The 288,358-nt window shown below is 48.3% G+C and overlaps 4 protein-coding genes across 4 annotated transcripts; 3 read left to right on the top strand and 1 right to left on the bottom strand.

The window, feature by feature from the left end:
- The first annotated feature begins 71,506 nt into the window (after nt 1-71,506).
- LOC142296680 (actin-like protein 6A) lies at nt 71,507-174,041 on the top strand. The gene is made up of 14 exons (XM_075340598.1): nt 71,507-71,639; nt 104,897-104,973; nt 114,543-114,717; nt 117,284-117,384; nt 117,499-117,596; nt 119,540-119,634; nt 133,250-133,356; nt 134,124-134,213; nt 134,314-134,375; nt 134,653-134,767; nt 155,772-155,852; nt 156,056-156,151; nt 172,876-172,962; nt 173,531-174,041. The coding sequence occupies exons 1-14, from the start codon at nt 71,615-71,617 to the stop codon at nt 173,609-173,611; spliced, it is 1,290 nt and encodes a 429-aa protein (XP_075196713.1). The 5' UTR covers nt 71,507-71,614; the 3' UTR covers nt 173,612-174,041.
- Nucleotides 174,042-184,652: 10,611 nt separating this feature from the next.
- LOC142296679 (actin-like protein 6A) lies at nt 184,653-228,425 on the top strand. The gene is made up of 14 exons (XM_075340597.1): nt 184,653-184,724; nt 186,857-186,933; nt 187,189-187,327; nt 190,795-190,895; nt 195,528-195,625; nt 197,044-197,138; nt 198,739-198,845; nt 198,936-199,025; nt 199,108-199,169; nt 199,247-199,361; nt 205,543-205,623; nt 206,088-206,180; nt 206,287-206,376; nt 226,842-228,425. The coding sequence occupies exons 1-14, from the start codon at nt 184,715-184,717 to the stop codon at nt 226,917-226,919; spliced, it is 1,236 nt and encodes a 411-aa protein (XP_075196712.1). The 5' UTR covers nt 184,653-184,714; the 3' UTR covers nt 226,920-228,425.
- Nucleotides 228,426-234,418: 5,993 nt separating this feature from the next.
- Nucleotides 234,419-256,466, bottom strand: MRPL47 (mitochondrial ribosomal protein L47). Its single transcript, XM_075340594.1, has 7 exons — nt 256,188-256,466; nt 255,827-255,969; nt 246,250-246,310; nt 237,493-237,589; nt 237,205-237,335; nt 234,867-234,962; nt 234,419-234,663 (listed from the first exon to the last, which is right to left on the bottom strand). Exons 1-7 carry the CDS (start codon nt 256,247-256,249, stop codon nt 234,555-234,557), a joined length of 699 nt encoding a protein of 232 aa, XP_075196709.1. The 5' UTR covers nt 256,250-256,466; the 3' UTR covers nt 234,419-234,554.
- A 66-nt stretch (nt 256,467-256,532) lies between these two features.
- Nucleotides 256,533-276,508, top strand: NDUFB5 (NADH:ubiquinone oxidoreductase subunit B5). Its single transcript, XM_075340596.1, has 6 exons — nt 256,533-256,696; nt 259,143-259,228; nt 270,544-270,610; nt 272,235-272,296; nt 274,375-274,481; nt 276,294-276,508. Exons 1-6 carry the CDS (start codon nt 256,576-256,578, stop codon nt 276,412-276,414), a joined length of 564 nt encoding a protein of 187 aa, XP_075196711.1. The 5' UTR covers nt 256,533-256,575; the 3' UTR covers nt 276,415-276,508.
- Nucleotides 276,509-288,358: the final 11,850 nt, after the last annotated feature.

Here is a 288,358-nt window from a genome sequence, read left to right as displayed (position 1 = left end):
GCAGGAGATGGAGACCTGGACCGACGTGGACCGGGCCTCAGTGACTACCATTTTTGAGAAACTCCAAGCCGCTTTTGAGACCCGCACGGAAGCGGAGTTGCGGATGCAGTTTTATCAGTGCCGACAGCGGCCTGTGGATAATATAAGAGACTATGCCTTGCACCTGCAAACAGCCCTCCGTGAGCTGAAGCGAGTGGACACCATTAATGATGTGGACAGCAATAAGATGCTAGTAGAACAATTCCTGCAAGGGCTGGGGTCCACGGAAGACCGCAAGCAGCTACGGCTGTGGGCCCTGGAACACGCCGATCTGGACTTTGCAGTATTGAAAGAACGGGCCATCAAGGCCCTGCAAGCCCCAACACCAGACCTTCCTGAGGCGGCCCCATGGCCGGCTGAAACCGCTCCCATCTCGGTGGCACCTCCTCTCCCGGCTCTACCGGCCCCTGCAGCGCCCGTTGGGATGATGGAGGAACTGGCTGCCCAGGTCCGCCGCATGGATGGAGACCTAGTCAAGATCCTCGCCGCACTCCAGCTTCCAACGAGAGTCAAGCCCCCAGGGAAGATCCAGCTCGCCGACAGCCTGGAGGACGTCCCCTGAATACAGCGGAAAAGGACCAACGACTCGCGATATGGGCCTCCTATTTGTTACAGGTGCAACAAGCCTGGCCACTACTCCAGGCGATGCCCGTTAAACGAGCAACCCCTGGGGCCAAGGGCCAATCCTCAGGAGTAGACCCCAATGGCCCCCCTGATTGGCGAGACCAGTACGTTGGAGCTCGCCCCATCATTCCTCTGGCAGTGGACGGCATCCCGCTCATGGCCCTATTGGACACTGGATCACAGGTAACCACTATGCCGTATACATTGTACCAGCAGTATTGGGGTAATGGTGAACTTGCCCCCCCTGATGATAGCCTAACCGTTGTCGCGGCCAATGGACTCCCTCTGACCCAGGTGGGATATAAACAAGTGGCCCTGACCGTGGGACGTGCGGAGCTAAAACACCAAGGAATGATTGTGGTACTGAATGAACCTAGTGACCATAACCCAAAAGTAATTCTAGGAACTAATGTGATGGAGCATTGTATGGGTGAGATGCTGAGTCTGTTGCAGCAGTTGGCCGCCACTGCAGGAGGAGGCCGACAAAGGGCAGTACAGCGTAAGATCCGGGCCCTCCTGCATCGGCAGCAAGTGAATTTGACGGGTGGAGAGATTGGCAGAGTAAGGGTGATGGATGTGGCCCCCTTGGTGGTGCCACCAAGAAGCGAGATGATGATTTGGTGCAGGGCAGCAGTAGGTCCCCAGGGGCGCGACTACCCGGCGATGGTGAAGTCCATGCCTTCTGAGCACTGGCCCACGGTGATGGCGGCCAGAGGGGTGGTTGACGTCAAGAAGGGGAGAGTGCCTGTGAGAGTGCTGAATTGTGGGGAGGAAGAAGTTACACTTCTCCGTTACGCTACTTTGGCCAAGCTGCTTACCCTAGACCCTCACACCATTCACGAGACCACCCCTCCTACCTCTGTACCCCCTGCCAGTGACCATATACCCCCCGAACAGTTAGCGGAGTGGTGCCAGGAACTGCATGTAGGCACTGAAGCTACACCCACGTATCACAAAAAGGGAGTGTACAGGGTAGTACAGGAGTATGAGCAGGTTTTCAGCAAGCACCCACTAGATTTCGGGAGGATTAAAGGGGTTCAACACCATATCCCTACAGGCATACATCCACCCATCAAAGAAAGGTATAAGCCCTTCCCGCCAGCACACTATCAATGCGCTAAGGACATGTTGAGGAACATGAAGGAGGCAGGGGTCATACGGAATAGTTGTAGTCCCTGGGAAGCCCTACTGGTACTGGTGAAGAAGAAGGATGGCACCAAGCGAATGTGTGTGGATTACCGGAAGATCAACCAGATAACGCATAAAGATGCCTATCCTCTTCCCTGTATCGAGGAGTCGCTGGCTGTGCTGAAAACTGCTAACTTCTTCTCTACCCATGACCTTACCAGCGGATACTGGCAGGTGGCGGTCGCACCAGAGGACCGGGAGAAGACTGCATTTGCCACTGCCATGGGACTCTGCGAGTTCAACAGCATGCCATTTGGGCTGTGCAATGCCCCTGGAACCTTCCAAAGGCTCATGGAGTGCTGCCTGGGACATCTCAATTTTGAAACTGTCTTGCTGTATCTAGATGATGTGATCGTATACTCCCAGACGTACGAGGCTCACCTGGAGCACCTGGCTGAGGTGTTCGCGTCCCTTGCTAGGTATGGGATGAAGCTGAAGCCCTCCAAGTGCCACCTGCTGAAGCCCAGGGTACAGTACCTCAGACACGTGGTGAGCGCAGAAGGTGTCACCCCAGATCCCGAGAAGATCACTGCTATCCAGGACTGGCCGAGGCCGACCACAGTGAGAGAGGTGAGACAGTTCTTGGGCCTGGTGGGCTATTATCGCCGCTTCATCAAGGGGTACACGAAGATGGCTGCACCTATGCAAGACCTCCTCGTGGGACAGACCAAGGGTGGCAGAGCCCCTGGACCCCCGTTTGTGTGGGAAGAAAAGCATGAAGAGTCCTTTCACCAGCTGAAGACAACCTTGACAGGAGAGGAAATCCTGGCGTACCCCGACTACAGCTTCCCATTCGTCCTCTACACCGATGTCAGCAATGTGGGCCTGAGGGCAGTCTTATCCCAGGTCCAGGACGGGAAGGAAAAGGTGATCGCCTACGGCAGCCGAAAACTCCAGGCCACGGAAAGGAACCCCGAAAATTACAGCTCCTTCAAGCTTGGAGTTCCTAGCCCTGGTGTGGGCAATCGCCGAGAGGTTCCGACATTACCTTGCGGCAGCAAGATTCACTGCCTACACGGACAATAATCCGTTGACCCATCTGGACACGGCCAAGCTAGGCGCTCTGGAGCAACGGTGGGTGGCTAGGCTGTCTAACTATGACTTCACTATCAAGTACAGGGCCGGCCGCAAGAACACCAACGCAGACGCGTTATCCCGGATGCCCCACCTGCCGGATGGGGGGTCGGAAGACGATGATCTCGAAGAAATCGAGTTGCCCGCGTTCCATCGGCCACCAGTCGAGAAACCTTATGTCAGACAGCAACAGGTGAACCTGGACCCGCTACCCAGTCAGGGGTGGCAAGAAGGCCAAGACCAGGCGCCTGCCGTCCAGTTGGTCAAGACCATGATTGAGCAGGGCTCCTCCAGAATGGATCCTGCAGCTCCCTCTGAAGCCCAGCGGCTGTGGAAAGAACGAGCCTGGCTGTACCTGCACCAAGGGAAGCTGTATCGGGAGCTGATCAACCCGAAGACTCACGAGAAGGTCCGCCAGCTGGTGGTTCCTCAGGCCAGCGTGCCCACAGTCCTATAGGCGTATCATGATGGCGCCGGTCACTTCGGCTGGAAGAAGCTGGAGATGTTGCTGAGAGAGCGGTTCTATTGGAGTGGGATGCGGGAATCTGTGGAGGCCTGGTGCCGAGAGTGTAGTCCCTGTACACTGAGAAGAAAGGATGAAGTCAGCCAAAGAGCTCCTCTACAGCTGATCGTCACCCATCAACCGTTGGAGTTGGTCACCTTGGACCACGTCAAGCTTACACCCAGCTGGAATGGATATACCTATGCCTTGACCATCGTGGACCACTACTCGAGATTCATGGTGGTTGTTCCAGTCAAAGATCTTACCGGTCGCACCGCAGCTAGAGCATTCCAGGCCTACTTTTGTTGACCGCACATATACCCCGAGAGGGTGCTTACCGACCAGGGTTCGGCCTTTGAAAGAGAGGTGTTTCAAGAGTTTGGCAGTTATACGGCTGCAAAAAGATCAGGACCACGCCATATGATGCCCAGACTAATGGGATGTGTGAAAAGATGAACCACCTAGTTCTGGATCTCCTCAAGATACTGCCATTGGAAGAGCGAAACCTGTGGCCAGAGAAGCTGCCTGACCTGGTAGACATGTACAATAACATCCCCTGTGGTTCTACCAAATGCACACCGGCGTATCTGATGAGAGCCCGACCGGGCTGGCTGCCGGTGGACCTGGAAATGGACTTGGAAGTTCCCGAGGCCCTCCCTTCGACCGCTGACTGGGATGTCCGGCGGCAAGTGCAGTACCGGCGGGTCCAGGAATATGTGGAGAAGACTCTGCGCCAGAGCCGAGAGAAACAGGAGCAGTGCTTCAAAAAGCGGGCTCCAGCCGTCCCCTTTGAGCCCGGGGATGTAGTGCTGAAACGGAAGAGAAGAACTCATAAGCTTGATGACCAGTGGGAGAAGACCCCGTATGTCATACAGCCCACTGAATGGGAGAATGAAAAGGCCTATCTGATCAGTCGCGACCAGGGAAGGACTGCGGCTACAGTTTCCAGAGATCACCTGAAGAGGTGGCCAACCCCCTTAAGGTTGGCAAACGAAGTTCCGGTACCGATACCGAACGGGGAAAAGGAAAAAGAGGTGATCCACACAGTAATAGGTGACTTTCCAGCAGACTGGCCTATGCAGAACGGCGCGGTGATTGTTCCGGTGATAATGTTCCCTCAACACATGGAAGAAATGGAAACGGAAATAACCACCAGCGAACCGCTTGAACCAGTGCCCAGGGATGCACCTATGCCAAGCCCCCGTAGGTCTCCAACTGCCATACCTCCATACGGGAAGAGGAACCGATTGTCTCCCCTATCCCATCGCCCGCTACTAGCGACATTGTTCCCCGAAGGTCCACACGCCCCAACCTAGGTAGGCCCCTGCTTAGGTATAGGGAAACTACCATCTAGGGGCGCAGCATGTTGATTGTGTAAATAGCTAAATGAATGAGCACCAATGATCCGAGTGACTTACCTGATTTGTACCATCCGTAAAAGGAAAAAGTTGTCCCCGTTGGGACCGTCAGTATATTTATTCCTTGTTTGCCGCATTACCACCTTGAAACAGCCCACATGAGAAACTACTCATGAACAAAGCCGAGAACTTGCAGGCCAACCACGAACTTGTGGTCTTGTAAATAATTTGTGGGCTGTATTCCGTTGCCGCCTAGGGAGAGGCAGATTGGAGGGAGGACCCACAGCAGAGTAGGCTGGGGTCCGGTCACCACCAGGACCGGTGACCATCCTCCGGGGGTCAGGGGCCCCCCTGGACATGGGGGCCCTTGAAATGACAGCCGGGTGCGAGACACCGTACCCGTTCCCGCTCGGGTGACCTGGACCAGGACTGGGGTAAAGGGGTGCTACCAATTTCTTCGGGGCAGCATCAAGGTGTAGGTTGCTTGGGTGGGGGAGCGGAAGAACATCGACCCGTCCGTTATTAATAAAAATGTTTTACCATTTGTAACGTTTAAGAGAAAAGCCTCCCGTAAGGGAAGAATGAAAAATATGCTTATGTTATATGTTCTCTATGTTAAATTTCTATTTTTCAGAAATAAAACCGGTGATGGACGGGCAGCCCGCGGACGGTCTGCATTTCACCAAGGGGGAATGTGACGCCCTGGACTAGCCAGGTAGTCACAAACACAACATCACACACACCCCCTCTCCTGGATAGTCACCACCAGTCAAACAAAATCCTTGTTGCCTCCTCCAGGGTCTGATGTCCACACCAGGTGGGGCGGAGTCAGGCGGTTGGCCCCACCCACCAAGGAGTTCACAGGCCTGGAGGCGGGAAAAAGCGGTTGTTGAAGTTTGGAGTTGGAAGGGAGAGGTCAGAAATTGCTAGTGTCTGGGTCAGAGCCCAGGCACTGTCAGCAAGGTCGGCAGACAGTGGTGGCAGTCTGCAGGAGTGGTACAAGTCAGCGGAACCGTAGGACCGGGGATGGGCGGTGGCCCGCCGGTACCGAACCGGGGAGCAGAATTGTACCAAGCACACAAAGGCAGGGCCATCGGACCCCGACTAGGCTAGGAGCCGCCGACAACGGTCAAATTCGAGAGTGACTGGAAACCCGGGGTTCCCTAACACCCAAGACCCGACAGAAGGCAACCGTCCACACAGTGAGGATAAAGAGCCACCACCACAGGCTAGAAATCCAAGGGCCAGCGCCTGCGGGCAAAACGGGCTCCTTCGGTACATACATGCCGGGGAGCGGACTACCATTGGGAAACCATCGGAGTCAATACATACACAACGGTGCAGGGAAAGACAGCCACCATCAACCTGTCCGGGGAGAGCAAAGACACTGCAGCCGGCTGCGGGACCCGTCCATCCAGCCGTTTGGTTTACCAGAGACTCTGTGAATCTGTGCCTGAGTGAGTACAACAATGCCATCCGGCACCGCGCCGCGCTGCCCCTGTGACCCTGCACCCCAGCTATCCAGTGTCCCCGTACCGCCACCGGGCCCCGGGATCACCAACCCCTACCCACGGAGGGGGAACCAACATCCTAGCTGCTCCCTGCCATCGCTCCCGGGATCCCCGTCACCAGCAGCAGTGGTGCCCAATATCACCACGACCCGTGGGTAGCGTCACGAACTATCTCCCAAAACAAACCACCCCCTTTTCACTCGTGGGCGAGGAGCGCTGCTCGAGTCCCCAGGTCCGGCCCACCGCTCGAGCCACCGAGCAGCAGCAGAAGCCCCGGACCCGAGCATAGCGAGCGCGGCCCCTCCGCCCGCGACACTTCTATAAAGTAGTGGGCGTGAATATCTAAGCGTCGCCCTGATGGAATTGAATTCTATTGGCTTGACACTGGACCTGGCTATCAATTCTTTGGACATTTGCGCATAAGGTAGAAGGTTCCTCGCGGTGCGATTTTTCAAGCCTTGCAACGAACATGTCCATGTCTTCCCTAGAGGGGATGGTATTGATGCGAGCTCGGAAGGTCCTTTAATTCAGCCAGAACCTCTGTCACTCGGGAGGCCAGGACAGATGGGTCGCATGGAGCAGCATCATTAATAAATCTTGCTGTGGGTGATAGGCACAGTGCAGTTGGTGGACCCCTGCGGCTGATTTCCAAGGCTCTGGAGTAGAGGGAGTAGGGGCACCACAGGACCATCCATCGGAGTAATTTCCCCCGGCCTCTCAGCTCCCCAGCCCCTGTTGGTACCTTGTGTCTCCGGACACAGGATAGGTGAGGTAAACGCTGCTGTGTTTTTGTCAAGGGAGAAATGTGGGTAAGACTGCTAATGGAGTCTTTGTTCAGGGCACCAGAGGCACGGGGCCAAATTAGGTATCTGCGCAGATATAATGAGACTCAATAATCAATGAACACAGGACATGTTCTCTGATTGAGCCCAGGTTTGCGTCTGAACTTGTGTATTAAAAAAGATTTGTGATTATACCATACAATATTCGATTTCGACCTTGAGACAAGAACAGAGAGTGATCATCCCACATATTACAGCTGCGGGAAAATCATAATTATAAAATTCTCTCAGTATATTCTGGCCTGATTATCTAGTTAGCACATTTTTTCACTGATAAGACTTTCACTAAGAAGGACTTCACTGTCCATTGTTTATACATCTGTTCACTTGTCCTTAGTTAACCCTCTCTTAGGCCCCCTTTACACGCACGTGAAAAAAACGTACCGTTTTTTCACATACGTATTAAAGGTATGGTTTGCTCCCCGTGTGCCGTGTTTGTGGCACATGCGTGTTCTCCGTGTGTTATACGTAATAACTCATGGAGAACGGAAAGCCCCGCCTTACCTGTTTCTTCCGGAGCTGTCTGTGGTGCTGAATGACAGTGTTCGGCACAGGCCACGCCCCGCTGATGTTGCTTCCAGCCCCCAGTGAAGAAGATACGTTGTTCAAATTTACTGGGGGTTGGATGCAGGTGACAGCCGCGGCAGAGACTGCAAAGCTGGTGGAGGTGAGTATGTGTTTTTTTTATTTTTAAAATCACACATGTGTTTCTCCGGCGCGTGTCACATGGGCCCGCATCCACACTACATCCGTGTGGTACGTGTGTGGGCCGCGTGATACCCTTGCTGCTGGAGAAAAACGGACATGCCTCCGTATGGAGCACACAGGCTCACGTCTGCTCCACGCGGAGGCACGTGCCAATGGCTGAACACGTGCGTGCACATAAACCCATTGATTTTAATAGGTTTACGTGTGCCTGTGTCTCCGGTACATGCGGGCACGGACCTGGCACGTACCGGAGACACGTTCGTGTGAAGGGGGCCTTAAACATACAGCTTAAAATCATATTATGGCGTCTGTGCAATTGCCATATAGACACACAGATAATTATACAACTTAATCTATATTTTGATTATTTACATACACAGATAATCTTATTACATTTGAACAACCAACCTATAGCCCAGGCTACCTTCATAGTCCCCCCTTAATAAGATATCGGTGAATGTTGTCAACTTTAAATTTTAAAATTTTCCCCATTTAGTTATATTTTATTTGGAACTTATTTGTGACCCACCTGCCTTGGAACTTTAATTACATTATATATATATATATATATATATATATATATATATATATATATATATATATATATATATGGGCGTTCCATGAGATTGTTGTTTAATACAACACTACAGGCTCTAGCCTCCCCACTTAAGTACTTATTTTATTTACTAAAAATAACTTAATGATTTATAGGGGCTGTTAGGGTTGGCATTATTACTTTCATTAGGGCACATTATCCTGACCTAGAAAGGCTGAATTTAGATCTTATTTTAAAATTAGCACATAACCAAAAAACATTTGCTACAGATTATCTATGGTTCTTCTTTCTGGATATGAAACAAAAAGGAGGATACTTGGTCAGTACTAGTCCCTTTAGTCCATTTAGCGCCACCTCGTAAACCTTGGTGATTTGTTCTTGATAAAAAAAAAAACAAAAAAACAAACATGATGAGACTTCATATGAACAGTTTGTAGCACTGACTCAGAGAAGCCTTCTGGGATAATGGGTGGAATGGCAGCCGCTTTCTGCTTCAGTTGTTTCAGGATCTTTGAACATCTTCACGATGGGCTCTTGCAAGACTTTTCCTGGGATTAGAAAATCCACAGCTGACATTTTGTATTAAGGAAAATCACTAAATATATTCATGTGAGTTAGTAGGGAACAAAAACATTTATAAATTGTTAGATTACATTAACTAAACCACATTTTTGGGTCTATGAAATGGCTGAATTAAGTATTTTAGATTACTCAATTCATACCCTTAACAGTCCTCCCTTAAAACTCACTTCTGCCATTTCCAAATACTAAGGGTACTGTGTTCCCTTAGGAAAAGAGGAAGAAAGATCTGTTGGGAGAACCTGCCTGACTGAACGCTGAGGCATGGGTGGAGAGGGGAAAGGTTTTCTTCACCAGTTTGAGACCAAGGAACCCTAGGCGAGTTCTTACCCTTTGTAGTTGGACTTTCCCATGTCTCAAGGCTCTCAAAATCCTCTCTTCTAACTGCTTTGGCAATGATGGTCTGAGACTACACAGGTGTTTTTGAAAAGGATAAATATGAACAGGACGCTCAGTGCAATTCCGGTGGATCGACCCTTCTGCAATGCGAGGCATGAATCCATGTTGTCCTGCCGCTGAGCTTTATCGAAATTTCTGTGGTTGGGAGAAGCTGGATCAACTCATCTAATCTTGACTCATGGCTTTTTCTCGCTTGTCCTTTTAGGATTAATCAGTCTCCTGACTGAAAACCATATACTACTAACTCTGATTTAGGATCTGAAATTAGAAAATACACTTGTTTATTTCACTATTTAGTCAATCATATAAAAATTATACGTGCCTTGTGCTAAACCAAAAACATTTTACATAGAGACCTGTTTGTTACTAAAGAAAAACAAAACACGCATTGGTTTACAACTTGTTAGTTTGTTTGTTCTTTACATACCACTTGCATTATATGGATTTTCAGCAATGACATCACTTTCTGCACTGGAATGCTTCTGACCAAACCTGGAAAGAAATCTACACAACACGCACAGACTTGCATACAATGTGCTCACGATATACATCTATAATCAGTTTGCAGTCTCTAAAAATGGGTAGAACAGGTGCAGGGTGCTTCTGCGGACTCGTTACAGTTTTTTTTCTTATTGTTTTAAGAACGTGTTTTACAAGACTGGGTGAGTTTGCCCACCTGGGTACTGAACCCTGGTGTCACCAAAGCGCACACTGATATTTATTTTTCACAGATTTCAGTCCATATGTTACTTGGGCCATCATTAAGAAAAGATCTCATGGCAGAGAAAGCTTACCGCCCTTTATCCACAGACCTTCCTCAGTCAGCTGGCTCCCTGTGTCTCACACTCCATTCTTTCTTGATTGGCTTTTTCCTGTAGGGATTTAAGAACACAAGGAGTGACAGACGTCACTGACATGACAGGTGCCACCGAGGTATAGTCCATCTGCATTGGTAAAGGACTCCTCAACTCTAGGCCCGTTCACTGCTTCTTGGTCAGCTGCACCTGTGCGGGGATCTCCATCCGATTCCATCAGCTCAGATCTAGATTTTATCTTCAGCATACCTAGCTCATTTGACAACAGCAAAGATCTACATTCTACATACACATTTGACTAGTTTACTTACTTCTGCTCCACCCACTAGAGAGGGCATTAATACGTCACTTCCTCCTGTACCGATAGGAGGGGAGGGAGTGGTTCAAATTTATGTTGTCTAAACTATAACATATCTAGTGCAGAATCGACCAGCATCTGATTCCATCTATAAAAACAAAAACTAAAAAAATATGCATTAGATCATTCTTATAACAGACATATTTTATAGTAGTCCAGTAAACATGACATGACTGTTGCAAAAGAAATGCCAGCTTTAAAGCCTAACCAATATGTCTGCTGTGCCTTCTATGGCAGGAAAATATAATAGATATCTTCTTCCCCCCTTTATTTTTTGTTTTTCTATGTACTAATTTGGCATAATTTACAGTTTTATAACAGCAAACAATATGATTAAACGACCAATAAATATAATTTATACACTACTGGGGAATTTTTAAACCTTACAATAGACAACATGGTTCGTATATACTGTATCTATAAAAAAAAGGAAAACCAATGAATAAAATTCTGGCAATTTGTATGCAGGAATACAAAATAACAATATAACCATAAAAACAAAAAAACCTAATTTATATAGTTTAAGAAATTTAATTTCCCCTGCAAAGTTCATTTAATTATATAGGTATCAGCAGAATACTATTGATAATCTTTTGTGAAATCCTAAACTCTAAAGGCCCCGTCACACGCGACGATATATCGTGCAATCTCGTTAGCGATCACACCCGCCCCCGTCGTTTGTGCGTCACGGGCAATTCGTTGCCCGTGGTGCACAATGTTGTTAACCCCCGTCACACGTACTTACCTCCCTAACGACGTCGCTATGGGCGGCGAACATCCTCTTCCTGAAGGGGGTGGGACGTTCGGCGTCACAGCGACGTTACACAGCGACTGCCCAAAAGAAGCGGAGGGGCGGAGTTGAGCGGGACGTAACATCCTGTCTACCTCCTTCCTTCCGCATTGCCGGCGGGATGCAGGTAAGCTGTTTTCGTCGTTCCCGGGGTGTCACACGTAGCGATGTGTGCTGCCTTAGGAACGACAAACAACCTGCGCGCAGAAGGAGGAACGACATTATGAAAATGAACGACGTGTCAACAAGCAACGATAAGGTGAGTATTTTTGCTCGTTAACAGTCGTTCGGTGGTGTCACACGCTACGACATCTCTAATGATGCCAGATGTGCGTCTCAAATTCCGTGAACCCGACGACATATCGTTAGATATATCGTAGCGTGTGACGGGGCCTTTAGGGTCAAACAAGACCCACCCCACAGCCGAGAAAAGCACTTATTAGTACATGAGACACAAACAGCTTTGTAAATCTGCTGGAACTATTTTTTTTCTTTTCTTCCTACTCAGTTAATTTTTTTTTCCCCTCTCTGCAACTTCGCTGCTGGCACACATAGCCCCCCCACCTCTCCTTCAGGGTGCGTGGTGTCAGAATGGCTTGTGGGGAGGGGGACGGCATTACAGATACAGGAGGGGCCATGGGCAGAACTTTTATTACAGCCACAGAAAATAACTTTTTATATTACAGAAACTCTAACATTGATGGGGTGAAATGGAAGGCATCATTAGAACGGGTGGCTTGGGGGAAGATGTTAACAGGAAGGACTGATTATACATTTCCGGGAAGGGTCCTACAGGTAGGGAAATAATTAGTAACACACGAGTATCGTGCTAATTACTCGATATTAACACTTATAAATATACAGTCATATGCAAAAGTTTGGGCACCCCTGTGGAGACACGGGGCTCAGTGGGTGCTCTCGTCCACTAAAACCCGCCGCCTTTAGAAAGACAGCGTGGCTCAGGGCTCATCCCAACTGAACGCCGGCCTCCTTAACCATGGGCGTAACACTACTCAGACAATACAGGGTGAGGGAATCACAATAATTAGACTTTATTGGATCCCCAAACAATTAACGGCACATAGCACATAACCAGCAAAACACCCAAATGTAACAGGCAACAGAGTCTCACCCTTCCGCTGGCTCACCAGGGATTTAGAATGTCCATGCCTCAGAGGTTCCAGGACCACTTACTCCAATCCAGCAGCACCCCGCTTTCGGTGGGCACCCATCGAGAAAGGAATAGCGCCAGATTTAGGAAGCTGGCTGAGGTCTGCAAAGTCTGTACCACGTGACCGAATTGTCCCAACCTGGCTTTCCTCCTTAAGTAGTCTCTGGTTTGATGATATAATCCTGGCAGCTGGGGGTCGAAATCCCTAGGCTGTGGATATGGTCTCCAACCGGAACCGGAGTCCCTAGATTGAAGCCATAAGATATCCTGATCCTCTAGTCAGCTCCTGAGGGCTTAGAATGGATCCATCAGCATCCATCCACAACCTGGTGGCTTAAAGAAATCCCTTTTATAGCCACAGCCTTCCACTTGGATACACTGCGTCCTCATCGATTGGTTGGACAAGAGCGCCTCTCCCATTGGATGAATCTCAAGCTGCATGGACAATGTTCATCCAAATGAAGTCTACAGAAAGACTGAGGGTATACATGTAGTATGGGAGTCACCGACTAGACAATGGCTACTAAGGTAATCACATTAGCAATACACAACTACAATACAATGATTACTGGAAAAGTCTGTAGAAACAATACGTCTGGCTTTCAGTGCCCAACACAATTACATGAGTCAACAAGAGTCTTGTAGAAACAATGAGGGACTTATCCCCCGTCTATAAACAATCTATCATCCTGTCTGGCTGAATTTTAAGAAACTTTAACCCATGAGAGTCCATGTCGTCACAACCCCTATTAATGTTAACCTTTTTTCTTTATAACAATTTGGGGTTTTGCAACAGCAATTTCAGTTTCATATATCTAATAACTGATGGACTGAGTAATATTTCTGGATTAAAAGGATTTCCCTGGGGGGGGGCGTGGCTATGTAGCCAAGCAGAACGGTCGCAGGCTAGAGGAGCTCCCATGATCTGGACTTAAAATCCTGCAATATACCTGGCAATCAGTCCCCAATCGACAGCCAGCTCTTCCTCCTGCAAGGAGAACCTCACCTACAGCCCAGCAACTCCACTGGAACTTTCCCCAGGCTTCTGGCAGTGGTGGTGAAGATCTGTGAGTCTGGAGAGGGAGACACAGTGGCCATTTTGCCTGCATGTTGCCAGCTCTGCAGAGTGTGTGCAGCGTCCTGCAGATCTGACAATTGGAGACCTACTCCCCGCAGAGATAAAAAGGATCCGACTGGAGCAATCAGCTGTACTCAGGAGAGCAGTGGGTGGCCTTGAAACCGGAGACACAGTGAGTGCTGGAGGATATTTACATTACAGGCCGCAGGCTGGCAGTCAGCATGAGGCAGCTTTACACAGCCTAGCAGCGGTGAAGGGACTTTAACCCCATATGTGCTGGAGGATCTGTGGTGTGTGCCCTGAAAAAAGGGACCCACGGTTCTTCCCCAGACATACAGTACACCTCTAAGAATTCCTCTCCCCCCTCCCATCACCCACAGTATAACCCAGCTACAAACTGCTAGCCACATATAATACAGGGGCTTGGATTGGGGACCCTCATCGCTGATACCTAACTCCATAGTTGTCATTCAGCTACTGGGAGGTGGGCAGGAGGCCACAAACACCCTCTCCCTGATTACATATATACCTGGAGAGGCATCATGAGCCCCCCCAAGAACTCAGGAGCCGCTGACAAGCTCAAGGAATTTGCTAGAGGGAACCCCTCAGACACTCCCAGAGCTATGAGGGCTACTTCTCACAAGGGTTCAGAGAACCATGGGGATCAGAAACCAACAGCAGAGGATAAAGGAGGCCAAGATGATCTGACCCTAAGACATGTGTATGAACAATTGTTACAGGTGATATCCACGTGTAAAACCTCTCTTTCGGGGAAGATTGAGGAGGTACGCACGGAGATGGGCCTCTTACGTCAGGATCTGCAGACCCTGAAAACACGTAATACTGAAGTCGAGACAAGGGTATCTGAGCTAGAGGATAAAATTACACCACTGGCCACTAAACTTGACAAAGGTGGCTGGGTCCATGAATTTGTGGCGCCAGAAAGCGGATGACTTGGAAAATCGTATGCGCCGCAATAACATCAGAATAATTGGGCTGCCTGAGAAATCTGAGGGTCAACAACCGGAACACTTCCTGGAGGAGTGGCTCAAATCTACTCTTGGGGACGAGTTTTCATCCACCTTCGCGGTTGAGAGAGCACATAGGGTCCCGACCAGGCCCTTACCTCCGGGTGAGCCACCGCGGCCATTCTTAGCACGACTTCTCAATTGTAAGGACAGGGATACAACTCTCCGTTTGGCTAGACTGAAGGGCCCACTCAAATACAACAACACCACTCTTTCAATCTTCCCGGACTTCTCTGTGGACCTCCAAAAACAAAGAGCTCATTTCCTGGAGGTGAAAAAGAAGCTCAGGACAGACACATTGCATATTCCATGCTATACCCTGCACAGCTCCGCATAGTACATGAAGGATCCTCATTATTTTTCTCCACTCCCTCGGAAGCAGAGGATTGGCTCCGGCTCCACCCGGGGTCGGGGAACAAAGGGCGTTGAGATTGTGCTCAAATGGCAGAGGTTTTTTCCTTTGGGGCTCCCTCCTTACTGTGACTCCCTCTCTCTACTGTCGTTTCTCTTAAGCTATTCTGGACTTTTTTGTGTCTCGGGGCTGGAGAAATGCGTTGGGGTCTGGATGCTGGCAGAATGGGAGCCCTGAATCTTGCGCTCCCACACCACCTATACTAGGACACTGTGTTCAGTGACGGTATCCCCATTGGTAATTGGGATGCTTAATAGGACTCCGAGAAGAGGTTCCGGAGCTTGTTGCTGTTTTTTTTGGTTAACAGTCATATGGTTATTAGCCCCGCTTTTTTACAGGGATATCCATAATACTGCTGGTGTGCGAAATATATTTTATTGTAGGATAAGATGTGGCCGAGAGAAATCTGAAAAAGAGGCTGAATGCTGGGGGAGGAGTCCTTTCTGCGGTATACAAGATCTACATACTTGTATCTGTGATCCTGGTCATATAGAGGCAAGACGTATAACATGGGGCCAGAATTAGTTTTTACAACATAGAACGTCCGTGGCCTTGGGTCACCCAAAAAGCGGGTTAAGATCTTTTCCCAAATCAGGCGTTGTGGGGCTCAGCTGGTGACGTTGGTCGAAACCCATCTCATAAGGGACACGGCTAAGGTGGTAAAGAAACCATGGGTACAATGGGTGGCACATACATTTCACACCAGCTATTCTAGGGGAGTTTCCCTTTTGGTATATAGATCTGTTTGGTGGGACGCCAAGGTGGTTAGAAGAGACCCAGAAGGGAGGTTTGTATTTGTATTTGCATCTATAGATTCCAGGGACTATGTTCTATTATGTATTTATAATCCCCCACCTGCCCGTACTTCAGTTCTCAAACAAGCGCTAAGCTTCGCCCTTAATTATCCGGATGCGTATATCCTATGTATGGGGGACTTTAACTTAGTGGTCGACGAGGACTTGGATAGGTTTAGGCTAGATGGGGTAGCGCGGCCCACGACCTCGACTTTGACTGACCTAAGACAGTGCATAGAGGGAGGAGGGTGGGTGGACCTCTGGAGGCTGCGACATCCTAATACACGGGAGTTCACCTGCCATTCTTCCACGAGACGCACGTTGTCCCGTCTGGACTATATTTTTGGGTCGAGCAACGTAGCAACCTGGGTGGATAATGTGGTCCATGGGGTAAGGGGTATTTCAGACCATTGTCCGGTGACCCTGACTCCTAAATTTGACCAGACTATTAATAGACCTTCCTGGCGGCTAAATCCCTTTTGGCTCAAATTAATTGATCAAAGTGACAGAACCCCGCTTCAACTAGAGGAATTCTTGGCAGCCCACCCTAAACCCCGAAATAACTTGGTGTGGGATACCCTCAAAGCTTATCTTCGTGGGTGTCTGTCCTCGACTATTACATATATAAAACGGTTGACTAAACAAGAAGACAAAGAAATTGAGGGGCGACTTAGGACCCTAGAGGCAAGGTATATATCAATCCCGACAGAGGGGAATAGGACGGAATGGTTACATTCATATAGATCGTATGTGCAACACTCAGAGACCAAGTCTAAGTGTAAACTGTTTTTTACTCGGCAGTCATATTTTGAGTTGGGGAACCAGTCAAGTAAATTGTTGGCATATATGGTTAGACAGCAAAACGCTTCTAATACAGTACTGGGTATACGAGAAGCTGATGGTACGATTGTCACATCCCCAGCAGACATTTTACAACGTTTCTGCACCTTTTATAAAACACTTTATAGCTCCAGAAGCGTTCATGGAACCCAGGACTGCTTAGACTATCTTGCAGATTTAGAGTTCCCCACTTTGAGTCAGGCACAGTGCGAGCTCCTAGATGCAGATATTACAATAGAAGAGATAACTACGGCCATATCTGAAATGGCAAGGGGGAAGGCCCCGGGCCCGGATGGCTTTCCTATAGAATTCTATGTCAAGTATTCTGAGACCCTGGCCCCGGTTCTTCTGGAAGTTTTCTCACATTTCTCTGATGGTGGCTTGTTGCCTGCTTCCTTCTATGAGGCACATATTATTGTTTTGAAGAAAGAGGGAAAGGACCCTTTGGAGTGTGGATCCTATCGACCTATATCATTAGTTAATGTTGATTATAAGATCTTCACCAAAATATTGGCATCCCAGCTCAACTCTGTCATACTGGACATAGTACATCCGGATCAGACCGGCTTTATGCCAGGGAAAAATACCTCTATAAATATTAGACGGGTCCAGTCTATAGTGCAATACAGTACATTGGTTCCAGATAACGAATGGGCCTTGGCTTCGCTGGATGCGGCCAAGGCATTTGACTCGGTGGAATGGCCTTTTTTATCAGCTTGTCTCCAGAGGTTTGCTTTTGGCCCAAAGTTCAGTAACTGGATTCACATGTTATATAGATCCCCTACAGCTAGACTCATAGTCAATAATGTATCATCTGCACCGTTTTCTTTGGGACGAGGTGCACGTCAGGGGTGCCCTTTGTCTCCTGCCCTATTTGCCTTAGTTATCAAGGCCTTGGCAATTCGGATCCGTACTCATCCATCTATCACGGGAATTACCATAGCAGATCGCACAGACACTATTGGCCTATACGCAGATGATATGGTTGTCTTCATGGATAGGGCACATGCCACTTTGCCAGTCGTCATTGAAGCTATAAATAGATTTGGAGAATTCTCCAGCCTTTATATTAACTGGGACAAGTCAGCCCTAATGCCATTAACACATGGGTCAGAGGTCCCAATGGATGATATGTCACCCTTGCCTGTTGTATCTAGCTTCAAATATTTAGGCATACATATTCAGAAAGACCACACAATGGATCTTAAGATGAATATATTACCACTTTTAGATCATGTCAAACTTAAGTATAACTTATGGGGAAAATTGCCACTCTCAGTGGAAGGATAAATTTAATTAAAATGATTTTGCTTCCTAAGCTTAGCTATGCTCTGCAACATAGTGCGGTGCTGGTGCCCAGGTCCTTCTTCTCCACACTTAACTCACTCACCTCATCCTTTATTTGGGGGAAGGCTCGGCCTAAACTCCGGATGTCCATCCTACAGAGATCTAAGTCATTGGGAGGGATGGCCTTACCAGAATTTTTCCTATACTATTTAGCAGGACAACTCAAGATGCTGGGTACATGGATGCTGGACTGTCAGCTGCCTAACTCAGAGGATCATTTGGCACGTGCGGTAGGGGCAGACTGTCTGTTGGGCTTTCTGGAGTCGGACAGGGCGAATGTCCCGAGGCTGTTGCCTATTTTAAGGTTGGCACGATCAGTGTGGCGACAAGCCAAAAAAGTAACACGCTTTGAGGGGGCAGTGGCAGAGCTTCCGTTATGGGGCAATGGTTACTTTCCCACCCTAAAGGACCACCCGTCGGCACAGTTTTGGATAGCTCATACAGTCCTCGAGTTGGGAAATCTTTATGTATCAGGAAATTCTTTTGGGCAGATACAAACCGATTATAATGTTCCACGCTCACAATTCTTTAGGTATCTGCAGCTCCGTACAGCGATTCAATCTCACCTGCGGAGGACAGGGTCAGGGGCATTGATATCGTCGTTCCCAATGATAGGCATACTGAAGTCACAGGGGCCCCGGGGTATGATTTCAGCTATCTATACACACCTGTTATCGGTTGGAGTGGAATCGGTGCCGTTGCCGATACAGGATAAATGGACGCTCCTAATTCCCTGTCTACAGGGAGAGAAGTGGGATGAGGTACTGGAGTCTCCAACTATGGTATCGCCGTCCATCAACAATAGATTGATACAATGCTATTTTATACATCAGGCATACTTAACTCCCACTCGCTTATTTACTATGGGCCAGCGCTGATCGTCGGAATGCCCACGATGTCATGGACCAGACGCAAACTTTCTGCACATGGTGTGGAATTGCCCGATCATATACACGTATTGGCAGGAAGTGACTTCCCAGTTGTCCTCAATGGTGTTGATGCCTGTTCCATGCAACCTCTGTTGTGCCTATTTGGAGTAATGGAGGACGGGATGGGAGATCACTACATAAGAATACTTCTTAGAGAGACATTGTTCCTGGCCAGGAAATTAATTGCCTTGAGGTGGATGGGGGGTTCAAATCCAACTGTGCGAGCCTGGATTAAACTGGTTAACTCGATAATTCCATATGATACTTTAATAGAGGACATCCGGAAAAATTCAGGAAAATTTGGGATATGTGGAACTCCTCCCCCGGCACACTCAAAGAAGCCTCAGGTTGATTACTGTTACAATAATAGATTCATACTCAGTATTGGATAATGAAGCGCATTCCAGTGGCATAGCTAGGCGGTATAGAATAGGAATAGTTATTGTTACTAATTTTCATTTTCTTTAGGTTTAGAGACTACAGATTACATTGAATTTGACTACATGCTATATATATATCAGTATGTACTGGCAGGATCAGTGTTGTAGCATGCAGTTGACAAGGTCGACAGAGGTGCAGATAGTGCTATGAAAGTCTTATTACCTTATCCGCTAATGTTACAATTGTTCATGCTATTGACAGACATTCCTGGAAAGTACTTGAGTAATGCTATGTGTGATTTATTCTGTACCACATGTTTTTGGAATTAATAAAACGAAGTAAAAAAAAAAAAAGGATTTCCCTGCAACCAGAAAAAATATAAGACCTGTCCATTAATATTGACAACGGACAAGATAAAGATTCCCAGATCACATCAGGACTACAAGATCCCAGGTACCTTCAGCTGCACTACAACCAATGTGGTGTACTTAATTATATGTACCAAATGTCCAACTGGGGGTCTGTATGTAGGGGAGACAGGACAACAGCTCAGGACAAGGATGAATTCTCACCGCCACACAATTAGAGAAAAAAGGATGGATCTACCTGTGGCCAAACATTTTTGTAACTCAGACCACAGCATCATGGACATGAAATTGCTGGTATTGAAAGGAAACTTCAAGTCCCAGAGAGATAGGAGACTATGGGAGTACAAACTTATGATGACCTTTGACACATTCAGAGAAGGAATGAATGTGTCTCATGGATTCATGTCTTTTTACATCAGTTAAAAGATGTGCTCCTCTGACCATCCGAGCGTGTCACAGCCCGGGCCAGACCCTTATCAGAGGACAATAAAACTTTCACACTGAACTGCAGCAGTATTTATGGCCACAACAGTTTTCCCCCCTGCCATAGTGATAGTTCTGTCTCATATAACTTGTTTTTTTTTACTGCACTATTCTAAGTCCTGTTGTGTATAAATATGTGACTCTTCAGATTTTGTGTTATACCATGCCTGATGAAGAGACCTGAGTAGTCTCGAAAGCTTGCAATTATTACCATCTTTTCAGTTAGCCATTAAAAGGTATCAACCACTGAGGACTCTCTGTTCTTTTAAACAATTTTTTTATCTCTACTGGCTAACACGGTACAAAGATATATTTTACTTGGATTAAATGAGGTTTATTGTACTAATAGAAAACGTGCAATCCGCATTTAAACAAAATTTGACAGGTGCAAAAGTATGGGCACCCTTATCAATTTCTTGATTTGAACACTCCTACTTTTTACTGACTTACTAAAGCACTAAATTGGTTTTGTAACCTCATTGAGCTTTGAACTTCATAGGCAGGTGTATCCAATCATGAGAAAAGGTATTTAAGGTGGCCACTTGCAAGTTGTTCTCCTATTTGAATCTCCTATGAAGAGTGGCATCATGGGCCCCTCAAAACAACTCTCAAATGATCTGAAAACAAAGATTATTCAACATAGTTGTTCAGGGGAATGATACAAAAAGTTGTCTCAGAGATTTAAACTGTCAGTTTCCACTGTGAGGAACATAGTAAGGAAATGGAAGAACACAGGTACAGTTCTTGTTAAGCCCAGAAGTGGAAGGCCAAGAAAAATATCAGAAAGGCAGAGAAGAAGAATGGTGAGAACAGTCAAGGACAATCCACAGACCACCTCCAAAGACCTGCAGCATCATCTTGCTGCAGATGGTGTCAATGTGCATCGGTCAACAATACAGCGCACGTTGCACAAGGAAAAGATGTATGGGAGAGTGATGCAAAAGAAGCCGTTTCTGCAAGCACGCCACAGAGTCGCCTGAGGTATGCAAAAGCACATTTGGACAAGCCAGTTACATTTTGGAATAAGGTCCTGTGGACTGATGAAACAAATATTGAGTTGTTTGGTCATACAAAAAGGCGTTACGCATGGAGGCAAAACAACACGGCATTCCAAGAAAAGCACTTGCTACCCACCGTAAAATTTGGTGGAGGTTCCATCATGCTTTGGGGCTGTGTGGCCAATGCCGGCACCGGGAATCTTGTTAAAGTTGAGGGTCACATGGATTCAACTTAGTATCAGCAGATTCTTGTCAATAATGTGCAAGAATCAGTGACTAAGTTGAAGTTACGCAGGGGATGGATATTTCAGCAAGACAATGATCCAAAACACCGCTCCAAATCTACTAAGGCATTCATGCAGAGGAACAATTGCAATGTTCTGGAATGGCCATCCCAGTCCCCAGACCTGAATATCATTGAACATCTGTAGGATTATTTGAAGCGGCTGTCCATGCTCGGCGACCATCAAACTTAACTGAACTTGAATTGTTTTCTAAACAGGAATGGTCAAATATACCTTCATCCAGGATCCAGGAACTTATTAAAAGCTACAGGAAGCGACTAGAGGCTGTGATTTTTGCAAAAGGAGGATCTACAAAATATTAATGTCACTTTAGTGTTGAGGTGCCCATACTTTTGCACCGGTCAAATTTTGTTTAAATGCGGATTGCACATTTTCTGTTAGTACAATAAACCTCATTTCAATCCAGAAATATTACTCAGTCCATCAGTTATTAGATATATGAAACTGAAATAGCTGTTGCAAAAACCTAAATTGTTATAAAGAAAAAAGGTTAACATTAATAGAGGTGCCCAAACTTTTTCATATGACTGAACTACTTTCAGATAAACCGTAAGACAAGGTAGTTAAACATAAAGTTTCCATAAACATTCCGAAATCAGATACCAGGAAAGCATGTCAAAAACCAAAGGAAAAAAAAAACAAAGCATTGTCAGGTCACAGTCCAGGGTCAATATACCAGAAAAAAAAACAGAAAATCAAAACAAAAAAAAAATTAAAAATAAATGGATGGTCAGAGCATGAGTAGTGGGCAAACCAGCAACTCCCACTGGGGCAAAAATAGCAAAATATGGTCAGATACTTTATCAATGGAATTGGCTACAACAGTGTCAACTATAAATTTAAAAAAGGCCCCTGCAATATTTCTTATTTAATCTGACCATCACAGTATAAATTTATGGGCGGTTGGCTTTGGTTTTGGGGCTTTGGACAGGAGACTGGGATGGTAGGGCACGGCATCTTCTCCGGATTGCCCGGGCTGACCACAACGCCAAGAATTCCGTTGCTGGCTCTGCTGGTTTTGTTGATTGGGAGCTGCGTATACAAGGTTTAGGTCCTGTTGGGGCATGGGCTGTGGTGGGGGGGTGACGCCCTGGCGCCGCCATGTGGTCACAGAAGAGCACAACACCCCCCAAAACACCTTCCCACACTAGGTCCCATCAGCCACAAAATCCTAGCCACTCCCCCAGGGTAAGAAGAACACACCAGTGTGCAGGACCAGGCGGATTGGGAGCCCTTACCTAGGGGTCTTGAGGATCCGGGGCCGGGAACAGAGTAGTCTAAGTTTAGTTCACGTTGAAGATGGATGTGCAAGTGGAGAGGAGTCTGTGACAGTGACAGACTGTGGAGGTCAAGGTTGTGCCTAGTGGAGGGTAGCCAGGGTAGTGGCCCTGGTCTACTGGCTAGGTGGCAAGCAGTGGACCTTGTCCGAAAGCGACGGGAGTACGGTCGCGGGAAATCCAGAGTAGACCGGGGCAGGGTTGGAGCCCGCCGGTACCGACCACGGAGATCCGCTCCCGAAACCGTGCACAGGTGGGGTACCTGGACCCTAGTTAGAAGACAGCTGCAAGCCCCTTCTTTAATTAACGAGGCCCGGAGCAAGGTTCCAGACATTGCTTCAGAAGTGTTAGCCCAGATAGAGCGAAACGGCAGCCCACCGCGGAGGATAGGGTATCCGCAAACACCCACTGAAATCCCAAGGGTCAGTTTTTGCGGGCATGACTCTCAATCACAACAGAACCGGGAGCGGACTTCCTCGTTCCATACGGAGTTGTCCGAATTAAGAAAGTACGAGTGCTGGAGGAAGGGACATTGGTACACCAGCCGGTTGTGGGACCCGAGTACACCCGGGCGCGGCAGCTGGCCACTGACACCTTGGTTTACTAACAGACTCGTGTGCAATTATCCAACAGTGAATACACCAACATCCCCCGATCCGGCCCAGCGCACCACCTCTGGCATACATTGCTCCCCGTATCCTGGACACTGAACCCCGGGGCATCCACCCCTATCCACGGAGGGGTTAACAACCAGCTGCCATTCCATCACCCCCGGGTGCCTCCCAACATCAGCGTTGGTATTCCATATTACCACACACCGTGGGTGGCGTCACGAAGTATCTACAACAATCCCCGTACATATACATCCCCTTTTTATTTGAGTGTTTGCGCGACCCTCGGGTCCGGAAAATCCCTCAAGCCACTGCAGATCCGGATCCGAGCAGCCCAAAGGCTGCAGCGGCGTGTTTGTTCTTTTTGGATTTGGGGGCTGGATGCTTTACCAGGATTTCCTGAAAATTTTTAGCAACCAGGATAACATCTTTGGCAAAAAGATTTATAATCTCGGGTCGAGTGGACATTACCATGTCCTTAAGGTCTGTTTGCAGACCTTCAACAAAGGGGGTGGTTAAACTGTCTCCTGCTTTTACCTTGCTGAGGTTGACAAGGTCCTTCTGAGCAGCTGAATACAACTGGTGGGCCTGTAGCATTTCCCTATAAAATCGCATAGGGTTAATTTTGGGATCTGGCAGACGGTGGATTAATGCCGCTGACTGAGTGGGGTTGAAAGGGACATATTTGGGTGAGGGCTGTTCCTCGTTAGATTCGGAGTAAGGCTCACTGTGTGTCCTAGAGAAAGGAGGGGGATCTAAGAGGAAGGGATTGGTAACTGGAGAGCGTGACGTCAGACTGGCCGGTGGGGGGAGAGACGGCATTGCAGGTATGGGAGGGACCAGGGGTATGAGTGTGGATAACAGCTCCTGAGTCTGTTCGGTTGTTTTCTGATGTAGAGGATGCACATAGTAACCTCCTTCCGGAGTTAAAACAGGGAGGATTGGGACAGGCTTATGGCCATGACTCAGGTGTGGGCGTTGAGCTTCACAATTATTACAACCATCTCTCCAGTCTGTGTTTTGGTAGCTACACTGGTAACATGTGCAGCTGGCTAAATCATCTGGGGGCGGCTTCTCAATTGGTACTTCTGGATGGATCGAGGCTCATCTTCTTCTTCATCTTTGACCTCAATGTATCCTTCTGATAGCAATATCTGAGTTATTCTGCAAACAATTTCGCATCAACCAACAATCTCTTGTTACCTTCAGGCCTTTCAGCTTTCTGTCTGAACATTTTTGCTATCTTGGTGGTGTCCGGATTACACTAATTTATGCTTATGCGGTGAGCGTTATAGTCCGGCCGGTACTTAAGGCCACACCTCTATACTAGCTGGCAACCCCTCAGCTATATAGTAATAATGGTATCCCACGACAGGAGGAGAATGTACAAAAATGTCACATACAAAAATGTCCTGCTCTCCGGACTTGATCAGTTGCACCAATTTATTGTCCTGATCCCTATCTTCGATCAAGGGCATACCCGATGAAAGGAGGAGGACGTACAGAAAAATGTATGTGCACATACAAATAAGTCCCGGCCTCCGGACTTTTCCACCTGTACCAATTTAACGTCCTAATCCCTATCTTCGATCACGGGTGTCCCCCCGCGTCTTTAATTACAGACCAGGTTAGTCTAACTAGCTATATCCGGCCACCACCGTCTTTCCTGCCCTAACAACTGTCCTCTGGATCCCGTGTGACACTCTCGATCCACACCTCAGGGCTGAGATCGTGCTACTGAGCCCCAGTGGGCTTCACCCCCGAGTCAAAATCAGGTACCTTTTAATACCGATAAGGACACACAGCCAGTCACCCCTTCCTCTCCAAAACCAACCACAACGGTAGTGAATATGTTGAGGATAAAGAATTGAGTATCCAAAAATACTTAATTCAGCCATTTCATAGACTCAGTTATATAGTTCAGTAGATGTGAACTAACACACATATTTGTGAATGCTTTTGTTTCTTACTAACATGTATATATGTATATTGCATATTCAGTGTATTTTCCTTAGACACAGTATATACCAGCACATGTAATTGTAAAGATGGCTGCAATTTCCTGTTTTGCACCCAAGACAGATGGACAAAGGAAATTCCTGGCGTCTGGACTGACCAATCCAAGGAGGATGTGTAGATCTCTCTACGTCATGAAGCCCTGCCCTGCGATACTTGATTGGACAAAAACTTTTGTTTACACCCCCTTACTGCTTGGTCTAGAGTTTCTTTCAAACAATAAAAAGTGCACTTGGTCAAGAGCCAGTCATGGAGATAGATGTAACTGACTTGCTGTCCAGTTATTTAGTCTCGTGTGCACACATGACATTTTTAATTAGAAACAGCAGCCGGATATCGAGAGATCCTTTGAGTCTCATCATCATCGTCATTTTGAACCTTGACAGTTGGCGCGCCAAGTGTGGGGCCACCGAGAAGAGTGAGTCAGAGCTTCCACTTTCCGGACGTCTGGGGCTACTCCACAAGTATCCAGGTGTTGCTCGATATCGAGGATTTGATCGCCCTCCGTTTCACGGTAAGCATCATATACATTGTGTGTGCTGTTTTACCTGTGGATCGAGAGACACCTGGCGAAAGGGGGTGGTCACTAGTCCGGAGAATGGTAGTGCACCGGAGACCTAACGGTGTGACTGTCACTCGCCGGTGAGCTAGAGGACCCAGTCCCCATAGGGGCTAGGCGTAGGTTTTAAAGGATCCGGCTGTCTGTATTTCTGAGCTGTAAGTAAGGTAGAAATGGGGGGCTTTTTGAGTAGCTGTTGATTTGTATATAGTGTATGGTTAATCAGGCTTGTGATTACTCTGTTTGGTTCTCGGAGAGTTAATTGTCTGTTATTGTTCACGGAAGGAGAGGAAACGGAGGCTAGGGATGCAGCTGCTGTCTTTGTTCTGTGAAAAAGAAGGGGGGTCAGTCCCTCACTGGCTGCTTACACGGGACAGAGAGCGGGAGTTGTATTACGCGTTGTGCCTGCAGTCTCTTACACAAAGAAAGCAGGGGGGAAGTTAATCACCCACTGCCTGCAGTCTTTACATTGAGGGAAAGGAAAAAAAAAAGGGGTGGGGGCCATATGTCCACAGGCTGCTTGAGACAGAGCGGAGATCAAATTACACAGCTACGTCTCTGCTGTCTTGGAGTGAAGAGGCAGAGACCGGGGGTCAAGACAGCGCAGCTCTTTGGAGTGAGGAGAAAGGAGGGGTCAGTGGAGGTGGCTGCAGCCTTTGTATAGTAAAGCAAACAGAGGAGTTGTAATGATTTGAAAGAAAGACAAGTGTTATTTTGGTTTGGATTAGAGAGAAATTAATGCGTTTTTCAGTCTTTTTAAATTGTTTGTTTTTGAACAGAAGTATGAGAACTAGCGATTCCCCTGTGTTGCGGATGACACAGCCACTGTTTGTTAGATATTAAATATTAAATATTGAATATTGAATATTGGATAGATAATAAACGAGGCGGGAAGGGTTCTGTTAACTTAAAGTGGAATTAGCGTATTCCCCTGCGGTTCAGGCGCATGTCACTGTCTGCGTGGCAGACGAGGCGGGAAAGGATCTCACTTTAGTTAAGGTAAAAGTGTCGGAATTAGCGGATTCCCCTGCGTATTAGACGCAAGTCACTGTTTGCATTGGATATGCAAACGAGGCGGGGAAAGAATTCCGGTTGGAGCCGGCCGGTCCAATTAGAGCACTTTGTATACACTCTGTTCAAAAGATAAATATGTTGTTTTTAGTAGGAGCTGAGAACGCTGTCGGAACGGAAAAAATATAAAAGATTGCAAAAAGTTGTGTAAAATCGTTGGACTACCACTAGATGGCAGGCTGCAACCCATGTATTGAAGTTCAGATTAATCTCCAGTGAGAGTATACTGGAGGACAAAGACCCTATTCACTGTGTGTTGCTGTTTGTAGAATCACTAAATGTTTTTCTCTAGCTGTGCCTCATGGTTTTCCTTTAGAAATCATTATATCTGGTATTAATCAAGTCTCTCTTTGTATGTTGGAATGCAAATTTACAGGCACTAAAAGTATCCCTGGTTTACTACGTAGTTCCAGACACTCCCAGTACACCCAGGGAGTCACAACATGGATGCTACACCCGGAAGTCAAGTGCCTGGAACTTCCTGTGGCAGCCGTCTTGCTACACCCACTGATGGCAGTACACCTCATAAGCCACACCCCTCGCAATGGCTCTTTGTTCAAAGCTCTCCATCCATCCCCGGTGGGAGGTGTTCTGTGGTATAAATGACTAACACATTTGAATAAGTATAAATTGTATATTTGTTTACTCAGCTATCCCATACATGCAAGTCAAAGATAAGTAAGTGAAATTTTTACTGAATTGATGAATAGTCAGAGATAAGAATGGAATGTGTCTTTCCCCAATAGTGACGTAAGTTTGGTTTAACCCTTAGAGTTCAGGATTTCCCATTTTTAGTTTACTGCTTATACCTGAATAGGGAATATTAATATTCATGGGATGTGCGATTTAATTTCTGTGTTGTTTTGTATTTTAATGGCGATTTATTCGAACAATATATTTTTATTTTGTGACTCTATCACCTTTTCTGTTTTTATGATTATTTCTAAACAATTCATATATTTTTGCAGGTTAGTCGCCTAAGTCACAGCTGTCATTTAATCATGTCTCAGTTGTTTCTACTATGAAAGGTTTTTCTTTTCTTTATGGATACAGTGTTTATTGTAAGGTTTTAAAATTTCCCAGTAATGTATATTGTTGTGAGATATACGTTATTTTCAGTGTTTGTTCTTTTTAAGTTTTAGTATGTAGCTAATTTATTACCTGCTGTTTTATTTTTTTCTTTTAGGGAATACCAGTATAAAAACGCTGAATTTTGCCATATTGGTAAATAAACAATTAAACAAGGGGGGAATAAGGTATTAATTATATTCTCCAGTTTCTTCGAGGGTGCAGAAGGCATATTAGATAGGTTTTGAAGCTGACCTTTTTCCCACAGGCTATGTTTATTAGATTACTATGAGGCATATCTGTTAACTGAAATAGGAAAGTCTTGTCTTATATGTTTATTTGTTTATTTGTTTGTTTGTTTGTTTATTTATTTATAAGACCTATAAAAGAGCACTGAAACTCATATTCAAACAATAATTTTTATTATTGACAATTATAAAATATTACAAGGGATATCATTGGGGAAGAAGGAAAAATTGGGAAGAGAAGAAGGAGCAGCGTATCAAATTCTGTTATGTTCACCCAGTGATTGTATACAGAATATATATAATAATACAGTACATGGATTGGAAAATAAAATTCATGACATGGGCAACAATACTGTGTATTAAATCAGTTATCAGTATGCATTAATTGCCTACAACATATCAAGAAATGATTAGTACACAGATTTAAATAGTCCCTCATACGATTTGAAACGAGGTGCCGATGTAGCTACAATACCACTATCCTCACTACCAGGAGTACGGTAAGCAAGGTATAAATATAAAGTGCCTAGTGCTCTCTATTAGACCTCAAATGTCTGTAGGACAAAAACAGTTCATCACTGGATCATTCTATTTCCAAAGGTTGGGCTACAGTTAATGGCAACTAACTCATAGGGATAACACAAATTCCAAATACCATGTGACTGTGTAAGGGAATTCCCCTCTACATAAGTTCACCACATAAGTTTGACAAGCAAAGCACTCATGTATCCTGTATTATAGACCGCGCTGGTGCCTGTAGATGGCAGACAACACTAGTATAAAAAGTATAAATAATAATAATAATAATATATGCAATGCCCCACCAGGGGCTAAGGCATGCGGTAATATATCCTTAAAGTATGGAACATTCAGTAGTAGGCTGCTCATCCCTAACCATCAGTACGGATCATAAAGTACCATATGCAATGCTCTGGCTGTCAAAGAATGGACAGACTGTTCAATAGTCCATATCAACCCATAATGGGTAACATAGATGTGTATAACTACCTGGACACATTTCTATATAGTGAACTCAGTAGATAGAAATACTCAATAGTATAACATATAACTTGCTAAAGGAATTACTTACTTATCAATCACTGGGGACCACTGGAAGGCTTCCCATAGAGTGAGAAAACACATAAAATAAACCAAGTTAAAAACAGATTAAAATACAAAATGGGTCTAGTCAGGGAATGACACAGATTAATTCACCCTAGACCTAACATGGGCCTTACAAGGTTTATAGAAATGGGGAGAAGCTCATTGTTTCATTTAGACCCGTTGGTACAAGAGTATTTAATGTAGAAATCCATCTAACTTCTTTTTGAGCCAGGATTCTTTTCCAGTTGCCCCCTCTTTCCGTTATGATCACTCTGTCTATTCCACTTACCTTGAGTAGAGTATCATCACACTGATGAAATTGTTTAAAATGTCTAGGTATGGTTTTCATACCCCAGTCATCTTCTATTTCTTTAGCTGCCCGGATGTCCAAGACATGTTCCCTCGTTCTGCGTCGTAGTTCCCTAGTTGTCATCCCAATATAGATTTTATTGCAGGGGCACTTGGCACTATAGATTACTCCAATCGTACCACAGTTGATTTGATGTGTAATTTTATAGGTTTTAGTACCTGTGGCATCCGTGAACTCATCTGTGGTTATGATGTTAGTACAAGCTACACATCTACCACAAGATCTGCAACCCCATTTCGGTCCCCTACTGTTGAAGATGCCTTTGGGTGTTGATTGTACAAAATGGCTATTCACTAGTAGGTCTGCCAGATTTTTGGCTCGTCGATAGGTGATTGCTGGATTTTGGGGTATGTGTCTAGACAATGTTGAGTCCAATAATAGGACGTTCCAGTGTTTTTTAAGAGCCTGCCACAGTTCTTTGTTTCTAGAGTGATAAGTAGAGATAAATCTCACCACATCAGAGTCGCTAGATTTTCGATTATAGTTGTAAAGTAATTCCGTTCTATTGGCAAATTTGGCCTTTCTGTAGCCTCTCTGTATGGCTTTCTCATTATATCCTCTCGTTTGAAATCTCTCCCATAGATCTCTTGATTGTTTTTCGAAGTTTTGATCTGTTGAACATATTCTTCTTATTCGAAGAAATTGGCCTCTCGGTATGCTGTTAATGAGATTCTTTGGATGGGATGATTTAGCATGAAGCAAACTGTTAACTGCCGTTGGTTTTCTGTACACATCTGTCACTATATGGCCACTTTCATCTATATTGAGTAGTATGTCCAAGAATTCCATATCAGACCTGCCGGCCCTATATGTAAATCTGAGATTCAAGTCATTCCTATTGAGATATTGCATAAATGTTATCAAATCATAATGGGAACCCTGCCAGAGAAAAATAATATCATCGATGTAGCGCCCCCAGAACAGTACGTTGTCCAAATGGGGCGCCACATCGGTATGAAATAGGTCCCTCTCCCACAGCCCCAGGAACAGGTTGGCATAAGAGGGGGCGCATGCCGCCCCCATCGCTGTTCCCTGGAGCTGTAGGAAAAAGGACCCGTTAAATAAAAAGAAATTATGTGTTAATGCAAACTCCAGCAGGGTCAAAGTAAACTCGCAAATATCATCCGGATGACTAGACATCTCTAGAAAAAATTTAATTGCTCTGAGACCATCTGAGTGTACTATGGATGAGTATAGCGCTTCTACGTCGCATACAACCATTAGAGTATTGTTATCCAGTTGGATCCCATCTAATTTCCTCAGGACATCAGATGTGTCCTTGATATACGACGGTAGGGTCTCCACGATTGGTTTTAAGATATGATCTATGTATCGGCAGATAGGTTCACATAGATTGTCTACTCCAGAGACAATCGGTCTTCCTGGGGGATTTTTGGCATCTTTATGAATTTTTGGGACCATGTAGAATGTAGCTATTTTAGCCTCATTTTTAAACAGATAGGTTAACTCCTTCGTGGTGATAATGTTATGTTCCACTGCCTTCTCTAAGATCTGTAAAAGTTGCGTTTTGAATGCTGATAGGGGATTAAAGGTGAGTTTTTTATATGTCCTATGGTCATTCAGATGTCTTGTGACTGTATTCAAATACATATGTGTCGGCCATAGTACAATATTCCCCCCTTTGTCTGAGGGTTTAATGATTACATCCTTCATATCCCTTAATTCTTCAATTGCCTTCCTCTCCTCTCTGGTACAATTGTCATGGGGTATGGAACACTGAATTTTCTTTTAAGTCATCTGTGACTAACCGGACGAAAATATCTATATTGGAATATGTATTGGATGGGGGGAATTTAGTTGATGGTGGAATGATGTTTTTAGGCATTCTACTTACTGAAGTTGGTGTCTGCTCATCCAAGAGGTCTTGTAGAATTCTAACTGCTTCACGTTCATTGGTTGTAGAAAACACTTCCGGTCCCTCGTTTTTGTGAAAAATCTTTTTGAAGGTAAGTTTCCTCGCAAATAAATGCAGGTCTTTCAACGCTGTAAAATATTCAAATTTAGATGAGGGGGAAAAAGTTAGACCTCTATTCAGAATATTAATTTGAGCATCTGTCAACAGTTTATCTGTGAGGTTAATTACCTTATACGAATTGAAATTTTTCCTATATGTATTCTTTCGGAATGGTAGTACTTTTAGTTGTTGGTCTTGGTTTTTCCCCACTCCTCTAACTGAAGTATGGTGTGAAGTACCAGAAGCTGTGCTCAATTCTGTATCCGTAGATGCAACTGATGAAGATGATGTTACACGTTGCATGTGTTTATTTGTCTCTGTATTTTTCCACTTGTAGACCCTGTCTTTCTCATAGTCTTGGAGGTCTCTATGAAATTTTCTCATTTTGTTCTCTTTGATTTGTTTCTCCCATGATGTGAAGGATTTATCAAGATCCTCATGGAATTTCTCTTTGTCAGACTCGGAGAGTATCCTCATGAGTTCACCTTGTTTTTCATTGATCTCGCCATCAATATCTTGTATGGTTTTAACATTCTTATTGATGATAAGCTCCAGATATTTCTTGGAGCAATCATTGCTAGCTGCTTCCCACTGCGCAGTAAATTCCGTGTCATCCTTGCCATATGAGGGAAAAACTTGGACTCTCAGTCCACGCGGGGACCATGTCTTTTTCTACATAATTCTCTAGTGTCGTTTTATTCCACCAGGTTTTTGTCCTACGGTGGAATAGACTGGTGAGATTTTGTTTCAGTTCCCTGGTATTAGACCCATCAGAATTCACTGCCACTATCTTCTCTCCCTTAAAAATTGATGCAGCCTGGGTAGCCCAAGTTGCCTCTTTAGTACGTATATCCATAATGTAAATGGATTTGAACCTCTGTGGAAACACAGGAAAATGTCTCAGAAAACAAAAAACCATATTCACAGTTCCAGTATGCTTTACCATATATAAGACCTATAAAAGAGCACTGAAACTCATATTCAAACAATAATTTTTATTATTGACAATTATAAAATATTACAAGGGATATCATTGGGGAAGAAACCTTGGGGTCCTTTTTCCTACAGCTCCAGGGAACAGCGATGGGGGCGGCATGCGCCCCCTCTTATGCCAACCTGTTCCTGGGGCTGTGGGAGAGGGACCTATTTCATACCGATGTGGCGCCCCATTTGGACAACGTACTGTTCTGGGGGCGCTACATCGATGATATTATTTTTCTCTGGCAGGGTTCCCATTATGATTTGATAACATTTATGCAATATCTCAATAGGAATGACTTGAATCTCAGATTTACATATAGGGCCGGCAGGTCTGATATGGAATTCTTGGACATACTACTCAATATAGATGAAAGTGGCCATATAGTGACAGATGTGTACAGAAAACCAACGGCAGTTAACAGTTTGCTTCATGCTAAATCATCCCATCCAAAGAATCTCATTAACAGCATACCGAGAGGCCAATTTCTTCGAATAAGAAGAATATGTTCAACAGATCAAAACTTCGAAAAACAATCAAGAGATCTATGGGAGAGATTTCACACGAGAGGATATAATGAGAAAGCCATACAGAGAGGCTACAGAAAGGCCAAATTTGCCAATAGAACGGAATTACTTTACAACTATAATCGAAAATCTAGCGACTCTGATGTGGTGAGATTTATCTCTACTTATCACTCTAGAAACAAAGAACTGTGGCAGGCTCTTAAAAAACACTGGAACGTCCTATTATTGGACTCAACATTGTCTAGACACATACCCCAAAATCCAGCAATCACCTATCGACGAGCCAAAAATCTGGCAGACCTACTAGTGAATAGCCATTTTGTACAATCAACACCCAAAGGCATCTTCAACAGTAGGGGACCGAAATGGGGTTGCAGATCTTGTGGTAGATGTGTAGCTTGTACTAACATCATAACCACAGATGAGTTCACGGATGCCACAGGTACTAAAACCTATAAAATTACACATCAAATCAACTGTGGTACGATTGGAGTAATCTATAGTGCCAAGTGCCCCTGCAATAAAATCTATATTGGGATGACAACTAGGGAACTACGACGCAGAACGAGGGAACATGTCTTGGACATCCGGGCAGCTAAAGAAATAGAAGATGACTGGGGTATGAAAACCATACCTAGACATTTTAAACAATTTCATCAGTGTGATGATACTCTACTCAAGGTAAGTGGAATAGACAGAGTGATCATAACGGAAAGAGGGGGCAACTGGAAAAGAATCCTGGCTCAAAAAGAAGTTAGATGGATTTCTACATTAAATACTCTTGTACCAACGGGTCTAAATGAAACAATGAGCTTCTCCCCATTTCTATAAACCTTGTAAGGCCCATGTTAGGTCTAGGGTGAATTAATCTGTGTCATTCCCTGACTAGACCCATTTTGTATTTTAATCTGTTTTTAACTTGGTTTATTTTATGTGTTTTCTCACTCTATGGGAAGCCTTCCAGTGGTCCCCAGTGATTGATAAGTAAGTAATTCCTTTAGCAAGTTATATGTTATACTATTGAGTATTTCTATCTACTGAGTTCACTATATAGAAATGTGTCCAGGTAGTTATACACATCTATGTTACCCATTATGGGTTGATATGGACTATTGAACAGTCTGTCCATTCTTTGACAGCCAGAGCATTGCATATGGTACTTTATGATCCGTACTGATGGTTAGGGATGAGCAGCCTACTACTGAATGTTCCATACTTTAAGGATATATTACCGCATGCCTTAGCCCCTGGTGGGGCATTGCATATATTATTATTATTATTATTATTTATACTTTTTATACTAGTGTTGTCTGCCATCTACAGGCACCAGCGCGGTCTATAATACAGGATACATGAGTGCTTTGCTTGTCAAACTTATGTGGTGAACTTATGTAGAGGGGAATTCCCTTACACAGTCACATGGTATTTGGAATTTGTGTTATCCCTATGAGTTAGTTGCCATTAACTGTAGCCCAACCTTTGGAAATAGAATGATCCAGTGATGAACTGTTTTTGTCCTACAGACATTTGAGGTCTAATAGAGAGCACTAGGCACTTTATATTTATACCTTGCTTACCGTACTCCTGGTAGTGAGGATAGTGGTATTGTAGCTACATCGGCACCTCGTTTCAAATCGTATGAGGGACTATTTAAATCTGTGTACTAATCATTTCTTGATATGTTGTAGGCAATTAATGCATACTGATAACTGATTTAATACACAGTATTGTTGCCCATGTCATGAATTTTATTTTCCAATCCATGTACTGTATTATTATATATATTCTGTATACAATCACTGGGTGAACATAACAGAATTTGATACGCTGCTCCTTCTTCTCTTCCCAATTTTTCCTTCTTCCCCAATGATATCCCTTGTAATATTTTATAATTGTCAATAATAAAAATTATTGTTTGAATATGAGTTTCAGTGCTCTTTTATAGGTCTTATATATGGTAAAGCATACTGGAACTGTGAATAGGGTTTTTGTTTTCTGAGACATTTTCCTGTGTTTCCACAGAGGTTCAAATCCATTTACATTATGGATATACGTACTAAAGAGGCAACTTGGGCTACCCAGGCTGCATCAATTTTTAAGGGAGAGAAGATAGTGGCAGTGAATTCTGATGGGTCTAATACCAGGGAACTGAAACAAAATCTCACCAGTCTATTCCACCGTAGGACAAAAACCTGGTGGAATAAAACGACACTAGAGAATTATGTAGAAAAAGACATGGTCCCGCGTGGACTGAGAGTCCAAGTTTTTCCCTCATATGGCAAGGATGACACGGAATTTACTGCGCAGTGGGAAGCAGCTAGCAATGATTGCTCCAAGAAATATCTGGAGCTTATCATCAATAAGAATGTTAAAACCATACAAGATATTGATGGCGAGATCAATGAAAAACAAGGTGAACTCATGAGGATACTCTCCGAGTCTGACAAAGAGAAATTCCATGAGGATCTTGATAAATCCTTCACATCATGGGAGAAACAAATCAAAGAGAACAAAATGAGAAAATTTCATAGAGACCTCCAAGACTATGAGAAAGACAGGGTCTACAAGTGGAAAAATACAGAGACAAATAAACACATGCAACGTGTAACATCATCTTCATCAGTTGCATCTACGGATACAGAATTGAGCACAGCTTCTGGTACTTCACACCATACTTCAGTTAGAGGAGTGGGGAAAAACCAAGACCAACAACTAAAAGTACTACCATTCCGAAAGAATACATATAGGAAAAATTTCAATTCGTATAAGGTAATTAACCTCACAGATAAACTGTTGACAGATGCTCAAATTAATATTCTGAATAGAGGTCTAACTTTTTCCCCCTCATCTAAATTTGAATATTTTACAGCGTTGAAAGACCTGCATTTATTTGCGAGGAAACTTACCTTCAAAAAGATTTTTCACAAAAACGAGGGACCGGAAGTGTTTTCTACAACCAATGAACGTGAAGCAGTTAGAATTCTACAAGACCTCTTGGATGAGCAGACACCAACTTCAGTAAGTAGAATGCCTAAAAACATCATTCCACCATCAACTAAATTCCCCCCATCCAATACATATTCCAATATAGATATTTTCGTCCGGTTAGTCACAGATGACTTAAAGAAAATTCAGTGTTCCATACCCCATGACAATTGTACCAGAGAGGAGAGGAAGGCAATTGAAGAATTAAGGGATATGAAGGATGTAATCATTAAACCCTCAGACAAAGGGGGGAATATTGTACTATGGCCGACACATATGTATTTGAATACAGTCACAAGACATCTGAATGACCATAGGACATATAAAAAACTCACCTTTAATCCCCTATCAGCATTCAAAACGCAACTTTTACAGATCTTAGAGAAGGCAGTGGAACATAACATTATCACCACGAAGGAGTTAACCTATCTGTTTAAAAATGAGGCTAAAATAGCTACATTCTACATGGTCCCAAAAATTCATAAAGATGCCAAAAATCCCCCAGGAAGACCGATTGTCTCTGGAGTAGACAATCTATGTGAACCTATCTGCCGATACATAGATCATATCTTAAAACCAATCGTGGAGACCCTACCGTCGTATATCAAGGACACATCTGATGTCCTGAGGAAATTAGATGGGATCCAACTGGATAACAATACTCTAATGGTTGTATGCGACGTAGAAGCGCTATACTCATCCATAGTACACTCAGATGGTCTCAGAGCAATTAAATTTTTTCTAGAGATGTCTAGTCATCCGGATGATATTTGCGAGTTTACTTTGACCCTGCTGGAGTTTGCATTAACACATAATTTCTTTTCATTTAACGGGTCCTTTTTCCTACAGCTCCAGGGAACAGCGATGGGGGCGGCATGCGCCCCCTCTTATGCCAACCTGTTCCTGGGGCTGTGGGAGAGGGACCTATTTCATACCGATGTGGCGCCCCATTTGGACAACGTACTGTTCTGGGGGCGCTACATCGATGATATTATTTTTCTCTGGCAGGGTTCCCATTATGATTTGATAACATTTATGCAATATCTCAATAGGAATGACTTGAATCTCAGATTTACATATAGGGCCGGCAGGTCTGATATGGAATTCTTGGACATACTACTCAATATAGATGAAAGTGGCCATATAGTGACAGATGTGTACAGAAAACCAACGGCAGTTAACAGTTTGCTTCATGCTAAATCATCCCATCCAAAGAATCTCATTAACAGCATACCGAGAGGCCAATTTCTTCGAATAAGAAGAATATGTTCAACAGATCAAAACTTCGAAAAACAATCAAGAGATCTATGGGAGAGATTTCAAACGAGAGGATATAATGAGAAAGCCATACAGAGAGGCTACAGAAAGGCCAAATTTGCCAATAGAACGGAATTACTTTACAACTATAATCGAAAATCTAGCGACTCTGATGTGGTGAGATTTATCTCTACTTATCACTCTAGAAACAAAGAACTGTGGCAGGCTCTTAAAAAACACTGGAACGTCCTATTATTGGACTCAACATTGTCTAGACACATACCCCAAAATCCAGCAATCACCTATCGACGAGCCAAAAATCTGGCAGACCTACTAGTGAATAGCCATTTTGTACAATCAACACCCAAAGGCATCTTCAACAGTAGGGGACCGAAATGGGGTTGCAGATCTTGTGGTAGATGTGTAGCTTGTACTAACATCATAACCACAGATGAGTTCACGGATGCCACAGGTACTAAAACCTATAAAATTACACATCAAATCAACTGTGGTACGATTGGAGTAATCTATAGTGCCAAGTGCCCCTGCAATAAAATCTATATTGGGATGACAACTAGGGAACTACGACGCAGAACGAGGGAACATGTCTTGGACATCCGGGCAGCTAAAGAAATAGAAGATGACTGGAGTATGAAAACCATACCTAGACATTTTAAACAATTTCATCAGTGTGATGATACTCTACTCAAGGTAAGTGGAATAGACAGAGTGATCATAACGGAAAGAGGGGGCAACTGGAAAAGAATCCTGGCTCAAAAAGAAGTTAGATGGATTTCTACATTAAATACTCTTGTACCAACGGGTCTAAATGAAACAATGAGCTTCTCCCCATTTCTATAAACCTTGTAAGGCCCATGTTAGGTCTAGGGTGAATTAATCTGTGTCATTCCCTGACTAGACCCATTTTGTATTTTAATCTGTTTTTAACTTGGTTTATTTTATGTGTTTTCTCACTCTATGGGAAGCCTTCCAGTGGTCCCCAGTGATTGATAAGTAAGTAATTCCTTTAGCAAGTTATATGTTATACTATTGAGTATTTCTATCTACTGAGTTCACTATATAGAAATGTGTCCAGGTAGTTATACACATCTATGTTACCCATTATGGGTTGATATGGACTATTGAACAGTCTGTCCATTCTTTGACAGCCAGAGCATTGCATATGGTACTTTATGATCCGTACTGATGGTTAGGGATGAGCAGCCTACTACTGAATGTTCCATACTTTAAGGATATATTACCGCATGCCTTAGCCCCTGGTGGGGCATTGCATATATTATTATTATTATTATTTATACTTTTTATACTAGTGTTGTCTGCCATCTACAGGCACCAGCGCGGTCTATAATACAGGATACATGAGTGCTTTGCTTGTCAAACTTATGTGGTGAACTTATGTAGAGGGGAATTCCCTTACACAGTCACATGGTATTTGGAATTTGTGTTATCCCTATGAGTTAGTTGCCATTAACTGTAGCCCAACCTTTGGAAATAGAATGATCCAGTGATGAACTGTTTTTGTCCTACAGACATTTGAGGTCTAATAGAGAGCACTAGGCACTTTATATTTATACCTTGCTTACCGTACTCCTGGTAGTGAGGATAGTGGTATTGTAGCTACATCGGCACCTCGTTTCAAATCGTATGAGGGACTATTTAAATCTGTGTACTAATCATTTCTTGATATGTTGTAGGCAATTAATGCATACTGATAACTGATTTAATACACAGTATTGTTGCCCATGTCATGAATTTTATTTTCCAATCCATGTACTGTATTATTATATATATTCTGTATACAATCACTGGGTGAACATAACAGAATTTGATACGCTGCTCCTTCTTCTCTTCCCAATTTTTCCTTCTTCCCCAATGATATCCCTTGTAATATTTTATAATTGTCAATAATAAAAATTATTGTTTGAATATGAGTTTCAGTGCTCTTTTATAGGTCTTATATATGGTAAAGCATACTGGAACTGTGAATATGGTTTTTTGTTTTCTGTTTATTTATTTAGTATTCTCAGTCATGTGAAGTATAGATGACCACTAACTGTATTATGATCGGAGATAAAGTTATAAGAATGATCTAATGTATATTTTTTAGTTTTTGTTTTTATAGATAAAACCAGATGGTGGTCGATTCTGCACTGGATATGCTGCTGTTTACACCACATGAGGTAGTCTAAATTCGACCACTCCCTCCAATCCTATTGATACAGGAGACAGTGATGTATTAAATGCCTCTCTTGATGGGTAGAACAGGAGTGGGTAAGAGTCTTTAGAGGTGTATGTAGGTTGTAGATTTTTTCCTGTTGTCAAATGAATTAGGTATGCCGAAAAGAAAGTCTAGATCTGAGCTGATGGATTCGGATGGAGATCCTCGCACAGGTGCAGCTGACCAAGAAGCAGTGAACGGGCCTAGAGTTGAGAGCCTTTCACCAATACCGACCATGCCTTGGTGATACCGGTCACGTCAGTGACTTCTGTCACTCCTTGTGTTCTTAAATCCCTACAGGAACAAGCAAATCAACAAGGAATGGAGTGTGACATGCAGGGAGCCAGCTGACTGAGGAAGGTCTGTGGACAAAGGGTGGTAAGCTTTCTCTGCCATGAGAGCTCTTCTTAATGATGGCCCAGGTAACATCTGTGAAAGACAATTGTCAGTGTGTGCTTTGGTGACACCAGGGTTCAGTACCCAGGTGGGCAGATTCACCCAGTCTTGTGAGACAAGTGCCTAGAACGAAGTGAGAAAAAACTGTAAAGAGTCCGCAGAAACACCCTGCACCTACTCTACCCATTCTTAGAGACTGCAAACTGATTATAGATGTATATCATGAGCATGTTGTATGCAAGTCTGTGCGTGTTGTGTAAATTTCTCTCCAGGTTTGGTCAGAGGCATTCCAGTGCAGAAAACGACATTATTGTTGAGAAGCACATGAAGGTGGTATGTAAAGAAAAATGTGTTTACAAAAAGTGTATATTTTATACAAAAGTGGAAACTAGTAAATAGTGTATAAAATGTATATGTTTTGTTTACTTTTTGTAATAAACAGGTCTTTATGTAAGATGTTTTTGGTTTAGCACAGACATGTATATTTTTATATAATTGACTGAATAGTGTGATAATCAGGTGTATTTTCCAATTGCAGATCTTAAATCAGAGCTATTGGCATATGGTCTCCAGTCAGGAGACTGATTAATCCTAAAGGACAAGCGAGAAGGAGCCATGAGTCAACACTAGAGGAGCTGATCCAACCACAGAAACATCTATGGATCCACACCTCGCATTGCAGAAGGGTTAATCAACCAGAGCTGCACTGAGCGTTCTGCTCATATTTATCCTTTTCGTAAAACCCTGTATAGTCTTAGACCAGCATTGCCAGAACAGTTAGAAGAGAGGACTTAGAGAACCTTGAGACATGGGAAAGTCCAACTACAAAGGGTGAGGACTCGCCTAGGAGTCCTTGGTCTCAAACCGGTGAAGAAAACCCCTTTCCCCTTTCCGCCCATGTTTCAACGTTCAGTTAGGCAGGTTTTTCAACAGATCTTTCTACCTCTCTTCCTAAGGGAACACAGTACCCTTAGAATTTAGAAATGGCAGAAGTAAGTCTTTAGGGGGGACTGTTGAGGATAAAGAATTGAGTATCCAAAAATACTTAATTCAGCCATTTCATAGACTCAGTTATATAGTTCAGTAGATGTGAACTAACACACATATTTGTGAATGCTTTTGTTTCTTGCTAACATGTATATATGTATATTGCATATTCAGTGTATTTTCCTTAGACACAGTATATACCAGCACATGTAATTGTAAAGATGGCTGCAATTTCCTGTTTTGCACCCAAGACAGATGGACAAAGGAAATTCCTGGAGTCTGGACTGACCAATCCAAGGAGGATGTGTAGATCTCTCTACGTCATGAAGCCCTGCGATACTTGATTGGACAAAAACTTTTGTTTACACCCCCTTACTGCTTGGTCTAGAGTTTCTTTCAAACAATAAAAAGTGCACTTGGTCAAGAGCCAGTCATGGAGATAGATGTAACTGACTTGCTGTCCAGTTATTTAGTCTCGTGTGCACACATGACATTTTTAATTAGAAACAGCAGCCGGATATCGAGAGATCCTTTGAGTCTCATCATCATCGTCATTTTGAACCTTGACAAATACACAGTATGTAACACTTACCGGGTTGGAGGTGATCAGCCTAATTGGAGCGGAGGGAGGTCTCAGTCGGTGACAGCCAAACCATCGGTATTTGCAGGTCGGCAATGCGTTCTTGGAGGGGCCCCACGTTGGGCGCCATCTCTCAAGGGAGAAATTTGGGTAAGACTGCTAATGGAGTCTTTGTTCAGGGCACCAGAGGCATGGGGCAAAATTAAGTGTCTGCGCAGATATAATGAGACTCAATTAATGAACACAGGACATGTTCTCTGATTGAGCCCAGGCTTGCGTCTGAACTCGTGTATTAAAAAAGATTTGTGATTATACCATACAACATTCGATTTCGACCTTGAAACAAGAACAGGGAGTGATCATCCCACATATTACAGCTGCTGGAAAATCATAATTATAAAATTCTCTCAGTATATTCTGGCCTGATTATCTAGTTAGCACATTTTTTCTCTGTGTAAAATCACTGATAAGACTTTCACTAAGGCCTCTGTCACACGCCCGTGAAAATCACGGGTGTGCTGTGTGTATGGCACACGTGTGTTCTGCGTGTGTTATCCGGGATAACACACGGAGAAAGGGAACTTTCTACTCACCTGTCCCTGGCGTTGCTGTCTGTGGTGCTGAACTTCGGTCTCCGGTCCTGCCGACTCCCAGCTGCTGCAGTGAAGTGAATATTAAATGAGTATAATGAGCGGCGGTCGGAAGCAAGTGACAGCAGCGGCAGACTGCAGGGCTGGAGAAGGTGAGTAAAGGTTTTTTTATTTTTTTAAAACACACATGTCTTTTCTCCAGTGCGTGTCACACGGAACACATCCGTGTGGTCCGTGTGTGTTACGTGTGACACATTTGCGTTCCGTGTGACACCCATGATGCCGGAGAAAAACGGACATGTCGGCGTATGGAGCACACAGGCACACGTAAGTACGAAACGGACACACGTTCCGTGCAAAAATACTTACGTGCGCTCGAAACTATAGGAAAACATATGTCAACGTGTTCCTGTGTCTCCGGTACGTGAGAAAACTGTCCATACACGTATCGGAGGCACGAACGTGTGACAGAGGCCTAAGAAGGACTTCACTGTCCATTGTTTATACATCTGTTCACTTGTCCTTGGTTAACCCTCTCTTAAACATACAGTTTAGAATCATATTATGGCATCTGTGCGATTGCCATATAGACACACAGATAATTATACAACTACATCTATATTTTGATTATTTACATACACAGATAATCTTATTACATTTGAACAACCAACCTATAGCCCAGGCTACCTTCACACTTTGATCCTGAAGAGCAAGGCACAGTGGAGAGCCAGGAGGCAGCTGGAGGAGGGGAGCAGAGACAGGAGTTGGCATCCTGGGGCTCCATATCATCCGATCCTCCATCTGAGCTCCCCGGGGAGACGCTGCTTGTCTGCTGGAGCCATGCATGCTGGAGGCCCCCTCCTGTAGTGTCAGTCCTGTCCTCATTGCAGGCGGCCGTCGAGAAACAGGTTGGTGCTTGTGTGGCGCCCCTGAGGCTTCAGTCACCACAGAGTTACTGCACCTCAGCCAGAGGTGTGGTATTCCATCTCGGGTAACGAGGAGGTCATCACTGGTTCACACAAAAGCATGACACCAAGGCTCAGAAACACCTCATCAGACATGGCAGAGGGCGTGATTATACCTGAAGCCAGGCTGGGGGGTGGAGTAGTAGGAGTGGGAGCACATAGTATAAGTGGGAACACATTGTGAAGTGTGGATGAAGTTAGTTCAGTCTGAGGAGCAGTGGAGGAGTGAAGACCCAGGTATCGCTCGGCCTGGGCAAAAACAGAAGGAGTCCTAGAGACCATGGGAGCTAACCTTGTTCTACACATAATCTATAGGTGGAAGGACTAGGTCGCATCACGGGGATTGGTCCCTAGGCTAGAGGAATATAACTTACGGGCTCCGCTAGCAAAACCAACGGCTGAGGTGTCTGCAGGCACTGTAGCTACCACCGTCACAAATTCACGGGAAGGTGACCCTCAAGGACCAAAGGGATAGAGCTTCACGCCACCCCACAGGGTTTACGGGCACTGATACATGGTTCAGTGAGCGAGGGCACAAGGCAGGAGAGCGAAGCATACGCAGGGGCAACCAGGAAAGAGACTCTTAAGAAAGGTGCACCGGACTCAACCTCCGAACTACCCGGGATCGGCTGGAGCCCATCACTGTGAATCCTGGCAGTCCAAAGGTGGTCCCTGGTGTGTGTAACCAAAGATGGAAATATCAAACATGAGTATATCAGAACCATACAGATAACAAAGATGGTGAACCTAATGTAGAAGACCATAAAAACAGAATAATAAAAAAATCATAAAACCCGGAAAGAAAAAAGAAGAATGGTGATGATACTAGAAAAAAAGGGACAAAACTAAGTGCCTCATTTAAACCATTAGGAACTAGGGTGTCAAGGGTTGCAATCCATTTGGCCTCACACAGGGCCAATCTCTTTTTGAGATTGCGACCCCTGATACCACCATGTATCATGTCGATGCCACGCACTTTCAAGAGCGAAGCATCGCAATTATGCTTGTGCTTGAAATGCCGTGGCAAAGTCTTGAGTAAGGTAACATCATCCACTGCCCTGGCTGCACCAATGTCCCAGACGTGCTCTCTGACTCTCACCCAAAATTCGCGCAAGGTCAGACCCACATATGTAAGTGGGCAAGGGCACGTCGCAAAGTAGTCCACAAAGGTCGTACTACAATTGATGTGATGTCTGATATCAAATGTCCTGCCACAAGTAGAATAGAATTTAGTGCAGCGGAGGACATTGGTGCATGCGATGCAGTGGCCAGATTGAAAGTAACCATGCAAGGGGCCTCTTGATCCAAAGGGATTAGAAATTGGAGGGACATAATGACTGAGTCAGAATGTCCTTGAGACTTCTAGCATGTCTAGCTGTCATAAGGGGAGTGCATGTTAAGCCCCCATCATATTTAACGACTTACCAGCGATCCCAAAAACGATGCGACCTGATAAGGATTGCTGGTAAGTCGCTGGGAGGTCGCTGGTGAGATGTCACACAGTCAGATCTTACCAACGACACAGTAACGATCAGCAACCTGTATAACGATCTCGGCGGGCATTGGGACTCTGTAGGAAGTTGTTGGTAGACATCAAACACAGCGATGCGTCCTGCCCAGCAGGACATAGCCTTTGAAGAAAATGGTCCCAACCATTCAGCAACGACTAGCGATGGGCCTGATTGCTGGTAGGTGTCACACATAACGAGATCGCTGCTGCGTCACAGAAGCGGTGACGTAGCAACGATATCGTTAGCGATTTCGTTGTATGTGATGGGGCCTTTAGGGTTTTAGCCAGAGTGGGATCAGTCATGAGGACACACCAGTGTTTGTTAAGAATAACTCTCATGGTCTCCCACTCATGATTGAATGTATTTATGAACCGAATGTTAAGGTCTAGTCCTTTTTTGGGACATATCTCAAAAGTTGTGTCCTTGGGGTGTTTTTGACCCTGAAGTACCCACGCTTAATGGAGCAGTGGCTATAACCACATTCCAAAAACCATTGTCTGAAATCTGCGGATATGAGATCAAATATAGCCTCGGATGAGCAGCTCCACCGCATCCTCAAGAACTGGCCAGTCGGAATGGCGTGAATAGTGGATGGAGTATGGCCAGATGATGCATTGACAGATGTTTTCTTGCAAAATAAGTCAGTTTGAATAAAATGATTCACATCAACAGTCATGTTAATTTCTAAAAAGCCAATGCTACTGTTGCTGTAGTTATATGTAAGTTTGATGTTAAATGCATTCAAATTCAATTGACTCATAAATGCATCAAGCTGCTCCACTGTGCTCTGCCAGAAAATTAGTACGTCTAATATATAAAGCTGAGTGTATGTGTGTATGTATGTGTGCGAGTGTGTGTGTATGTGTGTGTGTATGTGTGTATGTGTATGTCCGCTAAAGGAATCCGCACCGTCGCATTTATAATCACAAAATTTTGCCCATACACCTCATGTGACTCAGGGGACGTCATAGACTATGTTTTGACGAGAAAATGTAACCCCCGCTCTTTACAGTTACTCTCCAAAAAACCTGCCTCCATTAAAGTGAATTGAGCTGTGAGCTACAGGCTATAGGAGCTGTGATTGGTTGCTATAGGAACAAAGGACAGTCATAGTATAAGAAGCTTATGTGTGAGGTAATATGATGTTGGTGGAGAGACAGTTAGAGAGAGACAGAAAGAGACAGCCAGAGACAGACAGACAGGCACAGACAGAGAAAGAGGCAGACAGGGAAAGAGACAGAGACAATTAGACAGACAGAGACAGATAGGAAAAAAAAGCCAGACAGACAGAAAGACACACGGGGAAAGAGACAGACAGATGCAGACAGGGAAAGAGACAGAGAGAGACAGACAAGGAAAGAGACACGGAAAGAGGCAGACAAAAACAGTCGAGGATAGACACAGATGGGGAAAGAGACAGACGGTGAAAGAGACAGAGATGGAAAGAGACAGACAGGGAAAGAAACTGACAGAGAGACAGACAAAGACAGACAGGGAAAGAGACAAAAGGGGAAAGAGACAGACCTGGGAAGAGACAGACGGGGAAAGAGACAGATGGGGAAAGAGACAGACCTGGAAAGAGACAGACCTGGAAAGAGACAGACAGGGAAAGAGACAGATAAGAAAAGAGACAGATGAGGAAAGAAAAAGACAGGGAAAGAGACGGACAGAAAAAGACGGACGGGGAAAGAGACAGATGGGGAAAGAGACAGATGGGGAAAGAGACAGACCTGGAAACAGACTGACGGGGAAAGAGACAGATGGGGAAAGAGACAGAAGGGGAAAGAGACAGACCGGGGAAAGAAACAGACAGGGAAAGAGACAGATGGGGAAAGAGACAGACAAGGAAAGACACAGACCTGGAAAGAGACAGACCTTGAAAGAGACAGACAGGGAGAATGACAAAGACAGATGGGGAAACAGACCGAAAGGGAAAGAGACAGACGGAGAAAGAGACAGACCTGGAAAGAGACAGATGGCGAAAGAGACAGAAAGAGAGAAAGACAAAGACAGACGGGGAAACATACAGACCGGGAAAAAAACAGACCGGGAAAGAGACAGACCAGGAAAGAGACAGATGGGGAAAGAGACAGATGGGGAAAGAGACAGACCGGGGAAAGAGACAGACCGGGGAAAGAGACAGACCTGGAAAGAGACAGATGGCGAAAGAGACAGAAAGAGAGAAAGACAAAGACAGACGGGGAAACATACAGACCGGGAAAAAAACAGACCGGGAAAGAGACAGACCAGGAAAGAGACAGAAGGGGAAAGAGACAGATGGGGACAGAGACAGACCGGGGAAAGAGACAGACCTGGGAAAGAGTCAGACGGGGAAAGAGTCAGACGGGAAAAGAGTCAGACAGGGAAAGAGTCAGACAAGCAAAGAGACAGACAAGGAAAGAGACAGACAAGGAAAGAGACAGACAAGGAAAGAGACAGACAAGGAAAGAGACAGACCGGGAAAGAGATAGAACTGGAAAGAAACAGTCGTGGAAAGAGACAGTAGTGGAAAGAGACAGATGTGGAAAGAGACAGACGCAGAAAGAGACAAACGTGAAAAGAGACAGATGTGGAAATAGTCAGACGTGAAAAGAATCAGATGTGAAAAGAATCAAACATGGAAAGAGTCAGACGTGGAAAGAGTCAGACGGGGAAACAGTCAGACGGGGAAAGAGTCAGACGGGGAAAGAGACAGACGGGGAAAGAGACAGACGGGGAAAGAGACAGACGGGGAAAGAGACAGACGGGGAAAGAGACAGACAGGGAAAGAGACAGACAGGGAAAGAGACAGAGATAGAGACAGACACAGAGATACAGAGGGAGAGACAGACACAGAAATAGAGACAGGAGGAAAAAAAGTTCCAGGGCGGCACTCAGGGATGAACGGTGCTCAGGTCTATGCAAGGCATCCACAATCAAAATTGAAGAAAAGGACCGGCACTCTTCTTTATGAATGTAGATTCTTTTTATTGTACAATTCCATGTACAGGCATCAAATATTATAACGCGTTTCGGCGAAAGCCTTTCTCAAACAAAAGATGATTACTGCATCACAATTCCCACTCTAAATAATAAAGGTTCATGGATCTGGTAAGAGCAAACACCCTACTCATTTGCATAATCAATCAATTAACAACTCAAATCCCAAGATCCAATTCAAGTTAACGAAAAAAAAAACACCAAGAAAAAAGATATACTTTTATAAATGCAGAGCATATGGGGAAAAAGGGGGAAACATCAATAATAATTAATGTGAACCATCAAAAATAATAAATAAAAATAAAATAAAAATGAAATAAACTCTTGTTCATATAAAACATATCTTGTTCATATATTTATATGAACAAGAGTTTATTTTATTTTTATTTTTGATGGTTGACATTAATTATTATTGATGTTTCCCCCTTTTTCCCTCATATGCTCTGCATTTATAAAAGTATATCTCTTTTTTCTTGGTGGTTTTTTTTGTTAACTTGAATTGGATCTTGGGATTTGAGTTATTAATTGATTGATTATGCAAATGAGTAGGGTGTTTGCTCCTACCAGATCCATGAACCTTTATTATTTAGAGTGGGAATTGTGATGCAGTAATCATCTTTTGTTTGAGAAAGGCTTTCGCCGAAACGTGTTATAATATTTGATGCCTGTACATGGAATTGTACAATAAAAAGTATCTACATCATAAAGAAGAGTGCTGGTCCTTTTCTTCAACAGAGATAGAGACAGACAGACACAAAGACAAAGAGATAGAGAGAGACAGAGAGACTAAAACAGAGACAGACAGAGAGATACACACAGACAGACACACAGAGACTGACACAGAAAGAGACAGACAGAGACTGGGAGAGAGACAGAGAGACAGTTACTATCCCTGGCAACGCCGGGTACTACAGCTAGTTGTCAATATACCTGAGCCAACACTGAGCATGGGCGCTGGCCCCCAAGCTAAAGGAATCCGCACCGTTGCATTTACAATCACAAAATTTTGCACAGATGCCTCAAGTGACTCAGGGAACGTCATAGACTATGTTTTGACAAGAAAATTGAACCCTCGCACTTTACAGTTAAGGGTGCTTTACATGCTGCGACATCGCTAGCGATACCGCCCCCGTCGTTTGTGTGGACATTTGGTGATCGCTGCCGTAGCAAACATTATCGCTACGGCAGCATGACTGCGGCTTCACACAGCAGCCAGCCAATAGAAACGGAGGGGCGGAGATGAGCGGGACATAAACATCCCGCCCACCTCCTTCCTTCTGCATTGCCGGTGGACGCAGGTAAGGAGATGTTCGTCACTCCTGCGTTGTTACACATAGCAATGTGTGCTGCCGCAGGAATGAGGAACAACATCGCTACATACGAGACAACAATTTTTGGTGTTTGGACGACCTCTCCAAAAACAATGTTTTTTGTCTCTTTTGCGATCGTTTAAGGTCGTTCGTACGTGTTACACGCTGCAATGTCTCTAACGACGCCGGATGTGCGTCACAAACACCATGACCCTGACGATAAATCGTTAGCAATATCGCAGCGTGTAAAGCCCCCTTTACTCTCCAAAAAACCTTCCTCCATTAAAGTGAATGGAACTGTGAGTTACAGGCTATTAATAGGAGCTGTGATTGGTTGCTATAGGAACAAATGACAGTCATAGTATAAGGGGTACTTTGCACGCTGCGACATCGCTACTGCGATATCGTCGGGGTCAAACAGAAAGTGACGCACATCCGGCGTCGGTAACGCGGTCGCAACGTGTAAAGCATAGATGTGCCAATAAACGATCGCAAAAGCGTCGTAAATCGGTGATCTGTGTAGTGTCGGACATTTTCATAATGTCGCACCAATAGGAGATACGATGTTGTTCCTCGTTCTTGCGGCAGCACACATCGCTGTGTGTGAAGCCGCAGGAGCGAGGAACATCTCCTTACCTGACTCCACCGGCTATGCGGAAGGAAAGAGGTGGGCGGGAAGTTTACGTCCCGCTCATCTCCGCCCCTCCGCTTCTATTAGACGGCTGCTGTGTGACGTTGCTGTGACGCCGCACGACCCGTTCCTTAGGAAGGAGGTGGGTCGCCGGCCAGAGTGACGTCGCAGGGCAGGTAAGTGTGTTTGATGCGACGGGGGTGGGTACTATCGCGCTCGGCATCGCTAGCATCGGCTAGCAATGTCGCAGCGTGCAAAGTACCCCTAAGAAGCTTATGACAGGCACAGACAGAAAAAGAGGCACACAGGGAAAGAGACAATCAGACAGGTGGGGAAAGAGACAGATGGGGAAAGAAACAGTTGGGGAAAGAGACAGACTAGGAAAGAGATGGACTGAGAAAGAGATGGACGGGGAAAGAGACAGACGGGGAAAGAGACAGACGGAGAAAGAGACAGACGGAGAAAGAGACAGACGGGGAAAGAGACAGACGGGGAAAGAGACAGACGGAGAAAGAGACAGACGGAGAAAGAGACAGACGGAGAAAGAGACAGACGGAGAAAGAGACAGACGGGGAAAGAGACAGACGGGGAAAGAGACAGACAGGGGAAAGAGACAGACCGGGGAAAGAGACAGACAGAGAAAGAGACAGACAGAGAAAGAGACAGACAGGGAAAGAGACAGACCGGGGAAAGAGACATACGGGGAAAGAGACAGATGGTGAAAGAGACAGACAAGGAAGAGACAGATGGAGAAAGAGACAGATGGAGAAAGAGACAGATGGGTAAAGAGACAGACGGGGAAAGAGACACAGACGGGGAAAGAGACAGACAGGGAAAGAGACAGGTGAGGAAAGAGACAGACAAGGAAAGAGACAGACCTGGAAAGAGACAGACCTGGAAAGAGACAGACCTGGAAAGAGACAGACCTGGAAAGAGACAGCCCTGGAAAGAGACAGATGGGGAAAGAGACAAACGGGGAAAGAGTCAAATGGGGAAAGAAACAGACAGGGAAAGAGACAGATCAGTAAAGAGACAGATGGGGAAAGAGACAGATGGGGAAAGAGACAGACTGGGGAAAGAGACAGACTGGGGAAAGAGACAGACTGGGGAAAGAGACAGACAGGGAAAAAGACACACCTGGAAAGAGACAGATGGGGATAGAGACAGATGGGGAAAGAGACAGACTGGGGAAAGAGACAGACTGGGGAAAGAGACAGACTGGGAAACAGACAGACTGGGAAACAGACAGACTGGGAAAGAAACAGTTGAGGAAAGAGACAGACTAGGAAAGAGACGGACAGAGAAAGAGATGGACGAGGAAAGAGACGGCCGGGGAAAGAGAGAGACGGGGAAAGAGACAGACGGGGAAAGAGACAGACGGGGAAAGAGACAAACAGAAAGACAGACTGAGAAAGAGACAGACAGGAAAAGAGACAGACTGGGAAACAGACAGACTGGGAAAGAAACAGTTGGGGAAAGAGACAGACTAGGAAAGAGACACACAGAAAGAGATGGACGGGGAAAGAGACAGCCGGGGAAAGAGACAGACGGGGAAAGAGACAGACGGGGAAAGAGACAGATGGGGAAAGAGACAGACGGGGACAGAGACAGACGGGGAAAGAGACAAACAGAAAGACAGACAGGAAAAGAGACAGACTGGGAAACAGACAGACTGGTAAAGAAACAGTTGGGGAAAGAGACGGACAGAGAAAGAGATGGACGGGGAAAGAGACGGACGGGGAAAGAGACGGTCAGGGAAAGAGACAGATGGGGAAAGAGACAGACAGGGAAAGAGACAGACCGGGGAAAGAGACATACGGGGAAAGAGACAGATGGTGAAAGAGACAGACAAGGAAGAGACAGATGGAGAAAGAGACAGATGGGTAAAGAGACAGACAGGGAAAGAGACACAGACGGGGAAAGAGACAGACAGGGAAAGAGACAGGTGAGGAAAGAGACAGACAAGGAAAGAGACAGACCTGGAAAGAGACAGACCTGGAAAGAGACAGACCTGGAAAGAGACAGACCTGGAAAGAGACAGATGGGGAAAGAGACAAACGGGGAAAGAGTCAAATGGGGAAAGAAACAGACAGGGAAAGAGACAGACCAGTAAAGAGACAGATGGGGAAAGAGACAGATGGGGAAAGAGACAGACTGGGGAAAGAGACAGACTGGGGAAAGAGACAGACAGGGAAAAAGACACACCTGGAAAGAGACAGATGGGGAAAGAGACAGATGGGGAAAGAGACAGACTGGGGAAAGACACAGACTGGGGAAAGAGACAGACAGACTGGGAAAGAAACAGTCGAGGAAAGAGACAGACTAGGAAAGAGACGGACAGAGAAAGAGATGGACGAGGAAAGAGACGGCCGGGGAAAGAGAGAGACGGGGAAAGAGACAGATGGGGAAAGAGACAGACGGGGAAAGAGACAAACAGAAAGACAGATGGAGAAAGAGACAGACAGGAAAAGAGACAGACTGGGAAACAGACAGACTGGGAAAGAAACAGTTGGGGAAAGAGACAGACTAGGAAAGAGACGGACAGAGAAAGAGACGGTCGGGGAAAGAGACGGTCGGGGAAAGAGACAGATGGGGAAAGAGACAGATGGGGAAAGAGACAGATGGGGAAAGAGACAGATGGGGAAAGAGACAGACGGGGAAAGAGACAGACGGGGAAAGAGACAGACAGGGAAAGAGACAGACAGAGAGACAGACGGAGAAAGAGACAGACAGGAAAAGAGACAGACTGGGAAACAGACAGACTGTGAAAGAAACAGTTGGGGAAAGAGACAGACTAGGAAAGAGACAGACAGAAAGAGATGGACGGGGAAAGAGACAGCCGGGGAAAGAGACAGACGGGGAAAGAGACAGATGGGGAAAGAGACAGATGGGGAAAGAGACAGACGGGGACAGAGACAGACGGGGAAAGAGACAAACAGAAAGACAGACGGAGAAAGAGACAGACAGGAAAAGAGACAGACTGGGAAACAGACAGACTGGGAAAGAAACAGTTGGGGAAAGAGACGGACAGAGAAAGAGATGGACGGGGAAAGAGATGGACGGAAAAAGAGACGGTCGGGGAAAGAGACGGTCAGGGAAAGAGACAGATGGGGAAAGAGACAGACAAGGAAAGAGACAGACAGAGAGACAGACAGAGAAAGAGACAGACAGGAAAAGAGACAGACTGGGAAACAGACAGACTGGGAAAGAAACAGTTGGGGAAAGAGACAGACTAGGAAAGAGACAGACAGAGAAAGAGACGGCCGGGGAAAGAGATGGCCGGGGAAAGAGACAGACGGGGAAAGAGACAGACGGGGAAAGAGACAGACGGGGAAAGAGACAGACGGGGAAAGAGACAGACGGGGAAAGAGACAGACGGGGAAAGAGACAGACAGAGAGACAGACGGAGAAAGAGACAGACAGGAAAAGAGACAGACTGGGAAACAGACAGACTGGGAAAGAAACAGTTGGGGAAAAAAACAGACTAGGAAAGAGATGGACAGAGAAATATATGGATGGGGAAAGAGACTGGGGGAAAGAGACAGATGGGGAAAGAGACAGATGGGGAAAGAGACAGACGGGGAGACAGACGGGGAAAGAGACTGACAGGAAAAGAGACAGGTGGGGAAAGAAACAGTTGGGGAAAGAGACAGACTAGGAAAGAGACGGACTGAGAAAGAGATGGACGTGGAAAGAGACGGCCGGCGAAAGAGACGGCCAAGGAAAGAGACAGACGAGGAAAGAGACAGATGGGGAAAGAGACAGACAGAGAGACAGACGGAGAAAGAGACAGACAGGAAAAGAGACAGACTGGGAAACAGACAGACTGGGAAAGAAACAGTTGGGGAAAAAGACAGACTAGGAAAGAGACGGACAGAGAAAGAGATGGACAGGGAAAGAGACAGCCGGGGAAAGAGACAGACGGAAAAAGAGACAGATGGGGAAAGAGACAGATGGGCAAAGAGATAGATGGGGAAAGAGACAGAGAGACAGACGGAGAAAGAGACAGACAGGAAAAGAGACAGACTGGGAAACAGACAGACTGGGAAAGAAACAGTTGGGGAAAGAGACAGACTAGGAAAGAGACAGACAGGGAAAGAGATGGACGGGGACAGAGACGGCCGGGGAAAGAGACAGATGGGGAAAGAGACATATGGGAAAAGAGACAGACAGAGAGACAGACGGAGAAAGAGACAGACAGGAAAAGAGACAGACTCGGAAACAGACAGACTGGGAAAGAAACAGTTGGAGAAAGAGACAGACTAGGAAAGAGATGGACAGAGAAAGAGATGGACGGGGAAAGAGACGGCCGGGGAAAGAGACAGACGAGGAAAGAGACAGATAGAGAGACAGACGGAAAAAGAGACAGACAGGAAAATAGACAGACTGGGAAACAGACAGACTGGGAAAGAAACAATTGGGGAAAGAGGCAGACTAGGAAAGAGACAGACAGAGAAAGAGATGGATGGGGAAAGAGACGGCTGGGGAAAAAGACGGCCGGGGAAAGAGACAAACGGGGAAAGAGACAGGCGGGGAAAGAGACAGACAGAGAGACAGACGGAGAAAGAGACAGACAGGAAAAGAGACAGACTGGGAAACAGACAGACGGAAAGAAACAGTTGGGGAAAGAGACAGACTAGGAAAGAGATGGACAGAGAAATAGATGGACGGGGAAAGAGACGGCGGGGGAAAGAGACAGACGGAAAAAGAGACAGATGGGGAAAGAGACAGACGGGCAAAGAGACAGATGGGGAAAGAGACAGAGAGACAGACGGAGAAAGAGACAGACAGGAAAAGAGACAGACTGGGAAACAGACAGACTGGGAAAGAAACAGTTGGGGAAAGAGACAGACTAGGAAAGAGACGGACAGAGAAAGAGATGGACGGGGACAGAGACGGCCGGGGAAAGAGACAGACGGGGAAAGAGACAGATGGGGAAAGAGACAAACGGGGAAAGAGACAGACGGGGAAAGAGACAGACAGAGAGACAGACGGAGAAAGAGACAGACAGGAAAAGAGACAGACTGGGAAACAGACAGACTGGGAAAGAAACAGTTGGGGAAAGAGACAGACTAGGAAAGAGACGGACAGAGAAAGAGATGGACGGGGACAGAGACGGCCGGGGAAAGAGACAGACGGGGAAAGAGACAGATGGGGAAAGAGACAAACGGGGAAAGAGACAGACGGGGAAAGAGACAGACAGAGAGACAGACGGAGAAAGAGACAGACAGGAAAAGAGACAGACTGGGAAACAGACAGACTGGGAAAGAAACAGTTGGGGAAAGAGACAGACTAGGAAAGAGATGGACAGAGAAAGAGATGGATGGGGACAGAGACAGACGGGGAACGAGACAGACGGGGAAAGACACATATGGGGAAAGAGACAGACAGAGAGACAGACGGAGAAAGAGACAGACAGGAAAAGAGAGAGACTCGGAAACAGACAGACTGGGAAAGAAACAGTTGGAGAAAGAGACATACTAGGAAAGACGGACAGAGAAAGAGATGGACGGAGAAAGAGACGGCCGGGGAAAGAGACAGATGAGGAAAGAGACAGAGAGACAGACGGAGAAAGAGACAGACAGGAAAAGAGACAGACTGGGAAACAGACAGACTGGGAAAGAAACAGTTGGGGAAAGAGGCAGACTAGGAAAGAGACAGACAGAGAAAGAGATGGATGGGGAAAGAGACTGCCGGGGAAAGAGACAGACAGGGAAACAGACAGACAGGGAAAGAGACTGACAGGAAAAGTGACAGGTGGGGAAAGAGACAGAGGGGGAAAGAAACATTTGGGGAAAGAGACAGACTAGGAAAGAGACGGACTGAGAAAGAGATGGATGTGGAAAGAGACGGCCGGGGAAAGAGACGGCTGGGGAAAGAGACGGCCGGGGAAAGAGACAGACGGGAAAGAGACAGACGGGGGAAAGAGACAGACAGGGGAAAGAGACAGACAGGGGAAAGAGATAGACCGGGGAAGGAGACAGATGGGGAAAGAGACAGACAGGGAAAGAGAGACCGGGGAAAGGGACAGATGGGGAAAGAGACAGACGGGGAAAAAGACAGATAGGGAAAGAGACAGACAGGGAAAGAGACAGGTGGGGAAAGAGACAGACCGGGGAATGAGACAGACCAGGGAAAGAGACATACGGGAAAAGAGACATACGGGGAAAGAGACAGATGGGGAAAGAGACAGACAAGGAAAGAGACAGATGGGGAAAGAGACAGATAGGGAAAGAGACAGACGGGGAAAGAGACACAGACGGGGAAAGAGACAGGCAGGGAAAGAGACAGGTGGGGAAAGAGACAGACCTGGAAAGAGACAGACCTTTAAAGAGACAGACGGGGAAAGAGACAGACAGAGAGAAAAACAAAGACAGACGGGGAAACAGACAGACAGGGAAAGAGACAGACGGGGAAAGCGACAGACGGGGAAAGAGACAGAAAGGGAAAGCGACTGACAGGGAAAGCGACAGACAGGGAAAGCGACAGACAGGGAAAGCGACAGACAGGGAAAGAGACAGATGGGGAAAGAGACAGACGGGGAAAGAGACAGACGGGGAAAGAGACAGATGGGGAAAGAGACAGATGGGGAAAGAGACAGACTGGAGAAAGAGACAGACTGGAGAAAGAGACAGACTGGAGAAAGAGACAGACTGGGGAATAAGACACACCTGGAAAGAGACAGATGGGGAAAGAGACAGATGGGGAAAGAGACAGACCAGGAAATAGACAGACTGGGGAAAGAGACAGACAGGGAAATACACAGACAAGGAAAGAGACAGACAAGGAAAGAGACAGACCAAGAAAGAGACAGAGACAGATGGGGAAAGAGACAGAGACAGACAGGGAAAGAGACAGACCAGGGAAAGAGACAGAACTGGAAAGAGACAGTTGTGTAAAGAGATAGTCGTGGAAAGAGACAGACGTGGAAAGAATCAGACGTGGAAAGAGTCAGACGGGGAAAAAGTCAGACGGGGAAAGAGTCACACAGGGAAAGAGTCAGACGGGGAAAGAGTCAGACGGGGAAAGAGACAGACGGGGAAAGAGACAGACGGGGAAAGAGACAGACGGGGAAAGAGACAGACGGGGAAAGAGACAGACGGGGAAAGAGACAGACGGGGAAAGAGACAGACGGGGAAAGAGACAGACACAGAGATAGAGACAGAGATAGAGAGAGAGAGAGACAGACCCAGAGATAGAGACAGACAGACACAAAGACACAGAGATACAGAGAGACAGAGAAATTGATACAGAGACTGACAGAGAGATAGACACAGACAGACACACAGAGACAGACACGGAAAGAGACAGACAGACAGAGATTGGGAGAGAGACAGAGAGACAGTTACTATCCCTGGCAACGCCCGGATACTACAGCTAGTTGTCAATATTTATGAGCCAGCACTAAGCATGAGCGCTGGCCCCCACGCCTTGTCACCAAAAACCAACCTCTCTCAAAAACCAAAGAAGAGGTTGCTGTATGAAGGCGCACAGGCCGCGCCCATCGCAGTGCCACGCCTCTGCAGATTGAAGATGTCTTTAAAGATGAAAAAGTTGTGACTCAGGGCAAAGTGGAGCAGCTCGAGAATAAGCTTACCCATCTCGCCACCACGACCACCGTTGTTGAGGAAGAAGTGGACCGCATCCAATCCGTCCTTATGTCTAATGCATGTATATAAACTCTCCACATCCTCAGTAACCATGAGCATGTTATCCTCCATAAAGATTCCATTGATCCTGTTCAGGACATGAGTGGTGTTGTTGACATATGAGGGCAAAGTTTCAACCAAAGGTTTTAAATAGTGGTCAATAAATTTTCATATTGGGTCACAAAGGCCCTCAATGCCTGACACGATAGGATGCCCAGGAGAATCATGTATTTTCGGAAGAAAATACAGCATGGGCACTTGAGGGAATTTGAGGACCAAACCCTCCAACATTTTCCTATCAATAATACCCTTGTCACACGCTTGTTGCAAGATTTTGAAGAGCTCACTTTTGTATGTGGTTAGGGGATTGCCCGAAAGTCTGCTGTGTGTTTATCCCTGAGCTGTCTCAGGGCTTCTTGCTCATATTTTTCGGTGGACCATACCACAATGTTGCCCCCCTTGTCCGCTGCCTTAATAACAATGTCCCTAGCTTTATAGCTCAGTAATGGCCTTCCTTTGTTGGCTGGTAAGGTTATCAAAACGACGTCTCTTGGAAAAAGGTTTGAAGTCCTCAACAACCAAACATGTAAAAATTTCTACAGAAGGGCATAGGGACAAGGGGGGAAACTTGGTGGACTTAAATACCAAGAACTGAGGAAACTGACTTGAAGGAGCCCTCCTTATCTCAGAACACAGACTCCATAACCTTAGTGGCTGATTTTTGTACCCTTAACTTCTTTGGACGCGGAGAACCATTGTGCCTGCACTCTTTTGACTGCTTATTGTTTTCAGGGTCATGCAAATATATCCAGGTCTCATCCATAGTAACCAGTTGATCCAGGAAGTTCTTATCAGTCTGGAAACGCTGACAAATGTACCAGGAAGTTTTCCCTTGCATGCTTCTCTGATCTGTTGTCAAACATTTGGGGACCCACTTTGCAGGTAGCTTCCTCGTGTCCAAATGTTCATGGAAAATGGCACAAACACATTCACGGGAAATCCCCATGATGTCTGCCATTGCTTTAGCTTAAATTCGTCGATTCTCCAGTATGAGATTGTGCACAGCATCGACGATCTCCGGAACAACAACCACTCTCGGTCGTCCAGGACGTTCCTCATCATTGGTGCTGAAGTGGCCCATTTTAAATTTAGCAACCCAGTTCTTAACTGTGGAATATGAAGGCCATTGATCCCCCAATGTCTGCGACATATTACCATGAATATCCTTTGCAGACTTTCCTTGCAGAAACAAGAATCTTATCACTCCTCTGCTCTCAGTTGCTGTGAATATCGCATTAGACGCCGCCATTTTGTTTTCCCACGTGCGTAGAACACTGTTGCCATAAGCAACAAACACAACATTTTGAAAACATATATTAGACACACAAGGCTTTCATGTGATTTAACATTTGTTACCATAGAAAGAAAAAAAGATCACAAAGCCAAAGACTTATCAGCAGCCTCTCGTAGATGATATCTTCTTTGATCAGAATTGTTCTTGTCCCTGTTGTCTCCACGTATTACAGATGCCATCATAAAATTTTATGCCCACAGCTTGTCTATGAAGACCTCCCTCTTTGTTCTTCAGCAGCACTTCCCAACACAGTGCCTTTAAAAATAAAAGTATCATTAAATATTAATATGTTACATGCTGCACCCCTGAATAAATAATTGCTGTGCTTCCTTCACAAAATATCTCCATCCATACCATCCATAGATACACTGCTCTTATCCAAAATATCTCACACACTGCCCCTCATCATAATAAACTCCAACACTGCTCCTCTTCAAAATATCCCCCTACATTGCTACTCTCCATAATATTTCCCCTATACTGCCTGTATATATAATATACCCCCACACTGCCTCCCTATATAATATACCCCCCACATTTCCTCTCTAGATAATATACCCCCATGCTGCCTCTTTAAATAATATACCCCGAACACTGCCTCTCTATATAATATACCCCCACATAGCCTCTCTATATAATATACCCCCACGCTAATTCACTATATAAATATACCCCCTGTTGTGAATGTCATCCGAGTGGGTGCTGGTGTGGAGCTCCCTTTGATGGCCAGGAATAGTAATGAAGCTGAGTTTGAATCTGTGATCCAGACAGGTGATGGAATTAATTGGAAATCCAGGAAATCCTATTGCAGATCAGCCTAGTTTATTTAGGAGAGTATTTTGTGCCTGGCGGTGGCCAGTGATAAATGTTCCTGCCTGCTTCTGAAGATGGCTAGGAGTTTTTCCTTCTGTTTTTTTTCCCATTTATTTGGTGCCTGAATCTACTCCAGATAAGTTTACTGCTTTTGTGCTTAATTGCTGGATTTGCACTTAAGAGTGTTCCTGCATATTCCATTTCGTTCTGTGTTTGGTTTCTTGTATGTGAGGATCTGTCTTTCTGCTTTTGTGAACAGGGCAGTTCCAGCAAAAAAGGGAGATTGCTCTCTGTTCATATTTGGATTATTTGCACTTTAGAATATTATTTGTTCTGTGATTTTGTTTCTTCCCATTATATCTGCAGTTCTGTTTAAAGTGTCTAGCACAATAGTACCTGATGTAGTGGGGGAGAGTCAGCGTGGTCTCAGTAGTTTTTATTATCGGGAAATTGGTATGTTTTGCAGGGTTTTCTGCTGGCCGCAATCAGTTATCTGTCCTGTCCTGTTCTATCTAGTAAGTCGGGCCTCACCTTTGCTGATCTATATTTTCTATCTGTGTATTGTGTTTTCTTATATCACCATTGTTGCATGTTGGGGGTTGCTATTCCTTAGGGGACTGCTCCGAGGCAAGTTAGAATTCTTAATTTCTTTCTTTGAGGTGTAGCAAGTTTCTCAGGCAGTGACGAAGTGTTTAGGTGTGTTAGGAACATCCTACTGCTACTTTTAGTGTTGTCTGGTAGATAGGGGATTGCAGTCAGCTCAGTTTCCAACTACTACTACTACTGTGGTTTTGTTTTTTTCTCATTAATGGGATCGTCCACGGTTACCAGATCATAACAACCCCCACCTCTCTATATAATATACCCCCACACTGCCTCTTTATATAATATACCCCCCACACTGCTTCTCTATATAATATACCCCACCCTGCCTCTCTATATAATTTACCCCCACACTGCCTCTCTATATAATATACTTTCCACACTCCCTCTCCATATAATATACCCACACACAGCTTCTCTATAATATACCCTCCACACAGCTTCTTTGTATAATATACCCCCCACACTACCTCTCTATATAATATACCCCCACGCTTCCTCTATACATAATATACCCCCCACACTACCTCTCTATATAATATACCCCCACGCTTCCTCTATACATAATATACCCCCACACTGCCTCTCTATATATCATACCCCCACGCTGTCTCTCTATATAATATACCCCCACACTGCCTCTTTATATATTATACCCCCACACTGTCACTCTTTATAATATACACTCACCCTGCCTCGCTATATAATTTACCCCTCACCCTGCCTCTCTATATAATATACCACCCATACTGCCTCTCTATATAATATACCCCCCACACTGTCTCTCCATATAATATACCACCCACACAGCTTCTCTATATAATATACCCCCACGCTTCCTCTATATATAATATACCCCCACACTGCCTCACTATATATCATACCTCCACGTTGTCTCTTTATATAATGTACCCCCACACTGCCTCTCTATATAATATACCCCCACGCTGACTCTCTATATAATATACCCCCACACTGCCTCTTTATATATTATACCCCCACACTATCACTCTATATAATATACCCCCCACTGTTATGATCCGGAACCATGGAAGATCACAATAGATCATTGGCAAAAAAGGTGACAAAAGCATTGGCAACTAATCTGGCCACCATCCCCTTACTAACCATCAATACTAGAAGTAGCTGAGGGGTGAACTAACATCCTATGCACCGCGAACCCAGCCGGAGAACTAACTATCCTAAAGGAAGGAAGGATGAGTAATCTCTGCCTCAGAAATAGACCACAAAGGTATAGCAAGCCCCCCACATTCAAAGACTACGGTGATATAGGAAAACACAATACACAGATGGATGATAGGATTAGCAAAGGTGAGGCCCCATTGACTAAATAGAAAAGGATAGGAAAGGGGCTGAGAGTGGCCAGAGAAAAACCCTACAAAACTCCAAATACCTGATAGTACAAAATGTCCTAAAATCGCACGATCTGAACTCCGTCCTATATCAGGTGCTCTTGTCAAACCAATGAACAGAAAACAGGAACAATTACAAATTCAAGAAGCAACAAACCCATGGACTTATAGGAGCAATACTCCAAACATAGCTGCAGGGAGCTTCCCAGCTAAGCAACAGAGAGGGAAGATTCCTGCATGTAAATGAACTGACAATAACCTCAGTAAATGACAAACCCAGATAAGAACAAAAAGAACAAAACAACATAAGAAAGAACAAAGCACTTATCTGGGGAAGATGTGATCTGGAGCAAGATGAGAAGGCTGGTAAACTAAAGAACAAATGACAACCGGCTCAGACTGCTAGCAGACCAAGGTTTAAATAGGCAGAGAGTTAGCAATGGAAACGCCCATTGCTCCAGCACACCTGGTCTCTGTCCAAACCATTCCTGGCCACAAGAGGGAGCCTCACAGCAGCAAAAGCAGAACTGGCATTCACAACACCCCACACTACCTCTCTATATAATATACCTCCCCACTGCCTCTCTATATAATATACCCACACCCTGCATCTCTATATAATTTACCCCTCACTCTGACTCTCTATATAATTTACCCCTCACCCTGCCTCTCCATATAATATACCCCCCGCACTGCCACTCTATATAATATACTCCCCACACTGCCTCTCCATATAATATATCCCCCACACAGCTTCTCTATATAATATACCCTCCACACAGCTTCTCTATATAATATAACCTCACATTGCCTCTCTATATAATATACCCCCACACTGCCTCTCTATATAATAAACCCCTGCACTGCCTCTCTATATAATAAACCCCCACACTGCCTCTTTATATAATATACCCCCACACTGTCACTTTATATAATATACCCCCACACTGCCTCTCTATATAATATACCACCACCCTGCCTCTCTATATAATTTACCCCTCACACTGCCTCTCCATATAATATACCCCCCACACAGCTTCTCTTTATAATATACCCTTCACACAGCTTCTCTATATAATATACCTCCCACACTGCCTCTCTACATCATATACCCCAACACTGCCTCTCTGTATAATATATCCCCCACTCTACCTCTCTATATAATATACTCCCCACACTTCCTCTCCATATAATATAACCCCAACATTGCCTCTGTATATAATATATCTCCATACAGCTTCACTATAACACTGCTTCTCTATATAATATACCCCCAACACTGCCTCTCTGTATAATATACCCCCCACCCTGCCTCTGAATATAATTTACCCCCACACTGCCTCTGTATATAATTTACCCCCACACTGCCTCTCTATATAATATACCCCATGCATTTTACTCTGCCCGACATGTCCCTGCAGCGACAGCAGCAGTGTGATGACGTCAGCAAGATGCTGCTCTCCTCACGCTGCTGCACGCCGGGGCCAAAGTCCCGGCGCTATCACTGATCAAATGTATTTACATCTGAGAGACGCAAATACATTTGAATAGGAAGGCGGGAGTTACGGTCACTCTCCTCAGCAGTGTGCACAGTGGTCAGCATAGTTTGCCTTGCACACATGATCGCACAGAAGGGTTTAGGCGGCACAGAACAGCACAGTGTGCTGCCTCCTGGTCCTGCTGCTTTCAGCTCTGCAAGTGTGGGCAAGGCAAAGTAATGCTGGGTGGCATGCACACTGCTGAGGAGAGTGGCGGTGACTGCAGATTGAGCAGCCCACTACAGGAACCGGTCCTTCTGGCATTTTCCAGAATTGTCCGATGGCCAGTCCTGGAGGGAGCTGAAACTTAATGTTGCCCAGTGACAGCTCGAAACCTGACAGATATAGAGACAATCTGTATGGCGGAGTGCACCAAAATCCCTGATGCGGTGTGTGCAAACCTGGTCATGAACTACTGGAAATGTCTGACCTCTGTAATTCCAAAGATTTCTGTACCAAATATTAAGTTCTGTTTGGCTATTGTATCAAATACTTATTTCATGCAATAAAATGCAAATCAATTATTTAAAAATCCTAAAATATTATTTTTAGCGGTTTTGCTTATTTTTTATTCTGTCACAGTTGAAGTGTACCTAAGATAAAAATTACAGACTTCTTCATTCTTTGTACTGTAGGTGGGAAAACGTGTAAAAATTGGCAGTGTATCAAATATTTCTTTTCCCTACTGTATGTCGATGGGAAAAAAAAAAGTGATGACTCTAAAGGCCGCTTTACACACAACGACATCACTAACGCAATGTCGTTGAGGTCACGGAATTCGTGACGCACATCCGGCCTCGTTAGCGACGTCGTTGCGTGTGACACATACGAGCGACTGCTAACGAGCAAAACTACTCTCCTTATCTTTGATCGTTGACACTCCGTCCATTTCCCAAATATCGTTGCTGTTGCAGGACGCAGGTTGTTCGTCGTTCCTGCGGCAGCCCACATCGCTATGTGTGACACCCCAGGAACGAGTAACCTCACCTTACCTGCGGCCACCCTCAATGAGGAAGGACGGAGGTGGGCGGGATGTTCGGCCCGCTCATCTCTGCCCCTCTGCTTCTATTAGGCGGCCGCTTATTGACGTCGCTGTGACGCCGAACGAACCGCCCGCTTAGAAAGGAGGTGGTTCACTGGTCACAGCGACGTCGCTAGGCAGGTAAGTAGTGCGACGGGTCCGAGCAATGTTGTGCGCCACGGGCAGCGATTTGCCCATGACGCACAACTGACGGGGGCGGGTACGCTCCCACGTGTTCGCAGCGTGTAAGGCGGCCTTTAGAACAAGGGGAATTATTGAATGCGGAACAAAAACAAAGACTTAAAGATTATATTCAAAAACGCTCTCAAAATAAAGGACAAGAAAAATATTAGATATCCCTTTTTCATGGATAAAAAGGATAAAAAGAATACAACACTAGTGTTGAGCGGACCCGGATCTGAAAAATCCGGATCCGCACGGTTCGAGGTTCCGATCCGAGTCCGACCAGTACCCGGGATCCGGGGTGCACGATCCGGATCCTTTTTTTTTCTCTCTCTCTCTCTCGTGGAAGTGGTGGTCAGAAACAGAGGGATAGTGTGGATGCAATGCTCAGGTATCTTGGGATGATTCAGAGCCATGCTCAGGTATCTTGGGGTGTGCAGGCGATACTCAGGTATGCTGGGGTGCTGTGGAGGCAGTGCTCAGGTATGCTGGGGTGCTGTGGAGGCAGTGCTCAGGTATATTGGGGTCCTGTGGAGGCCATACTCAGGTATATTGGGGTGGGGTGAAGGCGTTGCTCAGCTCAAGTATAGTGGGGTGCTGAAAGGCTGCTGCTCAAGTACAGTGGCGTGGTGCGGAGATGGTGCTCATGTATATTGGGATGGTGTGGAGGCCATGGTCACTTATATTGGGGTGCTGCAGAGGCGGTGCTTAGATATATTGGGGTGCTGCAGAGGCGGTACTTAGGTAAATTGGGGTGCTGTGGAGGCGGTGGTCAGGTATATTCGTGTGCTGCGGAGGCAGTGCTCAGCTTAGGCATAGTGGGGTGCTGCGAGGGCACTGCTCACGTATAGTGGTGTGGTGCGGAGGCGATGCTCAGTTATATTGGGATGGTGTGAAGGGAATGCTCAGGTATATTGGGGCGTTGCGGAGGCAGTGCTTACGTATATTGGGTACTGTGGAGGCGGTGCGCAAGTATATTGGAGTGTTGCAGACGCCATGCTCAGGTATATTGGGGTGTTTCGTTCGGAGGCGGTGCTCAGGTATATTGGGATGTTGCAAAGGCGGTGTTCAGGTATATGGGGTGGTGCAGAGGCAATACTCAGGTATATTGGGGTGCTGCAGAAGTGGTGCTCAGGTATATTGGGGTGCTGCAGAGGCGGTGCTCAGGTATATTGGGGTGCTGCGGAGGCGGTGCTCAGGTATATTGGGGTGCTGCAAAGGTGGTGCTCAGGTATATTGGGGTGCTGCAGAAGCAGTGCTCAGGTATACTGGGGTGCTGCAGAGGCGGTGCTCAGGTATATTGGGGTGCTGTGGAGGCGGTGCTCAGGAATATTGGGGTGCTGCGGAGGCGGTGCTCAAGTATATTGGGTGTTGCAGAGGCCGTGCTCAGGTATATTGGGCTGTTGCAAAGGCGGTGTTCAGGTATATGGGGTGGTACGGAGGCAGTGCTCAGGTATATTGAGGTGTTGCAGAAGTGGTGCTCAGGTATATTGGAGTGTTGCAGAAGTGGTGCTCAGGTATATTGGGGTGGTGCGGAGGCAGTGCTCAGGTATATTGGGGTGCTGCAGAGGCAGTGCTCAGATATATTGGGGTGTTGCAGAGGCAGTACTCAGATATATTGGGGTGGTGCGGAGGCAGTGCTCTGGTATATTGGGGTGTTGCAAAGGCGGTGTTCAGGTATATGGGGTGCTGCAGAAGTTGTGCTCAAGTATATTGGGGTGCTGCAGAGGCGGTGCTCAGGTATATTGGGGTGCTGCGGAGGCGATGCTCAGGTATATTGGGGTGCTGCAGAGGCGGTGCTCAGGTATATTGGGGTGCTGCGGAGACAGTGTTCAAGTATATTGGGGTGTTGCAGAGGCTGTGCTCAGGTATATTGGGCTGTTGCAAAGGCGGTGTTCAGGTATATGAGGTGGTACGGAGGCAGTGCTCAGGTATATTGGAGTGTTGCAGAAGTGGTGCTCAGGTATATTGGGGTGCTGCGGAGGCAGTGCTCAGGTATATTGGGATGCTGCAGAGACAGTGCTCAGATATATTGGGGTGGTGTGGAGGCAGTGCTCTGGTATATTGGGGTGTTGCAAAGGCGGTGTTCAGGTAGATGGGGTGGTGCGGAGGCAATGCTCAGGTATATTGGGGTGCTGCAGAAGTTGTGCTCAGGTATATTGGGGTGCTGCAGAGGCGGTGCTCAGGTATATTGGGGTGCTGCGGATGCGGTGCTCAGGTATATTGGGGAGTTGCAGAGGCGGTGCTAAGGTATATTGGAGTGTTGCAGAAGTGGTGCTCAGGTATATTGGGGTGTTGCAGAGGCAGTGCTCAGATATATTGGGATGGTGCGGAGGCGGTGTTCAGGTATATTGGGGTGTTGATGAGGTGGTACTCAGGTATATTGGGGAGTTGCAGAGGCGGTGCTCAGGTATATTGGGGTGTTGCAGAAGTGGTGCTCAGGTATATTGGAGTGTTGCAGAAGCGGTGCTCAGGTATAGCACCTGAGGTGTTGCTGAGGCGGTGCTCAGGTATATTGGGGTGCGGCGGAGGTGGTGCTCAGGTATATTGGGGTGGTGCGGAGGCAGTGCTCAGGTATATTGGGGTGCTGCGAAGGCGGTGCTCAGGTTTATTGGGGTGGTGCGGAGGCAGTGCTCAGGTATATTGGGGTGCTGCAGAGGCAGTGCTCAGACACATTGGGGTGGTGCGGAGGCAGTGCTCAGGTATATTGGAGTGTTGCAGACGCAGTGCTCAGACACATTGGGGTGGTGCGGAGGCAGTGCTCAGGTATATTGGGGTGCTGCTGAGGCAGTGGTCAGACACATTGGGGTGGTGCGGAGGCAGTGCTCAGACATATTGGGGTGGTGCGGAGGCGGTGCCCAGGTATATTGGATTGTTGCAGAGGCAGTGCGTAAGTATATTGGGGTGCTGCAAAGGCAGTGCTCAGGTATATTGGGATGGTGCGGAGGTGGTGCTCAGGTATATTGGGGTGCTGCAGAAGTGGTGCTCAGGTATACTGGGGTGCTGCAGAGGCGGTGCTCAGGTATATTGGGGTGCTGCGGAGGCGGTGCTCAGGTATGTTGGGGTGCTGCAAAGGTGGTGCTCAGGTATATTGGGGTGCTGCAGAAGCAGTGCTCAGGTATACTGGGGTGCTGCAGAGGCGGTGCTCAGGTATATTGGGGTGCTGTGGAGGCGGTGCTCAGGAATATTGGGGTGCTGCGGAGGCGGTGCTCAAGTATATTGGGTGTTGCAGAGGCCGTGCTCAGGTATATTGGGCTGTTGCAAAGGCGGTGTTCAGGTATATGGGGTGGTACGGAGGCAGTGCTCAGGTATATTGAGGTGTTGCGGAAGTGGTGCTCAGGTATATTGGAGTGTTGCAGAAGTGGTGCTCAGGTATATTGGGGTGGTGCGGAGGCAGTGCTCAGGTATATTGGGGTGCTGCAGAGGCAGTGCTCAGATATATTGGGGTGTTGCAGAGGCAGTACTCAGATATATTGGGGTGGTGCGGAGGCAGTGCTCTGGTATATTGGGGTGTTGCAAAGGCGGTGTTCAGGTATATGGGGTGCTGCAGAAGTTGTGCTCAGGTATATTGGAGTGCTGCAGAGGCGGTGCTCAGGTATATTGGGGTGTTGCAGAAGTGGTGCTCAGGTATATTGGAGTGTTGCAGAAGCGGTGCTCAGGTATAGCACCTGAGGTGTTGCTGAGGCGGTGCTCAGGTATATTGGGGTGCGGCGGAGGTGGTGCTCAGGTATATTGGGGTGGTGCGGAGGCAGTGCTCAGGTATATTGGGGTGCTGCGAAGGCGGTGCTCAGGTTTATTGGGGTGGTGCGGAGGCAGTGCTCAGGTATATTGGGGTGCTGCAGAGGCAGTGCTCAGACACATTGGGGTGGTGCGGAGGCAGTGCTCAGGTATATTGGAGTGTTGCAGACGCAGTGCTCAGACACATTGGGGTGGTGCGGAGGCAGTGCTCAGGTATATTGGGGTGCTGCTGAGGCAGTGGTCAGACACATTGGGGTGGTGCGGAGGCAGTGCTCAGACATATTGGGGTGGTGCGGAGGCGGTGCCCAGGTATATTGGATTGTTGCAGAGGCAGTGCGTAAGTATATTGGGGTGCTGCAAAGGCAGTGCTCAGGTATATTGGGATGGTGCGGAGGTGGTGCTCAGGTATATTGGGGTGCTGCAGAAGTGGTGCTCAGGTATACTGGGGTGCTGCAGAGGCGGTGCTCAGGTATATTGGGGTGCTGCGGAGGCGGTGCTCAGGTATGTTGGGGTGCTGCAAAGGTGGTGCTCAGGTATATTGGGGTGCTGCAGAAGCAGTGCTCAGGTATACTGGGGTGCTGCAGAGGCGGTGCTCAGGTATATTGGGGTGCTGTGGAGGCGGTGCTCAGGAATATTGGGGTGCTGCGGAGGCGGTGCTCAAGTATATTGGGTGTTGCAGAGGCCGTGCTCAGGTATATTGGGCTGTTGCAAAGGCGGTGTTCAGGTATATGGGGTGGTACGGAGGCAGTGCTCAGGTATATTGAGGTGTTGCGGAAGTGGTGCTCAGGTATATTGGAGTGTTGCAGAAGTGGTGCTCAGGTATATTGGGGTGGTGCGGAGGCAGTGCTCAGGTATATTGGGGTGCTGCAGAGGCAGTGCTCAGATATATTGGGGTGTTGCAGAGGCAGTACTCAGATATATTGGGGTGGTGCGGAGGCAGTGCTCTGGTATATTGGGGTGTTGCAAAGGCGGTGTTCAGGTATATGGGGTGCTGCAGAAGTTGTGCTCAAGTATATTGGGGTGCTGCAGAGGCGGTGCTCAGGTATATTGGGGTGCTGCGGAGGCGATGCTCAGGCATATTGGGGTGCTGCAGAGGCGGTGCTCAGGTATATTGGGGTGCTGCGGAGACAGTGCTCAAGTATATTGGGGTGTTGCAGAGGCCGTGCTCAGGTATATTGGGCTGTTGCAAAGGCGGTGTTCAGGTATATGAGGTGGTACGGAGAAAGTGCTCAGGTATATTGAGGTGTTGCAGAAGTGGTGCTCAGGTATATTGGAGTGTTGCAGAAGTGGTGCTCAGGTATATTGGGGTGCTGCGGAGGCAGTGCTCAGGTATATTGGGGTGCTGCAGAGACAGTGCTCAGATATATTGGGGTGGTGCGGAGGCAGTGCTCTGGTATATTGGGGTGTTGCAAAGGCGGTGTTCAGGTAGATGGGGTGGTGCGGAGGCAATGCTCAGGTATATTGGGGTGCTGCAGAAGTTGTGCTCAGGTATATTGGAGTGCTGCAGAGGCGGTGCTCAGGTATATTGGGGTGCTGCGGATGCGGTGCTCAGGTATATTGGGGAGTTGCAGAGGCGGTGCTAAGGTATATTGGAGTGTTGCAGAAGTGGTGCTCAGGTATATTGGGGTGTTGCAGAGGCAGTGCTCAGATATATTGGGGTGGTGCGGAGGCAGGGCTCAGGTATATTGGGGTGCTGCAGAGGCAGTGCTCAGATATATTGGGATGGTGCGGAGGCGGTGCTCAGGTATATTGGGGTGTTGATGAGGTGGTACTCAGGTATATTGGGGAGTTGCAGAGGCGGTGCTCAGATATATTGGGGTGTTGCAGAAGTGGTGCTCAGGTATATTGGAGTGTTGCAGAAGCGGTGCTCAGGTATATTGAGGTGTTACAGAGGCGGTGCTCAGGTATAGCACCTGAGGTGTTGGTGAGGCGGTGCTCAGGTATATTGGGGTGCGGCGGAGGCGGTGCTCAGGTATATTGGGGTGGTGCGGAGGCAGTGCTCAGGTATATTGGGGTGCTGCGAAGGCGGTGCTCAGGTTTATTGCGGTGGTGCGGAGGCAGTGCTCAGGTATATTGGGGTGCTGCAGAGGCAGTGCTCAGACACATTGGGGTGGTGCGGAGGCAGTGCTCAGGTATATTGGAGTGTTGCAGACGCAGTGCTCAGACACATTGGGGTGGTGCGGAGGCAGTGCTCAGGTATATTGGGGTGCTGCTGAGGCAGTGGTCAGACACATTGGGGTGGTGCGGAGGCGGTGCCCAGGTATATTGGATTGTTGCAGAGGCAGTGCGTAAGTATATTGGGGTGCTGCAAAGGCAGTGCTCAGGTATATTGGGATGGTGCGGAGGTGGTGCTCAGGTATATTGGTGTTCTGCAGAGGCGGTGCTCAGGTATATTGGAGTGCTGCAGAGGCGGTGCTCAGGTATATTGGGGTGCTGCAGAGGCGATGATTAGGTATATTGGGGTGCTGCAAAGACAGTGCTCAGGTATATTGGGGTGCTGCAGAGGCGGTGTTCAGGTATATTGGGGTGCTGCAGAGGCGGTGTTTAGGTATATTGGGGTGCTGCAGAGGCGGTGCTCAGTTATATTGGGGTGCTGCGGAGGCGGTGCTCAGGTATATTGGGGTGCTGCAGAGGCGGTGTTCAGGTGTATTAGGGTGCTGCAGAGGCGGTGCTCAGTTATATTGGGGTGCTGCGGAGGCGGTGCTCAGTTATATTGGGGTGCTGCGGAGGCGGTGCTCAGGTATATTGGGGTGCTGCGGATGCGGTGCTCAGGTATATTGGGGTGCTGCAGAGGTGGTGCTCAGGTATATTGGGATGCTGCAGAGGCGGTGCTCAAGTACTGTATATTGGGGTGCTGCGGAGGCGGTGCTCAGGTACTGTATATTGGGGTGCTACAGAGGCGGTGCTCAGGTATATTGGGGTGCTGCAGAGGTGGTGCTCAGGTATATTGGGGTGCTGCGGAAGCGGTGCTCAGGTATATTGGGGTGCTGCGGAGGCGGTGCTCAGGTATATTGGGGTGCTGCGGAGGCAATGCTCATCTCTTCGCTCCTTCCTTGTTGTCTGCCTGTGGGATTTGCATTTATTTTACATATGTTAGTTACTATGTTTGCTACACATTTTATTCACGTTCCTAGACTAATGATTACTGGTACGGTGCATTAAAGCTTAGGACAAGGCCCTCTCTGCAGCCTCCCAGCTATACAGCACATAGCACTGCTTTGTATCGTCTGCCATTTCCTTTCATTGCTTTTCATTTCATAGCGGAAGTCTGGGTACGGCCATCTTGGTACACCCCCTATGTAGCGGTTTAAAAGAACTATTCCCGACCCATCTCTTGAAAAATGAATGTTAGTGAGCACCAACATGGAAGACACTTCCCTTATTCACGGAGACGCCTAGCACATGCGCAGTTTTCGGCACTCTCGGTGAACTGCTTTCTGCTCTCGCCGACCACCGAGAAATTGGTAGGCGTGGCTACGTGCGTTCTGGCACCCGATTGGTCAATACCGGCGGTGACGTGTTTAACGTGCGGCGAGAGTGTTCCATTGTTGGCGCGTAGCGTGTTACTCCCGGCTCCAGCCTCATCAGTCGTGGTAAATCGGTACCGTGTGAAATAGTGCAAAGCTGGAGATGAGCGGAGGAGTATACGGCGGGGGTAAGTGAGGGCGGCGGACATGCTGCGCTAGTAAGGGAAGCCATATTACTGGAGACAGTGGATGCCGGCACATGACACGTTTTGTGTACAGTACCGCAGGGTGTGACCGGTGCGGCGGCCGGATCATTGTAGGGTACTGTGCAGTGTACACCATGATAAGGGGGATGTACTGCAGTGTATACATAACCAGTGATGTCAGAGGCTGTGTATACACATATATATCCCCATGTATACACTCCACCCTCCTGGGCACTGACCTGACAGTACTTCTGCTGTTCAGCTGTTGCCACAGCTTTCTCCAGATCTTAATTCTTTAACTGGTTGCCATGGACACCTCCTATTACTGAATCTGCATATCCCTACTACAAAGAGGTTCTGCAGGTGCCTGGTAGACATGGCCCTGTGATATGTTGGCGCTCTCCTCGCTGGCTGTCTTTGCCTGTGTGTGAACAGCAGGATTCTCTCCAGTCTGTTTCCTCAAGACGGTCTTGAGTCAGTGATGTGAGATCTCCTGGCTTATATCTATGGACTATGCAGATTGATGGCTCCTGAGAGGTAAGCTGTGAACATGTCCTCTGGATATGATCAGGCAGATGGATTGAGAAGACGTCTTGGTGCAGAACAGACGTTCAGAGAACTTAAGAAACGTTTCCACAGCACTTAGGAAAAGCCATTGGCCTGAATGTCACTATCTTAAAGTGTTGGCACATGAGGATGTGATGGGGTCTGACCTGTCTGTATAGTGCTGCACCCTCTACATTTTTTTTTCAGCACAAGCAGTGTTTATCCCCCAGCCTTCTTCATGATTGTCGTTGCTCATTTTTATAGATCCATTAATCCCATGGTGTTGTACATTTGCATTGTTCCTTACATATTTACATTAAATAAGCTGACAGACTGGTGCAGAAGTGGAGAGGACCCTGCTCCCAGAGGCTTACAATCTACAGACGCCTTGTGTTCCCTCCAAGTGAGTGCTGCAATGCCCACCTATTGTAGTGTGGTGGCATATCCTTGCAATCGCTCGTCATATGATAAGATGAGAATACCGCTGTAAAGGCCCCTTTACACACTGAAACTTTCTAGCGATCCCACCAGCGATCCAAACCTGGCCGGGATCGCTACAAAGTCTCTGGTGAGCTGTCAAACAGGCAGACCTGGCCAACGACGCAACAGCGATCCGGACCTGCAGAACGACCTAGCTAGTCATTGGGGACGTTGTAAAGCAGCTTTTTCAAAGGGAAGTCGCTAACGAAGTCGCTGTAAAGTCCCCTTTACACACTAAAACTTTGCTGCACAGCAGGAAACAAAGGACCAAAGAATGGTCCTGAACGATTTGTAGCGATCACAACTTCACAGCAGGGGCCAGGTCGCTGATGTGTTTCACATACTGCAATGTCGCTGGAGAGGTCGCTATTACGTCACAAAACCGGTGACGTTACAGCGATGTCGTTTGCGATGTTGCAGTGTGTAAAGCCACCTTAAGGCTATGTGTGCACTAGAAAAAAGATTTTTATCAAATTTTCTTAAGAAATTTCTTGAGTGAAGGATTAGCGCACCTGCGTTAAAAAACGCACCAATAATGCACCGAAAAACACCTGCGGTTTTACCGCGTTTTGGTGCGTTATTGGTGCGTTTTTGTTTGTTTTTTTTTTGTTTTTTTGGGGGTTTTTTTGCAGGTTGGGCCCTGCTTTTTTTAATGCTTTAACAGCAATAAATATAGATAATCTATAGAAAGATGGATAGATAGATAATAGATGAGAAAGACCTATATAATGTCCTACCCCCCCTGCATATTTGCATATTCTAAGCTGGCACCCTTTAGTGACTTTCATGTGGCACTAAAGGGTGCTTAGTATTTAGCCAAAAAATAAATAATTAAAAAAAATCGACGTGGGCTCCCCCCTATCTTTTGTAGCCAACTAGAGTAAAGCAGACGGCTGCAGCCTGCAGACCACAGCTGGCATCTTCACCTTGGCTGGTAATCCAAAACAGAAGGCACCCCACGCTGTTATTTTAAATTTAAATAAATAATTTATAACAAAAAACGTGGGGTCCCACCCAAATTGGATCACCAGCTAAGGTAAAGCGGACAGCTGTGGTCTGGTATTCTCAGACTAGGGAGGTACACTGTTATTGGACACTCCCCAGCCTAAAAATAGAAGGCCACAGCCGCCCCAAAAGTGGCGCATCCATTAGATGTGCCTCTCCTGGCACTTCAGCCCAACTCATCCCATTGCCCTGGTGCGGTGGCAAACGGGGTAATATATCGGGTTGATGCCAGATGTCACCTGGCATCAAGCTCTGGGGTTAGTTATGTCATGTGTCTATCAGATACTCGACATCACGAACCCAGTCAGTAATAAAAAAAAAAAGACAACAAAAAAAGTTTTATTTGAAAAAACACTCCCCAAAACATTTCCTTTTTCACCAATTTATTGAAAAGAACAATCAATTCCGGGTCTGGTGTAATCCAGTAAGGGGGTCCCACGATGATCCGTACCATAGTCACTGTCCCAGTCAATGAAGAACAGAATGTTCCCCATTGGCTGGGAGAGCAGTGCAGTGACCTGAGCTAACATCAATAGGTTAGCCCAGGTCACTGCAGGGGATGATGAGCGCTGCTGTCAGAAGGTTGGATGAGATCATTACGTGCTGTGACGATCTCCTGTACTCCATTGTCCTCCGCGTTCTTAGCAATGTCGGGGGAGCCCGTGACGTCACCGCTAGTGACAATCTCGGGCCGCCCGCGAGACGTGACGTGAGAATGCAGCGGGCATAGAAGGTAGTGACAGCGCTGACGTCAGGAGTGCAGGAGATCGTCACAGCAGGTAATGATCTCATCTAACCTCCTGACTAGAGATGAGCGAACCGGTCCCGGTTCGGCTCGAGGCGGTTCGCCGAACGGGGGGTCTGGCTCGAGTTCGGCTCGTCGAACGTTCGACGAACCGAACTCGAGCCCATAGGAAACAATGGCAGGCAATCACAAACACAGTAAAACACCTAGAAAACACCCTGAAAGGTGTCCAAAAGGTGACAAACAACTCACAACATAACACAAACACATGGGAAAGTGACAAGGACATATACTCATGTGAAAACAAAACAGCTGGACAAGGAAAAAGAGGGAGACACACAGATATATGAGTATATGCAAAGAAACATCGATTCCATTATTGTGCAACTTGAGCCCTGCTCATTTTAGGCTTCCAATCTGGATAAATTGCCTGAGCTCGCCACGTACGCCTTGAGGATCTTGTCGTGTCCTGCAGCCAGCGTTCTCTCGGAACCTGTCTTCAGTGCTGCTGGGGGTCTGCTGGCAGATAAGCACACGTGTCTGTCCACTGACAATGTGGACCTGGCTCTCAGAGGACTTTTCTTCCCCTGGGTCAGCCAGGGGAGGCGAAAGGCACGCGTATTTTTGAGAGTGCTTCATGCAAAGCATCTTTTTCTTTGTCAAAAGGGGGGCTCAACCGATGCCAGTCAAGTGGGGTGTGTGTGGCCCAGTTAGTGGCAACGAGGGAGACTGTGGTTGGAGTCCCCTCGCTGTGTCTCTAAAAGAACCAAGATGAACAAGTCATGGCTCTCAGAGGACTTTTCTTCCCCTGGGTCAGCCAGGGGACGGGAAAGGCACGCGTATTTTTGAGAGTGCTTCATGCAAAGCATCTTTTTCTTTTTCAAAAGGGGGCTCAACCGATGCCAGTCAAGTGGGGTGTGTGTGGCCCAGTTAGTGGCAACGAGGGAGACTGTGGTTGGAGTCCCCTCGCTGTGTCTCTAAAAGAACCAAGATGAACAAGTCATGGCTCTCAGAGGACTTTTCTTCCCCTGGGTCAGCCAGGGGACGGGAAAGGCACGCGTATTTTTGAGAGTGCTTCATGCAAAGCATCTTTTTCTTTGTCAAAAGGGGGGGTCAACCGATGCCAGTCAAGTGGGGTGTGTGTGGCCCAGTTAGTGGCAACGAGGGAGACTGTGGTTGGAGTCCCCTCGCTGTGTCTCTAAAAGAACCAAGATGAACAAGTCATGGCTCTCAGAGGACTTTTCTTCCCCTGGGTCAGCCAGGGGACGGGAAAGGCACGCGTATTTTTGAGAGTGCTTCATGCAAAGCATCTTTTTCTTTGTCAAAAGGGGGGGTCAACCGATGCCAGTCAAGTGGGGTGTGTGTGGCCCAGTTAGTGGCAACGAGGGAGACTGTGGTTGGAGTCCCCTCGCTGTGTCTCTAAAAGAACCAAGATGAACAAGTCATGGCTCTCAGAGGACTTTTCTTCCCCTGGGTCAGCCAGGGGACGGGAAAGGCACGCGTATTTTTGAGAGTGCTTCATGCAAAGCATCTTTTTCTTTTTCAAAAGGGGGCTCAACCGATGCCAGTCAAGTGGGGTGTGTGTGGCCCAGTTAGTGGCAACGAGGGAGACTGTGGTTGGAGTCCCCTCGCTGTGTCTCTAAAAGAACCAAGATGAACAAGTCATGGCTCTCAGAGGACTTTTCTTCCCCTGGGTCAGCCAGGGGACGGGAAAGGCACGCGTATTTTTGAGAGTGCTTCATGCAAAGCATCTTTTTCTTTGTCAAAAGGGGGGGTCAACCGATGCCAGTCAAGTGGGGTGTGTGTGGCCCAGTTAGTGGCAACGAGGGAGACTGTGGTTGGAGTCCCCTCGCTGTGTCTCTAAAAGAACCAAGATGAACAAGTCATGGCTCTCAGAGGACTTTTCTTCCCCTGGGTCAGCCAGGGGACGGGAAAGGCACGCGTATTTTTGAGAGTGCTTCATGCAAAGCATCTTTTTCTTTGTCAAAAGGGGGGGTCAACCGATGCCAGTCAAGTGGGGTGTGTGTGGCCCAGTTAGTGGCAACGAGGGAGACTGTGGTTGGAGTCCCCTCGCTGTGTCTCTAAAAGAACCAAGATGAACAAGTCATGGCTCTCAGAGGACTTTTCTTCCCCTGGGTCAGCCAGGGGACGGGAAAGGCACGCGTATTTTTGAGAGTGCTTCATGCAAAGCATCTTTTTCTTTTTCAAAAGGGGGCTCAACCGATGCCAGTCAAGTGGGGTGTGTGTGGCCCAGTTAGTGGCAACGAGGGAGACTGTGGTTGGAGTCCCCTCGCTGTGTCTCTAAAAGAACCAAGATGAACAAGTCATGGCTCTCAGAGGACTTTTCTTCCCCTGGGTCAGCCAGGGGACGGGAAAGGCACGCGTATTTTTGAGAGTGCTTCATGCAAAGCATCTTTTTCTTTGTCAAAAGGGGGGGTCAACCGATGCCAGTCAAGTGGGGTGTGTGTGGCCCAGTTAGTGGCAACGAGGGAGACTGTGGTTGGAGTCCCCTCGCTGTGTCTCTAAAAGAACCAAGATGAACAAGTCATGGCTCTCAGAGGACTTTTCTTCCCCTGGGTCAGCCAGGGGACGGGAAAGGCACGCGTATTTTTGAGAGTGCTTCATGCAAAGCATCTTTTTCTTTGTCAAAAGGGGGGGTCAACCGATGCCAGTCAAGTGGGGTGTGTGTGGCCCAGTTAGTGGCAACGAGGGAGACTGTGGTTGGAGTCCCCTCGCTGTGTCTCTAAAAGAACCAAGATGAACAAGTCATGGCTCTCAGAGGACTTTTCTTCCCCTGGGTCAGCCAGGGGACGGGAAAGGCACGCGTATTTTTGAGAGTGCTTCATGCAAAGCATCTTTTTCTTTTTCAAAAGGGGGCTCAACCGATGCCAGTCAAGTGGGGTGTGTGTGGCCCAGTTAGTGGCAACGAGGGAGACTGTGGTTGGAGTCCCCTCGCTGTGTCTCTAAAAGAACCAAGATGAACAAGTCATGGCTCTCAGAGGACTTTTCTTCCCCTGGGTCAGCCAGGGGACGGGAAAGGCACGCGTATTTTTGAGAGTGCTTCATGCAAAGCATCTTTTTCTTTTTCAAAAGGGGGCTCAACCGATGCCAGTCAAGTGGGGTGTGTGTGGCCCAGTTAGTGGCAACGAGGGAGACTGTGGTTGGAGTCCCCTCGCTGTGTCTCTAAAAGAACCAAGATGAACAAGTCATGGCTCTCAGAGGACTTTTCTTCCCCTGGGTCAGCCAGGGGACGGGAAAGGCACGCGTATTTTTGAGAGTGCTTCATGCAAAGCATCTTTTTCTTTTTCAAAAGGGGGCTCAACCGATGCCAGTCAAGTGGGGTGTGTGTGGCCCAGTTAGTGGCAACGAGGGAGACTGTGGTTGGAGTCCCCTCGCTGTGTTTTACATGCTTTTAGAAGGGCATGAAATGGCTTGGAGGTTGACTTTCATCATATGCAAACTGTTGGCTACCAAAATGCTGCCTTTCCAACAACTGTGGTTATAGGCAATGAGGAACATACTGATGAAGATGAGACGCAGATACCCGATTGGGATGACAACTTAAATATTCGGTCAGGGCAAGAAGAAACTCGGTCTGAGGGGTAGGGGAGTGCAAACACAACAATTGATGATTAAGTTCTAGATCACACCTACTGTCAACCCACAGTCAGACACTCGAGGAGGTCAACAGAGGCGGTGGAGGAGGATGCAACCGACGTCGAAGTAACCTGGCGCCTTCCTGGACACAGTCGGAGCACTGGTAGCACGTCTACAACTGCATCCTCAGCCACCACTCTGCCTCTGAGCATTATTCGGGGTGGATCAACAGGTCGCATGGCCTCTAAGCCTTGCCTAGCCAGGTCCTTTTTTGACATAGAAAAAGATCGCCCAAATTATGTGATCTGTAAAATTTGTCATGGTTCTCTTAGTAGAGGTCAAAACCTCAGCAGTTTGACAACTTCTTCCATGAATCGTCACATGAATAAATATCATATGGCCCGATGGGAAGCTCACCGTGCTGCAATGCGGCCTAGCGGAGCGAACCATCCACCGCCTGCCCCTTCCAGTGCATCCGCGCGCTCGTCATCTTCTAGGACTGTGGGGACAGCTGTCACACCTGTTTTTCCACCCACAACTTCCACCACTGTAACCGCAACAGGCAGTTTGCTTGGTAGGTCGTCAGTTGGTTTGGAAGGGGAAACAAGTGAGTGTGTACAGCTCTCTCAGACATCGATAGCACCAACTTTGGATGAAGGCAACATCATGTCTCCGCCTGCACTTTCCTCACAAAGCTGCATTTTTCCAGGGACACCCGACTCAACACCGTCTACACACAGCAGCCAGATCTCTGTCCCTCAGATGTGGTCAAATAAAAGGCCACTTCCTGCGACCCATGACAAAGCGAAGAGGTTGACTCTATCCCTCTGTAAGCTGTTGACTACAGAAATGCTGCCTTTCCGCCTAGTGGACACACAGGATTTTAGAGACCTTATGTCTGTCGCTGTGCCCCAGTACCAGATGCCTAGTCGCCACTACTTCTCTAAGAAAGGTGTGCCCGCGCTACACCAGCATGTCGCACACAACATCACCGCTTCCTTGAGAAACTCTGTGTGTGAACGGGTGCATTTCACCACCGATACTTGGACCAGTAAGCATGGACAGGGACGTTACATGTCGCTGACTGGCCACTGGGTAACTATGGTGATAGATGGTGAAGGGTCTGCTGCACAAGTCTTGCCGTCCCCACGACTTGTGTGTCAATCCTCTGTCTGTCCAAGTTCCGCCACTGCTTCTGCATCCTCCACCTCATCTGGGTCCTCCACCTCCGCCCCAAGCCTGCCTGGTCAGGCCACCAGCGTTCTCACTGCGCAGAAGGAATCACGCACCCCTCATTACTATGCTGGTAGCAGAGCGCAACGGCATCAGGCGGTCTTTAGCTTGACATGTCTTTGAAATAGGAGTCACACAGCGACTGAGTTGTGGGCAGCTCTGGAGACTGATTTTGATAAATGGTTGTCTCCACTCAACCTGCAGCCTGGTAAGGCCGTGTGCGACAATGCTGCAAACCTGGGTGCGGCCCTTCGCCTGGGCAAGGTGACACACGTGCCTTGTATGGCTCACGTGTTTAACCTTGTTGTCCAGCAATTTTTAACACACTATCCCGGCCTAGATGGCCTTCTGACCAGGGCACGGAAACTGTCTGCAGTGCTCACTTCCGCCGTTCAACCGCCGCACCTGAGCGACTTCCATCGCTCCAGAAGTCTTTCGGCCTGCCGGTTCATCGCCTGAAATGCGATGTGGCGACACGCTGGAATTCAACTCTCCACATGTTACAGCGACTGTGGCAGCACCGGCGAGCCCTGGTGCAATACGTCATGATGTATAGCCTGGGCCAACGAGATGCAGAAGTGGGGCAGATCACCCTGATGGAGTGATCTCAGATCAAGGACCTATGCACCCTTCTGCACAGTTTCGACATGGCGACGAATATGTTTAGCGCTGACAATGCCATTATCAGCATGACGATTACAGTCATTTACATGCTGGAGCACACGCTAAACACTATTCGTAGTCAGGGGGTGGGACAACAGGAAGGGGAGGAACTACAGGAGGATTCATATGCGCAAGACACAACAACATCACCAAGGTCCAGACGTTCATCATCACCAACGCGGCAGGCATGGGACCATGGGGGACAGGGATCAACAAGGGCGCATGGTAGCAGGTGAGATGTTGAGGAAGGTGCAGGAGGACATGAAGATATGGAGGACGAACTGTCCATGGACATGGAAGACTCAGCAGATGAGGGGGACCTTGGTCAAATTTCAGTTGAAAGAGGTTGGGGGGAGATGACAGAGGAAGAAAGAACGGTTAGCACCTCTATGCCACAAACACAGCGTGGACTTGGTGCGCATGGCTGCGCAAGACACATGAGTGCCTTCTTGTTGCACTACCTCCAACATGACCCTCGTATTGTCAAAATTAGAAGTGATGATGACTACTGGCTTGCCACACTATTAGATCCCCGGGACAAGTCCAAATTTTGTGACATAATTCCACCCATAGAAAGGGACGCACGTATGCAGGAGTATCAGCAGAAGCTGTTACTCGATCTTAGCTCGGCTTTTCCACCAAACAACCGTGCAGGTGAAGGGAGTGATTCTCCCAGTTGTAACTTGACAAACATGGGACGGCCTCGTCATCTTCAACAGTCTACCCGTACCAGTAGGACCGTATCTGGTGCTGGTAACAGCAATTTTATGGAATCTTTTCATAATTTTTTTAGACCCTCCTTTGCAAGGCCACCAGAGACAACAAGTCTGACACATAGTCAACGGATGGAGAGGATGATACAGGAGTATCTCCAAATGAACATCGATGCAATGACTTTGCAAATGGAGCCTTGCTCCTTTTGTGCTTCAAATCTAGAAAAATGTCAAGAGCTCTCCAGTTACGCCTCGAAGATTTTGTCGTGTCCAGCTGCCAGCGTTGTCTCTGAACGTGTCTTCAGTGCTGCTGGGTGTGTGCTGACAGATAAGCGCACGCGTCTGTCCAGTGACAATGTGGACAGACTGACGTTCATCAAAATGAACAAGTCATGGATCCAGAAGGAATTTACTACCCCTGTGTCATCCTGGGGAGAGTAAATGCTTGTGGATTTGGAATGTGCTTGATGCAAATCAAAACATCCTGTTTGCAACTAGGGCACAAGTGCTGCCACTGATAAGGTGTCTGTGTGGGGCCCAATTTTTGGAAAAAAAGGGAGACTCCGCTTGGAGTAACCCTTGCTTGCTGTGTTTTTTAAAAATGATACAAGATGAACAGATCTGAAGGCAAGATGAAGCCAACATCATGTCTCCGCCTGCACTTTTCTCACAAACCTGCATTTTTCCAGGGACACCCTACTCAACACCGTCTACAGACAGCAGCCAGATCTCTGTCCCTCAGATGTGGTCAAATAAAAGGCCACTTACTGCGACCCATGACAAAGCTAAGTGGTTGACTCTATCCCTCTGTAAGCTGTTGGCTACCGAAATGCTGCCTTTACGCGTAGTGGACACACAGGATTTTACAGACCTTATGTCTGTCGCTGTGCCCCAGTACCAGATGCCCAATCACCACTGCTTCTCCAAGAAAAGCATGCCCGCGCTACACCGGCATGTCGCACACAACATCACCACTTCCTTGAGAAAATCTGTGTGCGACAGGGTGCATTTCAACACAGATACTTGGACCAGTAAGCATAGACAGGGTCATTACATGTCACTGACTGGGCACTGGCAAACTATGGTGAGAGATGGAGAAGGGTCTGCTGTACAAGTCTTGCCGTCCCCACGAGTTTTTTCAATCCTTGTTCTGTATGTAGAAGTTAATACACTGCTTCTGCCTCTTCAACCTCGTGTGGGTCCTCTACCTTTGCGCAAACCCTGTGTGGTCAGGCCACCCTTCCTTGCAACTGCGCACAAGGACTACCACACACCTCCTTACTATGCTGGCAGCAGAGCTCAATGCCATCAGGCGGTCAAAGTTTTACTTTGAAATGTATGGGAAATGTGAGTCACACCGCTATTACAGAGAATAGTAGTCAGGCAGGGTCAAAACATTAATTGAGGAACAGGAACAGAATGGGACGGCCAGGACTTAATCAGAAAACAAGCAGAGGTGAAATGCGTATCGGCCAACAAGGTACATAAACAGCAAGCAGGAAAAGTAGTCAGGTAACAAGCACACAAAATCATAAAACTGAACTGGGGGTAAAATTAACCAGAGGTTCATAGCTATGTCTGGCAGTGGTCTGCAGACAGGATGGGCATAAAAAAGGGTGTGGTGTCTTCCCATTGGTTGTAGCTGAATGATGGTATTTCATCTGTGAGATACCCACCAGCTACATTCAGCCAGAGATTCTGCATCTGTCAAGGTAATGCAGCCCAGTGGGTGAGCATAACCTGCGTCCACCTGCGCCGCTGGCATCGACTACTCTCCCATCATCAGCACTATTCATGAAAGGAACACGTTGTCACCTGGCGACCGGAGTACAAATTGACGGAGCGGACTCCGTTGGTGACTTAACAGCCGTGTGCGGCAATGATGCAAACCTGGCTGCGGGCCATCCTCAGGGCAATGTGACACACGTGCCTTTTATGGCTCACGTGTTGATCCGAATTCTCCAGCAATTTTTAAAACACCATCACGGCCTACATGGCCTTGTGCAGCGGGCACGCTCGCTATGTGCTCACTTCCATCGTGCGCACACAGCAGCTCAACAACTTTCATCACTCCGGAAGTCTTAGGGTCTGGCAGTTAAACGCCGGAAATGCGATGTTCCGACACGCAGGAATTGGAATCTGCACATGTTGCAGCGTGTGTGGCAGCACCGCAGAGCCCTGCTGAAATACGGTAAGACATATAGCCTGGGATAAGTTGATCCAGAGGTGGTGCAGATCACGCTGCTGGAGTGGTGTCAGATCAAGGACCTATGCACCCTGCTACACAGTTTTGAAATGTCGACGAAGATGTTTAGCACTGGCAATGTCATTCTCAGCGTGACAATTCTGGTCATCTACATGATGGAGCACACTGTAATTATTATTCGGAGTCAGGTGTTGGGACAAGAGGAAGGGGAGGAAGTACAGGAGGAGTCATATGCGGAAGGGATAACAAGATCTACGAGGTCCAGATGGTCAGCGGCACCTATGCGGCAGTCATGGTGAGGGAGAGGGATTAACAAGGGCGCATAGTATCAGCAAAAAGTGTTGATGAAAGTGCAGGAGCCCATGAAGAAATGGAGGACGAACTGGCGATGGGCATGGAAGACTCAGCAGATGAGTGAGAGCTTGCTCACATTTCGGTTGTGCGAGGTTGTGGGTAGAGGGCAGAGGAAGGATGCACGATTCTCACCTCTCTGCCACCAACACACCAAGGACTTGGTCCTCCTGGATGCACAAGACACATGAGCGCCTTCTTGCTGCACTACCTACATGACCCTCGGATTGTATGAATTTGAAGTAATCCTGAATACTGGGTTGCCACACTGTTAGATCCCCGGTACAAGACAAAATTTGGCGAACTAATTCCTGCCATAGAAATAGACGCACGTATACAGGAGTATCTGCAGAATGTGGTACGCAATCTTAGATCTACTTTTCCACTAAACACCAGTGCTGCACAGAGTGAATCTCAACACTTTGTCATGGATAGGAGGAAATGGTCTTTTACTTGTCCACATCGGAGGGACCGAGGGATGGCTGCTGTGCTGAGATGGCGTTGAGTACGGTGTCCCTGCACAGTTGCACTTTTGGTCATATCCCAAAATGAGTTGAAAAAGGACAGATGCTGTTGGAAAGGGGAACAGGTGTGTTGGAAAGGGGAAAAAAATTTTGGTCCGTGGATTTGGTGGTTAAACAACTGTAACATTTGCTGAAGAAACAACATCTGTTACAGTGGGACTGGCAGATTTGGATAAAGTGGTATATAATCTGTGACCGCTATATAACAAAAATTAATAAGAAAAGAAAGAGAAAGGTATATATCACCTTCAGCAGTCAGTGTCCACCGTGCTCCCAGTTGGAAAAGGAGAGGTTGGCAACTTGAAGGTTTGGTGGAGGATACAGAGCTGTGTGGCTATGAAACTAATAGTAGCCTGAACCGAGTTAGACGCCATTCGGATCTGGAGACTGTGAGCCCTGTTAGCGTCACAGGGTCCACATGCCCACCCAGCCCAGGAACTCCCTGTTAACAACACAGGGGCCATTGAGTACGCTGACCGTGTGCGTAGGGGCCACACCTGTGGACAGCAGGCGCATCAGCAGCAGCAGGCCTGTTAATGCCACTGGGCTGCACAAGCAGGACTGTTAGGACAGGAGCTGGTCTTAACCGTTCTGCGTTACCAACTGTGGTGGTGGCCTGCATCCACCACCCTATCCCTGCCTACCTCTGGCCTAAAGCCGCAATGGGTTCAACACATGGAGGTGTGCTCTTTCGGAGCATAATAGAAGACTGCGCACCTCCTTGTTGGCTCCAGCCCCTTTTATAACCTGGGTCCGCCCCAAACCAGGGTGAACCACAATGCACCTCCTGGAGACAAAAGCAGAGTGACACGTCATGAGTGGCATAACTAGCGTCCTATTTGGAAACGCAACTTCAATGATGACCTCATGGCTGCCATGACCCAAACACCTCACCAGTCATCGTCTGACCATCAATAATGCGGTGACAAGTCATAGGTGTGGGCCTCTGCAAGCCATTTGGGAGGACACCTGATGCCCTGTGGTCTATATGGGACCCCCACATCAGGGCCAGGGCCAAAGAGTTCATTACCGGACCTAGTCTCTGATGCAGGAAGTGCCTGAGCATGCTCAGTAGCATGAAATACAGTCTCTGAAAAAAGACTATCAGCTTTAGCATGGTGTCTAGGCACAAAACAGGACTTAGACCCGGCACAGAATGCAAGCACCTGTGCAAAGAGGCTTTTCACACTTAGTGTGGGAGCATGCGCTGTATCCCGAAATGAAGACTTAGCGTCAGGAATGGCACAGTCAGGCTGAGCATACTCACTAGGCGAAACACTGTAATTATGCTGCAGCTGGGGTACATCGGCACACGCATGCGCACTAGCTGCCTCTCCACACTTAGACGTGGAGGGGAAATTTGTCTTGGAGATGCTGTCTATGAACAGAAGGAAAAGCTAAAGGAAGCCTGACTTTCTATCCCTCCGAATTATGAAATGCAGCAATGAATTCCATGAGTTTGCTATAACATTAGCGTAGCTAAATGTGCATGAGGGTGTGATGTAGAGGTGCTAGAAATAGCTTGTCACCAGTGGGGCACTAATGGAATACAACAGCCAGTTCTATGATGCCACAAAATGGCAGTATTTTGTGCTATCATTATAGCTTATTAAAAACAGAGCACGAGGTTGTCATGCAGAGGTGCTGCACATAGATTTGCAGTAGTGTGAATAGACAAAAGTACAATAGCCACGTTTAGGATACAACTAGGTACACTGAGTGTTTGCTACTATAAATGGCTGAGTTTAAAAAAGTTTGAGTGTGCAATGCAGGCAGACGTGCTGCAAATAACGTTCCAATACTGTGAATTGACAAAAGTACAATAGCCACGTTTAGGATACAACTAGGTACACTGAGTGTTTGCTACTATAAATGGCTGAGTTTAAAAAAGTTTGAGTGTGCAATGCAGGCAGACGTGCTGCAAATATCGTTCCAATACTGTGAATAGACAAAAGTACAATAGCCACGTTTAGGATACAACTAGGTACACTGAGTGTTTGCTAGTATAATGGCTTAGTAACAATGAGTTGTAGTGTGCAATGCAGGCAGACGTGCTCTGCAAATGTCTTTGCACTAGTGGGACTATAGCAAAGTCCAATAGCCACGTTTAGGATGCCACTAGGTACACTGAGTGTTTGCTAGTAAAATTGCTTAGTTTAAAAAAGTTGGAGTGTGCAATGCAGGCAGATGTGCTCTGCTAATATCTTTGCACTAGTGGGACTATAGCAAAGTCCAATAGCCACGTATAGGATGCCACTAGGTACACTGAGTGTTTGCTAGTATAATGGCTTAGTTAAAATGAGTTTGAGTGTGCAATGCAGGCAGACGCGCTATGCAAATGTCTTTGCACTAGTGGGACTATAGCAAAGTCCAATAGCCACGTATAGGATGCCACTAGGTACACTGAGTGTTTGCTAGTATAATGGCTTAGTTAAAATGAGTTTGAGTGTGCAATGCAGGCAGACGCGCTATGCAAATGTCTTTGCACTAGTGGGACTATAGCAAAGTCCAATAGCCACGTATAGGATGCCACTAGGTACACTGAGTGTTTGCTAGTATAATGGCTTGGTTAGAATGAGTTGTAGTGTGCAATGCAGGCAGATGTGCTCTGCTAATGTCTTTGCACTAGTGGGACTATAGCAAAGTCCAATAGCCACGTATAGGATGCCACTAGGTACACTGAGTGTTTGCTAGTATAATGGCTTGGTTTTAATGAGTTGGAGTGTGCAATGCAGGCAGACGCGCTCTGCAAATGTCTTTGCACTAGTGGGACTATAGCAAAGTCCAATAGCCACGTATAGGATGCCACTAGGTACACTGAGTGTTTGCTAGTATAATGGCTTGGTTAGAATGAGTTGTAGTGTGCAATGCAGGCAGACGCGCTCTGCAAATGTCTTTGCACTAGTGGGACTATAGCAAAGTCCAATAGCCACGTATAGGATGCCACTAGGTACACTGAGTGTTTGCTAGTATAATGGCTTGGTTAGAATGAGTTGTAGTGTGCAATGCAGGCAGACGCGCTCTGCAAATGTCTTTGCACTAGTGGGACTATAGCAAAGTCCAATAGCCACGTATAGGATGCCACTAGGTACACTGAGTGTTTGCTAGTATAATGGCTTAGTTATCAGTTGGAGTGTGCAGAGGACAAGAGGGTACAGTGGCAGGATTGTGGTGCTCTGGGTAGAGGAATGGAAACCTGCCTTTCTATTCCCTCCTAATGGTGAAATGCAGGTAGGAAATCCCTGACCTGGGCTACACAGACGCTGTTGCTGTTTGCAGGACCTGTCACCTATGGCTCTCTGACCCTGCCGGTTGGAGCCCTTAAAAGGACTGCTATAAAGTGCTCTCCCTAAGCTGTCTAACGCTGTGTATGCAGCGCATACAGCTGTATCGGCTATAGGACTCAGGAAGACGGAGCTGCGACAGTGATGTCTGACACCAAAGACGCAGAAGGCAGATAATGGCGTCCGTGAAGAAAATGTCCGGTTTTATAATGCAGGGACATGTGACATGCAGATCCTATCACACATGCCGTTGCTTCTCTGGCTCAAAGTCCACTTAGCTGTGTGTGTGTCTGGGATTGGCTGACATGCTGGCCCGCCCCACAAGACGCGCGCGCTTAGGGAAGGAAGACAAGAAAAAAAAAAAAAAAAAATGGCGATCGCCATTATAGAAACAGCAGTGATCTGAAGGCGCTGTTCACGCACACTATACACTGAAATGTGATAATAGTTTGATTCACAGAGTGACTTACACTATTACAGCAGAAACCAAGCTATGATTTAGCTGTTTTTTGGCTGCTAGAACCGTTCTCGAACGTTTCTAGAACTACCGAGCTTTTGCAAAAAGCTCGAGTTCTAGTTCGATCTAGAACATGCCCCAAAATCACTCGAGCCGCGAACTGGAGAACCACGAACCACGAACCGCGCTCAACTCTACTCCTGACAGCAGTGTCTGTCATCCCCGCGGCTGCCCGCACTGCAGTGTGAGAAGCTGCTGATACTGCAGTGCGAACAGACACTGACACACTGCAGTGTGGATAGCCGCGGGGCTGGCAGGGAGTGGGACACAGACTGCACGGGCACCCGAAGGAGGTCACATGGAAGTGCTTCCGTGCGGCTTCCAGGCCCATTGACTTGTATTGAGTCACGGTCCGTTATTACGGAACAAAATAGGACCTATTCCATAATAACGGAACGGACATGCGGCATCCGATGTGTGGTTTTTTTTTGTAGGATCGGATGCACATGGAAGTGCTACCGTATACCATCCGATGCTACACAAGACATTGAAAAGATGGTCCTGTCCGTGGGTCTTCAAAAAAACGAACTGACCAGGACAATCGGAACGGTCATTTAATGAGCCCATAATGACATCACTTCGCTGCAAATGCAGGGCAGTGATGAACATTATGTACCGAAAAACGTGAAATAACGCAGGAAAACGCAATGAAACGCACAGAACTTGCTACGTGTGTTATTCCTGCGCTATTTCATGATTACATTACAGTCAATGGAGTGAATAACACAGTTAGCCTCAGAAAAGAAGTGACATGCTCAGTCTTTTTCTCAAGAAAATCTACTGAAAGAATTTTCTTGAGAAAAAAAACGCAGTGTGCGCACAGCTAATTTTTTTTTTTCCCGATAGGTTTTGCTGGGGAATGTCTGCAGAAAGGTACAACCTGCATTTTCTCAAGAAGTTTCTGCAGCAAAAACGCACAAAAAACGCGGGTAAAAAACAAAATCACGCACGTTTTTCACGGACGTGTCAGAAGTGCGTTTTGCCCTCCGTGAGCCGTGTGTATGGTACACGTGTGTTCTCTGTGTGTTATCCGTGATAACACATGGAGAACAGGAACTTTCTACTCACCTGTCCCTGGCGTCGCTGTCCGTGGTGCTGATCTTCGGTCTCCGGTCCTGCCGACTCCCCGCTACTGCTGCTTCCGGCCGCAGTGAAGTGAATATTCAATGAGCATAATGAGCGGCGGTCGGAAGCAAGTGACAGCAGCGTCAAAGACAGGAGGGCTGGAGAAGGTGAGTAAAGTTTTGTTTTTTTTCTTTTTCTCAAACACGTGTGTTTTTTCCGGAGCGTGTCACACGGAACACCTCCGTGTGGTCCGTTTGCGTTCCGTGTGACACCCGTGATGCTGGAGAAAAACGGACATGTTGATGTGTGGAACACACGGACACACGGTCCATGGCAGAATACGCACGTGAGTGCAGACCCATTGATTTTAACGTGTGCCCGTGTCTCTGGTACGTGAGGAAAAGGACCAAACACGTACCGGAGAAAGAGGCCTACCATGCAGATACTTGACATCATGCAGTCATGCTTGTAGCTCACTTGAGGGTCTTATCTGAACACGAACGTTAATGTCTATTCTTCCATAGAGGGGTGAACACTCATTGTCCAAACCTCTCCATTTGCTTGTACTGTGGCAGAGCCGTTGGTACAGCGCAGTGCTACATTTGTATTTTTGTTGTCTCAATTATTCCATAGTGGTTCTGTCTATTGCTGCACAGGCTTCAGTTGGGCCATGCGGACTTGTGTGGCCAATAGTTTTCAGACTGTCACCAATTTTTGTATTCACAAAGTTTGCTTCTTTAGTTTTTAGAGTGATGATTTGCATCTAAAGAGAACCTGTCAATACGGTTTTGTAAAGACAAGACATGGCTGTAATGATACTGTAATATTGATTACATTGATACCTTTAGTGACGAAATCTGCTTTGTTGTCCATGTGTGATCAGCATTTGAAGTATTCTGCTAGTTAGATTTCGATGTACAGGGGCCAGACTGTAAACTGGGTCTTCTCCTCCTTGTCTGTGATACCCCGGCCTCTCCAGCTGCCACCCTTCTGTGAATTACAGGTTACTGCTGAGATTTCAAACAGATGAGGTCATTCACAGATCGGATATAGCAGAGCTGCCGGGGAATCACAGACAGGGAGGAGAAGACTCAGTGTACAGTCCGACCCTGTGTATCTGTGGCACCCCCAGGGTTCAGTTGCCACAAATATACCTGTACCTGGGCAGGGAAGGATCTCCACATCAGGTAATCCCACATACAACATTTCCACTCCAAGCCTGGAGGGGGAGCTCTACAAGTCGAGTTCAGGTGAGGTCCCCTTTAAAGCCAGGTTTGGAGGCGGAGTCAGAGAGACAGTTGACAGTTGGAGAAAAGGAGACTGTGCGAGCAGAGAGTGAGGGAAGTCATCAAAATGGAGAGGGCAGTGCTTAGCCCGCACAAGTAACTGTGTGACCGCCTGAGGGATCCTGTTCGTGACGCCAAAAGCTGACCCACCCCAGGGCCGTGGGGTACTCTGTTCCGGGTGTTGGTTAATGGGATTATGTCACGGGGGCCTGTGCCCAGTTCCGTGGCCCTGGTGGTCGCTGAAAGTCAATAAATAATAAAAATAAAATAAAATAAAAAAATAATAAAGAAATAATAAATAAATAAACAAAAGTATCTCGTGACGCCACCTACGGTTCCAGTATGGTTACTGGGGCTGCAGGTCAGACCTCTGGGGTGATGGTTAGGCAGCCAGTTGTTTACGCTTCCCGTAGGTGAAGCAGGATCCCCAGGGCAGTATTAGTAGTACACAGATATGGCAGTTTTTTTCTTCACAGCCTTTTCAACTGTCACTTTAGTGCAGCAGCCTATGGCTTCTCAGATGAAAGAAATAAAGTGCGTCACACCAATTCATTAACTCTGACCAGATTTTACTTGCAGGTGTTATTGAAAAGGGGTTCAGTTTCTGATGTGACAGTTTTTGGGTAATCTGGGAACAGTTCAGGATCTCTGCACCAGGTCAGTTGTGTGGCCTCCCTGCTGCGCTGTGTTTCTCCTTGGTACTAGGCTGCCTGTAGCTATACCTTCTCCCTCTCTCACTGTCTTCACCTGTATGGCAGGCGGCGGGAGCTTCTCTAAGGGGCACTGCTGTACTCACTGCGGTCCCTAAGCTCTGTGTAGCGTCTTTGCCTTCAGGTGCTGCTGTGGCCAGGATATCTGCAGTCTCCCTGGCCTCCATTCTTTATTGCTGGTCAGATTAGATCCCTCACAATCTCGGATGCCGGTGTCCGATAATCAGCGCTGTTCCTTGGGGATGAACCGGTCTGGCTCCACCTCCCCGGTCACTCCTCTTTTGCCTCACCCTTGATCCCTCAGGCGGTCACACAGTTACTTGTGCGGGCTAAGCACTGCCCTCTCCATTTTGATGACTTCCCTCACTCTCTGCTCGCACAGTCTCCTTTTCTCCAACTGTCAACTGTCTCTCTGACTCCGCCTCCAAACCTGGCTTTAAAGGGGACCTCACCTGAACTCGACTTGTAGAGCTCCCCCTCCAGGCTTGGAGTGGAAATGTTGTATGTGGGATTACCTAATGTGGAGATCCTTCCCTGCCCAGGTACAGGTATATTTGTAGCAACTGAACCCTGGGGTGCCACATATCCAAATCTGATTAGAAGAAATCTTCAAGTGATGATTAAAGGAGAACAACAAAGCAGATTTCTTCAGCAAAGGTAGAAAAATAATAAAATTTGATAGTTTTCAGTGGTTGATACCTTTTTAATGGCTGGCCTGGCTAACACGGTACAAACATGTTTTTCCTTCACCAATGTTATCAATTTTATCAATAATACATTGCTATTACAGCCATGTCTTTACTTTACATTACAAAATCGTGGTGACTTTAAAGGGGGATTATGAAGTAATTAATTCCTTCAATTAGTTAGCAGGAAAATAAGCAAGATTACAATTAACTTGCTTTTATTATCTGCTGTTGTTCTCCTGCACTGAGAGCTTTTATCTTACATGGTATACAGCCCGCTGACTTCTAGGCAGTCCTTAGATCATGGGTCCCCAATTCCAGTCCTCAAGGGCCGCCAACAGTGCATGTTTTCAGGATTTCCTTAGTATTGCACATGTGCTTATTTAATCACCCGCACAGGTGATGATTCCAACACCCATGCAATGCTAAGGAAATCCTGAAAACATGCACTGTTGGCGGCCCTCGAGGACTGGAGTTGGGGGGAACCCTGCCTTAGATGATCACCTTCCTCTAAACTCCAACAAGCCTCTGTTATAAATATATTTATGTCACTTAGGCCCCCTTCACACATCAGTGTCTCTGGTACATGTGAGGTCCGTTTTCACACCTACCGGAGACATGGGCACACGTAGACCCATTAAAATCAATGGGTCTGCGCACACGTAGACATGTCCGTCTTTCTCTGGCAGCATGGGTGTCACACGGACGGCACGAATGTGGTCCTTGTGACATGTACTGGAGAAAACCACATTTCTTTGTCGCTCCATTGGGAGACCCAGACAATTGGGTGTATAGGCTATGCCTCCGGAGGCCGCACAAAGTATTACACTAAAAGTGTAAAGCCCCTCCCCTTCTGCCTATACACCCCCCGTGCTCCCACGGGCTCCTCAGTTTTTTGCTTTGTGCGAAGGAGGCAGACATGCACGCATAGCTCCACAGATTAGTCAGCAGCAGCTGCTGACTATGTCGGATGGAAGAAAAGAGGGCCCTTAACAGGGCCCCCAGCATGCTCCCTTCTCACCCCACTCTTGTCGGCGGTGTTGTTAAGGTTGAGGTATCCATTGCGGGTACGGAGGCTGGAGCCCACATGCTGTTTTCCTTCCCCATCCCCCTTAGGGCTCTGGGTGAAGTGGGATCCTAATCGGTCTCCAGGCACTGAGACCGTGCTCCATCCACAGCTCCTGAGGACTCTGCTGGATAGGAGCCGAGTATCGTTCAGGGACATGGCCCTGCTACTTTGAGGTACTCTGTGTCCCCGTGGGGACCGCGCACAGCAGCACTCCAGCATTGCTGGGTGTGCTAGTGCACCGGGGACCGCGGCGCTGACCGCGTTTGTGCCATTACACACTGCAGCGTCGCTGAGTGTGTTAGTGTATGGGGACTGCCGCGCTGACCGCCGCTGCCATTGTTATCACTGCGGCGCGGCTGGGACTGTTAGTGCGCCGGGGACTTCCACGCCGACCGCGCTTATACGGCGGCCGCGCTTATAACTCGAGTCCCCGGCTTTTGCGGCCTAGTCTCTTTTTCTTCCCGCCCCCAGCCCTGCCAGTCAGGGGAAGGGCGGGACGCTGTACAGGACGGCAGCACTGAGGGCTGGAGCATGCTTTGCATACTCCACCCCCCTCACTGTGCACAGTGGGGCACCAGTTCCCGCACTTTCTGGGTCACGCCCACGGCTCCCTCCTCTCCTCAGGACGCCGGCAGCCATTCCTGTCAGCTCCTCTGACGCTGCAGAGGGGAGACAAGCTCTGGGGGACCCAGGCAGGGATTCTGGTGGCCACACAACCGCTTTAAGCGGGCGGTAAGCAGCACCTGAGGTGCTGGCCCCACTTGTGCAGAAGTGTAATTATAGATTATATGTTTATAGGCTATACTTTACACTGTATGGTGCACGGTTGATTTCTGGCTATATACCCTATTGTGTTGCTCAGGGGAGACAACAGCATGGCGCCCACAAGAGGCAGGGGTGCCAAAACACAGGCTTACTATGCTGCCTGCGCCGCATGTACGACCTCGCTACCGGCAGGTTCCACTGACCCTCATTGTGTGCACTGCTCGGCCCCTGTGGCACTTGCTCAGCCGGAGCCTCTGCTAAGGGGGGCCCAGGGGGAATCACCAGCTAACACTGTCCAGGTGACAGGGACGGAGTTTGCAGTTTTTACTGACAGACTTCCTGAGACTATGGCTAAGATTCTAGAAGCTTTGCAGTCCAGACCGGTATCTCAGACCATGGGCACTGTGGAATCATTGCCCCCTGGTTCCCCTCAGTTGGAACAACAATGTTCCCCGGGGTGTCTCATAGATCCCAGGGTGAGGTCTCTGACACGGACCGCAGCCCCAGACCGCCTAAGCGAGCTCGCTGGGAAATCCCCTCGACCTCATCACATTGTTCAGGGTCTCAGAGGGAGGACTCTCTGTATGATGAAGCGGAGGTAGCTGATCAGGATTCTGATCCTGAGGCCGCTCTCAACCTTGATACTCCTGATGGTGACGCCATAGTGAATGATCTTATCGCGTCCATACATCAAATGTTGGATATTTCTCCCTCGGCTCCTCCAGTGGAGGAGTCAGCCTCTCAGCAGGAGAAATTCCGTTTCAGGTTCCCCAAGCGTACAACGAGTATGTTTCTGGACCACTCTGACTTCAGAGAGGCAGTCCAGAAACACCGAGTTTGTCCAGATAAGCGTTTTTTTCCAAGCGCCTTAAGGATACACGTTATCCCTTCCCCCCTGACGTGGTCAAGGGCTGGACTCAGTGTCCCAAGGTGGATCCTCCAATCTCCAGACTGGCGGCTAGATCCATAGTTGCAGTTGAAGATGGGGCTTCGCTCAAGGATGCCACTGACAGACAGATGGAGCTCTGGTTGAAATCCATCTATGAAGCTATCGGCGCGTCTTTTGCTCCAGCATTCGCAGCCGTATGGGCACTCCAAGCTATTGCAGCGGGTCAAGCGCAAATTGACGCACTCACACGTACGTCTGCGCCGCAAGTGGCGTCCAGAACTTCTCAAACGTTGGCATTTGCGTCCTACGCTATTAATGCTGTCCTGGACTCTGCGAGCCGTACGGCGGTTGCAGCCGACAATTCGGTGGCAATACGCAGGGCCTTGTGGCTACGGGAATGGAAGGCAGATTCGGCTTCCAAAAAGTGCTTAACCGGTTTGCCATTTTCTGGCGACCGTTTGTTTGGTGAGAGGCTGGATGAAATCATCAAACAATCCAAGGGAAAGGAAACATCCTTACCCCAGGCCAAACCAAAATTACCCCAACAGAGGAGGGGACAGTCGAGGTTTCGGTCCTTTCGGGGTGCGGGCAGGTCCCAATTCTCCTCGTACAAAAGGCCTCAGAAGGATCAGAGGAACTCCGATCCATGGCGGTCTAAGTCACGCCCTAAAAAGACCGCCGGAGGTGCCGCTACCACCAAAGAAGGACGGGTCTTTCCGTCCTGTCCTGGACCTAAAACTCCTCAACAAACACGTAAAGGCCAGGCGGTTCCGGATGGAATCCCTCCGCTCCGTCATCGCCTCAATGTCCCAAGGAGATTTCCTTGCATCGATCGATATCAAAGATGCTTATCTCCACGTACCGATTGCTCCAGAGCATCAGTGCTTCCTGCGCTTCGCCATAGGAGACGAACACCTTCAGTTCGTGGCACTGCCGTTCGGCCTGGCGACAGCCCCACGGGTTTTCACCAAGGTCATGGCTGCAGTAGTTGCGGTCCTCCACTCTCAGGGTCACTCGGTGATCCCTTACTTAGACGATCTGCTGGTCAAGGCTCCCTCTCAAGAGGCATGCCAGCACAGCCTCACCGCTACTCTGGAGACTCTCCAGAGTTTCGGGTGGATCATCAATTTTCCAAAGTCAAATCTGACACCGGCCCAATCGCTGACATATCTTGGCATGGAGTTTCATACCCTCTCAGCGATAGTGAAGCTTCCGCTGAACAAGCAGCGTTCACTACAGACGGGGGTGCAATCTCTCCTTCAAGGTCAGTCACACCCCTTGAGGCGCCTCATGCACTTCCTGGGGAAGATGGTGGCAGCAATGGAGGCAGTCCCTTTCGCGCAGTTTCACCTGCGTCCTCTTCAATGGGACATCCTACGCAAATGAGACAGGAAGCCGACGTCCCTCGACAGGAACGTCTCCCTCTCTCAGGCAACCAAAGCTTCCCTTCGGTGGTGGCTTCATCCCACTTCATTATCGAAGGGGAAATCCTTCCTACCCCCATCCTGGGCGGTGGTCACGACGGACGCGAGTCTGTCAGGGTGGGGAGCAGTTTTTCTCCACCACAGGGCTCAGGGTACGTGGACTCGGCAGGAGTCCTCACTTCAGATCAATGTTCTGGAGATCAGGGCAGTGTATCTAGCCCTAAAAGCGTTCCAGCAGTGGCTGGAAGGCAAGCAGATCCGAATTCAGTCGGACAACTCCACAGCGGTGGCTTACATCAACCACCAAGGAGGAACACGCAGTCGGCAAGCCTTCCAGGAAGTCCGGCGGATTTTGATGTGGGTGGAAGCCACGGCCTCCACCATCTCCGCAGTTCACATCCCGGGCGTGGAAAACTGGGAAGCAGATTTTCTCAGTCGCCAGGGCATGGACGCAGGGGAATGGTCCCTTCACCCGGACGTGTTTCAGGAGATCTGTTGCCTCTGGGGGATGCCGGACGTCGACATAATGGCGTCCCGGCACAACAACAAGGTCACGGCATTCATGGCACGTTCTCACGATCACAGAGCTCTGGCGGCAGACGCCTTAGTTCAAGATTGGTCGCAGTTTCAACTCCCTTATGTGTTTCCTCCGCTGGCACTGTTGCCCAGAGTGTTACGCAAGATCAGGGCCGACTGCCGCCGCGCCATCCTCGTCGCTCCAGACTGGCCGAGGAGGTCGTGGTACCCGGATCTGTGGCATCTCACGGTCGGCCAACCGTGGGCACTACCAGACCGACCAGACTTGCTGTCTCAAGGGCCGTTTTTCCATCTGAATTCTGCGGCCCTCAACCTGACTGTTTGGCCATTGAGTCCTGGATCTTAGCGTCTTCAGGATTATCTCAAGAGGTCATTGCCACTATGAGACAGGCTAGGAAACCAACGTCCGCCAAGATCTACCACAGGACGTGGAAAATATTCCTGTCATGGTGCTCTGATCAGGGTTTTTCTCCCTGGCCATTTGCCTTGCCCACTTTTCTGTCCTTCCTTCAATCTGGACTGGAAAAGGGTTTGTCGCTTGGCTCCCTTAAGGGACGAGTCTCTGCGCTCTCTGTGTTTTTTCAGAAGCGCTTGGCCAGACTTCCACAGGTACGCACGTTCCTGCAGGGGGTTTGTCACATCGTCCCTCCTTACAAACGTCCGTTGGAACCCTGGGATCTGAACAGGGTGCTGATGGTTCTTCAGAAACCACCGTTCGAGCCAATGAGGGATATTTCTCTCGCACGCCTTTCGCAGAAAGTGGTTTTCCTAGTAGCAGTCACTTCACTTCGGAGAGTGTCTGAGCTAACAGCATTGTCATGCAAAGCCCCTTTCCTGGTGTTTCACCAGGACAAGGTGGTTCTGCGTCCGGTTCCGGAATTTCTACCTAAGGTGGTATCCCCTTTTCATCTCAATCAGGATATCTCCTTACCCTCTTTTTGCCCTCATCCAATTCACCAATGTGAAAAGGATTTGCACTTGTTAGATCTGGTGAGAGCACTCAGACTCTACATTTCTCGTACGGCGCCCCTGCGCCGCTCGGATGCACTCTTTGTCCTTGTCGCTGGCCAGCGTAAAGGGTCACAGGCTTCCAAATCAACCCTGGCTCGGTGGATCAAGGAACCAATTCTCGAAGCTTACCGTTCTGCGGGGCTTCCGGTTCCCTCAGGGCTGAAGGCCCATTCTACCAGAGCCGTGGGTGCGTCCTGGGCTTTGAGGCACCAGGCTACGGCTCAGCAGGTGTGTCAGGCGGCTACCTGGTCGAGCCTGCACACTTTCACGAAACACTATCAGGTGCATACCTATGCTTCGGCGGATGCCAGCCTAGGTAGGCGAGTCCTTCAGGCGGCGGTTGCCCACCTGTAGGACGGAGCCGTTACGGCTCTATTATGAGGTATTATTTACCCACCCAGGGACTGCTTTTGGATGTCCCAATTGTCTGGGTCTCCCAATGGAGCGACAAAGAAGAAGGGAATTTTGTTTACTTACCGTAAATTCCTTTTCTTCTAGCTCCAATTGGGAGACCCAGCACCCGCCCCTGTTTTTTTGTGTACACATGTTGTTCATGTTGAATGGTTTCAGTTCTCCGATATTCCTTCGGATTGAATTTACTTTAAACCAGTTTATAATTTTTTTCCTCCTTCTTGCTTTTGCACCAAAACTGAGGAGCCCGTGGGAGCACGGGGGGTGTATAGGCAGAAGGGGAGGGGCTTTACACTTTTAGTGTAATACTTTGTGCGGCCTCCGGAGGCATAGCCTATACACCCAATTGTCTGGGTCTCCCAATTAAAGCTAGAAGAAAAGGAATTTACGGTAAGTAAACAAAATTCCCTTCTTCTATGAAATAAAATGAATTTCTACACTCACCTTTTGCAGTGCTGCTGTCTCTGCTGCTGCTGTCGCTTGCGTCCGACCTCCGCTCATTGCATATTCACTGCACTGAGGACCGGAAGCAGCAGCGCGGGAGACATCAGCACCACGGACAGCAACACCAGGGAAAGGTGAGCATAAAGTTCCTGTTCTCTTTGTATTCTCATGGATAGGACACAGCGAACATTTGTGTGCCGATCTCATGGCACACGGAGGCTATACACACTTTTTACAGGTGTGTGCAAAATGTACGTGGTTTTCATGGATGTGTGAAAGAGGCCTCATACTGCGCCATTAATTCCTCATTGCTTTCTAGGCATCATCATCACTGACCCCATTGGGGCTCACAACCTAATTCCCTATCAGTATTTCTTTTTCGCTCCTAATTGGGAGACCCAGACAATTGGGTGTATAGCTATTGCCTCTGGAGGCCACACAAAGTATTACACTTAAAAGTGTAAGGCCCCTCCCCTTCTGGCTATACACCCCCAGTGGGATCACTGGCTCACCAGTTTTGTGCTTTGTGCGAAGGAGGCAACACATCCACGCATAGCTCCACTTTTTAGTCAGCAGCAGCTGCTGACTATGTCGGATGGAAGAAAAGAGGACACATATAGTGTCCCCAGCATGCTCCCTTCTCACCCCACTGTATGTCGGAGGTGTTTGTAAGGTTGAGGTACCCATTGCGGGTACGGCGGCAGGAGCCCACATGCTGATTCCTTCCCCATCCCTTTTTACAGGGCTCTGGGTGAAGTGGGATTTACCGGTCTCCAGGCACTGAGACCGTGCTCCATCTACAGCCCCTGGAGAAGATGCTGGATGGAGCGGAGTACATCAGGGACATGGCCCTGCTTCCTCAAGGTACTCTGTGTCCCCGTGCATTTGGCGCTCACACCGCAGCATGCTGGGTGTTGTAGTGCGCCGGGGGACATCAGCGCTGCGGCGCCTGTGCCATGGCCTCATTCAGCTTCGCTGAAGCAGGCTCACTTATGGGAATTGGTCGCGCCGGCCGCTGGGACTGCGGCGCGGCTGGCACTTGTAGTGCGCCGGGGACTTCAGCGCGGCCTGCGCTTTTACGGCGGCCGCGCTGATAACTAGAGTCCCCGGCTTTTGCGGCCTGCTTCCGTTCGTTCCCGCCCCCAGACCTGCCAGTCAGGAGAGGGGCGGGACGCTGGCCACTTCTAGGCATCGGTCGCGCCGGCCGCTGGGACTGCGGCGCGGCTGGCACTTGTGGTGCGCCGGGGACTTCAGCGCGGCCCGCGCTTTTACGGCGGCCGCGCTGATAACTAGAGTCCCCGGCTTTTGCGGCCTGCTTCCGTTCGTTCCCGCCCCCAGACCTGCCAGTCAGGAGAGGGGCGGGACGCTGGCCACTTCTAGGAATCGGTCGCGCCGGCCGCTGGGACTGCGGCGCGGCCGGCACTTGTGGTGCGCCGGGGACTTCAGCGCGGCCCGCGCTTTTACGGCGGCCGCGCTGTTAACTCGAGTCCCCGGCTTCTGGGCCTAGTCTCCCTTCGTTACCGCCCACAGCCCTGACAGTCAGGGTAGGGGCGTGACGCTGCATAGCACAGCAGCGCTGAGAGCTGGAGTATGTTTTGCATACTCCACCCCTCTCACTGTGTGCACTGTGAATCCGGATTCCCGCACTTTCTCAGGCACGCCCACGGCTTCCTTCTCTACAAGGACGCCGGCAGCCATTAGTGTCAGTTTCTGTACGAACAGAGACAAGTGTGGAAGACCCTGGATTCTGATAGTCACACAACCGCTGCAACAGGCGTTAAGCAGCACCTGTGGTGCTAACCCCACTAGTGCAGAAGTGCACTTATAGATATGCTTGTACTATATACATTGCACTGTTTGGTCGCACGTTGTATATACCCTCCTGGATTATGCGGAGGAATTATCAGCATATTCTCTGTGTAAAACAAAGGTGCAGAACCACATGTTTTTCTATACAGCTGGTACAGCATGTACGGCTATACGGCCGGCAGGTTACATAGACTCCCATTGTATGCACTAATGGCCAGGGGATGAGGACGGTGTCTGCAGTATTTACTGACAGTTTTTCTGGGACTATGGCTATGATACTAGAAGCCTAGCAGTCCGGACATGTCTCTCACAATACGGGCACTGTTGAATCATTGATCCATGGCCCCCCTCAGTGTGAACAACTAACAGCTCCGGGAATGTCACACGCATCCCAGAGTCACGGCTCTGCAAGGACGTCAGTCCCAGACAGCCTAAGCGGGCTCACTATGAGCGGCCTCGGTTTCATCAGGGTCCTAGCAGAAGGACTCGCTGTGTAATGAGGCGGAAGTAGCGGCTCAGGATTCTGATCCTGAGACCGCTCTCAATCTGGATACACCTGATCGTGACGCCATAGTAAATAATCTTATAGCGTCCATCTATAGAATGTGGGTTATTTCTCACAGCTCCTCCAGTGGAGGAGTCAGCTTCACGTATTTTTCTGGACCACTCTGCCTTCAGAGAGGCAGTCCAGGAACACCACGCTTATCCAGATATGCGCTTCTCCAAACGGCTTAGGATACACGTTATCCCTGTCCCCTGACTTGGTCAGGGACTGGACCCAGTGTCTCAAGCTGCATCCTCCAATCTCCAGGCTTGTAGCTAGATCCATAGTTGCAGTGGGAGATGGAACTGCTGTTGGCTCCGGCATTCTCTCCCTTGGGGCACTCCAAGCTATTTCAGCTTGTCTTACACAGATTGACACGGTTACACGTACATCTGTGCCGCAGGTGGCATCCTTAACCTCTCAAATGTCTGCATTTGCTTCTTACGCGATTCAGATTGTCCTGGACTCTGCGAACCGTGCGGCGGTAGCCTCCGCTACTCCGTGTTTTTAAGCAGAGCCTAGTCTGCTCGTTAAGTGAATGGAAGGCAGATTCTGCTTCCAAAAAAGGTTGCCTACCAGTTGCCTTTTTCTGCTGACCGACTGTTTGGTGAATGTAACCATTAAACAGTCCAGGGGTAAGGATTCATCCTTTCCTCAGCCCGGACACAACAAACCCCAACAGAGCAAGAGGCAGTCGGGGTTTTCGGCCTTTTCGAGGCTCGGGCAGGTCCCATTTTTCCTCGTCCAATGTGGACTCAAAAGGATCAGAGGAGCTCAGATTCTTAGCGGGCTCAGTCACGCCCAAAAAATCGACAGTCTGAAAACCCGCTTCCAAGGCGGCTTCCTCATGACTTGCGGCCTCGGTCGGTAGCAGGCTCTCCCGCCTTGGCGATATTTAGCTGCCATAGGTCAATGACCATTGAGTGTGAGACATTCTGTCTCACGGATACAGGATAGAGCTCACTTCTCGTCCTCCAACTCGATTCTTCAGAATTTCTCCACCTCCCGGTCGAGCCGCTGCTCTTCTGCAAACAGGGTGCACTCTATAGGCAGAAAGAGTGATGACCCCCGTTCCTCTTCAGGAACAAGGTCACGGTTTTTACCCCAAATTCTTTGCGGTACCTATAACAACGGGCCGTTCCATCCCGTTCTGGATCTAAAAATGCTCAGCAAGCTCGTGGACACCAGGCGGTTCCGGATGGAATCACTCCGCCTCAAGGTCCCAAGGATATTTCCTAGCATCATTAGGCATCAAGGATGCTTATCCACACGTGCCGATTGATCCAGAGCACTAGCGTGTCTACGCTTCGTTATAGGAGACGAACACCTTCTGTTCGTAGCTCTACCTTCCGGCTAGCGACAGTCCCACTGGTCTTCGCCAAGGTCAGGGCAGCAGTAGTCACAGTCCTGCACTCTCAGAGTCACTCTGTGATCCCGTATTTAGACGATCTACTTGTCAAGGCACTCTCTTAGGAAACATGCCAACACTGCCCGAACGTTGCGCTGGAGACTCTCTAAAGTTTTGGGTGGATCATCAACTTTTCAAAGTCAGATCCGACCCCGACCCTATCGATAACATATCTAGGCATAGAGTTTCTTACTCTCTCAGCGATAGTGAAGCTTCCGCTAGACAAACAGCATTCACTACGGGCTGCAAGCTCTTCTTTAAGAACCAGTCGCACACATTGAGACGCCTCATGCACTTCCTACGTAAGATGGTAGCAATGGAGGCAGTTCCTTTCGCGCAGTTTTACTGCGTCCACTACAATGGGACATTCTCCGCCAATGGGACGAGGAGTCGACGTCCCTCAACAGAGTCGTCGTTCTTTCTCAGGCGGCCAAGGAATCTCTACGGTGGTGGCTTCTTCCCACCTCTTGGTTAAAAAAGAAGGTCCTTCCTATCCCCATCCTGGGCGATAGTTACGACAGACGCGAGTCTATCAGGGTGGGGAGCAGTTTCTCTCCACTACAGCGCTCAGGGTACGTGGACTCAGCAAGAGTCCACCCTTCAGATCAATGTTCTTGAACACAGAGCAGTGTATCTTGCCCTACAAACCTTCCAACAGCGGCTGGAAAGCAAGCATATCCGACTTCAGTCGGACAGCTCCACAGCGGTGGCATACATCAACCACCAAGGAAGAACGCGCAACCGGCAAGCCTTCCAGGAAGTCCGGCAGGTTCTGATGTGGGTGGAAGACACGGCATCCACCATATCCACAATTCACATCCCAAGTGTAGAAACTAGGAAGCTGACTTCCTAAGTCGCTGAGGTGTGGCCGAAAGAGGATGGTCTCCTCACCCGGACGGGTTTCAGGAGATCTGGCGCCGCTGACAGAGGCCGGACGTCGATCTAATGGCGTCACGGCACAACAACAATGTGCCAGCTTCATGGCACGGTTTCACAATCATCGAGCTCTGGCGGCAAACGCCTTAGTTCAGCATTGGTCGCAGTTCCAGCTACCTTAGGTGCCACCTCTGGCATTGTTGCCCAGAGTACTGCGCTAGATCAAGACCGACTGCGGCCGCGCCATCCTCGTCGCTACAGATTGGCCGAGGATGTTGTGGTACTCGGTTCTGTGGTGCCTCACGGTAGGCTAACCGGGGGCACTACCAGACCAATCAGACTGGCTGTCTCAAGGGCCATTCTTCCATTTGAACAGGACGTGGAAGATATTCTTATCTCGGTGCTCGGCGCAGGGTGTTTCTCCCTGGCCGGTTGCATCGTCTATGTTTCCTTCCTTCCTGCAATCTAGGTAGGAAAATGGGTTGTCGCTCAGTTCCCTTTAGGGACAAGTCTCAGCGCTATCTGTATTTTTCAGAAACGACGACTTCCTCAGGTACGCACGTTCCTACGGGGAGTTTGTCTTCTCAGCACTCCGTACAAGCGGCCGTTAGAGCCCTGAGATCTGAACAAGGTTCTAATTGCTCTCCAGATGCCGCCTTTCGAGCCTTTGAAAGATGTCTCCCTTCCCGCTTTGCACGGGAAGTGGCCTTCTAGTAACGGTCTCGTCTCTTAGGACAGTGTCCGAGCTAGCAACGCTCTCATACAAACTCCCTTCCTGGTCCTTCACCAGGACAGGGTAGTTCTGCGTCCGGTTCCGGAATTTCTCCCTAAGGTGGTATCCCACTTTCATATCAATCAGGATATCACCTCACCTTCTTTGTGTCCTCGTCCAGTCCACCAATTTCAGAAAGATTTGCATCTGTTGGTTCTGGTGAGAGCACTCAGGTTCTACTTCCCGCATGGCGCTCCTGCGCCACCCGGATGCACTCTTTGTCCTTGTCGCTGGTCGGCGTAAACAGTCGCAAGCTTCCAAATCCACCCTTGCTCGGGGGATCGAGGAACCAATTCTTGAAACCTACAGTTCTACTGGGCTTCTGGTTCTCTCAAGGCCGAAGGCCCATTCTATCAGAGCCGTGGGTGCATCCTGGACATTACGGCACCAGGCTACGGCTCAGCAGGTGTGTCAGGCACCTACCTGATTGGGTCTGCATACTTTTACCAAGCATTTTCAGGTGCATACCTACGCTTCGGCAGACGCCAGCCTAGGTAGATAAGTCCTTCAGGCGGCAATTGCCCACCTGTAGGAAAGGGCTGTTTGACGGCCCTATCACGAGGTATTCTTTTACCCACCCAGGGACTGCTTTTGGACGTCCCAATTGTCTGGGTCTCCCAATTAGGAGCGAAAAAGAAGGGAATTTTGTTTACTTACCGTAAATTCCTTTTCTTCTAGCTCCAATTGGGAGACCCAGCACCCGCCCTGTTTTCTCTGGGTTTTTCTGTTTTTTCGGGTACACATGTTGTTCATGTGGTATGGTTCAGTTCTCCGATGTTTCCTCGGATTAAATTGGTCTTTAAACCAGTTATTGGCTTTCCTCCTTCTTGCTTTGGCACTAAAACTGGTGAGCCAGTGATCCCACTGGGGGTGTATAGCCAGAAGGGGAGGGGCCTTACACTTTTAAGTGTAATACTTTGTGTGGCCTCCAGAGGCAATAGCTATACACCCAATTGTCTGGGTCTCCCAATTGGAGCTAGAAGAAAAGGAATTTACGGTAAGTAAACAAAATTCCCTTCGTCTTTGGCATGTGGGAGGAAACCGGAGAACATGGAGGAAATCCACGGAGACAGGGGAGAACATACAAACTTTTGGCCACGACTGGACAACTATTATTTTTACCCTTGGAAGAAAATGACTGACAATTATCATCTAATAAAACTGCGCACTCAATTATTGTTTTATTATGGTATCTGATAAACTACCCCAGGGTCACATGGTTTTTAAGGGGTTGTCCCCTATCCCCCCCCCCCCCACACACACACACACTCCCTACCCTCCCAAATAACCAAAAATCTTTGAGAAGGCAGGGCAAATAATAAAAAAAGTAATGCTGTCTGTGACCCCTGTGGCTCCAGGACAGGATGTGATGACGTGCCACCCTTTTGGCACTGGCTGCAGTTCTCGGCGTACTTGAGACATCTTCTGAGGCCCATCCAAAGACTTTGTGTAGCCAGTCTTCCTTCAGGTGAACGAATTATGGGATTCCTGTCCTGACCGAGACCGCAGGAGCCCTCTGGTTGGCGTATCAGGGTTACAGCTCTCTCAATATACTTTTTTTTTTTTTTTTTTTTTTTTTTTATTTTGTTATACAGTACTCTCGCATTCCCAGCCTTTTCATATGAGACATTGCATTTATTAAAAAAATAAAATAACTTTTCTCTTGTAGATGAGGTGGGAGCATTGGTCTTTGACATTGGCTCCTTTTCGGTACGTGCCGGCTATGCAGGAGAGGACTGTCCCAAGGTGAGCAACTGGTGTTTTTTATAGTGGCATGTTTATAGTCAATATATATATATATATATATATATATATTAAACTATAGTGAGAAAAAGATATGGATCGGACATCCCAAAAAATACAACGATCTAAAGCCGGCAAAAAAAATGAAATGGAACATGAGGTTCTTTGTTACCATTCTGATCAGATTGTATTAAGCCCACTGCCACTTCACAGCGAACCTCTTGAGTGGGTCCCTAATCTAAACCTTATAGTGCGGCACTGTGCTTTAACCGCTGCTGCAGCGACAAAGCGCCAGCAGGGCAGGTGACCTGGTGCCTCACAGCACCCATGGCTCCAGGCCACACTGACACGAAACCACCACAAAAGCGGCCACCACACAGCACCAGCACCCTGTGAGAGGAGCTGTGCACTCCCCTCCCACTGGCTCCCATATGTGAACTGGGAGCAAAAAAGGCGGACCCCTCTTGGAGTCTCCTGCTGATTAAAATCACCTGTGCTAAATAGGGGGAGAGCGGATCCAAGCAAAAAAGCAGAGGGGGATAGAATGTTGTATAACAAACTATGGAGAAAAAAGACATGGATCGCACATCCCTAAAAACACAACGATCTAAAGCCGCAAGGCAAAACATAAAACAATAGAACATTAGGTTCTTTGTTACCATTCTGATCAGAGTGTATTCAGCCCACTGCCACGTCACGGCGAACCTCTGAGTGGGTCCCTATTCTAAACCCTATAGTACGGCACTGTGCATTAACCGCTGCTGCAGCGACAAGTTACCATATTTTTTTCGGACTATAAGACGCACCGGACCATAAGACACACCCTGGTTTTAGAGGAGGAAAATAAAATTTTAAGCAAAAAATGTGGGGATGACACACTGTTATGGGTCAAGGATCTGCTGCTGACACTGTTATAGGATAATCTCCCCAAATTCTCTACTAAGGTACCCCATCCTGGTAATGATCCTCCTGCCTTGTATATACAGTATATGTCCCTCATCCTGGTATAGCCCACATCCTGCTATATACAGTCATCCTGGCATATAACCCCATCCTGCTCCTGAAATGATACCTACCCCCCCCCCCCATCTTGCTCATAATACACCCCCATCCTGGTATACGGCCCGCATCCTGTGGCACATAAAAAAAATAAACGTTCATACTCACCTTACCTCACTCCCTGCAGCATTGTTCCTCCTCCGTGTGGAGTCGGGCACCATCTCTGCAGCATCGCAATGTCCTGTCTGTGCCGGCGGCAGCTGCGTGTGGACACGTGCGCACAGCGATGACGTCATCGCTGTCTGCACCGCTAGTCTCCACACTGTGCGACTGGCACAGACAGGAGAACATCGCGGTGCTGCAGGGATCACTGTACCTTGCGCTGATGATGATGCATGGGGGCAGTGAATACAGCCGCACATGATCACTCCAGGCTGTAGTTGCCAGGGATGATCACGGCCGGCTGTTTATCCCTCGCCCATCATCCTGCCCACCTGTCAGCGCCGAGAGATAATGGGCAGGAGGATGGGCGTGCATATGAAATGAGCAGGCCCACGTGGTCACGGCAGGCACTGCTGCAGCCTGCTCATGCCCCCGATGACCCGCAGCACCCTCATTCCCTGCAGCCCTACATTCAGACTAAAAGACGCACCCCCCACTTTCCCCCCAACATTTGAGGGGAAATAAGTGCGTCTTATAATCCGAAAAATACGGTAGTTAAATGGGTCATGTAAGACATTGATATTTATGGCCTGGCTTGATTATTATTGACTACTTTATATTTGCAATGTTGTCTGAGACGTCCTAACTATTAAGTTATTTTAAAAGGAATTTTTCAAAATAAAGTTTTATTAACCCCCCGGTGTGTGCGCTGGATCCATTGTTGTATCACTTTGACTATTTGTGCCTTTTTGTAATTTATTTTTTTCATCTTACGTTTCTTCAGCGCTCTATTGGGAGACCCAGACGATTGGGGTATAGCTACTGCCCTCTGGAGGCCACACAAAGCACTACATCAAAAGTGCAAGGCCCCTCCCCCTCTGGCTATACCCCCCCCGTGATATCACGGGTTCTCCAGTTTTAGCTTTGTGTGCGAAGGAGGTCAGACATTCCATGCATAGCTCCACAGATTTTAGTCAGCAGTAGCTGCTGACTATTTCGGATGGAAGAAAAGAGGACACATATAGTGTCCCCAGCATGCTCCCTTCTCACCCCTGGATGGTGTTGTAAGGTTGAGGTACCTATTGCTGGTACAGGGCTGGAGCCTGACATGCTGTTTTCCTTCCACATCCCCTTGTAGGGCTCTGTGGAAGTGGGATCCTGCCGGCCTCTCAGCTCTGACGCCGGGCTCCATCCACAGACCCATTAGAACCTGATGGATTCGGAGCAGGAGTACGATCAGGGACAGGCCCTGCATCATACAGGTACTCTGTGTCCCCGGCAGGCACAGACACACTCCGGGCTGGCTGGGTGTTGTAGTGCGCCGGGGACCGCAACGTTGGAGTTAGTGTCCCTACAGATTACTGGGGGATTTTTTGTGTATGGGAACGCAGCGCCGACCCCCTCTGGACCGGGCGGCGCTGCTGTGACTTGTGGTGCGCCGGGGATCCGCCGTCCGCGCTTTTACGGCGGCGGCGGTTATAAATTGAGTCCCCGGCTTTTTGGGCCTAGGACGCCGGCAGCTCCGATTCGTTCCCGCCCCCACCCTGTCATTCAGGGTAGGGGAGAGACGCTGTTCGCTAGCAGCGACGAGGGCTGGAGCCTGATTTACATGCTCCAGCCCTCACACTAGGCACAGAGGGAAGCAGGCTTCCCGCTCTTAGCCAGGAACGCCCAGGGCCCGCCCCCCTTCCTCTCAGGACGCCGGCAGCCATTACATGCAGTCTGGCTGGAGGAAGGACGCAAGGCTCTGGGAGACCTGGACTAGGGGCTATCTGGCGACCACACACCCGCTTTTTAAGCGGGCGGTAAGCGATTTTTCTGTGCTGGTCCCTCTAGTGCCTCACGGTGTATCGGTGTACTGTGTACAGATATATAGATATTGTTTTTCTTGCACTGTGAGGTCGCTTCTGGCTGCATCTCCCAGATCACTCTGTGGAAGCAGCAACATGCCATCCTCAAAACGCAAGGCTGCCAAGGCCAGGGCTGTGTGTACTGCGTGTGCTGCATGTGGGGCTAATCTACCAGCAGGCTCCCATTGTGTGCAATGCTCCGACCCGGTGCTGCTTCGCCAGCCGGAGTCAGGAGAGGTAGTGACCCAGGCTGAGACGCTTGTAAGTTCTGCCCCGGTGACAGGGACAGACTTTGCAGTTTTTGCTGATAATATGTCTCTGTCTATGGCAAAAATCCTTGAAACCTTGCAATCTATGCATGGGGCTCAGTCTTTGGGCACGGCGAGGCCTCTGTCCTCAGGTCCCCCTCACTTGGAATTAATCCAGCCCACAGGGGGGTCCCCGGCTTCACAGGCCGAGGATTATGATTCAGATGATAGCCCCAGCCACCCTAAGCGAGCTCGCTGGGAAAGACCCTCGACGTCATCACATTGCTCAGGGTCTCAGCGCAATCAGTCTCCCTGTGATGTGTCTGATGAGAGTGATCAGGAATCCATTCCTGGAACCCCTCTCAACCTGGATACCCCTGATGGGGACGCCATGGTAAACGACCTTATCTCAGCCATCAATAGGCTGTTGGATATTTCTCCCCCAGCCCCTTCAGCAGAAGAGGCAGCGGCAGAGCAGGAGAAGTTTCGTTTCCTTTATCCCAAGCGTAAATTGAGTGCTTTCTTGGATCACTCTGACTTCAGAGAATCAATCCAGAAGCACGACGCTCACCCAGAAAGGCGTTTCTCTAAACGATCTAAAGATACGCGTTTCCCTTTCCCCCCTGAGGTGGTCAAGCGCTGGACACAGTGTCCAAAGGTAGACCCCCCGATTTCCAAACTCGCAGCTAGGTCCATAGTTGCAGTGGAGGATGGCGCTTCACTTAAAGATGCCAATGACAGACAGATGGACCTTTGGTTAAAATCTGTCTATGAAGCTATCGGCGCGTCGTTTGCTCCGGCATTCGCAGCCGTATGGGCACTCCAGGCTATTTCAGCTGGCTTAGCAAAAGTGGATGCTATCATACATCCAGCAGTGCCGCAAGTGGCGCATCTTACCACGCAGATGTCGGCGTTTGCGTCTTACGCTATCAATGCGGTCCTAGAATCTACCAGTCGCACCTCAATGGCGTCCGCCAATTCGGTAGTTTTGCGCAGAGCCTTGTGGTTAAAGGACTGGAAAGCAGATGCTGGTTCCAAAAAATGTTTAACCAGTTTGCCTTTATCTAGAGAGAGACTGTTTGGCGAGCCATTGGCTGATATCATTAAGCAGTCCAAGGGTAAAGACTCCTCTTTACCACAACCCAGAACAACCAAACCTCAGCAGAAAAAGTGGCAGCAGAGGTTTCAGTCCTTTCGAGGTTCGGGCAAGACACCATTTACCTCGTCCAAAGGGACTCAGAGGACGCAAAGAAACTCAGATTCGTGGCGGGCTCACACGCGCCCCAAGAAAGCAAATGGAGGTACCGCTTCCAAAGCGGCTACCTCATGACTTCCAGCCCCCTCCCTCCGCATCGCCGGTCGGGGGCAGGCTCTCCCGCTTTTCCGGCATTTGGATGTCACAGGTCAAAGACCGGTGGGTGACGGACATTTTGTCTCGCGGGTACAGAATCGAGTTCAATTCTCGTCCTCCAGCTCGGTTCTTCAGAACCTCCCCACATCCAGACCGAGCAGATGCTCTGCTGCAGGCGGTGGACTCCCTAAGAGCGGAAGGAGTGGTGATCCCAGTCCCTCCTCAGGAACAAGGGCAAGGGTTTTACTCCAATCTCTTTGTGGTTCCAAAAAAGGACGGCTCGTTCCGTCCTGTTCTGGACCTAAAACGGCTCAACAAACATGTGCACGCCAGGAAGTTCCGGATGGAAACCCTGCGTTCTGTCATTGCCTCAATGTCCAGAGGAGACTTCCTTGCCTCAATAGACATCAAAGATGCTTATCTCCACGTGCCAATTGCTACAGAACATCAACGTTTTCTACGTTTTGTGATAGAAGACGACCATTTTCAGTTCGTAGCTCTGCCATTTGGTCTGGCGACAGCCCCACGGGTCTTCACCAAGGTCATGGCGGCGGTGGTAGCAGTCTTGCACTCTCAGGGACACTCGGTGATCCCTTACCTAGACGATTTATTGGTCAAAGCTCCCTCTCAAGAGGCATGTCAGCACAGCCTGAATGCTACGCTGGAGACCCTACAGTCTTTCGGATGGATCATCAACTTTCCAAAGTCGATCCTATCACCGACTCAATCACTAACGTATCTTGGCATGGAGTTTCATACTCTAGCAGCGATAGTGAAGCTTCCGCTGAACAAGCAGCGGTCACTACAGACAGGGGTGCAATCTCTTCTGCAGGGCCAGTTGCATCCCTTGCGGCGCCTCATGCATTTCCTAGGGAAGATGGTGGCAGCCATGGAAGCAGTTCCCTTTGCGCAATTTCATCTGCGCCCACTTCAATGGGACATTCTCCGCCAATGGGACGGGAAGTCAACGTCACTGGACAGGAAAGTCTCGCTTTCCCAGACGGCCAAGGACTCCCTACAATGGTGGCTCCTTCCCACCTCATTGTCTCAGGGAAGATCCTTCCTGCCCCCATCCTGGGCAGTAGTCACGACAGATGCGAGTCTGTCAGGGTGGGGAGCGGTATTTCTCCACCACAGGGCTCAGGGGACGTGGACTCCGCAGGAGTCCACCCTTCAGATCAATGTTCTGGAGATCAGAGCAGTGTATCTTGCTCTACTGGCCTTCCAACAGTGGCTGGAAGGGAAGCAGATCCGAATCCAATCGGACAACTCCACAGCGGTGGCATACATCAACCACCAAGGAGGGACGCGCAGTCGGCAAGCCTTCCAAGAAGTCCGGCGCATTCTAATGTGGGTGGAGGACACAGCATCCACCATATCCGCGGTTCACATCCCAGGCGTAGAAAACTGGGAAGCAGACTTCCTCAGTCGCCAGGGCATGGACGCAGGGGAATGGTCCCTTCACCCGGACGTGTTTCAGGAAATCTGTCGCCGCTGGGGAGTGCCGGACGTCGACCTAATGGCATCCCGGCACAACAACAAGGTCCCGGCATTCATGGCGAGGTCGCGCGATCAAAGAGCTCTGGCGGCAGACGCCTTGGTTCAAGATTGGTCGCAGTTTCAGCTCCCATACGTGTTTCCGCCTCTGGCGCTCTTGCCCAGAGTGCTACGCAAGATCAGATCCGAGTGCAGCCGCATCATACTCGTCGCTCCAGACTGGCCGAGGAGGTCGTGGTATCCGGATCTGTGGCATCTCACGATCGGTCGACCGTGGTCACTGCCAGACCGACCAGACTTACTGTCCCAAGGGCCGTTTTTCCATCAGAATTCTGCGGCCCTGAACCTGACTGTGTGGCCATTGAGTCCTGGATCCTAGCATCTGCAGGATTATCTCAGGGAGTCGTTGCCACAATGAGACAAGCTAGAAAGTCGAATTCGGCTAAGATCTACCACAGAACGTGGAAGATTTTCTTATCCTGGTGCTCTGCTCAGGGAGTGTCTCCCTGGCCATTTGCATTGCCCAAGTTTCTTTCCTTCCTGCAATCGGGGTTAGAAAAGGGCTTGTCGCTCAGCTCCCTTAAAGGGCAAGTTTCGGCACTATCCGTGTTTTTTCAGAAGCGTCTAGCACGTCTTCCTAAGGTGCGCACGTTCCTGCAGGGGGTCTGTCATATTGTGCCCCCGTACAGGCGGCCGTTAGATCCATGGGATCTGAACAGGGTACTAGTTGCTCTCCAGAAGCCGCCTTTCGAGCCTCTGAAGGAAGTTTCCTTTTCTCGCCTGTCACAGAAAGTGGCGTTTCTTGTTGCGATCACATCGCTTCGGCGAGTGTCGGAGCTGGCAGCTCTGTCATCCAAGGCTCCCTTCCTGGTGTTCCACCAGGACAAGGTAGTGCTGCGCCCCATTCCGGAGTTTCTCCCTAAGGTCGTATCCTCGTTTCATCTTAATCAGGATATATCCTTGCCTTCCTTTTGTCCTCATCCGGTTCACCGGTATGAAAAGGACTTACGTTTGCTAGATCTGGTGAGAGCACTCAGAATCTACATTTCCCGCACGGCGCCCATGCGCCGTGCCGATGCACTTTTTGTCCTTGTCGCTGGTCTGCGCAAGGGGTTGCAGGCTTCTAAAGCCACCCTGGCTCGATGGATCAAAGAACCAATTCTAGAGGCCTACCGTTCTGCGGGGCTTCCGGTTCCTTCAGGGCTAAAAGCCCACTCAACCAGAGCCGTGGGTGCGTCCTGGGCATTTCGTCACCAGGCTTCGGCTCAACAGGTGTGCCAGGCAGCTACCTGGTCCAGTCTGCACACTTTCACCAAGCATTATCAGGTGCATACCTATGCTTCGGCGGATGCCAGCTTAGGTAGAAGAGTCCTGCAGGCGGCAGTGACACCCCCGTAGGGGAGGGCTGTTTTGCAGCTCTAACATGAGGTATTTCTTTACCCACCCAGGGACAGCTTTTGGACGTCCCAATCGTCTGGGTCTCCCAATAGAGCGCTGAAGAAGAAGGGAATTTTGTTACTTACCGTAAATTCCTTTTCTTCTAGCTCTTATTGGGAGACCCAGCACCCGCCCTGTTGTCCTTCGGGATGTTTTTTTGTTGTTTGCGGGTACACATGTTGTTCATGTTGAACGGTTTTTCAGTTCTCCGATGTTATTCGGAGTTAATTTGTTTAAACCAGTTATTGGCTTCCTCCTTCTTGCTTTGGCACTAAAACTGGAGAACCCGTGATATCACGGGGGGGGGTATAGCCAGAGGGGGAGGGGCCTTGCACTTTTGATGTAGTGCTTTGTGTGGCCTCCAGAGGGCAGTAGCTATACCCCAATCGTCTGGGTCTCCCAATAAGAGCTAGAAGAAAAGGAATTTACGGTAAGTAACAAAATTCCCTTCTTTGCCCCATTTTTAACTTGTTTCTCTCTTTTAAGGTCTTTATTTTTTATTTTTTCTTCCTAGACGACTTTGCTTATCCAGTTGTTTCTAGCAGGGCTGTGGAGTCGGAGTCGGAGTCGTGGAGTCGGAGTCGGAGCTCATTTTGGTGGAGTCGGAGTCGGTATAAAATGCACCGACTCAGACTCCTAAAATATATAATAAATTGGGGACAGGAGTGCAATGCAGAATGTGCTGAATATTTTACTAAATAATAACATTTAGTATAATGCTTATATTTAAGTGAAAAATTTATTGTAGTACAATGTGAACATCAGACATTTAATTGTTTTTATGATACAATAATCAAGATATTTGGATAGAACATAAAATATTTATTGGAATACAACTTTAGAACACAAAAAACTAATAAATTGTAAATATGTAATATATATATATATATATATATATATATATATATATATATATATATATATATATATATACAGTGTATATACACACACAAGATATATATGTAATCTACTGTATATTACATAGTGTATTACATATTTACAATTTATTACAGTTTTTTGTGTTCTAAAGTTGTATTCCAATAAATATTTTATGTTCTATCCAAATATCTTGTTTATTGTATCATAAAAATTATTAAATATCTGATGTTCACATACACATATTCATGTACTACAATAAATTTTTCACCTAACTATAAGCAATATATGTAGGAGTCGGAGTCGGAGTCGGAGTCGGTGCAAGAGAATTTGAGGAGTCGGAGTCGGAGTCGAAGGTTTGGCTTACCGACTCCACAGCCCTGGTTTCTAGACCAATTCAGGAAATGCAACTTTTACAAATGTAATTTATTTTTTTTCTGCATGTTACTCCAGTCAGTAAAGTGTCAGAGCTTTCAATTTATCACAAATGTGACTTTTTAAAGGATTTTGTAACTTTTGTTTAAAAAGTGGGAACAAAATTGTTTAAACAAAAACAGAGCATTATAGGTTTTTGCACCAAATTCATGAACCATTTTGAAAGATCTGGTAGAAAAAAACCATCAGCGACTATAAAGCAAGCAAAGGGAAATTAATAACTGGGGGCCTGTATTTTCTACCGCCATTTTAGTAAATGTATGGCATAAAATATAGTAAAAGTAGTTTTGCAGTGTGAACCGCTTATGGACTGTGATATTTATTGCAAGGATTTGGGGGGCCTTGTGCACGTGCAGCAGTAACAAAGTGATTGGGAAGAACGCCCACTGCCTATTACTGACCTCGAGATGGATATCTCTGCACATCTACAATGTTTATTCTTAGGGAACGTACAACAGCCAAGGAGTTTAGCGCATCAATCCTATTCTAACTAATAGGAAACACTGTATAATGACTGCTGCCTGGTGTGTAATAAGCGTCTGCACACTTTAACCAGGGAGCAATGTAAAGTCTAAATCTGATTAAATTTTTTTAAAAAAAAAATAAAAAAATTTCTAGAACAGAAATAAGTAGTTTTCAGTATTCCTCAGTCAATAATAATAATAATAATAATAATAATAATAATAATAATAATAATATTATTATTAAATCTTGCAGGTAGATTTTCCTACAACAATTGGTGTAGTCCTGGACAGGGAAGATGGAAGCACTCCGATGGAGACAGATGGGGATCAAAGCAAAGCCAGAGGACCAACGTACTACATCGATACCAACTCACTCAGGGTACCACGGGAAAACATGGAGGCTTTCTCGCCGCTCAAGAACGGAATGAGTAAGATCGCTTCACTGGTTCACTCCTCATTGAGAACGTATCTGGCTCCATATCTGTGTGTTCTGGTCAAGTTTAGATGACATATGCTGTAATTACATAGTATCTAATCTAGTTTAGAATGACTAATATCAACAAGCTTTCCCAGAAGAGGATGTCAGACATTTTTCGGTAAAGACAATTTTTCATATATCCTCCGTATACTTAATAAACATCAGGTAGTGAGAAGTTTACAAGGTCCAGCGTACTGCTCTATGCAATTCTCATTAGCCAGCCTAAGCCCAGAGCAGGACAATTGTTACACTTGGGGTATGTTATTAATAATCTTTATTTTTATATAGCGCTAACATATTCCGCAGCGCTTTACCTCCATCAGCAACACTGTCCCCATTGTGGCTCACAATCTAAATTCTCTATTTGTATGTCTGTGGAGTGTGGGAGGAAACCGGAGAACCTAGATGAAACCCACGCAAATGTGAGGAAGCCTTGCAGATGTTGTCCTTGGTGGGACACTCGCTTCTGGTGGACAAAAGTGATTAGGTTTTCAAGCGGAAACTGCTTCATGAAATGTTTTCTTTTGTTCTCTTAACAGCCTGTTTGTGCAAATTATTTATTATTTTTTTTCTTTTTAATATTTTAGTATTATTTATTTTTTTTTTTTTTCTCGGCGATTCCTGAAGCTGTTGTTTTTTTTGTTGATTTATGAGTCACTTTTTGAAGTGCATTAATTAATATCAACGTGTGGTGTGTTTTTTTTTTTTTTTTGTTTTTTTTTTTTTGCATAAGTGCAGACAAAATGTCCAACCCTCCGAGACAGGACCCTCCCTGGTTTTTTTTTTTTTTTGTTTTTTTTTTTTTTCCCATTCCCACCTTCCTCCAGGTCTTTGCGTCCAGTGACTCTTAGGCCCTGTGCGCACTTGCCAGTTTTTGCCGCGGATTTTTTGCGGTTTTGCTGCATGAAATGTTCATAACATCTCTGCAGGGATTCACCAGCAAATCCTATGGGAAAAAAAAATGCTGTGCGGTTCATTGCGTCTTCCTGCGTTATTCCCTGTGGTATTTCGCGTCTTCGGGACATAATGTTAATCACTGCCCTGTGTTTTGCAGGGAAGTGATGTAATTATGACAGGAAGAGGAAGCGGAGCAGAGAGTAAACACACACACACACACACACACACACACACACCGGGCTCCGCCGTATTTTTACTTTCCAACCGAGGTAAACACACAGCGGCGGCCCGGTATTCTCAGGCTGGGGAGGGCGAGGGCCAGGGTTAATGCAACACCCCCCCCCCCCCTTCCCCTCCCACAGCCCAGAATATCAGCCCGCAGCTGCCCCGGGACTGTCGCATCCATTATGCGGCAGTCCCGGAGTGTCCCCAGCTCTTCCAGATTGCCGTGATGCGGTGGCAATCCAGGTAATAACGGGTTAAATGGCAGTGGATCGCTGCCATTTAAGTCCCGGCTTAATCATGGCAGCGTCTATGAGACAGCTTTCACGATTAACCCGTAAGTAAAGTGAATAAACACACACACCGTAAAATCCTTTTATTTCAAATAGAATTAACAAAAAAGCCCCTTCTTTCACCACTTTATTACACCCAAACACACAGCTCCGCCGTAATCCACGGAGGTCCCACGATGCTTGCATCCAGCCGCGACTGACACATACTGAATGCAGCGTCGTAACGAGCCTGCAGAGGTAATTACAGGTCATTTCTCACGGTCGGTAATGTGAACAACACATTACCGCTCGGGAGAACTGCAGTGATCTGTCCTCTATCCATCTATCTATCTTTCTATCTATTTATCTATGTATCTCAGAAGGAAATTACTTTTTTTTTTTTTTTTCTCTCTCAATGTGCTTTATTACATTGAATGCATTAAAACACATGTACCAACCTGCGGAAAAACTGCACGAAAACCGCATCAAAATGCATGCGGATTTTGGTGCGTTTCCCCCCCCCCCCCGCGGGTGCGGTAATCTTTCAGTGCCTGCGGAATTTTCTTAAGAAAATTCCTTTTTCCAGTGTGCACAGGGCCTTAACAGGTTTCCAATGTCCTCAGCAAGTTCTGTGGTTCTTACTGGGAGTGATCATTGTGATCATTCTTTAATTTCCTAAAGGGCTCGTAATGTTTTGATTACAATGTTGCTGTTCCATTTTAAAAATAAATAATTATATCTAAAGATTCCATTGAGTGGTTTCTGAGTGCATTTTCAGGCAGTTTTGGGAGCAAATCTGTTCCACACCTGCCTGTTAAAAGTGTGAACCATAGCCTTAGGTCTGGTATTCCTTGAGACATCTTGTGGTACTTGTTTTTCACTGTCTGTATTCCGAATGTAACACTTGGAACTTCCTCGGTTTTACGTAGCATCTTGGGAAACTATATCCAAAATGGTTAAATAAGAGGCAATAATGCATAAATAGATCCATATTATCACACCTTTGATTGCTTAATTAGGTGGAGGGGGCATGTTATCTTTAATGAATAGGCTAATTATTTTTAATTCTGAAGTTCATACAAAGAATCACGATTTACTTTGATAGATTTTTTTGCTTCTTTATAGTTGAAGATTGGGACAGCTTTCAAGCCATATTAGATCACACTTACAAAATGCACATAAAGTCAGAAGCGAGCTTGCATCCGGTTCTTATGTCTGAGGCTGCGGTAAGTACATTTATTCTTCATTTATGAGCCTGCAAAGGAGAAATAAATGTCTATCATGGAAAGCTTTAGAGTGTGGCCTCATAGTTCAGTACTTTTTGTTTCTTTCCTCTTCAGTGGAATACGAGGGCGAAGAGAGAGAAATTAACAGAACTAATGTTTGAGCATTATAATATTCCAGCCTTTTTCCTCTGCAAGACTGCCGTTCTCACCGCGTATCCTTTTCAGTTGTAAAACTACAAGATTGTCCTCACACCAGTGTATTATGCATCAGTATTGCTAAACCAGAGCCAGAAGTGGAGAGTCACCGGAGGATTGGATTTTGGACCTCATATTGACTATGACTTGGATATATGCAAAGTTGAAGGGACTATACCTTTATCTAAAGGCACATCGCTTTAAAACTTCACTGACTGAATTTCTAGCATGAGCAGTATAGATTGCTGATCTTCAGCTTTCCTTTAATTACCTCTTCACGACCGCGGGCAGTAAAGTTACGTCCTATTTTTATGTAACTTAACAACCAGGGACGTAACTTTACTGCCTAAAGTTCATTTGATTGCCGAGGCTTGATGTTCCCTGCTGTTTCTTACAGCATGGGACATTTTGCTTGACCCCAGGGTGTGGCATCGCCACCCCCCATCGACGATTGTTGTGATTGGCTGTCCAAATCTGAACCGCCAACCACATCGATCGCACTGGTTTCGGCTAAAACAATGCCTGAACCAGTGAGATCCTGCTATGAGGTGCTGCAGCAGATCATAGCGGGAGCTCAAACGTGGCGCCCCTGCAACACTGATTAGAGCGATCGTGCTATGACGCGCAGTCGCTCCAATCAGCGTGCAGTGGGTCGGTCTGATCTGGAGGTGACTGCCGTCCACAGGCTTGTGTTGGTCTGGGGAGCCCTCCCCCAGCATGTCTGCGGCGTGAACCGGCTGGTACTTTTAGTTCCACGCCGCCGCTGCTGATGCCGCCGCATCATCACCGCTCCTCCTTGTGAGTATTGCGTGCTCCACCTGATGGCCCCTGCGTGCTCCACCTGATGGCCCCTGCGTGCTCCACCTGATGGCCCCTGCGTGCTCCACCTGATGGCCCCTGCGTGCTCCACCTGATGGCCCCTGCGTGCTCCACCTGATGGCCCCTGCGTGCTCCACCTGATGGCCCCTGCGTGCTCCACCTGATGGCCCCTGCGTGCTCCACCTGATGGCCCCTGCGTGCTCCACCTGATGGCCCCTGCGTGCTCCACCTGATGGCCCCTGCGTGCTCCACCTGATGGCCCGTGCGATCTTTCTCAAACCCGATTCTCTCAGATTTTTAGGCATAAAATGTCAAAGTTTAAAAAATTGAATTGCAAAATTTTCAAAGTTTTCGCCAAATTTCCGAAATTTTCACAAACGCAAAAAATATCGGCCTAAATTTACCACTATCATGAAGTACAATATGTCACGAAAAAACAATCTCAGAATCACTGGGATCCGTTGAAGCGTTCCAGAGTTATAACCTCAAAGTGACACTGGTCAGAATTGCAAATAATGGCCCGGTCATTATGGTGTTTTAGTGGCGGGGGGTGAAGAGATTAAAGAAATCGCACGTTCATTCAATAAGAGCATATATGTCGCCTTCTATAGAATCTGTGCAATGCTGTGCGCTCTTGGTTCAAGAGCTGTGCACTACTCTGTGATCGGTGGGGTTCTCACAACCCTGACCCCCAACAATCTATAGGCGACTTGGGGTATGTTCCCACATTGCAGATGTTCTACACTTAAAACAGCATCTCTTGGCAGGAAAAACACTGCGGGTAAAAAAAAAATGTATTTTGCCACGTTTTTTAATGCAGTTTTTTATGCATTGAGATAGGGAAGACGCTGGGAAAATACAGAAACAATTGACGTTAATTTTTTGGTGCAGTTTTTTTTTTTTTCTGCACCAAAATCTGTAACGTGGGCACGGCACTTCAGGATTCTCATAGATTTTGTTAGGACGTGTTGAATGAAGAAACTGTTGCTTAAACTAACATCTAGAAAATGGTGAAGAGTTATAAATTCTATAAAGTTTTAAGAGCCTTCATGCAGTGATTACACATTATTAACTGAACAAAGAAACCCGCCGTTTAGACTTCTTTTTGAGAGTAAAATGATTCCTTCACGCCTTGGATTAGCTTTGCTAATGGTCGATCTACGGGTCTGATTTTGGATAGTGGTTCCACTCACACTACAGCCATTCCAGTACATGATGGATATGTACTTCAACAAGGTAAAACAACCTTCTTAATACCAAAGTTCTCTGCTCATACAGAATAATTACTTCAATTACTCCCATTTGAAGGACATGATTTCTTTAAGCACGCTGCGTTTTTCTCCCATCCATGTACCCTGCCACTTACTTGTCGATCTTCTCTTCGGACTCGATTTTTCACCTTCCCATATCGACTTGTTCGGCAGACTGTCTAATATGGCCTTTTGATAGACAGTGTCAGGGGAGATAAGAATCCAACATGACTCATTTTAGACTAATTCTTTTGTTCTCCTTGAATTAAGACACAGAGATTTCTAGCAGCGGTTCTCTTAAGGTACCGTCACACTAAGCGACGCTCCAGCGATCCCACCAGCAACCTGACCTGGCAGGGATCGCTGGAGCGTCGCTACACGGGTCGCTGGTGAGCTGTCACACAGGCAGATCTCACGCAGCGCAGCATCGCTTCTACGCGTCGCTGCTGGCTGGGGGCTGGTCACTGGTTGCTGAACCAGTGACCAGCCCCCATCCAGCAGCGACGCGTGGAAGTGATGCTGCGCTTGGTAACTAAGGTAAATATCAGGTTACCGGCGCATACCGCTTAGCGCTGGCTCCCTGCACTCCTAGCCAGAGTACACATCGGGTTAATTACCCAATGTGTAGTCTGGCTATGTGTGCAGGGAGCCGGCGCTGACAATGTGAGAGCGGTGAACGCTGGTAACGAAGGTAAATATCGGGTAACCAAGGAAAGGGCTGCTTGGTTACCCGATATTTACATTGGTTACCAGCGTCCGCAGAAGCCGGCTCCCTGCTCACTGCACATTCAGTTGTTGCTCTCTTACTGTCACACACAGCGATGTTTGCTTCACAGCGGGGGAGCAACAACTAAAAAATGGTCCAGGACATTCAGCAACAACCAGCGACCTCACAGCAGGGGCCAGGTCATTGCTGGATGTCACACACAGCGACATCACTAGCAAGTTGTACCTCAGCAGCGATGTTGCTTAGTGTGACGGTACCTTTAGAGAACACAGGAATGCTCTGCAGAGCGAGTGCTACTGTGTATGGAAGAGTCAGGCAAGATTGCTGCTGGCTGTATGATACACCACACCATCGTTCTGGCGACAGCTATCTAAAGTGCATAGAGGGATTAAACTGTGTGACTGGAGCTGTGTAATGATCATCAGTATCTATGATAGCATTTTCTGTCTACTCCTCTCCCACATCCACTTTCACAAACGTTTTTGTGGGACAGTAGGCTTGTACAGTCTATATTGATTTGTCACACCGGAGGTTCGGGTGACTTAGAGGGAGAATCCCTTTGAGAGAACAGAAAGGCATGTCATGTTCAGATAGATAGAAAGGAGCAACTAAACAATGTAATATGAGCTAAATTATTTATATCAGGGGACCAGTGACAGGATGAAGTGGCAAAAGCATAACCTAGGGAATTCTATTAATGAGCATTTGTGTGTGTGTATAGAATTAGGGTTTTTTTTTTCACATATTTTAACACACTGTAATAAAGGGAACCTGTTACCAGATTTGGCGACTATAAGCTGCAGCAACCACCAGTGGGCTCTTATATACAGCATTCTACCATGCTGTATATAAGAGCCCAGGCCGCTGTGTAGAACTTAAAAATGACTTTATAATACTTAAATGGTCGGTGCGGTGCAGATGGGTCAGAAGAGTGGCTCTGTTCTCCGGGTACGGCGCCTCCTCTTTCAGCCACCTTTTGTCCTCCTTCTTCTGCGTAGGCGCACTACAATACTTTAATCTGCCCTGTTCAGGGCAGATCAAAGTGCGCCTGCGCAGGACCTCAATACCAGCGCGTGTGCATGTTGTAGGGCTTGTCATGCACCCCGGCTTCAGAAGGAGAACAAAGATGGCCGAAAGAGGAGGCGCCGCACCCGGAAAACGGAGACACCCATCTGCACCGACCATTTAGGTGAGTATTATAAAGTGATTTTCTCTGACGCCTCATTGGGGGACACAGGACCATGGGTGTTATGCAGCTTATTCATAGGAGGACACTAAGTAGATGCAAAGATGTTAGCTCCTCCTCTGCAGAATACACCCCCTGGCCCAGCCAGGCTACTTCAGTTTTAGCTTAGTGTCTATAGGAGGCACATCTCTGCAGACTACTGCAGCAAGAATTTTTTGTTTTTAGAGGGCGACGGTTCCTTCGGGGACCGATTTTCCCCAAACCATCAACAGGCGGGAACGCGGAGTATCTCCTCCCCGTACCCCCTCCTGTGACGCTGGATCCTGGGCTGTTACTCACTGGACGACAGGTCTCATGGCACTGATTTTCCACAGCCCAGAGCAGATGAAAACTTCCCCAATCCCTCTTGCAGGCTCTGAGTTGATACACATTCTGCACCAAGTGTGACCAGGCATCAGACTGCCATCTCTACAGGTGCTGAGGTGAGAGTATTCCGATTTTTTTTCCAGAGCACAGAGTAGATGAAAACTTCCTCACTCTCTCTGGCAGGGTCTGAGTTGATACACGTTCTGTGACCGGGCACAGCAGGCGTCAGAATCTGCACACTGGCTCCCTGACAGGAAATTGGAGCAAAGGTCACACTGACTGCAATCACAGCCCATGTGCATCCAGACTCCTGCATAGCATTCCACCTGTGGCTGGGGGAGGGAAGAGCTCTCAGGACTCGGTGCAGCCGCAGCTGTGGTAGACTTAGAGGTTTTTCTGTCCACCATTGTTGTGCAGGGCTGTAGGAGGGAAGGGGAGTCCCTTCCCACCATATATTTTTTTTTTTTTTTGTTTATTATATTTTCTCATGCCTTCTTGTCAGAGCTAAGCCCCAACCCCCCCCCCCCCCCCCCAACATCCTCCTTCCCATAGGAACTGTGACACAGGAGGAGGTGGGGGAAGGGCTATCAGTGTTCTGGGTGAGTTATAGCCTCACTTGCATATTAGCTATGTAGAGCATTGCTCCCTCATTACAATCAGTTTGTGGCTCATCAGCCAGGAGCTGCAGTCAATGTTTCTTTGTCGCTCCATTGCGAGACCCAGACAATTGGGTGTATAGGCTATGCCTCCGGAGGCCGCACAAAGTATTACACTAAAAGTGTAAAGCCCCTCCCCTTCTGCCTATACACCCCCCGTGCTCCCACGGGCTCCTCAGTTTTTTGCTTTGTGCGAAGGAGGCAGACATGCACGCATAGCTCCACAGATTAGTCAGCAGCAGCTGCTGACTATGTCGGATGGAAGAAAAGAGGGCCCATAACAGGGCCCCCAGCATGCTCCCTTCTCACCCCACTCTTGTCGGCGGTGTTGTTAAGGTTGAGGTATCCATTGCGGGTACGGAGGCTGGAGCCCACATGCTGTTTTCCTTCCCCATCCCATTTAGGGCTCTGGGTGAAGTGGGATCCTAATCGGTCTCCAGGCACTGAGACCGTGCTCCATCCACAGCCCCTGGGGACTCTGCTGGATAATGGAGCCGAGTATCGTCAGGGACATGGCCCTGCTACTTTGAGGTACTCTGGGTCCCCGTGGGGACCGCGCACAGAAACACTCCAGCATTGCTGGGTGTGTTAGTGCGCCGGGGACCGCGGCGCTGACCGCAATTGTGCCATCACACGCTGCAGCGTGGCTGGGTGTGTAGTGTATTGGGGACTACCGCGCTGACCACCGCTGCCATTGTTATACATGCGGCGCGGCTGGGACTGTTAGTGCGCCGGGGACATCCGCGCCGACCGCGCTTATACGGCGGCCGCGCTTATAACTCTAGTCCCCGGCTTTTGCGGCCTAGTCTCATTCTCTTCCCGCCCCCAGGCCTGCCAGTCAGGGGAAGGGCGGGACGCTGTACAGAATGTCAGCACTGAGGGCTGGAGCATGCTTTGCATACTCCACCCCCCTCACTGTGCACAGTGGGGCACCAGTTTCCCGCACTTTCTAGGGCACGCCCACGGCTCCCTCCTCTCCTCAGGACGCCGGCAGCCATTCCTGTCAGCTCTTCTGACGCTGGAGAGGGGAGACAAGCTCTGGGAGACCCAGGCAGGGATTCTGGTGGCCACACAACCGCTTTGAGCGGCCGGTAAGCAGCACCTCTGGTGCTGGCCCCACTTGTGCAGAAGTGTACTTATAGATTATATGATTATAGGCTATACTTTACACTGTATAGTGCACGGTTGATTTTTGGCTATATACCCTCCTGGGTTGCTCAGGGGAGACAACAGCATGGCGCCCACAAGAAGCAGGGGTGCCAAAACACAGGCTTACTATGCTGCCTGCGCCGCATGTACGGCTCCACTACCGGCAGGTTCCACTGACCCTCATTGTGTGCACTGCTCGGCCCCTGTGGCACTTACTCAGCCGGAGCCTCTGCTAAGGGTGGCCCAGGGGGAACCACCTGCTAACACTGTCCAGGTGACAGGGACGGAGTTTACAGTTTTTACTGAAAGGCTGTCTGAGACTATGGCTAAGATACTAGAAGCTTTGCAGTCCAGACCGGTATCTCAGACCATGGGCACTGTGGAATCATTGCCCCCTGGTTCCCCTCAGTTGGAACAACCATGTCCTCCCGGGGTGTCTCATAGATCCCAGGGTGAGGTCTCTGACCCGGACCGCAGTCCCAGACCGCCTAAGCGAGCTCGCTGGGAAATTCCCTCGACATCATCACATTGTTCAGGGTCTCAGCGGGAGGACTCTCTGTATGATGAAGCGGAGGTAGCTGATCAGGATTCTGATCCTGAGGCCGCTCTCAACCTTGATACTCCTGATGGGGACGCCATAGTGAATGATCTTATCGCGTCCATAAATCAAATGTTGGATATTTCTCCCTCAGCTCCTCCAGTAGAGGAGTCAGCTTCTCAGCAGGAGAAATTCCGTTTCAGGTTTCCCAAGCGTACAACGAGTATGTTTCTGGACCACTCTGACTTCACCTCCAAAAAGTGCTTAACCGGTTTGCCTTTTTCTGGCGACCGTTTGTTTGGTGAGAGATTGGATGAAATCATCAAGCAATCCAAGGGAAAGGAAACATCCTTACCCCAGGCCAAACCAAACTTACCCCAACAGAGGAGGGGACAGTCGAGGTTTCGGTCCTTTCGGGGTGCGGGCAGGTCCCAATTCTCCTCGTCCAAAAGGCCTCAGAAGGATCAGAGGAACTCCGATTCATGGCGGTCTAAGTCACGCCCTAAAAAGACCGCCGGAGGTGCCGCTACCAAGGCGGCTTCCTCATGACTTACGGCCGCTTCACACCGCATCCTCGGTCGGTGGCAGGCTCTCCCGCTTTTGCGACACCTGGCTGCCACAGGTAAGACCGTTGGGTGAGAGACATTCTGTCTCACGGTTACAGGATAGAGTTCAGCTCTCATCCTCCGACTCGATTCTTCAGGACATCTCCGCCTCCCGAGCGAGCCGATGCTCTTCTGCAGGCGCTGGGCACTCTGAAGGCAGAAGGAGTGGTGGTCCCTGTTCCTCTTCAGCAACAGGGTCACGGTTTTTACTCCAACTTGTTCGTGGTTCCAAAGAAGGACGGGTCTTTCCGTCCTGTCCTGGACCTAAAACTGCTCAACAAACACGTAAAGACCAGGCGGTTCCGGATGGAATCCCTCCGCTCCGTCATCGCCTCAATGTCTCAAGGAGATTTCCTTGCATCGATCGATATCAAAGATGCTTATCTCCACGTTCCGATTGCTCCAGAGCATCAGCGCTTTCTGCGCTTCGCCATAGGAGACGAACACCTTCAGTTCGTGGCACTGCCGTTCGGCCTGGCGACAGCCCCACGGGTTTTCACCAAGGTCATGGCTACAGTAGTCGCGGTCCTTCACTCTCAGGGACACTCAGTGATCCCTTACTTAGACGATCTGCTGGTCAAGGCTCCCTCTCAAGAGGCATGCCAGCACAGCCTCACCGCTACTCTGGAGACTCTCCAGAGTTTCGGGTGGATCATCAATTTTCCAAAGTCAAATCTGACACCGGCCCAATCGCTGACATATCTTGGCATGGAGTTTCATACCCTCTCAGCGATAGTGAAGCTTCCGCTGAACAAGCAGCGTTCACTACAGACGGGGGTGCAATCTCTCCTTCAAGGTCAGTCACACCCCTTGAGGCGCCTCATGCACTTCCTGGGGAAGATGGTGGCAGCAATGGAGGCAGTCCCTTTCGCGCAGTTTCACCTGCGTCCTCTTCAATGGGACATCCTACGCAAATGGGACAGGAAGCCGACGTCCCTCGACAGGAACGTCTCCCTCTCTCAGGCAACCAAAGCTTCCCTTCGGTGGTGGCTTCTTCCCACTTCATTATCGAAGGGGAAATCCTTCCTACCCCCATCCTGGGCGGTGGTCACAACGGACGCGAGTCTGTCAGGGTGGGGAGCAGTTTTTCTCCACCACAGGGCTCAGGGTACGTGGACCCAGCAAGAGTCCTCACTTCAGATCAATGTTCTGGAGATCAGGGCAGTGTATCTTGCCCTGAAAGCGTTCCAGCAGTGGCTGGAAGGCAAGCAGATCCGAATTCAGTCGGACAACTCCACAGCGGTGGCTTACATCAACCACCAAGGAGGAACACGCAGTCGGCAAGCCTTCCAGGAAGTCCGGCGGATTTTGATGTGGGTGGAAGCCACGGCCTCCACCATCTCCGCAGTTCACATCCCAGGCGTGGAAAACTGGGAAGCAGATTTTCTCAGTTGCCAGGGCATGGACGCAGGGGAATGGTCCCTTCACCCGGACGTGTTTCAGGAGATCTGTTGCCGCTGGGGGATGCCGGACGTTAACCTAATGGCGTCCCGACACAACAACAAGGTCACGGCATTCATGGCACGTTCTCACGATCACAGAGCTCTAGCGGCAGACGCCTTAGTTCAAGATTGGTCGCAGTTTCAACTCCCTTATGTGTTTCCTCCGCTGGCACTGTTGCCCAGAGTGTTACGCAAGATCAGGGCCGACTGCAGCCGCGCCATCCTCGTTGCCCCAGACTGGCCGAGGAGGTCGTGGTACCCGGATCTGTGGCATCTCACGGTCGGCCAACCGTGGGCACTACCAGACCGACCAGACTTGCTGTCTCAAGGGCCGTTTTTCCATCTGAATTCTGCGGCCCTCAACCTGACTGTGTGGCCATTGAGTCCTGGATCTTAGCGTCTTCAGGATTATCCCAGGAGGTCATTGCCACTATGAGACAGGCTAGGAAACCAACGTCCGCCAAGATTTACCACAGGACGTGGAAAATATTCCTGTCGTGGTGCTCTGCTCGGGGTTTTTCTCCCTGGCCATTTGCCTTGCCCACTTTCCTGTCCTTTCTTCAGTCCGGATTGGAAAAGGGTTTGTCACTCGGTTCCCTTAAGGGACAAGTCTCTGCGCTCTCTGTGTTTTTTCAGAAGCGCCTGGCCAGACTTCCACAGGTACGCACGTTTCTGCAGGGGGTTTGTCACATCGTTCCTCCTTACAAACGTCCGTTGGAACCCTGGGATCTGAACAGGGTGCTGATGGTTCTTCAGAAACCACCGTTCGAGCCAATGAGGGATATTTCTCTCGCACGCCTTTCGCAGAAAGTGGTTTTCCTAGTAGCAGTCACTTCACTTCGGAGAGTGTCTGAGCTAACAGCATTGTCATGCAAAGCCCCTTTCCTGGTGTTTCACCAGGACAAGGTGGTTCTGCGTCCGGTTCCGGAATTTCTCCCTAAGGTGGTATCCCCCTTTCATCTCAATCAGGATATCTCCTTACCCTCTTTTTGTCCTCATCCAGTTCACCAATGTGAAAAGGATTTGCACTTGTTAGATCTGGTGAGAGCACTCAGACTCTACATTTCTCGTACGGCGCCCCTGCGCCGCTCGGATGCACTCTTTGTCCTTGTCGCTGGCCAGCGTAAAGGGTCACAGGCTTCCAAATCAACCCTGGCTCGGTGGATCAAGGAACCAATTCTCGAAGCTTACCGTTCTGCTGGGCTTCCGGTTCCTTCAGGGCTGAAGGCCCATTCTACCAGAGCCGTGGGTGCGTCCTGGGCTTTGAGGCACCAGGCTACGGCTCAGCAGGTGTGTCAGGCGGCTACCTGGTCGAGCCTGCACACTTTCACGAAACACTATCAGGTGCATACCTATGCTTCGGCGGATGCCAGCCTAGGTAGGCGAGTCCTTCAGGCGGCGGTTGCCCACCTGTAGGACGGAGCCGTTACGGCTCTATTTTGAGGTATTATTTACCCACCCAGGGACTGCTTTTGGACGTCCCAATTGTCGGGGTCTCCCAATGGAGCGACAAAGAAGAAGGGAATTTTGTTTACTTACCGTAAATTCCTTTTCTTCTAGCTCCAATTGGGAGACCCAGCACCCGCCCCTGTTTTTTTTGTGTACACATGTTGTTCATGTTGAATGGTTTCAGTTCTCCGATATTCCTTCGGATTGAATTTACTTTAAACCAGTTTATAATTTTTTTTCCTCCTTCTTGCTTTTGCACCAAAACTGAGGAGCCCGTGGGAGCACGGGGGGTGTATAGGCAGAAGGGGAGGGGCTTTACACTTTTAGTGTAATACTTTGTGCGGCCTCCGGAGGCATAGCCTATACACCCAATTGTCTGGGTCTCCCAATTGGAGCTAGAAGAAAAGGAATTTACGGTAAGTAAACAAAATTCCCTTCTTTATGCCCTGCACAACTACAGCAACAACTATAAGACGCTGAGCTACTAGGGGATGATAGCACCTCTTCCTTCTGTGAGTCCGGTGCCCCTGTAGCTTATCCCCCCCCCGCCACCACCGCAGCAACCGCTGCCAGCTGCCAGCTTAGAGCCTACGGCTCCCAGTCCCCCGGAATGGGCACAGTTCCCAGAACCTGGTGCTGGCTATGCAACATCGTCCTCACACCCCTCGGGGGCCCCTGGACAGAACGCAGCCTGATGACACCTCTATAGAGGGTCCTTCTGATAAGAATCAGCCCTCTGCTTCACCGGTTGCAAATCAGAAAAAGGGCATGACCCCCATGGTTCTCCCTCTGGGGTACACAGATGAGGTTCTCCCACATGTTCCGCGGTCTCTGAGGAGCTGGAGGAAGGGGAATGTTTGTACCGGGATGATTCCCTGGTTTCAACCTCCCCGAGCGATCAAGCTGCGATGGACTTATTGCAGCAATCAACCAAAACTCTGCATGTGGAAGATCTCCCATCCACTACTACTGACCCTGCGGTCTCCTTTTAAAAGGGTGACGAAACCTCCAAAAAAAAAAAAAAAAAAAGATTTTAACGCCGCTTCTTTATCCGTAAACTCATGGAGTCCCGTTACCCCTTTGGCTTAGCTGTCTCTAAGGGCTGGGCTGATCCGGCCTCGGTGGATCCTCATCCGGCTTCCGCCTGCCTGAAGGACCACTCCTGTCTTTTACTTGATGGATCCTCCTTCAAGGACCCGACAGACATACAAGTGGAGCAGCTCGATCGCTCTGCCTCAAGGCCGCGGGTCCCTCTCCCCTTTCGTGTGGGTCGCACAGGCACCAGGACTACCAGTTTCCCTCAGACCCTCACAGATGTAACTGTTCACATTGCTGCGGCGGCAGAGTACCTCATGCAGGCCTCCCTCGGCCCTCTACCTGCGCAGTTATTGCCGCCTCAAATACCATAGCCATCCGTAAGGCCCTCGGGATCCGATAATGGAGAGCGGACTCGGTCTCTAAGAAGCCTCTCACCGTACTCCTTTCCAGACCGATGATTTGCCGGTCATCTGGACAGGCTCTTTTTTTGTCTGACGCCACGGGAGGAAAAGAGTACCTCCCTCCCCCAACTCTAGCCCAGGATGTTTTTTACTAGACACGCAGGGCCCGACCTTCTCAGCCCTCCTGGGGTCCACCTTGTCCTGGCAGTCTAGACAAAGACCGAGGAGTCTCGTCCTCCTCCATCTGGGCCGCCTCCTCAGACCACAAATGGGTGTGATACTTTGTCTTCCGGTTACCACATTGAATTCTGGACCCGATCCCCTGGTCAGTCTTTTCTCTCAAACCCCCCCCCTCCCCCCCCAAAGGCTCCAAAACACCACGAGGCCTTCTCAGCAATCCACTCCCTCCAAACGGCGGGGGTGATGGTCCCTGTTCCGGACGTCGAGAGGTTCAAGGCCTTCTATTACAACCTCTCGTGGTCCTCAAAAAAGGACGGGTCAGTTCGTCCCATCCTGGACCTCTAACACCTGAGCAAACATGTGCACGTAAGGAGATTCAGAATGGACTTCCTAGGGTCCATTATTACCTTTTATGGTCGAAGGAGAATTCCTTGCTTCCCTAGCTATCAGGGACGCGTACCTGCACATACCCATCGCTCCAGCTCACCAAAAGTTCCTCCGCTTCGCGGTTCAGGACTTCTTCTTTTTTTTTTTTTTTCCATTTGTGGCCCTACCCTCGGCTCTGCAACAGCACCAAGGGTCTTAACTAAGGTCATGGCGGCCGCCATGAGTGCCCTTCACGCCAGGAGAGTGGCTGTTCTGCCTTGCTTGGATGACCTCCTCATCAAGGGCTAAACCAGCGTGCAGATCTCTGTGGGCACCCTATCCCGCTTAGGGCGGCTTCTGACTCCAGTCAAATCATCCCGGATACCGTCAAAATCCGTCACCTCCCTGGCCATGTCCCTGGACACTCTTCGGGCCTTGATATTTTCCCCTCAAGACAAGGCGACTGCTCTACAACAAGCGGTACACTGCCCTCTACGTACTCCTCTCGCTCCATACGATTCAGTATGAGAGTGCTAGGTAGGATAGCGGCGGCTATAGATGCAGTGCTGCTCGCTTAGCCACACCACCGCCCACTGCAGCTTGCGCTTCTAGCTGCCTGGGACAAGAGCCCCTTTTCCTTGGACGAACTTTTCACCTGACACCTTCAGTCAGGTATGCGCTTTGCTGGTGGCTTCAGTCCTCTTCCATATCGAGAAGGACTTTTTCTCCCCCAAGTGGACTGGCTACTCCTGACCACGGACGTCAGCCTCTTAGTCTGGGGAGCAGCATCCTGGCTCCACACTGCTTCGGGACGTTGGACACCCCAGGAGTCTTCCCTTCCCAGAAATCATCCTGAAAATCAGCGCGATCTTCTCGCGCTCAGGTCATTCCCCCCTTCTGCTAGCAGGTCGTTTGATTCGGGTCCAATTGGACAAAGCAACAGCTGTGGGGTAGGTCAATCGGCAGGGAGGTACCAGCAGCAAGACAGCTTATCTCGAGGTCCTCAGGATCCTCACCTGGGCCGAATCGACGGGGGTCTGTGTTTTCAGCGTTACACATACCGGGAGTAGAGAACTGGGCGGCGGACCTTCTAAGTCGCCAAGGACTGGCTGCCGAAGAGTGGTTTCTCCACCCAGATGTGTTCCCACGCATCTGCACTCACTGGAGTACACCAGACGTGGATCTAATGGCCTCAAAGTTGAACGCAAAGGTACCCGCGTTCTTAGCCAGGTCACGTGATCCACAGTCCATTGGCGCGGATGCTCTAGTCTCCTGAAGTCGTTTCAGTCTCCCTTCTATGTTTTTCGCCTCTGCCCCTGCTGCCACTAGTAATCAGGAAGATCAAGGCAGAAGGAGTCCCGGTGATGCTAATAGCATCGGACTAGCCCAGGTATGCTAAATTAGTACAATTGCTCATGGCACCTCGTAAGCATCCCAGACCTGCTGACCCAAGGGATCATTTCCCATCAGAACTCCAGAGCCCTGAAGCTGACGGCCTGGCCATTGAGACCTGGGCTTTAACAAGAGCGAGATTCTCTCCTGCGGTCATCTCCACCATGTACAGTGCCCGAAAGCCGGCCTTCATCCCGTTTTTACCACCGTACGTGAAAAACATTCCTTTTCCAGTGCAGGGAATCTAATGTCCAACCTATGCCTCTGGCGATCCCCAGAATTCTTGATTCTCTTTTTTTTTTTTTTTTTTTTTTTTTCAGTCAGGTTGCAAAAGGGGTTGGCCCTCAGCTCCCTTAAGGGGCAGGTTTCATCTCTCTCAATATTCTATCAATACCACCTAGCTTGCAATCCGCAAGTCAAGACTGTCCTCAAGGGTGTTTCCCATCTAGTTTCCCTGTATAAACGGTCGCTGGACCCATGAGACCTCAATCTCGTTTTGGATGGTATACAGAGGTCCCCTTTTGAACCTCTTAAGGAATCTTCTCTCCTGGAAGGTAACATTCTTAGTGGCGATTTACGTCCATCAGACAAGTTTCGGAACTGGCATCACTCTCTTGCCGCGAACCCTTTCTGATCTTTCATCAGGACAAGGTGGTACTACGCCCCCTTCTGGATTTTCTTCCGAAGGCTACTTCCCTGTTTCATATGAACGAGGACGTTGTTCAGCCTTCCTTTTTGTCCACACCCAGTCCATGCAGTGGAAAGGGTTCTATATTCGCTAGACCTTGTGAGGGCTCAGATATTGCGTACCTAGGACAGCCCCTTTAGGAACATAGACTCCTTCTTTGTCATTCTTGAAAGGCCTAAGAAAGGAGAGGCAGCTTCATAGGCAACGCTGGCTTCGCTCTGTGAACCAGGAGGTCTACCGCTTGCAACTCAAGCCCATTCCTAGTGGGCTGCGGACTCATTCCACGCGAGCAGTTGGCGCCTCTTGGGCCATTAGGCATCAGGCTTCAGTGGAACAGAGGTGTAAGGCTGCGACCTGGTCTTACCTACATACTGTTTCAAAGCATTACTGAGTCCATACCCAGGCTGAGGCTGAGGTGAACCTAGGTAGGAAAATTTTGCAAACGATAGCCAGGAGCGCCTACTGAGATAGGTACTCCACTATCTGGGACTGATTCCTAGTCCTTGGGTTGCATTGTTTATTGTTTACCCACCCATGGACTGCTTTAGGACGTCCCATGGTCCTGTGTCCCCCAATGAGGCGTCAGAGAAAAACGGATTTTTGTGTACTCACCGTAAAATCGTTTTCTCTTAGCCATCATTGGGGGACACAGCACCCTCCTTTTTGCCCTGTTGGGCCTTAGCTTTTTTCTGTGTCAGTACTTTTTTATGACTATTCACTCACGTTTTTTGTTACTTGTTCTCCTACTGCTTGTGTACTAAAACTGAAGTAGCCTGGCTGGGCCAGGGGGTGTATACTGCAGGGGAGGAGCTAACATCTTTGCATCTACTTAGTGTCCTCCTATGGATAAGCAGCATAACACCCATGGTCCTGTGTCCCCCAATGATGGCTAAGAGAAAACGATTTTACGGTGAGTACACAAAAATCTGTTTTTTACGTTCTCCACAGTGGCCTGCACTCTTATGTACAAGCATGTTAGAATGCTGTATATAAGAGCCCACTGGTGGTGGCCGCAGCTTATAGTCACCAAATCTGGTGACAGGTTCCCTTTAAATAAATAATGCATTTCATACAGGAGTGCTGTGCTAGCATTTTTGCTTTCTAATGCAGCCCGACCCTTTTCACAGGCAATATTCTACTGATTTTACAGTTGTCAGATTGGAAAGACCTGTCAAAATTATTCACAATCTATTTTTTCTTTTTGAGAATTTGTTTAGTTTTTTTTTTTTGTTTAAAGCCTTGAATATTTTAGGTTTTAATAAACTATACTATGAAAGATTTCAGTCAAAAGTTGAATATAATAAGCACTTGCCGTGGAAGTTCCACTTGGATTTTGAATCAAACTAGCAAACTAGTGGCTTTGTTTAGGAGCTTTTCACTTTTTTTTATTCTTTTTTTTGCCTCTTACTTTTTTGTAGGTATTGTAAAATCTCCGCTTGCTGGGGACTTTATCACTATGCAGTGTAGAGAGTTATTTCAAGAAATGAGCGTGGACTTGATTCCTCCATATATGATTGCATCAAAGGTAAGAAATGTGTAATACTAGAGATGAGCAAATGCATTAGCGAGGAATTCAATTGTACTCGAATGTTACAGAAATCCGCCTTCACCAAAATGCGAATTTCTTGTAATTCACTAATGCACAGATTCAGCAGAATGGCCACTGGCTGCCTTTTACCTGAAATAAAAAACAAAACTCAACAATAAAATGTTAAAGGGGTTGGGGGGGGAATCCTTGTACTTCCCACTTGGGCACCCTTGTGTCACCTATTTGGTCCTCACCGCATCTTCAGATTAACTTCGGTTGCACTGAAATCACAGATTGTCTTACGATTTCCGGGCTTCATTACAGCCCAGGGAGGAGGTGCTGCTCGAGGGTGCGGAATATCACGGCATCCTGATGTCACAGCATGTGCCGTCGCCTTGCGTGTGCCGTCGTTTTGCTTTTGTGTATGCACAACCCATTCATTCTCCATCAAGCCCAGAAGTCCTGGCTGTATGAGAGGCCTAGAAATTCTAGCACATGCGACAGCAATCAGAGTATGTGGTGAGGATTAGAGGGACTGGTGAGGCGACTATACAGATTCTTTTTTTTTTACTTTTTATGCTTTTGTGTCTGGCAAGAACCCAGAGCACAATAAGTAACATTATGTTTGCAGAGCATACCTTCTTCTAAGATCGAATTTCCTGGGAAGAAATGCAGTAACAGAAAATTGAATTTTTCCTGATCTGCTAATATCTATTTTATAATATGCATGTTCCATAATCGGATCCCATTTTCTTGCATTTCAGGAGCCAGTACGGGAGGGAGCTCCAGCTAATTGGAAGAGAAAAGAGAAACTACCTCAGGTCACTCGCTCTTGGCACAACTATATGTGTAGTGTAAGTACAGGTTACTTTGTGTGTGGTTTTGTTTTTTTCCATTTCTCTTTTTGCATAAAATGTATTCATTCTTCTTCACTTTTTTTTTTTTTCCCATTAGTCTGTAATACAGGATTTTCAAGCGTCCGTTCTCCAAGTGTCGGATTCCACCTACGATGAGCAGTAAGTCTTTTGCATATTGTGCAAATGGGATCTGTAGCACATTACAGTAGTGAGGATGTAGAGGAGGTTGTGTTGCAGATCTTTTTTGTATGCAACTTTGTAATGAATCTGTATCATGTCAACTTCTCTTGTGGATTTTCACTGCAGATTTTTTTCTTTAATATAACAGACTGCAACAGGCAGTGATTATACTGATTCTGTGTGTCAGAAACCCTCCCAATGTGTGCACTGTAATGTGGAGGGACTTTATCTCAGCTGTTCTATCAAATTTGTTCAGGGTGGCCGCGCAGATGCCTACCGTCCACTACGAGTTTCCTAACGGTTATAACTGTGATTTTGGAGCTGAGCGTCTTAAGATTCCAGAAGGATTGTTTGATCCTTCAAATGTTAAGGTCAGTGGTTTTGGTTTTTTTTGTTTTTTTTTTTTGTTACCTGCTAAATGGGGTATTAAAATGGCTGCAGCTTTGTTCAGAAAATTGTTGTATGTTCTTAAATTTATTATGTGCACTGAAGTGTAAAGTAAATTTTTGCAAAGCAGAGCGGTGCACAAAAATGTATCTTTCTTTGTCGCTCCATTGGGAGACCCAGACAATTGGGTGTATAGCTTATGCCTCCGGAGGTCACACAAAGCATTACACTTAAAAGTGTAAACCCCTCCCCTTCTGCCTATACACCCCCCCGTGCATCACGGGCTCCTCAGTTTTATTGCTTTGTGGAAGGAGGCACACATCCACGCAAGCTCCACATTTTAGTCAGCAGCAGCTGCTGACTATATCGGATGGAAGAAAAGTGGGCCCATACAGGGCCCCCAGCATGCTCCCTTCTCACCCCACTCGGGTCGGCGGTGCTGTTAAGGTTGAGGTACCCATTGCGGGTACATAGGCAGGAGCCACATGCTGTTTTCCTTCCCCATCCCTTAAGGGCTTTGGGTGAAGTGGGATCCTGACCGGTCACCAGGCACTGGGACCGCGCTCCCTCCGCAGCCCCTGGGGGAATCTGCTGGACAGGAGACCGGGTATCATCAGGGACAAGGCCCTGCTACTCTGAGGTACTCTGTGTCCCCTTGGGGACGGCGCATAGAGCGCCTGTGTAATGGACACTGCAGCAGCTGCTGGGTGTGTTGGTGCGACGGGACTACCGCGCTGGCCGCGCTTGTTTGCCGGCCGCGCTTATAACTTTAGTCCCCGGCTTTTGCGGCCTAGTGCCGCATATTCCCGCCCCCGGGCCTGCCAGTCAGGGGTAAGGGCGGGACGCTGCACTGGACGTCAGCGCTGAGGGCAGGAGCATACTTTGTATCCTCCTCCCCCCTCACTGAGCACCGTGGGGCACCAGATTCCCGCACTTTTACAGGCACGCCCACGGCTCCCTCCTCCTCTCTGAACGCCGGCAGCCATTGCTATCAGCACTTCAGACGCTGGAGAACTTCAGAGGGGAGACAACTGAGCTCCACAGCTCTGGGAGGCCCAGGCAGGGATCTGGTGGTCACACAACCGCTGAGAGTGGTCGGTAAGCCGCACCTGTTACTAGGTGCTGGTCCCCCTGGGTGCCGAATTGTATATTTATATGCTTATAGTGTATACATTTACTCTGTACGGCCACACTGTTAGCGTTTGGCTATATACCCTCACTGATTATTCTAATAGGAGAAACAGCATGTCGTCCGCAAAAAGCAAGGGTACCAAAGCACAGGCTTACTTTGCAACCTGTACCTCATGTGCGGCAATGCTTCCTGCAGGTTCCACCTACCCTCATTGTGTGCAATGCTCGGCCCCTGTGACACTCACTCAGCCGGAGTCTCAGCCACTGGTGGGACCCCCGGCCCAGGTGGAACCTCCGGCCCCCACTGTCCAGGTGACAGGGATAGAGTTTGCAGTATTTGCTGACAAACTTTCTGAGTCTATGGATAGATGGTCTGCTAAGATACTGGAAGCTTTGCAGTCCAGACCTGTAACACAGGCCCCGGGCACTGTTGATTCATTGCCCCCATGCCCCCCTCGGTCGGAGCAGCAAAGTGCTCCTGGGTCGACTCATAGGTCCCACGGGGAGGACTCCGACACGGACCGCAGTCCCAGACCGACGAAGCGGGCTCGCTGGGAGATTCCCTCGACTTCATCTCACTGTTCAGGTTCTCAGCATGAGGACTCTCTGGAAGATGAAGCAGATGTGGCAGATCAGGACTCTGATCCTGACGCCGCGCTCAACCTTGATACGCCTGAAGGGGACGCCATAGTAAACGACCTTATAGCGTCCATCAATCAGGTGTTAGATCTTTCTCCTCCACCCCTTCCGATTGAGGAGTCAGCTTCTCAGCAGGAGAAATTTCATTTTAGGTTTCCCAAACGTACACGGAGTGCGTTTCTTGATCACTCCGACTTCAAAGACGCAGTCCAGAAGCACCGAGCTTTTCCGGATAAGCGCTTTACTAAGCGCCTTCATGACACACGTTATCCCTTCCCCCCTGACGTAGTCAAGGGTTGGGCTCAGTGTCCCAAGGTGGATCCTCCAGTCTCTAGACTGGCGGCCAGATCCATAGTTGCAGTGGCAGATGGTGCATCACTCAAGGATGCCACTGACAGGCAGATAGAGCTCCTGATGAAATCCATCTATGAGGCTATCGGCGCGTCCTTTGCTCCGGCATTTGCAGCCGTATGGGCACTACAAGCTATCTCAGCTTGTCAGTCTGAGATTAATGCACTCACACGAGCCGCTACTCCGCAGGTGGTGTCATTAACCTCTCAGGCGTCGGCGTTTGCGTCCTACGCCATGAATGCTGTACTAGACTCTGCGAGCCGTACAGCGGTAGCATCCGCCAATTCAGTGGCAGTCCGCAGGGCCATGTGGCTACGTGAATGGAAGGCAGACTCTGCTTCCAAGAAGTTTTTAACCGGTTTGCCGTTTTCTGGCGACCGCCTGTTTGGCGAGCAATTGGATGAAATCATTAAACAATCCAAGGGTAAGGACTCGTCCTTACCCCAGTCCAAACCTAACAGACCTCAACAACGGAAGGTACAATCGAGGTTTCGATCCTTTCGGCCCTCAGGCAGGTCTCCATTCTCCTCGTCCAACAGGCCTCAAAAGGGTCAGAGGAACTCTGATTCATGGCGGTCTAAGGCACGTCCTAAAAAGACCGCCGGAGGAACCGCTCCCAAAGCGGCCTCCTCATGACTTGCGGACTCCCCAAACCGCATCCTCGGTCTGTGGCAGGCTCTCCCGCTTTTGCGACGCCTGGTGCCCACATGTCCAAGACCGATGGGTGAGAGACATTCTGTCTCACGGTTACAGGATAGAGTTCAATTCTCGTCCTCCGATTCGTTTCTTCAGAACATCTCCGCCCCCCGAGCGAGCCGATGCTCTCCTTCAGGCGGTGAACACTCTGAAGGCAGAAGGAGTAGTTATCCCCGTTCCCCTTCAGCAATGGGGTCACGGTTTTTACTCCAACTTGTTTGTCGTACCAAAAAAGGACGGATCTTTCCGTCCCGTCCTGGACCTCAAACTGCTCAACAAACACGTGAAAACCAGACGATTCCGGATGGAATCTCTCCGCTCCGTCATCGCCTCGATGTCCCAAGGAGACTTCCTAGCCTCAATCGACATCAGGGATGCTTATCTCCACGTGCCGATTGCACCAGAGCATCAGCGCTTCCTGCGTTTCGCCATCGGGGACGAACACCTTCAGTTCGTGGCACTGCCTTTCGGCCTGGCAACAGCCCCACGGGTCTTCACCAAGGTCATGGCAACAGTGGTTGCAGTCCTACACTCTCAGGGACACTCAGTGATCCCTTACTTGGACGATCTTCTTGTCAAAGCCCCCTCTCGGGTGGCATGCCAACACAGCCTGAACATTGCTCTGGAGACACTCCAGAGGTTCGGGTGGATCATCAATTTCCCAAAGTCAAAACTGACACCGACACAATCGCTGACATATCTCGGGATGGAGTTTCATACTCTCCCAGCGATAGTGAAACTTCCGCTGGACAAACAGCGATCACTACAGACGGGTGCAATCTCTCCTCCGAGCCCAGTCGCACCCCTTGAGACGCCTCATGCACTTCCTAGGGAAGATGGTGGCAGCAATGGAGGCAGTTCCATTTGCACAGTTTCATCTGCGTCCTCTTCAATGGGACATTCTCCACAAATGGTACAGGAAATCGACGTCCCTCGACAGGAACGTCTCCCTTTCTCGGGCAGCCAAGGCCTTCCTTCAGTGGTGGCTTCTTCCCACTTCTTTGTCGAAGAGGAAATCCTTCCTGCCCCCATCCTGGGCTGTGGTCACGACGGACGCGAGTCTGTCAGGGTGGGGAGCGGTCTTCCTCCACCACAGGGCTCAGGGTACCTGGACTCAGCCAGAGTCCTCCCTTCAGATCAATGTTCTGGAGATAAGGGCAGTGTATCTAGCCCTGAAGGCGTTCCAGCCGTGGCTGGAAGGCAGGCAGATCCGAATTCAGTCGGACAACGCCACGGCGGTGGCATACATCAACCACCAAGGCGGCACACGCAGTCGGCAAGCCTTCCAGGAAGTTCGGCGGATTCTGCTGTGGGTGGAAGCCACAGCATCCACCATCTCCGCAGTACACATCCCGGGCGTGGAAAACTGGGAAGCGGACTTTCTCAGTCGCCAGGGCATGGACGCAGGGGAATGGTCTCTTCACCCGGACGTGTTTCAAGAGATCTGTTGCCGCTGGGGGAAGCCGGACGTCGACCTAATGGCGTCCCGGCACAACAACAAGGTCCCGGCATTCATGGCACGGTCTCAAGATCACAGAGCTCTGGCGGCAGACACCTTAGTTCAGAATTGGTCGCAGTTTCGACTGCCTTATGTCTTTCCTCCTCTGGCACTGCTGCCCAGAGTGTTACGCAAGATCAGGTCCGCCTGCCGCCGTGCCATCCTCGTTGCCCCAGACTGGCCGAGGAGGTCGTGGTACCCGGATCTGTGGCATCTCACGGTGGGTCAACCGTGGGCACTACCAGACCGACCAGACTTGCTGTCTCAAGGGCCATTTTTCCATCTGAATTCTGCGGCCCTCAACCTGACTGTGTGGCCATTGAGTCCTGGATCCTAGCGTCTTCAGGGTTATCTCAAGAGGTCATTGCCACTATGAGACAGGCCAGGAAACCAACGTCAGCCAAGATCTACCACAGGACGTGGAGGATCTTCTTATCCTGGTGCTCTGATCAGGGTTTTATTCCCTGGCCATTTGCCTTGCCCACTTTTCTGTCTTTCCTTCAATCCGGAATGGAAAAGGGGCTGTCTCTCGGCTCTCTTAAGGGACAAGTCTCGGCGCTCTCTGTATTTTTTCAAAAGCGTCTAGCAAGGCTTCCGCAAGTACGCACGTTCCTGCAGGGGGTTTGCCACATAGTCCCCCCCCCCTTACAAGCGCCCGCTAGAACCCTGGGATCTGAACAGGGTGCTAATGGTTCTTCAGAAACCACCTTTCGAGCCAATGAGATATTTCTCTTTCTCGCCTCTCGCAGAAGGTGGTCTTCCTAGTGGCAGTCACATCACTTCGCAGAGTGTCTGAGCTAGCTGCACTGTCGTGCAAAGCCCCCTTCCTGGTGTTTCACCAGGACAAGGTGGTTCTGCGTCCGGTTCCGGAATTTCTCCCTAAGGTGGTATCCCCTTTTCATCCCAATCAGGATATCTCCTTACCTTCTTTTTGTCCTCATCCAGTTCACCAATGTGAAAAGGATTTGCACTTGTTAGATCTTGTGAGAGCACTCTGGCTCTACATTTCTCGTACGGCGCCCCTGCGCCGCTCGGATGCGCTCTTTGTCCTTGTCGCTGGCCAGCGTAAAGGGTCGCAGGCTTCCAAGTCAACCTTGGCTCGGTGGATCAAGGAACCAATTCTTGAAGCCTACCGTTCTTCTGGCCTTCCGGTTCCTTCAGGACTGAAAGCCCATTCTACCAGAGCCATGGGTGCGTCCTGGGCATTGCGGCACCAGGCTACGGCTCAGCAGGTGTGTCAGGCGGCTACCTGGTCGAGTCTGCACACTTTCACGAAACACTATCAGGTGCATACCTATGCTTCGGCAGATGCCAGCTTAGGTAGGCGAGTCCTCCAGGCGGCGGTTGCCCACCTGTAGGAAGGGGCCGTCTTTCGGCTCTATTACCGGGGTATTCTTTTACCCACCCAGGGACTGCTTTTGGACGTCCCAATTGTCTGGGTCTCGCAATGGAGCGACAAAGAAGAAGGGAATTTTGTTTACTTACCGTAAATTCCTTTTCTTCTAGCTCCTATTGGGAGACCCAGCACCCGCCCCTGTTCCCTTCGGGCTGTTGTTCTTTTGTGTACACATGTTGTTCATGTTGAATTGTTCTTTGGTTCATGGTTTCAGTTCTCCGAACATCCTTCGGATTGAATTTACCTTAGACCAATTTATAAGTTTCCTCCTTCCTGCTTTTGCACCAAAACTGAGGAGCCCGTGATGCACGGGGGGGGTGTATAGGCAGAAGGGGAGGGGTTTACACTTTTAAGTGTAATGCTTTGTGTGACCTCCGGAGGCATAAGCTATACACCCAATTGTCTGGGTCTCCCAATAGGAGCTAGAAGAAAAGTAATTTACGGTAAGTAAACAAAATTCCCTTCTTTTGGCAGTTTCATGCCTGTCTCTGATCGGAGTAGCAATTCTAGTCCAGCGCACACCATGAAGACTCATCAAATTCATTAAGTAGTGTGCAACTTGTGTGATTTTTGACCCATTTATGTTCAGTGTAATAGGAATATCCCATTGATGTGGTGAACTATATATTTTGAAGGATAGGATGGCTAGAATTTTCATGTGTATTAACCCTATAACCCCTTAACGGCCGCAGACAGTAAAGATATGTCCTAGCAATCATAGTGTTAATCCCCACCGGCTGCTGCAGGCTGTCAGCGGGGATCTGCGCACGTCAGTTGATTTGTACAGCTGACGTGTGCCTTGCAGGCACTTATGGAATCGTTATCCACCTGTACCTGTTAACCCCTTTAAATGGAGCTGTCAAAATGTGACAGCGCCATTTTAATGGCGATCGCAGTAAAGCTTTACTCACTGCCTGCCACTGGAAGTCATGTGACGTGATCATGTGGGTCCGATGGTTGTCATGGTACCACAGGGTCATGTGATGCCTCCTGCAGCTCACATGACTCAGGTCCTGTAACCAGCAGCCGAGTACTGCAAGTTACAAGAGATGATAATTTCTCCCAACCTAAGTGGTGCTGCTCTGATCGGGAGAAAAGAATGAGTGATCAGGCATAAAAAAAAAAACCCTAAAAGTTCAAATTCCCCCCCCCCCCCCACAAACACACACTAGCCCCATTAAAAATTAAAGGGTTAAAAAAAGACACACATTTGGTGTTTCTGCGTTCAGAAATGCCTGATCTATCAAAATATAAAATCAATCTGATCGGTGGATGGCGTAGCGCCAAAAAATTCCAAACGCAAAACTACGTTTTTTTTCGTCGACGCAAAATTCAATAACAGACAAAACTTAGCATCTGCGCAAAAATGGTACCATTTAAAAACGTCAGCTCGAGACGCAAAAGATAAGCCGTCACTGAGCTATACATCCCCAAAAAAGAACACTACGGGTCGTGGAAAATGGCGCAAAATGTGCGCCACTTTTTTTGGACAAACTTCACTTTTTTTGTACCCCCTTTAGATAAAAGTAAACCTTTACATGTTTGGTGTTTGTGAAGTCATACCAACCCGAGGCATCACACCCACACATCAGTTTTACCATATAGTGAACACAGTTAATAAACATCTCAAAAACAATCGTGCAATTGCCCTTTTCTTTGTCGCTCCATTGGGAGACCCAGACAATTGGGTGTATAGCTTCTGCCTCCGGAGGCCACACAAAGTATTACACTTTTAAAAAAGTGTAACCCCTCCCCTCTGCCTATACACCCTCCCGTGCATCACGGGCTCCTCAGTTTTATGCTTTGTGTGGAAGGAGGCACACATCCACTCATGCATTCTCAGACTTAGTTATATCGGTTGGAAAAAAAGAGGGCCCCCTCGGGGCCCCCGGCATGTTCCCTTCTCACCCCACTTTGTCGGCGGTGCTGTTAAGGTTGAGGTACCCATTGCGGGTACAAAGGCCGGAGCCTCATGCCGTTTTCCTTCACCATCCCTTAGCGGCTCTGGGAGAAGTGGGATCCTGACCGGTCATCCATTCACTGGGACCGTGCTCCCTCCGCAGCCCCTGTGGGAATCTGCCGGACAGGAGTCTATTCATCCTCAGGGACCGGGCCCTGCATCTCTAAGGTACTCTGTGTCCCCATGGGGACTGTGCATGGAGCGCCTTCTTCCCGGACGCTGCAGCAGCTGCTGATTTGTGAAGACCGGCGGACTTCCGCGCCGACCGCGCCTGCTTGTCGGCCGCGGTCTTAAATTTAGTCCCCGGCTTCATCGCGGCCTAGTAGCAAAAATCCCGCCCCCGGGCCTGCCTGTCAGGGGTAAGGGCGGGACTGCCGACCTGACGTCGGATGTGAGGGCCGGAGCATCCTGTATGTTTCCTCCCCCCTCACTGATCACTGTGGGGACCCCAGATTCCCGCACTTTTTCTAGCACCGCCCACGGCTCCACTCCTCCCCTGAGAGCTCCGGCAGCCATTTTTTTGGCATTCTACCGGTGGAGGATTATCAGGGAAGAGCTCTGCAGCTCTGGGAGACCTAAGGCAGGGAATCTGGAGGACACACACTCCGCTTTTTAGCGGTCGGTAAGCCACACCGGTCACCGGTGCTGGTCCCCCATAGGGTGCCGGAATAGATATGTATTCTATATATATATTTCTGTTTTGTCGGGCTGTATACCCTTTCCCATATACCCTCAGTGATCACTCTCCTAGGAGACAACAGCATGTCGTCCACAAGGAGCAAAGGTGCTAAGGCACAGGGTTTTTTTGCGACCTGTACCTCTTCTGGGGCTATGTTACCTGCGGGTTCCACCTACCCTCACTGTGAGCAATGCTCGGCCCCTGTTTCGCTTGCTCAGCCGGAGCCTCGGTCACTAGTGGGCCCCTCGGCTCAGGTAGACCCCCCTGCTCCCCCTGTCCAGGCGGCAGGGACAGAGTTTGCTGCTTTTGCTGAGAAACTCTGAGTCACTTTCACAATCCATGGCTCAGTCTATGGACAAATGGTCTGCCAAGCTGCTAGAAGCTTTGCAGTCCAGACCGGTCCTTACACAGGCCCCGGTCCCTGTTGGATCGTCGCCCCCAGGCCCCTCTTGGTCCGCGCCGCAGCGCGCTCCCAGGGTGGGCCCTAGGTCTCACGTGGAGGACTCCTGCCCGGACCGCAGTCCCAGACCGGCTAAGCGGGCTCGCTGGGAATCTTCCCCGACTTCTTCACGCTGCTCGGGTTCCCAGCTTGAGGACTCTCTGGAGGACGAGGCGGACGTCGCAGCTCAGGGCTCTGAACCTGACGTTGCCCTCAATCTTGATACACCTGAAGGAGACGCCTTAGTAAATGATCTTATCTCGTCCATCAACCAGGTGTTAGATCTATCTCCCCCGCCTCCACCTGTAGAGGAATCGGCTTCTCAGCAGGAGAAACACCAGTTTCGGTTCCCCAAACGTACACGGAGTGCGTTTTTCGATCACTCTAACTTCAGAGATGCTGTCCAGAAGCCCAGAGCGGTTCCGGACAAGCGCTTTGCTAAACTCCTTACTGACACACGTTACCCCTTCCCCTCTGACGTAGTTAAGGGTTGGGCTCAATGTCCCAAGGTGGATCCTCCAGTCTCTAGATTGGCGGCTAGATCTGTGGTATCGGTTGCAGATGGTTCATCGCTAAAAGATGCCACTGACAGGCAGAGCTCCTGGTCAAATCCATCTATGAAGCCACGGGCGTGTCTTTTGCCCCGGCCTTTGCAGCCGTGTGGGCACTCCAAGCTATCTCAGCTTGTCTGGCTGAGATTAATGCGGTCACACGTAATTCTGCTCCGCAGGTTGCGTCTCTGACTTCTCAAGCGTCAGCTTTTTCTTCCTACGCCATGAACGCAGTCCTAGACTCTGCTAGCCGTACAGCGGTGCCATCCGCTAATTCTGTGGCAGTCCGCAGGGCCATGTGGCTGCGCGAATGGAAGGCAGACTCGGCCTCCAAGAGGTTCTTAACCGGTTTGCCGTTTTCTGGCGACCGATTGTTTGGCGAACGATTGGATGAGATTATTAAGGAATCCAAGGGAAAGGACTCCTCCTTACCCCAGTCCAAACCTAAGAGACCTCAGCAACGAAAAATTCAATCGAGGTTTCGGTCCTTACGTCCCTCCGCCAAGTCCCAATCCTCTTCGTCCAGCAGGCCAGAGGAACTCCTATGCGTGGCGGTCTAAGTCACGCCCCCAAAAAGCCGCCGGAGGCACTGCCTCCAAGGCGGCCTCCTCATGACTCTCGGCATCCCCGAACCGCATCCTCGGTCGGTGGCAGGCTCTCCCGCTTTTGCAACGCCTGGTGGCCACATGTTCAAGACCGATGGGTGAGAGACATTCTGTCTCACGGTCACAGGATAAAGTTCAGCTCTCGTCCTCCGACTCGTTTCTTCAGAACCTCTCCGCCCCCCGCTCGGGCCGACACACTTTTTCACTTTTTCAGGCAGTGGATGCTCTGAAGACAGAAGGAGTTGTGATCCCTGTTCCCCCTCAGGAACATGGTCGCGGCTTTTACTCCAACTTGTTCGTGGTGCCAAAGAAGGACGGATCATTCCGTCCCGTTCTGGACCTCAAACTACTCAACAGACATGTGAGCACCAGACGGTTTCGGATGGAATCTCTCCGCTCGGTCATCGCCTCGATGTCACAAGGAGACTTCCTAGCATCGATCGACATCAAGGATGCTTATCTCCATGTGCCGATCGCACCCGAACATCAACGCTTCTTGCGTTTCGCCATCGGGGACGAACACCTTCAGTTCGTGGCATTGCCTTTCGGCCTGGCGACAGCCCCACGGGTGTTCACCAAAGTCATGGCATCCGTTGTGGCGGTCCTACACTCTCAGGGCCACTCGGTGATTCCCTACTTAGACGATCTCCTAGTCAGGGCACCTTCTTGGGTGGCGTGTCAACACAGCCTTACAGTCGCTCTGGCGACTCTCCAGCAGTTCGGGTTGATAATCAACTTCCCAAAATCCCAGTTGACACCGACCCAATCACTGACTTACCTCGGGATGGAGTTTCACACACAGTCAGCGGTAGTCAAGCTACTGCTGGACAAACAGCTTTGTCTGGAGGCAGGGGTGCAATCTCTTCTTCGGGGTCGGTCACACCCCTTGAGGCGCCTCATGCACTTCCTGGGGAAGATGGTGGCAGCGATGGAGGCAGTGCCGTTCGCGCAATTCCATCTGCGGCCACTCCAATGGGACATTCTCCGCAAATGGGACAGGAGGTCGACTTCCCTCGACAGGAACGTCTCTCTTTCCCTTGCAACCAAGACGTCTCTTCAGTGGTGGCTCCTTCCCAATTCTCTATCGCAAGGAAAATCCTTCCTACCCCCAACCTGGGCTGTGGTCACCACGGACGCGAGCCTGTCAGGGTGGGGAGCGGTTTTCCTCCACCACAGGGCTCAGGGAACCTGGACTCCGATAGAGTCTTCCCTTCAGATCAATGTTCTGGAGATAAGGGCAGTGTATCTAGCCCTATTGGCTTTCCATCGGTGGCTGGAGGGCAGACAGATCCGTATACAGTCGGACAACGCCACTGCCGTCGCATACATCAACCACCAGGGCGGCACGCGCAGTCGTCATGCCTTCCAGGAAGTCAGGCGGATTCTGCAGTGGGTGGAAGCCACAGCCTCCACGATCTCCGCAGTTCACATCCCGGGCGTATTAAACTGGGAAGCAAATTTTCTCAGTCGTCAGGGCATGGACGCGGGGGAATGGTCTCTTCACCCAGACGTGTTTCGAGAGATCTGTCGCCGCTGGGGAACGCCGGACGTCGATCTCATGGCGTCACGACACAACAACAAAGTCCCGGCATTCATGGCCCGGTCTCTAGATCACAGAGCTCTGACGGCGGACGCATTAGTTCAGGATTGGTCGCAGTTTCGACTGCCTTATGTATTTCCTCCTCTGGCGATGCTGCCCAGAGTGTTACGCAAGATCAGGTCCGACTGTTGTCGCGCCATTCTCGTCGCTCCAGATTGGCCGAGGCGATCGTGGTACCCGGATCTGTGGCATCTCACGGTGGGTCAACCGTGGGCGCTTCCAGACCGCCCAGACTTGCTGTCACAAGGGCCGTTTTTCCATCTGAATTCTGTGGCACTCAACCGGACTGTGTGGCCATTGAGTCCTGGCTCCTAGCGTCTTCAGGATTATCTCAGGATGTCATTGCCACTATGAGACAGGCCAGGAAACCAACGTCCACCAAGATCTATTACAGATCTTGGCGGATCTTCTTATCCTGCTGCTCTGATAATGGTTTTACTCCCTGGCCGTTTGCCTTACCCACTTTTCTTTCATTCCTTCAATCCGGAATGGACAAGGGTTTGTCACTCGGCTCTCTCAAGGGCCAAGTATCGGCGCTCTCCGTATTTTTTCAAAAGCGCCTGGCCAGGCTTCCGCAGGTCCGCACGTTCCTGCAGGGAGTTTGCCACATAGTCCCACCTTACAAGCGTCCGCTGGAACCCTGGGACCTTAACAGGGTGCTAACGGCTCTTCAGAAACCACCTTTCGAGCCGCTGCGGGATGTCTCTTTATCACGTCTTTCGCAGAAGGTGGCATTTCTAGTGGCAGTTACTTCACTCCGAAGAGTGTCGGAGCTTGCATCGCTGTCATGCAAAGACCCTTCCTGGTTTTTCACCAGGATAAGGTGGTTCTGCGTCCTGTCCCGGAATTTCTCTCTAAGGTGGTATCTCCTTTTCATCTCAATCAGGATATCTCCTTACCTTCATTTTGCCCTAATCCAGTTCACCAATGTGAAAAGGATTTGCACTCATTAGATCTGGTGAGAGCACTCCGGTTCTACGTGTCTCGCACGGCGCCCCTGCGCCGTTCAGATGCGCTCTTTGTCCTTGTCGCTGGCCAGCGTAAGGGTTCGCAGGCTTCCAAGTCAACCTTGCCTCGGTGGATCAAGGAACCAATTCTTGAAGCCTACCGTTCTTCTGGGCTTCCGCTTCCTTCGGGGCTGAAAGCCCATTCTACCAGAGCCGTGGGTGCGTCCTGGGCATTGCGGCACCGGGCTACGGCTCAGCAGGTGTGTCAGGCAGCTACCTGGTCTAGTCTGCACACTTTCACGAAACACTATTAGGTGCATACCTATGCTTCGGCAAACGCCAGTCTAGGTAGGCGAGTCCTTCAGGCGGCGGTTGCCCACCTGTAAGAGGGGGCCGTTTTGGCCCTTTTTATTGAGGTTTTCTTTTACCCACCCAGGGACTGCTCTTGGACGTCCCAATTGTCTGGGTCTCCCAATGGAGCGACAAAGAAGAAGGGAATTTTGTTTACTTACCGTAAATTCCTTTTCTTCTAGCTCCTATTGGGAGACCCAGCACCCGCCCCTGTGCCCTTCGGGCTGGTTGTTCTTTTGTGTACACATGTTGTTCATGTTGAATTGTTCTTTTGGTTCATGGTTTTCAGTTCTCCGAACATCCTTCGGATTGAATTTACCTTAGACCAATTTATTAAGTTTCCTCCTTCCTGCTTTTGCACCAAAACTGAGGAGCCCGTGATGCACGGGAGGGTGTATAGGCAGAGGGGAGGGGTTACACTTTTTAAAGTGTAATACTTTGTGTGGCCTCCGGAGGCAGAAGCTATACACCCAATTGTCTGGGTCTCCCAATAGGAGCTAGAAGAAAAGGAATTTACGGTAAGTAAACAAAATTCCCTTCTTTTTTTTGCAATTTTTCTGCAGTTGGAAATTTGTTGCCGTTTTCCAGTACACTGTATGGTAAAACTCATGGTTTCATTTAAAAGTACAGCTCGTTCCGCAATAAACAATTATTATGTCTCTTAGAAGAAGGGTGGCGAAAAAAAACGGAAAGTGCAAAATCGGCCAGTCATGAAGGGGTTATTAAAGGGAAACGGTCACTTGAAAACAACATTTAACCTGCAGATATGGGGTTAACATTTTCAATCCACCCGGCACCTGCACTCAGAGCCCCGCTGCCACCAGGAAATGATGTACTGTATTCTCCCTAGAAGTGTTCGGCTTGCAGTCATCAGGGTGCTGCCAGCGCAATTTTAGTCCTTGTTCTGTGCATAGTGAGCGGTGGCTATAACCGTGCCCCTGATACTGACTGAACCCATGCCGGCACCATTACACAGTTACATAGTTATTTAGGTTGAAAAAAGACCTAGGTCCATCTATTTCAACCTTCCTCCACCAGTTCTACATTTCTTTATCGTTCCTATGGGAGACCCAGACCATGGGGTGTATAGCTACTGCCTCCGGAGGACACACAAAGTTACTACACTCAAAACGTGTAGCTCCTCCCTCCCAGTATATACACCCCCTGCTAGCCAGTCCTAGCCAGTTTTTTGCTTTGTGTCAGGAGGATCACAACACACACATGCATCTTTTTTTTTTTTGATTTTCATTTTTTCTACAGATTTGGAAGAAGAAAAGCGGGTCCACTGGACCCCCGGCATGTCCCTTCACACCTCCCTGGCGGCGGTGCTGTTAAGGTTGATTCAGGGCAAGAGCCCTTCATGCCGCGCTCCTTCACCATCCCATGCTGGGGCTCTGGCTTGAAGTGGTGCTTTGCAGGAGACCGGCCTCCATCCGCAGCCCTTTGACAGGACCCTGCTGGACGGAGCACTGGACCCCCACCCCACCAGGGACTGGACCCTGCGTCTCAAAGCTAAGTATAGAGACGTTATTCAGAGGGTCCTTCTGCAATGTGGGGCACTTTATTAGGGGGACAGTGTTTGACTTTGATAATGCTGCTTGTACTGTGTTTCCGGCCGGTTCCACTGTTTTTTTCTGTGTACCGCGCCGATGATGCCTGATTTTCGGCCGCATGTTTAACTCTAGGCCCCGGCTTCGGCCGCGGCCTAGTTTCGTCTCGTTCCCCTGCATGTCAGTCATGCAGGGGGACGCTGCAGCACCGCCCGCCGGCCGCTCTGCACAGGGGAGGACACTCCTTGTTGAGGAGATGATTCCCTCCCCTGTACATTTCTTAGCCCTCCGATTCCCGCTCCTGGGTTAACCCCCGCCCTCCCCCCTCACTCTAGCGCCATTTTCTCAGCGTTCTTAGTACGCTGATCGGCGCTGGCTGCTCTGCAGTGCAGAGGGAGTGAATACCTGGCTGGGGGTCCAGGCTTGGAACCTGGGGGGGCACTCACAGCGGCCTGACAAGTCACAACCTCTGGTTGTGCACTTTTATATACTATCAGGGCATCGTGAAGGAGTTAATTCTTTATTATAGAACCTCCTCCTCAGCAGCATGTCTCACTAGGAGCAGAGCTCCAAGGCTGGAACCGGCACAGACCCATAATGTCATGGTTCTTAGGTGGTGGTGCCTCAGCCTGGAGTCTCCCCAGGCTGAACCCCTGTCTTGTGTTTTCTACACATTCTAGACAGAGCCCCCCACTTCTGCAGCAGGTCTCACAGAGCGAGGCTGCAGGCTGTTTTTTATTATCCACTGCTGGTAGTCTCGTACGGCTGTACCGAGCTCATAACCGCTGTGGCCCCTCAGCTTGGAGCCTCATGCATGGTCCCTCCAGCTGCTCCGGGTTCGGTGGCTGACCCCTGGGGGAATCTCTTTTTCCAGGGGTCGGCTGTCCCGGCATCCCCTGAGCATGCAACCCCCCTCTCAGGGCGTTTTCTGCTTGCTCAGCAAAGCTCACAGACCCCGTCCTCCTGACAGGGAGACGCAGGGTCCCCTGTCCTCCCCGTCCCGCAGCTCTGATACGAGCTGACCCACTGGACGAGGAGGATGTCTCTATCAGGGGCTCGGACGCTGCTTTACGTACTTTGATCCGTCCGTAGATGACGGGGATGCGAATGATTAGATGCGTACATTATATTGGACCTCCATCCGCCTGTATCAGGGGAGTATTCCCCGCTGGCAAAAAGGCATCAGTATACCTTTAACAAGACGAGGAGTGTGTTCCTTAACCACTCCGGTTTTCAACCCGCTGCGTCCAAGCCCGCAGCCTGTCCTGCAGATCCCACAGCGGGGTTCTGCTGCCTGTCTCCCCCTCCCATCAGAGGTGGTCAAGGAGTGTACTCATTCGCCAAGCGTGGCCACTCCGGTGTCCAGACTTTCAGCCCGGATAGTTGTATCAGTGGCTGACGGCACCTCTATAAGGATCCCACGGTACATTAACTTTGTACTGGACCTCAATCCGCCGGAGTTACCTTATCTAGGTGAACACAACGTGTGTTCCTTAACCACGCCAGTTGTCAGGCCCCTGTAACCAGCCCAGGGTCCGCTCTGACAGTCGCTTCCCATGAAGCGTGATTCTGAGGACTGGGTTTCCCCCGTCCACCAATGATGGTCAAGAGGTGGGCTCATTCACCTCAGGTGGCTCAGCCCGGACCGTTATGTCAGTGGCTGATGGCTCCTCAGAGGAGATGCATTCCCTCACAGGGACTCTATGCCCACGACGGTTGCCTGAACTTCCAGACTTCAGTCTTTCCATCCTCTGCCAAGTCTGCCATGCTGGACACCGCACAGCGGTGGTTTTGGCTACTTTCCTCGCTATCCGCAGGTGTGGCTTCGGCAATGGAAGGCAGATGCGTCTATAGAGGTTCCTTGCTGGGCTCCCCTTTGGTGGGACCAGTCTCTTCGGAACCAACTAGATGAAATTTAGGAAGCTCTCGGAGACGAGAGTTCTTCCTTGCCACAAACCTAAACCAGGGCAGGAATCAGTTGAGGTTTCGGTGGTTTCCGTTCCTCCTTCTGATCGTCCTCTAGCTCGGCCTTAGTTCATAGAACCAAATGGCTTGAAGCTGCGTCTTCAGAAGACCGCAGGAGATGCTACCTCGGAGTCAGCTTCCTCCGAGCTATCTGGCCACGCCAACCACCTCCTTGGTCGGTGGCAGGCTCTCTCCACTTGGTGACGTAAGGTTCTACCACGTCTCCGTTCAGTGGGGGCGAGTTTATATCTCCCATGGCTACAGGATGGAATTCTGTTCACCCGCCAAACAGATTTTTTCTGTCAACTCCTCCCGGCTCCAAGGCCGCCGCCTTCTCACAGGCCGTGGCATTTCTTGCAGGCCAACGGAGTAATTGTTCCGGTTCCCGACTGGGAACGGTTCTGAGATTTTTGCTTAAATCTATTTCTAGTCCCCGAAGAGGGCGGTGCCTTCCGACCTGGATCTTTAGCTTTTCAAGCATGGTCAGGTGTGGCGTTTTCACATGGAGTCTCGGTCTTGTTCCGTGTGTTTTTCACCGGATCAATCAAGAACCCAAGGAGATTCCCTAGCAGCCATCGGCATCAGGGATGCTTTTCGGCAAGGATCAATCGCAGTTTCACACCAGCGTTGACTACGTTTTGCCATCGGAGTGGTCCAATTCGTGGCTCTTCCCTTTGGGTTAGCCACGGCCCCTCGAGTATTCTCCTTGGGGCTGCTGTGATTAGGGTCCTGCACCCCTAGGGGTTGGCAGTGATCGTTTGCCCTGGACGGTTTTCTTCTCGGGGTTTCATCCAGCGCAGACTCTTAGTAGAGTACTTCGCTTACTCTCGCCACTCTAATCTATTCGGGTGGCTTGTCATTCTGTCCAGGTCCACTCTGACTTCGCACCAGAGGTTTTCAGGGACGCAATTCGAGACTCTGTCGGCACTTGTGAAGCTGCTCTTAGTCGATCAGTAGTCCCTCCGGGTCGACGTCGTTCTATCAGACACCAAATAAGGTGCTGGTCAGACGGTGGCGTCAATGGAAGCGATTCCTTGCCCAGTTTCTCCTGCGTCCTCTGAGACTGGAGGATTTCCGCTGTACACGCGACCTCCCTCCTTCTCGGAGTGGTGGCTTCGCCACTGACCAGGGGCTCCTTGCAGTGGTGGTTTCGGCCACTCTGTCTCAGGGATGCTCCTTCCTAGCCCCGTCCCGGGTGATCCTCACCAGGGTGCTGGTCTTTCCGCCTTGGGAGCAGTATATCTCCACCGTGGAGCGCAGGGCGCTTGGACTCTGTCCGATTCAGCCCTCTGGTTCAATGTGCTGGAAATCAGAGCTGTATTTCTAGCTCTCTAAGCCTTCACCATCTGTTGGCGGCTAGGCACATTCGAGTCCAGTCGGACAACGTGACAGCGTTTTCCTACATCAACTTCCAGGGCGGGACATTCAGCCGTCTGGCAATCTTGGCGGCTCATCATTCTTCAGTGGACAAGGGACTCCTAGTCCACCATATCCGCAGCCCACATCCTAGATGTGAAAACTGCGAGGCAGACTATTTCAGCTGTCCAACCGTGGTCCATTGCGGTAGGCACACTGGTTCATGTTTGATCCCAGCTTCGTATCTACCTCTTGCCCAGAGTCCTGCGCAAGATCAGTTAAGGGGGCCGTCGGGTCATTCTCATTCTCCAGACTGACCCAGGCAGGCTTGGTACCCTAACCTGCTCCTTCTGTCCGTTGGATTGCCATGGCATCTTCCGGACCGTTCAGACCCTTTCTCAAAAGGGTCCGTTTTTTCCGTCAGAATTCTGGATTCTCAGATTGACGGCGTAGATCTTGAGTCTTGGATCTTGGCGACTTCTGGTATCCTTCCTGAAGTCATCTCCGCTATGACTCGAGCTTCAAAGTGTCCTTTGACCTTTTTAGCCTTGCCGACCCTCCTGTCTCTTTCACAGTCCGGTTTACAGCTAGGACTATCCCTCATAAGGGACAGGTCTCGGCTCTGTCAGTATGTGCCAGCGGCGTATCGTCCGGCTGGCTCCGGTGCGCTCCTTTCAGGGCGCATCTCACATTATTCCGCCTTTCCTGCGGCCTATGGAGCCCTGGGACCTTAATCCGGTCCTCCCGGTTCCCGGAAACCCCCCTTTGCGCCTCTTAGGGAGGTTTCTTTGTTTCATCTTTCACAGAAAGTAGTCTTCTAGTGGCTATAATTTCCCGCCAGAGAGTTCTAGCTGTACTCTCTCGGAGTCACCCCCTTCTTGGCCTTTTGCATCAAGACAAGGTGGTCTCCGTCCGACTCCGGACTTTTTTCCCTGAGGTGGTTACTGCTTCCACCTTATCCGGGGCAATTTTCCTGCCTTCCTTTTGTCCGGCTCCTGTTCATCGTTTGAGAAAGCGTTGCATATCCTGGATCTGGTGCGGGCGCTCCGGATCTATGTGTCTTGCACCGCCATTATTAGGCAGTGCACCTCTCTCTGGTGCTGACCGCTAGTCAGCGTAGCGGTCTCTCGGCATCTAAGCCGACCCTGGGTCGTTGTCTTAGGTCGGCCATTTCCGAGGCCCAACAAGTGTACTCAAGTGCCTTCCCCGCCGGGGATCAGAGCACATTTGATCAGACCTGTCGGTGCCTTTTGGGCTTTCAGGCTCCAGGCTACGGCTCAGTAGGTCTGTCAGACTGCAGCTCGAATTAGTCTGCATACTTTTTTCGAAGCTCTATCCAAGCCATGCTTATGCTTTGGCAGACGCGGGCTTCGGCAGACGCATCTTTCAGGCGTCTGTCGCCCATTTGTGAAGTTAGGTTTTGCCTGCTTCTCAGTTGTCTGTTTATTCCCACCCATGGACTGCTTTGGAACGTCCCATGGTCTGGGTCTCCCATAGGAACGATAAAGAAAAAGAGAATTTTGTTTACTTACCGTAAATTCTTTTTCTTATAGTTCCGTCATGGGAGACCCAGCACCCTCCCTATTGCCTGTTGGCAGGTTTCTTGTTTCGGTGTCTTCACCGGCTGTTATTGTTGTAGACAGAGGTTCCGGTTCTTCCGGTTTTTGCTCTCTCTTCTTGTGGGTGGATGTCCTCCTTCAGCTTTTGCACTAAACTGGCTAGGACTGGCTAGCAGGGGGTGTATATACTGGGAGGGAGGAGCTACACGTTTTGAGTGTAGTAACTTTGTGTGTCCTCCGGAGGCAGTAGCTATACACCCCATGGTCTGGGTCTCCCATGACGGAACTATAAGAAAAAGAATTTACGGTAAGTAAACAAAACTCTCTTTTTTGTCTCTAAGGGGGATGTCACCGATTAGCGATTTTGAACATTTTTGCAACGATTCAAAATCGCTAATAGGTGTCACACGCAACGACATCGCTAACGCGGCCGGATGTGCGTCACAAAATCCGTGACCCCCCTACGACATCGCTTTAGCGATGTAAAGCCACCTTAAGTTACTTATAACCAACAACGTTGTGTGTACTGAGGAAATCATCCAGCCTTTTTTTAAAAGCTGTTATAGTATCTGCCATTACTACCTCTTGTGGTAGGGCATTCCACAGTCTGACTGCTCTTACTGTAAAGAACCCTTTCCTATTTAGCTGCCGGAATAGCTTTTCTTCTACTCGCAGTGTATGCCCCCTGGTCCTTAGTAATGTGTTTGGAAGGAATAAGTCATGTGCCAGTCCTTTATATTGACCGCACTGTGAGCCGAACGCTACCGGGATAAATAGTTTATCATTTCTTCCTGGCAGCGGGGCTCTAGGTGCAGGCACCAGACAGGTTTTAAATCTAGATTAACACCATATCTGCAGGTTAATAGAGGTTTTTTCACATAACAGGTTCCCTTTAAGAATGCAGCCAATATTTGTTTTTTTTGTTTTTATTTCCCCCACCGACAAAACACTTATTATTTTTTTTTTTTCTTTCATGGGACCAGTTTATATGATAAAACTAAGGAAGGAAAAATGACAAAGTTCAAGTTTGGGGCCATTTTTGTGAAGTCTCCCCCACCCCACCCCCAGTTTTTTGTTTTTATTACGGGATCAATTACACAAGTAATATAACCTAACAATCCTCCAGGTCATAATTACAATATTACTATATACTATATTCTCATCAAAGTGATTCTTTTGCTGCTTTTTTTGTATGTTGCTCAGAAACAACAAAAGAGGAATTTTGATGCTTTTTGAATTGTTTTTTGTTAATGTACGGCACTAACCACCGATTAGACAATTTTATATCTTACTAGATCAGACTGTTCTACCTAATATGTATTTTTATTTATTTTTCTACATTACTGAATTTTCAAATGGAAAAAGGAGGATGATGCACATTTTTGTTTGCCGATTAGCTTCTGAATGCACGCCTAGGCTGGTTAGCGGAACTTAAAGGGGTTGTCCATTACTAGGACAAAGGCAGACACCAGCTATGTAATACAGCCTGCATATGGCCTATGGGGAGTGGGGTCAGCTCCCGAGCCCATTCCAAACACCCAGACATGCTCCACAATGTAATTGTACATTATGGTGCGTTAATGGGTTAAACATTTTCTATTTAATGATCAGAATTCTGCATTGAACAGTCTATGAATGTAGATTGACATATACTTGACATATACTAAAGATGTGTTTTTTTTTTTTGTTTTTTTTTGTTTTTTTTTTGTCTCCAGGGCTTGTCTGGTAATACTATGCTTGGAGTCAGTCATGTAGTAACTACAAGTGTTGGAATGTGTGACATTGATATTCGACCGGTAAGTACAGAAGTGTTATCAGTGGCTTATTGATCAACCTAATTTATCGATTTCATGTTAAAACCAGCTGGATCTTTTTTAGTTCTAGTTCAGTATATGTGCACTACTGTTCCATTGTCATTCTGCCTTTTGCTCATACAACACAATTACTTAGGTGCCACAATGCCTATAATTAAGTGTTGACTTGTATGTTCTCGACACAGGGATTGTACGGCAGTGTGATTGTTGCTGGAGGGAATACCTTGTTGCAAGGCTTCACAGACAGATTGACGCGAGAACTCTCACAGAAGACTCCACCGGTACGTGTTTTTCCTCTTTTAGTGACTGGTTCACTGCCAATGAGGTTATGACGACATTTGCAGTTTAGTAGAATAATGTGATAAGTAGAGATGAGCGAACCTGAGGTTCGGGTTTGAGTGCAAACCACTGACGCGAGCAGTGCTGTGTTTGGGTATGATTGATGCTCAGCCCATGCGAGCCATGGGTAGTGTTTGTTCGCACACTCACACACACACACTCTGTTTATGGCTGGCTGCATGTGGGCAGAGACCCCCAACTGACCAATCAGTGATTTCCATTGAGGTTCCAGTCAAGTCAGGGTCCCAAAGCAAACTTTCTCTAAGGCTTGACTGTACCCTCCGAACCGAAATTCCTAAGGTTAGCTCTTCTCTAGTGATAAGTATTAGGGTACGGTTCCACTTGCGTAGGACTCGTGCAAGTCTCGCATCGGTATCACCCAGCACGGCCTGACTCTCTCCGGACAGGAGCGCCTCAGCTGCATAAAAATACTTGCAGCTGACCCATTCATGCCGGTAGAGTGTGCGGCTGTACCAAGTGATACCGATGCGAGACTCGCACGAGTCCTACGCAACTGGAACCGTACCCTTAGGGTTCTAATTTGTACTAACTGTAAATTAATGTGCTATATTTCTTTATCGTTCCTTTGGGAGACCCAGACCATGGGTGTTTAGCTTCTGCCTCCGGAGGACACACAAAGTACTACACTTAAAAGTGTAGCTCCTTCCTCTGAGCTTATACACCCCCTGGTAGCCAGTCCTAGCCAGTTTATTGCTTTGTGTCAGGAGGCATACATCCACACATGCATTCTCATCTGATTTTATTTGACTTTTGGAAAGAGTTTGAAGAAAAGCGGGTCCATGACTGGACTACCGGCATGTCCCTTCTCACCCCACTGTGTCGGCGGTGTTGTTAAGGTTGATTTTACAAGGCTGCAGCCTTGCATGCCGCGCTCCTTCACCATCCCTTCTGGGCTCTGGCTTGAAGTGGGAGTCAGCACGGTCTCCATGCCTGGCAGGAGTCCGGTCTCCATCCACAGCCCCTTGAGGATTCTGTTGGACCGGAGCACTCATCCCCAGGGACATGGCCCTGCGTTTCAGCAGCTAAGTACCTGAGACGTTTATGTTGGGGGTCCCGGTTCTTTATTGTAAGGGGAGAGTATGCTGTTTGTGATTGTTTTAACTTTTCCGGCGGGTTCTTTTAGCTTTTGCCTGAGAACTGCGCCGATGGTGCCTGCTTGTCGGCCTCGCCGCTTAAATTTAGGCCCCGGCTTCGCCGGAGGCCTAGTTTCATTTTCCTGCCCTCACATGTCACTCATGCAGAGGGACAGGTTCGGCTCCTCCCGGCGGCCGTTCTACACAGGGGAGGGACACTCCCCACTGCTGGGGCGTCCCTCCTTCCCTGCAGGTCTCTATAGCCCTCCAGTTCCCGCTCTTTTATAGCAACGCCCTCTTCTCAGGCAGAGTTCACTCTGCTCTGGGACATCCTGCATTCTGCATCTCTGCTGAGGTGCTGCGACTGGGGGACCGGGCTTCGGGATCTGGAGGGCACACAACACCGCGCTCAGCGTTCTGGTAAGCTACAGCCGGTCTCCGGTTGTGGACCTCTGTATATTCTCCCTGGGGTTCATTCTCTGCAAAGCCCCCACTCCAGCAGCATGTCTCCCACAAGGAGCAAGGCTGCAAAGCTTTATTCTGCATTTAAGCTCCTGCTGCCTGAGCCGAGCACCTATCCACATTGTGATGTCTGCTCTAACTTGGCGGTGCCACAGCCTGGAGTCTCACCCCCAGTGGTCTCTCAGGCTGCTGCTGCACCTGTGACTGAACCCCCGGCCTGGGTAGAGTCCTTTTCTAGGTCCATATCCCAGTCATTTGCTGAGTCCATGGGACTTTTGTCCAGGACTTTGATGAATATGCATCAGCCCCCCTCACAGGGTGCCTCTAATACTCTTGACAGAGGACTCCTATCCTCTGACCTCCGTCCATCGGAGCTCACGGAGGATTCATCATCTGATCCCAGACCCTGTCCTTCTAAGAACAGGCGCAGGGTTTCCTCCCCCTCCCCATCCCACGGCTCTGTCTCAAGAGCTGACTCTCAAGATGAGGAGGATGCCCTCACTGGGGGCTCGGAGGCTATGTATCCCATCGATTTCTCTGAGGGTGACTCAGATCTTAATGATTTGATTGCTTCTATTAATTCTGTGCTGGATCTCAATCCGCCAGTGTCAGAGGAGCAACTCTCTTTGGCAGAAAAACATCAGTTTACCTCGCCTAAGAGAGTGAAGAGTGTGTTCTTTAACCACTCCAGTTTTCAGACCGCTGTGACCAAACCCAGGGCCTGCCCTGACAAACGCTTTCCAAAGTGTGGTTCTGATGACCGGTTTCCATTCCCACCTGAGGTGGTCAAGGAGTGGTCTCACTCCCCAAAGGTAGACCCTCCGGTGTCTAGGCTCTCAGCCCGGACCGTTGTCGGTGGCTGACGGCACCTCACTTAAGGATTCCACTGACCGTCAGATTGACCTTCTGGCCAAATCTGTGTATGAAGCTGCGGGGGCCGCGTTTTCCCCGACTTTTGCAGCAGTGTGGGCTCTCAAAGCCATCTCTGCTTCTCTAGAGGAGATGCATTCCCTCACCAAGGAATCTATGCCTGAGATGGTTACCTTAACTGCTCAGGCTTCAGCTTTTTCATCCTATGCCATGTCTGCCATGCTAGAGGCTGCTCACCGCACTGCGGTGGCTTCAGCTAATTCTCTTGTTATCCGCAGGATTTTGTGGCTTCGAGAGTGGAAGGCAGATGCTTCTTCCAGGAAGTTTCTTGCTGGGCTCCCTTTTTCTGGTTCACGGCTGTTTGGTGAACAGCTGGATGAAATCATTAAAGAAGCTACTGGCGGGAAGAGTACTTCCATGCCACAAATCAAGACCAGGAAACCCGCCCAGGGTAGGAATCAATCGAGGTTTCGTTCCTTTCGTTCCTCCAACTGGTCATCCTCTAAGCCTTCCGCCTCGTCCGCTAACTCAGCCAAGGATCAGAAATCCAACTGGCGCCCAAAAGCGCGTCCACAGAAGACCGCAGGAGGTTCTGCCACTAAGGCAGCTTCCTCATGACTCTCGGCCCGCTCCAGCCACGTCCTTAGTCGGTGGCAGGCTCTCCCACTTTGGCGACGCTTGGTTAAAGCAAGTCTCCGATCAGTGGGTGAGAGACATCATATCTCACGGCTACAGGATAGAATTCTCTTCCAGCCCTCCAAACAGATTTTTTTTCTCTCAACTCCCCCCTGCTCCAAGGCCGCCGCCTTCTCGCAGGCCGTGGCGTCCTTGCAGGCAAACGGAGTGATTGTCCCAGTTCCCGCTCAGGAACGGTTCAGAGGTTTTTACTCAAATCTCTTCCTAGTTCCAAAAAAGGACGGTACCTTCCGGCCCATCCTGGATCTCAAGCTTCTCAACAAGCATGTCCGGGTGCGGCATTTTCGCATGGAGTCTCTGCGATCAGTCATTGCCTCAATGACCCAAGGGGAGTTCCATGCGTCCATCGACATCAGAGATGCCTATCTACATGTGCCAATCGCAGTGTCACATCAGCGTTGGTTACGTTTTGCGATAGGAGAGGATCATTTCCAATTTGTGTCTCTCCCCTTCGGGTTAGCCACGGCCCCTCGGGTATTCACCAAGGTCATGGCGGCAGTGATTGCGGTCCTGCACCTCCAGGGGTTAGCAGTGCTTCCTTATCTGGACGACCTTCTGGTCAAGGGTACATCCAGCGCAGACTGTCAGCGGAGTGTTTCGCTCACTCTCGCCACCCTAGCCCAATTCGGGTGGATTGTCAATCTTCCCAAATCCACTCTGACTCCGACCCAGAGTCTCACGTACCTAGGGATGCAGTTCGAGACTTTGCCGGCACTTGTGAAGTTGCCCTTTGACAAACAGCTGTCACTCCGGTTGGCGGTGCGCTCTCTCCTGATGCCCCGCCGTTATACCCTCAGGTGTCTGATGCAGGTGCTGGGTCAAATGGTGGCCTCCATGGAAGCGGTTCCCTTTTCCCAGTTCCATCTGCGTCCTCTGCAGCTGGACATTCTCCGCTGTTGGGACAAGCGGCCTTCCTCCTTACAGAGGTTAGTGGCTCTGTCGCCACGGACCAGGAGCTCTCTTCAGTGGTGGCTTTGACCCCTCTCCCTGTCCCAAGGGCGCTCCTTCCTGACTCCGTCCTGAGTGATTCTCACCACGGATGCCAGCCTATCCGGCTGGGGAGCGGTACATCTCCACCACAGGGCACTTGGACTCCGTCCGAGTCAGCCCTTTCAATCAATGTGCTGGAAACCAGACCTGTGCTTCTAGCTCTCCTAGCCTTTCACCACCTGTTGGCGGGCAGGCACAGTAGAGTCCAGTCAGACAACGCGACAGCGGTTGCCTACATCAATCACCAAGGCGGGACACGCAGCCGCCTGGCAATGTTGGAGGTCCAACGCATTCTTCAATGGGCGGAGGACTCAAAGTCCACCATATCCGCAGTCCACATCTCTGGCGTAGAAAACTGGGAGGCAGATTATCTCAGCCGTCAATCCGTGGACGGTGGCGAGTGGTCCCTGCACCCGGCAGTGTTTCAGTCAATCTGCCGCAAGTAGGGCACTCCGGACGTGGACCTAATGGCATCCCGTCACAACAACAAGGTTCCGGTTTACGTGGCTCGCTCTCACGATCCTCAGGCCTTCGCCGCGGACGCTCTGGTTCAAGACTGGTCCAAGTTTCGTCTGTCCTACGTGTTTTCCCCCTCTAGCTCTCTTGCCCAGAGTCCTGCGCAAGATCAGAATGGAGGGCCGTCGAGTCATCCTCATTGCAGCGGACTGGCCCAGGCGAGCTTGGTACCCGGATCTGCTCCAACTGTCCGTGGAGATGCCGTGGCATCTTCCGGACCGTCCAGACCTGCTCTCGCAAGGTCCGTTTTTCCGCCCGAATTCTGCCGCACTCAAATTGACGGCGTGGCTCTTGAGTCCTGGATTTTGACGGCTTCTGGTATTCCTCCTGAAGTCATCTCCACTATGACTCGGGCCCGTAAGTCTTCCTCCGTCAAGATCTATCACAGGATTTGGAAAATTTTCCTGTCCTGGTGTCGCTCTTCCGGCCATTCTCCTTGGCCATTCTCGTTGCCGACCCTTCTGTCTTTTTCTTGGTCGCTCCATTGGGAGACCCAGACAATTGGGTGTATAGCTTCTGCCTCCGGAGGCCACACAAAGTATTACACTTAAAAGTGTAAAGCCCTCCCCTCTGCCTATACACCCTCCCGTGGATCACGGGCTCCTCAGTTTTATGCTTTGTGTGGAAGGAGGCACACATCCACTCATGCATTCTCATACTTAGTTATGTCGGTTGGAAGAAAAGAGGGCCCCCACGGGGCCCCCGGCATGTTCCCTTCTCACCCCACTACGTCGGCGGTGTTAAGGTTGAAGTACCCATTGCGGGTACAGAGGCTGGAGCCACATGCCGTCTCCTTCACCATCCCTTATGCGGCTCTGGGAGAAGTGGGATCCTGAACGGTCATCCATTTACTGGGACCGTGCTCCATCCGCAGCCCCTGTGGGAACCTGCCGGACCGGAGCCTCTTCAACCTCAGGGACCGGGCCCTGCAACTCAAAGGTACTCTGTGTCCCCATAGGGGACTGTGCAGGGAGCGCACCTTCTTCCCGGAAACCGCAGCAGCTGCTGAATTGAGGAGGCCGGTGGACTTCCGCGCCGACCGTGCCTGCTTGTCGGGCGCGGTCTCAAATTTAGTCCCCGGCTTCATCGCGGCCTAGTCGCAAAAATCCCGCCCCGGGCCTGCCAGTCAGGGGTAAGGGCGGGATTACCGACCTGACGTCGGATGTGAGGGCTGGAGCATCCTGCATGTTTTCCTCCCCCCTCACTGATCACTGTTGGGACCCCAGATTCCCGCACTTTACTGGCGCCGCCCACAGCTCCACTCCTCCCCTGAGAGCTCCGGCAACCATTTTTTGGCATTCTGCCGGTGGAGGATTCTCAGTGAACAGCTCTGCAGCTCCGGGGGATCCAAGGCAGGGAATCTGGAGGACACACTCCGCTCGTTAGCGGTCGGTAAGCCACACCGGTCACCCGGTGCTGGTCCCCCTAGGGTGCCGGAATAGATACGTGTGTGTGTGTGTGTGTGTGTGTGTGTGTGTGTGTGTGTGTGTGTGTGTGTATGTATGTATGTGTGTATATATATATATATATATATATATATATATATATATATATATATATATATATAATATATATATATATATATATATATATATATATATATATATATATATATATATATATATACATATATATTTCTGTTCGGTCGGGCTCAGTGATCTCTCTCCTAGGAGACAACAGCATGTCGTCCACAAGGAGCAAAGCTGCTAAGGCACAGGGTTTTTTTGCGGCCTGTACCTCTTGTGGGGCTATGTTACCTGCGTGTTCCACCTACCCTCACTGTGAGCAATGCTCGGCCCCTGTTTCGCTTGCTCAGCCGGAGCCTCGGACACTGGTGGGCCCCTCGGCTCATGTAGACCCCCCTGCTTCCCCTGACCAGGCTGCAGGGACAGAGTTTGCCTCTTTTGCTGAGAAACTCTGACTCACTTTCTCAATCCATTGCACATTCTATGGACAAATGGTCTTCTAAGCTGCTAGAGGCATTGCAGTCCAGACCGGACCTTTCACAGGCCCCGGCCCCTGTTAGCTCGTCGCCTCCAGGCCCCTCTCGGTCCGCGCCGCAGCGCGCTCCCAGGTTGGCCCCTCGGTCTCAGGCGGAGGACTCCTGCCCGGACCGCAGTCCTAGACCGGCTAAGCGGGCTTGCTGGGACTCTTCCCCGACTTCCTCTCGCTGCTCGGGATCCCAGCTTGAGGACTCTCTGGAGGACGAGGCGGACATCGCAGCTCAGGGCTCTGACCCTGACGTCGCCCTTAACCTTGATACACCTGAGGGGGACGCCTTAGTAAATGATCTTATCTCGTCCATCAACCAGGTGTTGGATCTCTCTCCCCCCCCCCCCCTCCTGTAGAGGAGTCGGCGTCTCAGCAGGAGAAACACCAGTTTCGGTTCCCCAAACGTACACTCAATACGTTTTTTGATCACTCTAACTTCAGGGATGCTGTCCAGAAGCCCAGAGCGGTCCCGGACAAGCGCTTTGCTAAACGCCTCACTGACACGCGTTACCCCTTCCCATCTGAAGTCGTTAAAGGTTGGGCTCACTGTCCCAAGGTGGATCCTCCAGTCTCCAGATTGGCGGCTAGATCCGTGGTGTCGGTTGCAGATGGCTCATCCCTAAAGGATGCCACTGACAGACAGAGCTCCTGGTGAAGTCCATCTATGAGGCCACAGGCGCGTCTTTTGCCCCGGCCTTTGCAGCCGTGTGGGCACTCCAAGCTATCTCGGCTTGTCTTACTGAGATTAATGCTGTCACACGTAATTCTGCTCCGCAAGTTGCGTCTTTGACCTCTCAGGCGTCAGCCTTTTCGTCCTACGCCATGAACGCCGTCCTGGACTCGGCTAGCCGTTCGGCTGTAGCATCCGCTAACTCTGTGGCAGTCCGCAGGGCCATGTGGCTGCGCGAAGGGAAGGCAGACTCGGCTTCCAAGAGGTTCTTAACCGGTTTGCCGTTTTCTGGCGACCGTTTGTTTGGCGAACGATTGGATGAGATTATTAAGGAATCCAAAGTAAAGGATTCCTCCTTACCCCAGGCCAAGAGACCTCAACAGAGAAAAATTCAACCGAGATTTCAGTCCTTTCGTCCCTCCGCCAAGTCCCAATCCTCTTTGTCCAACAGGCCGGAGAAAGGCCAGAGGAACTCCTATGCGTGGCGATCCAACTCTCGCCCACAAAAGGCCGCAGGAGGCACTGCCTCCAAGACGGCTTCCTCATGATTCTCTGCCTCCCCTGGCCGCATCCTCGGTCGGTGGCAGGCTCTCCCGCTTTGGCGACGCCTGGTGGCCACATGTTCAAGACCGATGGGTGAGAGATATTCTGTCTCATGGTTACAGGATAGAGTTCAGCTCTCGTCCTACGGCTCGTTTCTTCAGAACCTCTCCGCCCCCCGCTCAGGCCGACGCACTTTTTCAGGCAGTGGCCGCTCTAAAGATGGAAGGAGTTGTGATCCCCGTTCCCCTTCAGGAACGTGGTCGCGGATTTTACTCCAACTTGTTCGTGGTGCCAAAAAAGGACGGTTCATTCCGTCCCGTTCTGGACCTCAAGCTACTCAACAGACATGTGAGAACCAGACGGTTCCGGATGGAATCTCTCCGCTCGGTCATCGCCTCGATGTCACAAGGAGACTTCCTAGCATAGATCGACATCAAGGATGCTTATCCCCATGTACCGATCGCGCCCGAGCATCAACGTTTCCTCCGTTTCGTCATCGGGGACGAACACCTCCAGTTCGTGGCATTGCCTTTCGGCTTGGCGACAGCCCCACGGGTTTTCACCAAAGTCATGGCATCCGTTGTGGCGGTCCTGCATTCTCAGGGCCACTCGGTGATTCCCTACTTGGACGATCTCCTAGTCAGGGCCCCGTCTTGGGTGGCGTGTCAACAAAGCCTATCTGTCGCTCTGGCGACTCTCCAGCGGTTCGGGTGGATCATTAACTTCCCGAAATCTAAGTTGACACCGACCCAATCACTGACGTACCTTGGGATGGAGTTTCATACCCAGCAAGCGTTAGTCAAGCTTCCGAGCGACAAACAGCTTTCTCTGCAGGCAGGGGTGCAATCCCTTCTTCGGAGTCCGTCGCACCCCTTAAGGCGCCTCATGCACTTCCTGGGGAAGATGGTGGCAGCTATAGAGGCAGTCCCGTTCGCGCAATTCCATCTTCGGCCACTCCAATGGGACATTCTCCGCAAATGGGACAGGAGTACGGCTTCCCTCGACAGGAAAGTCTCTTTCCCTTGCAACCAAGACGTCACTTCAGTGGTGGCTCCTTCCCAATTCTCTGGCGCAGGGAAAATCCTTCCTACCCCCAACCTGGGCTGTGGTCACCACGGACGCGAGCCTGTCAGGTTGGGGAGCGTTTTTTCTCCACCACAGGGCTCAGGGAACCTGGACTCCGATAGAGTCATCCCTTCAGATCAATATTCTGGAGATCAGGGCAGTGTATCTAGCCCTATTGGCTTTTCATCGGTGGCTGGAGGGCAGGCAGATCCGTATCCAGTCGGACAACGCCACTGCCGTCGCATACATCAACCACCAAGGCGGCACTCGCAGTCGTCAAGCCTTCCAGGAAGTCCGACGGATTCTGCAGTGGATGGAGGCCACAGCCTCCACCATCTCTGCAGTTCACATCCCGGGCGTAGAAAACTGGGAAGCACATTTTCTCAGTCGTCAGGGCATGGACGCGGGGGAATGGTCTCTGCACCCAGACGTGTTTCGAGAGATCTGTCGCCGCTGGGGAACGCCGGACGTCGATCTCATGGCGTCACGGCACAACAACAAAGTCCCGGCATTCATGGCACGGTCTCAGGATCACAGAGCTCTGGCGGCGGACGCGTTCAGGATTGGTCGCAGTTTCGACTGCCTTATGTGTTTCCTCCTCTGGCGATGCTGCCCAGAGTGTTACGCAAGATCAGGTCGGATTGCCGTCGCGCCATTCTCGTCGCTCCAGACTGGCCGAGGCGGTCGTGGTACCCGGATCTGTGGCATCTCACGGTGGGTCAACCGTGGGCGCTTCCAGACCGCCCAGACTTGCTGTCACAAGGCCCGTTTTTCCATCTGAATTCTGTGGCCCTCAACCTGACTGTGTGGCCATTGAGTCCTGGCTCCTAGCGTCTTCAGGGTTATCTCAGGAGGTCATTGCCACCATGAGACAGGCCAGGAAGCCTACGTCCGCCAAGATCTATTATAGGTCTTGGCAAATCTTCCTATCCTGGTGCGCTAATAACTGTTTTTTCCTCCATGGCCGTTTGCCTTACCCACTTTTTCTTTCATTCCTTCAATCCGGAATGGACAAGGGTTTGTCACTCAGCTCTCTCAAGGGCCAAGTATCGGCGCTCTCCGTGTTTTTTCAAAAGCGTCTAGCCAGGCTTCCGCAGGTCCGCACGTTCCTGCAGGGAGTTTGCCACATAGTCCCACCTTACAAGCGTCCGTTGGAACCCTGGGATCTTAGCAGGGTGCTAACTGCTCTTCAGAAACCACCTGTCGAGCCGCTGCGGGATGTCTCTCTAGCACGTCTTTCGCAGAAGGTGGCCTTCCTAGTGGCAGTCACATCACTTTGGAGAGTGTCTTAGCTAGCAGCGCTGTCATGCAAAGCCCCCTTCCTGGTGTTTCACCAGGATAAGGTGGTTCTGCGTCTGGTCCCGGAATTTCTCCCTAAGGTGGTATCCCCTTTTCATCTCAATCAGGATATCTCCTTGCCTTCATTTTGCCCTATTCCAATTCACCAGTGTGAAAAGGATTTGCACTCTTTGGATCTTGTGAGAGCACTCCGGCTCTACGTGTCTCGCACGGCACCCCTGCGTCGTTCAGATGCGCTCTTTGTCCTTGTCGCTGGCCAGCGTAAGGGCTCGCAGGCTTCCAAGTCAACCTTGGCTCGGTGGATCAAGGAACCGATTCTCGAAGCCTACCGTTCTTCTGGGCTTCCGCTTCCTTCAGGGCTGAAAGCCCATTCTACCAGAGCCGTGGGTGCGTCCTGGGCATTGCGGCACCGGGCTACGGCTCAGCAGGTGTGTCAGGCAGCTACGTGGTCGAGTCTGCACACTTTCACGAAACACTATCAGGTGCATACCTATGCTTCGGCAGACGCCAGTCTAGGTAGGCGAGTCCTTCAGGCGGCGGTTGCCCACCTGTAAGAGGGGGCCGTTTTTCAGCTCTTTTTTTATTGAGGTATTCTTTTACCCACCCAGGGACTGCTCTTGGACGTCCCAATTGTCTGGGTCTCCCAATGGAGCGACAAAGAAGGGAATTTTGTTTACTTACCGTAAATTCCTTTTCTTCTAGCTCCTATTGGGAGACCCAGCACCCGCCCCTGTACCCTTCGGGCTGGTTGTTCTTTTGTGTACACATGTTGTTCATGTTGAATTGTTCTTTTGGTTCATGGTTTTCAGTTCTCCGAACATCCTTCGGATTGCATTTACCCTAGACCAATTTATAAGTTTTCTCCTTCCTGCTTTTGCACCAAAACTGAGGAGCCCGTGATCCACGGGAGGGTGTATAGGCAGAGGGGAGGGGTTACACTTTTTAAGTGTAATACTTTGTGTGGCCTCCGGAGGCAGAAGCTATACACCCAATTGTCTGGGTCTCCCAATAGGAGCTAGAAGAAAAGGAATTTACGGTAAGTAAACAAAATTCCCTTCTTTACAGTCCGGTCTGCAGCTAGGACTGTCCCTCAACTCTCTCAAGGGACAAGTCTCAGCTCTGTCAGTTCTGTTCCAGCGGCGTCTCGCCCGGCTGGCTCAGGTCCTTCATGCAAGGTGCGTCTCACATCATTCCGCCTTATCGGCGGCCCTTGGATCCCTGGGACCTTAACTTGGTCCTCACGGTATTGCAGAAACCCCCTTTCGAGCCCCTTAGGGAGGTTTCTTTGTATCGTCTTTCTCAAAAGGTGGCCTTTCTAGTTGCCATAACTTCTCTCAGGAGAGTCTCTGATTTGGCTGCGCTCTTCTCGGAGTCACCTTTTTTGGTTTTTCACCAAGACAAGGTAGTTCTCCGTCCGACCCCGGACTTTCTTCCTAAGGTGGTCTCGCCCTTCCACCTTAACCAGGATATTTCCTTGCCTTCCTTCTGTCCGGCCCCTGTTCATTGCTTTGAGAAAGCGCTGCATCCTCTAGATCTGGTGCGTGCTCTCCGGATCTGTGTCTCGCACCGCTGCGCTTAGGCGGTGCACCTCTCTTTTTGTGCTAACCACAGGGCGGCGCAAGGGTCTCTCTGCTTCTAAGCCGACCTTGGCCCGTTGGATTAGATCGACCATTTCGGACGCCTACCAGAGTACTCGGGTGCCTCCCCCGCCGGGGATCAAAGCACACTCGACCAGAGCTGTTGATGCCTCTTGGGCTTTTAGGCACCAGGCTACGGCTCAACAAGTCTGTCAGGCTGCCACTTGGACTAGCCTGCATACCTTTTCGAAGCACTACCAAGTGCATGCTCATACTTCGGCAGATGCGAGCTTGGGCAGACGCATCCTTCAGGCGGCTGTCGCCCACTTGTGAAGTTAGGCTCCGTCTACTTCTTAGTTTTTTCTGTTTATTCCCACCCAGGGACAGCTTTGGAACGTCCCATGGTCTGGGTCTCCCATAGGAACGATAAAGAAAAAGAGAATTTTGTTTGCTTACCGTAAATTCTTTTTCTTATAGTTCCGTATTGGGAGACCCAGCTCCCTCCCTGTTGCCTGTTGGCAATTTTCTTGTTCCGTGTGTTATCACCGGCTGTTGTCGTGGACAGAGTCTCCGGTTGTTCCGGTTCTTACTCGGTTCTACTTGTGGGTGGCTATTTTCCTTCAGCTTTTGCACTAAACTGGCTAGGACTGGCTACCAGGGGGTGTATAAGCTCAGAGGGAGGAGCTACACTTTTAAGTGTAGTACTTTGTGTGTCCTCCGGAGGCAGAAGCTAAACACCCATGGTCTGGGTCTCCCAATACGGAACTATAAGAAAAAGAATTTACGGTAAGTAACAAAATGCTCTTTTTTTTTATGAATTTTCTCTTTTTGGAAATTTGCAAAACAATGTGTATGTATGTATATGTGTGTGTGTATGTATGTTTGTTTGTATGTATATATGTGTGTGTGTGTATATGTGTATATATATATATAAGCAATACATTTTGTATTTATTTTCTGAAAATAAGAAATAATGCATTGCTTTCAGACCTCAAATAATGCAAAGGAAGCAAGTTCCTAATCATTTAGAAATAACAATACTCAGGAAGAGTTTTGAAATCAATATTTTGTGGAATAACCATGATTTTTAATCACAGCTTTCATGCGTCTTGGCATTTGTTTCCACCAATCTTTCACATTGCATTTGGGTGACCTTATGCCACTCCTGGCCAGTAGAATGAGGTGTACTCTGGTTGGAATTCAACTGACACTGGAATCGACATGTAGAGAAGCTGATTATTTTTTTTTTTTTTTTCTTTTTAACTGTGCAGTGGTCTCTTAATTTTTGCTAGAGGTGTGTGTGTGTGTGTGTGTTTATATACACTTCGAGTTGAGCAGAAAGATTTCGGAACACCAAATGGCCACGTCTCAGTAGTCTTTGGCTGCCAGACCAGAGCCCTGCGAACCTACTACGTTTGGCATCCCTGGCACCTTTTATGATTAGTAGACTCCTCTCTCCCTCCCTCAATGCATCATGTGTGTTGCACCACAACACTAATCAGAGGCTGTGGGAAAGCTACAGGTAATAAGGTATGGGCTACAGATGTAACCGCTGGGCCAAGATCCTGTGTGGTGTGGTTTTTTTTTTTTTTTTTTTCCCCTCTCAATTTACACTTTATCAGTTTATTCAGACATCTCTGTTTGTTCACATACATAAAAAAAAGTCATTGGTGTTTTGAATCCGAGTTTTATCATTGTTTGATGTGTGGCAGTTTTTATAATCCGTGTTTCTTCAGTGATTTTCACATGACAAAGCTCTTTCTATACCAGTCATGGCGAACCTTTTCACAGGCCGAGTGCCCAAACTATAGCCCTAAACCCAATTTTTTTTTTCTGAAGTGCCAACTAATCCTATTATGTAAATAATTGATTTTAACCTTCCCTTTGCAGTTTTCTCTTCTCTTCAGCAGGGGGCATCACGCTCATGAATGCTTACCACACATTGAAGCTGAGCCTCTCCCACTCCCCTTTCCAGACACAGCAGTTGGATAAAAACTGCAGCATATTAGACAGACCGAGATTTTAGCCTGGAATGCAATCAGATTTCACCCTGTAATCCACATCTACATTTCAAAGTCTGAACATCTTGAAATCCCATAGAGATGTACGAGTTGCTCCCCTCCCCCTTTCATTGTGTAGTTATGTCCCCCTTCTTGGGCCACTTTCTGGTAAACATGTCTCCCATCCTGATATATAATTCGTATATTCTGGTATACAACCCCTGGCAAAAATTATGGAATCACCTGGCTCTGAGGATGTTCATTCAGTTGTTTACTTTTGTTTAAAAAAAGCAGATCACAGACATGGCACAAAACTAAAGTCATTTCAAATGGCAACTTTCTGGCTTTAAGAAACACTGAAAAAAATCATGAAAACATAGTGTGCTAGCTAGTAACGGTTACTCTTAAAGACCAAACGGGGGCAAAAATTATGGAATCATGAAAAACAAACAAACAAAAGAACACTCCAATACATCACTAGTATTTTGTTGCACCACCTCTGGCTTTTATAACAGCTTGCAATCTCTGAGTGATGGACTTAATGAGTGACAAACAGTACTCTGGCTCCTACTTTCTCTGATTGCTGTTGCCAGATCAGCTTTGCAGGTTGGAGCCTTGTCATGGACCATTTTCTTCAACTTCCACCAAAGATTTTCAATTTGATTCAGATCTGGACTGTTTGCAGGCCATGACATTGACCTTATGTGTCTTCTTTCGAGGAATTTTGTCACAGTTTTTGCTCGATGGCAGGATGCATTATCATCTTGATAAATGATCTCATCATCTCCAAACATCCTTTCTATTGATGGGATAAGAAAAGTGTCCAAAATTTCAATGTAAACTTGGACATTTATTGAAGATGTAATGATAGCCATCTCCCCAGTGCCTTTACCAGACATGCAGCCCCATATCATCAATGACTGTGGAAATTTACATGTTCTCTTCAGGCAGTCATCTTTTTATTGTTTAGCTTTTCTGTATGTAAATCCCATTTCCTTTAGGCGGTTTCTTGCAGTTCGGCACAGACATTGACAGTTTCTCCTCAATCGTTCCTCATTTGTTTTGTTGTGCATTCCCTGTTTTGGAGATATATTGCTTTAAGGCTGCTTTCACACATCAGTTTTTTTTTTTTTTTGCATTAGGCACGATCCGGCGAAAAAACTGATGCGACAGATCTGGCGGCAAAACTGATCAGTTGCATCATATTTTTTTTTTTTTTCCATCAGTTCCTTCAGTTTTTTGACAGATCTGGTGTGATACTGAGCATGCTCAGTTAAAAAAAAAAAAACAGATCCGGCGGCCGGATCCGTTTTTTTGCCACATTACGCCAGATCCAGCATCCATAGGCTTCCATTATAAAACATGCTGTACGGCGCGATCCGTTTTATTTGCCGGACACAAAAACGTTCACTTCAACGTTTCATCCGGCCGCCGGACAAGTACATTTTGCCGGATCCGGCAAAAAACGGGTGAAACACAAGGCCATCCGGCGCTAATGAAAGTCTATGGGGGAAAAAACGGATCCACGGCAACAGACGCGGGATCCGTTTTTTCATGTTTTTGCCGGATTGTGCCTGATGGCAAAAACTGATGTGTGAAAGCAGCCTAAGTTTCTTGTCTTTACGCTTTGATGCATTCCTTGGTCTACCAGTATGTTCGCCTTTAACAACCTTCTCATGTTTGTATTTGGTCCAGATTTTAGACAGCTGACTGTGAAAAACCAATATGTTTTGCAACATTGCGTGATGATTTACCCTCTTTTAAAAGTTTGATAATCCTCTCTTTTGTTATAATTGACATCTCTCGTGTTGAAGCCATGATTTATGTCAGTCCACTTGGTGCAACAGCTCTCCAAGGTGTAATCACTCCTGTTTAGATGCAGACTAACGAGCAGATCTTATTTGATGCAGGTGTTAGTTTTGGGAATAAAAATTTACAGGGTGATTCCATAATTTTTCCCCCTGTTTGGTCTTGAAAAGTAACCGTTACTGGCTAGCACATTATGTTCTCATGATCTTTTTTTAGTGCTTCTTAAAGCCATAAGTTTGCCATTTGAAATGACTTGAGTTTTGTGGCATGTCTGTGATCTGCTTTTTTTAAACAAAAGTAACAACTGAATGAACATTCTCAGAGCCAGGTGAGTCCATAATTTTTGCCAGGGGTTGTATTTGTCCCCATCATGGTCCCATCCTGGCACATGTCTCCCCCATCCTGGCACATGTCTATGTACCGACATCCTGGCATGTTTTTCCCCCATGCTGCCATGTTTTCCCCCATGCTGCCACGGTCCTCCCCCACTTTGGCACAGCCGCACACAGTTTAAAAAAAAAACCTCACCTTCCAACACCTGCTCCACTGCTGCACGCCGCTGGGTCCTCAATTTCCAATATGTCATTACACCGGCGCCGCTTACTGATGCTCCCGTCATCTCCTAGGCAACAGGTCTGTGGCCTAGGTGAGGAGGAGTGTCAGAGTGAGGGGAAATGTCTCCTCCGCTCCAACACAACTTTGAACTACTAGCGCGATCGCCCCAGCAGTTCAAAGTGGCTGAGTGAGGCAACCGCACGCGTGCCGACAAAGGGCTCTGCGTGCCCAGTCTGCAACGCGTGCCATAGGTTCGCCATGACTGCTCTATACATTACCATGTTAACTATGGTAGCACATGCATTGCATCCGTATGTAGTCCATAATGCCAGTGAAATGGAGAACTCTCTGTAATGTTTGCTTGTATACACTGTCTGTAGAACGGAACCCCACCAACGTGAACGTAGACTATAATGGGATATGTACGGTCCGTGCAAACCATGGATAGAACATGTATGTGGAAAAACCAATGTCTGAATGATGCCTTAAATGTTTTCTCTTTATAACGTAATTTATTTGTCTTTTCAGAGCATGAGGTTAAAGCTGATAGCGAATAACACAACAGTAGAACGAAGGTTTAGTTCTTGGATTGGTGGCTCCATCCTTGCCTCTCTGGTAAGTGAGCATGTAGATGAATGGCAGCGTTATTGCTGGTACTATAGTAGTGAAGTGGGTTATACTGAGACGTCAGCCTCGCTAATTTGTTCCTGACCTGTGCCGTTCAGAGACTATTTTTTTTTTCCCCTGATTTTATAAAATTGGTGCCTGACCATTGGGCCCCTTCTTACCCAGTTACACTGCTTTCATGTAGTAACAATAGATGACTCAGTGTTCATCACTTTTTTCCTATAGGAGTGTGTCTGGGGAAAATTGGCCTATATAACACATTTATACATTGTACGGGCTAAGAATTGATTAATAGACCCATTGTAAATGTTTGTTTTGCTTTACAATTGATGGTCAAAAGATTTGTCCATAAATTGTAAAGCAAAGCATTGCAACCAGTAGATTTGCCCATGTAAACACCACCAAATTGTGATGTACAAAGCCATAGCTGTTATGTATGTGGAGTGTTAGACTTGGTTGCCATGAACCTCATTTCTGGAAAATTCGGTGCATAGGCAAGGCTAACTGCTGATATAAATAATGTGACAGTACGTCTTCTCTGTGGTCTTTCTTGCAGGGTACATTCCAACAGATGTGGATTTCTAAACAGGAATATGAAGAAGGAGGAAAACAGTGTGTAGAAAGAAAATGCCCTTAGTCTTTTTCAGGTTACTGCCCTGTCTTGTGCCCTTTTCTTAAATAGCTTTAGCGCACTCAGGAAACCAATGGACTTCTTTTGTAGCTAACAGCCTCCTGTAGACGTTCTACTCAATAGAAATCTGGGTATCGAGCATTTGCACACCGCATCTGTTTCCAAGCAATAACCTATTTTATAATCCTCCCATGGAGCTTCCCCTTTCACCAAGACTCCTTCATAAGTGCAGTTTCTGGCAATGTGATTTACAGAACAGGCATCCGGATCAATACACAAGATTTGTTAGACACTGCATTTTTTTTATATTTAAAGTAACTTTACAGCAGGTGTTTGTTTGTTTGTTTGTTTTGTTTTTTTTTAAATCTATTTAGCATTTTTTTTGAGCAAACTGATGAATGGTTCAATATTAAAGTTACTGCCTAAATACATAAAACTTCTGTCTGTTTCTTTTTAATATTGCAATTCCAACTAACAATGACTAGTTATCTCTTAGAAAACCTCTCGGACAGAAAAAGTTTAGTCGCACAGTAGAGATGAGGTTGAGGGTTTGAGACACTTGTAACTTCTCTTTCACACATCTGCCAAGTAGTTCATGGTCTGATCTAGCCTACAGTTTCAACATTAGAGCGTTAAAAAGGTTGCAAACATTAGGCTTGTGTGTATGTATGTGTATACGTATATATTGTGGACTTGCGCAAGTCTGGTTCATCCTTGGGTGCAATTTCCTTGTACCTGGAAGTGCCTCATTCATCTGTACAAACAATTATACGCAAGTACAAACAGCATGGGAAAGTCCAGCCTTCATACAACTCAGGAAGGAGACTGTTTTTTTGTAATAGAAATGAACGTGCTTTGGTCAGACATATTCATATCAACCCAAGAACAAACGCAAAAGACCTTGTGAAGATGCTGGCGAAAGCTGGTAAGATTGTGTCATTATCCACAGTGAAATGAGTACTGTATCAACATGGGCTGAAAGGCCACTACGCCAGGAAGAGCCATCACTCCCAAAAAAACCCATAAAAAGCCAGATTAATGCTTGCACATGCACACAGGAACAAAAACCTTAATTTTTGGAGAGATTCCTTTGGTCTGATGAAATGAAAATTAACTATTTGGCCACAATGACCATCGTTGCATTTGGGGAAAGAAGCTCTTGAAGCCATCCCAACTGTGAAACACAGGGATTGTTGCATCATATCGTTGGGTTATTTTGCTGCAGGAAGGACTTCACAAAATAGATGGCATCATGAGGAAAGAAGATTATGTGGCAATACTGAAGCAACATCTCAATTCATCAGCCAGGAACTTAAATCTTGGGCGGAAATGGATCTTCCAAATGGACAGTGACAAGCATATTGCCAAACCTGGTTACAAAGTGGCTTAAGGATATTTTGGAAAATGACGTATTTCTCCCAGAAAATTCTTTATTATTTTTAACTGCAGTCAATCGCTTCCTATAACCATCAACAAGCTTCTAGCACCTCTCAACTGGATTTTTGGACCACTCTTCTTTTGCAAACTGCTCCAGGTCTCTCATATTTGAAGGGCACCTTCTCCCAAATGCCATTTTATAGACCTCTCCACAGATGTTCAATGTGATTTAGATCCGCACTCATTGCTGGCCACTTCAGAACTCTCCAGTACTTTGTTTCCATCCATTTCTTGGTGCTTCTTAAAGTATGTTTGGGTCATTGTCCTGCTCGAAGACCCATAACCTAAGACTCAAACCCAGCTTTCTGACACTGGGCACTACATTGCTACTCAGAATCCTTTTGTAATCTCCCTGAAAACATGACCTGTTGGGGGTCGTGAGGACTGGAGTTTGGGAACCACTGCTCTAAAGTCTCTAGCAGTTCTGAGATGACTATAGGCGTTTCTTCCTTCCCTGGGTGTTTTTATCCTTTATCTGTAGAGGAGGAGCTTCACTACTTATCATGTACAAAGTGCAGCACCGATTTATCTCCACTAAAAACCTAGATCCTTCAATCAGGAACAGAACAGACATTTATAGGACATTGCATAACTTTTCCAAATTCTTTTAAAAAAATATTTAGCACATACTGCATTGAACTACTATACACAAGAATTATTACCATATTTTTCGGTTTATAAGACACACTGGATTATAATACGCACCCCAAATCTAAAGGAAAAAAAAAAGGGTTTCGTCTTACAATCTGGTGGGGTTTTACCAAGAAAAGGTGGTGGAGCAAGGTCACAGTAGTCGGGGCAGTGGTGGAATAGCGAGATGCTGCGGGAGCTGTGCTGGGACTGCGAGCCGAGGGAGCTGTGCTGTGCTCGGGCTGTGGGCGCTATTCTGAAAATGTCAGTGATGCAGACTTCAAATAATTGCTCACAGAGTCGGTGCGTGCGCAGGTGGAGCTCTTGGCTCAAGATCTCATCTGTGCATGTGCCACTTCTGGACCATTGATCTTACAGCAGCGGACTTAAGGAAAATGGCGCCCGGAGGTGGTGCGTGCACAGATGAGATCTTGAGCCAAGAGCTCTATCTGCGCACACGCCGATTCTGGGCACCATTATTTTGAAATCAGCACCGCTGAAATTTTCAGGATGGCGCCCATAGTTCCAGCACAGCGTCCTTGGCCTGCGCCCCAGCACATCACCCACAGCTCCAGCACAGCGCCTGCAGCCCCTGCACAGCAAAGCGCCCTCAGCCTGCAGCCACAGCACAGCTCCAGCACAGTGCCCTTGGCATTGCTCCTGTGACCCCTCTCCACCATCCTTGCTAAACAGCATTCGGATAAGGCGCACTCCTCATTTTCCTCCCAAATTTTTGGGAGGAAAAGTGCATCTTATAATCCAAAAAATACGGATATTTTAGGAGTCGGTCCATTTTATTCCGACTCCATCAAAATGGACACCGACTCCACAGCCCTGGAACAAATCCTTAGGGAGAACCTGTCATCATAAAAAAACTGCCTTGAACTACTATAATATTGTAAATCAAATATATAAAGCTCAGTGTATGTATGTCCGCTAAAGGAATCCGCACCGTCGCATTTACAATCACGAAATTTTGCACAGACGCCCCTTGGGACTCAGGGAACGTCATAGACTATGTTTGGGCGGGAAAATTTAACCCCGTGCTTTCCAGTTACTCTACAAAAATCCGTCAGCCATTAAACTGAATGGAGCTGGGAGTTGCAGGCTATAAATAGCAACTGTCAGTGGTTGCTATACGAACGAAATAAACTGTTCGTATAACGAGCTTATGTGTGAGGTAAAAAGATATCGGTGGTGAGACGGATAGAGAGAGACAGAGACAAAGGGCAAAGAGACAGACCGGGCAAAGAGACAGACAGATACAGAGATTGAGACAGACTGATGCAAATACAGACAGAGAGATAGAAACGGACAAGTAAAGAGACAGACAGACAGCGACACACAAAAAGAGACTAGGAGAGAGACAGTTACTATCCCGGGCATTACAGCTAGTCTAATATATAAAGCTGAGTGTATGTATGTATGTATGTATGTCCGCTAAAGGAATCCGCACCGTTGCATTTACAATCACGAAATTTTGCTTCATGATTCAGATGCCTCATGTGACCCTGGGAACGTCATAGACTATGTTTTGACAGAAAAATGTAACCCCGTACTTTACAGTTAGTCTCTAAAATCCTGCCGCCAAAATGGAGGTGGGAGCTATAGGTTATTAATAGCAACTGTCAGTGGTTGCTATAGGAACAAAATAAACTGTTGAAGCTTATGCGTGAGGTTATAATAATTTTTATTTCTATAGCGCCAACATATTCCGCAGCGCTTTACAATTAAAAGGGGACATGTACAGACAATGAGACCATACAAAAAACGGATTTTTGTGTACTCACCGTAAAATCATTTTCTCTTAGCCATCATTGGGGGACACAGGACCATGGACCATGGGTGTTATGCTGCCTATCCATAGGAGGACACTAAGTAGATGCAAAAGCATAGCTCCTCCTCTGCAGTATACACAACCTGGCCGGGCCAGGCAACCTCAGTTTTAGTACACAAGCAGTAGGAGAAAAAAACAGTAAAAACTTCTCAACAGAGGAACATGAGAAAAAAAGTGTCAGAACCAAATAAGGTACTGAGAGAACCAAGGCCCAACAGGGCAACAGGGTGGGTGCTGTGTCCCCCAATGATGGCTAAGAGAAAACGATTTTTACGGTGAGTACACAAAAATCCGTTTTTCTCTGACTCCTCATTGGGGGACACCGGACCATGGGACGTCCTAAAGCAGTCCATGGGTGGGTAAACAATAAACAACGCAACCCAAGGACTAGGAACCAGTCCCAGATAGCCAGCAGCGCCTACTGAGATAGGTACTCCACTATCGTTTGCAGAATTTTCCTACCTAGGCTCGCCTCAGCCTGGGTATGGATTCAGTAATGCTTTGAAAGAGTATGAAGGCAAGACCAGGTCGCAGCCTTACACCTCTGTTCCACTGAAGACTGATGCCTAATGGCCCAAGGGACGCCAACTGCTTGCGTGGCATAAGTCCGCAGCCCACTAGGAATGGGCTTAAGTTGCAAGCGGTAGACTTCCTGGATCACAGAGCGAATCCAGCGAGCCAGCGTTTCCTATGAAGCTGCCTGTCCTTTCTTAGGCCTTTCAGGAATGACGAACAAGGAGTCTATGTTCCTAAAGGGGCTGTCCTGGGTACGTAATATCTGAGAGCCCTCACAAGATCTAGCGAATGGAGAAACCTTTCCACCCCATGGACTGGGTGTGGACAAAAAGGAAGTCAGAACAATGTCCTCGTTCATATGAAACGGGGAAATAACCATCGGAAGAAAATCCAGAAAGGGGCGTAGAACCACCTTGTCCTGATGAAAGATCAGAAAGGGTTCGCGGCAAGAGAGTGATGCCAGTTCCGAAACTTGTCTGATGGACGTAATCGTCACTAAGAATGTTACCTTCCAGGAGAGAAGAGCAAGAGAAGATTCCTTAAGAGGTTCAAAAGGGGACCTCTGGATACCGTCCAAAACGAGATTGAGGTCTCATGGGTCCAGCGACCATTTATACAGGGAAACTAGATGGGAAACACCCTTGAGGAAAGTCTTGACTTGCGAATTGCAAGCTAGGCGGTATTGATAGAATATTGAGAGAGATTAAACCTGCCCCTTAAGGGAGCTGAGGGCCAACCCCTTTTGCAACCTGACTGCAAAAGAAAAAAAAAAAAAAAAAGAGAATCAAGAATTCTGGGGATCGCCAGAGGCATAGGTTGGACATTAGATTCCCTGCACTGGAAAAGGAAAGTTTTCCACGTACGGTGGTAAATATGGGATGAAGGCCGGCTTTCGGGCACTGTACAAGGTGGAGATGACCGCAGGAGAGAATCTCCCTCTTTTTAAAGTCCAGGTCTCAATAGCCAGGCAGTCCGCTTCAGGGCTCTGGAGTTCTGATGGGAAATGGGCCCTTTGGTCAGCAAGTCTAGGATGCTTACGAGGCGCCATGAGCAATTGTACTAATTCAGCATACCAGGCGCACCTGGGCTAGTCCGGTGCTATTAGTATCACTGGGACTCCTTCTGCCTTGATCTTCCTGATTACTCGCGGCAGCAGGGGCAGAGGCGAAAAACATGTAAGTTGGACGGAAACGACTTCAGGAGACTAGAGCATCCGTGCCAATGGACTGTGGGTCACGTGACCTGGCTAGGAACGCGGGTACCTTTGCGTTCAACTTTGAGGCCATTAGATTATTATTTATTATTTGTAGAGCACTATTAATTCCACGTCTGGTGTACTCCAGTGAATGCAGATGTGTGGGAACACTTCTGGGTGGAGAAACCACTCTCCGGCGGCCAGGCCTTGGCGACTTAGAAGGTCCGCCACCCAGTTTTCTACTCCCGGTATGTGTAACGTTGAAAACACAGACCCCCGTCGATTCGGTCCAGGTGAGGATCCTGAGGACCTCGAGATAAGCTGTCTTGCTGCTGGTACCTCCCTTGACATAGGCCACAGCTGTTGCATTGTCCAATTGGACCTGAATCAAACGACCTGCTAGCATAAAAGGGGAATGACCTGAGCGCGAGAAGATTGCGCTGATTTTCAGGATGATTTCTGGGAAGGGAAGACTCCTGGGGTGTCCAACGTCCCGAAGCAGTGTGGAGCCAGTACGCTGCTCCCCAGACTAAGAGGCTGACATCCGTGGTCAGGAGTAGCCAGTCCACTTGGGGGAGAAAAACTGCTTCTCGATATGGAAGAGGACTGAAGCCACCAGCAAAGCGCATACCTGACTGAAGGTGTCAGGTCAAAAGTTCGTCCAAGGAAAAGGGGCTCTTGTCCCAGGCAGCTAGAAGCGCAAGCTGCAGTGGGCGGTGGTGTGGCTAAGCGAGCAGCACTGCCTCTATAGCCGCCGCTGTCGTACCTAGCACTCTCATACTGAATCGTATGAAGTGACAGGAGTACGTAAAGGGCAGTGTACCGCTTGTTGTAGAGCGGGCGCCTTGACTTGAGGGAGAAATATCAAGCCCCGAAGAGTGTCCAGGGACATGCCCAGGGAGGTGATGGATTTTGACGCGACCGGGGATGATTTGACTGGAGTCAGAAGCCGCCCTGAGTGGGATAGGGTGCCCACAGAGATCTGCACGCTGGTTGAGCCCTTGATGAGGAGGTCATCCAAGCAAGGCAGAACAGCCACTCTCCTGGCGTGAAGGGCACTCATGGCGGCCGCCATGACCTTAGTTAAGACCCTTGGTGCTGTGGCAGAGCCGAGGGTAGGGTCACAAACGAAAATAAGAAGTCCTGAACCGCGAAGCGGAGAAAGTTTGGTGAGCTGGAGCAATGGGTATGTGCAGGTACGCGTCCCTGATAGCTAGGGAAGCAAGGAATTCTCCTTCGATCATAAAAGGTAATAATGGACCCTAGGAAGTCCATTCTGAATCTCCTTACGTGCACATGTTTGCTCAGGTGTTAGAGGTCCAGGATGGGACGAACTGACCCGTCTTTCTTTGGCGACCACGATAGGTATAGCCTTGAACTTCTCGTCGTCCGGAACAGGTACCATCACCCCCGCCGTTTGGAGGGAGTGGATTGCTGAGGAGAAGGCCTCATGGTGTTTTGGAGCCTTTGGGGTGGTTTGAGAGAAAAGACTGACCAGGGGATCGGGTCCAGAATTCAATGTGGTAACCGGAAGACACAAGGTATCACACCCATTTGTGGTCTGAGGCGGCGGCCCAGATGGAGAAGGACGAGACTTCTTGGTCTTTGTCTAGACTGCCAGGACGAGGTGGACTCTGGGAGGGCTGAGAAGGTCGGGCTCTGCGTGTCTAGTAAAAAAACATCCTGGGCAAGAGTTGGGGGAGAGAGGTACTCTTTTCCTCCCGTGGCGTCAGACAAAAAAAAAAAGAGCCTGTCCAGATGATCGGCAAACCATCGGTCTGGAAAGGAGTACTGTGAGAGGCTTCTTAGAGACCGAGTCCACTCTCCATTATCGGAACCAGAGGGCCTTACAGATGGCTATGGTATTTTGAAGCGGCAATAACTGCGCAGGTAGCAGCGCCGAGGGAGGCCTGCATGAGGTACTCTGCCGCCGCAGCAATGTGAACAGTTACATCTGTGAGGGTCTGAGGAAAACTGGTAGTCCTGGTGCCTGTGCGACCCACACGGAAGGGGAGAGGGACCCGCGGCCTCGAGGCAGAGCGATCGAGCTGCTCCACTTGTCTGTCTGTTGGGTCCTTGAAGGAGGATCCATCAAGTAAAAGACAGGAGGGTCCTTCAGGCAGGCAGAAGCCGGGTGAGGGTCCACCGAGGCTGGATCGGCCCAGCCCTTAGACACAGCTAAGCCAAAGGGGTACCGGGACTCCATGTGTTTATGGATACCGAAGCGGCGTCAAAAAGCTCTTTTTTTTTTTTTTTTTTTTTTTTTTTTTTTTTTTTTTTAAGTTTCTTCACCCTTTTAAAGGAGACCGCAGGGTCAGTAGTAGTGGATGGGAGATCTTCCACATGCAGAGTTTTGGTAGATTGCTGCAATAAGGGAGTCCATCGCAGCTTGATCGCTCGGGGAGGTTGAAACCAAGGAATCATCCCGGTACAAACATCATTTTCCTTCCTCCGGCTCCTCAGAGACCGTGGAACATGTGGGAGAACCCCATCTGTGAACCCCAGAGGGAGACCCATGGGGGTCATGCCCTTTTTCTGATCTGCAACCGGTGAAGCAGAGGGCTGATTCTTATCAGAAGGACCCTCTATAGAGGTGTCATTAGGCTGCGTTCTGTCCAGGGGCCCTGAGGGGTGTAGGACGAAGTTGCATAGCCAGCACCAGGTTCTGGGAACTGTACCCATTCTGGGGGACTGGGAGCCGTAGGCTCTGGGCTGGCAGTGGTTGCTGCGGTGGTGGCGGGAGGGTGGGAGGGAGCAACAAAGGCACCGGACTCACAGAAGGAAGAGGAGCTATCATCCCCTAGTAGCTCAGCGTGGCAGGATACATTAATAGTCTTATAGTTGTTGCTGTAGTTGTGCAGGGCATAAAACATGTGACTGCAGCCCCTGGCTGATGAGCCACAAACTCTGATTGTAATGAGGGAGCAATGCTCTGCAGAGTTAATATGTAAGTGAGGCTATAACTCATCCAGAACCTTGATGACCCTTTCCCCCTCCTGCGTCACAGTTCCTGTGGGAAGGAGGAAGCCAGCTCTGAGAGATGCCCACAGGCTCTGATCACAACAAGAGGGAGCAATGCTCTGCAGCAATGCTCTGCAGATCCTGTGTGGGGAGGGTTACGCGCACTTTCGTGAGGGAGTGTGGCTTATCGAGTATCGTAGGGGGCAGGGCTTAGCTCTGACAAGAAGGCATGAGAAAATATAATAAATAAAAAAAATGGTGGGAAGGGACTTCCCTTCCCCCCTCCAGCCCTGTACAACAATGGTGGACAGAAAAACCTCTATAAGTGTACCGCAGCTGCCGGTGCACTTAGTCCATGGAGTTGTCCCCTCCCCCTGCCACAGGTGGAATGCTTTGCAGGTGTCTGCAATCACAGCCCATGTGCATCCAGTCAGTGTGACCTTTGCTCCAGTTTCCTGTCAGGGAGCCAAATCACAGCCCATGTGCGTCCAGTCAGTGTGACCTTTGCTCCAGTTTCCTGTCAGGGAGCCAGTGTGCAGATTCTGACGCCTGCTGTGCCTGGTCACAGAATGTGTATCAACTCAGAGCCTGCCAGAGGGACTGAGGAATGCTCTGGGGCTCTGGAAAAATCGGAATTATCTCACCTCAGCTCCTGTGGAGATGGCAGTCTGGTCACGCTGGTGCGGAGCGAATATCAACTCAGAGCCTGCAAGAGGACTGAGGAAGTTTTTCATCTGCTCTGGAAAAATCGGAATGATTTCACCTCAACTCCTGTGGAGATGGCAGTCTGGTCACGCTGGTGCGGAGCGAATATCAACTCGGAGCCTGCAAGAGGGGCTGAGGAAGTTTTCATCTGCTCTGGGCTCTGGAAAATCAGTGCCATGAGACCTGTCGTCCAGTGAGTAACAGCCCAGGATCCAGCGTCGCATGAGGTGGTACGGAGAGGCAACACTCCGCGTTCCCGCCTGTTGATGGTTTTGGGAAATCGGTCCCCGAAGGAACCGTCGCCCTCTAAAAACAAAAAATTCTTGCTGCAGTAGTCTGCAGAGATGTGCCTCCTATAGACAGTAAGCTAAAACTGAGGTTGCCTGGCCCGGCCGGGGGGGTGTATACTGCAGAGCAGGAGCTATGCTTTTGCATCTACTTAATGTCCTCCTATGGATAGTCAGCATAACACCCATGGTCCATGGTCCTGTGTCCCCCAATGAGGCGTCAGAGAAATAACAAAATTAAGATACCAGGAGGAGTGAGGGCCCTGCTTGTAAGCTTACAGTCTATGAGGAAATAGGGGAGGCACAAAAGGTGCATGGGGGGGAGAAAAGCTTTTTATATATGGTCTAGCCATCGATTTAATAGGGTATTCAAAAGCAGCTGCATGAACCCGTCGGTGAGAATTTATACAGGTACAGGGGACAAGAACTGGAAGTAAGTTTTTTGAAGGGCAGAAAGGGACTAGATTAGATCAGGGCGGTGAGGTGATGGGCTAGTCTAAAGAAATGCGTTTTTAGGGCCCGCTTAAAGGTGTGGATGTTGGGAATTAATCGGATTTCTCTTGGTAGTGTGTTCCAGAGCATAGGCGCAGCTCGTGAGAAATCTTGAAGACGGGAGTGGGATGTTCGAATTGTTGAGGATGTCAGTCTTAAGTCATTAGCAGAGTGGAGGGCACGGATGGGGTGATATGATGTCGGTGGAGAGATGGATAGAGAGACAGAAAAAGACAGACAGAAAGAGACACACACACACACACACATACACTGATACAAATACAGACAGAGATAGAAATAGACAGAGACATAGACACAGACAGACAAGTAAAGAGACAGACAGCGACAAACAGACAGTTACTATCATGGGCAACGCCCTGGTACTACAGCTAGTATCTGATAAAACACAGATTTAAAAAAATAGGGTTTTTTTTTTTTAATCTCCAAATTCCTTTTCAGGCAGCTGTGACCTGCAGCTAGAGAAGGCTGCAGCGGCACTAATAAGCTGCAGTCTTTTAATTGCTTTTTTCTATGAACACTTACGTTTTCACTCTCTCATAGTACTGGCCATGTAATTCTGATTGTGAAACTGCTGTTTCCCTGGAGAATAAAGTTATTGTGTAAAAGCAGTTAACAGACCCCGGTGACTTTGGGCCATCTACATGTGATGCATGACCACGCAGAGTCAAATTGCAGAGAGTAAAAGGAAGTTTAAAGCTAATAATTACATCGTCGATATCTGTTTTTCTTTAACTATCGATAAATTAGAGGTTCAGGGTCATTTTTCTTTGCGGTGAATGCTGTAAGTTGACAGTATTCAAAGGGTCATAGACTGTCAACCAGGCAATAACACTAGCACTTTATATCTCCTTTTTGATTACGGTCATAGTACAACAACTTCCCATATGAAGTCTGAGGCAGCAGGGCGGTGGCAAAGTGTTATCACACAACCGTACGGGCTGGGGCTATATAATGGGTGACACGCAGGCGAGTGCAAGCTTCTCACCTGTTCTCACATAGTACAAGAGGAAGGTTCTCCAGAGCTAAAGATGAGCGGAGGTAAGAAAACTAGCAGGAGCAGCTTCACATTATATGTAGATACATAGTCCACTGTCATAACTACTGGACTGTTCCATATATTCCCTCATCTGATCAGCAGGCTTTTTTTGTTGAATAGATGCCAGGACAATTAATAAGAACATCTGGTTGTCTACTCTATATTAATTGGACCAACACAAAACAAATCCAACATTGAACTTGCAACACCAATAAATTCTGGAATTCTGGAAATCACAATATCGATAGTCATGTTAATAGTATGCAACTGGTGAAAAAAATGGAAACAAAACATCTCCAATTACTCAGTATCGATATGAACACCACGCAAACAAAATCCCCATACTTTCAAATCTTGTCACCTACTATCTGTTAGGTTAATAGTTGTCTTAGGGGTGTTCTGCCACGCTAAATGCACTTGGACATGGAGAACATCAAGATCCTCTGCTGGCACCTCCCTTTGCAATTGCTGACCAATCATGTCCCACGTGCTTCATGGGAGACAAGTCTGGAGAAGCTGTAGGTGGTGGTAGCACATTTAGGCCACGTAAGCTGATGATAGTAATACGAGCAACATGTCTATTGATCCTGTGAGCGCCATAAATTCACAATTATACTTGGTGTTACACTCCTCAAGATAGAAATTGTATCAGATTTATGCCTTAAAAACTATAAACTTGTTTCAATTACTGAAATTGCACAGGGTTCAAGATTTTGATGTCTACTCAGTGGTTCATGACTATGATGTCATTGAAGTATTGTGCTTGGTAAACATGACCCATGCACATCTGCTGATGTCCTGTTCCTGTGACCTGACCTCTACAACCTGTCACAGGTTTCTGTAGTCATGTTACTGAAGAATAGGACGCCATTGTTTCATATCCAAGCACAGACCATCAGAGCAGCCTACACTAAAGTCTTGGAACTGTCAAGTATAGCTTCTTTTGTAATTTTATAACATTCCCTGCCTCTTGAACAGTTTAGTTTTCTAAGTCGGACCAGCCCTTTAAGCTAGCCATTAGATTAGGAGTTATTTTGGCAGAAAACATTGTGCAGTCTATGGCATTAACAGTTGTTAAGTAAACCTAGACCCTAACAGAGACTTGATGCCCTCAATTTTAAGGTATGGAAGAATTTTTCCAGTGACCGTTGGGGTTGGCTTAGCTATCATGTCTATTTTTTAAATCGATGATTGTGGACTTAGCTATATATGTATATGGGAGCAAGCCACCACCAATGAAGAACACAGAACAGATAAGTTTGATTCATGTCTTTGGAGGAAGTTCTTCCCAGATTATATATAACAGATTTCCCTCTCAATCTCTAGCTGAAACCATTCTTGCTTAATGAATCCAAGAACGAATATTGATGGGGAAGATAATCGTTGATTAAACATTAGACAGCACCTTTATCTCATTTGAGTTGGAAGATGCTAATGATGCACAGGCCACGTTCACATCACCGTATTTTTGTTCCAATTGCTGTTCTTGGAGAAAAAAATCTTTGCAGAGTCGGCAATAAGACTGATGCTAGTCATAGGGCTGTTCAGATGACATTTTTTTTTTTCACAAGAACCGCATGTTAGCGTGAAAATAACTACAGCCTATTTTACTCTCTTCCATATTTTGGATGAACCTCAACTATTCAAATCTATAGGTGAGGTAAAAAAAATTAAAAAATTTGATTCCATATAGATCAACCGTGTATCATCTGATATACAATACTATTAACATAGGAATCTGTTTTTGATCAAATGTCAAACAGATAACAATTCAGATGAAAAATCATTCACTTTTTTTTTTTTTATGAAAATTAGACGACTTTTTATACAATCGTGTGGACTTGGCCTAAGTGACAGTGAATACAGCTAATGTGGGTACTTGCTCAAACTATCAGTGCGATCTACAATGCGCAGGTTGTGTATACAACTGTTCTTCAGCCTCATTCACGTTGATTCAGACAATCTACCAAATTTTTATCATCCAGAACAACATAAAGGTGTCACTCTTAGACTGAGTGGCATTACTGTAAAAACCATGGTTCTTCGAATATAAAGCAGAAATTGATGATAGCTATACATCTGAGCAAAATACAATCCAAATGAGGCTTCTAAACATATTCTATTTTTATCGTAGAAGAGGTGGCATCCTTGGTCTTTGATATTGGTTCATTTTCAGTGCGTGTTGGCTATGCGAGAGAGGACCATCCTGAGGTGAGACATTTGTATAACTTCAACCATTATTACAAGTTAAGTGTTCCTAATAATATAGTTACAGTATATAGTGAGACAAGGGTGCACAGGTTATCATGAGGATACCTGAACAACAATAACACACAATGCTGCTAAAGTAAAAAGTAAGAACACATTGAGAAATAATGAAAAGAAATATAGAATCTGAAAAAAATATAATCACTGAAGGGACAAATCTAAAATATGCTGTTAATTATTGAATTACATCAATTACAGGTAGATTTTCCTACATCAGTTGGTGCAGTACTTGATGCAGAAGATGGGAGCGCACCATCAAAGTATTACATAGATCCTAACATTCATGACATACCCCTGCAGAACATGGAAGCCGTTACACCATTAAAGGATGCTATGAGTAAGTTGTAGCTTTTAAAAAAATAACCCGCCATCATGATTTTTTAATGCGCAGTTAAGACATGACCGTAATTGTGCTATGCCTATGAGCCTACAAGGCTGTTGAGTTTGGGTTAGAACAGGGCTCCCCAACTCCAGTCCTCAAGAGCCACCAACAGTTCATGTTTTCAGAATTTCCTTAGCTTTGCAAGGGTGTTGGAATCATCACTTGTGCAATACTAAGGAAATCCTGAAAACATGCACTGTTGGTGGCTCTTGAGCACTGGAGTTGGGGAACACTAGGTTAGAAGAACTGTTGTCAAATTTTAGGTGCACGGGGGCTGGACTGTACACTGGATCTTCTCCCTGTCTGTGATTCCCAAGCCCCTCCGACTGCTTTCAGTCTGTGAATGACAGGTCACTGCTTAGATTTAAAAAAGAAAAGGTCATACATAGACCAGAGACAGGTGGAGAGACTGGGGAATCATAGACTTGGAGGAGAAGACCCAGTGTACAGTCCATCCCCTGTGCGCCAGAAATCTGACAACAGTTCTTCTAACCCAAACCCAACAGCCTCATAGGCAAATTTGGAGGCTATTGAGTTAAGTCAAGTTCTCAAAGTTCTTCTTCATATAATACTATTATTACAACTAGGAGGCTTACAAAAAATGGTATTTATCAACCAATGACTATCAACATCATTTAAAAAATGTACAAATTTGGTGTTGCCATTATTGTACTTTGCTAAAGAATCATGTTCCCACATCATTTTTACCACATAGTGGTAACATGAAAACAGAAAATACAACAGGATTTTTTTTCTATCATTTCAATTTCACTGCATATGGTATATATAGTATATCTCGAAAGTGAATACACCGTTCACATTTTTGTAAATATTTTATTGTATCTTTTCATGGGACAACACTGACGATATGACACTTTGATACAATGTAAAGTAGTGAGTGCACAGCTTGTAGAACAGTGTAAATTTGGTGCGCTCTCTAAATAACTCAACAACAGCCATTAATGTCTAAACTACTAGCAACAAAAGTGAGTACACCCCTAAGTGAAAATAGCCAAGAACTGCCTTAATTCTCTTGGGCATGGAGTTCACTAGAGTTTCACAGGAGCCACTTGAATCCTCATCTACTCCACTATGATGACCTCACAGAGCTGGTGGATGTTAGACACTTTGCGATCCTCCACCTTTTGTTTGAAGATACCCCACACATGCTCAATAGGGTTTAGATCTGGACACATACTTTGCCAGTCCAGCACCTTTACCCTCAGTTTCTTTTGCAAGGCAGTGGTCATCATAGAGGTGTGTTTGGAATCATTATCATGTTGGAATATGAAGGGAGGGGATCATGCTCTGCTTCAGTATATCACAGTATATGTTTGCATTCATGGTTTGGACAATGAACTGTAGCTCCCCACAGCTGGCAGCACTAATGGTTGCCGCCATACACGCTTAACACCATCTGAACTAAATTAAATTTATCTTTCTCTCATCAGACCACAGGACATAGCTTTAGTAATTCCTGTCCTAAAGCTGGGTTCACACATAGCGACAGCGACAACGACGTCGGTGTTACGTCACCATTTTCTGTGACGTAACAGCGACCTTGTAAGTCGCTGTTATGATCGTTGCTTAGCTGTCAAACACAGCAGAAGCAGCAGCGATCATAACGACGCTGTGCTACATGTGCAAAGAGCAGGGAGCCGCTCTTAGCGCTGGCTCCCTGCTTTCCTTGCTACAGTATACATCGGGTTAATTACCCGATGTTTACTGCAGCTACATGTGCAGAGAGCAGGGAGCCGGCACTGGCAGCGAGAGCGGACGCTGGTAACGAAGGTAAATATCGGGTAACCAGGGAAAGGTCTTCCCTTGGTTACCCGATGTTTACCCTGGTTACAGCTTACCGCAGCTGCCAGACACCGGCTCCTGCTCCCTGCTCGCTTCATTTCGTCGCTCTCTCGCTGTCACACACAGCGATGTGTGCGTCACAGCGGGAGAGCGACGACCAAAAAATGAAGCTGGACATTCAGCAACGACCGGCGACCTCACAGCAGGGGCCAGGTCATTGCTGGATGTCATACACAGCGACAGCAACGGAACGTCGCTGCAACGTCACAGAAAATGGTGACGTAGCAGCGACGTCGTTGTCGCTGTGTGTGACACCACCTTTAGTCTGCTTGTCTTCTGCAAACTGTTTGCTGGCTTTTTTGTGCATTATCTTTAGAAGAGGCTTCCTACTGGGATGACAACCATGCAGACCAATTTCATGCAGTGTGTGGCGTATGGTCTGAGCACTGATAGGCTGACTTCTCACCTGTTTAACATCTGCAGGCAATGCTGGCAGCACTGATGCGTCTATTTTGAAAAGAGAATCTCTGGATATGACACTAAGGACATGTACTCAACTTCTTTGGTTGACCATGGCGAGGCCTGTTCTAAGTGGAACCTGTCTTGTTAAACCACTGTATGGTCTTGGCTGCCGTGCTGCAGCTTAGTTGCTGGGTGTTGGCAATCTTCTTATGGCCTCCCTAGGCCATCTTTATGTAGAGCAACACATTTTTTTCCAGATCGTCAGAGAATTCTGTGCCATGAAGGAGCCATGTTGAATTTTCAGTGACCAGTATGAGAGTGTGTGTGAGCGATAACACCACATTTACCACATCTGCTTACCATAACACCAAATTTACACTGTTACTGACTACTTTGTACCAATGTGTCATATCTTCAGTGTTTACCCATGAAAGTACATAATTAAATATTTATATATTATATAATTAATTATTGTATTTAGTTTAATTATATATATATATATTATTTTTATATATATATATATATATATATATATATATATATATATATATATATATATATATATATATATATATATATATATAAAATGTGTGTGTATGTATATATATAATATTATATATTATTTAGATATATCATTATGATAATTATAGAATTTTATGATACATTCCCAAGTTCGCCAGAGGGTATAATGGTTCCATGTATGACATCAGGGCATATCTAGTCAATAATTAGTTAATATATACTGTATATAAAAAAAACAAGTGGCCTTCTGACAAACAATGACTCATGACTGATGTGCATAAAAGTTACTATTTAACAAGTGGTTGCAAATTGCCACAGGAGACTCCATTTAAGGCCTAGATTACACTCCTTCAAGATCAAGATTGCAGTTTTTTTCCATATATAGAAGGCAACGGTGTATTACGTTACTAGTCAAACAACTTCTATACTTCTGTGGGAAGGATTAGAACTGGATAACACCTCCATTAGGAAAGATTACATTTTCAACCTTATCCGCTGAACAGATTACCTATGTGTACAGCCTACTATCAATTCTTTTATGACTTTGCAAGTGATATAAACTGTAGGAGGAATCCATTGTAACTTCCTGGGTGATTTTATTTGTCTAACCTACAATTTCTATTGGTTTTCTTTAGTTGACGACTGGGATGGTTTCCAGGCTATTTTAGATCACACATATCAAAAGTGTATCAAGTCCAAACCTAGTCTACATAGGGTACTGATGTCTGAACCCCCCGTAAGTAATTACTATTCACTCACAAAGAGTACTGACAGGCCTAACATTTATTGAGTAATAAATAAGATGAAAGCATTACTCTAATCTATGGTACCTATAATATGCATGCTATGATTAAGAGCACACTATGTGCCCGAAACGCGTCATTATACAGTCTCTTGTTCCTGATTCTGGATTTTTAAATATATTTTTGAATAAAGTAGTATTTTTATATTTTTACTGAATGCTACAAAAATGCTGGATTTTTCCCCCTGTCTGTAATATCCATAGGTAGTTTTAGAAAAGATCTAAAACCGTCATATGTGCTGGTCTAAATAGGGGAATAATGGCAGTATGTAGGATAATTATCACATAAGGCTAGGTACACACTGCGTCTGGGCACTTTGCCTTCAGTATAGATTTTCCAACATATACTGTAATGTTGCCATAGGCCATTCACAAGACAGAGGCAAAAAGTGAGTTCTTTTGGCTCCCATATGGCTGGTAAACCCCAAAATACTGCTTGTTTAACTGAATATGGACACTACAAAGAAACTTATACAGTATATTTCCAGTATATTTCAGGAAGTATACAGCAAGGTTCCATATTATCAGCGGCAGGATTAAAATGACCGATAACTCCTATATACACAGCCGATAATACTATATCCACCAGTCACAACATGTGATGTCTGAGCTGACCGTGCGCCCCTTCTCTTCACAATGACTGTAAGGGATCATCAGAAACTTCAATACAAAAGCTAAGGTTAGGATCCAAGCATTGTGCCTATGCACATGTGTAGTTTTCTGAAATAATAGGAAGTTGGAGTAAAAAAAAATCCCCATTGACCAGTTTACAAATTGCAGAATTTCAAATTTTTTTAGCACAAATTGTGAGCTAATATTTGGGATAGGGAGGATATCTGTACCTGTATATTCTCACCACTGTAACCTCTGGCAAATAGTAAATTGCGAAAAAAAATATAGAAAAATAAAGCAATAATAGCCGGCTGTAAGTGTTTAGAGTACCGTATATACTGATTTTATTTTTAGAAAGTATATATGGTATATATTGAGTATAACATATAAAACAAAACCCCTATCAGAAGTTAATAAAATTTATTTAAATAAAACATAACATTTAAAACCAGTCCAAGACAAATAACCATTATATATGGATAATAAAAGATAGAACAATATAAATTGCAGGGGCCTGTATGTAATGCTGTCGACTGGTATCATGAGCTAATATTGATGCCGCAAATCTGTAAACTATACCGCAGAGATGGAGTTAAATGATGCATGAGTCTTAAATATGGGTTGTCTTCAGTGTGTTAGATGGACGCTGTTAGTTTAAATGATGGATGGCGGAGGTCCTCAACATTTATGACCTTGAGAACCACATTCAGCTATGACAGAGGGTCTCGAGCCTCGGGCGGCATGATGGCTGTCATTAATACTGTAGTCTTGCAGGATTGAGGTCCTGGGTTCAAATCCCACCAAGGAGTTCGTATGTTCTCCCCGTGTTTGTGTGGGTTTCCTCCGGGTGCTCTAGTTTCCGCCCACAATCCAAAAACATACTGATAGGGAATTTAGATTGTGAGCCCTGAAGGGAACAGTGTTGCTGATGTAGGTAAAGCGCTATGAAATTAATAGCTCTATATAGGTGAATAAATATTATTATTATTATTGAGCCAAATTCAGCTCAGAGAGGGTCTTGAGCCAAATCTAGCTCCCACCCCTCACAGTAGTGACACACAGACCCTCCCTTCAACTGGTATAAATAATGACAGCCAAAGCTTTCCACAGAAATCATATAAAAGGCAGACTACAAAGATCCAGGGGTTCCTAACTTACCCCCATCCAGATCTACTCTTTTATGGGGTGCTACTCACAAAAGTCACCATCTGGAGACCTGCTCTTCATGGTTATTTGCTAGAACTGGTGTTAATAAACCAAGCTGGCAGACAGCCACGAGCCACACATCACGGGCTTGAGAGCCAAATGTAGCTCCAGAGGTACAGGTTGGGGACCCCAATGGTAGAATACAGCATGTGGTAGAAGGACTCTAGTTCCAGTTTTAGTTGCATGATGTAGAGGTTTATCAGTGCTGCGCACTCGTCAGTGACCACAGATGATGACAGACAGAATAATTCTCCAGATGGAAAGCAGTCTCATCATACAGACCTCTGTTACATAGTTATGTAGGTTGAAAAAAGACTTAGAGTCATTTCACACATCCGGCTTTTCACCAGATTGGCGGATCCGGCGCACTCCAGTACAGTGTGATACAGTACAATGGCAGCGCGGCAACTTCTGGGTCACATGCTCTGGTCACATGACAGCATGTGACCGGAGCTTGACTACTGTAACTCTCTATTAATTGGTCTCCCCCTCACTAGACTCTCCCCTCTACAGTCCATCCTTAATGCAGCAGCCAGGGTCACCTATCTGGCTAACCGCTACTCGGATGCCTCTGCACTTTGCCAGTCATTGCACTGGCTGCCCATATATCACAGGATCCAATTCAAACTGCTTGTTCTCACCCACAAAGCTCTCCACAGTGCAGCACCCCCCTACATCTCCACCCTCCTCTCTGTCTATCACCCCACCTGTTCTCTACGCTCTGCAAATGACTTTCGACTAACATCCACACTAATTCGAACCTCCCACTCCCGAATCCAAGACTTCTTCCGAGCTGCACCAAACCTCTGGAACGCTCTACCCCAAGAAGTTAGGACAAATCACAACTTACTCAGCTTCAGACGCTCCCTAAAAACATATCTTTTTAGGGCGGCCTATCACACTCCCTAGCCAAACTAATTTCACCTAATCCCTCTACAACTTCTCAGAACATAACCCCACGTCAAACTCCATGGCACCCAAATGCATCTCAAGGCTCTGGCCAACTGGTCCAGGAAGCCATTATCTATCCCCCATGAGATGGCTGGATTGTCATTGTAAATAAGCACATGTACCTTGCCCCTCCCCCCATCTCATTGTAGATTGTAAGCTCTCACGAGCAGGGTTGCCATTTTTCCCTTTCAATATTGTATCTTCTATAATTGTTACTTGTTTGTATATGTTTATGTATATGATATGTATATGTATATGAGCCTCCTGAATTGTAAAGCGCTGCGGAATATGTTGGCGCTATAGAAATAAAGATTATTATTATTTATTATTATTACTGTATACACTGTACTGGAGTGCACCCGATCCGCCAATCCGGCGAAAAGCCGAATGTGTGAAATGGCCCTTAGGTCCATCTAGTTCAACATTCCTCCATCCCCTCCTATGCTTGTGTTTTAAAATGTCCAACCCCATGCCTCCTCAGTAATAATTGGAGAATATTCCACTCACAATTGTTTGAGTGCTGTGATATGTAGTTTTATGTGGCTCAATACTAAATAATATTCGCTAAGCCAGACATGTTTTGGATTTTGTATACACTCCTTCAATGGCATATACTAAAAGACTCATCATTTTCATCTCTTAGGGTCTGTGCGCACTGGGAAATGCATGTTTCTAAAGAAAATTCTGCCCCCTCTGGAAGGATTCCGCACCTGCGGCAAATATCGCACCAAAAACGCACCCAAATCCGCATGCGGTTTTGCCGTGGTTTGTTGCGTTTTTGGTAGTTTTGCCGCGGATTTGGTGCGTTTTTTCCGCGGGCTAGACCCTGCGTTTTTTTACCATTAAATATGGCAAAAACGCAGGTACCTGCTGAAAAGCAGTGATATGCTACTTCTTTTTGCTGCAGAAAATCTGCAGCAAAAACTATAGGGGGAAAAAACACTGTTAGCAAAGCATTTTAATTTTCCCATAGATTTTGCTGGAGAAGGACTGCAGAAAGATTAGGAACAAAAACCGCACCTTTTCTGCAGCAAAAACTGCTGCAAATCTGGGGCAAAAAAACACAGTGTGTGCACAGGGCCTAATACTAAGAAGAAATATGTGAACTGGATTGCAGCAAACCAACACTGTACTGTGAGAGTTAACAGAAGTGACATAAGATGGAACATGTTCACAGCAATGTCATTTTCACATTGCTGTGCATTATGTTCACTTTATGGGGAGGTTTTTCATTATTCATTCATTATTTTTTTTTTTCACTGATGAGAAAAAATAAGTTTCTCCACCCGCTCCTATCAGTCAGTGATAAATGGACAGCACAAGGATGACATCCGAATGCTGTCAGATGTTTTCACAAATCCAGACTTGCATTGCTAAGATTGATCAGATACTCGAATCAATATTGGACATGCCTCTGCAATTTTGCATGAACCATTTGGTCTTAGGAAAAATTATGACATATGAACAGCCTCATAGACTATCATAGGTATAAATATTATCCATGAAAAAAATGGATAGCACTCGTGTGAAAAAGTGATTCCTACATAAGGCTGAAGGGTGTGTCCACACTATTTTTTTTTTTTTTTTTTTTTTTTAAAGAAATGCTCCAAAACCCATGAGGTTTGATTAAAGAGTTGGAGAATTTCTGCTCCAAAAGTGAAAAAAACAAAAAAACAAACCCCAACCCAGTGTGAACACACCCTAACATTGACTTCTCTGGGAGCCAGGACAGTAGCTGAAATATCTTCTACTCCAAATCTAAATATCAATTTTATGTTATTTTCTTTTTTTTTTCAGTGGAATACAAGAGAGAAGCGGGAGAGACTGACAGAACTGATGTTTGAGCACTACAATGTGCCATCATTTTTCCTCTGCAAATCTGCAGTTCTTAGCACGTATCCTTGTTAAGTACTGAATCGTGAATAATTTATATGTCCTCCACTCTTAACATGTGCAGGATGTTTACTAATGATCCGTAATTACAAAATTGTGCGTGATTTTATAATTTTTTATATTGCTTCCAGGAATAAAAAGTAAGATTTCTTTACTTGGATTTTCTCCCCTCTACTTAAAGGTACAACTATTTAATTTTGCTTAAATGGGTGTACATGGTTAGAAGACCCTGCTGCTTTCTTCCAGAATTAGCAACACACATGTCCAAGGTTCATATTGCAGCTCCACTCCATTCACTTAGATCTCCCTGAATTTCGATATGTTCATGGTTCACTTTTTTTTCCTTCTTAAAGAAAAGCAATAACAATGAGGGAGTCCAATTCCTAGGGGTAATCTACAAGTAATTATTAGGGATGATCGAATACCTCAAATATTCGGCTTCGCAAATATTTTCCGAATAGGTCGCCGCTATTCGCGAATATTCGATGCGCAATGTAAGTCTATGGGAAACCCGAAAAGCAACTATTCAGAACAATTCGGGCTTCCCATAGACTTACATTGCGCATCGAATATTCGCATAGTGGCGACCTATTCGACGTATATTCGCGAAGCCGAATATTTGAGGTATTCGATCATCCCTAGTAATTATCTTTTAAAACAGGTTTAGGTGTCTAATTGGAAGTGCGGCTGCAGGTAGAAAATGTAGCTACATGCAGCCACTAGTTTCTAGTCATCAAGGCAAATTACTGACCAGTAAACAATCAGCGCTCTCCATATACTTAGCGCGCTGTACTCACTCCTTGCTGCAAGTAGATGAGTTAGAAGGTGTAAAATCCTTAGTATGTGTTTTTGCAGAGTGTGAACCCGGAAGAGATCAGCAGTGAATGTTGGAGGATTCCCAACTTTACTCAATGGTTAATTCTGGTGGGGCCTACCTGCACTACTAAAAGGCCAAACACAAGACATTTATCTGCAAATCGTTGGTAGCTAAATTTGGTGAAATCCGCTGAGAATCTGTATGTGATGCTTATACTTATACAATTTGTAGCAGATGCTAGTGAAAAAAGCTGAGCGTTCCTTTGATCAGCAGATAAAATAGCTCAGATTTAAAGCGTTGTATTTTAAGGCAATGCCCTACATTTGCAATTTTGCGTGTGACCTTATTTAGACATCCGTTAAACATGGTCCCAGTATGTGCCATGATGTCCAGAACTGCGGGCCTCCTGACCTGAACTCAACAGCCTTATATCAGCCTATGATGCAATTGAGTTCGTTCAGAAGACATGCGGCCAGTCCGAAAATTACGGCCCCTTCTCAAATTGTGTTTAATGCCCTTCTAAATTGGACCTTACTTTTCATTTATAAATCATCAGTACTAAATGTTCTTTGGGAAACTTTGCTCCTTGACTGCTGTAATTAGATATGCTAATGGGCGACCTACTGCTTTGATATTGGATAGTGGTGCCACATACACTACGGCTACTCCGGTGCTTGATGGACGAGTAATTCAACAAGGTAAAATAGATTCTGGAACAAAAAATATTATTTGTTTAGTAATAAACCAAAACTAGCCCTATTTATATTGAGAAGTGAACTCTAATCTAGCATTCAGGACTGGTCTGTAACTGGCAGCCATGCTGGCGTATTTGGTTCCTTTTTTTATATAGCTATTGATGTTTCTATCAAAGCTACACTCAGAATGATTACAATGATACCAAACTCATCTTGGTTTTTGTGGACCAAGCGAAGCGATATTTTTTATTAGTATTATTTTGGGAGACATACTACTCTTTAATCACGTACTATTGTCGGTGGGGTGGTGACCTAAAAATGGCAATTTTAACATTTTGATTGGTTTTCTTTACCACAATTCCAATTAAGGTTTAATAATTTAATTTAAATAGAGCAGACTTTTATGGACATGATGATACCAAATATGTATAGTTTTTACAGAGAAGTGTACAACATGGTGGCGAGAAAGCAGTCAGTAGGCTGTGGCAGCGACAATGCAGCTTCCAGCAATCGTATTGCAGAGAAAGGGAGGACGGGAATAATGGTAGCATAGAACGTACACCTGAGCAGGATAGAGCAGCTTAACAACCGCTGTCCATGATTGGCAGCAGGCATTTAACCTTCAATTAGTCGCACCCAAAATACTTATAATACTAGTTGCTGCACCTCGCAATGGCAAGTGTAGTCCATGCTGTGTCTCACTATGCAGTGAGGGAGAAGGAGCGTCTAAGCTAGGAAGCTACCGAAACAGATGGTTACCTATCCTCCTTACTTGCGGAAATATGACAAAAATAAATTTGCTTGTGGTCCAATCCGGCTAATGAAATTTTAAGAATATAGCTCAGTTCCAAAGTGGCTGTTACAGGCAGATGCTGGCTGTGTAACACAGCCGACATCTGCCTTGCATGGAACAGGCTCAACTCCTGAGCCTGCTCCATACACCTACACCTCCTCCATGACATAATGTATAGTATATCATTGTTTACCAAGGATTACATTTATTTCTAAACACATACCTGATAATGATTGGAGTAAAGATGAAGGTCAAATTTTAGCTTCTGAATGTTTTCAAATCTTTGCTTTAGCTCTAGCTTTGACAAAAAGATCAATAAAAAAAATAAATTTAAGGACAGCATGGTTGCTGTTTACAGACCCAATAAACAAAATGTATTGGAATTTGGATCATCTGTCTACTGACCGCTGTGCTCATCAGGGCCTGATACACAGATAGGTACCAGTCCCATTGATAGGACCTACATCTAGTACACACTTATGGCATATACTGTGGATATGCCATTAAAGTACTAGATAGGAATAGAGTGTTACACTGTCAGTATCGGTGCCCAAGGGCAGCTCAGACAATGCATGTTTTACTGCCCATTGCCGGGAGAAATCCCTTATCCTTCCCTTACCAATTGTTTTCTTATGTTCCACTTCATCCTTCACATTTAACTGAACAAAGATCTGCTTCATTTATGCTATTGATTGTTCAGTATTCTCTCCGTACACATTGAAATGCACTGCACAATACTTTCTCTACAAATATAACTAATATCTATTAGCTGCATTCTTTCTGATTACATTTAATGTTTGCCATTTCCAGGCATTGTAAGGTCACCTCTGGCAGGAGACTTCATTACCCTGCAGTGTAGAGAGTTACTGCGAGAGATGAATGTGGACCTAATCCCTCCATATATGATTGCTTCTAAGGTGAGAAGACTTCTCATGCAAAATAAAAAAGGTTTTAAAATAGTCTGAAAGTAATAAAAATGATCTTATGACTTATTTGTGATATTTCAGGAGGCAGTACCAGATGGAGCACCCGCTAACTGGCAGAAAAAGGAAGCGCTGCCTCACGTTACCCAGTCTTGGCATGATCATGCGTGCAATGTAAGTACAACAGTAATATATCAAACAAGTATAGACTCTGGAAAACAAATGAAAAGAACTAATTTCTACCAATTCCTTGCAGAGTGTAATTGAGGACTTTAAGAAATCTGTGCTACAAGTCTCAAGCACTACTTACCATGAGAAGTAAGACTGTGTCTAGTGTCGGGACATGTACTGAACATTTAGGTAACTAATCAGTGTAATCTCTTCCACTCCTCCAGTGTAGCAGCCAAGGAGCCGACGGCCCACTATGAGTTTCCTAATGGTTATAACCGAAAGTTTGGAGCTGAGCGTCTAAGAGTTGTGGAGGGATTATTTAATACTTCCGGTGTGAAGGTCGGTTTTTGTATAATTTTACTAATTACTTTGTTAAAATTTGACAGTCATAGCTAAAATTACAGTTTAGCTAATGCTAAAAGATGCCACCAAAGCCAAAACATAATGATGGTTAATGCTCTTTGCCCTGACACAGGGACAAAGAAAACAAAATGTGGATCTGAAACAGACTGTAATTTAGAAAAACGTGTAATAGTTACAGTGGCATGCAAAAGTTTGGGCACTGTCACGTCCCCATCGGAGTCCGCTCCTGCGACTTCTGCTCCGATCGCCAGACGACGCCATGTTCACACCATGGATAGTGCTGGTGATGGGAGAGGAGTCGGTGCCCGTGGTTCTGCGGAGCAGTGTCACGTCCCCACCGGAGTCCGCTCCTGCGACTTCTGCTCCGATCGCCAGACGACGCCATGTTCCCACCATGGATAGTGCTGGTGATGGGAGAGGAGTCGGTGCCCGTGGCTCTGCGGAGCACAGGCTCCGCTCATCCACTAGGCTGGGTTTCCTTGGAACCTGCAGTACCACTGGCTGACTGTAGGTGGCATGTGTCTCCCGGCTGAAGTGGCCAACATTCACCTGCAGCCTATGGGAAGACACCACACCCTTCTTATTCCCCTTCCTGTCACATGACCTCTGCCAGTGATAGTTCTGTTCTCCTGGCTCATGTGCTGTTTGTATTGTGATTCCTGTGCGCTGACCTTGCTTGTGTTTGACTACCCTCCTGCCTGTCGTTTTTGTACCTTGCTGCCAGTTCCGGATTTAACCCCTGCTTTGTCTCCTCACTACGCCCTTGCCTGCTGATTCTGTTCCTGTTTTGCATCTCCTGGATTTTGACCCTGCCTGACGACCACGGACTACAGTCTACCACAGGTAGCGATCTCTGAGGCTCTGTGTAATTCCAAATCCCTGTAAAGGGGTTAAAGGGTTGCAGAGTTCTTGGGGTCCTGCTTTGTGAGCGGCTTTTCACTAGATTCCCCTTACAGCCAGTCTGAGTCTGTGGCTCCTATCAGGCATTACAGGCACCCCTGGTCAAAATTACTGTTACTGTGAACAGTTAAGCAAGCTGAAGATGAACTGATTTCTAAAAGTCATAACGTTAAAGATTAAACTGTTCACTTGTATTTTAGGCAAAAGAAAAATTTCATCTTTTACATTTTAAAATGAACAAAAAAGCAAAAATTGGCTGAGTCTTTCAAATTTTGTTTGAGGGATTTTCATTCATTTTTCCTTGGAAAAGTCTTCCAGTTCTGTGAGATTCTTGAGTCGTCTTCCATACACTGCTCTTTTGAGGTCTAGCAACAGATTTTCAATATTGTTCAGATTGTAAAACCTTCAGCTTGCACCTTTTGAGGTAGGCTATTGTGCATTTTGAGGTGTTTTGGATCATTAATCATTTGTAGAAGCCATCCTCTTTTCAACTTCAACTTTTTCGCCGCTGTTATTATGTTTGCATCAAGAATATGTTTAAATTTCATTGAATCCATTCTTCCCTCTACCAGTGAAATGTTCCCCATGCCATTGGCTGCAACACAATCCTAAAGCATGATTGATCCTCCACCATGCTTAGTAGTTGGCGATGTGTTCTTTTCCTGAAAGTCTTTGCCTTTTTTTCTCCACATGTACTTTTGATCATTGTGGCCAAAGAGTTCTATTTTAATCTTATCAGTCTACAGGACTTGTTTCCAAAATGCAGCAGGCTTGTTTAGATGGGGTTTTTTTTGCATACTTCTAATGCTGAGTTTTATGGTGAGGATACAGGAGAGGTTTTCTTTTGATGACTCTTCCATGAAGACCATATTTGTGCAGGTGTCCCTGAACAGTAGAACAATATGCCACAACTCCAGAGTCTGCTAAATCTTCCTGAAGGTCTTTTGCAATCAAGTGGGGGTTCTGATTTTCCTCTCTAGCAATCCTACAAGCAGCTCTCACAGAAATTTTGCTTGGTCTTCCAGACCTTATCTTGGCCTCCACTGTTCCTGTTAACTGCCATTTCTTAATAACATTCAAAAGGTGAAAAAGACAACTTGAAAACGCTTTGCTATCTTCTTATAGCCTTCTTCTGCTTTGTGAGCTGCCACCATTTTCAGAGTGCTAGGCAGCTGCTTAGAAGAAACCATGGCTGTTTTTTGGTCCAAAGTTAAAGGAGGCTGGGTTTTCATAAAGCTATGAAATTTTCATCACCTGGCCTTTCCTAATGATGATAGTGAACAAGCCATAACTCTAACACGGCTAATTAAGGCCTAAAACCTTGGTCAAGGGTGTCCAAATGTTGCATCGGCCCATTTTCCTTTTGTAATTTTTAAAATGTAAAAGACGAAATATATAATTTTTTGTGCATACAATAAAAGGAAATGTGTTATCTTTAACATTATACCTTTTAGAGATCATTTCATCTTCAATTTGCTTAACTGCTCACAATAACAGTAATTTTGACCAGAGGTGCCAAAATGTTTGCATGCCACTGTGTGTCTTGCTGGAATATGGTAGATTCTATCGTTCATGGAGAAATACTCAACATTTTTCTGTGGGTTAAAGGGGTTGTCCAGGATGTGAAAAAAATAAAAAATTACAGAATAATAGGGAATGTAATAACATATAAAATGATCTGGTAAATTTCACACTGGTATATCTATGGTAGCCGTCCTCTGGCAATAAAGTGCCGACTACCTGCACATGATGGCTGAGACATCACTGGGTTGAAGAGACATAGCAGCATGGTTGGCATATGACTGAAAGGGTAGATTCATATGAGTGTATAATACGGAGAGGTGCTATACCAGATAGCACTCGAACCAATGTTCTGCTATGTGGCGGTTCAGATCTGCAATTTTTTTTCTCAAGCCAATTCGGCAAGAGAAAATAAACTCAGCATGCTGCGAGTGGCTCTGATATTCGGATCGCCCATAAAAGTCAATTTGTGTGTGAAAAACATTGACTTGCACTCGAATGTCATTCAAGTACAAATGGATTACCAACGACACAGACAATGGAGAAGATAGAGAAATTAAGTTCTTCTTCGCACTGATTCTTTGATGCAAGAGAATCGGATTGCACTAAGGCAGAATTTCATCAGAGTGACATTAGCATATTCGTCCCGATTCTCTCGCATAAGAGAATCTATGGCTGTGTGAGCAAACCCAAAAGATTAGTGATTAGCTGCAGGGGTGATGTATGGGTAGTTGGCCCATCATCACAGCAGATAGCTTACAGGGATTAGCAGCTGAAGGGGTTTTCTGAGTTCTAAAAGGATTTCGAAGGGGATATGTAATAAAACAATTAAAAACCATTCACAATTACAGAGGAACACCATTGGCTTCCATTATACTCGTTACTCGTGTCTTGCCCATTAGTGTCGGTTCCCCATTGACTTATATGGAAGTTGGGGTGTGGGAGCAAGTTGAGGTCAAGTCTGGGTCCCGAAATGAAATGTTAACTAAAGTCTAGCAAAACTCGGTGAACCCAACATCCACCGGTCTGCTCATCTCTATTCCCAATATGTTACATTCTCTACTGTTCCATTGCTGTTACTCTGTTGCTCACTACAACTCATGAAAACCATGCAAAGAAGAGGAAAATTGCAACACTCACTAGTCATAAAAATTCCACAACTTTATTTAGAAAAATAATTAAAAACAGTAGGGAGGCGTTTAACACTATAAATCATGGAACCCCTTGTCTCCCCTGTTGTATGTTATTATAATGGAACATCTGGTGGTGGCCATTAGAAATAACGTTCATATCAGGGGTGTTGAGGTGGGCGAGGGGCAGTGTAAATCGTTCCTCTTCACTGATGACCTTCTATTTATTGCTCAGCCGCGGGTCTCATTTCCATCTCTGATCAAGGAGTGTGAGGAGTTTGGGAACCTGAGCAACTTTAAAGCGAATTTTTCCAAATCTGAAGCCTTGGATGTGACCTTGTCGAATGGAGACATGGAGTATCTCAATGACTATTTCCTATTCAAATGGCAGAACTCTGCACTGAAATATCTGGGCATAATGGTTCCAAAAGATCCCGCAAAAATGTTCTCCCTTAATTTCTTGCCTCTTTTAGAAAGAACTATTAGGGACCTAAATAAATATGATAGACGTATACTTTCCTGGTTTGGTCGCATTAATGCTATTAAAATGGATGTTCTACCTCGGTTTTTGTTCTTGTTTCAGACAATCCCCATAAATTTGCCCGAGTTTTTTTTCCAGACTTCAGTCAACTCTGTCGAGGCTCATGTGGGGTAGTCAGAGACCTCTAATGGGATTCTAAGTTCTATCTAGACATAAAAATGAGGGAGGGGCTGGGCTCCCTAATTTCAGACTATACCATAAGGCTACTGTTCTGACACGGTTGCTAAATTGGCAGTTTCACCGCGTTTAAAAACAGTGGGTGAGTTTGGAACAAATCAGCTCTGAATAACCTTTACATAATCTCCCTTGGCTTGGTGGAGCGAGCAGGGGTTGTATAGGGCAGAAGGTGGACTTCGTGAGGGCAGCTCTAAGAGTGTGGGATCTTGAAGTCAAAAGGGGATGTCTCTCCTCAGGCAGGGGACCGCTTACCCCTCTTTGGCTACCCAGAGTTCCCCCTGGGCAAACCTTGAAACTTTTTTTGGGGTGGAGTTGGGTTCTATCACATTCTCCAGGGAAATATGTTGCCTCCTCGTGAGATACTTGCAAGGGCAAGGGGTGAGGTGTCTTGGCTGGAATACTTGCAGTTGAGGTCTTTTTGCTCATCCAGGGGAAGAGAGAAGGTTTTTACTACCATCTCTCCACAGTTTGAAAAGGTATTTCTTATGGGATCGCCACCTTCACTCTCTATCAATTTATGAACTAGAGAGATGGCACAGACAGCCCAAAATTCATGGTGGGAAGAGCTTGGGGTGGATATGACAAAGGAAGAAGGGAAACGGGCGTTTTTCTGGACACACAAACTATCAATGGCTTGCGAGGTGCAAGGGAAAAATTACAAGACACTCACCCAATGGTACGTTGCCCGGCGCCCTCCATGCGGCCTTCCCCTCGGTCTCATACAGGTGCTTGTGGTGCGGTATTGATGGAGGATCCATGCTGCATGTATGGGGGAGTTGTCCTAAGATTCAGCCCTTCTGGGATTCAGTATTCTCAGTGTACTGAATAATGAGTGGGAACCAGGTGGACAATTCACCACAGATAGCTCTTTTTTCTGTCCTCCCGGGCTCTGTTAAGTCCCAGAAGAATGATCTGTTGAGATTTTGCCTAACTGCAGCTCGGATTATCATTACAAGATTGTGGAAGTCAACACATTGTCCTTCCATGACAGACTGGTTAGGGGAGATGGCTAGTCTTCAGAAAATGGAGGACCTCACGTGGAGAGGGACGAGTCTAATGATAAATTTGTTCGGGTGTGGGGTTGCTGGATTATGTGCCTAGACTCCACAGAGTTCCGGGAGGTTTGTGAAAATGTATGAGCGGGAGATTTATCCTTTTGCCTCGTCCCACCCCCCCTTTACCCCTTCTTTTCTTTATTTTCTCTTTACTTGTTTACCCGACTTACTTATCTTGCGTACTTAAGTAAGCGCATGCTTAGTACGGAAAAAGGGCATTCCTTGCGTATAGCGGCTGTTGTCTATGTTTTATTGTGATACACGCCTCCCTGCTGTTTTTGTTTTGTTTTTTTTTTCTTTTTTTAAAGTTGTAGAATTTTCAGGAGCAGTGACTGCTGCAATTTTTTTTTCTTTGTATGGTTTACAGACTGTTTACAATACCTTTTGCTATTATATGGACTGTTCTACTACACATGAAAGTGGCAACTAATAACTGTCCTAAGTGGTTTTGTGCTATATGGGGCTAGTGATTAAATCCACTCATCATGTGTGGTCTACAGAACTATAGCCAAGTACATTAAGTACAACGCACTAGTGTAACAACAATGGAATGACTGAGTCAGGACAAGTGATATATTTTTTATTTTTGAATCGCAATCCCCACTTTTTTCATTTATGGCTTATTACGTTGCAAGATGTAATTGATTTATAAGAAAAAAGGCCTTTTTTTTTTTTTTTTCACTAGTGATGGAGTTGCACTTCAGGAGTATAGATTGTTTCCATTATGTGGTTATTGATTGTTAACACTTATCTTATAATTAACAGTAAATGTCTCTTTTTTTGTGTTTTATGTAGAGTATAAAAAAAATAATTGCAATATATTCTCTCTTTAGGGCATCACTGATGATACCGCGCTTGGAGTTAGCCAAATTGTGTTGAAAAGTGTTGACATGTGTGATAGTAATATTAGTGCGGTAAGTATAAAATGGACAAGTAAAAGGTTAATTAATGTGCACAGTAAGGGTTCATTCAGACATCAGTTTTTCTTGTATGAGTGCTATCCATGTATTCCACTGATATGTCGTACCTATACTAGTGAATAGGTCTCTTCACATATCCATGATTTTTCGCAGATCAAGTGGTCTGTGGAAAATCATGAACACATGTGCGACTGATCTGAGCATCGGATCAAAATTGGCAATGCAAGTCTATGGGTCCTTGAAGAAGATCGGACTGTACTCTGATGATATCCGAGTTCAGTCTGATTTTCACAGACTAGTAGGAAGGAGAAGGTGGGGAAACATTATTGTTTTTTTTCTCCATGTATGAGAAAAACTGATGAATCTCGGATGAATGAAAATTCATTACAGTTTAATGGTAATTTTGCCTACTGTCCGCTACTCAGTAACGTAAAGTAATAATGCATTTTATTTCATAGAAATTGTATGGAAACATCGTCGTTGCAGGAGGAAATTCCTTATTACCAGGATTTACTGACAGACTCACAAGAGAACTCTCAAATAAAACAAAGGTAACGTTTATTTTCTGCAAATAGCTTTTTGGGACGACATTTCCTCAGCTAATTGTCCATATTATCCAAATAGGAGAACAGCCATGATGATATCTTTATATTACAGAACATAAAACTGAAGCTGATCACGAATCAGCTGGCGACAGAACGGAGGAGGCTCAGTTCATGGATTGGTGGATCCACTGTGGCTTCGCTGGTGAGTCCATTATTTTTTTTCAAAAGGTATTGTGTGATTTGTGAACGCAACATTGAATTGCCCAGTGTAGGGTCAGAGGGCCTGGTACAGTACCAATTCTCCCTTTACTGTGAAGGATAATTTGTCCCACTAGATACAGTGCCTTGCGAAAGTATTCGACCCCCTTGAATTTTTCAACCCACATTTCAGGCTTCAAACATAAGGATAAACATTTTTAATGTTATGGTGAAGAATCAACAACAAGTGAGACACAATTGTGAATTTGAACGAAATTTATTGCTTATTTTAAGCTTTTGTAAAAAATAATAAACTGAAAATTGGGGTGTGCAATATTATTCAGCCCCTTTACTTTCATTGCAGCAAACTCACTCCAGAAGTTCATTGAGGACCTCTGAATGATCCAATGTTGTCCTAAATGACTGATGATGATAAATATAATCCACCTGTCTGTAATCAAGTTTCCGTATAAATGCACCTGCTCTGTGATAGTGTCAGTGTTCTGTTTAAAGCACAGAGCGCATCATGAAGACCAAGGAACACAACAGGCAGGTCTGTGATACTGTTGTGGAGAAGTTTCAAGCCAGATTTGGTTACAAAAAGATTTTCACAACTTTAAACATCCCAAGAAGCACTGTGCAAGCAATCATATTGAAATGGAAGGAGTATCATACCACTGCAAATCTACCAAGACCCGCCTGTCCCTCAAATTTCATCTCAAACAAGGAGAAGACTGATCAGAGATGCAGCCAAGAGGCTCATGATCACTCTGGATGAACTGCAGAGATCTACAGCTGAGGTGGGAGAGTCTGTCCATAGGGTAACAATCAGTCGTACACTGCACAAATCTGGCCTTTATTGAAGAGTGGCAAGAAGAAAGCCATTTCTCAAAGATATCCATAAAAAAGAGAATTTTGTTTACTTACCGTAAATTCTTTTTCTTATAGTTCCGACATGGGAGACCCAGACCATGGGTGTATAGCTTCTGCCTCCGGAGGACACACAAAGTACTACACTAAAAAGTGTAGCTCCTCCCTCCTAGCATATACACCCCCTGGATGACCAAATCTAGCCAGTTTAGTGCAAAAGCTGAAGGAGGACATCCACCCACAAGTAGAGACAGAGCAAAACCCGGAACAACCGGAACCTCTGACTACAACAACAGCCGGTGAAACCACACGGAACAAGAAAACTGCCAACAGGCAACAGGGAGGGTGCTGGGTCTCCCATGTCGGAACTATAAGAAAAAGAATTTACGGTAAGTAAACAAAATTCTCTTTTTCTTCATCGTTCCTTATGGGAGACCCAGACCATGGGACGTTCCAAAGCAGTCCATGGGTGGGAATAAACAGAAAACTGAGAAGTAGGCGAAACCTAACTTCACAAGTGGGCGACAGCCGCCTGAAGGATGCGCCTGCCCAAGCTCGCATCTGCCGAAGCATGAGCATGCACTTGGTAGTGCTTCGAAAAGGTATGCAGACTGGACCAAGTGGCAGCCTAACAGACCTGCTGAGCCGTAGCCTGGTGCCTGAAAGCCTAAGAGGCACCGACAGCTCTGGTCGAGTGTGCCTTGATCCCCGGCGGGGAAGGCACTTGAGAACACTGGTAGGCATTGGAAATGGCCAACCTAATCCAGCAAGCCAGGGTCGGCTTAGAAGCCGAGAGGCTCTTACGCTGACCAGTGGTCAGCACAAAAAGAGAAGTGCACCGCCTAAGAGCAGCGGTGCGAGACACATAGATCCGGAGCGCCCGCACCAGATCCAGAGTATGCAACGCTTTTTCAAAGCGATGAACAGGAGCCGGACAAAAGGAAGGCAGGGAAATATCCTGGCTAAGGTGGAAAGGAGATACCACCTTCGGAAGAAAGTCCGGAGACGGACGAAGAACCACCTTATCTTGGTGAAAAAACAAAAAAAGGTGACTCAGAGGAGAGCGCAGCCAAATCAGAGACTCTCCTGAGGGAAGTTATGGCCACTAGAAAGACCACTTTCTGTGAAAGAAGAGACAAAGAAACCTCCCTAAGTGGCTCAAAAGGGGGTTTCTGCAAGGCCGTGAGGACCAGATTAAGGTCCCAGGGATCCAGAGGTCGCCGGTAAGGCGGAATGATGTGAGATACGCCCTGCATGAAGGTGCGCACCTGAGCCAGCCGGGCGATACGCCGCTGGAACAACACTGACAGGGCCGAGACCTGTCCCTTGAGGGAATTGAGGGATAGTCCTAGCCGCAGACCAGACTGTAGGAAGGACAGAAGGGTCGACAGGGCAAAGGGCCAAGGGGCGTGGCCGGAAGAACGACACCAGGATAGGAAAATTCTCCAAGTCCTGTGGTAAATTTTTGCCGAGGAAGACTTCCGAGCCTGAGTCATAGTGGAGATGACTTCGGGAGGAATGCCGGAAGCCGTCAGGATCCAGGACTCAAGAGCCACGCCGTCAATCTGAGAGCCGCAGAATTCTGACGGAAAAACGGACCTTGTGAGAGAAGGTCTGGACGGTCCGGGAGATGCCACAGCACCTCTACGGACAGACGGAGCAGGTCTGGGTACCAAGCTCGCCTGGGCCAGTCTGGAGCAATGAGTATGACCCGACGGCCCTCCATTCTGATCTTGCGCAGGACTCTGGGCAAGAGAACTAGACGGGGAAACACGTAAGACAGACGGAACTGGGACCAATCCTGATCCAGCGCGTCCGCTGCAAAGGCCTGAGTATCGTGGGAGCGAGCCACGTAAACCGGGACCTTGTTGTTGTGCCGGGATGCCATTAGATCCACTTCCGGAGTTCCCCACTTGCGGCAGATCAACCGGAACACTGCCGGATGCAGAGCCCACTCGCCGTTGTCCACGGTTTGACGGCTGAGATAATCTGCCTCCCAGTTTTCTACGCCTGGGATGTGGACTGCGGATATGGTGGACTTGGAGTCCTCCGTCCACTGAAGGATGCGTTGACCCTCCAACATTGCCAGGCGGCTGCGAGTCCCGCCCTGGTGATTGATGTAGGCAACTGCTGTCGCGTTGTCTGACTGGACTCGAATGTGCTTGCCCGCCAACAGGTGGTGAAAGGCTACGAGAGCTAAGAGCACAGCTCTGATTTCCAGCACATTGATCGAGAGGGCTGATTCGGACGGGGTCCAAGTGCCCTGTGCTCGGTGGTGGAGAAATACTGCTCCCCAGCCGGTTAGACTGGCATCCGTGGTGAGGATCACCCAGGACGGGGCCAGAAAGGAGCGTCCCTGAGACAGAGAGAGGGGCCGAAGCCACCACTGAAGAGAGCTCCTGGTCTGTGGCGACAGAGCCACCAACCTGTGCAAGGAAGAAGGCCGCTTGTCCCAACAGCAGAGAATGTCCAGCTGCAGAGGACGCAGATGGAACTGGGCAAAGGGAACCGCTTCCATTGACGCCACCATCTGACCCAGCACCTGCATGCGGTGCCTGATGGAATGACGGCGGGGCCTCAACAGAGAGCGCACCGCCAGATGGAGGGACTGCTGTTTGACTAAGGGCAGCTTGACAAGTGCCGGCAGAGTCTCGAATTGCATCCCCAGGTACGTGAGTTCTTGGGTCGGGGTCAAAGTGGACTTGGGCAGATTGACAAGCCACTCGAATTGGACAAGAGTGGCGAGAGTGAGCGAGACACTCCGCTGACAGTCTGCGCTGGATGAAGCCTTGACAAGAAGGTCGTCCAGGTAAGGAGTCACTGCCAACCCCTGGAGGTGCAGAACCGCCATGACCTTGGTAAATACTCGAGGGGCCGTGGCTAACCCGAAGGGGAGAGCCACGAATTGGAAATGTTCCTCTCCGACTGCAAAACGTAGCCAACGCTGGTGTGAAACTGCAATTGGCACATGCAGATAGGCATCTCTGATGTCGATGGATGCCAGGAAATCTCCTTGGGTCATTGAGGCAATGACTGATCGCAGAGACTCCATGCGAAAGTGCTGCACCTGAACATGCTTGTTGAGAAGCTTGAGATCCAGGATGGGCCGGAAGGAACCATCCTTCTTGGGGACCAGGAAGAGATTTGAGTAAAAACCTCTGAACCGTTCCCTGGCGGGAACCGGTACAATCACTCCGCTGGCCTGCAAGGATGCCACGGCCTGAGAGAAGGCGGCGGCCTTGGAGCAGGGGGGAGTTGACAGAAAAAATCTGTTTGGCGGGCTGGAAGAGAATTCTATCCTGTAGCCGTGAGAGATGATATCCCGCACCCACTGATCGGAGACATGTTGAAACCACACGTCGCCAAAGTGGGAGAGCCTGCCACCGACCAAGGACGTTGCTGGCTCGGCCAGATAGTCAAGAGGAGGCTGCCTTGGTGGCAGCAGCTCCTGCGGACTTTTGTGGACGCGGCTTCTTGCGCCAGGAGGGCTTCTGGTCCTTGGCTGAGTTAGTGGACGAAGCCGAGGGCTTAGCGGACGACCAGTTGGAGGAACGAAAGGAACGAAACCTCGACTGGTTCCTGCCCTGGACAGGTTTCCTGGTGTTAGTCTGCGGCAAGGAAGTACTCTTCCCGCCAGTAGCCTCCTTAATTATTTCATCCAGTTGTTCACCGAACAGCCTGGACCCAGCAAATGGGAGCCCAGCAAGGTACTTTTTTGAGGAAGCATCTGCCCTCCACTGTCAAAGCCACAAGATCCTGCGGATAGCGAGGGAATTAGCGGAGGCCACCGCAGTGCGGTGAGAGGCCTCCAGCATGGCAGACATGGCGTAGGCTGAAAAGGCTGAAGCCTGGGAAGTTAAGGCAACCAATTCAGGCATAGAGTCCCTAGTGAGGGAATGCATCTCCTCTAGGGAAGCAGAGATGGCTTTGAGAGACCACACTGCTGCAAAGGATGGGGAGAACGAGGCCCCTGCCGCCTCATAGACAGACTTGGCCAGGAGGTCAACCTGGCGGTCAGTGGGATCGTTAAGTGAGGTGCCATCAGCCACAGATACAACTGTCCGGGCTGAGAGTCTAGACACCGGAGGGTCTACCTTTGGTGAGTGAGCCCACTCGTTGAACACCTCTGGTGGAAAAGGATAACGGTCGTCAGAACCACGCTTTGGAAAGCGTTTGTCATGACAGGCTCTGGGCTTGGACACAGTGGCTTGAAAACTGGAGTGGTTAAAGAACACACTCCTTGTTCTCTTAGGCAAGGTAAACTGGTGTTTTTCTGCCAGAGAGGGTTGCTCCTCTGATGCTGGCGGATTGAGGTCCAGTACAGAATTAATGGACGCAATCAAGTCACTCACATCTGCGTCACCCTCGGTCAGATCAATGGGGCACATGGAGGTAGCGTCCGAGCCCCCAGTAAAGACATCCTCCTCGTTCTGCGGGTCGACTCGTGAATCGGAGTCGCGGGACGAGGAAGGAGAGGGGTCCCTGCGTCTCCTCTTAGGAGGATGGGGTCTGGGAGCAGATGAAGAATCCTCTGTGAGCTCTGCAGAGCGAGCCGAAGCAGCAGAGGCACCCTGAGAAGGGGGCTGATGCATGGTCAGCAGAGTCCGGGACAGCTGTCCCATGGAGTCGGCGAAAGACTGGGAGATAGATTTAGAAAACACTTCAACCCAAGCCGGGGGTTCAGCCACCGGGGCCGGAGCAGCCGGAGGGACCACTGGGGAGACTCCAGGCTGAGGCACCACCATGTTAGAGCAGGCATCACAATGAGGGTATGTGCTCGGTTCAGGCAGTACGAGCTTACATGCAGTGCATATTGCGTACAGCCTTGCAGCCTTGCTCCTAGTGTGAGACATGCTGCTGAGGTGGAGGCTCTGCAGTAAGAATACACTCCTTCAGAATGACCCCCAGAGAGTGTATAATAAAGTCCACAACCAGAGGTTGTGGCTTACCAGACCGATTTATGTGCCCTCCAGATTCCACAGCTCGGACCCCCAGATAGATTGCAGAGATGCAGCAGCCAGCGCCGATCAGTGTGAGAACGCTGATAAAATGGCGCTGGAGTGAGGAGGGGGGGCGGGACATAGCCCAAGAGCGGGAACCGGAGGGCCAAGGGGATATACAGGGGAGGGAAACATCTCCTCAGAGAGGAGTGTCCTCCCCCGAGCTGAACGGCCGGTGGGCGGCACCGCACTGTCCCTCTGCATGACTGACATGCAGGGGCAGTGAAAGCGAAACTAGGCCGCAGCCGAAGCCAGGGCCTAAATTTTAGAACGCGGCCGGCGCTCAGGCACCTTCGGCGCGGTTCTCTGGTGAAAACCGGAGAACCGGCCGGAAATGTCACAAATAGTACAAAATACACTCTCCCCAACATTAAAGTACAAGGGACCCCCCCTGACAAGAACGTCTCAAAACTTAGCTTGTGAGACGCAGGGCCAGGTCCCTGAGGGATGAGTGCTCCGTCCGGCAGGGTCCTGAAAGGGCTGCGGATGGAGACCGGTCTCCTGCAAAGCAGTGAGAACCGTGTTGGCTCCCACTTCAAGCCAGAGCCCGAGGGATGGCGAAGGAGCGTGGCATGTAAGGCTCCAGCCTTGAAATCAACCTTAACAACACCGCCGACACAGTGGGGTGAGAAGGGACATGCCGGGAGTCCAGGCTTGGACCCGCTTTTCTTCAAACTCTTTAAAATGAAAATCAGATGAGAATGCATGAATGTGGATGTGTGCCTCCTGAACACAAAGCATTGAACTGGCTAGATTTGGTTATCCAGGGGGTGTATATACTAGGAGGGAGGAGCTACACTTTTTAGTGTAGTACTTTGTGTGTCCTCCGGAGGCAGAAGCTATACACCCATGGTCTGAGTCTCCCATAAGGAACGATGAAGAAAAATGTCATTTAAAGTTTGCCACAAGCAACCTGGGAGACACCAAACATGTGGAAAAAGGTGCTCTGGTCAGATGAAACCAAAATCGAACTTTTTGGGCACAATGCCAAACGATATGTTTGGCGTAAAAGCAACACAGCTCATCACCCTGAACACACCATCCCCACTGTCAAACATGGTGGTGGCAGCATCATGGCTTGGGCCTGCTTTTCTTCAGCAGGGAAGATGGTTAAAATTGATGGGAAGATGGATGGAGCCAAATACAGGACCATTCTTGCAGAAAACCTGTTGGTGTCTGCAAAAGACCTGAGACTGAGACCGAGATTTGTCTTCCAACAAGACAATGATCCCAAACATAAAGCAAAATCTACAATGGAATGGTTCACAAATAAACATATCCAGGTGTTAGAATGGCCAAGTCACAGTCCAGACCTGAATCCAATCAAGAATCTGTGGAAAGAGCTGAAAACTGCTGTTCACAAACGCTCTCCATCCAAGCTCACTGAGCTTGAGCTGATGGAAAAGGAAGAATGGGCAAGAATTTCAGTCTCTCGATGTGCAAAACTGATAGACACATACCCCAAGCGGCTTGCAGCTGTAATCACAGCAAGAGGTGGCGCTACAAAGTATTAACGTAAAGGAGACAAATAATATTGCACGCCCCGATTTTCAGTTTATTATCTATATATATAATTGCCTTATTCTGTCTGTCTGTCTGTCTGTCTTGCTCCAAAATTGTGTCCTTACCGTGACATGTCCTTACGGTGACAAACAGCGAATTGGCCGCTGGCCTTGCCATGGCCCCGCCCCCCCGCACGGATTGGCCGCTTGCCTCGCCTTGGCTCCTCCCCCCCACGGATTGGCCGCTCGCCTCGGGTCCACCCCCTCCCCGCACGGATTGGCCGCTCTCCTCGCCTCGGCTCCCCCCCCAAGCACGGATTGGCCGCTTGCCCAGGCTCCGCCACCCACACGGAATGGCTTCTCGCCACGAGGTGAGCGCATCAAGGTCCTGCAGCGGCGGAACACACACACACGCACACACATAAGAACACACACACACACACTCACTCACTCACATCACATCACATCACATCACAACACACTCACACACTTTCACACTCACTCTCACACTTTCACACTCACACTTTCACACTCACACTTTCACACTCACACTTTCACACTCACACTTTCACACTCACACTTTCACACTCACACTTTCACACTCACACTTTCACACTCACACTTTCGTACTCACACTTTCACACTCACACTTTCACACTCACACTTTCACACTCACACTTTCACACTCACACTTTCACACTCACACTCACTCTCACTTTCACTCACACTCACACTTTCACACTCACACTTTCACACTCACACTTTCACACTCACACTTTCACACTCACACTTTCACACTCACACTTTCACACTCACACTTTCACACTCACACTTTCACACTCACACTTTCACACTCACACTCACGCTTTTACACTCACACTTTCACACTCACACTTTCGTACTCACACTTTCACACTCACACTTTCGTACTCACACTTTCACACTCACGCTTTCACACTTTCAAACTCACTCACACACTCACACTTTCACACTCACACTTTCACACTCACACTTTCACACTCACACTTTCACACTCACACTTTCACACTCACACTTTCACACTCACACTTTCACACTCACACTTTCACACTCACACTCACACTTCACTCACACTCACACTCACACTTTCACGCTTTCACACTCACGCTTTCACACTCACGCTTTCACACTCACGCTTTCACACTCACGCTTTCACACTCACGCTTTCACACTCACGCTTTCACACTCACGCTTTCACACTCACGCTTTCACACTCACGCTTTCACACTCTCACGCTTTCACACTCTCACGCTTTCACACTCTCACGCTTTCACACTCTCACGCTTTCACACTCTCACGCTTTCACACTCTCACGCTTTCACACTCTCACACTTTCACACTCTCACACTTTCACACTCTCACACTTTCACACTCACACACTCACACTCACACACTCACACTTTCACACTCACACTTTCACACTCACACTTTCACACTCACACTCTTTCACTCACATTCACACTTACACTTTCACACACACTCACACTCACTCACACTTTCACACTTTTACACTCACACTTTCACACTCACACTTTCACACTCACACTTTCACACTCACACTTTCACACTCACACACTTTCACACTCACACACTTTCACACTCACACACTTTCACACTCACACACTCACACTTTCACACTCACATTCACACTTACACTTTCACACACACTCACACTCACTCACACTTTCACACTTTCACACTCACACTCTCACACTTTCACACTCACACTTTCACACTCACACTTTCACACTCACACTTTCACACTCACACTTTCACACTCACACTTTCACACTCACACTTTCACACTCACACTTTCACACTCACACTTTCACACTCACACTTTCACACTCACACTTTCACACTCACACTCACACACTAACTTTCACACTCACACATTCACACTCACACTCTCACTTTCACACTCTCACTTTCACACTCTCACTTTCACACTCTCACTTTCACACTCTCACTTTCACACTCTCACTTTCACACTCTCACTTTCACACTCACACTTTCACACTCACACTTTCACACTTTCACTCACACACACACTCACTTTCACTCTCACACTTTCACACTCACTTTCACACTCACACTCACGCTCTCACTCTCTCTCACACTTTCACACTCACTTTCACACTCACACTTTCACACTCACACTCTCACACTCACACTCTCACTCACACTTTCACTCACACTTTCACACTCACTCACACTTTCACACTCACACTTTCACACTTTCACACTCATACTCACATTCACACTTTCACACTCACACTCATACTTTCACACTCACACACTCACACTCACACTCTCACTTTCACACTCTCACTCTCACTCACACTTTTACACTCACTTTGCGAAAGTGAGTGCGAAAGTGAGTGCGAAAGTGAGTGCGACTCACTTTCGCACTCACTTTCACACTCACTTTCACACTCACTTTCACACTCACTTTCACACTCACATCAGATCGCATCCATGTCCTGCAGCGGTGGAACACACACACCTCACACACACATCAGATCGCATCTACGTCCTGCAGCGGCGGAACATACACACGCACACACATAAGAACAAACACACACACATCAGATCACACTCACTCTCACACACACCTCACACACACATCAGATCGCATCCACATACTCACAACATCCCGTGATATCGCTTGCTTCTCGGCGGCGATACTGTGCAGTGATCTTCCAAGACCTGCCGGAGGATCACATGGCCGGAAGTGTGACGCCCTGGGCAAGCCAGGGGTCACAGGTCACAACATCATACGCACCCCACATTCCCTGCAGGAACACCAAGCTAACCCAAAATCCTTGTTGCCTTCCTCCAGGGGCTGATGTCCACACCAGGGGGTGGGCCAGGCGGTTGGCTCCGCCCACCGAGGAGTTCACAGCCTTGAAGGCAGGAAGAACCAGGCAGATCAGTTTAGGAGTGTGAAGTAGAAGGAAGTGAAGTGGTAAAGGAGGACAGTAAGAGTGGTTACAGAAAAGGAACAGTTAAGAAAGCCTGAAGTTGGTCCGGGTGTGTGCCCCGGACTGTGACGGCGGTGATAGTCTGCAGGGGGACTGTTTGGAGGTTGCTGGAAGGACCGCGGACGGGTGGTGACCCGGCGGTACTGGAGCAGTATACGAAGAACAGTCAGCACCAGGGCAGGGGCTTTTCGGATCCCGGCAAGGCTAGGAGTCGCCATAATTTGCTAAATCCGTCAGTGAAGGGGACCTCTGTCTCCTAACAACCAAGTCCCGATTGAAGGCAACAGCCCGACCGTGAAGGGGAGACACCGCCACCGCCAGGGCACCAGTTTCCCAGGGCCAGCACCTGCGGGCAAAGTAGGGCTCCTTCGGCCCAGATTGAAGCCGAGGAGTGGGTAACCGGTGGGGACCCATCGCTGCCAAGAGACTTTACATAGGTGCAGGGAAGAGACAGTCACCGCTAACTGCAGGGAACCGCAGCACCGTAACCGTTCGAGGGACCCGTCCAACCAGCCGTTTGTTTACCGAGAACTGTGTCGTGTTTACTGGCTGAGTGAGTACCTCCGTGCCGTGCGGCACAGCGCTGCCCCTGCGCCCCTGCACCTCCACAGGCCCCATCCCCGCCTGTCCACCATCCCAATCCCATCACCGGGCCCCGGGAGCGCCAAGACCCCTACCCACGGAGGGGCAAATCAACAACTGGCTGCTCCGTACCATCACTCCCGGGTTCCCCAGAAAGAGCAGCGGTGGTGTCCACTTAATCACCACAACCGTGGGTGGCGTCACGGACAAACTATCCCAAAACCCAATCCCCTTTCACTCACGGGCGAGGAGCGCCGCTCGAGCCCCCGGGATCCGGCCCATCGCTCGAGCCACCGAGCAGCAGCAGGCCGTAGCAGCCGCGGCAGCCGGACCCGAGCAGTGGGAGAGCGCGGCGTCCCCTCCTCCGCCCGCGACAGAAGCATGTGGTATCTCCGGATGTTGTGAGTGTGTCAGCGCATATGTGCGATATCGTCAGTGTGTGTGTATGCGATCGGATGTGTGAGTGTGTGTGTGTGAGTGTATGCGATTGGATGTGTGTGTGTGAGTGTGTGTGTGTGTGAGTGTATGCGATCGGATCTGTGAGTGTCGGCAGAGGAGCACGGCGTGCAGCACAGCTGCTGGGACCGCCCACCGGTGGGCACAGGGAGAAGTGGGGTGTGTGAGTGTATGCGATCAGATGTGTGCGTGTTTACTCTCTGATGTGTGACTGTGGAGCACGATGGGGGGTGCACAGCATGGGGGATGGAGCACGATGGGGGGTGCGCAGCATGGGGGATGGAGCACGATGGGGGTGCGTAGCATGGGGGATGGAGCACGATGGGGAGTGCGCAGCATGGGGGATGGAGCTCGATGGGGAGTGTGCAGCATGGGGGAAGGAGCACGATGGGGGGTGCGCAGCATGGGGGATGGAGCACGATGGGGAGTGTGCAGCATGGGGGATGGAGCACGATGGGGAGTGCGCAGCATGGGTGATGGAGCACGTTTGGGAGTGCGCAGCATGGGGGATGGAGCACGATGGGGAGTGCGCAGCATGGGGGATGGAGCACGATGGGGAGTGCGCAGCATGAGGGATGGAGCACGTTTGGGAGTGCGCAGCATGGGGGATGGAGCACGATGGGGAATGCGCAGCATGGGGGATGGAGCACGTTTGGGAGTGCGCAGCATGGAGGATGGAGTACAATGGGGAGTGGGGATGGAGCACGATGGAGGGTGTGCAGCATGGGGGATGGAGCACGATGGGGGGTGCAGCATGGGGGGTGGACCACGATGGGGGGTGCACACCTCCCCCCAAAACACACACACACACACACACACTGCCACACACGCACTGCACAACACACCACACACACACTGGGAACCACAAACACTGCCCTACACAGACACCCACACACACAACGCCGCACACACACACACAACACCCAACACACAAACACCGCGGCACACACAAATATACGCACATACCGCACAACACACACATTGCACAAAACATACCTCCCCCCAAAACACACACACACACACACACACACCCCCACACAAACCGCGCAACACACATACACAACGATACAGACACACAGCGCTCCACAAATAATGACACACAACGCAACACACAAACAACACCGCTCTCACCCCCCGCCACACCCAGACAACACCCAGAACATGTACACCCTCTACACAAACACTTGGTAACTACACACAACATATATATATATATATATATATATATCACACTATGAAGAAAAAGACATGGATCGCACATCCCAAAAATACATTGATCTAAAAGCCGCTAGGCAAAATATTAAATAGAACATGAGGTTCTTTTGTTACCATTCTGATCAGATTGTATTAAGCCCACTGCCACGTCACGGCAAACCTCTTGAGTGGGTCCCTAACCTGACCTTTTTGTGTGGCACCGTGCACCGACCACCGCCGTAGCGACAAAGCGCCAGCAGGGCGGGCGACCTGGCGCCTCACAGCACCCATGCTGCAAGGCAAAGCCCCCAAGGCTCCAGGCCGCGCCGCCCCACCGACACCACACCACCACAACAGCAGCCACCACACAGCACCAGCACACAGTGAGAGGAGCTGTGCACTCACCTCCCACTGGCTCCCATATGTGAACTGGGAGCAAAAAGAAGGCTGACCCCTCTTGCAGTTTCCTGCTGATTAAAATCACCTGTGCCAAATGGGGAGAGTGCAGATCCAAGCAAAAAAAAGAGGGGGATAGAATGTTGTATAACACACTATGAAGAAAAAGACATGGATCGCACATCCCAAAAATACATTGATCTAAAAGCCGCTAGGCAAAATATTAAATAGAACATGAGGTTCTTTTGTTACCATTCTGATCAGATTGTATTAAGCCCACTGCCACGTCACGGCAAACCTCTTGAGTGGGTCCCTAACCTGACCTTTTTGTGTGGCACCGTGCACCGACCACCGCCGTAGCGACAAAGCGCCAGCAGGGCGGGCGACCTGGCGCCTCACAGCACCCATGCTGCAAGGCAAAGCCCCCAAGGCTCCAGGCCGCGCCGCCCCACCGACACCTCACCACCACAACAGCAGCCACCACACAGCACCAGCACACAGTGAGAGGAGCTGTGCACTCACCTCCCACTGGCTCCCATATGTGAACTGGGAGCAAAAAGAAGGCTGACCCCTCTTGCAGTTTCCTGCTGATTAAAATCACCTGTGCCAAATGGGGAGAGTGCAGATCCAAGCAAAAAAAAAAGAGGGGGATAGAATGTTGTATAACACACTATGAAGAAAAAATTAGATCAATGTATTTTTGGGATGTGCGATCCATGTCTTTTCCTTCATAGTGTGTTATACAACATTCTATCCCCCTCTTTTTTTGCTTGGATCTGCACTCTCCCCATTTGGCACAGGTGATTTTAATCAGCAGGAAACTGCAAGAGGGGTCAGCCTTCTTTTTGCTCCCAGTTCACATATGGGAGCCAGTGGGAGGTGAGTGCACAGCTCCTCTCACTGTGTGCTGGTGCTGTGTGGTGGCTGCTGTTGTGGTGGTGTGGTGTCGGTGGGGCGGCGCGGCCTGGAGCCTTGGGGGCTTTGCCTTGCAGCATGGGTGCTGTGAGGCGCCAGGTCGCCCGCCCTGCTGGCGCTTTGTCGCTGCGGCGGTGGTCGGTGCACGGTGCCACACAAAAAGGTCAGGTTAGGGACCCACTCAAGAGGTTTGCCGTGACGTGGCAGTGGGCTTAATACAATCTGATCAGAATGGTAACAAAAGAACCTCATGTTCTATTTAATATTTTGCCTAGCGGCTTTTAGATCAATGTATTTTTGGGATGTGCGATCCATGTCTTTTCCTTCATAGTGTGTTATACAACATTCTATCCCCCTCTTTTTTTGCTTGGATCTGCACTCTCCCCATTTGGCACAGGTGATTTTAATCAGCAGGAAACTGCAAGAGGGGTCAGCCTTCTTTTTGCTCCCAGTTCACATATGGGAGCCAGTGGGAGGTGAGTGCACAGCTCCTCTCACTGTGTGCTGGTGCTGTGTGGTGGCTGCTGTTGTGGTGGTGTGGTGTCGGTGGGGCGGCGCGGCCTGGAGCCTTGGGGGCTTTGCCTTGCAGCATGGGTGCTGTGAGGCGCCAGGTCGCCCGCCCTGCTGGCGCTTTGTCGCTGCGGCGGTGGTCGGTGCACGGTGCCACACAAAAAGGTCAGGTTAGGGACCCACTCAAGAGGTTTGCCGTGACGTGGCAGTGGGCTTAATACAATCTGATCAGAATGGTAACAAAAGAACCTCATGTTCTATTTAATATTTTGCCTAGCGGCTTTTAGATCAATGTATTTTTGGGATGTGCGATCCATGTCTTTTCCTTCATAGTGTGTTATACAACATTCTATCCCCCTCTTTTTTTGCTTGGATCTGCACTCTCCCCATTTGGCACAGGTGATTTTAATCAGCAGGAAACTGCAAGAGGGGTCAGCCTTCTTTTTGCTCCCAGTTCACATATGGGAGCCAGTGGGAGGTGAGTGCACAGCTCCTCTCACTGTGTGCTGGTGCTGTGTGGTGGCTGCTGTTGTGGTGGTGTGGTGTCGGTGGGGCGGCGCGGCCTGGAGCCTTGGGGGCTTTGCCTTGCAGCATGGGTGCTGTGAGGCGCCAGGTCGCCCGCCCTGCTGGCGCTTTGTCGCTGCGGCGGTGGTCGGTGCACGGTGCCACACAAAAAGGTCAGGTTAGGGACCCACTCAAGAGGTTTGCCGTGACGTGGCAGTGGGCTTAATACAATCTGATCAGAATGGTAACAAAAGAACCTCATGTTCTATTTAATATTTTGCCTAGCGGCTTTTAGATCAATGTATTTTTGGGATGTGCGATCCATGTCTTTTCCTTCATAGTGTGATATATATATATATATATATATATATATATATATATATATATATATAACAAAAATCATACATTAACTACACAATACGTAAATTCTAGAATACCCGATGCGTAGAATCGGGCCACCTTCTAGTCTATATATATAATTGCCTTATTCTGTCTGTCTGTCTGTCTGTATGTCTTGCTCCAAAATTCTGTCCTTACCGCGACAAGCGTCTCATTGGCCGCTCGCCTCACCTCGGCTCCGCCCCCCGCACGGATTGGCCGCTCGCCTCGCCTCCGCCCCCCGCACGGAGTGGTCTCTCGCCCCAGCTCTCTGCACGCATTGGCAACTCGGCCACGCCCCGCCCCCCCTCACGCATTGCACACTCGCTCTGGCCCCGCCCCCCGCACATATTCCCCGAACCGATACGGAGCCCCGACTCCCAGGTGAGTGCTGTACCCCCAGGAGCCCACATCAGCGTACGCCGCCAACCCAGCCGACACATACCCTCGCATTGCTGGGGTTGCCGGCGTATGCTGGTGTGGGCTCCCGTGCGAGCGGGGGGCGGGGTACGCTGGTAACCATGGTACACCGAGTAATATTGTGTAACATGGTTACCAGCGTACACCGGCTCCCAGGTAAGCGCATCAAGGTCCTGCAGCGGCGGAGCACACACACATTCACACACATAAGAACAGACACACACACACACCCACATCAGATCACACTCACTCTCACACACACATCAGATCGCATCAACTCACAACATCCCGTGATATCGCTTGCTTCTCGGCGGCGATACTGTGCGTGCAGTGACCTTCCAGGACCTGCCGGAGGATCACATGGCAGGAAGCATGTGGTATCTCCGGATGTTGTGATTGTGTGAGCGCGTATGTGCAATATCGTCAATGTGTGTGTGTGAGTGTATGCGATCGGGTGTGTGCGTGTATGCGATCGGATGTGTGTGAGTGTGTTCTGATGTGTGAGTGTGTGTGTGTGTGAGTGTATGCGATCGGATCTGTGAGTGTCGGCAGAGGAGCACGGCGTGCAGCACAGCTGCTGGGACCGCCCACCGGTGGGCACAGGGAGAAGTGGGGTGTGTGTGGAGGGTATGCAATCAGATGTGTGCGTGTATACTGTCTGATGTGTGACTGTGGAGAACGATGGGGGGTGCACAGCATGGGGGATGGAGCACGATGGGGAGTGCGCAGCATGGGGGATGGAGCACAATGGGGAGTGCGCAACATCGGGGATGGAGCACGATGGGGGTGCGCAGCATGGGCGATGGAGCACGATGGGGAGTGCGCAGCATGGGGGATGGAGCACGATGGGTGCGCAGCATGGGGGATGGAGCACGATGGGGAGTGCGCAGCATGGGGGATGGAGCACGTTTGGGAGTGCGCAGCATGGGGGGATAGAGCACGATGGGGAGTGCGCAGCATGGGGGATGGAGCACGATGGGGAGTGCGCAGCATGGGGGATGGAGCACGATGGGGAGTGCGCAGCATGGGGGATGGAGCACGATGGGGGGTGCGCAGCATGGGGGATGGAGAACGATGGGGGGTGCGCAGCATGGGGGATGGAGCACGATGGGGGGTGCGCAGCATGGGGGATGGAGCACGTTTGGGAGTGCGCAGCATGGGGGATAGAGCACGATGGGGAGTGCGCAGCATGGGGGATGGAGCACGACGGGGGGTGCGCATCATGGGGGATGGAGCACGATGGGTGGTGCGCAGCATGGGGGATGGAGCACGTTTGGGAGTGCGCAGCATGGGGGATAGAGCACGATGGGGAGTGCACAGCATGTGGGATGGAGCACGATGGGGGGTGCGCAGCATGGGGGATGGAGCACGATGGGGGGTGCGCAGCATGGGGGATGGAGCACGATGGGGGATGGAGCAGCATGGGGGATGGAGCACGTTTGGGAGTGCGCAGCATGGGGGATGGAGCACGTTTGGGAGTGCGCAGCATGGGGGATGGAGCACGTTTGGGAGGGCGCAGCATGAGGGATGGAGCACGATGGGGAATGCGCAGCATGGGGGATGGAGCACGATGGGGAGTGCGCAGCATGGGGAATGGAGCACAATGGGGAGTGCGCAGCATGGGGGATGGAGCACGACGGGGGGTGCGCAGCATGGGGGATGGAGCACGATGGGTGGTGCGCAGCATGGGGGATGGAGCACGATGGGTGGTGCGCAGCATGGGGGATGGAGCACGTTTAGGAGTGCGCAGCATGGGGGATAGAGCACGATGGGGAGTGCGCAGCATGGGGGATGGAGCACGATGGGGGGTGCGCAGCATGGGGGATGGAGCACGATGGGGGGTGCGCAGCATGGGGGATGGAGCACGATGGGTGGTGCGCAGCATGGGGGATGGAGCACGTTTGGGAGTGCGCAGCATGGGGGATAGAGCACGATGGGGAGTGCGCAGCATGGGGGATGGAGCACGATGGGGAGTGCGCAGCATGGGGGATGGAGCACGATGGGGGATGGAGCACGATGGGGAGTGTGCAGCATGGGGGATGGAGCACGTTTGGGAGTGCGCAGCATGGGGGATGGAGCACAATGAGGAATGCGCAGCATGGGGGATGGAGCACGATGGGGAGTGCGCAGCATGGGGGATGGAGCACGATGGGGAGTGCGCAGCATGGGGGATGGAGCACGATGGGGGGTGCGCAGCATGGGGGATGGAGCACGATGGGGGGTGCGCAGCATGGGGGATGGAGAACGATGGGGGGTGCGCAGCATGGGGGATGGAGCACGATGGGGGGTGCGCAGCATGGGGGATGGAGCATGTTTGGGAGTGCGCAGCATGGGGGATAGAGCACGATGGGGAGTGCGCAGCATGGGGGATGGAGCACGATGGGGAGTGCGCAGCATGGAGGATGGAGCACGATGGGGGGTGCGCAGCATGGGGGATGGAGCACGATGGGGGGTGCGAAGCATGGGGGATGGAGCACGATGGGGGGTGCACAGCATGGGGGATGGAGCACGATGGGGGGTGCACAGCATGGGGGATGGAGCACGATGGAGGGTGCGCAGCATGGGGGATGGAGCACGATGGGGGGTGCGCAGCATGGGGGATGGAGCACGATGGGGGGTGCACACCTCCCCCCAAAACACACACACCACCACACACGCACTGCACAACACACCACAAACACTGCCCTACACAGACACCCACACACACAGACAACGCCGCACACACACAACACCCAACACACAAACACCGCGGCACACACAAATATACGCACATACCGCTTAACACACACATTGCACAAAACATACCTCCCCCAAAACACACACACACACACTTCACACAAACCGCACAACACACACACACAACACTAGACACACAGCGCTCCACAAATAACGCAACACATGCAACACACAAACAACAACGCTCTCATCCCCCACCACACCCATATAACACCCAGAACATGTACAGCGCCTTACACAAACACTTAGTAACTACACACAACAACATCTATATATATATATATATATATATATATATATATATATATATATATATATATATATATATATATATATATATATATAACAAAAATCATACATTAACTACACAATACGTAAATTCTAGAATACCCGATGCATAGAATCGGGCCACCTTCTAGTTCTTTATAAAAGTTTAAAATAAGCAATAAATTTCGTTCAACTTCACAATTGTGTCCCACTTATTGATTCTTCACAATAAAATTTTAATTTTTTATCTTTGTTTGAAGCCAAAATGTGGGAAAAGGTTGAAAAATTCAAGGGGGCCGAACACTTTCGTTCGCAAGGCACTGTATATCCATATGATTTGCCTAAAGTGTTTTTTTAAATCTATTATTTTTCTATATTTACTCAACTGGATCCAGTTAAAAATACTTAAACATATTTAGTTATTGAATATCTTCAAGTGCTGTAAATTAATCGGGTCATTGGCCTATCTACATCCTTTGTTATAAGGGCAGATTTTCACGGTGTAGCAGGCACATGGACAACATTAACTAAGAAGCTTACACTAGTTTTTAACAAACTGTGTCAAAGAAAAATCACAATGATTATTATTCTTCTTAGGCCTCATCCAGACCTGTTTTTATTATGAATGAGAAAAATGGACCGAGTTTCATCAGAGTTTCAGCAATTGTTCACTGAGGATGGGAAAAAAAGCTTCTCCACCTTCTATTTTATCAGTCCATGAAAAACAAGCAGTACAAAGAGTAGATGGCATACGAGTGCTGTCCGATTTTTTTCAAGAACCCATAGACTTGCATTGCCGATTTGATCCGATACTAGGATGAATATAGGAGCCTCTGCAGTTTTGCACGGACCGATAAAAAACAGACGTATGAACAGCCCCCTAAATGGTCAGAGGTACAAGTGCTATCTGTTAATACATGAAAAACTGGCATACAAATAAGCCCTTACTCCCTAAATTTGAAAAGTGGGTTGAGTCTCCATGGAGTTGCACTTTATCAATATTTTTGATAGCCTGACAATACATTTTAGCCTAAATCTATTTATTTTTCTGACTGTTAGTTCCCAATACATTAATTTTATTAGGAGGTAAGCACATCTAAATACATTTGGCATAAATCACTGTTTCCGTTCCTTAGGCTGGCCAAAAACTACTGGTTCTCATAAATGCTGACCAATGAGTTGCATACTTCTGGAAAATCTTACTAAAAAGGTCTGCATGCAGTCCCAACCTAGGCTATGTACAGACGGAAATATTTTGGTCAGTATTTTACATCAGTAATTGGACTAAGGAAAACACGGGCATCACTTCTGCATTTTTTTGCTCCACTCCTGGCTTTGGCTTACAAATACTGATGTAAAATACTGCTGTGTGAATGTAGCCTAAATGACAACATCTGCAAGGAGTTTCTATGTTCTCCCCATGATTCTGTTGGGTTCCTCCTGGTACTCTAGTATCCTACCACACTTCAAACACAGTGATAGGGAATTTGGATTGTGAGCCCCAATGGGGACAGTGATGATGATGTCTGTAAAGGGTTGTGGAAACTAATGATGATATATAAGTGAGTAAAATAAATCAATACATTGAAAAATCACATTCTGTAAACTCTGTTTTACCTCCTTAACAAACATTGGACAACAATAGGATTGGCCAACCAAAATAATAGTGTAAAATGGTGACAAACCTAGTAATGGGTTTTTTTTTTGTTCTTATAGGGAACCTTTCAAAGCTGGATATCAAAAAAGGAATATGAAGAAGAAGGAACACAATGTGTGGAGAGGAAATGCCCTTAAGGCCGAATTGGAGAACTCAAGAAATCATTAAATGGGTTGTCTGGGCTTTTTATTAAATGTAATGTGTGTATCTAGGCTGCAGAATGCTGACAGTTTGTAATATACTCCCTGTCAGCATTCTGCACCGTTCCCTGGACACCACACTTGGTGATGTTACCATCTCTCTCCTGATTCTGGAGGAGTTGCTTACACCCCAACTAGAGTTTTTCTGTTCAGAGACTAGTCACAACTGAAGCCAAGACCAGTCTTGTCACACCCTCTTCAGTTCCCTGCCACCTGCTCACTGTGGGTTAGGCCTCTATCACACGTCAGTGATTCTGGTACGTATGTGCTAGATGTTTTTACATAACAGAATCACAGACATACGCAGACCCATTAAAATCAATGGGTCTGCGCACACATAAGTGATTTTTCACTGACCGTGTCTCCGTGCGGTGTACACGCGTGTCCGTGATTGCCGCACGGAGAGATGTCTGTTTTTTTCTGGCATCACTGATGTCCCACGGACCACACTATGGTGAAAAACAAGTGCCAGAGAAACACAGACATTGAAAATAAAAAACATTTTTAACTCTCCTTCTCCAGCCTCAGCTTCAGAGCCATGTTTATTCTCATGCATGTTCATGTATGTTCATGTATTCAGGAACAGCCAACCCGGAAGTAGCTGCAGCGGGAGCGGAAACACAGCAGAGCCGAAGAGTTCAGCACCACGGACAGCAGGAGCGGGAACAGGTGAATTTATTTCCATGGGCAATCACGGATGACGAATCACGTATCACGGATTGCACATGGACAAACCACGTGTGCCGTAAATCACAGAGCGACGTCTGTGTTTTTCACTGAAGTGTGAAACAGGCCTTAGGGAGACCAGAGAGCAGGGAGTACGGCTGTCATCACTCTGCTCTGTCTTTTATAATGGGCTATGTCACAGGACATATCCTGTCCTCATCACAGGCTGCCTAGACTCTGCCTACAGCCCCCATTATATCCTGCAACAGCTCCAGTGCCTGACACATGGCCCAGTGCACACACACACACACTCCCTGCAATCTCTGTGGCTCTGTTTTGCCCAGCAGAGATAAAACAAAGGAGGTGATAGGAAGGGAGCGCTCTCCTTAGTTAGGGTACCCTCAGCATCACTTGGTGTGGCCGCACACACTCTGGAAAGGAGCATGTCAGCCACATAGAAATACATGCAGCTCACCTGCTCCTGTCAGCAGAGAAGCCAGCCACGCCGGGCGTTGCGTTCTGATACTCATGCGAGTTATACGCTCGTGTGAGTCCAGCCTTAATGGGAGATCGGAATTTCTGATCTAGCCAGGCAACTCTTTTGTTCTCCCAGCACTTCCTGCCTATGATGATCTGTCTTATCTATAGGACTGATAATAGCATTGATACTAGTAATGTAACACTATTTATGAGCTGATCAGTGACCACCCATGTAGAATATCTCCACTACTATGTACAAAATACTACTTAATTAATAAATGAGGACATGCAACAGAATAAGAGTATATATTTTGTGAACTTGGACTGATTTTCTTTTTCTACATAGTAACGTTTGTTGCATCTTATCCAAAAAAAATCCAAAATAACAAGAATTCTGATGATCCACAGCCCTGGCTTTTTGTTTCATACGTAAGTGGGGCTTTACACGCTACGATATCGTTAATGTTTTATCGTCGGGGTCACGTCGTTAGTGACGCACATCCGGTGTCATTAACGGTATCGCAGCGTGTAACACTTACCAGTGACCTTACACGTCTTTCAAAGTGGTGAAAATCGTTCACCATGGAGAGGTCGTCCTAAAACCAAAAATTGTTAATGGTTGTTTAAAGATGTTGTTCCTCGTTCCTGCGGCAGCATACATCGCTGTGTGTAAACCCGCAGGAGCGAGGAACCTCACCATCCCTGCGTCCCGCCTGCAATGAGGAAGGAAGAAGGTGGGCGGGATGTTCGTCCCGCTCATCTCCGCCCCTCCGCTTTGATTGGCTGGCCGCTTGGTGACGTCGCCATGACGCCAAACGCATCTCCCCCTTGAGGGAGGGATTGTTCGGCAGTCACAGCGACGCCGCCGACCAGGTAAGTGCGTGTGACGCTGCCGTAGCGATAATGTTCGCTGCGGCAGCGTTCACACGATATTGCATGCACGACGGGGGCAGGTGCTTTTGCGTAAGCTATTGCTAGAAATATAATAGCGTGTAAAGCCCGCTTTAGAGACAAGTGTTTGCCTCCAAATGAAAATCTGAGTTATTGGTAATTATGTTTTACCCTTTCAGAAGCTTTTGCCTTTGAGCTCATGAGCTTTACTTGCCTGGATCCAGCACCGAGTCTTTGCTGCTGCTCTTGGCATATCTTGTGCTGATGTCACATCGACAACCTGGCAGCAAATAAGTGACCTCAGTAACTTGTGCCATCTATACCAGTAGAGCCGCTGAGGACAGTTACTTTGTGCGGTGCTGTCATGGGACATCAGTTCTGTAGTCCATAAGAGTCAGTAGTGTACACTCCATGCTGGAACCAGTAAGCCATAGTTTGTTTTTTTTAACTGCTACAGGAAATTAAAGGAAAAGTTTTTCTGAAAGTGGATAACATCTTTTAGTCTCTATGGAGTCAAAGCATGTCCGATGTAGTGCAATAGAGACACAGACATGCACGTGTTATATACTTACATAAACACATTCATACCTGTGGTGGGTTTATCCAGTTATTTAGTTAGATAAGAAATCCAGGAAAATAGCTTTTATCTTCTGGTCAGATAGTAGAAAACATTCAGTTATTAGTGGTTCTCCTAATTGTCTTACTGGCACTGACCACATAGAGAAAACATGTGTAATGTAGTACTTTGGAGTCAGGAAACATAGGCATTAGGAAGTGCAGAATAGATCTGATGTACACAATGTAAAGAGAGTGCATCCATCACATGAATACACCAGCGCTCACCAGTGACTGATAGCTGGCTGTATACAGATAACCAGAAAGCAGGGGCAGACATAGCGGGCCCATTACCAGTTACAAAGCAAGTGGAATTGTGCCTTATGAGGTGCTATTCTGTGTCTGCAAGTGGACAGCAGCCTGGAAGCTATCGGCTGAGAGAAGCAGGGAGATGCTCCACTCATGAACACACCTAAAGTGATGGCATGATGATTCTAGTGCCAATTTGTGTCTTAGAAAACAAGTTCTGCTGCAACATGCACATTTTCATTTTTTCCGCTTGCTACATAATAAAAATCTACATTCAGAAAGTGAAAGCGAGCTTTTGTACATGTCTTTCCTTTGAATAACATATGTGTTGCATGTATTTTGGTTAGTACTCCATCTATATACAAGTGGTGCCCACTCCATTGTGATTTTTTTTGGTATTTTATGAACATTCCAATTTGCCAAACAAAAAAAAACTTGTTTAGACTAATAGGAAAATGGTCCGTCTCTATTGCACTCAGCAAAAAAACTCTTGAGCTCTCCATGATCTGAACTGCTGTGCCCACATGCAAAAATATCAGGCACTCCAAATTTGGCCTTTAGATGTAAGGTTTTTTTTTTCTTCATCAGCGTGCTGCATCAGATTTTTACCAATTCCCCCCCTTGTATCCATTTTTTACTATGTAGGTGGCATCTGTTTTTGTTTTTCTCATATGCACCATAGACTATGTGAAAATGTCACACTTGATTCAGACCTAAAGGTTTTTTTATTTTTATAAGTACAGTTTGGAATTTTAGTGCTGAAGTGCACATTTATTGCTGGCTTTTTGTTTTTCTTCATTGAATTGGTCGGTGGCTGACCCCCACCATGCTATGCACCCCAATTTGGGATGTATTCCATCTGTCTAGATTTTGGCGGTTGGTGACTGTTCACATTGTCATCAGGCCCTGTCCACAGGCTATTTACTTCATGCAGCATTTGCTTGGACCTGTCCCGCCCACAGCCATGTCTCAGTCATGGGTACGGGATTGAAATAGACTAGGTGAGTGCTGCTGAGAGCAGTTCTACTATTCATATGTGAGGCCGTATGGCACATTTTATAAAAATATTTTAGTGTAGGACTGCCTCAAATGAGATTTGCCGTGACGTGGCGAGACAGCTCAAGAAATTGCAATTTTTTGCCAAAAATCTCAAAAATTTTTGTAAGTACAGTTTGGAACTTTAGTGCTGAAGTGCACATTTAGTGCTGGCTTTTTGTTTTTCTTCATCCATTTTTTACTATGTAGGTGGCATCTGTTTTTGTTTTTCTCATATGCACCATAGACTATGTGAAAATGTCACACTTGATTCAGACCTAAAGGATCCAGACAGGGCTGCCACAAGGCATTTCAGGGCCGCATACTGACAAAATTCAAGCTCCCTTGAGACTCTGCCCAAGCTCCATCCCAGCTCCGTCTCCACCCCTCAAACCTTCCATAGTCTCACTGCTACTCTTGAGAAAACTCCACTTCTGCATCACATCCTCACCAACCACACAAATGCTAACAGTTCCAATCAAACACCATCTGCTGGATATTATAGATATATATATATATATATATATATATATATACATATATATATATATATATATATAGATATACACACAAACACGCACGCACGCACGCACGCACACTAGCTAGCTAGATGATTTAGCATCGTTACAGAACTTTTTGGGTGGGGTCTTTTTTTATCTATTCCTCATCTTTAATTAAATATTGTGCAGTGGCAGCTGCCATCAGACCCATGGCCGCTGCATTTGCAGTGCTATGTTCACGTTGTAATTAAATCTTCAATAACATGGCGCCGAATTCAGTGCATGCCCATACTACCAATGCCGGCAATATTTTATTGAAGACACTGTGTCAGCGACTATCACCTAAAACAAACTGGTGACTGGTGATATTCAGAGACATTGTATTTAATAAAAAGGCACCGGAGGTGGTAGTATGCGCACGCGCTGACTCAGACGCTATTTTATCGAAGAATTCAACTACAACGTGAACATAGCACTCAGCACTCACCTGTGAAACGGCTTCAGACCAAAGGACACTTTCAGCATTATATAGTAAATTAATAGAGAGCAGCAGCATGTGGTGGTTGGAGCAGGTAACGTCATGGAATTGTCTGCATGTGTGTGTGTATTGGCAGATAGCGGTAACGTGCAGTGGTCGGCGCAGATATAGTCAGTAAATTGGTTGAGTGTGTATTGGCAGATAACAGAGAGCAGCAGCATGCTGTGGTCGGTGCAGGCGATGTTTGTGAATGGCCACGTGTGTATTGGGAGATAACAGAGAGCAGCCGCGTTTGGTGGTCGGTGCAGGTGACGTTTGTGAATTGTGTGTGTGTGTGTGTGTGTGTGTGTTGGCATATAACAAGAGAGCAGCAGCGCACACCCTTGTGGTCGGCGCAGTGTCGTCAGTGACCTCGGCCAGGCCCGGAACAGCTGTACCTGCTTCAGCAGCTCCTCCACCTTCTGCTGCATGGACGTCCTGGTTTGAGACACCACTGCCATCCTCTTTAAAAACACAGCACCGTGCAGCCTCCATGGAGGCCCCGCGCACCCCAGTGCTGAAGCCATACCCCTCATCCTGCAACCCCAGCCCGCATAGCCCGTGCCCTGTATCATAGCACGCCGGTCAGCAGCCTGCGTACATGTGCAGCCATCTACAGGACACATGATGTCTGTACACTGCTAACCTCCTTCACCATGATTCGTGTGATGTGGGCAGGCGGTCCCTCGCCTCTCCCTTTCCTCACCATGATGCTAGTGTGGTGACGGCTGGCGAGTGCATAGTGCTATGCTGACGTCAACATACCACTGCGCATATGCCAGCTCAGCTTCAAACAGAAGGACGCGTTCAGCGTTACATAGTGACTAGGCATATAAATAATAGATTATTAGTTACACTTGATAAGGGTCTAGTTGTCCATAGCAACTAATCAGTGCTCAGCTTTCACTTTACCTCAGCAGTTTCCATGCTGAAAATTGAACTCTGGTTGCTATAGGCAACCACAACAATCTTACTGGGAGACAATTTTCTGAGGGGACTGATTATATACACACACACACACACTTGAAACCAGACGTTTACATACATATCATTAGTATTTGGTACAATTTTCCTTAAACTGTATGACTTGGGTCAAACGTTTTGCATATCCTTCCATAAACTTCTCACAATAGTTGGTAGGAATTTTGGCCCATTCCTTCTCCTGACAGAACTTATGTAACTGAGCCATGTTTGTAGGTCGCCTTGCTCGCACCTGCCTTTTCAGCTTTGCCCATAAATTTGCAATAGGATTGAGATCAGGGCTTTGTGATAGCCACTCAAAAACATTGACTTTGTTATCCTTAAGCCACTTTTTAACCAGTTTGGCAATATGCTTTGCATCATTGTTCATTTGGAAGACCTATTTCCTCCCAAGCTTTAAAAGTTCCTGGCTGATGTCTTGAGATGTTGCTTCAGTACTGCCACATAATGTCCTATCCTCATGATGTCATCTATTTTCTGAAGTGCTCCAGTTCCACCTGTAGCAAAACAAACCCACAACATGATGCTGCCACCCCCATGTTTCAGAGTTGGGATGGTGTTATTCTGTTTCAAAGCTTCTCCCTTTTCCCTCTAAACGTTACGATGGTCATTATAGCCAAACAGTTCAATTTTTGTTTCATCAGACCACAGGACAGATCTCCAAAAATTAAGGTCTTCGTTCCTGTGTGCTTTTGCAAGCATTAATCTGGCTTTTTTGTTTCTTTTCAAGTAATGGCTTCTTCCTGGCACGGTGGCCTTTCAGCCCATGTTGATACAGTAGTCGTTTCACTGTGGAAAATGACACAATCTTGCCTGCTTCCGCCAGCATCTTCACAATGTCTTGCTTTTGTTCTTGGTTTGCTATGCACATGTCTGACCAAAGCACATCTCTGGTACACAGAACCTGTCTCCTTCCCGAATGGTATGATGGTATACAAGATGAAGAGAACTGAGGTGTCCCAGCCACAACGCTGCCTGGGGACCGGTCTGGGCGGTATATGCCCCCCTCACCAGCCCGCCCCCACAAGGCTAATTTGCATGTGACACACCTGAAGAGCATTGCATGCAAGTTAGCCTTGTGGTGGTGTGCACTCACTCAGCATAAAGTGGTAGAAGCAACAGAGTGTGTGGCGGCAGCGTCTGAAGTCACTGACTATGTCAGAAATGGCCGGCACCACCTGCTGTGGCCATACTTTTAAGTATTTTCAGGATGCAGCCATGAATGGAGCCTGGACCTGGGGCTTAACAAAGCTAAGTAATTACCCCTGGCCCCTCCTCTTCACTGGGCGCCGTACACCAGTAAGAGCAGTAATGCCCTTATGGCAACCCTGGATCCAGTTAACTGACAGGTTTTGTTGTTTTTTTTTTTCCCCCTACCTTTGAATATTTAGGAAAAATAGGACTGACGTACAGTATGCGTCGGATGACGTTATACCTATACATTATTATTATTATTATTATGGCCCTGCGTTTGAACAGTTTCTCAGTGCTTGTTGACCATTGCCCTAAAATGCATTTCAGTTACAGACATTAATGGAATTTATTTGTTAGTTGACAAGCATGTGCAATATTAAACATAACCGATACATACCTAACTAAAAATGCAGGACGATTTATTGTACAAATGACCATTTTTTGTTAAGATTTGTTAGCTATGTGTGGGAACCTTTTCTCTAGTTTCTTTTGTTTGTCTTTTGCAGCATTTCTTTCTCTTGCCGCTGTTCGCAGCTGCTTCTCTAGTTTTAATCTGAAAGGACAAAAAAGTTGAAACAATGCAAATTCTTGACATACAGATCAAAGTTACGTACACAATGCAGAAAACTGATGCCTTTGACGCTCTATGATATATAATGATACTGTGAATATCAGACACACAATTTTCCAACAAAATATTAAATATTCTACATATAAAGGCTTTTAAATCTTCATTAAGCTTAATAAAAATCTTACCTATCATAATGATCAACATACGGCAAGGCATAAAACTTCTTTGTCCGGTAACGTGTGTTCATGTACCAAGGTATAGGCCATTCTTTGCATTTATGCCTGTAAAAATAGGGAGGGGAAAACAAAAAGCACACAAATTGTGAATGACTACAGCTGCAGAAAAATCTAACTCCTTAGCAATATTCCAGCTTTGTAACTTGCTTCCTCCCAGCTTAGTTACATCTATACATTCCCCCTTCATTATAGACGGATGGCTCGTGTTATTTCCAGTATGAGTAGTCATGTACATGCTCTTATGTATAAACAGGATGTCAGTTTCCAACTTCCTGAGAAATACCGAATATCATCCATCACCCACCAGATCCCTCCTGGAAGATCTCAGAGTACTCTCTACCCCACCCACCTCCGCCCTACTTGTTTGTCTATTTGTACCCCATACTATTGAGGATATCATTTCTGCTTTATAGAAGGACAGTGGCAAATTAGATGAGGTCATACAAAGATTAGTTGGAGAGTTAAGCAGCTTGTCTCACGCTGACCGTGTATATCTTTAAGTTAATCTTTGCTACTGGTCTGGGAGATGCGGCTTCAAACAACTAAAGGCTGACATGGGAGACCGCATGAAGCTGGTTCGCACAGGAGACTAAAACTCTGTAGGGCAAAGCTGCATCACTCAGGGCACGCCAAGACCCAGCAGGGCAAAGCTGCGTCACTCGGGGCACGCCAAGATCCCGCAGGGCAAAGCTGCGTCACTCGGGGCACGCCAAGACCCCGCAGGGCAAAGCTGCGTCACTCGGGGCACGCCAAGACCCAGCAGGGCAAAGCTGCGTCACTCGGGGCACGCCAAGACCCCGCAGGGCAAAGCTGCGTCACTCGGGGCACGCCAAGACCCCGCAGGGCAAAGCTGCGTCACTCAGGGCACGCCAAGACCCCGCAGGGCAAAGCTGCGTCACTCAGGGCACGCCAAGACCCCGCAGGGCAAAGCTGCGTCACTCAGGGCACGCCAAGACCCCGCAGGGCAAAGCTGCGTCACTCAGGGCACGCCAAGACCCCGCAGGGCAAAGCTGCGTCACTCAGGGCACGCCAAGACCCCGCAGGGCAAAGCTGCGTCACTCAGGGCACGCCAAGACCCCGCAGGGCAAAGCTGCGTCACTCAGGGCACGCCAAGACCCAGCAGGGCAAAGCTGCGTCACTCAGGGCACGCCAAGACCCCGCAGGGCAAAGCTGCGTCACTCAGGGCACGCCAAGACCCCGCAGGGCAAAGCTGCGTCACTCAAGGCATGTCAAGACTCTGTAGGGCAAAGCTGCGTCACTCATGGCATATCAAGACTGTGAGGCAAAGCTGCGTCACTCAGGGCATGCCAAGACTCTGCAGGGCAAAGCTGCGTTACTCAGGGCATATCAAGACTGTGAGGCAAAGCTGCGTCACTCAGGGGATGCCAAGAGTCTGCAGGGCAAAGCTGCGTCACTCAAGGCATATCAAGACTGTGAGGCAAAGCTGCATCACTCAGGGCATGCCAAAACTCTGCAGGACAAAGATAAAGATTTATTTGTATGTGTTACTCAGGACACGCCGAGACTCTGCAGGGCAAAGCTGTATTTCTTAGGATATGCATCAGGGGGCAACAATTCTCAGTTACTGATCTATCACAGGCTACCTATAGATAGATAGATGTAAGAGCATTATGTTGACACTTTGCACCCTCTTTAAAACCATGGCCACCATGAGAAATCTAGTTTTATTAGTGGAAGAAGGGATCCAGCACTACCATTATACTTATAGTAATAGCTCCTACTTTACAATAAAGGCTAATTTTCTCTATTTACTGCATGATTGCTTCTATTATGTAATCTTTACCAAAGCTATCCATTTGAAAAGATGAAGTATTTTTATTTTAGAGGAGGATAATATACACAAAGACCATATAGAAGCACACAGATTGGTAATTGGTCCATTTTGCAGAAAACCATTGACTCAATGTGTTCCCCTACCCCCACCACGATCCAGTAGGGTCTCTGCAGCATGAAGCATCTATACAAGTTGTCACTTCAGACAATCACTAGTTTTAGCAGTGTATGGTACTAGCCCAAAGATACGGACTAGCTGCAGAGATCACTTTACACGTTATGTCATTGATCCAGCCTAGCAAACTAAGACTGTCTGGAAGTGATGGCACTGGAGTGGCAGGGAATACATTATTTTTGGGAATTTTATTATAATGCTTCTTTTGCCAAATTGATTTTAATCTTGAAAAAAAACTTTTAAAGGCTCAATTTATTGCCCACTCAATGTTGGACATTGCAGTTTTCTCTGCAAGGTAAAATTACTAAAATGTTGTACCATGTAGTTTCTCCAAAACAGTCCTTTCTCCATTCGCCTGGTCGTGCCTTTTCCTGACCAGTCTGTAAGAGCCGAAGAGCATCTTCCCGTTCTGTAACCACCGTGTGAAGATTCTCCATAGACTTGGTTACCTGCAATAAAGTGAACAAATAATCAGGCTGTATATAGATTGCATACTCTATTTACTAAATGGCTAATATCATACATCTCCAAAGCAACATCAAAACCCTCATCACCCATGTGACAAAGAAACATTTATATATAGATCCATTCATTTCTTGCCGATACCTTGTAGAGACGCTCAGGACTTGGCATAGCTACTCTTTGTCGCTTGGACTCTTGTTCTAAAGTCATCAGCATGTTCTTTTCTTTTAATAAAACATACCTGAAAGTAAAGAAATATATTACTCCATCTACAATAATCACCTAATTTATAATTAGCGCCTTCCCTTAAAGGGAACCTGTCAGGTGCAATATGAAGCCAGGACCACGAGCAGTTCTAGGTGCATATTGCTAATCCCTGCCTAACCGTCCCTGTATACACTAGCATAGATAAAGGGATCTTTAGAAAAAGTATTTCTAAAGATCTCTGATCTTATGCTAATGAGCACGGGGACTAGTCCCAAGAGCGTTGCTTCCCTTGCCAGTCAGCCCCATTACCATGTTAGTATGCCCCTGTGGGTGTGCTAACATGCTAATGAATGTGCAGCGTCAGAGGATGATCTCACTCACCTCTCTGCTGCCATTGCCGCCCAATGCTGGATTTCGGCTCAGTGCGCATGACCCTGGAGTTTGGGTCATGCGCACTACTTCAGTTTAAAGCCAGGATGCGTACATCCGGCTTCATAGTGCGCTTGACCCAAACTCCGGGGTCATTCGCACTGAGCCGAAATCTAGCGTTGGGCGGCGATGGCAGCGGAGAGGTGAGTGAGATCATCCTCTGACGCTATGCATTCATTAGCATGTTTGCACACCCACAGGGACGTACTAACATGGTAATGGGGCTGACGAACAAGGGAAGCAACGCCCAGGGGACTAGTCTCCGTGATTATTAGCATAAGAAAAGATCTTTAGAAATACTTTTTCTAAAGATCTCTTTATGTATGCTACTAGATGCAGGGACGGTTAGGCTGGGATTAGCAATATGAACCCATAACTGCTTGTGATTCTGGCTGCATATTGAACCCGACAGGTTCCCTTTAACAAACAGGAATGCGAGGCCCACCCAACAGCCGAGGCGTTTGATGTGGAGTTCCACAGAATTTTGTCTATGTATTGCCTTCTCTTGACCAGGACATAGAGTACAACCCCTGGCAAAAAATATGGACTCACGTGGCTCTGAGGATGTTCATTCAGTTGTTTACTTTTGTTTAAAAAAAATCAGATCACAGACATGGCACAAAACTGAAGTAAGTTCAAATGGCAACTTTCTGGCTTTAAGAAACGCTAAAAAAAAATCATGAAAACAATGTGCTAGCCAGTAACTGTTACTTTTCAAGACCAAACAGGAGGAAAAATTATGGAATCATGAAAAACAAACAAAATAACACTCCAATACATCACTAGTATTTTGTTGCAGCACCTCTGGCTTTTATAACAGCTTGCAGTCTCTGAGGCGTGGACTTAATGAGTGACAAACAGTACTCATCATCAATCTGACTCCAACTTTCTCTGATTGCTGTTGCCAGATCAGCTTTGCAGGTTGGAGCCTTGTCATGGACCATTTTCTTCAACTTCCACCAAAGATTTTAAATTGGATTGAGATCCGGACTATTTGCAGGCCATGACATTGACCTTATGTGTCTTCTGTCAAGGAATGTTTTCACAGTTTTTGCTCTATGGCAAGATACATTATCATCTTGATAAATGATTTCATCATCCCCAAACATCCTTTCAATTGATGGGATAAGGAAAGTGTCCAACATTTCAATGTAAACTTGGGCATTTATTGAAGATGTAATGACAGCCATCTCCCCAGTGCCTTTACCTGACATGCAGCTCCATATCATCAATGACTGTGGAAATTTACATGTTCTCTTCAGGCAGTCACTTTATTGTTTAGCTTTTCTGTATGTAAATCCCATTTTCTTTAGGTGGTTTCTTACAGTTCGGTCGCAGACATTGACTCCAGTGTTCTCCCATTCGTTCCTCATTTGTTTTGTTGTGCATTTCCTGTTTTGGAGACATATTGCTTTAAGTTTCCTGTCTTGATGCTTTGATGTCTTTCTTGGTCTACCGGTATGTTTGCCTTTAACAACCTTCCCATGTTGTTTGTATTTGGTCCAGATTTTAGACACAGCTGACTGAACAACTAACATCTTTTGCAACATTGCGTGACGATTTACCCTATTTAAAGAGTTTGATAATAATCCTCTCATTTGTTCCAATTGACATCTCCTGTGTTGGAGCCATGGTTCATGTCAGTCCACTTGGTTCAACAGCTCTCCAAGGTGTGATCACTCCTTTTTAGATGCAGACTAACGCGCAGATCTTATTTGATGTAGGTGTTAGTTTTGGAAATAAAAATTTACAGGGTGATGCCATTATTTTTTTCCTCATAATTGAGTGATTCCATAATTTTTTCCCGTTTGGTCTTGAAAGAAGGGAATTTTGTTTACTTACCGTAAATTCCTTTTCTTCTAGCTCCAATTGGGAGACCCAGACAATTGGGTGTATAGCTTCTGCCTCCGGAAGCCACACAAAGTATTACACTTAAAAGTGTAAAGCCCCTCCCCTTCTGCCTATACACCCCCCGTGCATCACGGGCTCCTTAGTTTTGGTGCAAAAGCAAGAAGGAGGAAAAGTTATAAATTGGTTTAAAGTAAATTCAATCCGAAGGAATTTCGGAGAACTGAAACCATTCAACATGAACAACATGTGTACACAAAGAACAGCCCGAAGGGAACAGGGGCGGGTGCTGGGTCTCCCAATTGGAGCTAGAAGAAAAGGAATTTACGGTAAGTAAACAAAATTCCCTTCTTCTTTGTCGCTCCATTGGGAGACCCAGACAATTGGGACGTCCAAAAGCAGTCCCTGGGTGGGTAAAATAATACCTCGTAATAGAGCCGTAAAACGGCCCTTTCCTACAGGTGGGCAACCGCCGCCTGAAGGACTTGCCTACCTAGGCTGGCATCCGCCGAAGCATAGGTATGCACCTGATAGTGTTTCGTGAAAGTGTGCAGGCTCGACCAGGTAGCCGCCTGACACACCTGCTGAGCCGTAGCCTGGTGCCGCAAAGCCCAGGACGCACCCACGGCTCTGGTAGAATGGGCTTTCAGCCCTGAGGGAACCGAAAGCCCAGAAGATCGGTAAGCTTCGAGAATTGGTTCCTTGATCCACCGAGCCAGGGTTGATTTGGAAGCTTGTGACCCTTTACGCTGGCCAGCGACAAGGACAAAAAGTGCATCCAAGCGGCGCAGGGGCGCTGTACGAGAAATGTAGAGTCTGAGTGCTCTCACCAGATCTAACAAGTGCAAATCCTTTTCACACTGGTGAACTGGATGAGGACAAAAAGAGGGTAAGGAGATATCCTGATTGAGATGAAAGGGGGATACCACCTTAGGGAGAAATTCCGGAACCGGACGCAGAACCACCTTGTCCTGGTGAAACACCAGGAAAGGGGCTTTGCATGACAGCGCCGCTAGCTCAGACACTCTCCGAAGTGATGTGACTGCTACTAGGAAGACCACTTTCTGCGAAAGGCGTGAGAGAGAAATATCCTTCATTGGCTCGAAAGGTGGTTTCTGAAGAGCCATCAGCACCCTGTTCAGATCCCAGGGTTCTAACGGCCGCTTGTAAGGAGGGACTATGTGACAAACCCCCTGCAGGAACGTGCGTACCTGTGGAAGTCTGGCCAGGCGCTTCTGAAAAAACACAGAGAGCGCTGAGACTTGTCCCTTAAGAGAGCCGAGCGACAACCCTTTTTCCAATCCGGATTGAAGGAAGGAAAGAAAAGTGGGCAAGGCAAATGGCCAGGGAGAAAAACCCTGATCAGAGCACCAAGATAGGAATATCCTCCACGTCCTGTGGTAGGTCTTGGCGGACGTTGGTTTCCTAGCCTGTCTCATAGTGGCAATGACCTCTTGAGATAACCCTGAAGACGCTAGGATCCAGGACTCAATGGCCACACAGTCAGGTTGAGGGCCGCAGAATTCAGATGGAAAAACGGCCCTTGAGACAGCAAGTCTGGTCGGTCTGGTAGAGCCCACGGTTGGCCCACCGTGAGATGCCACAGATCCGGGTACCACGACCTCCTCGGCCAGTCTGGAGCGACGAGGATGGCGCGGCGGCAGTCGGACCTGATCTTGCGTAACACTCTGGGCAACAGTTCCAGAGGAGGAAACACATAAGGGAGTTGAAACTGCGACCAATCCTGAACTAAGGCGTCTGCCGCCAGAGCTCTGTGATCTTGAGACCGTGCCATGAATGTTGGGACCTTGTGGTTGTGCCGGGACGCCATTAGGTCGACGTCCGGCATCCCCCAGCGGCAACAGATCTCCTGAAACACGTCCGGGTGAAGGGACCATTCCCCTGCGTCCATGCCCTGGCGACTGAGAAAGTCTGCTTCCCAGTTTTCTACGCCCGGGATGTGAACTGCGGATATGGTGGAGGCCGTGGCTTCCACCCACATCAGAATCCGCCGGACTTCCTGGAAGGCTTGCCGACTGCGTGTTCCCCCTTGGTGGTTGATGTATGCCACCGCTGTGGAGTTGTCCGACTGAATTCGGATCTGCTTGCCTTCCAGCCACGGCTGGAACGCCTTTAGGGCAAGATACACTGCCCTTATCTCCAGAACATTGATCTGAAGGGAGGACTCTGTCGGAGTCCAGGTTCCCTGAGCCCTGTGGTGGAGAAAGACCGCTCCCCACCCTGACAGGCTCGCGTCCGTCGTGACCACAGCCCATGATGGGGGAAGGAAGGATTTCCCCTTCGACAGAGAAGTGGGGAGAAGCCACCACTGAAGGGAAGCCTTGGCTGCCCGTGAAAGGGAGACGTTCCTGTCGAGGGACGTCGACTTCCTGTCCCATTTGCGGAGAATGTCCCATTGAAGTGGACGCAGATGAAACTGCGCAAAAGGAACTGCCTCCATTGCTGCTACCATCTTCCCTAGGAAGTGCATGAGGCGCCTCAGTGGGTGTGACTGGCCTTGAAGGAGAGATTGCACCCCTGTCTGTAGTGAACGCTGTTTGTCCAGCGGAAGCTTCACTATCGCTGAGAGAGTATGAAACTCCATGCCAAGATATGTCAGTGATTGGGCCGGTGTCAGATTTGACTTTGGAAAATTGATGATCCACCCGAAACTCTGGAGAGTCTCCAAAGCAATGTTCAGGCTGTGCTGGCATGCCTCTTGAGAGGGAGCCTTGACCAGCAGATCGTCTAAGTAAGGGATCACCGAGTGTCCCTGAGAGTGTAGGACTGCTACCACTGCTGCCATGACCTTGGTGAAGACCCGTGGGGCTGTCGCCAGGCCGAAAGGCAGTGCCACGAACTGAAGGTGTTCGTCCCCTATGGCGAAACGCAGGAAGCGCTGATGCTCTGGTGCAATCGGTACGTGGAGATAAGCATCTTTGATGTCGATTGATGCCAGGAAGTCTCCTTGGGACATTGAGGCGATGACGAAGCGGAGCGATTCCATCCGGAACCGCCTGGTTTTTACGTGTTTGTTGAGCAGTTTTAGGTCCAGAACAGGACGGAAGGATCCGTCCTTTTTCGGTACCACAAACAAGTTGGAGTAAAAACCGTGACCCTGTTGCTGAAGAGGAACAGGGATCACCACTCCTTCCGCCTTCAGAGTGCACACTGCCTGAAGAAGAGCATCGGCTCTCTCGGGGGGCGGAGATGTTCTGAAAAATCGAGTCGGAGGACGAGAGCTGAACTCTATCCTGTAACCGTGGGATAGAATGTCTCTCACCCATCGGTCTTTTACCTGTGGCAGCCAGGCGTCGCAAAAGCGGGAAAGCCTGCCACCGACCGAGGATGCGGTGTGAGGAGGCCGAAAGTCATGAGGAGGCCGCCTTGGGAGCGGTTCCTCCGGCGGTCTTTTTAGGACGTGACTTAGACCGCCATGAATCGGCGTTCCTCTGATCCTTTTGAGGCCTTTTGGACGAGGAGAACTGACACCTTCCCGCGGGCCGAAAGGACCGAAACCTCGATTGTACCTTCCGTGGTTGAGGTCTGTTTGGTTTGGACTGGGGTAAGGAGGAGTCCTTTCCCTTGGATTGTTTAATGATTTCATCCAATCGCTCACCAAACAGGCGGTCGCCAGAAAATGGCAAACCGGTTAAGAACTTTTTGGAAGCGGAGTCTGCCTTCCATTCACGTAGCCACATGGCCCTGCGGACTGCCACCGAATTGGCGGATGCTACCGCCGTACGGCTCGTAGAGTCCAGGACAGCATTAATGGCGTAGGACGCAAACACCGACGCCTGAGAGGTTAAGGACACCACTTGCGGAGCAGATGTACGTGTGACTGCATTAATCTGCGCATGACAAGCTGAGATAGCTTGGAGTGCCCAGACGGCTGCGAATGCTGGAGCAAAAGACGCGCCGATAGCTTCATAGATGGATTTCAACCATAGCTCCATCTGTCTGTCAGTGGCATCCTTGAGTGAAGCCCATCTTCCACTGCTACTATGGATCTAGCCGCCAGTCTGGAGACAGGAGGATCCACCTTAGGACACTGAGCCCAGCCCTTGACAACGTCAGGGGGGAAGGGATAACGTGTATCCTTAAGGCGCTTGGAAAAACGCTTATCTGGACAAGCTCGGTGTTTCTGGACTGCCTCTCTGAAGTCAGAGTGATCCAGAAACATACTCAATGTACGCTTGGGAGACCTGAAACGGAATTTCTCCTGCTGAGAAGCTGACTCCTCAATTGTAGGAGCTGGTGGAGAAATATCCAACACCTGATTGATGGTTGCTATAAGGTCATTCACTATGGCATCACCATCAGGTGTATCCAGGTTGAGAGCGGTCTCAGGATCAGAATCCTGATCTGCTACCTCCGCTTCATCATCCAGAGAGTCCTCCTGCTGAGACCCTGAACAGTGTGATGAAGTCGAGTGAATTTCCCAGCGAGCCCGCTTAGGCGGCCTGGGACTGCGGTCCATGTCAGAGACCTCACCCTGGGACCCATGGGTCACCCCAGGAGCACTTTGCTGCTCCAATTGAGAGGGGCCTGGGGTCAATGATTGAACAGTGCCCGGGGCCTGAGTCACCGGTCTGGACTGTAAGGCTTCTAGTATCCTAGCAGACCATTTATCCATACTCTCAGACAGTTTGTCAGCAAATACTGCAAACTCCGTCCCTGTCACCTGGACAGTGGTAGCAGGTGGTTCCACCTGGGCCACCAGTAGCAGAGGCTCCGGCTGAGTAAGTGCCACAGGGGCCGAGCATTGCACACAATGAGGGTCAGTGGAACCTGCCGGTAGTATAGCCGCACATGAGGTACAGGTTGCAAAGTAAGTCTGTGCTTTGGCACCCTTGCTTTTTGCGGACGACATGCTGTTGTCTCCTCTGAGTACAATCCAGGAGGGTATATAGCCAAAAATCAACAGTGCGACCGTACAGTGTAAATGTATAGCATATATATATATGTACACGCCGGCACTCAGTGGGGCCAGTACCTCAGGTGCTGCTTACCGACCGCTCAAAGCGGTTGCGTGATCACCAGATTCCCTGCCTGGGCCTCCCAGAGCCTGTTGTCTCTCCTCTCCAGCGTCAGAAGTGCTGACAGGAATGGCTGCCGGCGTTCTGTGGGGAGGAGGGGGCCGTGGGCGTGCCCTAGAAAGTGCGGGAATCTGGAGCCCCACTGTGCTGAATGAGGGGGGAGGAGGATACAAAGTATACTCCAGCCCTCAGCGCTGACGTCCTGTGCAGCGTCCCGCCCTTCCCCTGACTGACAGGCCTGGGGGCGGGAATATGCGATACTAGGCCGCAAAAGCCGGGGACTAAAGTTATAAGCGCGGCCGGCATATAAGCGCGGCCGGCGCGGTAGTCCCCGGCGCACTAACACACCCAGCAGTGCTGCAGTGTATATGGCACAAGCGCTCCATGCGCGGTCCCCACGGGGACACAGAGTACCTCACAGTAGCAGGGCCTTGTCCCTGACGATACCCGGCTCCTGTCCAGCAGATTCCCCAGGGGCTGCGGAGGGAGCACGGTCCCAGTGCCTTGAGACAGATTAGGATCCCACTTCACCCAGAGCCCATTAAGGGATGGGGAAGGAAAACAGCATGTGGCTCCTGCCTATGTACCCGCAATGGGTACCTCAACCTTAACAGCACCGCCGACCAGAGTGGGGTGAGAAGGGAGCATGCTGGGGGCCCTGTTATGGGCCCTCTTTTCTTCCATCCGACATAGTCAGCAGCTGCTGCTGACTAAGATGTGGAGCTATGCGTGGATGTCAGCCTCCTTCGCACAAAGCATAAAAACTGAGGAGCCCGTGATGCACGGGGGGTGTATAGGCAGAAGGGGAGGGGCTTTACACTTTTAAGTGTAATACTTTGTGTGGCCTCCGGAGGCAGAAGCTATACACCCAATTGTCTGGGTCTCCCAATGGAGCGACAAAGAAAGTAACCGTTACTAGCTAGCACATTATGTTTTCATGATTTTTTTTAGTGTTTCTTAAAGCCAGAAAGTTGACATTTGAAATGACTTTAGTTTTGTGCCATGTCTGAAATCTGCTTTTTTAAACAAAAGTAAACAACTGAATGAACATCCTTAGAGCCAGGTGAGTCCATAATTTTTGCCAGGGTTTGTAGTACTTTGAAGATCCAGGAAAATATCTTGCTGATAAGAAATGACCCAATGTCCATAGTTTTCTCTGTAAGGTTTATTTTATGTAGGAGATTTGTTGCAAATATTTCTCTGACTGATGATCTCTTCTAATTATCTGAATGGGGTTGTTTTGGCAACAAGCACATAGTTTCAGCTAGCTCTGTGTAGATTTTGGGGAAATCACAAAAAAATCCTGAAAAAAATCTGGTACTTGAGAATAAACCCCAAGTTGGTAAGATTTTCTTTCCCATTAGTTGGAGTTACTAACCAAAGTTTGTGCAAGTCTTCACTGCTTTTGCATCTCAGTTGGTTAATGGTCCATAAATCACCTGAAAGCAAAGTGACAATGTCATAAAACCAAGTCAGGTAGAAACCTCAGCTCTTGTATCACTTCACTGACATATTACAAGCTGATCACAGCACTGGTATCTGCACATGAAAGAATGAGCCACACGCAGCTACTCCGGATAAAACAATGATTACACACAGATTATGCTGTATTAAAGCACCACTCCAGCGGTTTTATATTTTCTTTATCGTTCCTTTGGGAGACCCACAAAAGAATTTACGGTAAGTAAACAAAATTCTCTTTTTTTTCACCACTGGAGTGGTGCTTTGAATCTAAGGTCCCAGCTCCCAGTCTTATACTCACCCTCCGCTGTCTTCAACTTTTAATCGATGCTGCTCCGTTCCAGCGGCGCCATCTTGTGTCTGTAATGTCTGACTGCTCGGAAATCAGAAGTTGGGTCACAAGCTTTCAATGCAAGTCTATAAAACCCAGAAAACGGCTCTCTTAGACTTTTATTGAGTTGTGAAGTCTGGCGTACTCTATGAAAGACAGAAGCAGCCGACAGGTCATAAAATGGAGAAGACTGATGGGAGCAATGGCGAGAAAAGATGATTATTGCGGTAAGTAAGAGAAGGGACAGGGAAATTAGATTAGAAGCAACACTCCAGCTGAGGAATAACAAAAACACGCTGGAGTGGTGCTCTAAAATGGTGTACCCAGGTTACAAAGTTATGTCAGATTACCGCTCAAGGGTCTTACTTCTGGGATTCTCACTGATCCTAAGAACGAAGGAGCTGTAGTGATGTTTAGGCGCTGCTCTACCCTCAATGTTATTTCTGTAGACAACAGCCCCAGTAAACCACCTGTACAAGGATCTGCAGCCGGCTCCGTTTACATCAACGGGATGCGCTGGGGTCTGGCACAGCGGGTGGCCCAAGAGGGCTGATGTCCAGGGTAAAGAAGGGAATTTTGTTACTTACCGTAAATTCCTTTTCTTCTAGCTCTTATTGGGAGACCCAGACGATTGGGGTATAGCTACTGCCCTCCGGAGGCCACACAAAGCACTACACTAAAAAGTGCAAGGCCCCTCCCCTTCTGGCTATACCCCCCCGTGGTATCACGGGTTCTCCAGTTTTAGTGCCAAAGCAAGAAGGAGGAAGCCAATAACTGGTTTAAACAAATTAACTCCGAATAACGTCGGAGAACTGAAAAACCGTTCAACATGAACAACATGTGTACCCGCAAACAACAATAAAATCCCGAAGGACAACAGGGCGGGTGCTGGGTCTCCCAATAAGAGCTAGAAGAAAAGGAATTTACGGTAAGTAACAAAATTCCCTTCTTCTTCAGCGCTCTATTGGGAGACCCAGACGATTGGGACGTCCAAAAGCTGTCCCTGGGTGGGTAAAGAGATACCTCATGTTAGAGCTGCAAAAACAGCCCTCCCCTACGGGGATGTCACTGCCGCCTGCAGGACTCTTCTACCTAAGCTGGCATCCGCCGAAGCATAGGTATGCACCTGATAATGTTTGGTGAAAGTGTGCAGACTCGACCAGGTAGCTGCCTGGCACACCTGTTGAGCCGAAGCCTGGTGTCGTAATGCCCAGGACGCACCCACGGCTCTGGTTGAGTGGGCTTTTAGCCCTGAAGGGACCGGAAGCCCCGCAGAACGGTAGGCCTCTAGAATTGGTTCTTTGATCCATCGAGCCAGGGTGGCTTTAGAAGCCTGCAACCCCTTGCGCGGACCAGCGACAAGGACAAAAAGTGCATCGGAACGGCGCATGGGCGCCGTGCGGGAAATGTAGATTCTGAGTGCTCTCACCAGATCTAGCAAACGTAAGTCCTTTTCATACCGGTGAACCGGATGAGGACAGAAGGAAGGCAAGGATATATCCTGATTAAGATGAAACGAGGAGACGACCTTAGGGAGAAACTCCGGAATGGGGCGCAGCACTACCTTGTCCTGGTGGAACACCAGGAAGGGAGCCTTGGATGACAGAGCTGCCAGCTCCGACACTCGCCGAAGCGATGTGATCGCAACAAGAAACGCCACTTTCTGTGACAGGCGAGAAAAGGAAACTTCCTTCAGAGGCTCGAAAGGCGGCTTCTGGAGAGCAACTAGTACCCTGTTCAGATCCCATGGATCTAACGGCCGCTTGTACGGGGGCACAATATGACAGACCCCCTGCAGGAACGTGCGCACCTTAGGAAGACGTGCTAGACGCTTCTGAAAAAACACGGAAAGTGCCGATACTTGCCCTTTAAGGGAGCTGAGCGACAAGCCCTTTTCTAACCCCGATTGCAGGAAAGAAAGAAAAGTGGGCAATGCAAATGGCCAGGGAGACACTCCCTGAGCGGAACACCAGGATAAGAAAATCTTCCACGTTCTGTGGTAGATCTTAGCAGAAGTCGACTTTCTAGCCTGTCTCATTGTGTCTACAACTCCTTGGGATAATCCTGCAGACGCTAGGATCCAGGACTCAATGGCCACACAGTCAGGTTCAGGGCCGCAGAATTCTGATGGAAAAACGGCCCTTGGGACAGTAAGTCTGGTCGGTCTGGCAGTGACCACGGTCGACCGACCGTGAGATGCCACAGATCCGGATACCACGATCTCCTCGGCCAGTCTGGGGCGACGAGTATGACGCGGCTGCAATCGGATCTGATCTTGCGTAACACTCTGGGCAGGAGTGCCAGAGGTGGGAAGACGTATGGGAGCCGGAACTGCGACCAATCTTGAACTAAGGCGTCTGCCGCCAGAGCTCTTTGATCGCGCGACCTCGCCATGAATGCCGGGACCTTGTTGTTGTGCCGGGACGCCATTAGGTCGACGTCCGGCACTCCCCATCGGCGACAGATTTCCTGCAACACTTCCGGGTGAAGGGACCACTCCCCTGCGTCCATGCCCTGGCGACTGAGGAAGTCTGCTTCCCAATTTTCTACGCCTGGGATGTGAACCGCGGATATGGTGGATGCTGTGTCCTCCACCCACATTAGAATGCGCCGGACTTCTTGGAATGCTTGCCGACTGCGCGTCCCTCCTTGGTGGTTGATGTATGCCACCGCTGTGGAGTTGTCCGACTGGATTCGGATCTGCTTTCCTTCCAGCCACTGTTGGAAGGCCAGTAGGGCAAGATACACTGCCCTGATTTCCAGAACATTGATCTGAAGGGTGGACTCCTGCGGAGTCCACGTCCCCTGGGCCCTGTGGTGGAGAAACACTGCTCCCCACCCTGACAGACTCGCATCTGTCGTGACCACTGCCCAGGATGGGGGCAGGAAGGATCTTCCCTGAGACAATGAGGTGGGAAGGAGCCACCATTGTAGAGAGTCCTTGGCCGTCTGGGAAAGAGAGACTTTCCTGTCCAGGGACGTTGACTTCCCGTCCCATTGGCGGAGAATGTCCCATTGAAGTGGGCGCAGATGAAACTGCGCAAAGGGAACTGCTTCCATGGCTGCCACCATCTTCCCGAGGAAGTGCATGAGGCGCCGTAAGGGGTGCGACTGGCCTTGAAGGAGGGATTGCACCCCTGTCTGTAGGGACCGCTGCTTGTTCAGCGGAAGCTTCACTCTCGCTGCTCGAGTATGAAACTCCATGCCAAGATACGTTAGCGACTGTGACGGTGACAGATTCGACTTTGGAAAGTTGATGATCCATCCGAACGTCTGTAGAGTCTCCAGCGTAGCATGTAGACTGAGTTGGCATGCCTCTTGAGAGGGTGCCTTGACAAGTAGATCGTCTAGGTAAGGGATCACCGAGTGTCCCTGAGAGTGCAAGACTGCTACCACCGCCGCCATGACCTTGGTGAAGACCCGGGGGGCTGTCGCCAGACCGAATGGCAGAGCTACAAACTGAAGATGGTCGTTTCCTATCACAAAACGTAGAAAACGTTGATGTTCTGTAGCAATTGGCACGTGGAGATAAGCATCTTTGATGTCTATTGAGGCAAGGAAGTCTCCTTGAGACATTGAGGCAACGACAGAGCGGAGGGTTTCCATCCGGAACCGTCTGGCGTGCACATGATTGTTGAGCAGCTTTAGATCCAGAACAGGACGGAACGAGCCGTCCTTTTTTGGAACCACAAAGAGATTGGAGTAAAACCCTCGCCCTTGTTCCTGAGGCGGTACAGGGACCACTACTCCTTCCGCTCTTAGGGAGTCCACCGCCTGCAGCAGGGCATCTGCTCGGTCTGGATGTGGAGAGGTTCTGAAGAACCGAGCTGGAGGACGAGAACTGAACTCGATTCTGTACCCGCGAGACAAAATGTTTGTCACCCACCGGTCTTTGACCTGTGCCATCCAAATGTCGGAAAAGCGGGAGAGCCTGCCCCCGACCGGAGATGCGGAGGGGGGGGGCTGGAAGTCATGAGGTAGCCGCTTTGGAAGCGGTTCCTCCATTTGCTTTCTTGGGGCGTGCGTGAGCCCGCCAGGAATCTGAGACTCTTTGCGTCCTCTGAGTCCCTTTGGACGAGGAGAATTGTGTCTTGCCCGAACCTCGAAAGGACTGAAACCTCTGCTGCCATTTTTTCTGCTGAGGTTTGCTTGATCTGGGCTGGGGTAAGGAAGAGTCTTTACCCTTGGACTGTTTAATGATGTCAGCCAATGGCTCGCCAAACAGTCTATCTCTAGATAAAGGCAAGCTGGTTAAACATTTTTTGGAACCAGCATCTGCTTTCCAGTCCTTTAACCACAAGGCTCTGCGCAAAACTACCGAATTGGCGGACGCCATTGAGGTGCGGCTGGTAGATTCTAGGACCGCATTGATAGCGTAAGACGCAAACGCAGACATCTGCGAGGTAAGGGACGCCACTTGCGGCACCGCTGGATGTATGATAGCATCCACTTTTGCTAAACCAGCTGAAATAGCTTGGAGTGCCCATACGGCTGCGAATGCTGGAGCAAACGACGCGCCGATAGCTTCATAGACAGATTTTAACCAAAGGTCCATCTGTCTGTCATTGACATCCTTAAGTGAAGCGCCATCCTCCACTGCAACTATGGATCTAGCTGCAAGTTTGGAAATCGGGGGGTCTACTTTTGGACACTGGGTCCAGCGCTTGACCACATCAGGGGGGAAAGGAAAACGTGTATCCTTAGAACGTTTAGAGAAACGCCTTTCTGGATGAGCGTCGTGTTTCTGGATTGACTCTCTGAAGTCAGAGTGATCCAAGAAAGCACTCAATTTACGCTTGGGATAGAGGAAACGAAACTTCTCCTGCTCTGCAGCTGCCTCCTCTGCAGAAGGAGCTGGGGGAGAAATATCCAACAGTCTATTGATGGCTGAGATAAGCTCGTTTACCATGGCGTCCCCATCCGGGGTATCCAGATTGAGAGGGGTTCCAGGATAAGACTCCTGATCACTCTCTTCAGACGCATCACAGGGCGACTGATTGCGCTGAGACCCTGAGCAGTGTGATGACGTTGAGGGTCTTTCCCAGCGAGCTCGCTTAGGGTGGCTGGGGCTATCATCTGAGTCATAATACTCAGCCTGGGAAGCCGGGGACCCCCTTGCAGTCTGGATTAATTCCAACTGAGGGGGATTAGAGGACAGAGACCTCGCCGTGTCCATAGACTGAGCCCCAGTCATGGATTGCAAAGTCTCAAGGATTTTTGCCATAGTCACAGACATTCCATCAGCAAAAACTGCAAAGTCTGTCCCTGACACCGGGGCAGGACTTACAAGCGTCTCAGCCTGGGTCACTACCCCTCCGGACTCCGGCTGGCGAAGCAGCACCGGATCTGAGCATTGCACACAATGGGGGTCTTTGGAACCTGCTGGTAGAGCAGCCCCACATGCAGCACACGCAGTGTACACAGCCCTAGCCTTGGCAGCCTTGCGTTTTGTGGATGACATGTTGCTGCCTCCTCAGAGCGATCTGGGTCCAGCCAGGAAGCGACCTCCCAGTGCAAGAAATAAATAAATATATATATCTGGTGACACAGTACACCAATGCACACTGAGGCACTAGAGGGGCCAGCTGAAATGCCGCTTACCGCCCGCTTAAGAGCGGGTGTGTGGTCTCCAAAAGCCCCCTAGTCCAGGTCTCCCAGAGCCTTGCGTCCTTCCTCCAGCCAGACTGCATGTAATGGCTGCCGGCGTCCTGGGAGAGGAGGGGGGGCGGGCCCTGGGCGTTCCTGGCTAAGAGCGGGAAGCCTGCTTCCCTCTGTGCCTAGTGAGAGGGCTGGAGCATGTAAATCAGGCTCCAGCCCTCGTCGCTGCTGCGAAACAGCGTCTCTCCCCTACCCTGATTGACAGGGTGGGGGCGGGAACGAAGCGGAGCTAGGCCGCAAAAAGCCGGGGACTAAAGTTATAAACGCCGCCGCCGTAAAAGCGCGGTCGGCGTGTCCCCGGCGCACCACAAGTCACAGCAGCGCCGCCCGATCCAGTGGGGGTCGGCGCTGCGTTCCCACAACACAAAGTCCCCCAGTAAACTGTAGGAACACTAACTCCAACGTTACGGTCCCCGGCACACTACAACACCCAGCCAGCCCGGAGTGTGTCTGTGCCTGCCGGGGACACAGAGTACCTGTATGATGCAGGGCCATGTCCCTGATTGTACTCCTGCTCCGTATCCATCAGGTGCTATGGGTCTGTGGATGGAGCCCGGCGTCAGAGCTTAGAGGCCGGCAGGATCCCACTTCCACAGAGCCCTACAAGGGGATGTGGAAGGAAAACAGCATGTGGGGCTCCAGCCCCTGTACCAGCAATAGGTACCTCAACCTTACAACACCATCCACGGGTGAGAAGGGAGCATGCTGGGGGCCCTATATGGGCCCTCTTTTCTTCCATCCGAAATAGTCAGCAGCTACTGCTGACTAAAATCTGTGGAGCCATGCGTGGATGTCTGACCTCCTTCGCACAAAGCTTGAAAACTGGAGAACCCGTGATACCACGGGGGGGTATAGCCAGAAGGGGAGGGGCTTTGCACTTTTTAGTGTAGTGCTTTGTGTGGCCTCCGGAGGGCAGTAGCTATACCCCAATCGTCTGGGTCTCCCAATAGAGCGCTGAAGAAACAATGAATGCAACACCGCGCTGACAGGGGAGCAGGACCAGCAGGGGATCAGTCATTTATAGAGAACAGTAATGGGGGAACCCGAACTGTAAAGTTTTGGGTCCGTACCGGATACCTAGTGTCCATGCACAGACCCTGAACACAGACTTCTTAGGAAACTTCGTGTTCGGGTTCGGCCACCTGACTAATGATAGACATAAAAATAAATAAAAGTAAAAACAAAAAAACATAAAAGGAATAAAGCAGGAGTTTTACACTTAACTGAGTCTCCCGTGAGCCTGTAACTACTTCGGGGTCTGCTCATTAACCCTCGTATATATTCACTGCTTCCTCCGCCCACCGTCAGTCTCAGCATCTGTGACTGGTTGCAGTCAGACCAAACCCCCACTCCACCTAAACTGTGTTTCTTCGCCAAATTCATGTAACAAATCTGCATCTCCTGGCCAAAAATATTGCATCAAAACCGCACAGTGTTTTGCCAAAAAATGCAGTTTTAGAGCAGGAATTTAGTGTAGAAATTCCAGCACCAAATCTGCATCTCTTGAAAAAAAAAAAACAACCATTGTTTTCTGCCAGGAGATACAGGTCTCACTAAACTCAATGAGTTCACCTGAGGCGAGGTCACCGAGTGCAACTGAGGAGAGTTTACCTACGGTCAAAGGTTGGGTACCTTGGGAACCTCCAACTGTGACCGCAGGTAAACTCGATGACGTGGGAACCTCACAGCGGTGGCTCAGTGTCTGCCAGAAGCTGCAGAGGGCAGTCATGTTTACTAATGTACCTGTGCATGGCGACTTCAGTATGTAACAGAGCTGGCATCGTTGTGGGACCTTGTGTGGATTACCTTGGATCTGGGTGTTTGGGGGGTTAATAAATTGGAAAAAATGGTGGATTATTTTGTATTTTATTGCAAATAAAGTATATTTCGGTGTTTGTGTTTTTTCTTTTCCCTTACAGGATTAGTTGTGGAGAGGGGGGGGGGGGGCGGGTTTCATAGACCCCTACCTAATACTAATCTAGGGTATAGTGGCAGCTGTTAGCTGTCATTAACCCCTTGTATTGCGGTAATTACAACCACACCAGGATGAGCTGAGTAAAGCTCTGGAACTGTCGCATCTCATGGATGCGACAATTCTGGGCGTCTGCAGGGTGCTATTTTTAGGCTGGAGCGGCCCAATGACCATGGGCCTTCCCAGCCTGAGAATACCAGCCCCAAGCTGTCATCTTTATCACAGCTAGGTATGGAAATTGGGGGGGGGGACAGCACTGAGTTTTTTAAAATTATTTAAATAATTTTTAAAAAAGTCGCATTCGGTTCTTCGGCCTGTAGCTGTATGCTTTATCTGTACTGGGTATCATAACATGGGGGGACCCTATGCCAATATAGAAACACATTCCAACCAATCACAGACACTGGCAGACAGGGTTGGGGTGCGGTCTGACTGCAAGCAATCACAGACGACGGGACTGACAATGGGCGGGGGAAGCAGCAGCAAATATGTATAAGAATTAATGAGCGGACCCCAAATCAGCATTACAGCTGTGGTGGAGATTCGGTAAGTATAATTCTCCTGCTTTGCAGTCCCCCCCAGCCCTTTCTACCACCATTTTGTAGCACAATATTTGGGTCTCCATAGACTTATATGGGGTTTGGCGTCCGGTAGTGATGTGTCGGTCGCGAACGATCCGACACAAAGATCCGGCTCCGAGCTGTGACTGACAGGAGCCGGATCACTAGTGTGAGCCAATAAAATCTCTAAATGGCTCTTTTCACTGCTGAAACCCCGCCTACTCAACAATCTAATTGGTCACTTGTAAGTGGGCGGGGTTTTGCCGCGGTTGGGCGGGGTTTCAGCGGCGTCACTATAATCTTAAATATGTGTTCACCTGGGGTGATAAGGAGCTGAGAACGATCTTTTTGGTGAGCAGAGCCATGGGAACCGGATCACCAAAAAGAGCCGGACTGCCCATCACTAGCGTCCGGACTTTTTTTTTTAAAGTCCAGCTGAACTCGAACATCTACAGGTTTGCCCATTGTGGGTTGTCCAGAGATGGAGAGCGCCTTTAAGGCTGCTTTCACACAACTGGTTTTTGCAGTGCGGCTCAATCCGGCTCAAAAACCTATGCAACGGATGCGGCGAAAAATTTGGATCCGTTGCATAAGTTTTTCCACGCGACCCATATGTTTTTTGACGGATGCGGCTTGATACTGAGCATGCGCAGTGCAAAAAAACGCATCCGGCCGCCGGACGTGGTTTTTGCCGCAGGACGCCGCATCCAGCGTCCATAGGCTTGCATTGTAAATCGCGCCGGATCCAGTGCAATGCGGTTTTTCGCCGCACAAAAAAACGTGCCATCCGGCTGCCGCATGGGCTAAATATGCTGTATCCGGCAAAAAACTGACAGTTGTGTTTTTTCTGCAAACCGCCATATTGTGCCGTTCAGCAAAAACCGGATGTGTGAAAGCAGCCTAAGCCAAGAGTTCGGATATTTTTCTCTTATTTTAGGAGGAGATAACAAGTAAATCACATTTATCGGCTCACCAGACTTCACGGTATTTTCTCCCCAATTTTTAGGGTCATCGAAGAATTCGTCCAGTCCTCTACGAGCAGCTGATGAGTGGATCGAGGAGCACTGGAGCCGACAAGCCGTAGCACTGGGTCTCACCGCCAAACCATAGAAGAGGCTGGAATAGAAGAGCACACGTGACGTCACTGGCCTGCACGCTGGGACTTGTAGTTCTTGTTCTGTATCACTGCTGACAACTTGTCCTTGTAGTTCATGGCTCCACTGCGGTAGTCAGATGCCCCAACCATACACAGGACCCCCGTATACGCAGCCCCCCGGCCATACACAGGACCCCCGTATACGCAGCCCCCCTATCATACACAGGACCCAGCCCACCTGGAGAGGACACGCACGGACACCTGACCCCCACTCAGCAGTCCCCTGACAGCGGCCGCCATGTTGTCAGACACTCATCTCCCACAATGCTCCGGGGCCGGAAGTCAGCGCCCGTGTATTATCCGTACACTGTCAATGCGGCCTCCGTGATAACGGAATGATATGAAAAGCGCCCAGAAATGTCACAGGGCTGTGATACTAAGGGACGGGTAAGGGCAGTGTTACATCGAACTGACAATAACTGTAATGTGTGTAATTTCGGCGCAGACTCTGAAGAAGCAGAATACATGTCTTTGTGCCCCAGAGGACACCGTACACGCGACCTGTCGCAGAGTGAATACGTCATGACAGCGCTGCCCAGAACCCCCCGCGCCTGCCCTCAGTAAACATGGCGGCCATGAGCCTCCTGCGCTCGGTGGCGGCTTCTCTGGTCAGCCGTGTGCACCCGGGATCGCGCGGAGTGCTGGGGAGGAGCGGCCTGGGAAGGAGAGCGCCACCGGCGGCTGCGGGTGAGGAGCTCCAGGTGCCCGGGAGGGCGGGAGCAGCGGTGACCTTGGTAGCGGACACTGAGGGCAGCTGTGTGCAGGACGGAGGGGACAGTGCGGGGTGACAGGAGGGCGGCTGCTGCGATGGGCATTGGTGCAATTTTTCCCAGACCATCACAGTCTGGAGTACCAGCATTTACACATTGCAGCGGTGACCTCTTACATACCGTAGGTTAAAAAAACACATAGCCTGCCAGTGTTCTGGTGTAAAAAGCTTTGAAAGCTGCAACAGGCGACTGGCAGGATCCAAGTCCTCTTCTGATGAGTCTGACGATATGGAGCAGTAGCACTGGCAGGATCCAAGTCCTCTTTTGATGAGGCTGAGGATATGGAGCAGTAGCCCTGGATGACACAATTCCTCTTCTGCTGAGGATATGGAGCAGTAGCCCTGGATGACACAATTCCTCTTCTGCTGAGGATATGGAGCAGTAGCCCTGGATGACACAATTCCTCTTCTGCTGAGGATATGGAGCAGTAGCACTGGATGACACAATTCCTCTTCTGCTGAGGATATGGAGGAGTAGCCCTGGATGACACAATTCCTCTTCTGCTGAGGATATGGAGCAGTAGCCCTGGATGACACAATTCCTCTTCTGCTGAGGATATGGAGCAGTAGCACTGGATGACACAATTCCTCTTCTGCTGAGGATATGGAGGAGTAGCCCTGGATGACACAATTCCTCTTCTGCTGAGGATATGGAGCAGTAGCCCTGGATGACACAATTCCTCTTCTGCTGAGGATATGGAGGAGTAGCCCTGGATGACACAATTCCTCTTCTGCTGAGGATATGGAGGAGTAGCCCTGGATGACACAATTCCTCTTCTGCTGAGGATATGGAGGAGTAGCCCTGGATGACACAATTCCTCTTCTGCTGAGGATATGGAGCAGTAGCCCTGGATGACACAATTCAATGATCACTCAAGATGCAGTGATTGCATTGGAAGTCAATGGAGAATATCTATGGGCAAATCCACAATAAATTCATTAAACAAGGGCATCAAATCAAGAAACATTTCACTGATGACGAAGTCACGGCTGGTACATAGTCTGTTTTTTTCCATAGTCACATATGGTGGCAAACCCTGGTTGATAAAAAAAAAAAAAAACACAAGACTGAACAACTTTGAAATGTGTTGCTGGAGAAGGATGTTATCAATTCCATGGATGTCAAAAAGAATAAGCCAATTTTGGAACAAATTAGGTCAGCCATGTCACTCAAAGCAAGCATCACCCAGCTACGACTTGCCTTCTTTGGACACAACATAGGAAGAGAATAATCACTGGAGAAGGACGTAATGGTTGGAACAATGGGAGAAGGAAGACCAACAACCTGATGGCTTGATACTAAAAAGAAAACGACGGAGAATACCCTGGTGGACCCATCTAGGCTTGCACAACATCAATATTCCTACAGAGCGTCCATCCATCAAGTAGCCATGGCTCTAGGTCGAGCTGATGGTCGTTAAAAAAAGTAATATATATAGACCTTTATACTCTTGAAGTGCTATTTGGGATTTCTCAGCCTTCAAGTATTAAATACCCTTTGCTTTAGTATTATCATACTTTGTACCATACTATTTAACCACAATGGTTTCTTTTTTTATTCCTGGACATTTTGTTACCAGAGGGTAGGGTGTGGACACATGCTTGGCCAGTCCAGCATCTTTTACCTTTCATTTTTTATTAGCAAAGCAATGATTGTCTTGGAGATGTGTTTGAGGTCATTATCATGTTGGAGTACTGCCCTGCAGCCCAGTTCCTGAAGGGAGGGGGATCATGCTCTGATTCAGTATGTCACAGTACATGTTGGTATTCATGAGTCCCTCAATGAACTGTAACTCCCCACGGCCGGCAGCCCCAAACCATGACACTCTCACCACCATGCTTGACTAGGCAATATACACTTGTTTTTGTACTCCTCACCTGGTTGCCGCCACACACGCAGGACACCATTTGAACCAAATACGTTTCTCATCAGACCACAGGACATGGTTCTAGTAATCCATGTCCTTAGTCGGTTTGTCTGTCTTGTGCACCATCTTTAGAAGAAGCTTCCTTCTGGGATGATAGCCATGCAGAACAATTTGAGGCGGTGTATGGTCTAAGCATGGACAGGCTTATTTTTAGTGTTGTCCCATGAAAAGATACAAAAATATTTACAAAAAATGTGAGGGTGTACTCACTTTTGTGAGATACTGTACATCATTAAACTCTGCCCATTTATGTTCAGTATGCCCAGTTATAAGGACATGATCCCAGTCTACAAGACTAAGCTCTTTCTTTAATCCAGAGGATTTAGCTTTCCTAAAGTTCCAGGTTTTTGTATCTTGTCTTTCTTTGTAATGTTTTGTTGACTATTACATGGAAATTTATGACATCGTATACTAACTATTTTATGTCTTCCTGTAGTACCTGTACGATTTGGAAGCCATGGAAAAAAGTTGTTTGTAGTCACACCATCTACCTACTATGACAAAAGATTTCTGAACTTATTGGTAAGTCTACTACAACTCCCATTCTACATTATCTTAACGTGATTGCCTTCACATTGTGTATGCAGATAAATAAAAATATATAGTTCTCAGACATGCTGCAGAGTAAGAATGTTTACAAAAAAGTGTAAATAGTTTATTTGTACAAATTTCAAGATGTATGAACAAAAGGGAAATCTAAGTCGCCTCAATATTTGGTGTGACTTCCTTCAGAACGACCTCAATACTTCCAGTTACACTTGCAGATAGGATTGTAGGATTATTGTGCTACATGCATAACCAATTCTATCAGACAGGTGATGGTGATCATTATTTTCATATGTGGGTTTAAATACATTAACTAAAACAGAAACCGCTGTTTAGGAGGCTTACAACTGCGAGGAACAGCTAATCTGTACTATAAAGGTGAGGCTGTGGAAGACCTTTTCATGTGACAGGTTATACAGCATGAGCACAGCAACAAGGCATAAGGTAGTAATAGTGCATCATCAAGGCTTCTCCCAGGCAAAGGTTGCAAGATTTCCTGTTCAAGCTAATATGAAGAAGCACCAAGAAAAGGGCAACATTGATTACCATAGAGGCAGTGGTCGTCCAAGGAAACAACAGATGAGTCATGTCATTCTTCTTTCCTCTGAAGTCAGAAGATGTTCAGCAATACCATCAGGTCAGAACTGACAGAGACCAGTGGGACCCAGCTACACTTATCTACTCTTTGGAGAAGTTTGTCCATAAGTCGTCTAATGGGAGAATTGCTTTAAAATACCTTTGACATGGAAACAAGGAAAAGCAACTCAGCAGGGGCTCTTGAGTGATGACACATACCGTGAAATACTTGTCTGTAACAGAAGCCAGTTTGTTCTCAGAACGGCTGGAGAGCGGTACAATAATCACTGCCGGCAGCAGTGAAGTATGGTGGAAGGTTCCTTGCAGGTTTGGGACTACATTTCAGCAAATTTTGTTGGGAATTGTGGTCAAGATTAATAGTGTCCTCAGTGCTGAGAGATACAAGCAGATATTATTCCATTATGTAATACCATCATGAAGACATGTGACTGACTCCAAATTTTATTGTGCAGACAACTCTCTCTTGCTCTCTCTCTCTTGCTCTCTCTCTCTTGCTCTCTCTTTCTTGCTCTCTCTCTTGCTCTCTCTTTCTTGCGCTCTCTCTTGCGCTCTCTCTTGCGCTCTCTCTTGCGCTCTCTCTTGCGCTCTCTCTTGCGCTCTCTCTTGCGCTCTCTTGCGCTCTCTCTTGCGCTCTCTTTCGCGCTCTCTCTTGCGCTCTCTCTTGCGCGCTCTCTTGCGCGCTCTCTTGCGCGCTCTGTCTCTCCCTCTTGCGCGCGCTCTCTCTCTCCCCCCTCTCTCTCTCTCTTGCGCTCTCTCTCTCCCTCTTGCGCGCGCGCTTTCTCTCTCTCTTGCGCGCGCGCGCTCTCTCTCTCTCTTGCGCGCGCTCTCTCTCTTGCGCGCGCTCTCTCTCTTGCGCGCGCTCTCTCTCTCTTGCGCGCGCTCTCTCTCTCTTGCGCGCGCGCTCTCTCTCTCTTGCGCGCGCGCTCTCTCTCTCTTGCGCGCGCTCTCTCTCTCTTGCGCGCGCTCTCTCTCTCTTGCGCGCGCTCTCTCTCTCTTGCGCGCGCTCTCTCTCTCTTGCGCGCGCTCTCTCTCTCTTGCGCGCGCTCTCTCTCTCTCTTGCGCGCGCTCTCTCCCTCTCTCCCTCTTGCGCGCGCGCGCTCTCCCTCTCTCCCTCTTGCGCGCGCGCTCTCTCTCTCTCCCTCTTGCGCGCGCTCTCTCCCTCTTGCGCGCGCTCTCTCTCTCCCCCTCTCTCTCTCTCTTGCGCTCTCTCTCTCCCTCTTGCGCGCGCGCTTTCTCTCTCTCTTGCGCGCGCGCGCTCTCTCTCTCTCTTGCGCGCGCTCTCTCTCTTGCGCGCGCTCTCTCTCTTGCGCGCGCTCTCTCTCTCTTGCGCGCGCTCTCTCTCTCTTGCGCGCGCGCTCTCTCTCTCTTGCGCGCGCGCTCTCTCTCTCTTGCGCGCGCGCTCTCTCTCTCTTGCGCGCGCTCTCTCTCTCTTGCGCGCGCTCTCTCTCTCTTGCGCGCGCTCTCTCTCTCTTGCGCGCGCTCTCTCTCTCTTGCGCGCGCTCTCTCTCTCTTGCGCGCGCTCTCTCTCTCTTGCGCGCGCTCTCTCTCTCTTGCGCGCGCTCTCTCTCTCTCTTGCGCGCGCTCTCTCCCTCTCTCCCTCTTGCGCGCGCGCTCTCCCTCTCTCCCTCTTGCGCGCGCGCTCTCTCTCTCTCCCTCTTGCGCGCGCTCTCTCCCTCTTGCGCTCTCTCTCTCTCTCTCCCTCTTGCGCGCTCTCTCTCTCTCTCCCTCTTGCGCGCTCTCTCTCTCCCTCTTGCGCTCTCTCTCAAATTCAAATTCAAATATGCTTTATTGGCAGGACCAAAATACAATTAGTGTTGCCAAAGCAGGAGAAATACAGTAAGTGTGGTGGGAGGGGATCAGGGTTATGGGGAGTTGGGGCACAATTTGGGCTCTGAAAGTCCATTTAGGGGTCTTAGGTTCCCCTCAGCTTATGACATGTGGTGACATATTGGGCGGCGATCTCCACCATTGATTCCTCTTCCCCCAGTAGGAAGCGGAGTTTCATGTCCTCGTCCATGGATGGAAAGTCCGGGGTATGGGTGGTAAATTTCTGGAAGTGGGAGGCCCTCACTGCTGAGTATTTGTCACAGTGCAGTAGGAAATGCGTCTCGTCCTCCAGAGCCCCCTGCTGGCAGTGCTGGCACAGTCTGTTCTCCCGCGGCTTGTATGTCTGTCAGTGCCGCCCTGTTTCCACCTCTAGGCTGTGGGCACTCAGTCTGTACAGGCTCAGGGTCTGCCTGTCTTTGGGGTGGCGTAACCTTTCCAGATATGGGGCCAGAGTGTAGTCCCTCTGCAGTGACCGGTAGATGCCGAGTTTCTGGGAGTTCTCTAATTCACTCTTCCAGTCCTCTATGTATTGCATCTTGCAGCTCTCAGAGATCTTTTATTTGGGCTTTTGTCAGGGTGTGTTGCTGACTTTGGCTGCCGCAGTTCTTGGCTTGCTCTGGGCTCCGGCTCAGCAGGGCTTTATGATGGTAGGAGCTGGGGTTGCTGTTCTGTATGTGTGCCTGGTGTGATAGCGCCCTCTTGTGTATAGTGAACCATAAGGGGAATCGGCCCAGCTCTGCCCGACAGGCTATGTTTGAGGTGCTGCGATGGACTTGGAGGAGATATTTACAGAACTCCATGTGGAAGACTTCGGTAGGGCTTGAATCCCACTTTGTGTGGTCTGGGTAGGTCACTGGGCCCCATACCTCGCTGCCATATAACAGTATAGGGGTGATGACGCTGTCAAATATCTTGAGCCAGACTCTCACAGGTGGTTTGAGGTGGTACAGTTGTCTTCTGATGGCGTAGAAGGTTCTGCACGCTTTTCCTTTCAGGGCTTCTGCTGCTTGCTTGAGGCTCCCGTTATTGCTTAGCTCCAGACCGAGGTAGGTATAGCTGCTGGTGTTCTCCAGCGTGGAGCCATTTAATGTGAAGGAGGGAGAGTTTATTTTGTTCTGGTTCCTCTTCTGAAACACCATGACTTTGGTCTTCTTTTGGTTGATTGGAAGCGCCCATGTGGTGCTGAATGTTTCCAGTACTGCCAGGCTATCTTGGAGGCCTTTCTCGGTTGGGGAGAGTAGCAGGAGGTCGTCTGCGTACAGCAGGAACTTCACCTCTCGGTCATGCAGACTGAGGCCTGGAGTTGGGGAGGACTCTAGAGCTGTTGCTAGTCCATTTATATAGATGTTGAATAGAGTTGGACTCAGGCTGCAGCCCTGTCTGACCCCACGGCCCTGTCGGAAGAAAGCTGTCCTCTTTCCGTTCACCTTCACGCTGCACCGGTTCTCAGTGTATGAGCTCTTGATGACGTCGTAGGTTTTGCCACCTATTCCACTCTCCAGAAGTTTCAGGAACAGGCCTGGATGCCAAACTGAGTTAAATGCCTTTTTGAAGTCCACGAAACATGCAAATATTTTCCCCTGTTTTTTTCCGTGGACGTGGGTCTTGATGAGGCTTTGCAGGGTGTAAATGTGGTCCGTGGTGCGGTGGTTTGGCATGAACCCAGCTTGGCTTCTGCTGAGGACGTCACCCTGGGTGAGGAAGGCGATAATCCTTTTATTAATGATGCTGTTAAACAGTTTTCCCAGAATGCTGTTGACACAGATCCCTCTGTAGTTTGCTGGGTCATACCGGTCTCCATTCTTGTAGATGGGCGTTATGAGACCTTGATTCCAGCTTTGAGGGAAGTAGCCGGCACTCAGGACGTGGGTGAATAGTTTAGCCAGTGCTGCATGTATATCTGGTGAACTGCATTTGATCATCTCTGGCCGGATGCCATCACTGCCCGCGGCCTTCTTACATTTTAGCAGTTTGATTCTGTCTTTTATTTCCAGCACACTGATTGGTATGTCCAGAGGATTTTGAAAGTCCTTGATTGTCTCCTCCATGTCCCTCAGTTTAGTCATTATATGCTCTTGTTCTGGGGTTAGGTCGTCTTCTGGGATATTCTTGTAGAGGCCCTTGAAGTAGCTGTGCCAGATGTTGCCATTTTGAATGTGGAGGGTGCTTTGCTTGGGACTTGTACCGATATGGCTCCATGTCTCCCAGAATGAGTTATCCTGGAGGGAGTCTTCGAGCTGCTGCAGTTTGTGGTAGATGTGCTTTTGTTTTTTCTCCTTGAGGGTTCGCTTGTATTGCCTCTGTAGGGTGTCATAGACCACTCTTAGCTCCTTGTTGTCCGGGTCTCTGTGTTTTTGATTTGAGGCTATCCTTAGGGAGTTGTGCAGTGTCTTGTATTCTTTATCAAACCATTTTTGGCCTTGTTTATTTGTAGGTCTCTTGGAGTTGGTCCTTCTGAGGTCTGCTAGCTCTGCCATGGTATATAGGATGTTATTAAAGTCGTTTACTGCCAGGTTGACCCCTTGCTGGTTTGATGTATAGGATTTTGTGTGAAAGTTTACAAGCAGCTCTTTAATCTCTGTTCTGTTGGTCATGTTGGTGTATTCAATGGCTAACTGTTTGGGCCACTTGAAGGATGGTGGCAAGTTGTGGAGACCGCTCAAGTGGGGCTTTTGTGTGCGTGACTTGGCCGTGGATCTCAAGTACAGCAGTGTCTGGTTGTGGTCTGACATGTGGGTGTCGGGGGTGACTATGAAGGCATTTATGTTTGCTGGGTCTATATCTGTTATGGCATAATCCACTACACTACTGCCCGTGTGGGAGTTTAGTGTAAATCTCCCTAATGAGTCACCCCTGGTGCGCCCGTTCAGTATATACAGCCCCAAGCTCCGGCACAGGTTCAGCAGTTTTCTGCCGCTTTTATTCACCACTCTGTCATAGCTGTTTCTTGTTGTCTGTACTGAGTCTCTGTAGAAGGGCTCATCTCCCAGGACGTATGTGTTTCCGTCAGGTGACAGGTAGTCCTTCTCTGTACCTGTCCTGGCGTTCAGGTCTCCACAGATGAGCACCTTACCTTTGGACTGGAATTGGGCTACCTCCCTCTGACGTTCCTCGTAGATGTCCAACTTAAAGTATGGGGATTCTGATGGAGGGATGTAGGCTGCGCAGAGGTAGATGTCCTGCTGAGAGGTGAGGATGGAGCTGCTTATCTTCATCCAGATATGGCTTTCTCCTCTTTTTATTGCCTTGATATGTTCTTGGATCTCCTCCTTGTACCATATTAGTATGCCCCCTGAGCAGCGGCCGTGTTTGGTGTTCTTGTTTTTCTGGGCGGAGACAGAAAATTCCTTGTATCCCATGGGTGCGAGAGATTCCTCCTCTGCCCGGGCCCATGTCTCCAGGAGGATCTGGATGTCAATGTTCTTTAGCCTTTGTTTGAAGTCTGGGTCATTTGTCTTGGACCCAAAAGCTGAGGCATTCAATCCTTGAATGTTCCAGCTGCTGATAACTAAGGATGTCATATTTAGTTGATATACCTTATAATGAGGAAGGATAGATTTTCATAGGACATAACCAGAGTGGTTGGTTTGGGTTGCATATTTTAGTAGTGTCCCAAGAGTTTGCTGCACAATGTGTTGAGCAATGTCCTTATTTCTGCCATGTTCCTGCCCTTTGTTGCTTTGTATTGCCATTTTGGGGCATGTGTTCTTGTGTATTTCTGCCATCTCTGTGGACTCTCTCCGGGGGTCTCTGTGGGCTGCCATCTGTTTGGTGGGTGTCTTGCTTGTGGTCTTGGAGGTCTGTTTAGAACCATGTCCTTTAGCTCTCTTGCTAGATGGCTGACTCCTTGTTTATTGAGGTGTTTGTCGTCATAGAGGTGATGAAGCGTTATTTCAGGGTGTCTTGCCAGCTGTATGTTTGGTGCTGAGGTAAAACTGGAGGCCAGCTCTGAGTTGATTTGCTGGGTTATTTGTTGGTGTATATCTTTCCTTGGAAGCAGGGCAGACAGGATTATTTTGTTTCTGGGGAATTTTTGCTGGGCTGCTAGTGCGAGTTTTGATAGGTCCTTTGTGATTGTCTCTTGGTGGATATTGTTTGTGCCGGTGTGTAGTATGAGGTGTGTGGGCTCGGTGAAATATGGGTTACTGATCACCTCCTCTGCTTGTGGGATCGTTGAGCAGTGAATTTTTATAACCCGAGCCGTCGGAAACAGTCTCTGAGTGTCCAGGTATTTCCCATTTGAGTCTATTATTAGGACTATATCAGGATCCAGTGTTTTATTTGGGCCATTTGTTTTTTGTGTGTTGGGTCTCTGAGTGTTGGTTGCCCTTGTTTGTTGTGATGATGCATTTTCATTGCTGGGGTTGATTGTAGGGGTTTCCTTCGTGTTGTTGGGTCCAGAGGTGTTGGACACCCTGATTTGCTGTGCTGGTGGGGCTGTATTGTTATTGCTGGGGTTATGTGTAGAGTCCGTCTGGCTGAGGTTTTCGCAGGTCTGTGATATATCTGGCACAAGGGTAGTTGGTGCAGGCATTTGTTTTGGTGGCTCTCTCTCTCCCTCTTGTGCTCGCTCTCTCCCGCGCTCTCTCCCGCGCTCTCGCTCTCTCCCGCGCTCTCGCTCTCTCCCGCGCTCTCGCTCTCTCCCGCGCTCTCGCTCTCTCCCGCGCTCTCGCTCTCTCCCGCGCTCTCGCTCTCTCCCGCGCTCTCGCTCTCTCCCGCGCTCTCGCTCTCTCCCGCGCTCGAGCGCGCGAGAGAGAGTCTCGCGCGCGCGCTCTGTCTCGCTCTTTCGTGCTCTCGCTCGCTCGCCTACATGTGTGCGATGATGATTGGGGCTCTGTCTCTCTCGGCCAAAGAAAACTAAAAACGCAACACGTTATTTCACAGGAATCCATTGCCTTTATTATCACACTATTTACAACACATCCGTTACATGCGTCACACAACGCACTGTGGCTGATGCCAAACAACGCAAGTGTGAAAGCGCCGTAAGAAGTAATGTTTGCATAAAGAAGAACAGGGAGTAGAGGAAGTGATGATATGGTTCTCACAGACCCCTGATCTCAACATAGTCTGTCTGATATTACATGAAGAGACGGAAGGATTTGGCCTACATCTACAGAAGATCTGGAATTTGTTCTCCAAGATGTTTGGAACAAGCTGCTGCTGAGTTCCTTCAATAAATGTATTGAAGTGTACCTAGAAGAATTGATGCGATTTTATAGGGAAATGGTGGTCACATTATATATTGACTTTTATTTAGATTTTTCTATTGTTCTTCATTCACTTTGCAGTTCGATAATTATTACACAGCACTTCAGAGAAATATCTGGTAACCAACAGTAGTTTGTTTGCCCCATGTGTATAAACATGATGAAATAGCAGTTGGTGCAAGCCCATTAGTTGTTATCTTGGGCTACTATTGCTTTGTGTTTTTGTAGAAAACTGCAGCAGCAATGGGGGCAAATACCTTTCATACCAAAACCAGATCTACAGTAAATCTAATCCAAAAATGTCAGCACCTCAACAGTTCAATGAAAAAGAGATGTCTTGATTAGGCTGCTTTCACACATCCCTTTTTTGCCGTCAGGTACAACCCGGCGGAATGCGGATAAAACGGATCCGGCGCCGCTTCCGTTTTATTCCCCGTTGACTTGTATTAGCGCCGGATTGTGCCGGATGGCGTTTGGTTGCATGCGGCAAAATTTCTTCGTCCGGCTGCTGGAAAGGACGCAGCATGCAACGTTTTTTGTCTCCGTCAAAAAACCTGACCACACTGGATCCGGCACCATCCGGCATGATGTATAATGGAAGCCTATGGGCGCCGGATCCGTCGTCATCCGGCATATGACGGAATCCAACAACGGATCCGTTTTTTTGAACTGAGCATGCTCAGTATCACAACGATTCCGTCAAAAAACGGTAGGAACGCATGGAAAAAAACCAATGCGTCGCATCAGTTTTTTCACTGGATTGTGCCTGATGGCAAAAACCGGATGTGTGAAAGCAGCCTTAAAGAGACCCTATCATCACGATTTAGCATGTTAAAGTAAAAGTATGACCCCTGCCTTTTGTATTTGCTTTGTAAAATTCGCACCAGTGTCATCCTTGCGACAGGTGGCACATGTGAAGATTTATCTGCCAGCGGTCTTCAGTAAAATGGTTTTCAAATGAGATATCGTGGCACTCCTGGTATAAGTCAGGGTGCATCGGTAGGGTCCAAATCCAGAAGATAAGAAGTAAAGCCGGGCACTCCACGATGAATGCAAAAGGTGAATTTATTTATGCAGCAAATTCAGTGAAAATTAAACAGACGTTTCGGTCCGTTAGGACTGTTAGGTCCAGTATTAGACCTTCAGTTTCCATTGCTGCTGGAAGAGCGCTGCCAGGCACCTCATCAGGGGCAGACACTGATTTCATTCCGATGCCACCAAGGCAGGCAGCGCTCTTCCAGCAGCTCGTGAAACTGATGAATACTGGACCAAAATGTCTGTTTAATTTTCACTGAATTTGCTGCATAAATAAATTCACTTTTTGCGTTCATCGTAGAGTGCCCGGCTTTACTTCTTATCTTCAGTAAAATGGTGGCACATGCCCAGATTGAGATCTCAGCTTGTCATTGAGATGGAATCTGAATCTTCTCATGCGCCGTTACCGGCACCATTTTACTGAAGACCGCTGGGAGATAAATCTGCACAAGCACCTGGACTGGAAGGACCGAGTCAGTGCAAACTTTAAAAAGGAGGCTGGTACAGGCAGCAGAGGCAGATGGAGAGCCGGGGTAGAGCCAAAGACCCGTCCCACAGTACCCTCCAATGCCCCGAAAGCTTATCACATCCAAACTTCAAATGTGGATTAAAGAACAGCCAGGATATTGGTTTCTTTACTAAAGATATCTATAGAATCAGTATTACAGCGCCATTATAGCCATACCTTTAGCTTAACATACTAAATCGATTAAATAATATTCTAAATATGTTTGAGTGAGAAGATTCCCACTGCCCTGGTCTGTCGTTCAGTCCTCTATGGCAGCTGGTCTTCATTTTTGTGTCAGTTATTCTTGTCCCGCCTCATTAGGTAACTTTGGCATTTATTATGTGCCATGACGTTTGTGCCGGTGGTAGAAGTAAAGACTGTTTTGGCCCAGCTACCATTGATAACTGGACGCCCACAAATTGGTTTGCTCAACCCCAATGTATATAATATCTATTTAGAACCTGAACACTAAAGGCCCTGTCACACACAGAGATAAATCTGCGGCAGATCTGTGATTGCAGTGAAATTGTGGACAATCAGTGCCAGGTTTGTGGCTGTGTACAAATGGAACAATATGTCCATGATTTCACTACAACCACAGATCTGCCAAAGATTTATCTCTGTGTGTGACGGGGCCTTAACACTGATTGTGTGCACTTACCCTTATCAGCTTTTTAGACGTATCATGTTTTAGCTGCATTAAAAACGCTGTGTTGTGCAGTACAAGCACAGTGGATGGGATTTATAGAAATCTTCTGCCCACTGTGCTGCTTTTAGATGCTCCATAAACTGATGCGGCGTGGTCCTGTGGGAATATCGAGGAATACCGGAAGGCAGTTTTAGCCCTGATTGCACAAGTTTTCAAAATACGATTGCAGACAAGGCCTGTCACGTGTATTTTTGGATATCTGGAGGGGGGGGTTGGACTTGAGCTCACCAGCGACAATCGGCATCACACGACTTCTGTATAAGGCTAGGAAATTGTTGACCTACCACTGGCTGGACCCAGCTCCCCCGGCCATAGGGGACCTTATGGAGAGAGTCAACGCTACACTTTGGTGGGAGAGGGGGGTGTATCTTAAAAGAAACACGCTGAAAAAATTCTATAGGATTTGGGTGCTGTGGCTGGATACTCCAGGTCTTCCCTCCTCGACACTGTTGCAAGATAGTATGAGAGACCAGGTCCTTCTCCTTATCACTAGTTAAAGGGAACCTGTCAGCAGAAATTTTGCAATAAACCTAAAAGATTCCCCTTTCAGTCCCGCGACAGTGGCACGGCGCATACGCGAGACCTCGGGAGCACTGGGCGGCGTCCTCAGTTATGGAAATGAGCGATGGGGGATGGCATAAAGTGGCAGGAAAGCGACTAACGGACGCAAGAGAGCCCGCCCCCGTGTACATAAAAAAAGATTAGCATACAAAAAGGTAAGACTTTGTAAAGTCTTTATTTTGGTCAGAAAGGGGGCACAATAACAGGAACCTTTCCAGAATACAGCCCAGGAGCTGCAAAAGGGGAATCTTTTAGGTTTATTGCAAAATTTCTGCTGACAGGTTCCCTTTAATTAATTACTGGACTACGGTGTTCTTATAAATTTATGACACACATATGGTGGTTGGGGAAGACGTGGCGTATTTAGGCTGTGGGCAGTACACCAAAGTGAAGCATCTACCTTGTGAGATGTATTGATGATGGGTATGAGCTGCAGAAGCACTGTTTATTTTATTGTATAATTTCAATGTTGTTTGGATGACAAAAGACAGTCTTATCTTTTTTGCCGAATTGTTCTTGCAGGGGAAGGGACTGTTATATAGGCTATGTGTTTTTTGTTGATTTTAATAAAAATGAACCTGATTTAAAAAAAAAAAAAAATATAAATAAAAAAAAAATCCACGGTCAGTGACCCTGATCATGCGCATGTACAGCGTGTCCTCCTGCACATGACAATAGCGTTTTCAAGAAGTGAAAACACACTGCGTCCCAAAGACTGGCACTATGGATCGTGGGCACGTAGGCTTAAATGGCGCTCTTCTGCTCCATTGTGATGAGTTCTGTAAATGTGTAATCTGCAAACTGACAGGAGCTAAGATCTAACTTTTCTTCTTTTTTTAAACAGAAATTTTATACGTTATTGACAGCTATACCTGCAGGAATTGCCATTGCGCTCATCAATATTTTTTTTGGTAAGACCCTTAATATATTGTGTAAGGCAAATTTTTCATGGCTTTTAAATGGTTTTGTCTTTTTCAAGAGCGCACCACTCACCGGCCTCTCAGCTTCCTGTTTGCTGGGGGCGGTGTGCTTCTGAAGATTGACAGTTTGGTGAAGCAGCTGCATGATAATGCCCCTGGTCCAAACGGAGTGCTGAAGCTTCTTTGCCTCTGCTACATGGGAGAGGAACAGTGGCACTGAAGTCGAATGGATTCAGTGACTGCCGCATGCAAGCGCTAAGGCCTCCTTCACACATCCATGTTTCCGGTACGTGTAACAACCGTTTTCACACGTACTAGAGACACAAGCACACGTAGACACATTGAAATCAATGGGTTTGCGCACATATGGGTGTTTTGCCATTGGCTGTTTGTCTGTGTGCTCCACACATAGACAAGTCCATTTTTCTCCAGAAGCACGGGTGTCTCATGGACCGCACGGATGTGTGACACGTCCCGGAGAAAACACACGTGTCAGTGAAATAAAATTTATTTTCTATACTCACCTTCTCCAGCACTGCTGTCTCTGCCGCTGCTGTCACTTGCTTCGGAGCCCCGCTCATTATGCTCATTACATATGCACAGCACAGAGGACCGGAAGCAGCAGCAGCGGGGAGTCAGCAGGGTCGGAGACCGTAGATCAGCACCATGGACAGCAATGCCAGTGACAGGTGAGGAGAAAGTTCCTGTTCTCAGTGTGTTATAACGGATACCACACTGAGAACACTTGTGTGCCAAAATCACAGCACACGGAGGGCAATACGCACCTTTTACGTGCGTGCTTTTCACAGACGTGTGAAAGAGGCCGGAGACAGTCTGCTAGCGACTAACGCTACTTGCCTAGGACACAGATCTATAGTGACTGGATGGTGGCTGGTAAACCTGCCTCAGTCAATCACAGCAGGTAATACAGAGAGCTCAGTGGCCATACCTATACACCGAAGAATAATCAGCGTATATGTCTGACTACTGAGGTTGTTATATTGCAATGGATTGATTATTTTGGACAGTATAATGAGCCTCTGCTATAGAACATACCATTGCTATTTAGATGGAAGGATCAGAGGGGTAGTAACCATAAGTATGGAGCATCCCCTGCCAGCGCCATCAGTAGAGAATATTCGCTTAGCTTCCCCCCTCCTGTGAGATCTATACAAGCATTGGTGATCAGCAGCTAAAGCTTCTCTATGTGGTCGGGCACGGGCCTTACACAGGACTGCAGGGGCGGCATTGTCAGTTCAGTTCTGCACAACAACATTTATTTATTTTTTTAAACACTTTCAATATTGAAAAGCCTTAATTTTCGACTAAACCACACTTTTGTTTGTGGCACTACTCCTGTCAATGAAGATAAGACAAGCCCTTTACAGATATCTGACGTAACCTCATCATGCTTTGTGTATAAGCATATGGACATTATAGCAGACAGCTGCAGCTTTTTACATGTAGTTGTCATGTATATGTATATTAATTATATACTTGGGATATCTAATTAGATATCTCTTCTGAAATAACTTACGTGGGAAACCTGTAATCTGTTCTGCCAGATCATTGTTGATAAAAATAATATAATAATCATAATTTTTATTATTCCTAGGACCTGCAGAATTAGCCGAAACTCCGGAGGATTATATTCCTGAACCATGGGAATACTACCAGGTACATTCTGGAGGATGTATAGACTGTGCAAGATTCTTACTAAGCTAAATGCACATAGTGGTACCTTGCTTAACGAGAACAATCCGTTCTGGGACTGTGCTTGTTAACCAACTTACTCGTTCAGCAAAGCAAAATTTCCCATAGGAGATCATTGCAATGCTGACGATTCGTTCCACAACTTGTTAAATATCCCATCCTAGTCCCCTATTCTGTCATTCCACACACGCACAAACACACATGCACATGCACATATTATATGCTTACCTTCCGTTCCATCGCCGGTCTCCTGGGACTTGCTGTTCTCCGGTTCGGGCTGTGTATCGGGTTACCATAACGACGAGGGAGGAACTTCCTGGCCAGAGCGCTGACGTCAAAGGCAGAGCCGCTTGCCTCTGATTGACCAGCGCGCTGCCTTTCAGTAGCGGTGACAGGAAGTTCCTGCTTCGTCGCTATGGATGCCGATGCACAGCCTGGAGTGGAGCGGAGCGGCGAACTACAGGACCCAGGAGGCCAGCGATGAAACGGAAGGTACACATATGATCACCTTACCTTCCGTTTCACTGCCGACCTCATGGTACTTGTAGTTCGCTGCGAGGACGTCGCGATGTACCCGGGAACTACAAGGACCATGAGACCGGCGGTGGAACGGAAGGTAAGGTGAGAATAATACTGTATGTGTGTGTGTTTGTGTGGACTGCAAGTGCGGGTCAGAGCGCGATGGATGTACAGAACCGGAAGTGTGTGGTGAGGATTTTGCACGTACAGCAACGCTTTCTCGTAAACCGGGTTACAAATTTACTGAAAGCTTTGCTTGTTAAGCGAATTTCTCGTTAAGCAAGGTTTCTCTGTACTTTGGTTTGTTTTTTCTTGCTACTGTTGGGTGAACTTGCCCTTGAGATATACATCAAACAGCCACAGTGTGATTTGATGCCATGGCATCCGTCCACTGTAGAGATCCATTGCAAAAAAAAAGTGTACTTCATGATGGGTCTGTGTACAGGAAAGAGTAGTGTGCTGCTTTTCCATACACAGGTAAACAAGCGGTAAGCAGATATATAAACAACCAGACAAGCCAATACAACAATGTTTTGGCCTCCATCTGGTAAATGGGGGTCTATGGGAACTTTAAAGGGGATCACTAGGTTTTTGACACCTAATCTGAGAGCAGCATAATGTAGGGGCAGAGATCCTGATTCCAGTTATGTCACTTACTGGGCTGCATAGTCTTGTTTTTGTTAATCTCCTGCTGATTTAAACAGTGATTTATCATTAGAGGACTAGTTTTCGTGCTACCAGGTAGTCCATTATATTCATGAACTCTGTATAACTGCTAAATCTGCAGCAGAGAAAATATTGATTTTATCAAGATGACAGCAAGCAGCTCAGTAAGTGACACATCGCTGGCATCAGGATCTCTGTCTCTACATTATGTTGCTCTTAGATGGGGGAGCAAAAACCTGGTGACAGATCCCTTTAAACAATATGTTCAGCATAAAATACTTGATTTAAACCACCTCTAGAGGTTTTTTTTTTTTCTTTGGGGGGTGGTGTGGTTCAGTGCTGGAGTGGCGCTTTAAATCTACGCCCCCCTGCCCTGTCATATACCCACCTTCCAGCGTCTTCTCCTTATACCGATGCCGCTCCAATACCATGGTGCCATTGTGGGACTAATTTGTGACTTTCTGGAAGTGAGAAGTTACGTCACAAGCACCCAATGCATCTCTGAGCGCCAGAACATAGCTCCCATAGAGCAACAAACACTGGAGCTGTCAGTAGGTCACAAATCCCTGGAGACCGACCGGAGCGGCTGTGATAGAAGATGAATCCGCCGGAGGGTGGATTACATATAAAGCACCACTCCAACCGTGCAATAAAAAAAAACACTAGAGGGGCTTTAAGTAACTTTCTGATCTGTTCCCTTCAATACACTGCTCTATATGAGGAGAGAATATCAGGGCTCTAATTGCTAATTGCAGTAAGAATACACTGGGACCAGTGAGCGGAGCCTGGCCGGCTGCCGTGTACCTGCTGTGGCAGTTTGAGAACCGCTCATGATGCTTGTCCTGTTTATCTTGCAGCATCCGATAACTCGATTTCTTGCCCACCATGTATATAAAGATTATCAGCAAACATATGAACAACAAATGAGTCTACTTCATGTTGAGAACGAGAAGCGGTTGCTCAGGTATGTTGTGTATGTTTTTCATTATTGTTTCTGCTGGTATATACATGCTTCAGAAGGCTGAAATGGAACATGTGATAACAAAAAACAAAACTGTATTTACTAGTAGCCATAGTTAGGCTATGTGCCCACGGGGAAAGTGTCCTGCGGATATATCCACAGGAGCTCCCAGAAAACCGCAGCACAACTTTGTCTGTTTCAATGCTGCGGTTGTATTGCGGAATGTCCTGTGCATATGCTGCGGTATTCTGCATTGAGGATATAGTACCATGGCTTGGGCACTGCATCATCAATGCAGAACAAGTGCTGGAGTGATCGGGGCGTTCATACGTACCTCCATCACACAGCACCTCACTTTCCGGTCGTGTCTATCTGCACATTGCAGGAGAAGGTGGGCGGGCCTGAACTAGCTCTGGCTGTCACATGACCGGATCTCATGCAGGCCCCGCCCACCTCCTGCTCCTGGCTCCACTGCTCTCCTCTGCACGGGAGGAAGTGACTCCGGTGTCTTCTATCAAGGCAGGTAAGTATAGGATCGCGTGGAAAAATCCGCCGGAATAATTCACATGCTGCAGAATTTTCCGCAGGGAAATCCGCATTATTTCCGCTGCGGAAAAAAAACGCAGCATGGGCACAGCACTCCCCAAATGCCATAATGCCATCGAAATGGCTGGGGACTAGCAGTACTGCGGATTTTTTTAAAATCTGCGGCGTTTCCACTAAAAAAATCTCGGCGATTTTTCCGCAGCGTGGGCACACAGCCTAATAATCTACAGGGAAATTCACTTAGTTTTCTCATCCAGTTGAAGAGACAAATGTTTAATATTTCCCTGCAGCCGATCGCTTCAAATCAAATGGGAGGCACTGGTGGCAGTGAGCAGTCACCGCTCTCCATACAGTGAGTGCGCTGTAATCACTCACTGCTCCTAAATGACATTGTGCGTGTGTGCGTGTGTGCGTGTGTGCGTGTGTGCGTGTGTGTGTGTGTGTGTGTGATGTCATTCAGATCTGCAAGAGTGATTACAGAGTGATGACTGCACTCAGCACTGCTGTCGCAAATTAACTATAAAGTGAGGGGCTGAAGGGGAAATCTCCTGAACCCAACATAGTTAGGCCCCCTTTACACATCCTTGTCTGCGTAAAGTGTAACATCCACTTTCACATGTACCGGAGACATGGACACAAGTAGACCCATTAAAACCAGTGGGCCTGGTCACACATCCATGTTTTCATATGGACCATGTCTCTGTGTGCTCCACACTGTGACATGTCCGTTTTCTGCCAGTAGGACAGGTGGATGGATGTCACACGGATATCACAGGGACAACACACGTAGGACACACACATATGCACCTTCACTACGGACCGTGCAAAATGTTTGTGTTTTGCACAGATGTGTGAAGGAGGCCTTAAATATGTTTGATATTTTTCTAATGCAGATTAGTACTTGCCTGCAGCCATAGTACTAATTTTTTTTTTTTTTTGGGTAATATAGCAGTTTATTTTAAAGAGTCTGATAATGCATTATAGTGTAAGGGCCATTTGCCAACTTACTGAGGGGAAGTGAAAATGGATTTAGTGTCTCATCAGGAGGACAGACGTTCCTCATTACACATGATGGGATCTGACTTTAGGCAGTGATCACACAGATCCTCCATAGGGCACTGTCTGGCCATCTTTGTGTAGCCCATAGATGCGCCCCAATAACCTGGCTATTTTCTCACATAGTGTTTGTTGCTGCTGATGTCCACTGCTATGGCTCTCACTATTTGTAATCTTTTAATAACCTTAACCCAATTCCTCTTTATCTTGCAGGTTATATGAAACTGCAGCCCGCCGCTCTATGAGACAGAAGGGAGATGGTCCGTGGTTTCAGTTTGACACTCTGGACAAGTCTACTATTGACAATCAACCCAAGTTTGTCCCTGATGACTAGTGCTTCTGACCGCTCAGTGTTGTTGTAAATCTTAATTTCATGTCTACTTATTCTGGAGACTTTGTTTCAAATAAACTCTACCAGCGTAGTGTAATCTATTATTTTTTTTTAATACATTAACAATGAAAAATAATGTGCACGTAATACGGTAATAATGTAACCGTAGACATGAGTCGGAGTCCATAAACAGCAGAAAAATGTGTACATCAACAGTGTTCGGAACTTATCAGACTTGGTTGTGCAGGGATCATCCTCTGTGTCACTCGTAGTACTGCCGACAAGCACAATTTACAATAGGTACATGTATCGCCAGCTGCTGCTGTGCTGTGGACTTGGAATAACTCTAGGATTCAGATGTATGCTTCAATATGAACTGCTTTTGCCCAAAATTTTTAATGGTTAAACTTGGAATCCACGTTTTCTGATTGATATATCATGTCAATTTGGCAGATATATAATCTGCTTTTATTGAAGTTTTTCAGTTTAATGGCCAGCAGGGTACATTTACATAGGCATAAATGCAAATGAACAATCTGAGCAAAGGCAAATGGCACAGTTCACATTGTAGCATTTAACAGATAAGTTAGTGTCATACCCTCTATTGGTAGGCAGGGGCTATAACAGGGAATTAATCGGGAAATGATAATCCAATATTAATTGACACTTACCCTACAGCCCCAGCCTCAGAAGGTTTACGGCTACCTCAGATCACATTGTGTCCCCCTTATTTTTTGGTATTTATCTGTCTACCCGGGCGATTTAAATTGAATTAATAAAGAAATGTTTTATAGGGATATGTAATGTACTATTGTTAATTGCACTTTACAGTCCAGCAAAATAGTGGCCTGACAGCTGTCATATTGCTGATGTTGCCCCTTGTTAATTAAATAAGAAGTAACTCTGTGTTCTGAATAGGAAACAAAAGGAACGCCAACACTCCGGAGCAGGGAATCGTGCTGTTCAGACGTAGTAGATAGCAAAAAATTAAACATTCCAGCTCTTCGATGTGCAGAAAAATGTATTTCATGGGATATCCAAGGGTTAAAATTTAAACTTGAAATGTCACGTACAAAAATCCGTAAAAAAAACATGTAGAACTTCACGTTTGACATGAGAGCCATCCTTAGTCATGATGATCATGATTAAGGCTGGTTCTCATCTAAAATGCGTAGATCTTTGATGTGTGAATTTTAACCCTTGGATTATCCATGAAATACATTTTTCTGCACAGAGAGCTGGAATATTTTTTGTTGCTATTTACTTTGTCTGAACTGGTTCTATTATACTGCTCTTTGTACCATTGCGGTGTTTTGCATTGCAGTTACCTCAATACTGAGTGACCTATTTGTTAGGCTGCTTTCACACTACGTTTTTTTAACATGCGTCATGAGCGTTTTTTTGCTGCAAAAGCGGATCCTGCTTTTATAGCAAAAAAAGCATGCAAACGCATGTGTTATTTTGCAGGATCCTGTCACTTTAAGTTTATGGGCGGGCATTGGAGTCATGTGATCGGGAATGAGGGGAACTGAACGTGAAAGACTGGGAGCCGGCATCTAACAGCTGCGGAGGCTCGTAACCAAGGTAAACATCGGGTAACTTGCTTGGATACCCGATATTTACATTGGTTACGAGCGTCTGCAGCTGATAGGAGCCGGCTGCCTGCACACATAACCAAGATAAACATCGGGTAACTAAGACCGCGGTTACCCGATATTTACATTGGTTACGAGCGTCTGCAGCTGCTAGGAGCAAGGCTGCCTGCTCCCTGCACACGTAACCAAGATAAACATCGGGTAACTAAGACCGCGGTTACTCGATGTTTACCTTGGTTACGAGCGTCCTCCGCTCTCAGGCGGGGGAGAGTGGAGGGAGAGGGTGCGGGAGGGAGGGAGGTGGAGAGAGAGGGGGAGGGAGGGAGGTGGGGAGAGAGGGGGAGGGAGGGAGGTGGAGAGAGAGACTGATCACACCAGGCTGGTCTCTGGGCATGCTCAGTAGAGCAAGCAGGATCCTGTTTATCAGCATGTCAGCGTTCACATGCTGTTTAGTCAGGATCCAGCAATTTGCAGTATTTGGATGCAGCTCAAAAACGCTACAAGTAGCGTTTTTGAAAAATGTTAAAAAACTGCAAGTCGCTGGATCCTCACTATAACGCACGCACACGCATGTGAACGCATGTTGACGCGAGTCCATTGCAAATGCATTGAAATGAAAACGCATTTGCACTGGATCCGTTTTTGTGTTAAAAAAACGTTCATGATGGATGTTAAAAAAACGTAGTGTGAAAGCAGCCTAAGTGGTGATCACAGCATTGTTCATCACCATTATTTGTGGCATATTAGGACCATTAACAACAAGGGGGAAATGATTGGGTTTAGCTACAAAAGGCAGAGACTCGGACATGCCTGCAGTTCTCATATGTAGACATCTTTCAGACGTCTCTGGCAGTGTCCATTTATTACATGTGCCAGGACACCTTACGGTGCACGTGTTAAAGAGAATAAGTCAGCGGAAAATTACCTGGTTTTTTTTTTTCTGTTTTTTTTTTTTTTTTAACTCTTTCCTGGATTAGGCTGTGCTTTAACATCCTGACTAGGGATCCATGTGTGGAGGAGGCTCAGGAGCACTAGTCTACACGCAGTACATTCTGCCTGTTAACGATTTAGATGCCGCTGTTAATCTCTGACCGTGGCAATTAAATGAAATGCGTGCTTATACTCACATGTATTGGCCCCTCACAACGCATTTGACGAGGACTAATGGGTTACCATTGCAGCCGGGTGCCTGCTGCCATTTTAGTATTTCTGTAAAGCTCATCTCACTGAGCTCCATAGAAAACCTTGATTTTCACCATATACTGCTACAGTACAGTGGTATGTAAACGTTTGTGCACACTTGGTCAAAATTACTGTTCTGAACTGTTAAGCAAGTTGAAGTTGAAATGATCTCTAAAAGGCATGAAGTTAAAGATGACACATTTCATTTGCAATTTTAGGCAAAACAATTTTTTTTCATCTTTTCCATCTTAAGGCCATGTCCGCACTTTGCATTGCCCTAATTGCAGTTCTAAACACATCCTCTGGCAGAAATTGCTTTTGCCAAAGTTGCTTTTGACCACAAAATTGCGGTAAATACGCATACGGTTTTACCGTGTTTTGGCCACGTTTTTAGCACTTTTCTTTGTCGCTCCATTGGGAGACCCAGACAATTGGGTGTATAGCTTCTGCCTCCGGAGGCCACACAAAGTATTACACTTTAAAAAGTGTAACCCCTCCCCTCTGCCTATACACCCTCCCGTGCATCACGGGCCCATCAGTTTTATGCTTTGTGTTGAAGGAGGCACACATTCACGCAAGCTCCACATTTAGTCAGCTGTAGCTGCTGATTTTATCGGATGGAAGAAAAGAGGGCCCCCCACAGGGCTCCCGGCATGCTCCCTTCTCACCCCACTAAGGTCGGCGGTGCTGTTAAGGTTGAGGTACCCATTGCGGGTACAAAGGCTGGAGCCACATGCCGTTTTCCTTCCCCATCCCTTAGAGGCTCTGGGAGAAGTGGGATCCTAACCGGCCACCATGCACTGGGACCGGGCTCCCTCCGCAGCCCCTGGGGGAATCTGACGGACAGGAGACTGGGTATCATCAGGGACAGGCCCTGCTTCTAAGAGGTACTCTGTGTCCCCTTGGGGACGGCGCATGGAGCGCCTGTGTAACAGACGCTGCAGCGGCTGCTGTGTTTTTTGTGACGCCGGGACTACCGCGCCGACCGCGCCTGTTTGCCGGCCGCGTTATTAAATTTAGTCCCCGGCTTCTGCGGCCTAGTACCATAACTCCCGCCCCCGGGCCTGCCAGTCAGGGGTAAGGGCGGGACGCTCGACTAGACGTCGGCAGTGAGGGCTGGAGCATACTTAGGTATCCTCCTCCCCCCTCACTGAGCACTGAGGGGCACCAGATTCCCGCACTTTATTAATCACGCCCATGGCTCCCTCCTCCTCTGAGAACGCTGGCAGCCATTGTTATAATCATTCTGCCGGTGGAGGAATTCAGAACGAGCTCTACAGCTCTGGGAGGCCTAGGCAGGGAATCTGGTGGTCACACAACCGCTTTGGGCGGTCGGTAAGCCGCACCGGTTAAGGTGCTGGCCCCCTTGGGTGCCGAAGTGTGTATATATATATTTATATATTGTATACATTTTCTCTGTTCGGCCGCATTATTTGCCTTTGGCTATATACCCTCACTGATTACTCTAAGAGGAGACAACAGCATGTCGTCCGCAAAGAGCAAGGGTGCCAAGGCACAGGCTTATTTTGCAACCTGTACCTCTTGTGCGGCTATGTTACCTGCAGGTTCCACCTACCCTCATTGTGTGCAATGCTCGGCCCCTGTGGCACTCACTCAGCCGGAGCCTCAGGCACTGGTGGGACCCTCTGCTCAGGTAGAACCACCGGCTTCCACTGTCCAGGTGGCAGGGACAGAGTTTGCAGTTTTGGCTGAAAAACTCTCTGAGTCGCTTTCACATTCCATGGCTCAGTCTATGGACAGATGGTCTGCTAAGATACTAGAAGCCTTGCAGTCCAGACCGGTATCACAGGCCCAGGGCAGTTCATCACCCCCAGGCCCCCCTCGGTCGGCGCAGCAAAGTGCTCCTGGGGTGACACCTAGGTCCCACAGGGAGGACTCCGACACGGACCGCAGTCCCAGACCGGCTAAGCGGGCTCGCTGGGAACCTTCCTCGCCTTCATCACGCTGCTCAGGGTCTCAGCATGAGGACTCTCTGGAGGATGAAGCGGAGGTCGCAGCTCAGGGCTCTGACCCTGACGTTGCTCTCAATCTTGATACACCTGAAGGGGACGCCATAGTAAATGACCTTATAGCGTCCATCAACCAGGTGCTAGAACTTTCTCCTCCAACTCCACCTATAGAGGAGTCTGCTTCACACCAGTTTAGGTTTCCCAAACGTACACGGAGTGCGTTTTTCGATCACTCTAACTTCAGAGATGCTGTCCAGAAGCACCGAGCATTTCCGGACAAGCGCTTTACTAAGCGCCTTAATGACACACGTTACCCCTTCCCCCCTGACGTAGTTAAGGGTTGGGCTCAGTGTCCCAAGGTGGATCCTCCAGTCTCTAGACTGGCGGCTAGATCCGTAGTATCAGTGGCAGATGGCTCATCGCTCAAGGATGCCACTGACAGGCAAATGGAGCTCCTGATGAAATCCATCTATGAAGCCATAGGCGCGTCTTTTGCTCCGGCATTCGCAGCCGTGTGGGCACTCCAAGCTATCTCAGCTTGTCTGTCTGAGATTAATGCGGTCACACGTACCTCTACTCCGCAGGTTGTGTCTTTGACTTCTCAGGCGTCGGTTTTTTCGTCCTACGCCATGAACGCCGTCCTGGACTCTGCGAGCCGTACAGCGGTAGCATCCGCCAATTCGGTGGCAGTCCGCAGGGCCATGTGGCTACGCGAATGGAAGGCAGACTCTGCTTCCAAGAAGTTCTTAACCGGTTTGCCATTTTCTGGCGACCGTTTGTTTGGCGAGCAATTGGACGAAATTATTAAACAATCCAAGGGAAAGGACTCGTCCTTACCCCAGTCCAAACCAAACAGACCTCAGCAGCGAAAGATACAACCCAGGTTTCGGTCCTTTCGGCCCTCAGCCAAGTCACATTCCTCCACGTCCAACAGGTCAGAGAAGGGCCAGAGGAACTCTTCTGCATGGCGGTCTAAGTCACGTCCTAAAAAGACCGCCGGAGGAGCCGCCCCAAAGGCGGCCGCCTCATGACTTTCGGCCTCTCCAAACAGCATCCTCGGTCGGTGGCAGGCTCTCCCGCTTTTGCGACGCCTGGTGGCCACATGTCCAAGACCGATGGGTGAGAGACATTCTGTCTCACGGTTACGGGATAGAGCTCAGTTCTCGTCCTCCGACTCGTTTCTTCAGAACATCTCCGCCCCCCGAGCGAGCCGATGCACTTGTTCAGGCGGTGAACACTCTGAAGGCAGAAGGAGTTGTGATCCCCGTTCCCCTTCAAGAACGTGGTCGCGGTTTTTACTCCAACTTGTTCGTGGTGCCAAAAAAGGACGGATCATTCCGTCCCGTTCTGGACCTCAAACTGCTCAACAGACACGTGAGAACCAGACGGTTCCGGATGGAATCTCTCCGCTCTGTCATCGCCTCGATGTCCCAAGGAGACTTCCTAGCATCAGTCGACATCAGGGATGCTTATCTCCATGTGCCGATTGCACCAGAGCATCAACGCTTCCTGCGTTTCGCCATCGGGGACGAACACCTTCAGTTCGTGGCACTGCCTTTCGGCCTGGCGACAGCCCCACGGGTCTTCACCAAGGTCATGGCAGCAGTGGTGGCGGTCCTACACTCTCAGGGACACTCGGTGATCCCTTACTTAGACGATCTTCTAGTCAAGGCACCCTCCCGGGGGGCATGTCAACACAGCCTGACCATTGCTCTGGAGACTCTCCAGAGGTTCGGGTGGATCATCAATTTCCCAAAGTCAAAATTGACACCGACCCAATCACTGACGTACCTCGGGATGGAGTTTCATACTCTCTCAGCGATAGTGAAGCTTCCGCTGGACAAACAGCGTTCGCTGCAGACAGGGGTGCACTCTCTCCTTCGGGCCCAGTCACACCCCTTGAGGCGCCTCATGCACTTCCTAGGGAAGATGGTGGCAGCAATGGAGGCAGTTCCCTTTGCGCAGTTTCATCTGCGTCCACTTCAATGGGACATTCTCCGCAAATGGGACAGGAGGTCGACGTCCCTAGACAGGAACGTCTCTCTTTCACTGGCAGCCAAAACCTCTCTTCAGTGGTGGCTTCTTCCCACTTCTTTGTCGAAGGGAAAATCCTTCCTGCCCCCATCCGGGGCTGTGGTCACGACGGACGCGAGTCTGTCAGGGTGGGGAGCGGTCTTCCTCCACCACAGGGCTCAGGGAACCTGGACTCCGACAGAGTCCTCCCTTCAGATCAATGTTCTGGAGATAAGGGCAGTGTATCTAGCCCTAAGGGCGTTCCAGCAGTGGCTGGAGGGCAGGCAGATCCGAATACAGTCGGACAACGCCACGGCGGTCGCGTACATCAACCACCAGGGCGGCACACGCAGTCGTCAAGCCTTCCAAGAAGTTCGGCGGATTCTGCTGTGGGCGGAAGCCATAGCCTCCACCATCTCCGCAGTTCACATCCCGGGCGTAGAAAACTGGGAAGCAGACTTTCTCAGTCGCCAGGGCATGGACGCAGGGGAATGGTCTCTTCACCCGGACGTGTTTCAAGAGATCTGTTGCCGCTGGGGAATGCCGGACGTCGACCTCATGGCGTCTCGGCACAACAACAAAGTCCCGGCATTCATGGCACGGTCTCAAGATCACAGAGCTCTGGCGGCGGACGCATTAGTTCAGGATTGGTCGCAGTTTCGACTGCCTTATGTATTTCCTCCTCTGGCACTACTGCCCAGAGTGTTACGCAAGATCAGGTCCGACTGTCGCCGCGCCATCCTCGTCGCTCCAGACTGGCCGAGGAGGTCGTGGTACCCGGATCTGTGGCACCTCACGGTGGGTCAACCGTGGGCACTCCCAGACCGACCAGACTTGCTGTCTCAAGGGCCATTTTTCCATCTGAATTCTGCGGCCCTCAACCTGACTGTGTGGCCATTGAGTCCTGGCTCCTAGCGTCCTCAGGGTTATCTCTATCACGCCTTTCGCAGAAGGTGGCCTTCCTTGTAGCAGTCACATCACTTCGGAGAGTGTCTGAACTAGCAGCGCTGTCATGCAAAGCCCCCTTCCTGGTGTTTCACCAGGATAAGGTGGTTCTGCGTCCGGTCCCGGAATTTCTCCATAAGGTGGTATCCCCTTTTCATCTCAATCAGGATATCTTCTTACCTTCTTTTTGCCCTCATCCAGTTCACCAATGTGAAAAGGATGTGCACTTGCTAGATCTGGTGAGAGCACTCCGGCTCTACATTTCTCGCACGGCGCCCCTGCGCCGTTCTGATGCGCTCTTTGTCCTTGTCGCTGGCCAGCGTAAGGGGTCGCAGGCTTCCAAGTCAACCTTGGCTCGGTGGATCAAGGAACCGATTCTTGAAGCCTACCGTTCTTCTGGGCTTCCGATTCCTTCAGGGCGGAAAGCCCATTCTACCAGAGCCGTAGGTGCATCCTGGGCATTGCGGCACCAGGCTACGGCTCAGCAGGTGTGTCAGGCGGCTACCTGGTCGAGTCTGCACACTTTCACGAAACACTATCAGGTGCATGCCTATGCTTCGGCAGATGCCAGCCTAGGTAGGCGAGTCCTTCAGGCGGCGGTTGCCCACCTGTAAGAGGGGGCCGTTTTCGGCTCTTTTTATCGAGGTATTCTTTTACCCACCCAGGGACTGCTTTTGGACGTCCCAATTGTCTGGGTCTCCCAATGGAGCGACAAAGAAGAAGGGAATTTTGTTTACTTACCGTAAATTCCTTTTCTTCTAGCTCCTATTGGGAGACCCAGCACCCGCCCCTGTTCCCTTCGGGCTGTTGTTCTTTTGTGTACACATGTTGTTCATGTTGAATTGTTCTTTTGGTTCATGGTTTCAGTTCTCCGAACATCCTTCGGATTGAATTTACCTTAGACCAATTTATAAGTTTCCTCCTTCCTGCTTTGGCACCAAAACTGATGGGCCCGTGATGCACGGGAGGGTGTATAGGCAGAGGGGAGGGGTTACACTTTTTAAAGTGTAATACTTTGTGTGGCCTCCGGAGGCAGAAGCTATACACCCAATTGTCTGGGTCTCCCAATAGGAGCTAGAAGAAAAGGAATTTACGGTAAGTAAACAAAATTCCCTTCTTTACCTGCGTTTCAATTGCTTAAAGTCAGATTCGTTTTGATTACAAAGACACTACTAAATAAAGTTTTGACATACAAACACTATGAAAAAAGGTGAATAAAAATGTTAAAAATATAATTAGTTAAATCATAAAAATAGTTATATTTAATATAATTATAGCGGTTTTATACTATTTTCTTTATCGTTCCTTTGGGAGACCCAGACCATTGGTGTTTAGCTTCTGCCTCCGGAGGACACACAAAGTACTACACTTAAAAGTGTAGCTCCTCCCTCTGAGCTTATACACCCCCTGGTGAGCAGACCCAGCCAGTTTATCGCTTTGTGTTCAGGAGGCATACATCCACACATGCATTCTCATATGATTTTTTCCTTTTGGAATGAGATTGAAGAAGTGCGGGTCCACGTCTGGCGGCTCCTTCACCATCCCTCCTGGGCTCTGGATTGATGTGGGAGCCAGCACGGTTTCCCTGCCTGGCAGGAGACCGGTCTCCATCCGCAGCCCTTCAGGACCCTGCTGGACCGGAGCACTCATCCCCAGGGACCTGGCCCTGCGTCTCAGCAGCTAAGTACCTGAGACGTTTATATTTTGGGGGTCCCTGTGCTTTATTGTTTGGGGGAGAGTGTGCTTACTGTATTTATTGGCATTTCTGGCGGGTTCTCTAGCTGTTGCCCGAGAACCGCGCTGATGGTGCCTGCGCGTCGGCCTCGCCGCTCAAATTTAGGCCCCGGCTTTGCCGGAGGCCTAGTTTCTGTTCTCTGCCCTCGCATGTCATTCATGCAGAGGGACAGGCTCGGCTCGGCGGCCGTTCTGCACAGGGGAGGGACACTCCCCACTGCTGTGCGTGTCTCCTCCCCTGTAGGTCTCTATGGCCCTCCAGATCCCGCTCTCACAGCCAAGTCCCGCCCCCTCTCTTCGCTCCGGCAGCCATTTTCTCAGAGTTCATTGGCGCTGGTCTGCACTCTGCATCCCTGCTGAAGTGCTGTGCTTGGGGGTCTGGGCTTCGGGATCTGGACGGCACACAACACCGCTCCAGCTGTCTGGTAAGCCACAACCGTCCCTGGTTGTGGACCTCTGTATATACTCTCTGGGGTTCATTCTCTTGAAGAGCCCCCACTCCAGCAGCATGTCTCACACGAGGAGCAAGGCTCCAAAGATTTATTCTGTATGCGCTGCATGTAAGCTCCTGCTGCCTGAACCGAGCACCTATCCTCATTGTGAGGTCTGCTCTAACTTGGCGGTGCCACAGCCTGGAGTCTCACCCCCAGTGGTCTCTCAGGCTGCTCCTGTGGCTGAACCCCCGGCTTGGGTAGAATCCTTTTCTAGGTCTATCTCCCAGTCTTTTGCTGAGTTCATGGGACTTCTGTCCAGGACTTTGAATATGCATCAGCCCCCTTCACAGGGTGCCCCTACTGCTATGGGTCCCTTAGGTTCGGAGCTCACAGAGGATTCATCATCAGGGCCCAGACCCCGTCCTCCTAAGAAGAGACGCAGGGTTCCCTCTCCCTCCTCCTCCCGCGGCTCTGATTCAAGAGCTGACTCTCAGGATGAGGAGGATGCCTTTACAGGGGGCTCGGAGGCTAACTCCATGTACCCCATTGATCTGTCCGAGGGTGACTCAGATCTTAGTGACTTGATTGCTTCCATTAATTCTGTACTGGATCTCAATCCGCCAGTATCAGAGGAGCAACCTTCTCTGGCAGAAAAGCACCAGTTTACCTCGCCTAAGAGGGGAAAGAGTGTGTTCTTTAACCACTCCAGTTTTCAGGCCGCTGTGACCAAGCCCAGGGCCTGTCCTGACAAACGCTTCCCAAAGCGTGGTTCTGATGACCGTTTTCGCTTCCCACCTGAGGTGGTCAAGGAATGGGCTCAGTCCCCAAAGGTAGACCCTCCGGTGTCTAGGCTCATAGCCCGGACCGTTGTGTCGGTGGCTGATGGCACCTCCCTTAAGGATGCCACTGACCGTCAGATTGACCTTCTGGCCAAATCCGTGTATGAAGCGGTGGGGGCCGCGTTTTCCCCGACTTTTGCAGCAGTGTGGGCTCTCAAAGCCATCTCTGCTTCTCTAGAGGAGATGCATTCCCTCACCAGGGACTCTATGCCCGAAATGGTTGCCTTAACTTCCCAAGCTTCAGCTTTTTCATCTTATGCCATGTCTGCCATGCTGGAGGCTTCTCACCGCACTGCGGTGGCTTCGGCTAATTCCCTCGTTATCCGCAGGATCCTGTGGCTTCGAGAGTGGAAGGCAGATGCTTCTTCTAAGAAGTACCTTGCTGGGCTCCCTTTTGCTGGGTCCCGGCTGTTCGGAGAACAGCTGGATGAAATTATTAAGGAAGCTACTGGCGGGAAGAGTACTTCCATGCCACAAACCAAAACCAGGAAACCTGCCCAGGGTAGGAATCAGTCGAGGTTTCGCTCCTTTCGTTCCTCCAACTGGTCATCCTCTAAGCCCTCGGCCTCGTCCGCTAACTCAGCCAAGGACCAGAAATCCAACTGGCGCCCAAAGGCGCGTCCACAGAAGACCGCAGGAGGTGCTGCCACTAAGGCAGCCTCCTCATGACTCTCTGCCCGCTCCGGCGACGTCCTTAGTCGGTGGCAGGCTCTTCCACTTTGGCGACGCTTGGTTTCACCACGTCTCCGATCAGTGGGTGAGAGATATCATCTCCCACGGCTACAGGATAGAATTCTCCTCCAGTCCGCCAAACAGATTTTTTCTCTCAACTCCCCCTTGCTCCAAGGCCGCCGCCTTCTCGCAGGCCGTGGCAGCCTTGCAGGCCAACGGAGTAATTGTACCGGTTCCCGCCCGGGAACGGTTCAGAGGTTTCTACTCAAATCTCTTCCTAGTTCCCAAAAAGGACGGTTCCTTCCGGCCCATCCTGGATCTCAAGCTTCTCAACAAGCATGTTCAGGTGCGGCACTTTCGCATGGAGTCTCTGCGATCAGTTATTGCCTCAATGACCCAAGGGGATTTCCTGGCATCCATCGACATCAGAGATGCCTATCTGCATGTGCCAATTGCAGTCTCACACCAGCGTTGGCTACGTTTTGCAATAGAAGATCACTTCCAATTCGTGTCTCTCCCCTTTGGGTTAGCCACGGCCCCTCGGGTATTCACCAAGGTCATGG

Source organism: Anomaloglossus baeobatrachus, chromosome 3, assembly GCF_048569485.1.
Source record: "Anomaloglossus baeobatrachus isolate aAnoBae1 chromosome 3, aAnoBae1.hap1, whole genome shotgun sequence".
In the NCBI taxonomy this organism is placed as follows: Eukaryota; Metazoa; Chordata; class Amphibia; order Anura; family Aromobatidae; genus Anomaloglossus; species Anomaloglossus baeobatrachus.
The sequence above is the reverse complement of the archived record's forward strand: the minus strand, read 5'-3'. Positions and strand labels throughout refer to the sequence as shown.

Coding starts and splice junctions, on each gene's coding strand:
- LOC142296680 (XM_075340598.1), top strand. CDS start 71,615: ATGAGCGGAGGAGTATACGGCGGGG. Junction 119,635..133,249: donor TGGATATGTACTTCAACAAG/GTAAAACAACCT, acceptor ACTTTTTTGTAG/GTATTGTAAAATCTCCGCTT. Junction 155,853..156,055: donor GTGACATTGATATTCGACCG/GTAAGTACAGAA, acceptor TTCTCGACACAG/GGATTGTACGGCAGTGTGAT.
- LOC142296679 (XM_075340597.1), top strand. Junction 186,934..187,188: donor CGAGAGAGGACCATCCTGAG/GTGAGACATTTG, acceptor CATCAATTACAG/GTAGATTTTCCTACATCAGT. Junction 206,377..226,841: donor GATCCACTGTGGCTTCGCTG/GTGAGTCCATTA, acceptor TTGTTCTTATAG/GGAACCTTTCAAAGCTGGAT.
- MRPL47 (XM_075340594.1), bottom strand. CDS start 256,249: ATGGCGGCCGCTGTCAGGGGACTGCTGAGTGGGGGTCAGGTGTCCGTG. Junction 255,970..256,187: donor TCCGTGCGTGTCCTCTCCAG/GTGGGCTGGGTC, acceptor CTTCTATTCCAG/CCTCTTCTATGGTTTGGCGG. Junction 237,590..246,249: donor GAAGACTTGCACAAACTTTG/GTTAGTAACTCC, acceptor CTTTACTTTCAG/GTATGTTTTATTAAAAGAAA.
- NDUFB5 (XM_075340596.1), top strand. CDS start 256,576: ATGGCGGCCATGAGCCTCCTGCGCTCGGTGGCGGCTTCTCTGGTCAGC. Junction 259,229..270,543: donor AAAGATTTCTGAACTTATTG/GTAAGTCTACTA, acceptor TTTTTTAAACAG/AAATTTTATACGTTATTGAC. Junction 272,297..274,374: donor AACCATGGGAATACTACCAG/GTACATTCTGGA, acceptor TTTATCTTGCAG/CATCCGATAACTCGATTTCT.